The 257818-nt window shown below is 38.1% G+C and overlaps 1 protein-coding gene across 5 annotated transcripts; it reads left to right on the top strand.

Moving 5' to 3' along the window:
* The first annotated feature begins 48211 nt into the window (after nt 1-48211).
* Nucleotides 48212-255425, top strand: DISP1 (dispatched RND transporter family member 1). 5 transcript variants are annotated; one of them, XM_032638218.1, is made up of 9 exons: nt 48431-48504; nt 86956-87045; nt 203909-204434; nt 235650-235679; nt 242194-242317; nt 243131-243258; nt 243602-243699; nt 245708-245805; nt 251801-255425. In XM_032638218.1, exons 3-9 carry the CDS (start codon nt 203926-203928, stop codon nt 255410-255412), a joined length of 4599 nt encoding a protein of 1532 aa, XP_032494109.1. In that variant the 5' UTR covers nt 48431-48504; nt 86956-87045; nt 203909-203925; the 3' UTR covers nt 255413-255425. The 5 variants fall into 5 exon arrangements, with proteins under 5 accessions (XP_032494128.1, XP_032494109.1, XP_032494100.1 ...); XM_032638237.1 differs by lacking the exons at nt 48431-48504; nt 86956-87045 and adding an exon at nt 48212-48255; XM_032638209.1 differs by lacking the exons at nt 48431-48504; nt 86956-87045 and adding an exon at nt 172868-172953.
* The last annotated feature ends 2393 nt before the right edge of the window (nt 255426-257818 follow it).

The following is a 257818-nucleotide window of genomic DNA, read 5'->3' as shown; positions in this document are numbered from 1 at the left end:
ACTAATAAATGTGAAAATTCTTTTAAAACTGTGAATATTAGTTGTTAATGCTTAATTAATGGCTGTTATAGACTTATATTGAAGGTCCCCAAAGAACTATGCCTTCTGGAATTCATGTCCTCACATAGCCCCACCTACATTGACTCTGGCCTTGGCTATGTTACTTGCTTTGGCCAGTGAGATAGTAAGTAGCAAATGTGATGCAACTGGATGCTTGATAAACACTTGCACCAGGGACTTGTCCTCTTAGAAAGCTTCACGTTGTAAAGAAGTTTGCGCTAGCCTTCTGAATGATGTGAGGCCACGTGGAGAGAGGACCCCAAGGATGAAAGACCATCTTAGGCATTCCAGCCCCAGCCATGCTCCCCAGCAAATGCAGCCACATAAGTGAACTTCTCCTGCCCTATGTGTAGCAGATAAACCATGCAGCTGAGACCAATCAGCCAACAGAGTCATAAGAAACAGAGAGTCATTTTAAGTTGTGGAGTGGTTTGCTATGCGGCCATATAAACTGAAATAATAACTCTAAGAGGATGGGAAGTTGGAATTGATTTGATATGAAATCAAGGACAGAAGTAGGCCTAGAGAATAACGTGTGGTTAGTTGAATACATGAGGATAAGATAGGTTATCCGGCATAAACAGACAACTCCAAAATCTCAGTGGCTTAAAACAACAAAAGTTTCTTTCCTTCTCATGGGAGGTCCACCATCAGTTCAGATGGCTTCCCACCATGTTCTCCAGGTGCTGGCTCAGTAGCACGTGCTCCTTTGATCCTATGGTTCCTCCAAACTGATGCTCTCAGGGCTGCAGAAGCAGAAGTGAAGTGGACAGTTAAGCACTGTCTCCACTAAGAATGAATCATGTCACCTCTGCTTATGTTTCTTCCACCAAAGCAAGTCACAAGACTGCAATTAACTTTTAGGGGTGTGGACCTCCTTAGATAGCTGAGAAAGGGAAACACTTTCTTCCAGTGGTATAAGGGATAAATTATAAGCTGAAAAGTCACTGCGATACTGGTTTGATCTCCGCTCGGCTGCCTCTTTCTAACCTGGTAGCCCAGGTTACTCAAATTCTCAGTGCTCCCATGTGTAAAACAGGCTTGATGCAGGAATCAAATCCATTTTTTTTTTGCGGTACGCGGGCCTCTCACTGTTGTGGCCTCTCCAGTTGCGGAGCACAGGCTCCGGACGCGCAGGCTCAGCGGCCATGGCTCACGGGCCCAGCCACTCCGCGGCATGTGGGATCTTCCCGGACTGGGGCACAAACCCGTGTCCCCTGCATCGGCAGGCGGACTCTCAACCACTGCGCCACCAGGGAAGCCCCTGAGTAGCCCTTTTTGTTCAGGTGACCATCCCTCATCCAATCACTTGTGACCAGGAAGGTGGAGTCATGTGGTAGCAACATACTTATAGGACCTGTTTCTGGATGAGCATGGTTCCCAGTAAAAGGGGATTAAAGTGAGTGAGGTAGACACAGCCCATGACTACTCTAAGAATAAGCGGTGAAAACTGAGGAAAAGCACATGGCTCTAATTAGGTACTCAAATCATTGTATCAATTATAATTAGTAATATTTATGAAAATCATGGCTTCAAGGAGTCTGAATGGTTTGTCTCCATTAAGGAGTCAGTCTTAGTTCTTCATCCAAAAGGCCCTGCTAGTCCAATTTCAACATGAGGTAAATCTGAGAGCTTTATGACATGTCAGAAGAAGTGGCCAAGTCTACCAGTGAAGCGTTGGTTACCTGCATCTCAGGTGTCCGGCCATACTAAAACTCTCTTTCTGGTTTATTTGCTATTTTGCTTCCGAACAGATCCTGGGATGAACTCTTTTTGACTTTTCTCAATTAAATGGTACCCTGGAAGATACCTTACTTATTGCTGATTCCAGAGAACTAGGCAAACCAAAGTGTGATATTCATAGGAGTACATTTTATCTAGTAAATGTTTTACTCTCAATCTAATTTTCTTTTCCACTAAAAAAGGGGAGATCCCCTTGTCTTAAGGTCAGTTGCCATATGCAATAACTGAATCTCGAACTAAATATAATAAGGAAAACAAACGGAAGCCAATGCCCAGATATTATCAGCCTGTGGCTGCAAGAGAAGTTCACATTTCCCTTAATTGAAAATTAATTCATTCCTTTAATATTAATTGGGCATCTAGTATGTGCCAGTTATTGGATAAAAGAGATTTTTACATACTGAGGTCTGGGGAAGTCATTCTGGCTTATACATGAGTTAACTTGAATTTTATGCTAACTACAACAGCCTATTTGTGGCCTATCATACGTACATTGTACATCTGCTTTAATTATTAAAGAAAAGGGTGCACTGACCAGAAGTAAAGAATGTCCATGTTAAAAATAAAAATTAAATGTCTCTCCTCCTGGGATGCCAATACTGGTACTCCTTCGTTGATAAGACTCCCTTCCCAGGTGCCAAGGCCATATCGGCTCACCGTGTACGTGCTGATCTGTTTTTTGAAACCTTGAAGAAATGTATCCCAGACTTGTTTAATGTTCTTTGTTCTGACAAGACATAAAACTGTGCTGAAAACCATGCTTCTCTGGAGCAGTTCCTCAGAATTATCTGAGAGGCTGTCTTCTGGCCTATAGTCCTTAATTTGGCTGAAATAAAACTCTTTTCTATTCCTATTATAGATTGTTTATTGATTATTTTCATGGACATACTGTTATCTATCAACCAAACAGACAAAAATCTCTGCACTCCTATTGGCCTTAAGTTCGAGATAGCTAAATTATAAGGACATCCAGTCTTTCCGTGGCCAGCCTCTCAAATGGTCCCCAATAATCTTTACCTCCTGGTATTCACACGCCGTGTAGCCTCTCTCATACTGAACCAGGGTGGTCTATGTGAGCTCCAGAATATGTCAGAAGTGATGTATGACACTTCTCAGACTGTTATAAGAGACTCTATGGCTTCTGTTTTGGTCTCTCCCTTTTACTCTCTTGGCTCACTTGCTCTGGGGGGAGCCAGCTGCCACCTTGTGAGAATCTTGCAGCCTGTGGAGAGGTCCATTTGGTAAAGAACTAAGGTCTCCTGCAAACAGCCAGTGAGGAATGAAGGAATTTCGACAGGTCTGTTTTCCCCCAAGAGCCAACCATGGTGCCCCTAATCCTCTGAACTGGGTCCTGGCCCGGTACTGGTCCCGGGGTGGGTCATATTCCGCCTTGCTCCAGAAAATGCGCAGGACCGGCAGGCATAGTATTAATACACACACATCCCTTCAGCCCTAACCACAAACACAGTCTTCAGTGTGGAGGGGGCCCATGCCCTGAAACCACCCTGAGGTAGCAGGGACTAACTGGTCAATCAGTCCCCTTCGGACTTGCCGCCTGACGAGACCCCAGGCTTCTCCTGCAAAACCATAGCTCTCGTGTCTCTTATTAGAGGACACACCCCTCCCCCACCCGCCCCCCACCGCCGGCCTGCCCTTGGCCGTGCAGTCCAGTATCCTCCAGCTCTGACTTCAAGGGGAATATGCGCATTTGTGTAGACTAAGCCTTGTCCCTGGACATTCTACTGTCGTTACCCGGCCTCTCCCAACCCTTGCTGTGTCCCAGATCCCTGGCCATCCCGAACTGCTCGGCACCCGCACGCGCAGTACGCATGCCGTCCGCAGACCTGGGACGGCGGGGGCGTCCAGGTCTGCGAAGGTCTGCACAGTCACCACAGCAACCCCTCACCCCCATCACTCTGAGTGGGCAGAAGCAAGTTGGCGACAGTCCACATTTGAGCTTGCTGCCTGATTGGCTCCGGGCTTCTCCTGCAACCAGGGCTCAGGGGTGACTCTTAACTGGAGGATTCCCTGGCCCGCCCGCCGGCCCCGCCCCTCCCCACCCCACAAGGCATTCGGGTAAGCTTGAGCTCTATTCCCCATTGGGGAGGCTAGGGTTTGCTACTAGGCGTACGACTTGTACCCCAAGAGTCCCCTCCTGTGTCCCAGCCACTCCAGACCCTTTTCCTGTTCCAGATCCCTGGCTACCCGGAACCACACAGCAGGTGCCTGGGCAGTACACACCTTTTCAGGAGGCCTTGGGAAGCTGGAGCCCTTCAGGCCTCTGATGGCATAGCCTGGCCTACCCACCCAGATATACACTTCTGTGGAGGCGGCCCACTTGAAATGCATTTGATACTGGGCTGCAAAGGTAGCAACAGTAATTCCCTAATTTGGTTTTGTGGCTGATGGGGCCCCAGGCCTCTCCAGGAACAAGGGCTCCCCCATTGCATGTCATTCCTGGAAGCTCTGCTCCCGCCAATCAGGACTTGAGAGTTCCTGGGATGAATGGCTTCAGGTTAACGGGAGGCTTGTGCGGGAGCTGCACATTAACAGGGTGTTTTTAGATGATCTTCCTCCTGCCCCAGTATGACTGCAGCTTCAGCCAACGACAGCTGCCTGCAACCTCACCAGATATTCTGAGCCCGAACCTTGCAGCTAAGCCACTCCTGGGTTCCTGCCTCAGAGAAACTGTGACATAATAAATGTTTGTTGTTTTGAACTGCTAATACTGGGGGAATTTTTTATATAGCAATGAATAACTAATAGGTTTTTTATTCCTAAATATGCATAAGGACTCCAAAGGTACTCATCCAAGAACCACAGTGCTCCCAGAGGGCCAGAATTTGGCTTCACTCCTCAAGGCCAGGCTGATCTTGCTGAGCTGTATCAGTTATTCCTCCTGTCATATTGTGTTGTGTTGGGGCTCATCCAGGCAACCAGCTCCTGCAAGTTTAGTCTGGCTGTTTCATTTGCCACCACTGTTCATTCCTATATTTTCCACCTGCTTATTTACCCAGGTGGATCTTCAGTAGACCAGGAAAACACTTCTCTGATATATTAGTCATGGACATCCCCACCACAAAAAAAAAAAGGAGCCTCCTAGAAAGTACAACTCTTTAGTGATATTACAGACCCACAGCCATTTTCCCCAAAGCACAATCATAATGTCAAATTGACTTAGTAGGAAGGGATTCTACCATTAGCCATACTCTATACCCAGAACACTCCCCGCCAACAATCTAGACAAAGATATAATGCTTGTCAGCAGTCCGGACCTCCCCCCTTGAATAGCGGGTTTCCTCTTGGGCCTTTATTGTCCTTTCATGCCACCTAAGCTTGGTCGGTACCATCTCCGTTCATTCTACCCCATGTTTTTAACTTTGAACCTTGGAGAAGGAGTTCCAATCCTAGTCATTTTCCTCCCAGGAGGCATCTCTGCCTTTTGTAGATTTATGAATGCTAAACAGTATGTGGAGAAAAAGTATTGCCCAGTTCTATCTGGCAGCTTCCACGATCCAATGATACGTTGGAGAAGGGCTAACTAACTTCCCCCCCCATGATATTTAAACCATAAATTCTTGCCAGCCGAAAATATCCCCAATTAACAAATTATGTAGCAAAAGCCTGTTGATTTAATCAATAAACTAAATTTAAATGATTCTCCCGATTCTTGATGTTTTAGGTTATTACCACCACACTTCCTTGTGCGTAACGTAGGCAAATTAAAGTTAATTTTATTATTTTTCTTTTCTAATGATGAAGTCACCCTAAACCTTAACCTTTAGTGTGGAAATTCAAGAAGTCTGAAGTGATCAGGGAAGCTCTCTGGCAAATGCACACAGGCATCTACCCTTTATCTCCATATCTCCAAACATCATTTGAGCATCTTCCCCTGGATGAACAGCCTGCCAAGAATTGTTTGGGTCTTTTTCATCTTTGCAGGCTTGTTGGTGATGATACCTTTCAGTTATTCCTGTAAAAGTTTCTGCCCTCTGCCAAATTGGACCATCTCCAACCACAAGATATAATTATTTCTTATACCTACAGCAAAATGAAATCAATCACACCTTTAACCATTTTGATTCTCAGGCAACTTATGCAGGCTTGCCAAGAGCTAGCCAACACAATAGTCAGCTTTTCAGGCAAAAGACGGGAAAAAAATGCTGAAATCTCTTTAGGGAAAATCTTCTGTGTACGATTTCATTTATGTTGGGGACAAAGTGGGAGTGACCTCAGTCTGAATTTAATTTGGGTGGACAGTATTTACACTGAGAAAAAGAAGATTAAGGTCCCCCAACAAATTATTTGAAAGGAAGTGGATACAATTTACCTGACACATTTAGTTTGTCATCTTCAAGGCTGCCTCGGGCTGACCAGCTGTATAAATCAGGGCAAAGTGGTAGAAACGACATTCTATCCAGAACTGAGTGAATTTCTGTATAAAATATGTCCTAAGATAAATATTTGATGATGATCTCCAGTTGGGAAAAGAATTAGTTTCAGTGACAGAGCAAGATGACCCCAAGAACAAGATGGCTCCCAAGAATGTGTTGATGGTGGGAGAACGCACATCTTCATCTTCAAATTCTAAGAAAGGTAGCTCTTGAAACTTTATATACGAACTTTATTAATGTTAATTTTAGGCAATTGATTGAAATGTCAGTCTTCCTCATTGGCTCATGTGATGGTTAGTTTTATGTGTCAACTTGGCTAGGCTCTAATGCCCAGTTATTTAATCAAACATTAATCCAGGTGTTACTACGAAGGTATCCTGCAGATGTGGTTAACATCTAAAAATCAGTTGACTTTACTTAAAGGAAATTACTCTCAATAATGTGGATGGGCCTCATCCAGTTGGTTGAAAGGCCAGAAGAGAACAAACTGGGGTTCCTCAAAGAGGAAGGAATTCTGCCTCACGACTGCAGCATCAAATGCAACCTGAGTTTCCAGCCTGCCGGCCTGCCCTACAGACTGTGGACCTGCCAGCCTCCACCACTGTGTAAGACAATCCCTTGAAAAATATCCCTTCCATTCTTTTTCTCCGGAGAACCTTGACTGATACATCTAGTATCCAACATACATTTAGGAAGTTACTGCTACCTTATTTAGCTAACTATTACACCGCCAGTTGGTCGGTGTTTCCATTATGCAATGTGCAGGAACAGCTGTCTTCTCTGCTTCATGTTGTTTCATGCAGTCCCGATTTAAACACACTTAAACGTTTACATTTTTATGTAGAAAACGGTCATCTTGGCTCCCCGTTGCTTCCAAATGAAGTTCAGCATCCTAATATTTATGAAGAAGTACCTGGGCTGGAGTTCACTCCTCTCACTGGTTACCAGAAGGACCAGTCATGTGATTAGAGGATTGGAACTTTCAGCCCCACCACATACCCCTTGCTTCCATACCGCACCTGAGACTCCCAGGGAGGGGAGAGTTCAATCACCAATGCCCAATGATTTAATCAATCTTGCCTATGTAATGCAGCCTCCCTAAAAACTCCTGAACTACAGGGTTCAGAGAGCTGCGACATTGTGAACACGTGGAGATACGGGGAGAGTGACAAGCTCAGAGAGCATGCAAGCTGCACGCCCTTCCCCATAGCTTAACCTATGCATCTCGTCCATCTGGCTGTTCCTGAGTTACAGACTTTTATAATAAACCAGTAATCTGGTAAGTAAAAGTGTTTCTCTGGGTTCTGTGAGCCGCTCTAGCAAATTAATGGAACCCAAGAAGGGGGTCATTGGAACCTCCCACCTATAGCCAGTTAGAAGCACAGAGAACAAGCAGCAGAAACGGGTGGGCAATCTTGTAGGACTAAAGCCCTTAAGCTGTGGGATCTGACGCCATCTCCAGGTGGACAGTGTCAGAAGTGAGTTGAATTGTAGGACAACCAGCTGGTGTCAGAGAATTGCTTAGTGTGGGGAAAAAAACCCATATGCTGGAGTTGCAGGCAGAATCATACCACTCCTTGGGGGTGTGAAGGAGCCTCCTGCCTGAGGTGGGAGGAGATCTGAGAGAAGAGGGCAGGATTAGACATATGGAGTCTTTTTTTTTTTTTTTTTTTTTTTTTTTTTTTTTTTTTGCGGTACGCGGGCCTCTCACTGTTGTGGCCTTTCCCGCTGCGGGGCACAGGCTCCGGACGCGCAGGCTCAGCGGCCATGGCTCACGGGCCCAGCCGCTCCGCGGCATGTGGGATCTTCCGGACCGGGGCACGACCCCGCATCCCCTGCATCGGCAGGCGGACTCTCAACCACTGCGCCACCCGACATATGGAGTCTTAAACCCTCTGGCTGATTCTAGTTTAGGAAAGATACACAAATCACCTACATATGAATTAGAAACCCATATTTGGTCTGACTCAGGGTTCTTCCTGGTTGCACATGCATCTCTCAGCCAAGGCGCATCTCTCAGCCAAGATGGATTCCAGCGAGGATTCTGGGAGGTTGGTAGGACATATTATGGGATGGCGTCTCCTCCCTCCTTTTGGCCCCTCCCTCATTCTCCCCGTTAGTTTTCAGTGGCAGCGCTGTGTTCCTTGTGGGGACCTCTTGTTGTGAGACAACTCATGTGAGTGGTTATCATTGGGCCTGGCCGAGGTGGGCGGTTTCAGTCAATGCTTCCCTAACATCTCTGGGCCTGGTTTTCTAATCTATGAAGTGAGGAGTTTGGACTAAGTTAGGTTTGGGGGAAAAAAACGTTCTTCTGAATATTAATAAATTTTATATTTAAGAAAGGTCTGAGAAACTTAATTTAAGAAAATGAAGGAAAGTTCTCTCCTGCAGAAGGTGCCTTGTCAAGGTGTTTAATATGTTACTGTGCATTGTGAAGCTCCAAAAGGCAGATATAGTATACAATATTTCCCAAGGTATTTGCTTATAAAATCACATGTGCATGGAGCATTTCAATCAGTAGCAACCTGAGGAACTTACTTTGAGAAACACTAAACTAGATAATCTGTAAAGTGTCTTTTAATTCTAATATTCTTTTTTTTTTAAACATCTTCACTGGAGTATAATTGCTTTACGATGTTCTGTTAGTTTCTGTTGTATAACAAAGTGAATCAGCTGTATGTATACATAGATCCCCATATCCCCTCCCTCTTGCGTCTCCCTCCCTCCCTCCCTATCCCACTCCTCTAGATGGTCACAAAGCACCAGATGATCTCCCTGTGCCATGCGGCTGCTTCCCACTAGCTATCTATTTTACATTTGGTAGTGTGTATATGTCCATGCCACTCTCTCACTTTGTCTTATTGTATCAAGCTGGAATGGTATGAAGAAAATGGGCCTGTGTCGGGAACATTAATAACATGCTAAAGTGGGAAACATGTTTCATATTTACCAGTATCTTCTTTAGACTTTTTTCTCTTTCTAATGGCAACACCATTCTCACTGTCAGCCCAGCTGGAAACTTCAGTACTTAACAGGCAACCTTGACTCTCGGCTGGCAGTCTATCCATTGCTAAATCCTGATAATTCATCCTTGGTGTTATCTCTGAAACTCATTTCCAAGTCAGTAACCACGCCCCCAGGCTTTACTCATGGACCTATTTCTTGATAGTTGCTTCACTGGTAGAAACACTGAAAATCTGTCTAACTTATGAGGGCATGAAAAATCTCCTTCTCTCTGCTTGTCTATTCTTTACCACGAAGCCAGAGATTTCTCTTCTAAACCATGAATCTAATCAGGTTACTCCCCTTCTCAGAACTCTTCAAAGGTCCCACAGTTGTTACAGAATAAAATTTGAAATTCTTCAAGGTCATTCATGCTCTAGCCCTAACTTACCCTACATTTCCTATCACTACGAGTCAAGTTCCCTCCTCCTTAAAAACATCTTATTTCATGCCTTTTCGACTCCGTTAATATAATTTTCTCTCTCGGGATTCCCACCTCTCTTCTCTTGTTATCAAAACATTTGTCTCCCATAAAATATTAGTATGATTCAAGACAGTTCTATCACCGCCTCTTCTTTGAAACTTCCCCTGAGCCCTTATTTAGCCTTGCACTCTCCCTTCTCCATATGTGGTTAGAACCTCCTTTATCTAATAAGTCCCCTGCCGGTATTATAGTGATTTGTAAACTCATGCTAATCATTTTTCAAAACTTTTTTTAAAGCTCTGCCTCCAGTTCCATTATACCTGATCCCATTCATTTGCTCGCTCATTCAACAACTATTTATTGTGTACCAGGCGCCGTGGAATATAAGCAGGGGTAAGATCCTGCAACCAGTCCCTTTGTTCCCCTCAGGACAGCTCCAGGTGCTTGAGGGGAGGCTCCAGCGGGCAGCCCATCAACCATCTCCCACGTCCTTCCCAAGCAGCTATGAGCAGAGCGCACTGTGCAAGCCCCGAATACCGCGCTGTGATTGCTCCTTTGGCCCAGGTGGTAAGATTCTCTCCTTTGAGATCCTTAATGATCCTTAGAACTCAACATTAAAAAAACACCTGTCCTTTGATCAAACCTCCAAAGCCTCATTTTCGGATTCATCCTATTAAGGCTCTGAAACAAGCCTATACTCAACACGCCGCAAATCCTCGCGCACTTACTAGAGTATTATTTACTGTAAAAGTGTGCGATAAACACACACAAGTCCCCAAAGCTGAAGGCTGGAAAGATGCAGTAGGAAGATAAATAAGCTTTGATGATGATTTCAATGGATGGTAATTTCTTGCTTCCAAGGATACTCCACAAACACAGCTGTCAGAAGTGCGCTGTGTAAATCAGATGCTAATTAAATTAAATTCCCACTAGAATTAAGGCAGCAAACCATTTTGTCTTGTTTTCTTGCAACCAGGGCTCTCAATCAAGACAGCTGGGGCACTGGCATTTCAGGTCCGTGGAGGAGACAGCTGCCGTGAAGCAAAGCAACTGCCCTCATAGTTAAATTGCCATCGGTAACAGGAAAGTAGATGGCATTTTTGACAACACTAGTAACGTTTAAAACGTGAACCAACTAGTGGAAGCAGGGCTGGTCTAGGAAAGAAGGGACCTGGGTTCTGATGCAAGTTTTGGCAAAATCATTTTACAATTCTAGCCTCAGTTACCTGCTTCCTGGCCCCCACCTCCCATCCGCCCATCCTTCCTTCTTTCCTTCTGCTGAATATTTATTGAGTGAAAACTACTGACAGGCCATGTAGTGGGTCCTGGACATACAACAATACAAAAGACACTCCCTGTCCTCTGGATGCTCCTGGTCTTTTGAAGAATTAGGAAGTGGGATTCTGTGATCTCAGCATCTTCTGGGACTTAGAGCTTATCATTCCAAATATGATCTTTAAGAAACAAACAAAAAAATATGATCTTTCATTCAACCAGCATTTAGGTAATATCAACTCTGTTTTTCAGAGTTCCATCCCATCTCTTTGTTGAAGTATACGGAAGACACATCCCTGCCCTTGCCTTTAGTTTTTAGAGTATGGTTAGAAATAAAAGCACGCATGATTGAAACAACATTTGAAATATTCCACAGCTACAGATAAGCAGATATAAGAAAAATATTACATATATTATGTAGAGAAGTATTGAGGCTAAAGCTTGGGCAAGGAGTCATTCAGTGAATGCTTTTTTTTCACTCATTTATTCATTCATGAAACATTTACTAAATACCTACTATGTGTCAGATTCTGGGCTGTGTGCTGGGGACACCAAAGAGACAGTCTCTGCCTTCACGGAGCTTCTAGTTAATTGGAGAGACAAATACATAAAAAGTTAATTATAATAAAATGTGGTTACAGCAATGATAGAATCATTAGAATAGGATGCACAGGGAAGAGAAGTTTTCTTTAAAAACAAACTCAAAGGACTATTGAAAGTATTTCATCTCCTCCATACTTTCAATTACCTCTAGATTTTGTGTTCCACAAATCACTCCCCATCAATACTCTAAGACAAAATTCTGGTGGAAGGTAACCATGTATGGTATATTTACAAGAAAGACCCCAGGATAGGGTAGCAATCTCCCTTCCAAACACAGTCTGATACAAATATTAATATTTACTTATTCAAGAATACGTAATGTTACAACAATAGAAAAATGGGAAATCAAACTGGTATATTCATAAAATGGAATACAACCCAGCGATCAAAAGGGATGAACTGTTGATATACACAACAAAATTAAATCTCAAAAATGTTGTGCTGAGTGCAGCAAGCCTTAAACAAAGAGTACATACTATGTGATTCCATTATTATAAAATTTATTTTATAATATTATTATATAAAATATTTTTATATAATAATTTTTATTTATTTTTAAATAATTTTATTACAAAAATCACATACTATGTGATTCCATTATTATAAAAATCTAGAACAGGCAAAACTGATCTATGGTGGAAAAAAATTAGAATGGTAGTTGCCTCTGGGAAGTAGGAGAGGGGATTGATTGGGAAGGGGCATGAGGAACCCGGAGGGGGGGTGTCATGGTAATGTTCTGTACCTTGATAGTGGGTTAGATCATGTACACAGGTGGAGTCATTGGATTACACAATACGTAATTAAGATTTGTATTACCCTAGCTGGAATAAACCAATATTGAACTCGAGGTAATGATCTGCATGCTGAAGTATTTAGAGGGAAGTGTGCTGATGTCTGCACTTTACTTTCAAATGCATCAGAAGTAAGATGGATTAATGGATGGATAGAGGAGTGAATAGGTGGATAGAAATAAAGCAAGTCTAGTAAAATATTAATGGTACAATCTAGCCAGTGGATATCAGGGTATTCACTTATAATATTCTTTCAACTTGACTGTATTTCATAATAAAATTTGGGAGGTGGAAAAGATACATGATGTTCTCAAAGAGTGGGAGTGACAGCTGTTTGGCACTCTCTTCTAGAAACCGTGCATCTCCCTAGAGTCCTGGTATAGGATCGAGCCCCTGGACTCCTGTGAGGCAGTGGTTCTTAATCCTAGGAGCATATTCCTACCGCACAGGAGAATCCCCTGTGGGAGTTTAAAAAAATCCATATATCAGGGGCACACCCTTGGAATTCTGATTTCAAGAGGTCTGGAGTGGGGACCCAGATATCTGTGTCTTTAAAAGCTCCCCGGATAAGTTTTATAGGAACCCCAGGTTCCTTCCACCACAAAGAATGAAATTCTCTGTCCACCAAAGGGGTCCCCAAACAGAAAGCATCCATCACAATGGCTTTCTTAAGCCTCCTCTGGGGCCCTTCCTTGCCTAGTAGTTACCACGCTGAGAAAATAACTAGACAGAGTGATGGAGGTGATGGTGTGATGGCTCCCGCCAGGAGTGTGGGAACAGGCAAGTCAAAGGAGGCGAAGGGTGATGATGTCGTGGTATCTCTTTCAGCTCAGGATGCCTAATTCCATGTGAAAGGCAGTGCTTAAGGCTGGAGATGAAAAGAGGAGAACTTGTTTGAGAAGTTTAACCAGCTCTAGGTTTTTGGTGGCTTATTTATATTCCCTGACTTCTAAGTGGAAGTAAATTCTTCAATTTCCCCTTCTTGTTTTCGTTTCTCTTTCCCCATCCACTGTTCCTTCACCCCTCCTCCTTTCTCCTCTATCACTTTAAAATGCAAACACAAAGACATTACTTATATAGCTATGTTGATGTCTGCTTTCTGCCCCTTTCCCTCCCACTCAGGCTCTGGAAAGTTATCCTGCTCTGTTCATGCTTATAGCATCCATAACCTCTAGCACAAGACCTATGCAAATAGCAGGTGTATGAAAGACTTTAATTCAAAGAAGGGTTGGAGGTGAAAAGTAGGTGGGGACTATTTTCTACCTTGTTTAAAGATGGAATGAAAGTTTTGACAGCTTCCCTGAATGTCCTACCATAAATCAATTCTTTATCATCAGGAGCTATTTTTTTTCCTTTTTGCCACATATTTTTGAAATATAACCACTCGGAAATTATCCAGTAGTGACATCTAGTGAGCTGACTTTAACTCTTATGTAGAGTTGAGAGCTTTCTTCAAATACTGTCTTTCTTAGTTCCCAAAACGGCTGAAAAAAATATTGCTCTGAGTTGGTATTTCTGCAGGGAGAAACTGAAACTGGTCCACATTACTCGAAAGGAAAAAACAACATACAGATCTACCTGTGAAACCCATTTCCAATGGTTAGTGTGACTCCATACCTCTCACCCCAGTCCACTTAAGAAGTGTGTTATAATGTTTGTCTTTGCCTAGGAACTCAAGCTACAAAAATATTACACACCATTTCACTGGAAGCTGCCACAGACTGATTCCTGAGGTGAACATCTGGACATGTGTTCCAGAACTGATGGGGAAAAAACCTTCCATGGGCCATAGCAGAAACAAAGATGAAAATCTTTGACTGGGCGGTTATATATTAGAGAGTGAATAATAATGTAGTGTGTAAAAGGATGAAAAAAAAAGTGGATTTAAAGAAAGGTGAGCTACTTCCAAGAAACAGCAGAATAAGTGACTCCCAAAATTCATAGAATATAGTGACTAACTTGGCATTTCCTATTGTGTGATCAAAGCAAGAGAAAACTTTGTCTCTTGGTTTATAAGCCAACATATCTTTTTTTATATTTTAAATCTTAGTTCTATGATTCTTGATGCATGAAGAGAAAAAAATAAAACTAGAACAAAACTGCCACCTATGGTATAAAAATGATAACTCAGAGGAGAGACTAAGAGATACAATCTGAAGGAAAAGCAGACTCTCAGGATTCTGGGCTTTGAGCATAATGAAGGAAATGCTGTCATTGCAGACACTGATTGATAAGCTGGCTTTTGTTAAGAGCCTACTATGTGCAGGCAGAATGCACAGCGCTAGGAGTTTTCACTGTTGAATTATCACACTATCACACTATAATCCATTTTCCAAAAGTCTGTGGAGCAAACAATGTACAAGTGTTCTATTCCTTACCATTTCAGTGTTTTATTTCTCCATGAGAAAGATGCATCTGAAAAGGTAGGTATCTATTTCAGTGTTCCTCAGTATCAGGGTCAGGACTCAATAAATTGTGAAATTGATTAAATGAGTCTTAAACATCAATTTTTTAAAAAGAAATGGAGTAAAAAAGAAAATATCAGAGAGCAGGTAATAAAGATAGGTAGTCTCATTTTAGTTTTATAGATATGTGTATATACTGGATCTCAGTGAAAGATGTGTTTCTTTCTGTGGGTCAAGCTTAAAAAGTTTGAAGAACACTGATCTAGTTCATTGCTCTGAAATGTACAATGGTTTCCATCCAATGGACAAATCAAGAGTGAATTTTGTGTAAGAATAAAAATCAACTACAAGAAAAGAACAGCAAAAAGCACAAACATGGGGAGGCTAAACATTATGCTACAAAACAACCAATGGATCTCTGGAAGAAATCAAAGAAGAAATTAAAAAATACCTGGAGACAAAAGAAAACAAAAACACAATGATCCAAAACTTACGGGATGTAGCAAAAGCCATTCTAAGAAGGAAGTTTATAGAGATACAAGCCTACCTCAGGAAATAAGGAAAAACTCAATTACCCAATGTAACTTTACACCTAATCGAACTAGAAAAAGAGAACAAACATAACCCAAAGTTAGAAGGAAAGAAATCATAAAGATCAGAGCAGAAATAAATGAAACAGAGGCTAAAAAAACAATAGAAAAGATCAACAAAGCCAATATTCTTTGAATAGATATATAAACTCATTTATTTAGCCAAACTTGTCAAAAAAAGAGAGCCCAAATCAATAAAATCAGAAATGAAGGCAAAATTATAACTAACACCATAGAAATACAAAGGATAATAAGAGATTACTACCAACAATTATACACCAATAAAATGGACAACGTAGAAGAAATGGAAAAATTCCTAGGAAGTTATACTCTTCCAAGACTGAGCCAGGAAGAAATAGAAAATATGAACAGACCAATTACCAGTAATGAAATTTAATCAGTAATTTTAAAACTCCCAGCAAACAAAAGTCCAGGACCAGATGGCTTCACAGGTGATTTCTACCAAACATTTAGAAAAGAGTTAACACCTATCATTCTCAAACTATTCCAAAACATTTCAGAGGAAGGAACACTTCTGAATTTATTTTATGAGGCCAGCATCACCCTGATACCAAAACCAGTCAAAGATATCACACAAAAAGAAAATTACAGGCCAGTGTCACTGATGAATATAGATGTAAAAATCCTCAACAAAATATTAGCAAACTGAATTCAACAATAAGTTAAAAGGATCATGCACCATGATCAATTGGGATTTATTCCAGGGATGCAGTGATGGTTCAATATCAGCAAATCGATCAGTGTGATACACCACATTAACAAATTGAAGAATAAAAATTATATGAACATCTCAAGAGATTCAGAAAAAGTTTTGGACAAAATTTGACATCCACTTATGATAAAAAAAAACTCAAAGTGGGTATAGAGGGAACATAACTCAACAATATAAATGCTATGTATGATAAACCCACAGCTAAGATCATACTTAATGGTGAAGAGCTGAAAGCATTTCCTCTCAGATTAGGAATGAGAAAAGGATGCCCATTCTTACAACTTTTATTCAACATTTTTGGAAGTCCTAGCCACAGCAATCGGACAAGAAAAAGAAATAAAAGAAATCCAAATTGGAAAGGAAGAAGTAAAACTGTCACTGTTTGCAGATGACATGTTACTCTACACAGAAAATCCTAAAGACACCACAGAAAAACTACTAGAGCTCATCAATGAATTTGGTAAAGTTGCAGGGTAAAATATTACTATACAGAAATCTGTTGAATTTCTATACTAACAATGAACTAACAAAAGAGAAATTAAGAAGACAATCCCATTTACCATTGCATCAAAAAGAATAAAATACCTAGGGATAACTCTAAGGAGGTAAAAGACCTGTACTCAGAAAGCTACAAGACACTGATGAATGAAATTGAAGATGACAAAAGTAGTTGGAAAGATATACTGTGTTCTTGGAAGAATTAATATTGTTAAAATGACCATTCTATCCAAGGCAATCTACAGATTCAGTGCAACTCCTATCAAAATTCCAATGGCATTTTTCACAGAACTAGAACAAATAATTCTAAAGTTTGTCTGGAAACACAAAACACCCTGAATAGCCAAAACAATATTGAGAAAGAAGAACAAAACTGGAGGAGTCATGCTCCCTGACTTCAGACTATACTACAAAACAACAGTCATCAAAACAATATGGTACCAGCACAAAAACAGACATATAGATCAATGCAAGAGAATAGAGAGCCTAGAAATAAACCAATGCACTTACGGTCAATAAGCTACAACAAAGGAGGCAAGAATATACAATGGGGAAAAGATAGTCTCTTCAATAATTGGTGCTGGGACAAACTGGACAGCTACATGTAAAAGAATGAAATTAGAATATTTTCTCCTACTATACACAAAAATAAACAAAATGGATTAAAGACCTAAGTGTAAGACCAGAAACCATAAAACTCCTAGAAGAAAATCCATGGCGAACACCCTTTGACATAAATCATAACAATATTTTTTTTGAATCTGTCTCCCGAAGCAAAGGAAACAAAAGCAAAAATAAACAATTGAGGCCTAATTAAACTGAAAAGCTTTTGCACAGCAAAGGAAACCACTGACAAAATGAAAAGACAGCCTACTGAATGGGACAAAGTATTTGCATATGATATGACCAATAAGTGGTTAATATCTAAAAAATATAAACAACACATACAACTCAACATCCAAAAAACAAACAACCCAATTTAAAAATAGGCAGAAGACCTGAATAGATATTTTTCCAAAGAAGACCTACAGATGGCCAACAGGTACATGAAAAAATGTTCAACATCACTAAACATCAGAGAAATATAAATCAAAACCACAATGAGATATCATGTCACACCTGTCAGAATGGCTATCATCAAAAATACCACAAATAACAAATATTGGTGAAGATGTAGAGAAAAGAGAACACTTATACACTGTTGGTGGGAATGTAAATTGGTGCAGCCACTATGGAAAACAGTATCAATGTTCCTCAAAAAAACTAAAAATAGAACTACCATATCATCCAGCATGTCCACTCCTGGGTATATATCCAAAGAAAGGGAAAACCCTAATTTGTAAAGATACATGCACCCTAATGTTCATAGCAGCATTATTTATGATAGCCAAGATATGGAAGCCAACCTAAGTGTCCATCAACACATGAATGGATAAAGAAGATGTGGTATATACATATAATGCAATACTATTCAGTCATAAAAAATGAAATTTTGCTATTTGCAACAACATGGATGGACCTGGAGGGTACCATGCTTAGTGAAATAAGTCAGACAAAGAAAGACAAATACTGTATGTTATTACTTATATGTGGAATCTAAAAACTAAAAAAAGGAATGTATATAACAAAACAGAAACAGACTCACAGACATAGAGAAAAAACTAGTGGTTACCAGTGTGTAGGGGAAGTGGGGAGGGGCAAAATAGGGGTTGGGATTAAGAGGTACAAACTACTATGTATAAAATAAATAAGTTACAAGAATATATTGTACAGCATAGGGAATATGGCCAATATTTTATAATAACTTTAAGTGGAGTATAATCTATAAAAATTTTGAATCAAGATTTTATACATCTGAAACGAATATAATATTGTAAATCAACTATACCTCAATAAAAAACAGAGTGAATTGTGTGTAATAAAATCTTGTTGAAAGGAGGGATTATCTGGTATATTTCTTTAGGGATATTTTCAAAGATACTCTCAGAACAAATAGATGGTAAAGAATAAGTAGACTGAAAGATTTCTGATCCAACTGAGTTTTCCTAAATAATCACTTTTCTGAATGGTGCATATCACATGCCAGTTGGCGAAGCTCAGAGTAAACTATTTGTTCAAGCATATAGCTTTTCTTCACTAAGTACACCCATCCTTATGTCATTTATTACATCACCAGTTATAAACCACCTTCTTCCTCTTCTCTCAAAAGAACCCTTGCTGTATTTCTTAAGCCCACATGCAATTATCCGAAAACACATTTTGTAAATCTCTGGAGTGAGGAATATGGTTGTAACAGATGACAGAATTGTGTTATGAATTATTTAAGGCAGCATACATCACGAGTGCCTAAAATGAGAATTCAGTGGGTAGTTGAAAACCAAAATCCCAAGAAACGTAAAACATAAAGCATGATACGATTCCTGCGTGTGGTATTTTCAAATATACTGATGACCAGCTTGTTTGTATAAATCATTTTCCAACACAGGAAAGCAACAGAATCTTGCAGAGTGGGCAGAACAATTTCCTAATCTTTTGGTATGTGTCTTTTGATTAGAAGAATGGTACTTCTATAACTTCAAAACAGATTTTCAAGACCTTGTGTCCTCTGGAAGCTCCAAGATGCAGAAATGAATAGGCCATCAGTAAAGTGAGTGGAAGGTCTCAAACTGCCAAAATCTCAGAGGAAGGATGGTAAGCCAGAAACCCAATAGTTTTTGCTTTTTTCGTCTCCCAACTTTTAATTCCAAAATATATCAAACCTACAGAAAAATGGAAAGAATAGCACAATGAGCATCTCTATAGCCTTCATCTATCTTGGTTCACTAATTGTTAACATTTTGCCATGTATTTACTTTCTCCTATAACTAGCTAGCTAGATATATTTGATACAGATATAGATATATAGACATACATATACAAAGATATAAATATATACCAAGTTGCAGACATCATGACAATTTACCCCTAAACACTTCAACAACTGTCTCCTAAAAAAAAATTATACTCTCCTATATAAGCATAATATTTAACACTGAATCAGTAATACCTCCTAGTACACAGCCCAATCTAAATTTTTCCAGTTGTCCTGGCACCTGGTATTCTTGATCCTGTGCCGAGATTCTATTCCTCAGCCCTGACAATTCTCGGAACAAGCAGTTCATGTAAATCCACAGCATAGCTTCCTTACCCCACGCAAGGACCAAGCCCCATAGCCAGGACTATACATTATTAGTCAACACCCCAACCCCCTACCAGAGTCAAAGGATGGAAGGACCGTGAGTGACATAATGGGGAGGAGCTGTTACTGGTCAGGAAGGCCTCTTGAGAGGGCAATGTTCTTCCTCTAACTTTACAATGATGAACCAGGGAGCTTTGAGGTGTGGGATTTTCTTTCCAAACAAGCCCCGAGGTGAAAGGTCTGATGTGTTTGGGGGATGTTTACACCTAATGCTGAGGCCAAGCCCACCCCCCCTTCCCTGCCCCTACTATGGCATACAAGGCCCTTCACGAATGGGCTTCTGTTTGTCTCTCCAGTCGCCTCTCCTTCCATTGCCTACTCTCCATCCGCCCCTAAAAAATGAACTCCCCTCTGACATCTAGGCCACTGCAACGAGTTTCTTCTGCCCGGATGGCGATTTCTCCCATTTCAACCCCAGTCTCCTCCAAGAACCCCTGGCTTCCTGCATCTGAGTAAGCTGTTCCTCCTCTATGCTCCCAGAGCTCCTGGCGTCTCCTTTCTGAACCATGGTACTCAGCTATCATTGCCCATTTATTTGTCTGTGCCTGCCCATCAGTAAGCACCACGTGGGCAAAGCTGTCTCCTCCATCGCTATCGCAGGGCCAGCCATAGTAAGTCTCAAGCAGTATTTTTTTTTCAGTTTTAATATTGCTTCAATTGAAGTATAGTTGACGTACAATGTGTTAATTTCTCCTGCACAGCAAAGTGACTCAGTTATACATATATATACATTCTTTAAGAAAAAATCCTTTTCCATTATGGTTTATCATAGGATATTGAGCTTAGTCCTCTGCGCTATACAGTAGGACCTTGTTGTTGATCCATTCTATATATAATAGCTTATGTCTGCTAACCCCAACCTCCCACTCCACCCCTCCCCCAACCTCCTCCCTCTTGGCAACCACCAGTCTGTTCTCTATGTCCATGATTCTGTTTCTGTTTCATAGATGAGTTCATTCATGTCATATTTTAGATTCCACATATAAGTGATATCATATGATTTTTGTCCTTCTCTTTCTGATTTACTTCACTTAGTATGACAATCTCTAGTTGCATCCATGTTGCTGCAAATGGCATTATTTCATTCTTTTTTTATGGCTGTGTAGTATTCCATTTTATATGTGTACCACGTCTTCTTTATCCATTCATCTCTCAGTGAACATTTAGGATGTTGCTGTGTCCTGGCAACTATGAATAGCGCTGCTATGAACATAAGGGTGCAAGTATCTTTTTTTTTTTTGCGTTACGCAGGCCTCTCACTGTTGTGGCCTCTCCCGTTGCGGAGCGCAGGCTCAGCGGCCATGGCTCACGGGCCCAGCCGCTCCGCAGCATGTGGGATCTTCCCGGACCGGGACACGAACCCGTGTCCCCTGCATCGGCAGGCAGACTCTCAACCACTGTGCCACCAGGGAAGCCCCGCAAGTATCTTTTGAATAATAATTTTGTCTGGATACATGCCCAGGAGTGGGATTGATGGATCATATGGTAATTCTATTTTTAGTTTTCTGAGGAATCTCCATATCAAACAATGTTTATTAAGTGGGTGGGATTGATGGATCATATGGTAATTCTATTTTTAGTTTTCTGAGGAATCTCCATATCAAACAATGTTTATTAAGTGGGTTTATTACATGTTGCTTGAACTCTCCTTATCGAGGAATTAGGCCCTGTGGTTTATGCATTTCTTCACACCCTATTTCATGCTAGGTGCTCAATGGATAGTAAGTATTATATGATGAGATCCTTATCCTCAGGGAGCCATGCTTTAGATAGGGAAGCAAATCTGGTACACACAAAAGGCTGAATAGTAGTCCTAGAAAACTGGGTGAGAAATGGCTGACACTGTTGCTTTCCAGATCTTAATGTGCATCAGTCACCCAAGGAGACTTTCTAAAAAACATGGATCCATGTGTGATTGGTTCAAGATGGTGGAGTAGAAGGACATGTGCTCACTCCCTCTTGTGAACGCACTAGAATCACAACTAACTGCTGAACAATCATTGACAGGAAGACACTGGAACTCACCAAAAAAGATACCACACATCCAAAGACAAAGGAGAAGCCACAATGAGGCGGTAGGAGGGGCGCAATCACAATAAAATCAAATCCCATAACTGTTGGGTGGGTGACTCACAAACTGGAGAACACTTATGCCACAGAAGTCCACCCACTGGAGGGAAGGTTCTCAGCCCCACGTCAGACTTCCCAACCTGGGGGTCCAGCAACGGGAGAAGGAATTACTAGAGAAACAGACTTTGAAGGCTAGCGGGATTTGACTGCAGGGCTTCGACAGGACTGAAGGAAACAGAGACTTGACTCTTGGAGGACACACACAAAGTAGTGTGAGCATCAGGACGTAGGGGAAGGAGCAGTGACCCCATAGGAGACTGAACCAGACCTACCTGCTAGTGTTGGAGGGTCTCCTGAAGAGGTGGGGGGGCAGCTGTGGCTCACCATGAGGACAAGGACACTGGTAGCAGAAGTTCTGGGAAGTACTCCTTGGTGTGAGTCCTCCCAGAGTCCGCCATTAGCCCCACCAAAGAGCTGGGTAGGCACCAGTTCTGAGTCGCCTCAGGCCAAACAACCAACAGGGAGGGAACCCAGCCCCACCCATCAGCAGACAAGCAGATTAAAGTTTTACTGAGCTCTGCCCACCAGAGCAACACCCAGCTCTACCCACCACCCGTCCCTCCCATCAAGAAAATTATACAAACCTCTTAGATAGCCTCATCCGCCAGAGGGCAGACAGCAGAAGCATGAAGAACTACAGTCCTGCAGCCTGTGGAACAAAAACCACATTCACAGAAAGATAGACAAGATGATAAAGCAGAGGGGACTATGTATTAGATGAAAGAACAAGATAAAACCCCAGAAAAACAACTAAATGAAGTGGAGATAGGAAACCTTCCAGAAAAAGAATTCAGAATAATGATAGTGAAGATGATCCAGGACCTTGGAAAAAGAATGGAGGCAAAGATGGAGAAGATGCAAGAAATGTGTAACAAAGACCTAGAAAAATTAAAGGACAAACACTTAGAAGAATTAAAGAACTAACAGAGATGAACAATACAATAACTGAAATGAAAACTACACTAGAAGGAATCAATAGGAGAATAACTGAGGCAGAAGAACAGATAAGTGACCTGAAAGACAGAATGGTGGAATTCACTGCCACAGAAAAGAATAAAGAAAAAAGAATGAAAAGAAATGAAGGCAGCCGAAGAGACCTCTGTGATGACATTAAATGCAACAACGTTCACATTATAGGGGTCCCAGAAGGAGAAGAGAGAGAGAAAGGACCTGAGAAAATATTTGAAGCAATTATGGTCGAAAACTTCCCTAATATGGGAAAGGAAATAGCCACCCAAGTCCAGGAAGCACAGAGAGTCCCAGGCAGGATAAACCCAAGGAAAAGCACGCCAAGACAAATAGTAATCAAATTGACAAAAATTAAAGACAAAGAAAAATTATTAAAAGCAACAAGGGAAAAACGACAAATAACATACAAAGAAACTCCCATAAGTTTAATCCCTGATTTCTCAGCAGAAACTCTACAAGCCAGAAGGGAGTGGCATGATATATTTAAAGTGATGAGAGGGTTGTAGGTACAACCAAAGTTTCTCTATCGGGCAAGGATCTCATTCAGATTCGACAGAGAAATCAAAAGTTTTACAGACAAGCAAAACTAAGAGAATTCAGCACCACCAAACCAGCTCTACAACAAATGCTAAAGGAACTTCTCTAAGTGGGAAACACAAGAGAAGAAAAGGACCTACAAAAAGGAACCCATAACAATTAAGAAAATGGTCATAGGAAAATACATATCGATAATTACCTTAAACGTGAATGGATTAAATGCTCCAACCAAAAGACACAGGTTCACTGAATGGATACAAAAACAAGACCCATATATATTCTGTTTACAAGAGACCCACTTCAGACTTAGGGACACATACAGACTGAAAGTGAGCGGATGGAAAATGATATTTCATGCAAATGGAAATCAAAAGAAAGCTGGAGTAGCAATACTCATATCAGATAAAATAGACTTTAAAATAAAGAATGTTACAAGAGACAAGGAAAGACACTACATAATGATCAAGGGATCAATCCCAGAAGAAGATATAACAATTATAAATATATATGCACTGAACATAGGTGCACCTCAATACATAAGGCAACTGCTAACAGCTATAAAATAGGAAATTGACAGTAACACAATAATAGTGGGGGACTTTAACACCTCACTTACACCAATGGACAGATCATCCAGACAGAAAATTAATAAGGAAACACAAGCTTAAAATGACGCAATAGACCAGATAGATTTAATTGATATTTATAAGACATTCCATCCAAAATCAGCAGATTACACTGTCTTCTCAAGAGCACATGGAACATTCTCCAGGATAGATCACATCTTGGGTCACAAATCATGCCTCAGTAAATTTAAGAAAACTGAAATCATATCAAGCATCTTTTCTGACCACAACTCTATGAGATTAGTAATCAATTACAGGGAAAAAAACATGAAAAACACAAACACATGGAGGCTAAACAATATGTCACTAAATAACCAAGAGATCAGTGAAGAAATCAAAGAGGAAATAAAAAAATATGTACAGACAAATGACAACGAAAACATGACGATCCAAAACCTATGGGATGCAGCAAAAGCAGTTCTAAGAGGGAAGTTTATAACAATACAAGCCTACCTCAAGAAACCAGAAAAATCTCAAATAAACAATCTAACCTTACACCTAAAGGAACTAGAGAAAGAAGAACAGACAAAACCCAAAGTTAGCAGAAGGAAAGAAATCATAAAGATCAGAGCTGAAATAAATGAAATAGAAATAAAGAAAACAATAGCAAAGATCCATAAAACTAAAAGCTGGTTCTTTGAGAAGATAAACAAAATTGATAAACCATTAGCCAGACTCATCAAGAAAAAGAGGGAGAGGACTCAAATCAATAAAATTAGAAACGAAAAAGGAGAAGTTACAACAGACACGGCAGAAATACAAAACATCCTAAGAGACTACTACAAGAAACTCTATGCCAGTAAAATGGACAACCTGGAAGAAATGGACAAATTATTAGAAAGGTATAACCTTGAAGACTGAACCAGGAAGAAATAGAAAATATGAAGAGACCAATCACAAGTAATGAAATTAAAACTGTGATTAAAAATCTTCCAACAAACAAAAGTCCAGGACCAGATGGCTTCACAGGTGAATTCCGTCAAACATTTAGAGAAGAGCTAACACTCATCCTTTTCAAACTCTTCCAAAAAATTGCAGAGGAAGGAACACTCCCAAACTCATTCTATGACACCACCATCACCCTGATACCAAAACCAAAGATACTACCAATAAAGTAAATTAGAGACCAGTATCACTGATGAATATAGATGTAAAAATCCTCAACAAAATACTAGCAAACAGAATCCAGCAACACGTTAAAAGGATCATACACCATGATCAAGTGGGATTTATCCCAGGGATGCAAGGATTCTTCAGTATATGCAAATCAATCAATGTGATACACCATATTAACAAATTGAAGAATAAAAACCATATGATCATCTCAATAGATGCAGAAAAAGCTTTTGACAAAATTCAACACCTATTTATGATAAAAACTCTCCAGAAAGCGGGCATAGAGGAAACCTACCTCAACATACTAAAGGCCATATATGACAAACCAACAGCAAACATCATTCTCAATGGTGAAAAACTGAAAGCATTTCCTCTAAGATCAGGAACAAAACAAGGATGTCCACTCTTGCCACTATTATACACGATAGTTTTAGAAGTTCTAGCCATGGCAATCAGAGAAGAAAAAGAAAAGGAGTACAAGTTGGAGAAGAAGAAGTAAAACAGTCACTCTTTGCAGATGACATGATACTATACATAGAGAATCCTAAAGATGCCACCAGAAAACTATTAGAGCTAATCAATGAATTTGGTAAAGTTGCAGAATACAAAATTAATGCACAGAAATCTCTTGCATTCCTATACACTAATGATGAAAAATCTGAAAGAGAAATTAAGTAAACACTCCCATTTACAATTGCAACAAAAAGAATTAAATACCTAGAAATAAACCTACCGAAGGAGGTAAAAGACCTGTACTCAGAAAACTATAAGACACTGATGAAAGAAATCAAAGATGACACAAACAGATGGAGAGACATACCATGTTCTTGGATTGGAAGAATCAATGGTGTGAAAATGACTATACTACCCAAAGCAATCTACAGATTCAATGCCATCCCTATCAAATTACCAACGGCAGTTTTTACAGAACTAGAACAAAAAATTTCACAATTTTTATGGAAACACAAAAGACCCTGAATAGTCAAAGCAGTCTTGAGGGAAAAAACGGAGCTGGAGGAATCAGACTCCCTGACTTCAGACTATACTACAAAGCTACAGTAATCAAGACAATATGGTACTAGCACAAAAACAGAAATATAGATCAATGGAGCAGGATAGAAAGCCCAGAGATAAACCCATGCACCTGTGGTCAACTAATCTATGACAAAGGAGGCAAGGATATACAATGGAGAAAAGACAGTCTCTTCAATAAGTGGTGCTGGGAAAACTGGACTGCTACATGTAAAGAATGAAATTAGAACACTCCCTAACTCCATCTTCATCAGAATCGTCACCTGATGAAAACAAGGTGTAAAGAATCTGACAACACTGTGATCATTACCTAGAAAAATGAGGAGTGGGAGATCTTTTCAGCCAGAGGGAACAGCATTGCAGAGGCCCTGAAGTGGCAAACAGTAGGACATGAAAAGAAGACAAGTATGGCTGGAGCTAGGGAGCAGGAGGTAAGGTGACTATATAATTTTGTCCAAATAGGGACACTTTTGATCATGAAAGTATGTGTTATTAACAATTATGCCAGGACAGTCCTGGGAAAGCTGGGATGCATATTAGCAACACACAGAGTAGTGTCCAGTGATTTGGGGCATGAAGATAGAGGCCGCACCATGCAGGGTCTATGGCCCATGGGAAGGAGCTTGGATTTTATTCTAAGTGCAAAGGGGAGAAAGCCTTTGGTGGGTTTTAAGCAAGGCAGTGTCGTGTTATTTTCCAATTTATGCATGGATGGGATTCTCAGGTGAGTGCACAAAGGGTAAAATTTCACAGGCCAGAGTATGATGCTTTGATATTCATCACTGCCTTATTCTGGATGCCCCTGAAGTACTATGTAAGCACTTGCTCACATCTCTTCAAAGTGTTCCATAGCTGCACATAGGAGGTAAAATAAATCAGGGTCATTACAGTATATCTTGGCATCTCAGAACATGTAAGAACATTTGGTTTGTCAAGTGAATCCCAAGAAACACAGAAACCACAGAAAAGCAATGAATCAAAGGCTTATTTGCCTTAAGCCTCCCACTTCAAGGCAACCAAACCTTGGGCTGTGGCCACCCAATCGAGGGAGATGATTCCAGATGTGAGATCCTCCAGTTAGCTTAGCAGGCAGCACGTGTTTGCAACACTGTCAAAGGAGTATCTGTACTGACATGAACTTCTACAAGGCCCCAGGAGTCAAACACTGGGTCACTGGGTGCCATAGATGGAATATTTGTGATCCCCCACCCCTTGCCCAGAAATTCAAGGGTTGAAACCAAACCTCTAGGGTGATGGTATTAGGTATGGGAACTTTGGGAGGTGATTAGGTCATGAGAGTGGAGCCCTCATGAATCGAACTAGTGCCCTCATATAAAGACGACTCCACAGAGCTCCCTAGACCCTTCTGCCACATAAGGACACAGCAAAAGTATGGCCACCTATGAACCAGGAAGCCCTCATCGGAAACCAAATCTGCTGGCACATTTGATCTTGGGCTCCCCAGCCTCCAGAAGCTTGAAAAATAGATTTCTACTCTGTATAAGCCACCCAGTTTATGGTATTCTGTTGTAGCAGCCTGAAGGGACTAAAACACAGGCTAACCAACTAGCCATTTTCCAAAGAAGTGAATCCTAGTGAAGCAAAGCTCTCTAAGCATTTCCCAGATGTTCAAGGCATTTATGGGTATCTACAAAGTACAGGCACGATGCTTGGTGCTGGGGGTGAACTACAAAGATGAACAAATCATGGTACCTGCCCTCAGGAGATAAAAATATAGTAAAGAGAAAACTCCACATAAGCCAAATGACGTGCTAACAACTCCAAAGAAGTTTCAGACACAATGCTCTTGGCAACAGAAAGAGGAAGAAACTAATCTACAGGGGAGGACTGGCCAAGGCTTAATGGGCTAAGTGGAATTTATCCTGAGCATTGAAAAAGAGGTAGGATTTTGACAGGTAAATAAGGCTGGAAAAGACATTGGGGCTGCTGGAATCTTGGCTCTGTGACCAATTAGCTGTGCGAACTTAGGCAAATCACTTAACCTCTCTAAGCTTTAATTTCTTTATCAGTAAACTTAGGAAAATGATGATGCAAAGTAGTTGTGAGTAAAAAATGAAATGATGTGCATGAAAGTGCCCACCATAGCATCCAACACCTAAAAGGTGTACCCAGCCATCTATTCTGCTGATACTACGTTAAGAGGAGGAAATAAGGTGAGTGACCTGAAGACTTTTGGGGCAAATGATAAACAGCCCCATTTGAAAGGAAGGTAGCGTGAGTGGAGAACACGGCTGGAAGCTGGTCTAGGCTTAAGTGAGAGTAGCTCAGGACAGAGAAATCTGAGGAATTTGCCTTTCATTTGCCATGTAGTGGTGGGCGTAACTGTCAGAATCCAGTCAGGACACTGTGACCAGCCAATCTGAATATTACATAACTAAAGATTAAGTTGTAAAGCTTACCTCCCTCAAAATTAATCTCCAACAAAAATTAACCACAACAGTTCCTTTAAGAGCAATGACTTAATACAAAGAATTATTAAGTAGGTATTGGGGAACTAAAAAAGAACTAAAGTAACACAAAGGGAGCAGAGTTTGGAGTTGCTGAAACTTGGAAGTTTGGGACAGTGTGCTGTTCCTTAAATAATTGAAAAGAGAATTACCATATGATTCAGCAATTCTACTTCTGGGTATATGCCCCAAAGAAATTGAAAGCAAGGACCCAAAGAGATACTTGTACACCCATGTTCATAGCAGTACTATTCCCAATAGCCAAAATGTGGAAGCAAACTAAGTGTCCATTGATGCATGAATGGATAAACAACATGTGCTACATCCATACAATGGAATATTATTCAGTCCAAAAAAGAAAGGAAACTCTGACACATGCTTCAGCATGGATGAACCTTAAGGATATTATGCTCAGTGCAATAAGCCAGTCACAAAAGAATAAATACCGTATGATTCCACTTATATCAGGGACCTAAGAGTAGTGAAATTCATAGAAACAAAGTAGAATGGTGGATGCCAGGGGCTGGGAGGAGGGATATATGGGGAGTAATTGTTTAACGGGTATAGAATTTTACTTTTGCAAGATGAAAAGAGTTCTGGAGATTGGTTGCACCGATAATTTGAATGTTCTTAGCACTGTGGAACTGTACACTTAAAAATGGTTAAGATGGTAAATTCTATGGTATGTGTATTTTACCAAAATTAAAAACAACAACAAAAACACTCTTAGAAGTTTGGAAGAGGACCATGCAGAATTAAAACTCAGACCACTGAGGGTTGGTGTATCTGAGCTCAGACGAAGGGCCCTGTGGCCCTGGGCCGTGGACATCTGAGAGGGGGGAAGTGACCAGGTGGTGCTGGTGTCTCTAAAGGGGTCACAATGAGGCTGGTTCTTTGTGTTGGAAAAAACTGCAAACCGATATCAAGTGGTGGTACTGGAATGAAAGGAACCAAGGGAACTGCTGGTGCTGGTGAAGAAGGGTTGCTGTGGTGACACTGACAGAAACAGGAAGCGGAAAGGAGAAATCCCTTTTCTTCTTCAGCGGTTCAGTCTCCCTCTAGCGCCCTCTCTTGGCGGAGCCTAACTTGGAGCCATCTGGCGAGCAGAGAAGCTGTTTGCAGAGTCCCAGTCCCAGCAGCACAAAGCTGACGATAGAAGGGTGGTTTGAAGACGAGACGGTGGCAGCCACAGCAGCTACTGAACGTTTTTGAGCAAGCAAGTGGCATAATCAGACTTTTAGAAAGCTAACTATGGTGGCTGTGTGAGAATGGATTAACACCAGGAGAGACTTAGGAGACCATTGAATCTGTCCAGGAAAGATGCAGGGATAATCCAGTGTTGGGTTTGCTCCAATTCTGACATCAAGATTTTCTGTCCTATTCCTGACTCCTGAAACCTGTTTCCCTCTTTATCCTTTGTTCTAGTAAATGGATCCCTTTCCAGTTTCCTGTTTCTGCCCACCCTGACTTTTCAGCCCACCCAAGACTGCCCAAACTCAAAAGTTGGGGACAGCTCAGAACCCTAGACTTGAGAGCCTGGTTGGATCGCCTAATATAATCTGCCTTAAGTATTGTCGGGGAGGAAAATTTTTTCCTTTACCTATCTTAGGTTCTTGGCTGGGGCTCTGTAATAAACACAGGTTAGCAAGAGAAAAACAAAAGTTTATTAATATCAACACGTAGATCTCACATATACGTGGGAGAAACTAAGGGAAGAGTAACTCAAAGAGGTGGCTTAGAATTCAGGCTTATATGGTATCTTTAACAAAGAACAATAAAGTTGTAGAGAAGTGACAGGACAAAGGAAAATGGTTTTAGACTTCCAAAAAAGGAAATTGTGGGAAGGTAAATATATGGGAGGAAACTAATGGTAGATAAGTATAGTCGGTAACGTTTGTTATGTAGATTTCGCTAGTGCCATCTCCAGACTGAGTCTAAAGTTTCCTCCCATGATTTCCTTTTGTCTTTTCTGATAGAGAGGGAGGAGAGACATCTTTGAAAATTTATGTCCTGCCTTTAGTCAAATAGGGGAAAAGCAAGGAATTTTTCTAGTATCTTCTTCTTCCTGACTGCCTTCAGTTCAAAATAATCCTCATGGTAAAGTGGCATATTTTGGGGTGATATATTTTGATTTCCTTCAATATCATCGTGTTCTACTAAACTGTTCAGATATCCTGCTACTCCTCTGAAATCCCAGAGACTAACTGCTTACCTTGACCTACTACATCCATAAGTGTTAGGGTTTCAGAGACAAACAAAACTCTACACTCGAGGAAACCAGGCCAGGAGAAGAGAAAGAAAATGTAAATAAATAATTACAAACTAGTGACAAAAAAATAGAAGCTAACATTTATTATAAGATAGGCATGTTTAAGGGCTTGAGATACATTAACTCATTTAAACCCCACAACTAGACTTCGAGGTATGTTCTGTGATTATTCCCAGTGTATAGATGGTGAAACTGAGACACAGAGAGATTAAGCAACCAAGTTCATGCAGCAAAGAAGTGCTGGAATTGACATTCAAACCCCAGAGCAGCCCGGCTCTGGAGTTCAGGGCTTTAGGGTTGAAAAGGTTTAGAAAGATTGCTGAGGGGAATTCAAGTGGAAATCAACAGAGGGCTTGAAAAACTGGATTCAGTTTCCACCTGAGATTAAAGGGAAAAAAATGTGTATGTGTGTATGTGTGTGTGTGTGTGTGTATGTGTATGCCTGTGAGTATGCAAGCACATGGTGGGCATGCACTTGTGTGTGCGTGTGTGTGCGTTTGTGTATGTAGCTGTTTGGCTCTCCATGGAGCTATTTATTCCAATAGTGGTGAGGGATTGCTATGAGTCATCCCCTTTCTCCTGTCTGCCACTTCTTATCATGCACCATTTCTGTGACAAAGAGCAGAAGGTATTCAGCCATGCCAAGCAGCCCAGACCCCAATCCTCTTCTCTACATCAGCCTCAATTTTTATTCAACAACATCTATCTCAATTACCAAATGAGATAATATAAAGGAGAGTGTTTTGCAAATTATTAAGTACCATACAAATATTAGTTATTATTGTCACTACCACCAGCAGAGCTGGTCAATTGCTATAACTTTCCTTCCCCACATGGGAAAGTGCTGCAAAAATCCTCACGAAGAAACTCATTGAAAAGTTCCCATGTTGTTTTTGGAACTGGTCACTAGGTGTTGCTATTTGTTAAGATAACGTATTACTAACATTTTCTCCCGGCTACAAAATGCCTTTTGGTAGAGGTACTGAGATTGCTTTTCCTCTATGTGATTTTGAGAATAACCCATTGTGTTTCCCATAATTTACAGTGTGATAATTCAAAATCAAGTGAGGGAGATTAAATGTCCTTAGACTTTACTTCTTTTTCCTCCGTTCATGCCGTTGGTTTTAACAATGATTTGTCTGACTGCAATGCCTGCAAGGTAGATCACTCCTCAATCCCCATTTCAGTCATTCAACAAATATGTATTGAGCATTAGATATAGGCCAGACATTGAACCAGGAGCTGCAGAAACAAAAATTAAAGAAAGTTGTATCCATCATGCAGCTTACTCTGCTATCTCTTTCTCAGACAACAGACCCACATTTCCAACTTTCTGTTGGGAAACGAACTAAACAAATGCACATGTCTTTCTAGTTCCTGCATTGAAACTCTCCCACAGTAGCATCCACGTAGCTCACCTGCAACTCAAACTCATTGTATTCAGCTTGAGTACCACCTCTTGACTTGAATGGAGCTATGCTTCTCTGTCATCAAGCTCAAAAACTTCACTTTTCTCCTTTTTTTCCCTCCCGCTTCAAATTGATTGTCACGTCCAAGCTTTGAAACAGGTTTTCCCCTCATCTCCTTCCCCAAAGCCCCTAGCATTCAAATCTACCGTCCCCCTTGCCTGGGCCACAGTGAAAGACTCCTAATTGACTTTCCACTCTCCTTTTCCTCTTACTTACAACAAATCCTCTACTGTTAACAGAGTGATTTTCTTGAAGAGTGCTTCATTGTATAGCTCCGACCTTCATTCCTTATTCTAAACTATTTAAACCTCTCTTTAGCGTCTAAAGCTCTTCTCCATCATCTGACTTCAGCCTATATAATCTGCACTCTACCCCTAAATTAACAAAAAGTGGGTGAAAAAATATTTATGTGCCAGCATTGGGCTAAGGCACGTGGAGTAGAGAGATGAACAAAATCAGACCCCTTTTCTCAGGCTAAGCAGAAGGTTATTAAATAAGTGTTAAGGACTGAACTGTGCCCAACCCACCGCCTCCCCAGGCCCCCAACTCTTATGATGAAACCCTAACCCTCTGTGCCTTAAAACGTGACTGTATTTAGAGATAGGGCCTTTAGAGAGGTGATTAAGGATAAATGAGGTCATATGTGTGGCCCTAATCCATTATGACTGGTGTACTTATAAGAAGAGGGAGTGACACCAGGGAGGTGCTCACACAGAGAAAAGGTCATGTGAAGACATAGCAAGAAGGCAGCCATCAGCAAGTCAAGATGAGAGACTTCGGGAGAAGCCAAACCTGCTGACGCCTTGATCTTGGATTTCTAGTCTCCAAAACTATGAGAAAATAAATTTTTGTTGTTTAAGCCATCCCGTCTGTGGTATTTTATTATGGCAGTGCTAGCAAACTAATATAAGTAAATACAAAATATTTTTGGAAAAAGATTACTGGCCTGTATATGGGACTACAAGGAGGAAGTAGTTAACTAATTTCACTTTTATAAGCCCAGTGGTGCATTATTTGTTATATTATTTATTGCTCTCCTAATATGTCCAATTTTATACAGTCTCCATGGCTTTACCCTTGATATTTTTTTTCACTTGGTACACTCTCCTTTCCATCCTATCTCTGCTATCAAATTTCTACTCATCCTTGAAGGCCAATGCCATTATCAACATTTCCACAAAGTCCTTCCTCTGTTCTGAACTTGATTTGATTTGCCTTTCCTTTTGGCTTCTTTACTATTTGGGGGGTATCTTTCTGATAGTCTTCATCTTCCAAAGATTTATTTATGAATCTGTCATTTGACTTATCTATTCTTCCCAATTATAAGTGCCTTGATAGAAGGAAATGTCTCTCACTTATTTTTTTTTTAAACATCTTTATTGGGGTATAATTGCTTTACAATGGTGTGTTAGTTTCTGCTTTATAACAAAGTGAATCAGTTATACATATACATATGTTCCCATATGTCTTCCCTCTTGCGTCTCCCTCCCTCCCACTCTCCCTATCCCACCCCTCCAGGCTGTCACAAAGCACCGAGCTAATATCCCTGTGCCTTGCGGCTGCTTCCCCCTAGCTATCTACCTTACTACGTTTGTTAGTGTGTATATGTCCATGACTCTCTCTCGCCCTGTCAAAGCTCACCCTTCCCCCTCCCCATATCCTCAAGTCCGTTCTCCAGTAGGTCTGCGTCTTTATTCCTGTCTTACCCCTAGGTTCTTCATGACTCTCACTTATTTTTATATTCCTTATGGGACTCATTGCTGCGACTTGCACACAGTAGATGCTCAATAAATATTTATTTAATTTGAACAAGAGGGGAATTCTGCTAGAATAAAGAGAATTATACATTTTTGCTTGACATTTTAATGAAGATATATTGTTTGTTCTTTTTCTGTAAAAAACAAAAGTAAAAACAAACCTACAGTTTCTTTTCTGTTCTCTTGATCTCCTGAAGGAAGATTCAGCCACCTTGTTGGTTCTGCAGCTTCAGCAGTTTCTCAGTGTGTTCCCTCTCCTGATGATATTGGTGAAGAAAATATTTGGCCAAGTTCTTCAAAGCCATGTCATCATGGTCAAAGTAGTAAGATTTAAAGATTTAAAGGGAATGATTCAGCTGAAGCTGTTTCCAAAGCAAGCCTACTTTGGATAAAGCTGACTATCCAAATTTCTAAGTCTTGAATTGTCAGTTTATCCAAATCTAGTTAAAGTTTGGATTAAACATACAAACTCACGGGCTTCCCTGGTGGCGCAGTGGTTGAGAGTCCGCCTGCCGATGCAGGGGACACGGGTTCGTGCCCCGGTCTGGGAAGATCCCACATGCCGCGGAGCAGCTGGGCCCGTGAGCCATGGCCGCTGGGCCTGCGCGTCCGGAGCCTGTGCTCCGCAACGGGAGAGGCCACAACACTGAGAGGCCTGCGTGCCGCAAAAAAAACCAAAAAACAAATTCAGAACTGGTCTTCGGCACACTACTCTGTGAGTATGATCTCTAAGATCTAAACAACAGTTGATATTGAAGTTACCTTGGAAGTTTAGCTTCTGGAGAATGAGAACTCTTACCTAGAAGTTGAACTCTTTCTTTTCTCCTAGCCTCTAAAATTATGACCTCTGCTTCTGAGGACCTTTTCTTCTACCGCTTTTGCCAAAATTTCTTAAGATCTAACCTCCACCTTAAAAGACTGCAGGGAGTCCAGAGAAGAGCTTCAGAATTCCCTCACTTAGTCTCAATCAAAAACAAGTAATCTTAACCCTAAATGTTTTCTTCTTCTTTTCTATCTTTTAGCTAAGCCTTAATAAAAGTGTAATTAAAATATCCCTAAAGAACTTCAGAAACTCAAGCATGAGTAATCCTGGAATTAAATAGGAAAAACAGCTATCTGTTTTGCTCTGTTGTGCTGTGAACACAATAATCTTCATATAAACCTAAGCTAGGGAATCTTGTTCTCATTAACTCAATGAAATTCTATACTACAATGAAAAGGAATGAACTAAAGTTACTCCCAACCATTTAGATGAATCTCAGAGACGTAATGTTGAGTGAAAGAAGCTACTAGAAGAGTACAGACTGTATTATTCCATTATTACAAAGTTCAAGAATAGGCAAAGTGAATCTCTAGTTATTGTGAGGATTAAATGAGCAGATGTGTGCAAAGTCCTTGGAACAGTAGATTAATTGAAATTGATCAATAAACGTGAGCCACTTTTATTATAATGGGGGACAGTCACTAAAACCTCTCTGAGATCAATTGTACTCATTAAAGGGTTTTAATGAAGAGCCTTAAAGAGCCCTGATGAAAGAATGACAAATGAGCCTCCACTAAGGTTAAGTACTCAGAAGCAGAGTATCTGGACTTGAAGGCAGAGGTGATGCTAGCAGTGAAATGAGGCTCATTGTAAGACAGGGGGCAGAGAGGGGTTGGGGAATAAAGATCAATGGGAAGCCTTGCCTGGCTCAGGCAAGGGGTGGAAGGAGGGTGGCTAGCAAGATATTTCTGAGAGAAGAATGGGGAGGGTGGGAGAAGCAGGAAAACGTGTGTAGGAGAAGCTCCAGAGAGAGATTTAGAGGACCCTCACACCAGAGCGCCATCAGCCTTCCCCCAGCTACTCCAAATAAGTACAATCTAGGACCAGCACTTTTTATAGCTAAAAAAACCAAAACCAAACCAAAACAAAAAAAACCCCACAGGCTTGCTTTGGAAACAGCTTCAGGAAAAGTCCTCTAGCCCTAACCTAACCAGATCACTGCCAGAGCCTCCCTCCTTTAAACAGAATCCTTGATCCCTCATTCCCTAAGGCATCAGCCCACTCACTCATCCTGCCTCCAATGCTCTGATGAGGCTGATGTGATGGATAGGACTGCAGCCCTTCATCTGGTTCCATTTATGTTCCACAGCTATATGCTCCATTGTACTCAGGCTGGCTACATACTGAGCCCTCAAATACATTGCTCAAGGGTGGGTCCCTTTTCATGTTCTTTAGGAAGACTATGCATGCTCAGAAATGTTGCATAACAAAAATACCATTTTTTTTAAGTTGGAACATTTCTCCCTACTTATTGTTCTCCTTTTCCACCTACTCTCCTTTTACTCAGGAATTTTCAGGCTCAAAGAAACTACAATACTGGTTTGGGGGTTTATAATGTTATCAAGAAGGCTTTGAAAGTGCTTTTTAAAGTACTACATTCTTAAAAAAAAAAAAGTACTACATTCCTTATACTTATATTTCAATAATATAAATATAAAAATGTCTCCATAATGTGCCAAACTGCACTTAAACTGTCATTGTCAACTTAATGGACAGTCATAATCCAAAAGTAATTATAATCTTCAGTAATTATCATGGCACCATTAAGCTCTTCACATATCAAGATTTGCTCTACATGAGAATAATTGTAACTCAATTATCCTTCAACAACCTGGGTCATTACATAATCGCACTCTGAAACTCGTGACTGGTGACACCACAGATATTTAACAAATACGATTTGATATTCTTATCCTGATCATGTTTCCTTCTTCCTCACCTCTAAAAAAAAGTGTGATGCAGGGGGAGAGTATGGGCTTGCAGAAGGAAGAATAAGCTATTCAGGAAATTTTTCAAAAGAAAGGACGAATTCAAACTATGTTTTGGTAATAGAAATGGAGCCTTAGGCAAAAATCTGTAGACTGGTTGGCGTTCCTGTATCTAAAATAAGTGAGACCTGAATCTTTCACTCCGTAAACCTTGAAAATAGGCTAAGGTGAGCAGACATCTTGGGTTGGCTCAGACGGAGTGGGTTTCTGAAGACTAATCTCACAAAACTTGCCCCCCTAATAAACAGCTGTGTTGAACCATACATTTCAAAGACTTCATAAATGCAGGGTATTCTTTGTCTCTAATATATTGGGTCAACTTTGTCTATATAAAATTTCTGAAAATAAGATCCAAACCACAGGACTGTCCATGAGCACACACAAATTGTATACTAAATTGTGTGTGTGTGTACACGCGTGGGCACTAACACTTTGTCTTGTGGGAAGAGGTGTACATTTTTCATCATGTTCTCAGAAGGGGCCGTGACTGAAATGAGGTTGAGAATCACTGACCTCTGGTGAGGTCCAGAAAAAACAATAACAAGCAGCCCAAAAGCAAAGGATGCTCCTACAAAGACAGCTGAAGGGGTGGCAACCGCACAGCCACTGGTCCTGCAGCATTAAACTGGAAATAGCTGACCAGGAGCAGAGCCACTGGCCCTCCAAAACAGAATTTGTATATTTTAAATACTCTGAGCTCAATTTGCCAGAATGAATTTTTTTTTTTTTTTTTTGGTCAGGCTCACACAAATTATTCGGGTCAAGACTCTCCACCCAAGCCCTTTGGAGAAAGAGAAAATGCCTGCTGTGGACCGTGGGCAGGTAAACACTTCAGCAAACATGGATGAGGGGGAGATGGCCTGGCGGAATTCACAAGCTTAGACCTTAACCAGGAATGGGATAAGGGGCTCGTCGTATAGATTGATCATTTCAGGTCGTTTGGATTTATGATCTGGACAGAGGCCATCGTTCTTCAAAGTTCCACATCTTTTTTTTAGGCATCCAGTCTCAGGTAGGAGCTTAAGATACATGGTGACACTGGAACAGCTGCAGGAACTTGGGGGCGGGGGAGGGAGGAGAGGACAGAGGGAAAAGGGAGGTTGGCAGAGGGATACTGCAGTATGGAGCTTCACACCTCCTGCTGGGAAGGATGGAAAGGCCTGGGACTGTAGCGCTGTTCTGGTAAACTGTATGAGCCCGCTGTTACAGCTCCGTTTATTTATTTCCTGAAGTCATTTTTTAAAAAGAAATATTTTTTTCAGGGAAATAAAAATATCCCTGGGAGGATCACTGTTTAAGACTTCTTCAGCTAACACCTCAATTATGAGTGAATACAGTAACAAGGGCTGGAAACAGGGAGGAAAAATGGGAGGGCTGACAAATATGTTTCATAATTGAGCCTAAGGAATCCATCTCTCTCAGAATTCTTGTTCCAGCAACATTAAAATTATTAGTGGCCTAAATGTCAAGTGCTCAGTGATCATACTTTTGAAGTAAAAATTTCCTCAAGTGATCTGACACGTCTAAGTGTACTTACATGGATAATGGGATAGGATATTTGAGATTAGAGTGAACTTTAGCCAAAGGTGGCTGACTCCCATTTAGTTTACAGGGTTACACCCTTCCCAGCCTACAATTAGATCTGCTGGCTGGAGGCCACATGAACTGTAAGACAGGAACTTTTCCTCCGCTTGAAAATTGTAGGAAAACTACTGCTTTAAAATTTGGAATAATATTATACTTTTTATTTGGGCACTCCTGTTGAAAGACGTTCATTGAAAAAAAATTCTATGTTATTTTCATATAATTCAAAAATTCAATTAAATTAAATGGGTATATTTCAAGAAAAAGTTATGACTGGCTGTAATAAATTCATTTGAGCCGCTAAGGATGAACTCTTAAAGAAGGTTCAGTGGATTGTTCTTGATGTTTTGAAGGACATGTGAAGGCCTGGAGTTCTGGAAGAATCCTGAAGCGAGTCCAGTTTTCAGAGAAACTGATGGTTTCTGAGGTGTAGAAAGAATGTTATCTACCTCTGTAAGCTGAGACCTCTTTGGGACCTTGAAAAGAAAAAAAGCAGGAAAGTTTATCTTTCTCTTTAGTCTATGAATAAACAGGAAGAGAAAAGTGAAAACTGAGTTAACTGGGTAACCTAATATTTTAAGTGTGTCAAGGTGATGTGGCCAAAACAGTCTATTATTTTTGTTAATTAAAAGAAAAAAAGCTACATTTCACATCATGGCTGAATGCTTTTAATATTTTAAACATTCACTTGTTTTGTTAAAGTCACTATGAGTGATTGTATTTTCAGGCTTATCCTTTAACATCTGCGTTTTACAAAATGATTTGTGTCATACTTGTATGGAAAGTCCTCCACTCTGAAAAAGGGAGTAACTTCTTAAATGAAAAGAGGTATTTTTCAAGCTATGTATACTGTGTATCAAGGCAAAACTACTAGTGTTTTTACTGCTTGACTTTTCTCATTTTATGTATTATTTAAATAAACTCATTAATTTTAGATTTGGAACTGTTTGACAGCTAGCTTTTCTGAGTCATGTAGAGTCACTCACTGTACACCTTACTGTTGAGTGTCTATTTTTTCTTGTAGTCCCACTGGCAGTTCCTTAACTCTCTCCTTGTAGCACCTACGTTCTTCACCTACCATTTTATCATTCTTCTCTCTCTGTATTTGACTTTCTTTAGTAATAGGAAGGGATTAAATTTGCATTTTTCAGATCTTCCAGTTGGAAGAATGATCCCTTGTGTGTAACACAAGTAAAGTTGAACTCTTCCTTCTGTGAACTTTTGCAAAATTCGTTAGCTTGAAAACCGTGGGAATTCCCTGGTGGTCCAGTGTTTGGGACTCTGAGATTTCATTGCCAAGGGCTTGGGTTCAATCCCTGGTCAGGGAACTAGGATCCCAGAAGCTGCACAGCACAGCTAAAAAGAAGAAGAAAAAAAGAAAACCAATTTTTGGTATATTGTACATATACACACATTTCTTTTTAGTTTAAAAATTGAGTGACAAGATGAAATGCTAATATTAGAGTCCAGTTTGAGTTCATTTACATCAAGCAAAATATATTCACACATACACACACAAACTTTCCCTGGATTCCTCTTAGAATCTTATGCTCAGAAGTTAGTTTATCTGGTTCAAACTCTCACCCACTTCTCATTAAAGTAATGTGGCAGATGGTCACTTAGCTTCTACTTGAAGGCTTCAAGTAATGGGCAACTCCTTCTGCCTGTTTTGAGTTGTATTTCATTGTCGCACTTATTTGTTCATTTATTCATCATTTATTGGACACATACTATGTCAATCATTGTGTTACGGCACTGCTGTGAAAAAGATTTTCATCCTTTTTGGTATATTTCCTGCCCCCCAGGAAGTCTGAATTCCTGTGAGGAGAGACACATATGCAAATATGTGAGATGGCATATAGTGTGGTCCTTAAGTCTTCAGAGATATGAAGCCCTTTAGTGACAGGAATCATTACCTCTTCTTGGAGGGCATTGGGAAGCTTCAGAGCATGACATCTGGGATGGTCTTGAAGGTTGAGTGGTTGCGTGTCAGTTGAAGAAGAGGCAGAAGGAGGACATTCCAGGTACAGAGGAAAACACACGCAAAGACATTCAAAAGAAAAGATTGGAAAGAGTGGCAGTGGTAGTGGTAATAGTGGTGGTTAGAGGTTCATCTCATGGAACCTTCTAGCAGGAAAGAAGGTTTTGTCAGAGGGGATGAAGAGACAGGTAATTACAGGGGGAAGTAGAGAGGAGGAAGGTGGAGGATGAATCTGGAAAGAGAGCTGGAGGTTCTGAGTAGGAAAACCCATATCTGCTTATGAACTGAATTTTATCCCATAAGCAACAGGAAGCCAACTATGTTTTCAAGTGTGGTAATAGTCTCTATCACCTATATTGCAGTTTCAATGTGCTAGGCATTGTCTTTTTAGATTCGTTAACTTATTTAGACCTTATACCAATCCTATGAGGTAGGTACTGTTATTATCCCCATTTTAAGCTGATGAAACCAAGAACAGAGAGGTTAATCAAGTTACCTAAGGCCACACAGCTAGGATATGACAAAGCTGAAATTCGAACTAAGTAAGGGAGCTTTGGAAAAATAACTGAGAGCAACGTGGATTGTGGTCCAGGGTTAGTGACAAGAAGTCCAGTCTGGAGGCTATTATAATAAATCAAAAAAGAGAGTTTATACTGAGACAGTGGCTGGGATGGAAAAGCACATCAAAAGGATTCTGTGCCAAATTCTCTCTCACGTGCTAGTTATGGGACCTAAAGCACTCTGAGTCCTCTAGGATGATTTCATCCTAGATTACAACCTTGATGAAGAGTCTCATTAGAAGAATTTAACAACTATGTATTACATGCTTGCTATGTGCAAGGCCCTGGGCAACTTTGTTTTACTTTCAGGTATCATTTGCTTCATTTTTCTTACAACTAAATTTCCTTGCAGGAACATAGTCTAGCATTTAAAACGTGGCATGGTATTTCCTCAGTGCGCAAGTATTCCTAGAGAGATGTTCTTTTATATTTTAGGACCAAACTAAAATAAGCTGTTCAGTGTCTTGCTATGAATTCCTGTCAGAAAGTGGCTAGGGTTTTGGCAGGGTTTTGGTGGGCAGTGGACCAAACACTAATGCTTTTGGTAAATAATTTTAACCCAAACACTCTCTTCTTGTTTCAAAATCTCCCTGGGCTAGTGGTAGCCTAAGGACTGATTGTTCCTGACTGCATTCTCCGCCCAAGCCCTCTTCATTCTGCACAAACTCCCTCTGCGTAGGGGATGGGAGTGGGAGGTGCGTGTTTCTGCTCATACTGCCACCCTGCAGATGGTCTACTCCGGCAAGACAGACCAAGGCAATTTTCTGAATACTTAAGGGGATAGCTGGGTTTGGGTGTCACGTGTCCAGGCATTGGTCTCAATTTACTTTGTCAGTGAGTGGATATGATATTTGTTTGTTATTCTTTCAACAAACTTTGATTGAGCACTATTATATGCTAGGTTTTGTGCTAAGTGCTTGGAGTCAGAGGTGAATAAAAACATGGTTTGTGACTTCCGGAAAGTTACATTCCAGCTCCCTTATCAGTCAAGTTCCAGTCAGGAAAAAGAAACCATGCAAGTTATCTTAACAGAGAGAATTTAGTATTGTGAATTCATTAAATGGGTGATGGACTGCTGGAAAGGGAAAAGGGAGCGTTGAAGTCATAGGGAGACAGTAGCTGCAGGAAGCAGCTCATAACTTTAGGGCTGTGGAAACAAAGAGAGAAGCAGAGTCTGCAGAAGTGAAGGCTGCGCTCAGAGGTGAGGCTACATTTCTGTAGCAGATACTGTGAGGGGCCTGATGAGGCTGGCTTTGGGAGTCGGGTTAAAGGTGGTAACTTGTCGTAACAGCCATTTCCAAGGTGAAGGGCCATCATAAATGATGCTGACAGGAAACAGGAAGTAGACAGGAAGGAATAAGTCCCTTTTCTGCCTCTGGGCTTCCAATCTCCCTTTAATGCCCCCTACTGGCAAAACCTAACAGAGAGCAACCGCCAAAGGAGAAATGTCTGTGGGGCCGCCACGTGGCAACAGAAATGCAAACAACAGTCATTCTAGCAGGGAGTCCAGGGTGAGCCTAAGCCGAAATTGAGCACATTGGAGCATGTTGCAGGCTTGAGAGTTGGATTTCCAGAATTTGATTTCTGTGCTCTGGCCTCAGGGCCTTTGCCCTGGCTATTCTTTCTGTCTCTGTATACTTTTCCCCAGACATGCCTTTCTTCCGCTTTTTTCAAGCCTCTGCCCCAATGTCACTTCTTGATGATTGTAATTGCAATCCCCACCTTTTTATTGGGTCCTGTTTTTTTCCTAAGGTATTTATCACCATGTTAAATAAGCATGTTAGATTACAATAAACATTTATCATCGTGTTAAATTAATATGTTAAATTGTAATAAATTTAACATTTATTTATTGCTTTACTGTTGATTTCCTTCTCTCCAACCCCCCCAACCCTGCCACCTTCCCATGAGAATGCAAGCTCCACAAGGGTAGGAATTGTTGTCTCTTCTGTTTACCAGTGGATCTCTGGATATTTGTTGAATGAACAAATGAATGAATGTATACTTAGTTGAGGAAGAATAATAAAGTTGTGTGGGGCCAAAGGCTAATAAGACTCAAATTTAAGTGGGTGTCCTGTATTTTATCTGACAACACTATGTTCAGGGTAGTTTCTTGGGCAGTAAGTATTTGCAGTGGAGAAGGTCTGTCTCAGGATGAAAGACCAGAGGACTCAGAAATAACCCTCTATGATTCTGTCATGTCTACTCAAGGCAGATATACCCAACCTGTACAGTATTGTTTGATTTTTAAAGTTTTTAAGAGAATGTTAAAAATAAAGGAAGTGACTTCTTACTAATTAATCAGGATTCTTTTGTAGAGAAGGCATATTCCTCTTTAAGACATAACATCAATTGTTTTCACAGGGAAAGTTTTGCCTCAGTCTTCCCAGCCTGTAGCTAATTTCTTCTTTGGAAATAGTTTGTATCATTGAAGCTCAGAGCTGAAAATTCAGTCTACCTAGTGGTGAGATTTTCAAGTTAGGAGAGGAAATGTGTGCCTATTTCAGTTACCAAACTGGGGAGTGAAATCATTATTGAAGAGGAAAGGCTTGTTTTCCTAGTTCTGTTGGAATTTAGCAGGTGAAGCTTTCTCTGGCAGGAGCATTCCTGCTTAGTTGTGATTTTCTTGGGAAGAAAACAAAGTGTGGTTTGTGCCCCAGTCAGATCTGCGGAATGCCCATTGCTTTTGCAGAAAGAAAAACAAGGATTGGAGTTTAAAATCATTAACTGTATAAAACTCCTTCCAAACACACCCACCCAAGCTTTCTGTTAATGAGTATCATGTCAAGTTTCCCTGGTGTGTTTCTCTTTTACACATGGAATTCCCACTGGTGTGGGTTTTAAAGAGGTAGAAATATCTGATCATTATACAATGTGTCCCTGTGGAAATCACGTTTCATTTAAATTCCACAAGGGAAAAGAGGTGAATAAGACACTATTTTATTTCTATTTATAAATATGTTTACCTCAAGAGGGTATGAATCAGTGTTGAAAATATTTTAATGGGATATACAAACCTATAAAATTGACCAAAATTAGACTTAAGAAGGAATGGGGAGTTATTGTTTAATGGGTACAGAGTTTCCTTTTGGGAAGAGGCAAAAGTTCTGGAGATGAATGGGGGTGATGATTATTCAACATTCTGAATGCACTTAATGACGCAGAAGTGTGCACTTAAAAGTGGCTAAAATGGGACATTTTATGTTTTATATATTTTACCACAATAAAAAATTTAGACCAAAATATCAAAAGTCATGATTTTAAATATTTCAATTGAATTGAAACATACCTGGGGCAGCTCCCTCTTTAGGAAGAAAACACCACCCTCAATGTAATAAGAGTCATGTTTCACTTTAGCCTAAGCAATGTTTTTGGATCACAGAAGATTGAGATCTTCATAGAAAATACCTTGCTTTTGGTACCCTGCAGTAGAGTTGGGAATTATTAACTGGAGAGCCCTGGATGACCTTAATTCTCAATGATTCATAATCTTTTACTAATATAATTTTACACCAGACTATTTATACCCCAGGGAACATGCTGTTGTGATTACCTCCAATTATAGACTAGTTTGTTTTTCCACAAATGACTAAACTACTGTATTAGTGTAAAGGGAAGAGGATGTAGTTTTATATGTAATGGCTACTGATGTTGTTGTTTATGTTGGTGGTCAAAAGAATAAATAAAGATAAGAAAAACACTCATGTATGAAATAAAGCAAATGTAGAATGTGTAAGTAAACTTTTTAAACATCTAACCTTATTAGCTCTGTTAATTAACCCATCTATCTGTCTGAACCAGTCAGTGAGTACTGAAAAAATAAGTAGGAAATTTTTCCTTAAAAATGTTCTCTCCTGGTTCACAGGAACATGTCTATTACCCACTGTTACTCACAAGTGTCTCCTGAATAGTTGTCATGGTTCTGCAGTCAGGCTGATATCACTATATAGATATGGGTAAACTCCAAAGGCCAGGAGGGAGGTGGGGAGGAAGCTGGGTAGTAGTACAATTTTAAGGATTTCTTGGGGGTATCGGCCTCTATCAACACCAGATAATCAGGTAACTGTACTGGGAGAGAGAAGATTTTAAACTAATCCTGTCTCTGGGACCATTGAACTATTAGACCTTAGAGAAACCACTATGTCTAGCTGGACTTTAGCTCCTGCCTCTGTAGGATGAAGAATTTGAAATACTAGTTTCTAAAATCTCCCACCATATTTGTATATTGATGGTATGATTTGCCTCACCCATCAACCGCATGGTAACTCTGACAGTTTTCCTGTAGGGACCAGGTAGCAGTGGAGGTGTGAAAATCTTCCTCCTGCCATTGGCCTGGAGAGAGAAGCTGACTCCAAAGTTCTGGTGAGAAGAGAGTGATGCAGAAAAGAGAATGCGCAGGCAACCTTGCGTCTTGTGAATTGATGTCTTGGTGTTTCATTGCTAGGAATAGAAACCTACTAACACTAACCCAAGCCAAATGGGAAATTTACTTGAAGGACATAGAATTTTCATAGAATTTAAGGACAGAAAGTTTAGCTGGACCACATGAGGGATTGGAATAAAAAACTGGAAAGATGGGAACTAAGGTGACCCTCTCTGAGATAATTCTGTCTTCTCTTTCAGCTTCTTTATCTCTTCCTTATCCTTTCCCTCTCCTCTTCCCTCTAGTTCCCCTAGCTGTTTTTTCTCTACCTGCATGGGATACCTTGCTCATGCCTAACTCAATCCTAGGCTTACGTGACATTTCTATTTCAACATGAAAGAGAGATCAATTGGAGCGCTGTATGTCAACTCAAAAATCCATGCATGAGAGACCAACTTGGCCTATTTGGGTTGTGTCTACATCCACTTCAGTTTGCTGTGGCAATGAGCATGGATCATTTGGCTCAGGGGCTCTGGGAGCAGATTATCTTAAGCAAGATTACTTTGGTTGCAAGTAGCAGAAATCTTTGGCTAGTCAGGCAAAAAAAAAAAAAAGTTTTGGAAGTACACAGGGATATCTCCTGTAATCAAAGAAAACAGGGCAGGTCCTGGGTCCTTTGTAATGGGTGTTAATAGATCTTTTCTTTAGGGCACTGCCGTTTATGTGACTCAGCTCTTATGGCCATCTTCTGTGTTTCCCTATGCAGTGTTTAAAATTCCCTGAGGGAAGAGTCTAAATGCCCTAGTTTAGGATGTGTTCGTATCTGGATTAATCTGTTTACAGGGGACATGATAGTGTGACCAGTTTTCCCAGGACTATTCCAGTTTAAGCACCAAAAGTTCAGTGTCCTGGAATGCCCCTCAATCCTGGGCAAACCCTAGAACATGATCACTTGTGCGTGAATATATGGCCCTTTAAGGGATTGGCCTATGTATTGGGGCCATTCCTACAAAAAGAGGAATTGTGGTGAGCTACAGGGAAACATCTCATGCAGTGTCTATTATATTTTATTTCTTGGTGGCCCAGCACACACACACACACACACACACACACACACACACACACACACCCCCCACATACATCACACCACACATACATACTCTCTTCTTCCCTTTCTTTCAAAGACACACCTCTCTACTATATGATTCAGTTATTTCACGTACCACCACAAATGGACTGCTAACCTTCCCAGAGGGAGAACACTCAAAGCTGTGTCTTTCTACTCCATCCAGAGGTGATACTGTGCCTTCTAAGTACAGACTTTCTACATGATGTCCAGTCTTCCTTTTATTTTACCATAATCCTATCTCCATATATTGCAATATAGTTTGTTGCTGGCAAAAGGAAAAGAATTGGAAAAAACTAATATGCCATTTCTTTTTTTTTTTCTTGGCGGTATGCAGGCCTCTCACTGTTGTGGCCTCTCCCTTTGCGGAGCACAGGCTCTGGACGCGCAGGCTCAGCAGCCGTGGCTCACGGGACCAGCCGCTCTGTGGCATGTGGGATCTTCCCGGACCGGGGCACGAACCCGTGTCCCCTGCATCGGCAGGTGGACTCTCAACCACTGCGCCACCAGGGAAGCCCCCATTTCTTTTTAAAAAGGAAAAATGGGCTCAGTGTGCAAGACGGTATTTATTAAACAGTAGTAGCAAGCAAGGAAATAGAGGCAACGGCTCTCATTACTGTAGCTGGTAATGAACTTTCTTCCTCCTTGGCCCATTGATTCCATGGTTCCCTAAGGCTTCAGCTGGCAACTCAGTTGGTTGGGGTGATTTGCCCAATGGGCAACCCCAGGGGTCTGAGCCCTGGTGGTCCTGCCTTTATAGAGTTGTAATCATCCATTGTTTTTAACATCTGGGTATGACAGTTTGAGAAAGCACCCTCACTGGTAAAATGTTCTCTCCGCGATTTTTCAAGTTCTTATTTTTCTTTGATGACTAGGTCAATCATCCTAGTCAACCCCATAACTCAGTATTTTGTCTGTTCCCCTAGAGATATGCACTGATTCCCTGTTACATGGAGTCTAAAGTCCAAATCTCTTAGCATAATACACAACAGTCTTCCTGATCTGGGCTTGCCTCCTTTCCTTATGCTTCCTCCTGACTCTCTGATCGCAGACCTTGCTAAATTAACTGTACCCTCCTCCAGCTCCCTGATTCAGCCAAGCTCTCTCTGGCATCCTTCTCCTCTGCACACCCTTCCCCACCTTGTCTGACCTTTAACTCTTATTCATCATTCATTTCGGTCTCATCGGAGGAGCCATTATCTTTAGAGTCTTGGGTCAGCCCAGCTCCCTGCACCACACGACTGCCTGCAGCACGGCCATAGTTCCTCTGATACTCGATGGTTTCATTGCACTTGTTTGCCCATACATCTGTCCCTGTACTACCTTAAGCTTCCCGAGGAACAGGTCGTTGTTTGATTTATTCTCTGCCTGGTTCATTGCCGTTAGTGCCTCCCTCGCTCCATAAAATAGGGGCTTTCGTATGTTTACAGCCTACTTGTTTAATGAGTGATATATAGCAGGTGATAAAAATTTGGATTAAGGAATGAAGCAATACTGCTTTGCGGTGTGATTAACCTCTGTTTATATTTTTGTCAACTTTCAACTAGATTGTGAGGGCAGGGGTCAGTGTCTGAGTCATCTTGCTCCTCCAGGTGCGTGAACACAGGAGACCCTTGACCAACCGACTGCAGGTCGGTTGGCTGATCCGCTGGAAAGAGAAGCAGCAGGGAGAAAGATTTTTGGCGCCTCGGCCCTTCAGGGTAAGCCCTTCTGCTCCCGTCCGTCTCTCCTCCACGAATCCTCTCTGCGATCTAGTGAGACCCCGCTGCCTCGGCAGGCAGAGAGCTCGCGGGGCGGGACTTCCGGTCCCGCTCGCGAATGCCTTCCGGCGCGAGGCGGAAGCCCGGCTCCGGGTCCTCATCGGAGCCGGAGAGTCTCAGGCACTTGTTTCCTCAGTGGATTCCTCTCCGCCCCGCCGCCGCCCCGCGCCGCGGGACGGGGGAGACCGGGTAGGGACGGGAGAGTCGGGACACCTCGCGCGGGCAGAGGGAGAACCGGGACCCCAGGTTTGAGGGAGGGGACCAGGATTGGGGGTCGGGGGACGGGGGCAGCCCTGAGGGCAGCCGTGAGGGGCTGAGGAGGGAGGCACCGGGGACCCTGAGGCCGAAGAGGCCCTGAGAAGGGGAGGAGGGTGGCGGGTGACACTGTGCAGGAGGCATCACGGAGGAGAGCAGTCCCACTTGGGGGAGTGTCCCGGCACTTGGCAGATTGTCTGTGAGGGTGGCATGAGTTGGCGAGGGTTGACTTCCAGGAGAGGTTGGAGAGGAGGGAGGCAGTCCTTCTCTGAGGGTCGTAGATGAGAAGGACGTCTTGACCTAACGGATCAGAAAGATGACCAGCCACCTACCGGATGCTGAACTCGTATTGCCTCCTTTGCAATTAATGCTGGCTTTTTGATGTGCCTTTTTAAAAAAAAATTTTTTTTTTAACCTGTGTGGATTTCGGGGAAGAATTTACATTCCCAGGGAAAACTTGAACTCTTCCTCACCCAGGTCCAACTTATGCTGCATTTCTTTGTGAAACAGATAGTGCTTTAAAGTTGTCTTCATACCAGCAAACCAACCAAAGTTTTCCTTTTGGAATCTTCTCTACCTTGCGGAGTTTAGGTTATTTCCTTTGTCATGGAATGAACTTGTAAATGCGTTTGGAATTACAGTGATAATTACATGGAAAGCCAGTGCCGTCACGTTTGCAGTTACTATTCATTGTTTTTCTGCCTAACTTTCTAATATAGTATTACTAAAAGTTATCCTGTTGTATTTAGCTTTTGAGTTTAACCAGTAAAGGCAATTTTAGATTAGGGTGCAGCCAATTACTAGCAATTCCTGTGGATTTACTGTTACTTTTTATTTCTGCTACAAAGAAAACGTATATATTTGCCATTGGTAGATTGTTAAAAAATATTGATAACCCAAGTTCTGTTGCTATATACACATTAGCATATTTAGTTTTCCTCATTGGCCATCGTGTACTATGTGGGCTCACCTTTATCATTACCAGAGGTTATTATTAATTTTAGTTATTGTCTACATTTTATTCATGTTTTATTGACTTGCAATTAATATGTACTTCCTAATCTACATCATATAGTATCTCACTTCTGCATAATTACAAAGACTGTTTTAGCTTTAGATAGATGGCAAATTTGTATTTTTGTCACAAATGGGGTGAGGTACCTAGGGAGAGCCCTAACATTGTCATTGGTGGACGGTGATATCTGATGGTTGAATCTTTTGCTTGTTTCAAGTGTTTCATATTTCAAGTGTTAACATTTTTTATTTTTAAAACTACTGTATTGGAACAGGTATCTTTTAGATCTGATTTGGTGGTCTGTCTTGCTCTAATTCAAGTAAACTAGAACAGTTTATGTTTATTGATGGCTTGGTGTCTTGCTAGCTTGTAAACTTTTTTCCCCTAGCTTTAATGAGACATAATTGACAAATCAAAATTGCATATATTTAAGGTGTACAACGTGATGATTTGATATACACATATATTGTGAAATGATTACCACAATCAAGCTAATTAACAAACCATCACTTCACATAGTTACTAATTTCTCTTTTTCTTTTTGTGATGAGAACACTTAAGATCTACTGTCTTAACAAATTTAAAATATACAACATAGTATTATTAACTATAGCTTATAAACTCTTGATGGCCTTGAAAATTTATGCTTGAGTAAGATAGATCATTTCCTTATGTTTAGGGGCACAGCTGATACTTAAAAGTGGAAAGTATCGCCTAAACATAAACAATGCTGTAACATGGAAGTGAGCAAATTGAATAGTTTTTCAAATTAGAAAGTGAAAAGATGACACTGACCTTTAAAGTTATTCGATTAACTGGTATGTAGATTTCTATATGTCTTAATCTTATTTCTTTAAAGTAGACAATACTGTTTTTCTGAAAGGTTGATCTGATTTTTCTATATAATCTTGATTTAAAAATGTGTTCTTCCCCCTTTTCCCTTGGTTTTGGGAGAAAGCCTGTAGGCCATTAGATGTTAGTTCATAGGGGAGGATGTGATCATGTTGAAACACAAGAGCCCTGCATTCTGTGGCAAGTTTCTAATTATATATCTGAGTAGTATGTTTGAAATTTGATTGTCTTGTGTTCTGGATAATCGGAATTTTTGTTATTTGTTCTAATTGTTGAGTACGTTTCTTAGCCTTCTCTAGATAAATTCTGTTTATTCTGTAGGATTTAGATGTATTTAACAGTTTAACCAAGGGTGGCGTTTTTTTTATCAGGGTGCAGCAAATTACTAGTTATTCTTATGGATTTACTATTTCTTTTTATTTCTGCTGCAGTGAAATATGTATCTGTGTATTGGAAGAACGATTAAAACAGCTGTAGTCAAAAGTGTCTTCATATACACATACTAGCACATTTTGTTTTCTTTAATAACCCGTTTGTAATATGTGAAGTAACTTGCTATATTGAGTTTTTGGTTCTGTACTCTCTGATTATCAATTTTATTGTTATCTAGTCCATTTTCAGTTATCTGCATACCCTAGTGAGAAAGGCATTCCCTGCCTTTTGATAGAATCGGGAGGATTTGTTACAGCTGAGGAATACAGCTGCTGATTTACCATCCAGCTGCTGCATTGCCTTTGATGCAAGATGGCCCTCAACAAGATTGGCTGAGACATAGTCAATCCCTTCTTTTAGTATCTCTTTTTGTCCTTTTCCTTTTGCTGAGTTAGACCTTTTTTCTCATAGTGTCTAGGATGACCTGGCCCTCAAAGTGTGATGCAGGGCGTTTAGAGCAGCCATAAAGGACTGCAATTATGTTAGTAGAGCCTTGTCTATTCTGCTGAGTCTGATCCCATAAGTCTTGGCAAATTTTCCAGCCTCCAGGCATTAAGTGATGGCTGTGAACCATTTGTTTACATTATTGTCGTTTGAAAAATAGTTTTAATACTAAATCATAATTGATCTGGATTATATAAATGGACTCTACTTAGTTTTGTTTTGAGTGAGGCATCACATTAAATTATATATGAGCTTTTCTATTAAAGTGATAATGATATACCTCACAATTACAAATACTGTAGAAAATACACTGATTACCTTTAGTCTTTGTTGTTGTTATTATTAGTTTTGTTTTTAATTTGAGATCCTGAGGAAAAGAAAAACTATTGGATAAAAGATTTTGGCAGAGGTTGGGACGGCTGACCATTACTGGTGACATATTAAGGGGTGATGTTTGGAGCTGTCTGCAATGGTTGGAAGGAGTGTCTCAACACTAAGGTTGTTTCTAATTGCCAGTGCCTGGTGATGATAAAAGGCAGAAAGACTTTTAGTTGCTTTTATTATTGTTTTAAAATACCCTACAGACAATGTGCTCCCTCTTTGCCTGCAGCTGGCTGGGAAAGAAATCCCTCCCACCTCTCCCACCTCCTTGAGAATGACCTGGCAGAGGCTGGGAAGTCAAAGTTTATACAGTTATTAGGAGTCTTGGAGAGGTTTGAGGGAAAGGTTGAAATGTGAATAAAAAACAAATACTGAAGTTTATTTTCAAAATTGAGAGGATGAAGGCATGGAGATTGATGAGAACATTGTATATGTGAGAAAACCAACCACTGTATATGCATGAAGGGGTCTTAATTACAGCAGAGGAGGGAGGGCAGGCCCTAGGAAGTGATACATAATCAAGTTCTAGACTTCCCCATAAGCACTAGTAAGATAAGAAGTATCATTCAACTCCTAATATTTTAAACCTAAATGATGACTATTTCACAGTAATTGAATAAAGTTGCAAAAATCAAGATAGTACAGGGAACCACCTGTATACCCTTTATTCAGATTCACCTATTTTTAACATTTTATCTCATTTGCTTTATCACTTAAGAATAAGAGCACTTCTTTTTTTTTTTTAACATCTTTATTGGAGTATAATTGCTTTACAATGGTGTGTTAGTTTCTGCTTTATAACAAAGTGAATCAGCTATACATATACATTTATCCCCATATCTCCTCCCTCTTGCATCTCCCTCCCACCCTCCCTTTCCCACCCCTCTAGGTGGGAGATATGGGGATATATGTATATATCAGCACCAGCTGATCTCCCTGTGCTATGCGGCTGCTTCCCACTAGCTAGCTATTTTACGTTTGGTAATGTATATATGTCCACGCCACTCTCTCACTTTGTCCCAGCTTACCCTTCCCCCTCCCTGTGTCCTCAAGTCCATTCTCTACATATGTGTCTTTATTCCTGTCCTACCCTTGGGTTCTTAAGAAGCTTTTTTTTTTTTTAGATTCCATATATATGTGTTAGCATATGGTATTTGTTTTTCTCTTTCTGACTTCACTCTGTATGACAGATTCTAGGTCCATCCACCTCACTACAAATAACTCAATTTCGTTTCTTTTTATGGCTGGGTAATATTCCATTGTATATATGTGCCACATCTTCTTTATCTGTTCATTTGTTGATGGACACTTAGGTAGGTTGCTTCCATGTCCTGGCTATTATAAATAGAGCTGCAGTGAACATTGTGGTACATGACTAATAAGAGCACTTTTGATTAAAGTAGAAAGCTCATATAAAATATATTCCCAAGTTCAACTGCTAACTTTATTTCTTTTCCTAATAAACAGTTATTTATTGGTTCTAATTCTCTGAGTTCTAGTGCTGGAAAGGACTTCGGGAGACAATGTGATTTGACTCCCTTAAAGCTAGTAAATGTTGACCAATCCAGGACAGGTAGGTTTTGAATTCTAAATGTCCATAGCGTCTTCCAGGGTCTTATCATCTTGACAGGTAGGATTCCTTTGTCTTTTTGTTGCTTTGTGGCTTATACATTTTCATTTGATGAAAACAAGCATGTAAAATGTTATTCCCTAGACCTAACTGAAATCTCCCTTGCATTCATTTAAATCCACCTTTTCTCATTCTGAATCTTGTTTCTTCTTCCTGTAGAAAACAACTGAACAACATCCTTTTTAAGAACACACAACCTGTTCTATAATAAATACCTTTTACCTTTCCTTGGGTAAGACTTTTTTTCATGAGGGTTTCTACCTAAAACATGCTTTCTATCTCTTTAGTCAAGTTACAAGGCTTTATCTTGGTTGATCTATTAGGATTCTAGGTTTTTCATATCCTTTTTCTTTTAAATTTAATTTATTATTTTTTTTATACAGCAGGTTCTTATTAGTTATCTGTTTTATACAAATTAGTGTGTATATGTCAATCCCAATCTCTCAATTCATCCCCCCCCACCACCACTTTCCCCCCTTGGTGTCCATACGTTTGTTCTCTACAGCTGTGTCTCTATTTCTGCCTTGCAAACTGGTTCATCTGTACCATTTTTCTAGATTCCACATATATGTGTTAATATATGATATTTGTTTTTCTCTTCTGACTTACTTCCCTCTGTATGACAGTCTCTAGGTCCATACACATCTCTGCAAATGACTCAATTTAGTTCCTTTTTGTGGTAGAGTAATATTCCAATGTATATATGTACCACATCATCTTTATCCATTCATCTGTCTGTGGACATTTAGGTTGCTTCCACGACCTGGCTATTGTCAGTAGTGCCGCAATGAACATTGGGGTGCATGTGTCTTTTTGAATTACGGTTTTCTCTGGGTATATGCCCAGTAGTGGGATTGTTGGGTCATATGGTAATTCTGTTTTTAGTTTTTTAAGGAAACTGCGTATTGTTCTCCATAGTGGCTGTATCAATTTACATTCCCACCAGCAGTGCAAGAGGGTTCCCTTTTCTCCACATCCTCTCCAGCATTTGTTGTTTGTAGATTTTCTGATGATGCCCATTCTGACCGGTGTGAGGTGATGCCTCGTTGTAGTTTTGATTTGCATTTCTGTAATAATTAGTGATGTTGAGCAGCTTTTCGTGTGCTTCTTGGCCATCTGTACATCTTCTTTGGAGAAATGTCTATTTAGGTCTTTTGCCCATTGTTTGATTGGGTTTTTTTTTTATATTGAGCTGCATGAGCTGTTTATATATTTTGGAGATTAATCTTTTGTCCATTGATTCGTTTGCAAATATTTTCTCCCATTCTGAGAGTTGTCTTTTCATCTTGTTTATAGTTTATAGAAAGTTGTTAAACTTTCTTTTAAGTTTCATGAGGTCACATTAATTTATTTTTGTTTTTCTTTCCATTACTCTAGAAGGTGGGTCAAAAAAGATCTTGCTGTGATTTATGTCAAAGAGTGTTCTTCCTGTGTTTTCCTCTAAGAGTTTTATAGTGTCCAGTGTTACATTTAGGTCTTTATTCCATTTTGAGTTTATTTTTGTGTATGGTGTTAGGGAGTGTTCTAATTTCATTCTTTTACGTGTAGCTGTCCAGTTTTCCCAGCACCACTTATTGAAGAGGCTGTCTTTTCTCCATTATATATCCTTGCCTCCTTTGTCATAGCTTAGTTGACCGTAGATGCGTAGGTTTATCTCTGGGCTTTCTATCCTCTTCCATTGATCTATATTTCTGTTTGTGTGCCAGTACCATGTTGTCTTGATTACTGTAGCTTTGTAGTATAGTGTGAAGTCAGGGAGTCTGATTCCTCCAGCTCCATTTTTTTCCCTCAAGATTGCTTTGGCTATTCAGGGTCTTTTGTGTCTCCATACAAATTTTAAGATTTTTTTGTTCTAGTTCTGTAAAAAATGCCATTGGTAATTTGGTAGGGATTGCATTGAATCTGTAGATTGCTTTGGGTAGTATAGTCATTTTCACAAGATTGAGTCTTCCAATCCAAGAACATGGTATATCTCTCCATCTGTTTGTTTCATCTTTGTTTTCTTTCTTTTTTTTTTTTTTTTTTTTTTTTTTTTTTTTTTTTTTTTTTTTTTGCGGTACACAGGCCTCTCACTGCTGCGGCCTCTCCCATTGCGGAGCACAGGTTCCAGACGTGCAGGCTCAGCGGCCATGACTCACAGGCCCAGCCACTCCGCGGCATGTGGGATATTCCCAGACCGGGGCACGAACCCATGTCCCCTGCATTGGCAGGCAGACTCTCAACCACTGCACCACCAGGGAAGCCCTCATCTTTGATTTCTTTCATCAGTGTCTTATAGTTTTCTGAGTACAGGTCTTTTACCTCCTTAGGTAGGTTTATTCCTAGGTGTTTTATTCTTTTTGTTGCAATGGTGAATGGGATTGTTTCTTTAATTTCTGTTTCTGATCTTTCGTTGTTAGTGTATAGGAATGCCAGAGATTTCTGTGCATTAATTTTGTATCCTACAACTTTACCAAATTCATTGATTAGCTCTAGTAGTTTTCTGGTGGCGTCTTTAGGATTATCTATGTATAGTATCATGTCATCTGCAAATAGTGACAGTTTTACTTCTTCTTTTCCAATTTATATTCCTTTTATTTCTTTTTCTTCTCTGATTGCCGTGGCTAGGACTTTCAAAACTGTGTAGAATAATAGTGGTGAGAGTGGACATCTTTGTCTTGTTCCTGATCTTAGAGGAAATGCTTTCTGTTTTTCACCATTGAGAATGATGCATGCTCTAGTTTTGTTGTATATGGCCTTTATTATGTTGAGGTAGGTTCCCTCTCTGCCCGCTTTCTGGAGAGTTTTTATTTATTTATTTATTTTTATTTTTTATTTTTTCCTGGAGAGTTTTTATCATAAATGGGTATTGAATTTTGTCAAAAGCTTTTTCTGCATCTATTGAGATGATCATATGGTTTTTATTCTTCAATTTGTTAATATGGTGTATCACATTGATTGATTTGCATATATTGAAGAATCCTTGCATCCCTGGGATTAATCCCACTTGATCATGGTGTATGATCCTTTTAATGTGTTGGATTCTGTTTGCTAGTATTTTGTTTCATATCCTTTTTAAAGTTTGGTGAACAGAGCTTAGAAGACTCTGATCAATGTAGAATAATAACAATGATAATTTATGTATAAATTATTTAGTCAGTGTGTTTCTTATACAGTCATCTGATCCTTAGGGCAAGACAGGTGGTGTCCCTATTTCTGAGGTGGAAAAACCTGAACTACAGAAGGGTTCAGTGACTTGCCCTACATCCTGTAGAGCTAGGCTGGGTTGGAACTGGGATGCAACCTTAGTCTTCTAACCCTAAATCCAGTGCCCTTTTCCACTGCATCTCACTTTGAGTTCCTTATGTACCATGTATTTTTAAATGTACCTTAGAATCACTTTGGCCCTCTCAATTCTTCTCCCCTTTTACCAGCATAACTTGCTATTAGGGAAATAAAGTGTTTGTTGACTTAACTTGTACTTTTTCTTCCGCCCTTAAAATGATATCATTGCAGAATTGGAGTGAACCTGTAGCAGTCTCTTAATCCAATCTTCTGCATGATTTGGGTACCCTCATAACACTTCTTATCCTAGAGGACTTTAGGCCCTTGCCTGAATACATAAAGAAACAAGGTGTTCACTTCCTTTTTATACAACCTTGGTTTGTTTTTGGGTGGCTCAAGTTATAAGGTTATTCTTTTATTTATAACAGATCCAAATTACCTGTTGCGTTTTTTTTTATCCATTGGTTTTAGTTATATCAGCCAGAGAAACATAGAAGATCTATTTTTTCTTTTCTATTTAAAATTTTGTCACATATTTAAAAAACTGTCTCTTATTATCTCTTCTTCAGGTTAAATAATGCCAATACCTCGATCTCTCACTATCCTGATTGTCTTATGGATGCTCTAGGTTGTCAGTATTGTGAAAATATGGCTTCTGTAATTGTCTGCACTATTTTAGATGTCTGATCAAGGCAGCAAATAGTGGGACTATTACTTCCTGTAAGGTGGACACCATACTCTTTCTATTACTGTATATTCAATATTATTGAAGTCCAAAATTGCATTAATATTTAAGCAGAAATATCTTGCTCTTATAGTAAGCATTTGGTAAGCCAAAGCTCTCCAGATTTTAGCAGGAACTCTCTGTTAGTTTGGTCCCTGCACTTGTATGGCTGATTTTTAAATTGAAATATATGACCTTACACCTACTCTGTATTAAAGTTTTCCTGCCTGTTTTTCAGCAGTCCAGCATTTTAGCCTGTAGAGATGTATTTTGTTCTTAATATTCTTGTTTGCTTCTTAGCCATCCTTTTCAGCTGTGTCTTCTTCATTTATAATACTTATCCCTTAAAGCTTGTGTTGAGTTGCGGCTGGCTTTGGGCTGATAATAGCTGAACAGCTAATGCACCTTGTAGGGTTTAGAAGCAGATCATTTGTGGATAATTTTATACAAAGTTTTCTGCAGAGAAGTATGACAAGTGCTAGTTCTCTGGACCTGGTTGCCTTATTCCCTGGGAGACCCAAGAGTTACTTATAGGCCATTTCAAAGCCTTTATTTTATTTATTTATTTATTTTTGCTCCCTACCACTCACTTTTACATGCATGTCTCTGAAGAACAGAAAAAGTAAATCATTAGAATTATGTTCCAATATACCTGTCTCTCTTAGCTCTTAAAACTAAATGTCACCACTTAACCTAGCATAGTTGAAAACTTGATTTAAAGAAAGTTTCTGGGACCTGACCTTGCTTATGTTTATGATTTTGCTTTGGAGTTTAATCTTTGAACTATATATGGACTCTTATCGACACTCTAAAGACTTAAAAACTGCCATGAACTATAAAAAGGTTTTAAAAAAAGACTTATAGAGGGAAACAGTAATTAGTATTCTTGGAAGCTAGGTTTGCCAATGGCTTTAGTCAATTAATATATGTGTGTATGTATATAACATATATATATAAAATAGACTTATGTGGAGATTATTTCCACTTTTAGTCAATGTCAAACCTTTAAGTTTTAAACTAGTAGTCTCTTATATAGACAGTGCAGATATTGAACATTTCTGCCCTCTTGGAAAATGGACTCTCAGTAGGAGCTTTGTGTCTGTTGCTCAAGGGCAGTTGCTTCAGTGATGACTGGGTTCTTTCATTGACTCTGTTAATCACTGCCAGTTCTCTTCACAATTGGGTAGAAGTAATCACAGCGACAGCTCCAGTGTACTGGAGGACTTAGAGGTCCTAAGCACTTGGCTTTCACAGTCATTTCTTGTATTTTTTTTTTTTTTTTTTTTTTTTATTTATTTATTTTTTTATGCGTTACGCGGGCCTCTCACTGTTGTGGCCTCTCCCGTTGCGGAGGACAGGCTCCGGACGCGCAGGCTCAGCGGCCATGGCTCACGTCTTGTATATTTTATAGAGAAGGGAAAAGGAGATGTGGAAGCTGCACCTATATTGAGAGATCTAGTGTTTTTCTGTAAAAATGGCTTCAGATAGCCAGTTAAAGTTGTGTTTGAACCCTTGAAGCACATTAGATTTGTTTCCAAATTTTGGGCAAGATTTGTGTCTGTGTTAACGCAATTTGGTCAAAAAGGCTTCATTAGTTTAGATTAGTGGTTCTTAACCTGTCAGAGCCAACACTCTATTTTTATAACAAATGTTTTATAATCCCTCCTTTACTATCCTGAAATGAATTCATAGATATACTGTAACTACTTGCAAACCTGACTGCAAAGAAATGAATATTATGTTCTAACTGTAATATAAAGGAGAAATAAAAATAAAGTCATTAAATATACTTTTTAATATGTATATGCTCTACACATACCAAGCAGTTAACTTTTTGTACCTGTGTCTAGAATTACTGTGGTGGAAATCATTACAAATGCAGGCTTATTCAGATAAATTGTACTTACATACACTGAATTATGTTGCTGTCATTGAGACGATTTTCCAAAATGGTGAATAACTCTTGGCAAAATTCAGAGAAAAGTTAAGTGCAGTCTTACTTTGACTTTCAGAGCAGTTACATTTTGGGAGAACTTAGTGATTATTAAAAATGTGAAAAAGAGAATTCCTGTTTATGTGTTAAATTGAGTTACAGTCTAGGCTTAGATAATTTAAACAGTTTTTCATCCACATCTATTTCTAGTGGGATATTAAAACATCATGGGGGATGTAGGATAATCCTCTGTTGTGCAGTACTGTCCCTAGTGTTGCAAGACATGTGTCATTCTTCAGTACACCAAGTGCCTTCAGTGTCCTCAGTCATTGTCACAGCCAAGAAATATTTTCACAAACTTTCAAAACATGCCTTAGGGTTTAAAATTAAACCATATTATTTTTCAGCTTTGTAAACTTAAAGGAAGCCAGTTTCTTTTCAGAGAGTGTGTGTAGAACTATCCTTTTAGATTAGGGATAACAAATATGTTTTAACATCACAATTCTGATTCATTGGAGATGGTTGTCTTGAGTGTTGTGTTAAAAATTCTGAGGCAAAGGCCAGCCTCACTAGGAAAGAGTATCTGATTGATTAGTCATGTCTGCCATAGGTAGAAGGGGGAATGGCTGCATGGGACAGTTGCCACATAATCCCACCTCAGTATAGCTCAATATATCTTAACCCATTGGGTACCAGTACCCCTACCCTATGGGATTTGAGAATATGTGGGGAAAGTTTTGGTTGTCATAGTGATAGGTGTATATTTGTGTAGGTAGCATTTACTCTTCAGGAACCAGAAATGCTAAATGACCCACAGTGCTCTGGTTAGTTCCACACTGTGGGAAAATATCCCATCCTTGAAGTTCCTCATTGAGGAATAACCAATCTAGCTTGGAAAACAGTCTGTTTATGAAACTGTTCTGAGCCAGATGGTCACTGGCACTGGATATAGAGGTGTTTTGGCATTGAATGGGAGTGTACCATATGACCTCCAGGGTCTTTTCCAGCTCCATGATTTCATGAGTCAGAGGTCAGCAAACTATGGCCCAAAGTTTTATTGGAATATAGCCATACTCATTCATTTATGTACTGTCATTGGCTGCTTTGGGGCTACAATGGCAGAGTTGAGTAGTTGCCAAAGAGACCTTATGGCCTGCAAGGCTTAAATACTACTGACCCTTTACAGAAAAAGTTTGTAGGTACCTGGTATCAGTAATACTTTTTGAATGGAACCAGCATGTGAACACTATTGAATACTAAATATGTCATTCTTATGTCCTTAATAGTTTCTGTGTATGTTGTGATTCTAGAATATTTTTCTATGTCAGTGTAGCATGGAGGACTAACTAATTGATGGGTCAACAATAAAACTTAGAGTTGGAGAATTTCCAGCTTGGTTTTGCAGATGTCACTCGATAAAGTAGAGCAAAGTCTACTACTTCTCTTTGTCTGGTTCCTTAATCTTTAAAATTGGGCTGATAAGTGACTTTCTTCACAGTCATGTTATAGTAATGGCTAGTTATGAAACACTTTGAAAGCCATGAAAATGAGAAAAAAAATGAATCTCAGAATCTTCTGAAATCAGTTTTGGAGTTTAAAAATTCAGTGTGGAAAACATCACTTTTTTTTTTCTCCCTATGTATTTTAATAAAGAAGAGCACAGTGAGATAATAACGTCGCTAATTTGTTGGCATTGTGTAGGAAATACTAACTTAAAAAAGAACATTCCGGTTACATATTTAAAATGCTTTAATATTTTAAAGAGGTTACAAGAAACAGACATCTATCTGTTAATCCTCACTTAAAAAAGAACAAAATACCAGTCTGAGTATTCAGTATGTTAGTGTATCAGTCAGGGTTCTCCAGAAAAACAAAACCAATATCATTTGTATATGTGTGTGTTTTTTAAAAGAGATTTGTTTTCATGAATTGGCTCACGACATTGTGAGGGGCAATTCCAGAATTTGTAGGGCAGGCTGGCAGGCTTAAGGTCAGGTTGATGCTTCAGTCTTGAGGCAGGATTCCTTCTTCTCTGGGAAACCTCAGTTTTTGCTCTTAAGCCCTTCAACCGATTAGATGTGTCCCACCCACATTATCAAGGGTAATCTCCTTTACTTAAAGTCAACTTACTGTAGATATTAACCATATCTACAAAATACCTTTACAGCAACACCTAGATTAATGTTTGATTAAGTAACTGGGTACTATAACCTAGCCAAGTTGACAGATAAAACTAATCATTACAGGTAGTATTTAGAATGCTTTTTGTATATTAAACAAATATGTGGTATTTGAAATATTGCATAGTGATTAGTTAATAGGAGAGTGTGTATATTCATAGCCTAGTAGTCTTTTAAGGGATTACCTGGGTTTTCAGTCATGTGTCAAATAAAGAATGGAAAATGGACAATTTAATCAACCTCGTCACCCTTTGAAGTTTAAAAGTTTTTCTCTGTTTTTGTTTTAATATGTTGTGTATTAATTTTTAAAAATCTAAGGTGCCTTAAGTAATTTTAAAAATTTATAACAATTTTTTCCATTTTTATAAGTTAAGGCTTTTGGTAATCTTTTTGCTTAAAAAATCTTGTAGATCTGGGAATTAGTCTTGAGCTTATTTAGTCTAATTCCCCTTGTTTATGGTTGAGAAACTAGTCCTAGAAAGGTGGAGTGATTTGCCCAGGTATCATATCAAGTAAACGAACCAAGATTAGAAGCCAGATCTGGTTTCCAATCCAGGGCCTTTCTGCTACAAGAATAATTACAGTTAAATGATGCTAATCACGGGCAGGTTTTCTGAAGAGAGAGGGATTTTGAGTCTCTATTTAAGGGAGTGAATATGAATTAATAGTTAAGAGAATAGAGGTGAAATTCATGCCATTCAGTGACACTGTGGGGAGGGAGAGGGCAGAGAGGTGACATGGGATACCTACCCCTGGGGCTTGAAGAGATTTTGCTGGTAAATACAAGTGAGCCATTGGATGATTCACAGGGGATATTCCAAAGGACCTTAAGAGTAGGGGACACATGGACCAAGAGAAGTTACTGAGAGAGCTTTCTTTGTTGAGAGGTTATGAGTAGAGAAACGTGTAGCTGTTGAAACTCAGGTGCTCTCTGTAAGCAGCATAGGGCAAGAGTTTGGAAATCCTCTAGGAGAGGATTTTAAGGACATAAGGCATAGAGAAAATGTTATCGGATGTAAATGGATCCATTTTAGAAGGTTGCCAGGTTTCAGGTGTAATCTGGGCTTCCTTACCTGTAAAATAAGTGTAATAATACCCAACGTACTGAGCTGTCATAGGGAGTAAAGGCGATAGTTTATATAATGTGCTTAACATAATGCCTGGCACACAGTACTCAATAAGCAATAGGATTTATTTTATTATTATTACATCATGGCAGTTGACTGAGGGTCTTATAGAAGCTATCACTAGAATAAGATCCATTTTTTCCCACTTCCCTTTCCCTTATTCTTTACGTCACCTCCACAGCTCTTTATCATGCTTTTATTCCCTCAACTATTTTTTATTATCCCCCCAGCAAAGGAGAAAATTATATTAAAAGACAGAAATGAGACACTAGGGAACTTTTCAGCATGCTTGTTGCTTCAGGTTTGTTGCTTGTTGCTTCCAGGCAGGTGCATATCTCTGACTCTGTATAGTACTTCTCTAACTCTATGATCCTCAGGCCAGCTCTTTTTTGAATAAACTGTGCACCTTTTGGGGGGCCATATTTCAACTGCAAAATTCCGTTGCATCAAACTGAAAGGATGTACTTTACTACAGCAGTATCTCCAATTAACTTTATTGCTCCTGTCCTCCCCCCTACACACACTTTGGAATTTAACTATGAAGATATGGTTGGAAAGGAAAATGGAGAGTACAAGATTTTGAAGTAACTTCTCCCTTTCCTCTTCAGAGGGTTATTCCCTTTAGGTTTAAGGGAAAAAAAAATTTGATGGATGTCAACTCCAAAGATAACTGGTTAAACAAAATGATGTTTTCTATGATAATTGTATCTTAAGATACGAAAACACTTAAGAATGGAGACTCAGTGGTAATCAAGTGACAAATTTTTTTCGGTGTATGGACTCAGGGTTGTTGGTTTTTTTTGGCCACGCTGTGTGGCATGAGGGATCTTAGTTCTCTGACCAAGGATCGAACCCATGTCCCCTGCAGTGGAAGCACAGAGTCTTAACCACTGGACCTCCAGGGAAGTCCCATGGGCTCAGGATCCAATAGTGAGATTACTAGATATGAAGCATAGAGTATCTGTCTCAACTTTGGTGTGACTATTTCTGAACCAGACCTGGAAACCATTTTCACTTGTGTTCAGAAGGCTGGTAGAGTTTGCAATTGACTCAGACTGACTTAGTGTGTTTAGTTATCATTCTAAGGAGCCTTTGAAGTGCTTGAAGATCTGTTAAAGAAGGTTCTTTCTTGAAACCTTAAAGCTGAAAGAGGGTTTCTCTGCACAATTTTGTATGTTAGGGTTTTTTTTTCCAATTTTACTTATTTAGTTTTGGTTGCATTGGCTCTCCGTTGCTGTGTGCAGGCTTTCTCTAGTTGTGGCGAGCGGGGCTACTCTTTATTGCGGTGCACGGGCTTCTCATTGCGGTGGCTTCTCTTGTTGCGGAACATGGGCTCTAGGCATGCGGGCTTGAGTAGTTGTGGCTCACGGGCTTGAGTAGTTGTGGCTCGTGGGCTCTAGAGCGCAAGTTTAGTAGTTGTGGCACACGGGCTTAGTTGCTCTGTGACATGTGGTATCTTCCTGGATCAGGGCTCGAACCCATGTCCCCTGCATTAGCAGGCTGATTCTTAACCACTGTGCCACCAGGGAAGTCCCTGTATGCTAGGTTTTAAATTTAAATTGAGAAATTTGTGTATGTCTACATTCATAAGCAAAGGAGTTCAGAAAAGCTTGAAAGAGGCCTGTAAGAAGTGAATTTGAATGTTTCTTTCTGGTGATCCTTATTTTTTTCCAAAGATGCAATTAAATAAACATTACTTTTTGAGTGATAATGATTTTTCTATAGTTTGATCAGAAGATAGAACAACTTCATATTTTCAGACCCCAGTGTTTCACAGTATGTGGTATTCTGTTTCACAGTCCTACAGTTGATAAGTATTGGTAGTCTATAGTAGCATTTGGTCTCCAGTAAGACACGCTGGCAATTACTGTCTTTAAGAAAAATCGAGGGACTTCCCTGGTGGCTCAGTGGTTAAGAATCCGCCTGCCGATGCAGGGGACACGGGTTCGAGCCCTGGTCTGGGAAGATCCCACGTGCTGCGGAGCAGCTAAGCCCGTGCATCACAACTACTGAGCCTGCACTCTAGAGCCCATGAGCCACAACTACTGAGCCCGCGTGCCACAACTACTGAAGTCTGTGAGCCTAGAGCCCGTGCTCTGCGACAAGAGAAGCCGCAGCAATGAGAAGCCCGTGCACCGCAATGAAGAGTAGCCCCCTCTCACTGCAACTAGAGAAAGCCCATGCACAGCAATAAAGACCCAACGCAGCCAAAAATAAATAATTAATTAATTAAAAAAACAAAACAAAACAAAAAAACAAGTAAGTGGTGTGTTGATCATTAGTGTTTGTTCTCTGGTGCTTGGTGCACTCTCCTGCAATCTCTTCCTTTCCCGGCTGTTATTTCCTCCGTTGGATAATGATGCTTTCTCATCTCACAAGTGCCCCTTGCATTAAAATCAGTCATTTCTCTCTTTTGTCCTTTAATCTCTCCTGCAGATGAAATCCATTTCTCTCATAACTGATAGCTAATCCATAATTATTTGATTAAGTTAATTCAGAGTAAGGGTGGAATGACTGATAGACCTAATCCCAAGGTACATTATGTAAGTTATATGTATTTTAAAGTGAAAAAATATGTAAAACTGAACAAAAAAACCTGTTGACTCAAAGAATTAGCAGGTGGCTTAATATATAGAGATTGCTTGTTTGCCTTGTTACTAAGAGAACATATTTCTTCCTTAGAGGAGTTGAGAAGAGGAGAAAGAATAAGGGGAAGAGACAGGACCTTTTCAATTTGACAGATAGGTATAGCTACTTCTTGACTTTTTTCCTTCTCCAGGTCTTCCCTCCATTATCTCACTATATATTTTTTGTTTGTTTGTTTAAATACTCTTCTTGTGAAATGTAACTCATCTCTTAGTTGAAGGTTCCTATCTTCCAACCTGCTAAAAGAAATTCTCCTAATTTATATTTGTTAAATTACATGTTTTTTTATGAAACTTATGATTTTACTTTGTTTTTCAGAATGGTTATAAGTTCTATTGACACAATGGATTTTTTCCATCAAGGAGTAAGAGTTACTACTAAATGTGTCCTGTTGTTGAAAATGTCTCTAATAATACTAGTCTCTATCTATTGATAATATACTATATGCCAGGCACTGTACTGGGCATTTAATATACATTATATTCCGTTCTCATAACAACCCTTATATAAGGTAAATATTTATATTTCCCTTTTAGAGATGAGGAACGTTCAGAGAGAGTAAACAATTTGTCTAAGTTTATACTACTTATAAATGGTGGAACTAATTTTAAAGCCCATCTGCTTTTGATTATACACTGTTTTCCTCTGCATTTCAAAAGCACCTTAAATACTTTGGTGCCTATACCTACAGTGCTTTTTAGAGAGTGAGCAGCATGTTGAGTCTAGAATTTTTTTGTTTTGTATATGTGCGTACTCCTAAAAGTGTTTTATGATTCATTTATTCCACTTCAAACTTTTATTAATGCAGTCAGTTTATTATTGGTGAATGTTCTTTTTCAAGGATGGTGCTATGTAGCATCTAGCATAAAGTAGTAGATGCCTAATATTGGCCGCATTGATAGAAACAACAACAAAAAAAGAGGTGACAGATAATGTAGGGGGTATTCACATAAAAATTCATTTCTTTGGGAATGTGAGGCAGGAATGTTCCTCATATTACAGCATGCTGCAGGGCAGGGTTAGAATGCAAACTTTGATTAAAATCACCCAAAATCTTTTATTTCTTTGCTTTACAACCACAAGTTTTTGCCAGCTGAAAAGAATAATGGAGACTAATGATGAACGCATTTCCATCTGCTGCAAAAAAAAAACCCAAAACAACATTTAGACAATTTCATTCTTTTTAAACCTGGATGAAAAGGGTGCTTTGAAATGAAGAGTAAATTAGTGGCTAGCTAGTAAGTAGTTATTAGATTCCTGGGCTAGAAGCCTGTTCAGGTGATACTGACAGTGGTAGCTTCCAGTTAACAGCTCAGTCTCAAATAGTTTCTCCCTGGGGGATAGTATAAGCATTCAGGCATTCTTGGGAGTCTTTCCTTTTCACCCCCAACTGAGAGGTTTTAGTTAAAGGTGTTACTTTCCCTGAACTGCTTAGGTTTTCTTAGGCTGTCAAGGTCAAAAGCAAACCAAACTTTTAGAATTATCTGCAGTAGATCCTTTTACTCATTGGGACATGAGAGAACTAAGGTGTTTTTTTTGTTTTGTTTTGTTTTTTTTTTGCTGTACGCAGGCCTCTCACTGTTGTGGCCTCTCCCGTTGCGGAGCACAGGCTCCGGACGCGTAGGCTCAGCGGCCATGGCTCACGGGCCTAGCCGCTCCGTGGCATGTGGGATCTTCCCGGACCGGGCACGAACCCGTGTCCCCCGCATCGGCAGGCAGACTCTAAACCACTGCGCCACCAGGGAAGCCCCTAAGGTGTTTTTAATAGCTAATATCTCGAATATATTGCCCTCCCTGCCAGCTTCTAAAGCTGGAGGATGGGGGGGAAGATTGAATTGCTGTGTTTACAGAATAGTTGATGGTTTTTGATTCTTTTTGACATTGTTATGGTTTTTCATGGTTGCCCCTCAAGATTGATTTCGGGTGGCCTTGGCCTGCAGCGGCTTGAAGCAGGGTTTCGGTTCCTGGCCAGAGATTGAAGTCAGGCTGCAGCAGTGAGAGCGCTGAATCCTAGCCACTAGACCAGTGACCAGTGACAAGGCCCTGGACCTTCTTCAGCTTTGTAGAAATGAATTCCCACAAAGACAGAAAGAAGTGAAACAAGTAAAGTGTTTATTAGGAGGAAAAAGAGTATGTGTGAATAGGCACACACGGGCGGGCTCAGAGAGAGTCCCACCCTCATGGTAGTTTGAATCACTTATATGGCGCATTTCTTCTAGGTTTCCTCTGGCCAATCATCTTGCTTTGTCTGGTTCTGAGTCCATATTTGGTTTATCTCAGGGTCCTCCCACATGTGTGCACGCATCTCTTAGCCAAGGTGGATTCTAGCGAAGAGGCCTATGGGTAGGTTGACATCACTCCCTTTTTGACCCAAGGAGCCTTTCTGCGCATGTATAGTCAGGAAGTTCTCCTTGACTTCGAGAATGAGAAATATGTGGTCTCTATCTGTTATCTGGGCAGAGCTCAGCTCTTCTCTTACTCTTGCTGTTTTGGAGTATCTGTCCACAGGGGACAAACTCCAGCTGCCCAGCCTGGGGTCCATTTACCCCCTGCCTCAAGATCACTTCAGCAGCAATATAGTATAGAAGAATTTCATTAGTCCCTTAATTCTGTAATCTAATTATTAGTAATTAGATCTCTGGGCTCAAGTGAGTAGATTAGTAGTAACCTATATGCCTTACTAATTTTTAATGATTTAATTTGTGGTTCTTTGGTGTTGGCGTCCAGGTTATTATATTTGTGGAATGTCGTATGATGGGCATTAGGATTATCTACTTTCATCAGGGAGTGAGAACATAATTTTTTTCTTTAACTACTTAAGGTGATTTTGGACACTTCTGCTAGTGTGGTGTTATAAAAAAAATTTAGAAAGAGGATAATAATCATACGAGTAGCTAATAAATACTAAGTATTTACTGTGAGCCAGTCTTTGTGCTAAGTGCTTTACATCTGTTATCTAATTTAATCCTCATTGCAATCTTATTAAGGGCCATTATTATGCCAACTTCACAGATACAGAAACCGAGGTGTATGGAGGCTAAATAGCTTGCCTAAGTTACACAGTAAGTAGAGCTGGGATTTGAATGGGAGCAACCTGACTTCAGGGCTATAGCCCTTAACTGCTCTGCTATACATCAAACTGATGCCTTCTGTTTTATACATAATATAGCTCTATTATTAAGATTTCCACTCAAAATTCTCCCATGTAGTTTTCTGTTAGAGTCTGTGTGTATAGATTTTCCATTTCTATTCTCATAAAACTTTCATCTTTAGTTTTAGATTCTTGCCAGTTGGTTTCTTGCAAAACTTTTAAAGCTTTTACCATTTTTATTCCAGCTAAGAGGATCGTGTCACCTTGCTGACAATTTAACATATGTGCTTTAAAGTTGAGGGTAGTCAATCCTTCGTTTTGGTAGACATGAGCAGTTAAAGCATTTATACTTTATTTTGGATTATATTATAAGTTTTTGGGCAGATTTGCCACTTGAAGTTTATCTTAGACACATATAGAAATTAATTTTTATTCTGTAAATGTGCAGATGGGGAAATTCTGGAAGCATCCTGTGCAGAAGAGAAAAAAATCCACTCAGAGTTTAAGATAGGTCATGCAGAATTTACAAGGTGGGTGGGGGTATGGATAATCCATATATAGGCTGTGGAATTAAAAGTTTTTTACATTTTTTTGTCCTTAGAGTCAACCTTTATATCACTGTTATTGGGAAATATCTGACTAACTAAGCTCTTACTGAACACTTTAATTCTGGGAGCACAATATCTAAATCCATGAAATAATCTTCATACAACAAGATGTTATTTTATTGTATTTGGGGATTACATGCTTATTTTGAATTTCAACAAATTGTGATTAACTAAACTGAGTAACACATCTTTGAGGTGACATAATTAATAGTCATTTTTTTTCCCCTAGCAAGTAGTGGATAGGAAGAGTAGGTAACTATTTAATAAAGCAGCCACTGGGTTTTCTTTATCTTATATGAAGTGTTAACCTTTGTATTTTGCTATGGAAGGGGCATTTGCTTCAGATCGAACTTAATCTTTCTTCTGGAAACCTAAATATGTTTAAGCATAGTTTTGGAGCAATAATAAGCTGGAGGTACTACACATAATATAATTTTATTTAGAAGCTTTTTAGTCCTGAATAAGGAAGGAATATAATAGAAAGCCAAGGAGGCAAATATGACTGAATTCTATGTAATAGTTGTGGAACTCATCATTAAATGTCTCATTCAGCCTAAAACAATGACCTGCTTATTAGTGAATGTGCTTCAGTGTCATGAAAAGAAGGGAAAGGAGAAAGGTATTTGTGCATCTTTGTGGCAGGCACTGTGCTACTATTGTGTTTGCACGTTAACTCAAGTCCTAGGTTAAAAACTTTGTGTTATTATCTCTTTTTTTTGAAGATGAGGAAACTGAATTTTAAAAAGCAGATGACTTGTCTGTGGTTAGAACTAATACTTGCAGAGCTGGGATTTGAACCCAGGAATATCTTACTCTAAGGCCTGAATTCATATCCTATGCTTTCTGTCTTCTTTTGGATTTTCTTCTTATTCCATTTTTACCCTTTAACTTTGTTGGAAGTTTTCAGTTTTATTTCTTTTCTTTTAGTGGTTACCCTAAGAAATATTAATATGTATACTTAACAAAGTCTAAATGTAAATAGTATCTTTACCCTCTTCCTGAACAGTAAGATCAACCTCCTTCTGATATAAACTATTTTTATTAGATGTTATAGTTCCAGGACTTGATCTTTTAACCCCAGAATGGCAGTGTTTAGATTTACCTATATGCATTTATCATTTCTTTTTTTCTTCTGATCATTTGCCCATTCCTTCATGCGTATCACCTGTAAAATGAATTGGTTTTTAGCCATCCCCCCTCCCTGCCTCCCCCCTTCCCCACCCCATGGGGCTTTGTGTGGGAGGGCCTCTGCTCTGGCTCTTTACCTTGCATAGGCCCTTAGTTTTGCCTCCTGTTACTATATTTCATATGGCTTCCATTCTCACCCCAATCAAATTTTTACCATCAGGACTATGCAGACGCCCCTAGGGCATGCTGGCTTCAGAACTAACTCACCTCTCTAGATTTGTGCTTTCTTATCATTCCTGCCCTGGGAGCATTCCTTTTACTTTATTTATAGCTAGCTCTGCCATACATTTTAAAAAGAATTTTAAAATATTTAATGTAGCATTTTTAGGTGATCTCCACCCATCGGGTTGCCAGAAATAGAAGTTCATATTGTCATTGTGTTTGATTGGAGTGTTTTGCATTGGCCCTGGGCGGTAGGGAGAGGATTTTTGATTTATTTTAGTCTACTGTGCCCATTCCTAGTAACTGGCAAAATTCTTTCATTGAGAGCGTAAGAAATAAACTGTTTGAAGGAGAATGATGGCGTTCAGGACATGTTACCCCCCAAATATGGCACCTTGACTTATTGAATATTTTAAGCTGAAGGAATTTGAGAAATGTCAGGTACAGGTCCTGACCTTCCCCTAAGCAGGTCATAAGACACCTCAATGTATGAGGTGTCCTCCCAGTACACTGAGGAAAAGAGCATCCTTATCTCCTAAGACAGAGGAATGCCAGAGGAATCTGAATGAACAGTTCTTGCTAAGTTTCCCCCAGTTTACTACTCTTAGCTCACACACATTTTTGTCCTATCATATTTTTCCATGACTCTACTCTTCATCAAACTTGGTATGAAGAGACTCAGGTTTAACCATTTCTTTGGTCTTTATTTTCTTATGAAGGCTCCTGTGTCACATAAAACTTATATTAAATCCATTTGTATGCTGTCTTTTGTTACAGAGACCCAGCTGAGAATTTAGAAGGGTAGAGGTATTTTTCCTCCCCTACGGTTTCTGGTGACCATGAAGGGATGGCTGGGACACCCCACTTGCTCCGGAAGCTGCATTTGGGATCTTGGGAAAACTGACAAAAGTCAATGAAATATCAGAATTCTTACCAAAGTCAGTTCTTCCAGGTCTCTGTCTATAGTGCTCAGTCAAGAGAGGAAGGTAAAAATTCTTTTGTCCATTCTTTTCCAAATTCAGATTAGCAGGAGAAAAACAGTTGTAAAAATAAGCTCTTTGAAGTTTGACTCTTGTGAATTTGGTTTCTGGTAGCTATTGATTATTAATCCTTTCCCTCCCAGGGACAGCTGTTGTTCTCTTCCTTGTCTCCTGTGTGTCCTTGAGAACTTGACTTGGCTTTCCGCCTGCTGGGGCATTCAGGTTATTAAACCTGTATGTGTGGGTGGTCACCTGTCAGATTGGAGGCACCTAGAATATGGCTGGACAGAAATGTAGGTTGCACCCCATTTGTGGCTAACGTCCCACCCACCACTGCCAGTTCTTGGGTGGGGTAGGGAGTTGTCTTAAGTCTTTCTTTCTTTCTGCTATCTTTGGGAGTGGCTCTGGATCTTGGGAGGGCTGTATCTTCTGTACCCTCTTTGGGGAAGCCTCTTCTTGTGACCATGATTGAGCCATAAAAGGCTCATTGGTTTTAAATCCTAAAAGGCTTAATAGTTTTGAGTCAATTAAAATAGGCATACCTTTGGTTTAAAAAAAAAAAAAACTTGCAAATATTTACTGTTTGCCTTGTGTTGAAACCTGATGATAAGATATACGAAAGGATGTATTTTTTCCAAGAGCTCTATGGTCAGAAGTTGGCATAATTGGAAGCTGATATTCAGCACTTTATAGGAGTTTTTGTTTGTTTGTTTGTTTTTTAAAGTCCTCTCTGTTCTTCTTTGGACCTGCTCCTCCCATGGGAACTTTTCTAAATTGACTAAAACTCCCTTCTGGAACTCTTGCTGACTATATGTTCCAGCAACTCTGTCTCCTTCACTTCTGATTGGCATAATTTTGCTGAGGATAATTTGGAACTTCATTGGCTTCTTTGGGAGACTTAAGATCTCCAACTGGCTCCTCTAGACCTCTTTTTCCCATTGCTTATGCTCCCATTTTCTCCTTTTGCCACCCTTGATCTTCCATTCAATTTCCTTGACTCCTTGGATAGGTCCCTCTTCAAGCCCCTGTCTCTTCCACCCTCTTCACCTCTGCCACACCTTTTCCACTACAGCACCTCAGTTACATGAACTTTAGGCTCCTGCTCTCAGGGGACCCAGGGTCCCCCCAAAATAGCTATCTGAGGTTGAAAAGGAAGAAGGCTAATTGGATGGAATATTTATGTACTCAGAAGAGCTTTAGAGACATCCAGCTGCTAGATATCTCCTCAGTCACTTGCCTAAAATATAGTTCACAGCCTCCATAAGAGTATATATATCAAGGAAAGTGAAAATTTAAAAAGTCTTCTCCACAAATATTGGTAGAAAGCATTAGCCTCATATTGAGTAAGTTACCTCAACTGGTCCCATTTGACAGAAACACAATTCAGATAAAGATATAAATAAAGTGGATAAAATCCAGTGATTTTGTATTACTGTGTTTTACTGACATATGGCTAAAATTTTAGAACGAAAGCTATAAAATCTTTGTTTGCATTTATCTGTATGTATGTGTATGTCTGTGTATGCATGTTATGTATATGTGCTGTTTTTCTATCTCTGGAAGGTATTACCAAATTAATTTATAAAATCCCTTAAAGGAGTTCTGTTCAAATTGGCTTGGAGATAAATGAGCATTTATATAAATTAAGTATTCCTAAAATTCTCAGGAATATAGAAATTAACCCAAACTTTTTTTAAGTTCACATTATCTGGGCTAAACTTTGGTAAATAAAGCTAATTTTAATATTCTTCGTAAAATAAAAACAGGTATGCCTTCAGAATTGTCATTATTAAATATAATGCAGACATGCCTTTTTTTTTTCTACCTAGGCTTACTAGTCAAACAAGCTTATATTGTCTCTAATAGATATTTAAGATTATGAAACTATAAGTCCAACCTAAGAACAAAATGTGTAATAAAAATAAATTGCTTGATGTATGTCAAGCACAACAGTAAAAAAGAAAAAACAAACAGACAAACAAAATAACCAGGTGGGGAGAATCATGTTTAACTTTTTAGATTCTTTGCATTTGTGATATTTTTTATACTTGCCTGATTTGTCAACAAGAAAAATAACCTAAAATGATGGCTAGCTTTGTTTAATGTCTCATGAAATTTTCATGAGTAAGTCAGGCATAATTGTTAAGAATAAGTGAATTAATGTAAGTAGGATAAAAGTTTATAAGCGAACTTTTCAACAATAATTATATTTTATAATATGTCTACTTAAAGATAATTTCCAAAATCTTTCTGGTAACTTGAAATATACTAAGTTATGTTAGAATGATAGATATTCATTGAATATCTAGATCATTTCCAAATAAGATAAAATACTGAAACGTTAATTTGCTGAACAAAACTTATTTTCTTTTGGCTTCCTAAATTTTGTAGAGACCAAAGATATTTGGTTCTGTTAGCAAACATGTTCTGTGCCACACCAAAAAGCTATACTAGGAGGAAGCGTATGCCTCTAGAAATTGTGAAATGGTGTATTTATAAATTTGTGAAGCTACGACAGAATGTTAGTATGTAGTAGGCATTCACAATTGCATGCTTTCTAGTTTTCACTGAAAATTAGGGTTACTAAAGATTAAGGATTCTTACCAATTATGTCAGTGAAACTACTAGGAATAATGAGGACAAGGAAAAAAACCCTCTGTATCCAAAGTATACAAGGAATATAGGATGTGTTTCTGATAAGGAAAAGTATACACAGTATGAAGAATGTGTTTTTGTTAGGGGAAAAAGAAAGTAATTTTATCCTAAAATAGAACGACTGGCTGTTCCACAGTGAGAAAGAGGAAAAGTGTGGGACAAAAACAGAGTGTATATAGAAAAAAGGGGGGATGTAAAAGGTTTGAGGAAAAGGAATTGTACGTGTGGTCAAGCTTCTAAGATTGAATAGATTTATTTATAAGTTAAAGAAAAAAAAGATGAGCCTTAATATCAAAAGTATACTGTGTGTAACTAGAATGACAAAGTTTCCTTGGATTATTGGTTTCTCTTATTAAGAAATTGTAAAAAGGTTTTTCCTTATTTTTCAAGTAATCTGTTTGCAGAACCAAATTTTGTGTCTTATCAGAATGATTTCCTGTACTTCACAGTTGTCTTTACCAGATCTTTGATTACTTAAGATTAAACAAGCTAACGGTTTGTAAACACCTGTATAATCTTCTGTAATCTGCCTTTAAGATTTTTTGTCACTTTGGTTAAGTAGACAATTAAGTATTATTTTATAATCATCTGTGATCCTGTTTAATCAACTGCTCAAACATTTTGACATTTTTGACAAACTTCCCTAAATCAAATTCTAAATAAAGTCTTTTTTTTACTTTAACTTTGGGGTTTCCCAGAGGGTCCTCAGAAAATCTCAAAAGATTTGTCTCCCACCTTGTAAAAGAGAAATGTTAAACTAATTAGGTTTATTTGATATATTAAACTGCATGGGAAGCGTTGTCAAAGTGATGATAAATCTTCTTTAGGTTTTATTTGTATGGGGACATGTTATTAATATAAGTATTTCAGAAATGGTATGAAGTTGATAGAATTGTCAATACTTGATGTTCAGCATTATGTTATCAGTCAAAATTCTGGTTGTTGTGTTAAAACATTGTATGTCACTGAAATAAACAAATTTCCTTGTCAATTACATTATAATGACATCTCATCAGATCTTTAACCATGGCCATTTCAAAGTCTTTTGTCATTCACAGACAGGTGTGTTTCACTCCTGATTCTTCCCTGAAAGTGTTTACAGTCAGCTACAAGGGAGACAGCTCCATGATGCCATCACTTGAATAACTTTGAGACGAGGCCAATGGACTGAGTAAGAATTTTCTGAAGTAATGAAGAAGTTCATGAATTCATAAAACTGCTAACTCAAGATCAAACAGAACAAGTATTAATTACATGAGATTGAATGAATTGATGGGAATAATTGTAATTTTTTTAATGACTTTTGTTTGAAACATTGCTGCTTCTTTAATGTTTTGTTTTTCTCTTTTAAGCTATCTATATGTTACGGAAATTTGGTAAAGTATACCTTTGTGAACAAAGATGAAATGATTACTTTTCTCCCTACCTGATCCTTCCAGAATTCAGAAACTCTTATTGAATATTTTTATTTTCATGGCATTATAGTTATTTGCATAAGTCCAATAAGAATCTGTTTTCCTTGTAATAGGACATAATAAAAACACTGGTTGTATTACCAAGGCTTTAACTGGAATGTTATATTGGAGAATGATATATAAAATTATATGTGACCAGACAGATTTAAGGAACTAAGGTGGTCTTTATGGAGCTAATGCTTATAAACCCTCTTGGGAAAAAAACCAAAACCCCCAAAAAACCTGGCCTGGTACCTGGTTTACAGGGTACTCAGCATTGTAGGTAAGTGAGGAAGGTCACTTCCAGGGAGACGCAAGTACCTTAAAATATTTTGGGAACTCAAGAAGAGAGACATTCAGCCAAGTCTATATGTATTGAAGGCAAAGTCTGGTGGCAAGTTTCTGGCTTGGGTACCCAGCCTTGAGAGGCTTTCAAAAGTCTAATTTGAGATTCCTTATTTAAAGGTCCAGCCAAGCAAACTTAAAAAAGGTCTATATGGTCAATCACTATTCTTGCTGCACTTATGTAAATATCAGGCCAAATTGAACAAGACTAGGCTTATTTTGCAAACAAATTAGTCATTTATTATCTTTGCTAGAAATGGGGGTGACTATAGAGAGAAAAATAATGTTTCAGTAGGAAGCTATAGCACACCCTTATGGGTCTGAAGTTCTAGTCCTGTTCATTGTCTTTAAGGTTTTATCTACCTGTTAATGTGACTGGATCCTGAATTCTTCTAGTTTCCTCCAGTATTTGGCTACAACTCTCTAAATTAACATTTCCAGTTTTTCTCCCACCCTTATGACTTGGAATCACTGAGAACTAAAACTGTCCTTTCCTGAAGCCCGGAAGCTGAGGCTGGCTGACTTGATTTAAACTTCAGAGAAATTACTACAACAGATCATATATGGGCAACCTTCATGCCTGTTGCTGTGTGGGCCACTCAGAAAGTTCATGGAACACCTGATGACCTCACCAGAGACATTTTAAACTGCAAACCAGGAAAATGCATCAGATTGCTACTGCCTGTCCTCACTGTATCACCTAAAGATGCTTTAAGCCCAACATCTAGAAGTCTTAACTGACTGCCTTCTGGACTCAAAAACTGAGTTTATGTTTGTTCTAACCATCAACCTTTGTTTTTTTTTTTTTTGTTTGTTTCCATAGAAATGCCCCTTATTAAATGCTTGATTACTCACACCATATACTCCTACCTATACCACCACCTCCTGAAATGAGACACAACTGTTTGAATGGACTGACCAATTTCCAGGACTGAGGTTGATTCAGTGGGTTATGGGACATTCTGCCAACTCAGTTTCTGGACTATGAAACTTCTTGGGGAAGTTTCATTTGGAGAATGACAGGGTTTAGGACATGCTACTCCAAAATATGGCACCTTGGCATGTTGACTAATTTAAGGTGAAGGAATTTGAGAAATGGCAGGTGCAGGACTTTCTGACCCTGAAGCATGCCATAAGACCCTCATTTGAGCGATGCCTTACCTATGCCCAAAGGAAAAGGGTTAGATGGATGGACATTGAGAAGAATTTGAACAAATTGGCCTTGCTAAGTTTCCCTGTTTACTACTCTTAGCTCATACTCCTCTTTGTCCTATCATATTTTTCCATGACTCTCTACTCTTCATCAAACCTAGTATAAAAACGCTCAGACTTAACCATTTCTTTGGTCTTTATTTCCTTATGAAGTTTGCTGTGTCACATAAAATTTATATTAAGTAAATTTGTATGCTTTTTTCTTGTTAATCTATCTTTTGTTATGGCGACCTAGCTGAGAACTTGGAGGGGTTCCTCTCCTACAAGACCAAATGGTTTCCACCAAATCACTTTCCAAAAAACTTAAAAAAAAAACTCCCTTTACTGGAGGCTTATATTGACTGCCCTCTGGAGGAAGAAAAAAAAAATCTGAAAACAAATCTTTTAATGGGACATTAAGTATTGTTTTCTTTTGCATCTTATTCTGAGATAAACATGAACTAAGGATTACTTGATATGAGCATGGATTGCCACTTGTAAAGCTCAGGTAGGAGCATATACTCTAAGAAGATTTATAACATTAGTCTGAAATTACAATGAACATGTAAAAACTTTTTTGTATTGGAATATTGCAGAGTTTGTTCTGTGGACTTCTTCAAGGGCCTCAGTAATCTTCAAAGAGATGATAACCATACTTTATCAGTTCTCTTTATACATTTTAGGCTCAAAAATAGTTTTTCCTTTTTTATAAAATATTTATACAAGAGAAATTTTTCTCATGTGTGTTTTAATTGATCTTCAAGTGAGAAAATCATGCATTGTGAAAAATAGTGCCTGTACTATTTTTTACTTGTTCTCCTTATTTAGCAATAAATATTAGGAGGACATCTAGAAGTAGAAAATAACTTTAGAGCAGTGTTTTCTATATTCTCGTCTTTCGTATAAACTTGTGATATGATTATCTATTTAATATGTATGTGTTTTCCTTTGCTCACTAGATAAACACTGTAAAAATAATATTTTAATTGAAAAGATGCTTAACCCATATTTTTTTAATGGGTTAAGATTAATGTTTAAGTTATTTCTGTAGTGGGCGGTGTTAATTTAGTGTTTTTGGCAGTGACTTTGTTAGTGCTAATAGAAAAGATGAGCATTCAAAGGGAAACAGTTGCTTGCTTTGTGAGTGGTGATGTTGAGTAATGACTAAGTACATTCATTTGCACAGCCAGTATAAACTCCAGACAGATATTTCCGTGCATTTTCCTCAATGGGAAAAGTGATTTAATCAATGGGTCATGTGATTTGGTGTTTATCACTGACTTGAGTATCTTCAAGTCTTACAGATCACATAACTTGACCATGAAGTCAAGCGGCTTTTCAAAGGACTCTTTGCAAGTAGATTTCATTTTTTATTTTTTGGGTCATTGCCATGAAAGGAAGATTGTACAATTTGTGTATGCGTATTGGAACTTATTTCCCTCCCTCCTTTCCTTTCTTCCTTTCTTCCGCTTTCTTTAAAGCAAGTTTCAATGGAAAGATTTCTATAGTACTTTTTGGTTGGTCTTGCCCTCATGGTCCCTGCCATTAGCAGATTTAGCTTTGTTCCATGGCTATTAGACCGTTACATTTTTATAAATCTAATAGCGTGTATGGTAATTGGCAGCTGTCAGAGATGACAGTATGTCAGCATCTGTGAGACTGCAACCTCTGCATTTTATTTAGATCTGCTCCCTGTCCTTTTGTTTTAGGGTTGATGGAGGAGGAGCCTAATCCCTAAAGGATGGTATCTGAGTTTGTGAAGAACCTGCCAAGGTTGTTGTGGTGACATGTGACTGATGAACCTCTTGGATTTAGATACCTGCAGTGTTTTCAACATATGTTTAGTATTAAAATCGTTCGTGGGTCCTTTTTCTTGCAGGATATGTATACATACTAGTTGTATAGAATCTTTAATACACTGACCTTTGATTGTACTAAAGTGAAATGCTTCTCTGATGATAATTCCCTTAAAAACTAGGTTATTTCTTTTTTTTTTTGTCCGAGTTGCTCAGCTTCCGGGATCTTTGTTCCCAGACCAGGGGTCGAACCCATTCCCCCCTGCAGTGGAAGCACAGAATCCTAACCACTGGACTGCCAGGGAATTCCCTAGGTTATTTCAACATTGAGAATTTCAGCATTATTATCTGGTAAAAGCTACTACTCAATTTTAAGTATTACACAGTTTGGCATTTATATACACACATACATATATGGAATTGTGAATTAAAGTTAGGTAAAAAATGGGAAGATTATATCAGAGGCAGTGGTTTTTTTTTTTTGATAATAAATGTATCTTAAATTTAACAGATGTATGCTAAATGCCCATATAGACTGTTTGATGCTAGATAGAATTTATAAACAGTCATAACTTCTTCTCCCTTAGCCTTAAAGACCCCACAGCTGTACTTGATGAATGTAAGTGTTGTAGTAGTTCAGATGAGAGAGGGATTATCACAGGACAAAGAGATTAGAGAAAACTTCATGCATATAATGACCTGGGCTGGGATTTGAAGATAGAATTTGGAGAGGCGTAGGTGTAGAGGAGGAAATACCCAGTAGAGGGAGCTGGGGTGAAGGCGGGACATTGCAGGTGTGTTTAGTGTATGGGACACATGTTTAGGGAATAGGGAAGATAAGATTGGAGCTGGGACATGTAGGACATCGAATACCATCCTGAGGAAACTCTAAATCTTGTGAAACTGTGAGATGATTGATCATCCATTCATTAACTAACCAACAGAATAGGGTAATGGGTAAGAGCCCAGACCCTGGAAGGCCTAACCTTCCAGGTTTGAGTCCTGATTTACTACTACTCAGTGGCTTAGTAATTTTGCACAGGTGTCTGGACCCGCTCTGACAGGGCTTGGTTGGCTTGTGATGACAAATTTGCTAAATCATTGTGTCATTGATTTTATCAAATTTTCTAATGTTTAAGGTCTTAATAGTTCTTATAAGAAAGAACCTGCGTTTTGGGTTACTGATCATAAAATATATAGAAAACTATCTTCTCATCACTAACAAAAATTTTATTATTTTACTTAGCAGTTTTTCAGTTGAGGATTTTTTAAATGAAGGATTGTTTTATATAATTTTGCTTTCTTTTGGGTACTGTTGAATTAATTTTAAGTTAAAGTTAAAATAAACACAAGATAAATTAGATTAAGATTTTTTTTTTTTTTTTTTTTTTGTTTGTTTTTTTGCGGTACGCAGGCCTCTCCCTGTTGTGGCCTCTCTCGCTGTGGAGCACAGGCTCCTGACACGCAGGCTCAGCAGCCACGGCTCACGGGCCCAGCTACTCCGCGGCATGTGGGATCTTCCCGGATCGGGGCACGAACCCGTGTCCCCTGCATCGGCAGGCGGACTCTCAACCCCTGCGCCACCAGGGAAGCCCTAGATTAAGATTTTAAGTTTAAATTTAAATAAGTTAAAGATAAAATCGAAAAGCACCCCAGAGAAATCACAGTTAATCCGAACAGTCTTGTACCCATTCAAGGAATGGAATGGAAACATCGAGGGCTCTGTGTTTGACAACCCTACCCGTACCACATGTAATGGGTAATAATTTTCACAAAGACAAGGTGGCTTGATGTCTGTTTGTTTTGTCATTGCTGTTGTTTTCTTAATCATAAAAGTGAGTTTGGAAAGCGTGCTGGACAGCCAGAATCATAGCCTCCACAGCCCAATACAGACTGAAAGTGGAAGAGATCCCTGTCTTTGAGAATAAACCTTTAATGAAGTGGTATGGATAGTTGAGATAAGTCACAAGTACAACCTCACAGCAGCAGATATTAGACTGGCAAAAGTGTGGGTATTATGTAGGTCCTTCCAGACTATTTCCTTTTTTGTTCAGGGACACTTCATGGGCTCTGATCTTGGGTTCACAGTATTTAACGTTTGGATAGCCCACAACTACTCTCTTGTACCTTGCTTATTATGACCATAATAATGGTCATACTTTTTGATCTTTAACACTGTTGTTGGACAGTTTAGTTACGTATTCAAACTGCGTGGCGAGACTTATAACGGAGAGTGGTAAACGGGGTTTGGCCTGCGGAGAAGGGAGTAGGAAGGGCTCAGGCCTGCTGCTGTGCCTCAGTCTTTAGAATTTGTGTCCCTTTGGTTCCTGACCGCTTTCCTCATAAGACCACTGCTTTGCCATGACTGTGTGAAACTATGATATGATGTTGGGGTATGAGGCATTCATTTCATGTTATGAATTGGGGTCTAAATTCACTTGACAGAAACCAGACTCCTCCTCAGAGACCCTTAGTGAAGTAGAATTGGAGCCAGAGGACCTGGGCTTGATTCTTGGCTCCTCCTCTTACTATCGGTGTCACTATGTGCAGAACATGTTGTTGTTCTTAATCTATTTTCTCTTTAATAAAGGGAAGGATAGTTATTTCTATTTCAGGTTGTTGCAGTGAAACTTAAATAAGATGCTAAGAGAGAATTTTATAAAGTTCTAAAGAGCTATTGAAATGTGAAGTGTCATTGGTAGATTGTGAGTCTTTGGAGGCAGGCAGTGTGTCACAAGTACCCACAATGCTAAGGCACAGGTCTTGAAGTTGTGAGCTCTGTGAGGGCAGGACCTTGTTTGTTGCAGCACTGTGTACCCAGCATTTTTATACAGTTGTGCTTATCTCGTGTTCTCTTAAGTGTAAGAACTTTTACCATTTTTTTTTTCTGTTTCCCTATTTCCTCAGAAGTTTGATTATTCCTTCTCCATCTTAGGAAAAAATGATAACAGAGCATAGCACCCATTCTATGGCTGGATAGATAAGCTAACTCATTGTGGGCTAATCCCTAATGTAAAGAGGTGGGAAGTTAACAACAGGTTCTCTGTCTGCCTCAGATAAAAAGGAGGAAGATAGTAGATGGGAATCTGGAGGACACACATATTGAAAAGAAAAATATTAGGGTAAAAGCTAGGCAGACACAGACAGGCTTAGCAGTTCAGTGGAGAATCCAGAGAAGGAGTTTGGTTTGGGTCCAGGAAAGATAACCTAGCTCATAATGGGGTACACGAAGCTTTACTGTGGAGACATTCTGTCACAGCCACATAGTACAGACTTTGCTTACACATTTGACGTGTCATCCAGGCTGCATGCTTTCAAAATGCTACCCTCTTTGTATTTTTATGTATGTTTACAGTGTTTGTATACTGATAGTTAAGACTTTATATTTTTAAAAACATGCTCCTATGACTCTTTTTAGTAAACTAAGTATATCCTTCAGGTTAGTTTTCCTGAAAGTGAACTATTGACTCATATCCTGGCTCTGTTACATGTGAGCTATGTGATATTTGGCAGGTTAGTCAATTTCTTTTGAATCTTTTATCAGCTGTAAAATAGAAAAATACCTTGCAAAATTGTTGGGGTGGAGAAATATTTAAAGTGCCAAATACAGTGCCAGGTGCACAGCAGGGATTCAGTTAGTGATGGGTAGTATTTTTTGATCTAGGCTTAATGTCTAACTATTTGTATATCATTTGGCAGTACATTCCATTAATATAATATGAGCGCTAACTCATATGAGTGTCACTCTTGGGAGTTTCAATATTTATTTTTCGATTAAATATATACTGTGTTCTTTCCTAGATCTGTGAGAGAGCAAGACACCATATTAGTTGTGTTGAATTATTTGCAGTAACTCTAAAGGTATATATTAGCTCTCATAAGCAGCTTCATTGAAAAAAATATAATTTCAAATTTTGAAAGGGTCATTTATTCTTTAATTTTACTTGGGTTATATTTGTATCCCTCACAAAGATAACTAATAGTCCTCTCCAACTAAATTGGAGTCAGGCTATAAGATATACCAGTTATATCATCTTCTCTCTGTACTGGAGTTGTCATCTACTCCCCCCACCCCCTGCCCATCTTTGGTAATACAGTTGATTTTCCAACCCTAATGATCACTACTGTGCTTGATGATCTGGGCAAAGTAAGTAAGTTGTTGCCTTGCAAATATTAAATTTTTTTCCCCAAACTATTTAAAATATATTTTGTTTAAAAACAAAACGTCAGATACATTTGGAAACATCTCAGTGCGGACTTTGTTACTAGGGTGGGAAGAAGATAAACTTGAAAGAAATGGTGTGCAGTTGTAAATTTTATACTTCTTTTAGGTAACTTTGGCATCTATTTAGAAATTTAGCTTAATTCAGCAGGCATTATGGATTTCTATTTTGTATTTAGGATAGTAGCAAAAAGTATCAAATAAAGCAAATAGAGCTTGTAGTTACGTATGAATAATTTTGACTCTTGAGATAGAAGGAATATGGTGTTTCATTCTCTGAGCACCAACTTGGTACTGGGAACTTTTAGTGACCATGAAGGTAAACACAACTGGGAAAAAAAAATCAGGCTTAAATTCTTCTTTCTAATGATGTAAGTGAGCACACTAGAGTTTAGAAATATTAGTACAGGGAAACTACTGTGACTGCGAAGGTTTCCTTCTTTAGCTTTATGTTGGTAAGATAACATTGCTTGATGAATTCTCAGTAAATGTAGAGAAGTAGTAATGTGTGACCAAACTTTAGGATTTACTTGGGACTAGAGCTTTATTATCACTTGAAAGAAAAAATTATCGTTTAAACCGTTTAACATCTGGGAATGATTGTAATTGTGACAGGACAAACCTTACTTTCACTGGAAGATAGAATAGGATAGTGAAAAGAGCACTGGAATGGAAGTCAGAAGTCTAGAATCTCTACTTACCTTGACAATGGTGTGTTGCTGTGCACGCCCAGCTTTAGGGCTTGGTGGGTCAGATAACACTCAGTTCATGATGTGCAGCTGAAGTCTCTTGGTAACTTGGTAGCCCATGGTCAAGCATTTGGTTTCTACTAAGGCCCAGTAGCAGGCCAAAAATTGTCTTGTAAAGGGAGAATGGTTATCTGAAGATGATGTAGGATCTCGCTCCAAAATCCTAAAGGCCTGTTCCGTGATCCACTGTGGGGACCTGCAAAGGCTCACACAGCATCCCTACCTGCCAGTGACCCTTCAGGCACCATGGGATCTGCTGGATCATTTGCCCCAAGTGGCAGAGCAGTTTGCACAGCAGCCTAAACCTGTTGTAAACCTTCTCTGGTTCTGGGCCCCCCCTCAAACCAGCAGCTGTTTCAGCCACTTGGTAAATGGGCAGGATAACACACCCCAGTGAGGACTGTGTTGCCTCCAGAATCCACACTGGCTCCCTAAACGTTGTGCCTCTTTCTTGGTTGTGGAAGGGGCCAGATGTTGCAACCTGTCTTTCACCTCAGGAGGGATATCTTATGCCTCACACCACTGGCCCCTAGAAATTTCACTGAGGTAGAAGGCCCCTGAATTTTAGTCGGATTTATTTCTTGCCTTCTGATATGCAAATGTCTGACCAATTAGTCTAGAGTAGTTGCTGCTTCTCACTCACTATTCCAGTCAGTGTCAGGTCATCAGTGTAATGGACCAGTGTAATATATTGTGGAAGGGAAAGACAGTTAAGATCCCTGTGAAGTAAACTATGACCTGGAGAGTTGATATACCCTTGAGGTAAGACAGTGGAGATGTATAACTGGTCTTACCAGCTGAAAGCAAACTGCTTCTGGTGGGCCTTACGGACAGTCTGGAGAAAAAGGCATTTGCCGGATCAATAGCTGCATATCATGTACCAGGGGATGTATTAACTTACTCAAGCAATGAAACCACATCTAGTACAGCTGCTGCAATTGGAGTCACTGCTTGGTTAAACTTACCATAATCCATCATTCTGCAAGATCCATCTGTCTTCTGCACAGGCCAGATAGGAGAGTTGAATAGGGAGTGGTGGGAATCACAACCCCTGTATCTTTCAAGTCCTTGATGGTGGCCTGATCTCTGCAGTCCCACCAGGGATGTGGTATTGCTTTTGATCCGCTATTTTCCTAGGTAGAGGCAGCTTTAATGGCTTCCGCCTTTCCCAACATGATAACCTTCACTCCACAGGTCAGGGAGGAGCCAATGTGGGAATTCTGCCATCTGCTAAGTATGTGTAATGCAATTATGCATTCTGGAACTGGAGAACCCACAGGATGGGTTTGGGGACCCACTAGGCCCTCTGTGAAATGGACCTGAGCTAAAAACTCCATTGGTAACCTGTCCTCCATAAGCCCTTACTGTTGCTGGAGGGCCGTAGTTTTGGGTCTTCTGGAATCAGTGTCCCTGAGAGGTCTCATTATTTTCTTTTCCACCGTCCATAGTTACCCTGGTAAAAGGCTGTAGGTCCTTTGGGAGGGCTGGGAGAACGATTAACAGTATACATTTTTGTAGTGTATTGGGGTCCTTTCTCAAGGGAACCAGGCTCCCTTTCATTTACGGGGTTTGGGTCTGTAAACTGGCTCAAGTCTAGGAATTGATTGAGGGGCCATGACTCTGTTTTTATGATTTGAGTTAGAATTTTGTTCCTTTGACAGACTTTTTTGCTTATTCAGATCAAGTAAGGAGTTAGTAAGCTTTCTGTCTATTTCACTTCTAGCAATACCATGATTAGCCAACACCGTAGGTCTGTATGAATCATACTGTTCTAATCGCTGCTTTGACTGTTGTCATTACGGTAACTATGCCCACCTTGCCTTTGGCAGCTGAGTGCTGCCACTTGGCCCCTGCCACCCTGGGACCCAATTACTCCCATTACATTTAGGTTTTCTGGTTGAATGGTTGCAGTTCCCAGTGTAAGGTCTGGCTTACAGAGAAGAGTAATCAGAAAGCTCTTCAAGGATGCTGGGGCTCCTCTCACAAATTTATTTCTCAGAGTATTGGTGAAAGGTGTGTCTTCTGGACCCTCCCATTATGTGTGAGTAGGTCTTATTTGACAATTCACTCTAACATTCCAGTTTCCCTAAGCCTTTGAGTCCCTTGTGCATTAAATCAAAGGGGACCCAGGGGTCAGGTATTTTAAATTTGCTCATGGTGGGCCATCTTTTGATGTTTCAGCCAACCGTTCAAACTATTAGAGCCCTTTCTGATGCCCCCAGCTGCAACATTAGATGCAGAATCTTTGCTTAGTGAGCCCATATCAAGAAATTCAGCCTGATTCAACTTTATGTTCCTTGTACTATTATCCCACACCCTTAAATATCCATTCCCAGACATGTTCTGTGGGTTTCTGCTTGCATACATTAGAAAACCCAAATAGTTCTTTCGGAGTGCATGTAGCACACCTCCTCATGGGTCACACTTTGTACCTCACCTTTAGGGACCTGCTAGGACTTGAGTCTAGTTATAAATCTAGAAGAAAAGAGGGGTGGTGGAGGTGAGTCAGCATTGTCTTACATGGCAGCTCCCTCTGGGGAGACCATTACTGTTTCATTAGGCAGAGTGGGGTTAATCCCCTCAGAGGTGGGAAGGCTGATACCAGTGTGGGTGGAGAGGCTGCTACTGCTGGACACCCAGGACTATTTGGTTAGAACCAATCCAGTTCTGTCACATTTAGTAAGAAATTTTACAATATATATGCATTCCTATTGTTATTTAACATGATTTAGTGGAAATAGTATAGGATCAAGGTGGAGTTGAATCCTGGCTTAATTATTTTTAGCTATGTGGCCTTAGGCAAATAGTTCTGATTTTCAGTTTCTACGTTTATAAAGTAGAGATTACATACCTGTGACAAAGACTGCCAACTATGCCCTAAGAGCCATTCTTTTTTTTTTTTTCTTTTGAGAAATGGAATCCCCAGTTCTGCCCCAAGTTTTAGCCAGCCATGACCACCCAACTACAGCTGCATTTCTCAGCTAGATGCACCTAAAAGGGGCCCTGTGACTAAGTTTGGGACATTAGGATGTTAAAGGAAGAGATGTGGACAACTTTTTGGGTCATCTTCTTAAAGAGAAGGTCATTTGCCCTGGATGTCCTCTTTGGGAAATGACTAGAATTGAAGCAGAAGCCTTGGATCCAGAGATGGACGCCAGTTGATGAAGATGGCACAACCGACTAGCTAGTCTGGGTTCCCTGGAGCAGAGCTGTTTACCTGCCCTAGATTGCTCACTTACCTTCAAACTGTTATGTGAGAGAGAAATAAACTTCTATCTTATTTAAACCCTTGTATTTTTGTTTTCCTTTGTTACAGCTGTTAACAGTTTGTTACAGTCTGCCTAAACACTGCCTTAAAGAGCTGTGAAGACTGGAGATTATAAATTGCCTAAGTGTGTGACACATAGTAAGTGCTCTGTCAGTGTTTTCTATTATTTGTTAAATATTTACTTTCTACCTGTTGTGGTGAGGCACAATGCTAAATATAAAGATCATGAAAATGATTTCTATCATCAGTGGGTTTAAGAAAATTAAAAACAAGGGTCCTTTCAATTAAAAAGATGTAAAATAACTAGCAGCAACCAGTTAGAGAACAAAATTTTTGTGGCGTCATTCGTAATAGTAACCAAAAATATACTTTATCTAGAATGAAATAATAAGAAATGGGTAAGAGGACCTGTATGAGAAAAATTTACAATTTAAGATATAAAAGAATGTAAAAATGAATGGAGAGATTAAAATATTTAATATTAAAGTGTTTCCATTCTTTTATGTTACTTAATGTTATAAAATGTTGTCTCTTATGAAGGTTAGTTTGTAAGTTTAATTAATGTTAAAGACTCAAGTAATGAGGTAAAGTGTGTAATGAAAAACATTGATCCTTGGCTAACTTCTTCTCAACCTTGGGTTGTTATCCCCAGAGGCAATTATTTTTAATTCTCTTTTAGCAGTTTCTTCTGGTATTTACTTCCATATTTTTCAATGTTACTTATGATCTCATTTCTTAATTTTTCAATTTTAGTCACTCTGTGTTGACTTTTTAATAAGGCAAATGAAGATTTAGCTCTTTTATACCCACCCCCCCACCATCAGTTCTTTCCCTCTCCCCCTCAACTTTCTTCTCCCATAATAGTTAGTACAATTTTTGGTTAGTCACTGTCTTCATTATTATAATTATGTATCATTCATAGCTGAGCCACAAAGTGATTATTATGATTACATTCACTTTTCCCCATAACTTATTTTTCTTGGAATTTATGGGAAATTTTCTTTTATTATATCTTTGATAATATCTTCTGCTCCTTTTTCTGTCTTCTAGAATTTCTATAGTCTAATATTGGATCTCCTGGATTTTGATCTAATTTTCTAGTGTCTGGGAGATTTTCTCAGCTTTATTTTCAGTCTTACTGTTATATATATATTTTAAGTTTCTGCTCGCATTTAAAATTTTAAAAAGCTTTTTCTTGTTTTCTGAGTTTTTCTTTAGATAATCCCCTGTTCTTGTTTTATGGATACAATTTCATCTCATCTCACTGAATTTTAGATTTTAAAAAACGGTTTCTTTGTGTACTGTATAATTTTTTTTGGTTTTTCTATCTGATTTGGTTTCTTTTTTTTCATGATAGAATCATTTCTCAATTGTTCCTCAAATGTTTAATTAATGCTGAAAATCTTAGTGGAAACTCTGTGTGCATGGGTTTCACTCTAGGGCTGTTAGTTGAAGACCAGATTCATTTTATTGAGACATCTCTGATTCTTAAAACTAACAATCGTTTGTCTTCGACTGATTTGTCTTCCCAAGGAGGAATCTTTGTCTCCTCCGTAGACAGTAAAAGGCTGGCCATCAGTTTATGGCAGTTGAGTAGGAGAAGAGAGCTGGGGAGTAGGGGTTCATCTCACTGCTTAGTATGTAAACTTGTATTTACTCTCCTTGTTTTCTGTACAGTATCTTATCCTCACACTCAGTGCCTTTAGTCCCTAAGTCAAGTCTGTCAGATTCAGTTTTACCAGAGAGTAAGTGCTTTTATCTTGCCAGAGTGAGAGTTAGTTGGAGAATTGGAAAGGAGTGTCTAGCTGTTCCTTATGCAAACTTTCTGTCATCCTCCTGATTTTAGCCCCACTCATAACTGCTCCATTCTATGCCTTTCTAGATTCTTTATTGTGAATTATTTTCTTGTTGGCATCCTTCTCTTAACTACAGATAGTTAGGTTTCAATTTTATCTGTTCTGCTAAGTCAGAAAATATTCACCCCTTTGCTTTCCATCTTCCAAAATTTTATTAATTTCTTTTGTCTTTAATTTCCTCCTGTTTTTATCCTAAGTATTTAATACTTAAACGTTTTTTCCTTTACTGTCTTTTTAGTGGAGTTTTGGGAGCGAGTGGAGATAAATGTATGTATTATCTTTTAACCAGAAATCTTTCAGTTTTTAAAAATAGTAAACAAAGTTTAAATAAAATAGCATAAAAACAAAAAGACTGGTAAGAGGAAGTAGTTTGATGCTCTCTGGGTTTCTTCAGAGGCAAACCTCATTTAAGAATGTCTTGTTTTCTCTCTGGCTCCAGCATCTTTACCCTTTTCTACACAATTGTGTTAGCACATGCAGGACCTCTGGTGTTTGGAATGCTCAAGTTTTCCTGGCTCTTGCAAATTGCATTCTTGTGACTGCTAAAACTCTCCCATGTCAAGCATATTCTTATTTTTTTTTCTAAGCCATTTCTGTATGACATCTTAAATTTCTAGTCTAAAACTTGTATTGAGTCTAAATCAGTGGAAATTTTAGTGATAAATAGTGCTTTAACCTTATATCCTATATATCAGATAATGTTTCTAGTTGCAAATAACAGAAAACCTAACTAGCTAAAACAAAGGGGATTTCTTTCATTTACTTAACCGGAGAGTTTATAGAGATAGGTCAGTCTTCAGGTGCTATTTGATCAAGACTCTGGCTCTGTTTCTCTGTAGTTCTCTCAGCTCTGCTCTAATCTTCATGCTGATTTTGTTTTTAGGCTGGCTTTCATCATGGTTGCAAAATGGCTGTAGCAGTTCTAGGCGTCATATTTCATACCACATCATACAGAGGAGGAGAGGTGTTCTTTCCCAGAAGTTCCCAGAAAACATCTCCAGACGTCAGGGTGAAGTGGGGGATATTATACTGAACACCTTGCACCTGAGTCTTATGCCTTATTGCTAGAGTGAGGGTGGTTGTATTCACTCCAAACATATAGGTTGTGTGAGGCAGGAGTAGTACTACTAAAGCAAAGTAGGGGCCATGGTCATTGGGAAGGCAACCACAGTATCCATTACTGTGTTTAGTTTTAATCTCCCTGCTTTGATCACTATATAATCATTTTTATATTTTATATCATTATGCTTTTTATAAATTAATTTCCCATAATTTTTCAAATTTCACTAGTCTTACCCATGAACAAACCATCTTTGTCTTCATCCTAGAGGCTTTTCTTGAGAATTTGTTTCATACAATTCTTCTCCCAATAATTCTTTTGTCTTTAGAGACTTTTTTATTCTACCTTTTTTTTTAAAAAATTCTACCTTTTTTATTCTACCTATTCTATTTTAGTCTCTTCTAAAGAAAAGGAACTTTTCATCTCCCTCCCTCCCTCCTTCTTTCAGTTTTCTTTACCTCCCTTCTCTCATCTTAATGAAGCCTGAGAAGAAAAAGAATTGTATTTTTACTGCTTGACAAGCTGTCTGTCTCCTGAGAGGAAGAAGTGTTCTATGGTTCCTTCTTTCACATGCTGTGTCATCTCATCTCCCTTTCTTTTTTCCAGATGTGCTTATTGAATGACAGTAATATCAGCATAGAGCCTTCTTAATGTCTTACTGTGTTTAATTTTAGTTTGCAGTATGCCATTTAGTTTCTTCATCTTGAGGCAGTGTTTTTTGATTGCTTTTGAGATACTCTCTTTGTCTTTGGTTTTTTTAGTTTCTTCATAATGCGTCTTAGTGGGATAGGTTATGTTGGAGGTTCCTAAATCTGATGATTAATGCCTTCCATCATTTTTGGAAAATCCTCACCTATTATTTCTTCAAGTATTGCTTTTCATTCTATTCTCTTCTTGATTTGCTGTAAGATGTTACTGGATCTTCTATCCTATGCTCTGTATTTCTTAATGCCATTTTTTCATTTTCCATCTGCACTCAGAGTAATTTTCTAAGCTTTTTCTTTTTTAAATTAATGATTTCTTAAGCTGTGTCTAATCTGCAGTTTAACCCAATGTATATTTTCTTTTTATTTCAGTGCTTATAAAACTCTATGTTCCCTCCAAAATCTGTCTGGCCTTTTTGATATGTTTTTTTTTTTTTTTTGGTTTGATATGTTTTATAATGTCTTTTATGTTTTTAAATAATTTTAAGCATACTTTATAAGTGCTCTCTGTACTATTAACTGAAGTTTTTATTGTCTAATTCTGTTGTTTTTTGTGTCTTCTGTTTCCCTCATGGTGGGTTATTTCTTCATGTGCTTTGTAAATTTGGATTATAAGCTCATCTTTAGTGAGGCTTTATTTTTGGGAATTCTGTAGGTCCAGAGTAGTTTTATATTTGTTTTTGCTAGGTATCCAGGGGTAGTATTGGCTTGCAGTCAGTCTTTTTTATAAGTTTCAAACCTCGGATTTCTTGAACTATGCAGGCAGTATGAATTTGAACTTCAAACCTCTGTAAAGGCTGGCCCACAGTTCAAGTTCTCAGTGTAGACTTTTTTTTTGTCTGTTTAGAACCCTGGCCAAGATAGTTAAGCTTCTTTGCTGGGTAACTTGGTTTTATGAGGGGTTTTATTCTAACTCTCTGTCTCTCAAGGTTAAGGCCTCATCTCCAGCTGCTTGTTAGGTGTTAAAATTCAAGCCTCTTGATTATAGAAACTAGCATATCTCCCCACAGCAACCACAATCAATTCATGCTTACTGCTCCGGTTTTCAGTTCCTGTCTAAGTTTTGGCCTTTCAGTACTTAATTTCCTTCTATGTATTTAAGGGAATGTTTGTTCTATTTCATCCAGCATTTGTGAGATGTTTAAGATTGTTTTAGATCTGGTTCTCCAGGGAATAGAGATTTGAGGCAGAGTTTTGCATGCAGGAGATTTTTGAGGTGATTCTCTTGGCAACAACACCAGTAGGGAAGTGAAGGATTGTGAAGCAGGATTGAGCAGAGGGAGAAGCTAACTCGTAGTGCAGTTGCAACTAAGACTTCAATTCTGTGGGGAGCTCTGGACCTGGGATCAACCTTCAGAGATATCCCAAATCCAGGCATGGGGCCAGGTCTTTGTACCTCAGGGGATCCTGCCCTCTAACAGTATTTCCTCTGGTCAAACTGGCCTAACAAGGACAGCTACCACTGAGCTGAGCAATACTGGTGCCCTTCTCAGCAGTGCATTTCTTACTGCTTTGGGGAATGTAATGACCTCTGGACCCTCCTGTGGAGTATGGTTGGCAGGCAGCTTTTTCAGCCATACCTGGTATATGCTCTCTGGGATCCCGACTTCTCTGAACCTTTCATTGCTTCACTTTACTGTCTGCCGCAGTAGTTCTGGCATTTTTCCATCACTTATTGTGGACCTTCACTTATTCCAAGCTTTTAAGAGCCATCTTAGCTGTGGGGTGGTATCTTTTCCAGGGTCATTGTCAAGATGTTAAATCTTGTATCATGGGAGGAAACCTAGATAGCTCCCCTTTATCCAACTTTATATTCCATCTCCCTTGATCCAGCGTCTTCAGGATCCAGCCCTACATGTACTTTTCCAGCTGCTGAGGGTACATGTTGGCTAAGTCAGTCCTGCAGCTCCTTCAGCATATAGTCCCTTTCTTCCTCAGCACATTCAGCCCTTCCCAAGCATGTTATTTGTGATTGGTTTAGAGGCCCGGAGGGGAAGTAGAGGTTGATCCTGGAGGACATAGGTTATCTTGTAAGGTAGAAACCTCTGCATCATCTTCAGGCAAGGGAAATGCTAATTCCTCAGGATCAGATAGTTCCTGGAAATCTGGAGATTCACGATTTTCAAGCACATCACCCAAATGTCCTCATGCTAAGTCTTAGGGTTCCATGCCTTCCTAACAGAACGCTGACCTTGGTGTAGCTGATTTGAGGGGATTGAAAATTCAGCCTGGAGCTCAGCTACCCTTGTGTTCAGTCCTGGGCCCAAGCTTCAGTTTTTGTTTTTGTTGTTGTTGTTGGAGATGAGAGGCTCTTTATATGCTGCCGAGGACGTCCTTTGACTTTTGTACTGTACCTTCCATTGGTGATTAATCAGTCAGTTGCACATTGCACCAGTAGCCCCCAACAAGAGCCATCTGATTGCATAGTTCTTGTAATTACTGCTTTCCCCTAACTTCTCAAAGCCTGAGATGTGATATCCATCAGTGCATTCCCCTTTTACTGGTGTTTCATCCCAGATCACTAGTTGTGAAAGTTTTAACAACTGTACTACCCCCTACCAGGGGCTAATAGTACTCCACCTCCCCCTAGTGATGGGGTGCTTTGGGTGAGGGCAATTCCTGGTGTGACTCTTGGCTGTGAGCCAACAGTAGCTGACATTCTTGGCAACTGGGGGATGGAGTCTTTAGGCACAAGACCTGAGCAGTGAACCATAGTGTCCACTGCAGAAGGGTCTCAAGTATCTTAGTGTGCAGTACAGCCACAAATAAAAGCTAGCGCAAGCATGTAGAACATACATTCTTATGTGGACTCTTTTTTTCTTAGTAGGTAATAAGTTTGGATATGATTTCTTTGAGTCATTCAGTCCTCATCTTAGCAGAAATTTCATTTTCAAGGTGTGTAAATCATTAATCATATCACTGAAATGAGAGATCATGATTTTGAGATAAACCTAGGCATTATTGATTTATTACTTTAAGGGGTAGATACTACTTTTTGGTGATGGTGATACAATTTCTTTTTTTAGCAAGTTTTGTAATAGTGTGTCACATTGCCAGCTTATTTTGTAAAAAAATACTTTTTACAGAACCAAGTCCTGGAGCTTTAACTACTGACATTCCTGAAAAAGAAAAGTCAGAAAACATACATGATCAGAATACATGATCAGTGGTTTTTTGTTTATTCGCATTTGGTTGTGTAACCATCACATCTAATTTTGGAAAAAATTTAACACTCCCCAAGGAAACCCCGTACACACTAGCAGTCATTCCTCATTCTGCTCCTTGCCCTTCCTTCCCTGCCTCACCACTAGGCAAGCACTAGTCCACTTTCTGTCTTTATGGGTTTGCCTGTTCTGGACGTTTCATATAAATGGAATCATACAATATGAGACCTTTTGTGACTGGCTTCTTTCACTTAAAGCTAATATCTTTTTATTCCACTATATATGATATATTAATCCTAGTAATAATTCTCTTTCTTATAATAAGAGAGAGTTAGAACATTGCAGAACAAAGCTGAAACTCTTCTAATACCATCTCTACTTTATGCCTCTACTGCTCCATCAGCTGTGGCTTGGTGAGGAGTTTCTAGTTATGGGTAGCAACCATAGTATGTCACCAAAGTGGCTATATTTCAGCAGTCTCAGTATTAATTAATGAATTAATCAGTATGAATTAATCAGTAATTGATGAAGTCATTTTGGTGATTTATTTATTTACTTAATTTATTCATTGATTCATTCATTCACTTATCCATTCAAATTGACTTTGTGGAAGAATAGGAATGAGATATTGTATATATTTCAGCCTGCTCTCAGAAAGAACTGCATTCCAAGTAATAATGGGTAGTGGTTCTGACTTTCTTTTTTTTAAAAAGAAACAGCCCGGGCATTTTTTTTTAAAGAAATAGAATAGTCTCATTCCATTTCTTCTCTTGTTATCTGATTATAAGAGAAGAAAAGTGCCTATTATCATCATAGTTATCTTAATATCATTTATTGGTTGCTTATAATGTGCTGGACACTGTGCTAAGCATGTCACATGAATTATTCTCTGTTATTCTAACAACTTTGTCAGATAAGTGGTATTATCTTCATTTTAAGAAAAGAAAAATGAAACTCAGAGGTTGAATAACATTCAGATTCACATCTGTGCCAGCTTCAGTGTTCATGCATTTCTAGATGGCTGTTGCCTGATTATTCCTTTATAGTCTATAATATTAATGTTAACCCTTACAAAGCTTCTGTGTAATGCATTGGTCATGATTGAAATGATATCTTCATGAAAGCCAATGGAACTCCATAGTTTTGTGCCCTACAGCTCAGTAGGAGTGTTGCTACTTAACAGTGTGCCCAAAGAGCTGTATGTTCAAATTTATCGCCGCATATTAATAGTGTCTTTTTTTTAGGGTAACATTTATTGAGTGTTTATAATGTGCCAACCTCTATGCTAAAGGCATTGTGTCATTTGAACTTAAAAACAACTTATGTGATAGTGACTTCTAGTATCCTCATTTTCCAGATAAAGCAGCTAAAGCTTTGAGAAGTTAAGATACCTCCCTTAGGTACCCTAAGTTTATAACTATGAAGAGCCAGCGCTGGGATTTGAACCCATACATTCTAGTACCAGAGCTCACACCCTTAACACACTATGCTATGCTGGTTCTCTCACTGGACATTGGTAACAGTCATTTTTACTTGTCTTGGTGAACTTGGTCTTTCTTTCCATTCCTGTGCTGTTTCTACTTAGTGATTATCTCCTTTCAAGACCACTGGTCTTGTCTTTTCAATTTTGATAGACTGGTGAATTGATATGACTTATTTACAATTGTAGATTAATTGTATTTTAGGAAGAAAATTTGAAAGATAATGCTTAATCAAGCCAATTTAAAAAATTTTATTCTAAATTTTTTTCCATAGCAGAAATAACACTTTCATTATAAACAAAGGGGAAAACACTGTTAAACCTATTGATATATTTCTTCCTTTTCTTCTTTAAATTTTTAATTTTCATTTTAAGTGCTTTTTTATCCATAATTATCATAGGAAAATAATTATCTTCTTAAAGAAATTTTAAACATCAGCAGATAAGTGGAAAGAAGTTATTTTTAAGTGGCTGTGCATTAAAAATTGCTCTGTGTATATGTGAAATCCCAAAGGTAAAGCCTGATTTATTGATACCTTTAAGGATGAAGGCAGGGAAGGGCATGCTCTAATCTAGTTTCTTTCCCTTAATTCAGATAGCCTTTGGCTCCTTTGAGGAAAATAAGCCCAGAGGTGGAGGTCTGTATCTATTAGAAGCATACTTTTCAGAGGTGCTGGGTGCAGGAGAACATGGTCCTGTTTTTACTGGCTCCGCTCAGAATCTGTACCTTGTAGCCCCTTAGCGTGCATTTGCCAAGAAGGCCCTCTCCCCTTCCTCCCTTCCCTGCTGAGTACAAGTTACACAATCTCAACTTTTCCTCAATACTCCTGGATATAATCAGTCAGTTTCCTGGCACACTTGTACATGTTCTAATATTTAATAATATTTTCTTAAGGAAACCCCTTCTCTGGAATGTTGGAATGCATTCCTGTGCCTCTCCTTTTTTACTGCCTATAAAAATTTTTTGATAAGGAAGTATTTCATTAGAAAACATAAAGGCTGGTAGGGGCTTCACTTATGCTCTTTCTTTTAGCCTAATTTTCTAGGCTATATGAACCCTAAATGTGCTAAAACATCAAAAAGTCGTAATGATTGACATGTTCTCCTTTTTTCCTCTCCTGGGATAATTCATACATGTTTTAGATACGTTAGGTTTTAGAATAGAATCATTGATGAGTGGTTTGAGAGTATTTATCCAAACTTTTAGTACCTGTTCTCTGAACCTTATTGTGTGCAATTTGGAGTACCACAGTTAAAATTTTAAAGGGGCTGATTAGAGTTGAGTACATCTTTTTTGCCTGTAAGATACAGAAACAGGAAATTAATGATATAGTCTGTGTGTGGAGGTGATATTCATAATAATACAAAAGAATGGTGAGTATTTTGGTGGCATTAAAATTTCATGGGTGAGCATGGTTTGGGGGAAAATGTCTAAAAAGGCATCATAGGGAGATGATAATGAAAGAAGTGGTGAGAAACAATGGTCCAGAGTATAGATACTTCTCGTATAGTATATAGTGTACAGATAGTACTATAAAGCAGGACCCACCTGTACAGGGTAATTATTATCTCTTAGTTCATATATACTGTACATTTTTATATTCTGGATGCTAACCTACTTCAAATAGCAAAATATCTAATACTGAATAGAAAGCCATGTGATTAAAATATTTAGTTCTTAGCAGTTTTAAAATTTGTTTTTCATAGCATGCATGAAACTAAACAGTACAAAACAACAAAAAAAACTAAACAGTACAGATTTCTTTTTTATTTAGTATACTTATTTTTTTAGAGCAGTTTTTAGGTTTACAGAAAAATTGAGTGAAAGTAAGAGAATTCCCATATTCTATTCCCGCCTCCACCAGTTTCTCCTATTGCTAACATGTTGTATTAGTGTATATGTTAGTTACAATTGATGGGCTAATGTTGTTACATTATTATTAACTAAAGTCCATAGTTCACATTAAGATTCACTTATTGTGTTGTACAAGTCTATGAGTTTTGACAAATGCATAATGTCATGTGTATAGCATTACAGTTTCATACAGAATAGTTTTACTGCCTTAAAAATCCTCTGTGGTATGTTAAATGAAAATAAGTCCTTTTTTCTACCCACTTTTCCAGTCTGACTCCAAGAAACTACTGTTAATATTTTCTTGTGTCTTTTCAGAATTATCTTGCAATTTGACTTTTTAATGAAACAATGAATTTTGGACCTCTTTCCATATAGTACATGTAGTTACCATGTATTTTCCAGTGGCAGCAGAGTAAACAATCTGGAAACCTCTTAAAGGAAGGGATTTTTAGTGGCTGTGAGGACCAAGCCCACAATGCATTTGCTTTGGACCAGTGCTCTTAGAATGAGACTGTAAGATAGCATAGCTAATGCTGCACAATAATGCCACTTTGGTATGAAAATTGAATGTTGTAACATATAATTCAAGGTATTAGGATTATTGAACACATAATAACATATTATTAATGGGAGATGAAGAAAGTACTCTGACATATGTGCATATGTGTATTATGTTCACTCCATGAGTACCTTTGTCTAAATAGAAGAGCTTTTACTTAATATTATTCAAAAGAATAATAGTTCCTCATTCTTGATATTTTAAACCTTTAGATAGCTTTCAATGATTATGTGATTAAATGCTTGTCAGAAAAAAGTGTATTATGTTTTCTCTTTGAAATATAGAGCTTGAAAAAAAATATGTCAGTCAGTCAATGAGCTTGTAAGGATGTTTCAGGAAAAAAAATCAGGCATCATTTTAAGCTTTCCCATAAAATTATAAGAGTATTTGCCACGGAAAAATATTTCTGGAGATTCCTGCATGATAAATTCTTGATATGTATTTTTAGATATCAGAATTAAATATTGTTCAATTGACCTAGTAGACGTTTAAAACTAGTTATGAAAGAAAGAGAACTTAGTGACAATTCAAATAAGTAAATAGACTTTTTGCCATTTTCTGTTTACCATTTCACTGAATGGAAATTAGCACCCTTTATTAGAAAACCAAGTGTTGAATTTATTTTCCTTGACTTTCGGTATTTTTCTTACCTTTCATGTGCATCATTGAATAATTTGGTAATATGAACTTTTGATGAATCATTTAATTTACACTCACGTTCATAGCAACATTATTCATGATAGCGAAAAGAAGCAACCCAAGTGTCCATCAGTGGATGACTGGTTAAACAAAATGTGGTATATACATACAATGGAATATTATTCAGCCTTAAGAAGGAAGGAAATTGTGACCCATGTTACAACGCAGATAAACCTTGAAGGCATTATGCTAAATGAAATAAGCCAGTCACAAAAAGGCAAATAGTATATGATTCCACTCATATGAGGTAGCTAGAATAGTCAAATTCATGGGGATAGAAAGGGGGCTGAAGGAAGGAGAAAATGGAGAGTTATTGTTTAATGAGTGTAGAGGTTCAGTTTTACAGGATGAAAAGTTCTGGACATTGATTGTACACAGTGTGAATGTACTTAACAATACACTTAAAAATGGTTAAGATGGTAAATTTTATATGTATATTTTACCACAATTAAAAAAATTTTTTTAAAGCAATTTAAAGATAAACACATACAACTGATTTTGTCCAATGGAATAGTCTAGCAAGAAGTAGAGAAGTCTAGAAGTTTGAGAGACTTTTCCTAAGAATGTACTGTCACATTTCCTAAATATTTGGGAATATGTTACTGATTCAAACTGCTAAGGCAGTGCAGAGGGAGAGAATTATTTTGGTAATTATTGTCTGCTCTTAAAAGGATTGTAGACGTAAAGCTTAAAAAATTTTCTGTATAAAAGTTTTCTTTTAAATGCCATTTGACCATTTATTTGTATCCATTAGTTTTGGGTGCATGGTGTCTCCGATTTAAATAATCTAATCGAGAGAGTATAAGGCTAAGTAGATATAAGGCCAGGTTAGAAAGAAGATACCTATATCAAAATGCTAAGATGCAGGTTGAAAAAGTATAGCCTACCCACAACAAAAATTTGAAGATGTAAGAGCAACCATAAGTTTGCTTCAGAGAAAAGAGGCAAATTGCGTGCTTCAAATTACTCCTGTTCACCTTTCTCAGAGTGATCAAAATTATTTGATAACAGAAAACAGTATTAGTTTCTTTTAAGTTTAGCCACCAGAGCTAGGCTTTCATTTCCAACATTCTTGAATCAGCTACTGGGTTCTGAGGGGAGAGTGAGGAGAAAAATGTGTTTGGATATGCTTGTCCGTCCATATCACCAGCCTTCAGCTTTTATTTGCAGTATGTTTAGAAGGGTTCTTTAAAAAGTGATGACAGCAACAAAACCACATTACTGTGCATAGTTATACCATTTAGTTATATACTATATCACATTTTCTTTAAATTCTTAATAAATGCAAGAGTGAGCAGAGTACCTGATTAATCTTGGGTCGCAGATTTTATCTTATCTTTGTAACTCTAACACTTAGCCCAGTGCTAGGCAAATAAGAAGCTATTAATAAGTGTTTGAATGACTAATGAATATGTACTCCTTTGTGAATTGGGATAAATATCATTTTCATCTGTAAATCTTTCTTTTATGAATATGTTTCATTTGTTTTGCCGAGATGTTTGACTCCTTCCTTTTGAGTTCCATAAATGTCAATCAAGTAAAGTTGGCGACAGTGTTGACAGATCTTCAACATCCTTATTGATTCTATGTCTGCTTATCCTATCAATTATTGTAAAAGAAATATTGAAGTCACCAAGTAGAAATGTGAATTTGCCTATTTCTTTTTTTAATTCTATCCAATTTTGCTTCATATATTTTGAATCTCTTTTTTTATGTGATACATATTTAGGATTGTTACGTCTTTTTGATCAATCAACCCCTTTATCGTTATGTAGTGTTCCTCTTTACCCCTGGTAATGTTCCTTATTCTGAAGTCTACTTTGTCTCATTTTAATAAAGCCAGTCTAGCTTTCAGTAAGGAAATAAATAAAAATGAAAGCTTACTTAGCTTTTTTTAAAGTAATTTTCTTTTGTAATAGGATTCCAACAACTAAATAAAAGTATATTTAACAAAAATGTATATATATAGTGTTTACTTTGTGCCTTGTACTGTTCTCCGTAAGTCATGTAAAACTCATAAAAACCTATGAGGCGGTTATTATTATTAATGTTATCATTCCCTTTACATGGGAAAACTGAGGCACAGACAAGACAGGTAACTTGCTCAAAGTTTTCCAGCTAGTAAGTGTCTCAGCTGGGATTTGAACCCATGTCTGGATTTCGGAGTCTGTTTTTAACCACCACACTAAGCAGACTCCTATTTTTAACAGATAGCAGCTCTAAAAATTATTTCCATCTCCCTGGAAGACTGCCCATACTAGTGAGCTTATCTTATTATTTATAGTAAATTTTGTTAAAATAGAAATTTTCTAACAGTAATATTCACTGTACTTATCAAGCTTATTTAACGAGTATGCTGTGTTATTTTTACAGTTATGTTTTTTATAAACATTTAAAATATGCCTAGTAATATGTATATTAATAAAATATTGATAGTGGTAAATGGACATTATTTCAAAATGTAATGGTGTGTTTGTGTATGACTATTGGGGTGCTTTAACTTTCTGCTGTATTGGTAAAATGTTCTTTCTGCCTGAAACATCTTTTGAAGTGTCAGAGAAGAAATGGGAGGCATGGGATCAGAAGTATTGGATTTTTTAGACATCTAGCTATTATTTTCGACATCTGTGCTAGATACCAAACAAATTTTGTACCTTGTAACGCCCTTGGTCTGCTAATTGTCTTGGTAACTGTGAACTGGAGTGTAGCTGTTCCTTGCCCAGTTCTGTGATCTAGGAAGGAGTTCTGAAGATTCAAGCTCTAGATGAGTTTGAGTTTGATATTTCACAAATCAAGATACTCAATTCACATTTTATTTATGGTTATTGCAACCCATCTTTAAAGCCTTTGGGGATAATTCTTAGTATTTCGGTCATTTAAAGTCCCCAAATAGCCTACATTTAAAAAAAAGAAAAAAAAAAGGTCTGAATTCACTGTGGTATCTATTTAACAAAACCTGTCATTTTTTTAAAAAGGAATTATCTGTTATATTCAAATATAGCTACAGCAGAAGGCTTAAATATGGACAGAGCACTATTTGTCTTTTCAGGTGTAACTGTTTTAGAGAGGAATAATAACTACATTTCTTTTTTTAACCTTTATGCCTTCTCTCTTTCCCCTAACTAGTACTCTTACAAATGTAGTATCTGGCAGAAATTGCTTTATGTTAAAAATTAAAAACAACAACTAATAGTGACCATTTTCTGTATAGTATTTTCCGAAGTATGTTCTGTGGGATCTAGTCTTGGGAGATGATCTGCTAGAATATGGTTTTGTAATCATAAACTGAGGAACAATTGCATAAATACTGCTCCCAACATACACAGATCCATGTGTCACCACACAGGCGTGGAGGAGTTACAGGATACATTAACATATTAATGATACAAAGAAGTCCTATAGTAATAAAAACTTTGTTAGCTTTGTTTGTTTAGCTCAACATTTCCTGCATTTATTTTAACTCAGAACCTTTTTTCCCGTTACTATCAGTTAGATGTCTGATGCCCTTTGTGTGCCACAGACTTCTCTTTGGAAAATAATGCTATCCAGTATAAAAGTATAACAGTATGTTATTTTAATGAGGTTTCAAAGTACTGACCCATCAAAAATCTACCATTATTATTTCATTTATAGTTAATAAATTGATATATTTAATAAATGTTAGAAATTGTTAGAAACTTAAGGTGCAGTGTGCCTTCCCTGAATTTATTACACTATAGTAGCATGTATTTATTGACATGTTACTTTCAAAGACTTTTAATCTCTCTACTTGATAGAATGATAAACTTCATTAATTTCAACTAATTGGGGAATCTATGTGAATCCAAAGTAGTGTAAAAAAATACAGAGTGATTTTTAAAGAAATGTAATTTTATCACTGTAAACACTTCATCTAAAATTATACTAACAGAGTATTCCCGAGTGGAAGAATCTGGGTGGAAGTTCTTTAAAGAATAAATAACAGTAACTTGTACTTAGTTCAGGTGCAGATATATAGGTACTTCTGAAATACTGAGATTATTTTAAAATGTTTCTTTGAAAAGTTTTAGCTTTTATTACATGAATCTTACTTGTGCTATTTGCTTGCCAAACCATTTCTTTATAGATTAATCTATTGCAAATTCTTAATATGGTATATCTTGTAAAACCTTATTTAGCGATCCATATCCCAACTGAGATTAGAATAAAACATGGAAATAAGGCAGAGGAGAGATCTTCTCTAATGATTGCAGAAGGAAAGAAGAAAATCTCTTTTGAGCACTGGTAAAAAAACAAGAACCAAAGACTCAACCATTACAGCTAAAAGGAGTGATTAATAATTAATAAACCAAAAGGGAAGGCATCTGCTTGTTGAGTTCTATAAAAGTCCAGACTGAAGGTCAAGAAGTGTTAAATCGGAAATTGCAATCAGAAAATGACAAAGAGAAAAATGAAAAGATGCTGGAAAAGAAGGATGAGATTAATAGTGGTGGCTGTAGCAACTAAGGTAATTAGATGTTGGGGAGGTCCAAAGCAGGTGCCACTTCACAGAAGAGCCATCATCAAAAGGAGCCAAAGCAGCAGCAAAAGCAGATAAATGGTGTCACTGTCATGGTTTCTGCCGAAAATATTGGTGTATCACACCCCTGTTGAGGTGTGGTGTCAGGGCTAGGAAAGAAGCCCAGGGAATTGCAGTAGCTCTTAAAGTGCTATCTTTTTACATGCTAAGCATTCATTTCAAGAATATGTCTAGAATAGCCCATTCTCTACTCTTTATTTTTGTATTTTTAAAGTAGCATTTACACATTTGTTCCCTAAAATCTTGTCAAACCAGTGTTCTTACCAGGCTTTAATAGACGTGATGTGTTGAGATTTCCTCCAAATCCTTTTTACTTCCTTTGATACTTTATATTCCTTTGTGGTACAAGAAAGTATAGTAAAGCATAGTGTAGTATCACCCATTTTGTAGAAATGGGGAAATCAAAGCGAAGGTTAACTGGCTTTTCAAGGAATGGAGGGAAGGAGGCTTTAAATGTAGCTTAGAAATCAGGAGTTTGGTAAATGTGCTGCCGAAGGGAGCACAGGAGTTTGGTATTTTTATAGGAAAAAAATATTATGGCTAATTGAGGAGACTTTCTGAATTTAACTTTTTAATGCTTGATTCTACACTTAAGTATTAAATCTTTCAAGTATTATTTATATCAGTACTAATTAATCTGCCTTTCATTATATAATGGATAGCTGATCCAGCCTTTCCTTTTAAGAAAAGCCTTGATATATTAGATCGTTAAAACAAATTCTAAAATTTGGTGTTCATTAGTGTTGTAACCGAAACAAAAACATTTTAATGGCTGATCCCAGAGTATTTTGAAGTTAGTATAACTTTGTTGGAAAGGTATTTAAGCTATATAGTATCAGTTGCAAATAGGCCATGAGCCAATTTTCAAAGCTGTTTCTAAGTAAGACATTGAGTATGTCAGAATGCAAAAAATACATAATGTGGCACCATGCCACGTGGCAAGGAAACAGTGAAACAATTACAGTGGGATTTGTATTGATAATTGTATTTCTAAGTGAGTAATTTAAGATATTGTGAAGCAGAGTTTAGAATAACTACCCAGTGTGTTCAACAATCGCTTTATTTTAGTTGTTTGAAAGAGGTGTTTGGAATATAAAGAAGAATGAGAATTGCTGGACAAACTTCAAGCTAAAAGGTAAAATTTTCACTGAAGATACCTTACTGCTTGTGTTTGGCTGGCCAGAGTTTGGCAAAAGAATACTCAAATAATTTACTTTGCTCGTGGTAAATGCTGAAGAAAGGCACAGTTAATGTTACATGGACATTCAAAATTGACTTTGCACTTCCTTTGCCATTCTAAGGCAAAGAAAAGAAATGGAAGACAGAATGATTAGATTGATACAATCTAATAGTTTATATGTGTGTTTTGACATTTAACCATAGACATTATTGCTTGCAAGAACTCTTTTTTTAAAAAAAAAATCGGTATTTTTTATTCAGTTGTTTTCATTAGTGTAATTTTTCAATGTAAGATAAAAGACTTAAAAATGACATAACTATTAGATCTGTTTTCAACAAGTGTTTCTGAAACGTGTAGATTTGCAGTGTTATTCACATTACTACAATAAACATTACCTAACACAGTCCGTTATGAGTTTCTGGTTATTTGAACAACATGTTTAGGTTGTTTTGAATTATTTTCATTATGACTGTGAACTGATTTGTTTGTGTATTTTGGCTTTATCTGGACCTCAGTTAGATAGTTTAATGCCAATTCTATCATAAGATAATTTTGAAGCCTTACTCTTTACTTTTTTTCCCTTCTCCGATATACTTTTTGGTTGGAAATATGTTTTGGGATGTAGTATTTGGAATGTATGAATCACTTGGCATGCTTCAATATTTAGAATAATTTATGGTGAAGCTGAATTTTCAGTGACTAGTCAGTATCCTTTGATATTTTTACTTAAGCTGTAAATTTGTCAGGTTGAATTTATAGGATACTTTGAAAAAATGTTGGTTTTCTACCAGTTTAATTTTTAATTTTGAAAAAAATTCAACTCATTTAAAATAAAGTTTTGATTTTTAGTTTATTAACTTGTTTTTTGTGTTGGTTTATTATTTATTTTGTTCTCAATCCACACGATAGATTCTTGCTCTTAGAATAAAATGTCATTAGATCCAAATAGGCTTGAGTAATTTTAAAATCATCCTAGTGATACTTTTGTAACTTTCTGTTGTTTCTTGAGCCTGTTGTTTTGAGTGAATGTTGCCTTCTGATTGTTTCCATCTATGCTAGCCAGTATGATTTGTATGTAGAGTAAGAGCAGTGGGTGTTCATTAGGAAGAAAAAAGATAGAAGGTGGGTCGATTTTTTTTGGAAAGCATTTTCAATGATGTAAGCATTGACATACTGACTAATAAAATCAGAATGTCATTTTTATGATGATGAATAAGTATAGGTAACAAGTATGAGAGAGTTTAAGAACTATTGTCAGAAAAAAAAACTATTGTCAGTTTCTGACACTCTTCTAGTCAAAGGTTCAGTAAAGCTGGAAATCTGTAAAGCTATAAGAGGATATGATCTCTCATTTTCTGATTATGATAAATATCACTGTGTTTTATGGGTAATGGCTTATATTTTATGTATTTATTTTTAATCTTTAAAAAAATTTTTAATTTATTTTTGCCTGTGTTGGGTCTTTGTTGCTGCGTGCAGGCTTTCTCTGGTTTCAGCAAGTGGGGGCTACTCTTTGTTGTAGTGCGCAGGCTTCTCATTGCGGTGGCTTCTCTTGTTGTGGAGCACGGGCTCTAGGCGCGTGGCCTTCAGTAGTTGCAGCACGCAGGCTCAGTAGTTGCAGCACATGAGCTCAGTAGTTGTGGCTTGTGGGCGCTAGAGCACAGGCTCAGTAGTTGTGGCGTACGGGCTTAGCTGCTCCACAGCACATGGTATCTTCCCGGACCAGGGTTCGAACCCATGTCCCCTGCATTGGCAGGCAGATTCTTAACCAATGTGCCACCAGGAAAGTCCCTTGTATATATTTTAGGTTACTTTAAAAAATAGATACCATAAGCACATGGTACAAAATTCAAAAGAAATAAAAGTAGAATATCAGTCTCTCTAACCTTGCCCTTCAGCCAACCATTCCTCTCCTTGGAGGAGGCAGATAATACCAGTTTCTTAAATATCTTTCCAGAGACTTTAGCAAGTACAAGCATATATGTAATGTGTCCTTGTATTTTGTTTTACAATTTATTATCCAAATCGTAGTACACTAAAAACAGTGTAATATCCCCTTTTTCCTTTTTCCCTATTTAACAACATATCTCGGAGATCATTTATTTGAGAGGTGTTAATTGAGTGAGCATGAATTGGATGGAGAGTAAAGATGAGGCTAAAGCTTATGGTTCCAGGAAATAGTATGGCCTGTGACCAGGACTGGACTACAGGAGAAGGAAAAGGTTTATGATGAATGGACAAGGGTTCTATTTTCACACTATTGAATTATGTGATAGCAGGACATTTAGTCCTTGTCCACATGCACACATGTTGGGGCACAGCCAGATTCTTAGAACATTTCTTTCTTTAACCGACTGTAACCAGTTTTCGATGTGTTACATAGTCTCCATTATGTTAATTTTTATGGCTTCACAGTTTTAAAGTTTTGTAGTGAAGCTACTGTATCTGCTGTATAAAAGAATGATTTGGACTTCCCTGGTGGTCCAGTGATTAGGACTCTGCACTTCCACTGTAGAGGGCGTGGGTTCGATTCCTGGTCAGGGGAGTTCCGCATGTAGCGCAGTGTGGCCAGAAATAAATAAATAAACAAACAAATAAATAAATAAATAAAATGCTGAGAGAAGAGGCTAAAAAAAAAAAAATGAAAGCACGATTTAAAAATTGTTTCCATGTATTTCTCTCCTGTTTCCATCACAACATAGCCACTAATAAAGATATCTTTCAGTTTTTGTCTAGATATGCAGACATATCATACTCTTCACATAAGTAAGATTGTTATTTTTATTTATTTTGATGCCCAAATTATACTAGGAGTGGCCAATGAAAACAGGCTACTTCAAAGCTGACTCTTGTGTCCTTTTGACATGTCCCTGTGATTGAGCCCTTTCTTATATTCTTTCATAACAAAATATTCTGGGCTCATTTTGTACTTGCCCTGCCTAGGCCCTGTACTCAGTCATTTCTCCAAGTAGCTCTGGCTCTTTTTAGTGGAGAATGGTATTTAGAAACAAAGATCTAGATACTAGCGTTGCTTTTAGGTCCTGTCAGCAGACAGAGGCCTCATTGCTTTTAGGTCCTGTCAGCAGACAGAGCTTGGAAATTATATATAAATGTGTGGGTATATACACACAGGTATATATATAGAACATATGTATCTATACTTATTTTTATATCAGTCCATCTATATAAATAACCATGAGTTTATACCTATACCTTTAATTGTAATCCAATACCATGGGTTTTTCCCCCTAGGCTTTCCTCTTTCTATGTTAGGAAACCTGTCTTCCATTGACTGCAATATATTTACTTATTTGCTCATTTCCCTTATATATCGCAAATCTTCTGGCTACAACTGGCCAAATTTTTGCTCCAGGACATGCTGACTCTTCTCTCCCCAGCAGCTGGGCCCAGCCCAGGGGAAGGGAAAAAGGCTGAAAGAGAAGGGAGAGGGAAGAAGGTCCTCCTAGTGAATTTTGGCTCAATTATTCCATTGGATGAAAAGAACTAAAGGAAGAAATTAGCCATATCGAATTTTAAACTTGAGAATAGTAAATCTCTCTTTAAAAAAAAATTGTTTCTGGCTTTCATATCACTTATTTTGCCTTTTATTTTAAACATTTTAATCTTTAACCTACCTAAGATTTGGGGGGATTTATTCTAGGATCTGATTATATTTTGGTTTTCCAAATGGATAGCTAGTTATTCCAACATGAATATTGACTAATTTATCTTTTCCCCAGTGAGTTGAAATGCTGTCTCCGTTGGATTCTGTTTTACGTTGTTCTATTTCTGTACTTTTATGTTCTATTTATATGTTTGTTTCTTCCGTTGCATGCCTGATAGTGGGGTAGTGTAATAGTACTTCACAGGGTGATTGTGAGCCTTAAGTGAGAATTGCATATAAAATGATTAGGTGCCAGCCATATAGTAGAAAGTAGCAAATACATATTAGCCATTATTATTATTATCATCTCAGTGTAAAAGGAATCAATTTTTAAAATAGTAGGGGAGTAAACTGCAAATAAAGGGGAAAAAGTATAGTAAGAAATACTGGCATCTCTTTTTTTCTATAAAAACTTAGAGCTCCTCATTTTTTATACTATGCTTATAGAAATGTCAAGAGCTCATTCTTTTTATACAGATAAATTATATTAAAAAATGCAAACAAGATTACATGATGTTTATTCAGGATTATAGGTGTTCTAGATTACAAGCTCTTTGAGGGAAGAGACTATGTCTTATTTCATTTAACAAATGTTTATTGAGCACCTCAGTATGCCAGGCCCTGAGCATAAAACAAGACACAACATCAACCTTGAGCAACTCACAGTCTAGTTACAGAAACAGTCATATAAACAAATACAAATAATGTGAAAAGTGTATACACACACACACACACACACACACACACACACCGATGTTTTTAGCTGCCTTCCACTGATGTGGAAATACTTATATCAGAACTGCACACATTCACTGAGACATTTTCCTACACATAGGGGTGCGATGATGAGAATATTTAAATAGTGTTTTTATGCAACCTTCCCATGAACTGTTTCTCAAAGTACATATTTGTCCCCGACTCCCTACCCCCTAATCTTTGTACAATACCAATGACAAAGAAGGTGAAAAGCCACATTTTTGGAATGCTTCTTTTGTATATTTTCTGCTTTTAAAGATATTAACTCTATGTACTCCATGTTTTAACCTTAATAGTGAATGCATATACTATACTACATATTAACAAAATGATGGTGATTTCAGTACCTCATTCTAACATTATTTTCTCTGAATACTTCCTCTAGTTCTGTGACTAAAATCATGTAATTAATTCATATTTTTGTAGGATCAAGTTGATGCATTTTTAAATCTAAGCATCTGTTCTATATATGTTGCACACCTGTGACAAGATGATTTTCACCATTCACTTATAAAAGAGAAACACGTTTTTAGGAAAGGGTACCCCAGCTTTGAAGCATACATTCTATTTTTTGTTTGGTAATCATGTGAAAAATACCAATTACTGAAACTCTGAAATGAATGTAGTTACTTGGAAACCTAGGATTCATACCAAAAAGGCCCTCTAAATCAAAACCATACTGCAATGCAATGGACCAAATCTGTATAACATAAACCTTTCAAGACCAATGTAGCTAAAAAATATATCCGTGATTTGGGAAGGCAGCTTTAACAAAACAGTATTGTTAAAAATAACTAAAGTGAAACAGCTGGCAACCAATCTAACAAACATGGACCATGCCAGGAAGCTGTGGAACTCAAACCACCATAGTGAGTATTCAGAGTAAATATTAGTGGACTGTTAACAGGCTGTATTTCTTTACAGTTTTGATAATCTTTTAATGCATTTGAAGTATTTTGACAAGTGGAATTACAGAATTCCCAAAGATTAAAAACCTAAATAAAAGTACCATTTCAGTTGAAATGAAAATCATGACACACATGTTATATGGCAATTGTCTCTCAGTAAAGTTGGGATAAAAAAGAAACTCATGACAATTTCAGATGTTGATGAGAGTGTAATTTAGATTTTGGTAATAGTGTCTATTAAGAAAGATAATGTATCCTGGTGTCTCCTTCATTATTAGAAAGTTGTCTTTAGGAGGAATACAAATAGAGGTCTAGGCATGCCTTTCAAGTGTCAGAAAGACAGGCTGTATAGCGGGCATTGCTATAAAAATGTAGAGGCTGGCTTTGGGAGCAAACAACAGGTCTGTTTAAAACCTAGCTCTGCTGCAAGTCCATTGAACGGTATAGTTAACCTTTCTGTGCCTCAGTTTCTTGAGCTGTGAAATGTATAAAATAGATCCCCTATGGTAGTTGTGAGATGTGAGTAAATACATGAAAAATGCTTACTGTGTTATTTGCACTCCAGCAAGACTTGTTAAATGGTGGCCATAAAATTCAATGTAAGCAGACATCCTCCCCTCATGCATTTTTGCTCCAACTTTCTTCTCTCCTCTGCTTACTCATTTTCCCCCTTTCTCTTTAGTTTTCTAATTTTTCCACTTCTCTTTCTACTCTCCTCGCTCCTATGTTGTTCACTCTTTCTCTCTTTCTTTTAATTCTCTGTTTTCTCCCATTTTACCCCAAGTTTCTATTATCTTTAGAAATTTCCCAATTCCTGTTACTTTGTCTGACAGGCCCAGTGGGCTACACTTTCTACCCTTCATAGGCCTTCCTTTATCTCTGCCTCACGGGCTCTTAACCTGAGATCTTTGAATGCCCTTCAGAGGGCCTAAAGAACCCCTGAAATTGTATACAAAATTTTATGAAGACTCATTCTTAGAATAAGGGACAGTTTCCGTAGTTCTTTACCAGGGTTTCAGAGGGTTTCACAAATTCTCCAAGGTTGAAAACCATTGCTGCATGGGATATAACTACCCTCCCTCCCAGATGATTTGTTGGGCCTTTTTGCCGTTTGCCTCACTGGTGTTAGTGTACCTCTCTACATATGGAAAGGTGCTCACTACTTCGTTCTCTATACTCAAAGAGTACATGAGATTTGTACCATAGTATTTATTATAAAGGAACTTAATTCCCAGGTTATTCATTAGTTGTTGTATACTGTGTTGTGATTTCATATTTGTATGCATCAGCTTTGTTTTTAAAAATGTTAGTGGTTTTAGAAATACAACATTATGTATTCCATAAAATTATTTTCGCTATTGCAAATATTCATGACAAAAATGGCCAGCTTAATTTAAAACAAAGTAGATATTTCTCAATTTAATTTTATTTTTTTCCATTTCTGGAAACAAAGCACTCAATATGTTAGAAGCTAATTGTATAGTGAAAAAACAGTTGGAATCAGTTATAAATTCACTAGGAAAAAATACCAAATTGACAGCATTTTGGGTTTCTTTTAAGCCTTGGAAGGAAGGCATGTCAACTATGACAAAACAGTAATGTAGACTTTTAGTATTTTTTTCCAGTTGGTCAAAGAGCCAAAGCTGTTTTCTTAACTAAAATCATCATTCACGTGAATCATCGTGACAGCTTGAAAAATTTAGAACTCCTCTAGGAAAAGGAGATAACCAAGAAAGTACCCTAAGAAAGTATCACATTCTTCATATGTCTTATCATGTGTAAAAGTCTAGAGAAGAAAAATATTCCTTTGAAAATAGTGCTTCTTTCATCTCTCTGCTGATAATTCTGACCTCAAAAATAAAATGCCCATTTTCAAAGGCTTTGATTCTACGGGGAGAAATCAAACCAAATTAACAAACACAAACCCCGTGGCCCCATCTTTTAAAAAAAATACTGGTAATCAATCCTGGCTTAGCTAAGTGCCGTAACTGTGTGAGCTTAGCTAACACAGCGCTATATACATACATGACAAAAATAAATTGCGTGCCTAGGTAGGTGCTAGGATCTGGGTGTACAATACTAAACATGGCACCTAAGGTTCTTGCCCTTAAGAAGAACAAATATATGTATATATATGTATGTGTGTGTGTGTGTGTGTGTGTGTGTGTGTGTGTGTGTGTGTATATATATATATGTATATATACACACACATATTTGCATATGCATATGCATGTATATATATATATATACACATACTGTATATATTCATATACAAATAGTGCAAAGTGCAGTGAAGAAATGAGTAGGGCCTGAGGAGGGAGTAAATTTTGCTTTATAATGCCACCTGCCAATAGTTATTTGATAGAAAAAGTAGAGCCCTTCACTTAGTGTTGATTAACCTGTTTTCTGTGTTTTAATAATAAAGTTAATGGCAGGCCATGATTTTTGGCTGTTCCACAAAGAAGGAGCTCTAGTCATCTAAAAATATTTTGTACCTTGAAACATAAAATTTGCTCTGGAAATGAAAACATGTAGATATATATGCAAGAGATGTTGACCACAGTCTGTATGGGGGAGTAAAACTGGAAGAGCTTTATTATTTTTCATCATTGTGTTTCCCTTACTACTAGATCCTTTAACAAGGCTGAATCATAGAAACTGATGTCCTAGAGTGCCTGTTTTTGGAGATAGCTCTGAATGCTGGGCTCTAAGGAATAATTTTAATTTTACCAAAACTAATCTGACCCTTTCACTTTTCAGGTGATAAAGTGGAGTGCTTTAGTGCCCTCCTTTTAGTTGATTAGAGGAGGATCTTATTGTGGAACCTAAGTATTCTGATCCAGTGTTTGTTTGTTTCTTTTCATTGCAAATGGCTTCCCAGAAGACTGTGCTTTGAAACCTGAGTGTTAAGGAGATGAGTGGGGGTACCCAGCTTCTTGAGATGCTCAAGATTTGGGGGACTAGGAGAGTGGCTTCTCTAGAGCTCTAGCAATTTTGTTTGTTTCCTGGGGAACTGAGGCAGTTCAGTCTAAATCATTTTCAAACTTGTCTTGGGAGATTAAGGGTCCCTTAGAGAACCCTCAGGGTTCTCAACGGGAGTAGGTTTATCAAGAAGGGAGAGGTCTCTGCTGGTCTCCCCTTCTCCTCTCACTTCCCATTAACTAGGGGACTCCTACTAGATACAAAGCAAAGCAAAGAACTTGAAAACAAAAGCAAATTCTTTGTCACAGAACCCTCCTGAGTTAGAGGGTTTGTATACCAACTCTTGAAGATTCCATATGAAAAGGAACCTCATCAGGACCTTTCACCTGGACTCCTCTATTCTTTTCTCCTTCTGCCATTCCTCCTCTGCCCCTCTCCTCACACAGCCATTTTGTACCAAGGGAAGTAAGAAAAAGATATACAACACTTGAACTTTCCACACTGTGGAGCTGTATAATACCATTTAGGAATGGTAGATGTAAACAATTAATATTTGAAAGCCCTGAAAGTTATGTTTTTAATTATCTAATTAAATGGGAAAATATATTATCTTCATTAAGAAGAATATATGTGGAAGTAACCAACACACTGAACTATTTAGAAAGCAACATATTTTAGCCAGTAATGAGTCTTAACCTTCACAGGATTAGCACATGGAAATCGTTATTATGTATTGGTAGATCCACGTCACCATACTTCTTAAGTCAAGAGCGAAGTCCTCATTATAGCAGGGCATTCTGCTTTTCACAATTAATCTTAGTTGGTTGCTAAGTGCTTTCCATGCTTAATGAAACAAAATGTAGAGAGATGACTTGCTTAATTTTGCAGTGTAAAATGCTTCCTCCTTTTTATTTCAAAACGTTTTTCTCCCTACCTTTTGAGGACATTTTGACTTATTCAAATTTTGCATAATATTAAGAGTACCATAATTTATAAGCTATAATAATAGTATATGATTTGAATGCTTCCTGTCTAATGTGCCTGGAAGTTTTCTCCAATTATAGGAGAGGCGAGACCATCACTCTCCAGTTTCAAAAAAAAGAATGCAGCTGCTCGCAAGGGGAATGCTAAACTAACAGAACATTTAATATTTTGAAAAATATGTCCTGGGGGAAGAGGCTTTTCTGTTCAAAAAGATATTAAATTATTTAGCTTGGCGGCTCCAGGGTGTGAATATTTTGAGCCCCATCACTGTCATTTATTTTTTGTTGAGTTCAATTGGAAAAATTGAAAACTATTCTGACATGCAGTCCTTTATTAGATATCATATAAACTTTTGGCTGCAGCCGCCTACACATTACTGTGATCTGCATAGGCACATTCCATTTTTAGTGGATCAGTGTTTAATTTTCAAAATTCTCAGCAAATAGCAGAGCTGCAGCCAAAAATTCCTCCACTGAGATTCCTTCCGGCCCAGATGAAACTAATAGTTCCAGGCTGTGTTGCTGTCATTCATTACTAATCCAGGTATGGCTGCTTACTGTGTTTAATTTTCGTTTTCTGAACTTAAAGGCAGTGTTTGACTTTTTCCCATGAGAAGCCAGTGATAATGTGCCTGAAATTCCAGCAACTAGAGATAGTGGGCCTTTTTCACACTGACATAACTAGGCTTTGTTTTAGGGCTAGTATAGTTATGACCTTGGTGATAGACATAATACAATGGAAGACAGGCTTACAGTAGGGTATTAAGGAAAAATAAGGATGTATTAGGGATTTGCCCCAAGTTTTTGAAGTTGGTGTCATAGATAGCAGCTGTTTCCTACCACAAAATATCCTTTGATGCTGCTTGCCATTTTGGGACAGAATGTTGAATTGGATAGACAATATGTTTTCATTTTTCTTAGAATTCTTGTTATAAAATTAGTAGAACTTTCAGAAACATTCAAAATGTTATCACCAATTATCATTTTGTTAAAGTCAGAATCATGTTGCATTTTAACCTGTTTTTTTTTTTTTTTTTTTTGGTACGTGGGCCTCTCACTGTTGTGGCCTTTCCCGTCGCGGAGCACAGGCTCCGGACGCGCAGGCTCAGCGTCCATGGCTCACGGGCCCAGAAAACAGTGTGTAGGACTTCCCTGGTGGTGCAGTGGTTGAGAATCTGCCTGCCAATGGAGGGGACACGGGTTCGAGCCCTGGTCTGGGAAGATCCCACATGCCGCGGAGCAGCTAGGCCCGTGAGCCACAACTACTGAGCCTGTGCGTCTGGAGCCTGTGCTCCGCAACAAGAGAGGCTGTGATAGTGAGAGGCCCACGCACCGCGATGAAGAGTGGCCCCCACTTGCCACAACTACATAAAGCCCTAGCACAGAAATGAAGACCCAACGCAGCCATAAATAAATAAATTTTTAAAAAAGAAGAAAAAAAACTGTGTATAATATAAAGATCATAGAATTTGGAATTGGATAAAGTTCTGGCTTTATCTCTGCTGTTATCTGTGACCTTAGGTTAGTGATATAAGATCTCTGAGTCTCAGTTTTTTCATTTATAAAATGGATAATAGATTATAAAGTTGGTGTGAGGATTAACAATATGGTAGATATAAAGTACCTATATAAGGCCCAGGGCATATCTGGTACTCAGCAAATGGTAGATTATATATTTATTATAAATTATCTCTGTCCAGTCTGTCCACCTGCCCACCCACGTGCCTATCTACTTATATTTATCTTCTAGTTCTTTTTTTAGGCTTCCCCATTTTTTGTTAATTCAGCTCTATTCTGTTGAAATTCATTATAAATTATCCCTGTCCACCTGCCCACCCATGTGCCTATCTACTTATATTTATCTTCCAGTTCTTTTTTAGGCCTCCCCATTTTTTGTTAATTCAGCTCTATTCTGTTGAAATTTAAAATATTCATATTTTCATAAATGAAAATGAATAAATATGGAAAATGGATAAATGAATCCATTGAATAAAAAGCAAAACGTTTGCTGGTTATCCCCCAAAAGGCTTGTACGGTTGTACTAGTTTAGTGTGACTTTGGTCTGGTGGTGTGTCAGCATCCTAAGTGTAGATATGTCTCCTGAGGAGACTTTACCAAGGTCATAGCCCAATGTATATGGAGTTACTACCTGCTAAAAGGAATAAATAGGATGAGTTTTCTAGCTATCCCCGGAGTATACCTGTATAAGAAGCCATCATTATCAGGAGATTTCCTGAAGAGCGAGGGGATGTAAAGAAGGGGAGTTGGTCGTAGGATTCAGATATCTAGCAGTAAAGGTAAATATGGTAGATGGACCACATGCTCCATTTTCTGCTCCCCACTGAAATGACTGTAGTCTAATGGAGAGGTGAAAACAGTAGACAAAAGTCGAACAGAATTTTGGAAGATAGAAAGTGGTTGGACTAGTACTTCCTGATTCAGTAGAGCGGAGAATACAGAATCCTAAACATTTGAAGGTTGGAAGCAAATAAGAAGCAAAGTAATTGAAGAGCGGAGCCCTGGAAAACGACAGAAATTGAGGGTACCAGATATTTCTGAAAGCAGGCATGCTGGTGGAGTTGAAAACAAGAGAATTGTTTGAAAATTATGTGAGGAAAAGTAAGATTCCTGGGCTCCCGTTTCTGCCGCATGCTGCCAGGTGACTGCCCTTTCCCACTCTGATGGAAGACTAGAGGTATATTTTCTAGAACCGTTGAATTGGGCATAGCTAAGGACAGGGGCATATACCTGTTATGTGCTTGGCACTGTTATAGGTATTGGGGATATATTAGTGATAAAAAACAGACAAAACTCTGTTTTTGTGAGAGGAGATAATAAATAGTAGACACAGTGATTTGTATAGTGTGTTAGAAGGTGATAAATACGGAAAAAGGAAATAGAGTAGGGTAAGGGAGGTTGTGAGTGCAGGGTGGGAGGGGTTGTAGTTTAAAACGAGGTGGCATGGTAGGAGTTATTTGAGCAATGACTTGGAAGACAGGAAATGAGCCATGGGGATCATGGGGGAGAGTGCTGCAGGCAAAAGAACGGCCAGTGCAAAGGCCCTAATGTAGAGGCAGGCCTGAAGCAACAAGGAAGTTAGTTGGTTGGAGGAGAGTGAGAGATGAGGAGCATGGGGTGGGTGGTAGAGATCATGTGGGGCCTTTTCGGCCATTGTAAGGACTTGATGTTCTCAGAATCAGTTGGGGTAACATAGTCTGATTTAAGTTTTAACAGGATCAAAACCAGAGTCTGCCTACTAGTTGCAATACTCTCTACCCACTTCTGGCTAGCACACTGAAGGCTGCCAGGCTTATTACCGCCTCTTTCCCTCTACCACAACAAACACACACAGGAGAATGGAGGATATCTCTCCAGGGGAAAAGAACAGCTAAAGAAAGAAGAGCTACGTGTAAGGACATTGGGGTCCCCAGTGAAAAAACTGGTTTGCTATGGTGAAATCTACTAGTCAGTAAGTTCTACATTCTACGTACAGCTATTGCTCATCTTTTTATTGTCTCACGCTTAACTTGAACAGACATGTTAGAGGAAAAGTCTTTAACGTGAAAGAAACCAAAACAAACAGGAAAGTTTTAAAAAAGAACGTGAAAAGAACAGAAACAATGTATGAGCAAAAGACATTTCAAAAACCTGTAATTAAAATCTCAGAGGTAAGAGAAGATATTGTATCTATAAAAAAATAGGATACTCTAGAAAGGATCCTTTAAAGAATAAACTCTTTTGAATATTTAAACGATGATTAATTCAGTAGGAGTTTTGAGAGAGAAAATTGGGACTGTCTTCCAAAAAAGTAGATTAAAAAGATGATGAGATAGAAAATAAAATGGAGGTGGAAGAAAAAAGAAAATACAGTTAGAGGAAAACCAGGCTGTCTAATTATTTGACTAATTTAGGAGGAATTCCAGGAAGAGTTTGGGGTAAATTAATATTGTCCCAGTTTGTTATACATTCTAGACTCTAAATTCTGTGAGGTCAGGAATTGTATAGCATCTTGTTCATTATCACAGTATGTGTGCATAACTGATCCTCAGATACTTTGACTGAAATTATCCTCATATCACTGAGATGTATAGAAAACTGAGCAAATTAACAAAAGCAGGGGCAGCTAATTAGAAGGAAGCATTTTTTCAAGAAACAAAATCCAATCATCATTCTTTTAGTGGTTCAGTTGGGAATAATTTTTAGTCATAATAATGTAAAACACCCAATGTTGATTTAACCAGCAGTCGTGATAGAACTATATTGAGAAAGGGGGGAGGGGAATGCTATAGACAGCTAAATCCACATCCATCTATAGTTGGAAGTCAGTGTGTAATGCTTGAAATTTAAAATTGTAAAAAGCAGTTATGAACGTGTTATCTAGAAATACTAGTGGAAGGACTAGAAAGTGATAGCTGGGGAAAGATGGGGCAGGGGACCACTTTTTTACTCCCATTATCTGCCTTGTAGAACTACTTTTAACACTGTAAATGGATTGTTTTGATAAAAATAAAAATTTAAGATATTTAATGGCACTGGGCTACATCCTCCTCCACATTAAGGCAGTGCTTCTCAGCAGAATGTGGCTGTCCTTAGGCAAAGGAACCCTCTCTCTGACAGCCTTTCTGTTTTCTCTCCACTTCCATTGCTGATGCACCTCTCTTCTGAATTAATGTATTTCTTTTTTATTTTTTTTATTTTTTTTTATTTTTTAACATCTTTATTGGGGTATAATTGCTTTACAATGGTGTGTTAGTTTCTGATTTATAACAAAGTGAATCAGCCATACATATACATGTGCTCCCATGTGTCTTCCCTCTTGCATCTCCCTCCCTCCCACTCTCCCCCCCCCACCCCTCCAGGCTGTCCCAAAGCCCTGAGCTAATATCCCTGTGCCTTGCGGCTGCTTCCCCCTAGCTATCTACCTTACTACGTTTGTTAGTGTGTATATGTCTATGACTCTCTCTCGCCCTGTCAAAACTCACCCTTCCCCCTCCCCATATCCTCAAGTCCGTTCTCCAGTAGGTCTGCGCCTCTATTCCTGTCTTATCCCTAGGTTCTTCATGACATTTTTTCCCCTTAAATTCCATATATATGTGTTAGCATACGGTATTTGTCTTTGTCTTTCTGACTTACTTCACTCTGTATGACAGACTCTAGGTCTATCCATCTCATTACAAATAACTCAATTTCATTTCTTTTTAAGGCTGAGTAATATTCCATTGTGTATATGTGCCACATCTTCTTTATCCATTCGTCCGATGATGGGCGCTTAGGTTCTTTCCATCTCCGGGCTATTGTAAATAGAGCTGCAATGAACATTTTGGTACATGACTCTTTTTGAATTTTGGTTTTCTCAGGGTATATGCCCAGTAGTGGGATTGCTGGGTCATATGGTAATTCTATTTGTAGTTTTTTAAGGAACCTCCATACTGTTCTCCATAGTGGCTGAACCAATTCACATTCCCACCAGCAGTGCAAGAGTGTCCCCTTTTCTCCACACCCTCTCCAGCATTTATTGTTTCTAGATTTTTTGATGATGGCCATTCTGACTGGTGTGAGATGATATCTCATTGTAGTTTTGATTTGCATTTCTCTAATGATTAATGATGTTGAGCATTCTTTCATGTGTTTGTTGGCATTCTGTATATCTTCTTTGGAGAAATGTCTGTTTAGGTCTTCTGCCCATTTTTGGATGGGGTTGTTTGTTTTTTTGTTATTGAGCTGCATGAGCTGCTTGTAAATTTTGGAGATTAATCCTTTGTCAGTTGCTTCATTTGCAAATGTTTTCTCCCATTCTGAGGGTTGTCTTTTGGTCTTGATTATGGTTTCCTTTGCTGTGCAAAAGCTTTGAAGTTTCATTAGGTCCCATTTGTTTATTTTTGTTTTTATTTCCATTACTCTAGGAGGTGGGTCAGAAAGGATCTTGCTGTGATTTATGTCATAGAGTGTTCTTCCTATGTTTTCCTCTAAGAGTTTGATAGTTTCTGGCCTTACATTTAGGTCTTTAATCCATTTTGAGCTTATTTTTGTGTATGGTGTTAGGGAGTGATCTAATCTCATACTTTTACATGTACCTGTCCAGTTTTCCCAGCACCATTTATTGAAGAGGCTGTCCTTTCTCCACTGTACATTCCTGCCTCCTTTATCAAAGATAAGGTGTCCATATGTGCGTGGGTTTATCTCTGGGCTTTCTATCCTGTTCCACTGATCTATCTTTCTGTTTTTGTGCCAGTACCATACTGTCTTAATTACTGTTGCTTTGTAGTATAGTCTGAAGTCAGGGAGCCTGATTCCTCCAGCTCCTTTTTTCGTTCTCAAGATTGCTTTGGCTATTCGGGGTCTTTTGTGTTTCCATACAAATTGCGAAATTTTTTGTTCTAGTTCTGTGAAAAATGCCATTGGTAGTTTGATAGGGATTGCATTGAATCTGTAGATTGCTTTGGGTAGTAGAGTCATTTTCACAATGTTGATTCTTCCCATCCAAGAACATGGTATATCTCTCCATCTATTTGTATCATCTTTAATTTCTTTCATCAGTGTCTTATAATTTTCTGCATACAGGTCTTTCGTATCCTTAGGTAGGTTTATTCCTAGATATTTTATTCTTTTTGTTGCAATGGTAAATGGGAGTGTTTTCTTGATTTCACTTTCAGATTTTTCATCATTAGTATATAGGAATGCCAGAGATTTCTGTGCATTAATTTTGTATCCTGCTACTTTACCAAATTAATGTATTTCTTTAGACATATTAGTACAGTCAATCAAATCATAGCCAAGTGGCTAGGAATATTCTCCCTATAGGTTCTCTTTATTTTGTGGTGACTGCATTTAATTCTGAGGATACTTTTTCCCAAGACTTTTAAGTCATTGATGGTTACGTTATTGTAACTTCTAAGTACTGATAATACATTTCACTATAAAGAAAGCTACTAATTTTTTTTAACATCTTTATTGGGGTATAATTGCTTTACATTGTTGTGTTACTTTCTGCTGTCTAACAAAGTGAATCAGCTATATGTATACATATATCCCCATATCCCCTCCCTCTTGCATCTCCCTCCCACCCTCCCTATCCCACCCCTCTAGGTGGTCACAAAGCACCGAGCTGATCTCCCTGTGCTATGCGGCTGCTTCCCACTAGCTATCTGTTTTACATTTGGTAGTGTATATATGTCCATGCCACACTCTCACGTCATCCCAGCTTACTCTTCCCCTGCCCCGTGTCCTTAAGTCCGTTCTCTACGTCTCTGTCTTTATTCCTGTCCTGCCCCTAGGTTCTTCAGAACCATTTTTTTTTTTTGATTCCATATATATGTGTTAGCATATGGTACTTGCTTTTCTCTTTCTGACTTACTTCACTCTGTATGAAAGTCTCTAGGTTCATCCACCTCACTACAAATATCTCAGTTTTGTTTCTGTTTATGGCTGAGTAATATTCCATTGTATATATGTGCCACATCTTTATCCATTCATCTGTTGATGGACACTTAGGTTGCTTCCACATCCTGGCTATTGTAAATAGTGCTGCAATGAACATTGTGGTACTTGACTCTTTTGGAGTTACAGTTTTCTCAGGGTATATGCCCAGTAGTGGGATTGCTGGGTCATATGGTAGTTCTATTTTTAGTTTTTTAAGGAACCTCCATACTGTTCTCCATAGTGGCTGTATCAACTTACATTCCTACCAAAAGTGCAAGAGGGTTCCCTTTTCTCCACACCCTCTTTAGCATTTATTGTTTGTAGATTTTTTGATGATGGCCATTCTGACTGGTGTGAGGTGATACCTCATTGTAGTTTTGATTTGTGTTTTTCTAATGATTAGTGATGTTGAGCATCCTTTCGTGTGTTTGTTGGCCATCTGTATATCTTCTTTGGAGAAATGTCTATTTAGATCTTCTGCCCATTTTTAGATTGGGTTGTTTGGTTTTTTGATACTGAGCTGCATGAGCTGCTTGTATATTTTGGAGATTAATCCTTTATCAGTTGCTTCATTTGCAAATATTTTCTCCTATTCTGATGGTTGTCTTTTCATCTTGTTTATGGTTTCCTTTGCTGTGCCATTTGTCCCATTTGTTTATTTTTGTTAGGTCCCATTTGTTTATTTTTGTTTTTATTTACATTTCTCTAGGGAGTGGATCAAAAAGGATCTTGCTGTGATTTATGTCCTAGAGTGTTCTGCCTATGTTTTCCTCTAAGAGTTTTAGTGTCTGGCCTTACATTTAGATCCCTAATCCATTTTAGTTTATTTTTGTTTATGGTGTTAGGGAGTGTTCTAATTTCATTCTCTTACATGTAGCTGTCCAGTTTTCACAGCACCACTTACTGAAGAGGCTGTCTTTTCTCCATTGTATATTCTTGCCTCCTTTGTCAAAGATAAGGTTACCAGATGTGCGTGAGTTTATCTCTGGGCTTTCTATCCTGTTCTATTGATCTATATTTCTGTTTTTGTACCAGTACTGTACTGTCTTGATTACTGTAGCTTTGTAGTATAGTCTGGAGTCAGGGAGCCTGATTCCTCCAGCTCCGTTTTTCTTTCTCCAGATTGCTTTGTCTATTTGGGGTCTTTTGTGTTTCCATACAAATTGTGAAATTTTTTGTTCTAGTTCTGTGAAAAATGCCATTGGTAGTTTGATAGGGATTGCATTGAATCTGTAGATTGCTTTGGGTAGTATAGTCATTTTCACAATGTTGATTCTTCCAGTCCAAGAACATGGTATATCTATCCATCTGTTTGTATCATCTTTAATTTCTTTCATCAGTGTCTTATAGTTTTCTGCATACAGGTGTTTTCTCTCCTTAGGTAGGTTTATTCCTAGGTATTTTATTACTAATAATAAAATACTATAAAATAGGCTACTAATTTTTCACTTTTGTTCCAGTGAGTTATGTATAGTAGACTGTAAATTCTGTGAAATCAGGGATTATGTTGTTACTTTTGTTCATTGTCTATCCAGTGTCTGTCATAGTATGTGCATGTAGAAGATCTTCAGATATTTTGACTGAAATCATCCTCATATCTCATTGAAAAGCAGATTATGTAGTGTTTAAGAGCATGGCTTTTGAGTTAAACAAACCTGGAGTTTTGAATCCCATGTCTATCACTTACTAGCCATGTCTCTCAACTTCTCTTCCCAAACATAGTCTCCTCATCTGTGTAAGGGGGGAATTGTTCCTATCTAATGGAGGTTGTTGTGAGGATTAGGTAAAATAAAGCAGATAAAGTACTCAGCACATAGTAAGTGCCCAGTAAATGTTCACTATTGTTCTTTCTACCTTATTTTTGAGTGATGTCATTACCATTTGCTCAGTCTTTGAAAAATCCAATCTGGTTTTGAAGTAAGGGTTTTTTCTATTTGTAAGCATTCAACAAGTGTCAATGACTCGAGTATATTTCTTCAGTTCTGTCCTTTTATTCTATGTCTGCACCCATGTCTTAAGTATTATCACTTTTTGTTTCCAATTAACACCTAAAGGCCTCTACTTCACAAATATGTTTTCACTTTTTCATCATTTGTTGTTCCTGATCATTGTGTTATTGTTCTTTCAAATCACAATGAATGATTAATTTGGCATTTAAACATAATATTTGGGATTAATAAAGCAAGTTATACCCCCCAATTCTTTAGTAATGTTACTGCAATGTAGATTATATCACAACTCAAATATTTTTTAAAACAAAAATTCTGTCTCTCAGGAGATAGATTTACTTATTTTTAGTAATGTTTTTGTATAATTTCTAGTATAGTGGGGAAAATGTTCTAGTCCTTCACAATACATTTTCCTCATGAGGTGGTTTGGCTGCATTAAAAGAGAGTGGTAGTAAGATAATTCTACAACTTGTTTTTTTGAAAGGCTGAGCAACCGTTTTAAGACTGGGATGTCCTCAAGGGTAGGAATCTTGTTTTCTACTTATTTTTGTCCACTGTCTGACATATAGTAAAATCTTAACTGTTAACTGAATGACTACATTCATTAATGAATTAGCTATAGTGTTTCATTTGTTTATAACTTTTATTTTGATATCAATTCAAACTTAAAGAAGAGTCACAAAGTTAGCACAAGGATATCCCATATACTCTTTACCCAGATTTACTAATTTTTTTTAATAAATTTATTTATTTAGTTTTGGCTGCGTTGGGTCTTTGTTGGTGTGCACAGGCTTTTCTCTGGTTATGGCGAGTGGGGGCTACTCTTCGTTGCAGTGTGCGGGCTTCTCATTGTGGTGGCTTCCCTTGTTGTGAAACTCGGGCTCTAGGCGCGTGGGCTTCAGTAGTTGTGGCTCTCAGGTTCTAGAGTGCAGGCTCAGTAGTTGTGGCTCATGGGCTTAGTTGCTCCACAACATGTGGGGTCTTCCCAGACCAGGGCTCAAACCCGTGTCCCCTGCATTGACAGGCAGATTCTCAACCACTGCACCACCAAGGAAGCCCACCAATTGTTTTCTGTGAAATTTTTTTATATACGCATAATGTTTTTCTGAACCATTTGAGGAAAAGTTGCCAACATGGTGCCCCTTTACCCCTAAATACTTCAGTATGTAGTTCTTAAGAAGAACATTCCCTTATATAAAATACAGTATACTTATCAAAATCAGGAAATTTAACCTTGATATAATACTATTTTTTTGAATCTGTAGTCCATAGTCAAATTTGTCCATTGTCTCAATGGTATCTTTTATAGCTATTTTTTTTCCTCAGTCTAGTATTTAATCCAGGAACAAACATTCCATTTACAGTTGACCCTTGAATAATGTGGATTTGAACTAAGCAGGTCCACTTGTACACAGATATTTTTTCAATAGTAAATACTATTGGGCTGGCCAAAAAGTTGGTTTGGGATTTTCCTTAAGGTGTTATGGAAAAACCCAATGAAATTTGTGGCCAACCCAAAACTGAGCTTTCAAATGGCAAAAGTACTGGTTTTCTCATCAGCCTCCAATTACAGACTTGAATACACAGCAAAATTACCTGGAGTTTCTGACTAGCCACAAGAGACACATTGGGCACCCTGTGCCCTATGTGAATAAATTTTGGACTCATGGAGTTCTGCTTTTGGTGAATTGGATACCGAGTTAATATCTGAGTTTGGTCTAGGTGACTTTGGATCTGCCAAATGCCTAGGAATGTTGAGGGAAAAACTATACTTTTTTTTTCTGGCTGGACCTAAAATCTAGTTTTCCCAGGAGGTGAGAGTCATCTTGTATGAGATCCCAGAGGAAATTGTAGGCACAGTGTTTTGTTCAGTGCAACTCAGGTTTGCTCACTTAGGCACTTGAAGACAAGACCAGCTAGAACTGTGTTTCTGAGGCAGTTTTGAAGCTGTGGACATCTAGCTATCCAATGAAGAAAGTAGTTTGTTCCCTCTAATTCTACATAGAAATACTTGATCCCAATGGCCTTAAACCTTGATGTTGCTCAGAAGACACAGGAGAGACTTTTGGTGCAGTGTGTTCTTCCACGAAAAGTAATGCAGACGCCAGAGTCCTTCGGGTCCTGAATGGCATACTAGAGTTAATGCACTATATTTTCTAAGGCTTCATGAAATCTCCTGCATGCCTAACTTCGTTGTTAGGAAAAACAGGACCTTACTTTGAGGCTATCAGTCAAGTTCAGTTTGCCCCTTAGCTAAAGAGTGCTGTGGGATCAGCTCCTATCAAGGAATTGCAGGCACCCTGTTTTTTTTCGGGAATACTCTTTTTCTCATGTGGCATTCCTGCAGTGAATGGAAGACGGGCAAAAACAGTGTTTTTCAGGCAGTTTTGAGGTCGCAACTATTGGCTTGGCCAAAAACTTAGTTCAGGTTTTTCTGTAAGATGTTACGGAAAAACCAAATGAACTTTGTGGCCAACCCAATACAGTACTACACAGTCTATGATCGATGCAGAGGAGCTGCAGATATGGGGTGCTGACTGTAAGCCATATGCAGAATAACACCTGCATTGTTCAAGGGTCAACTGTAATTTTCATGTCTCATTAACCTCCGTTAATCTGGAACAGTTCTTTAGCCTTTGTTTCTTCTTTTGACCTTAACATATTCTAAAGAGTAGAGATCAACCATGTTGTACAATATCCCTCAATTTGGATTTGTCTAATACGTCCTCATGATTAGATTGAGGTTTTGTAGTTTTGGCAGAAAAGCAGTCAAAGGGAGGTTGCGCCCTTCTCAGTATCAGTAAGCACATGATATCAGTTTGTACAAATATTACTGATTTTCACGTGTTTAAATTCTGTCTACCAGGTTTCTCCACTGTAAAAATACTGTTTTTCCTTTGTAATTAATATGTAATTTGTGGGGAGGTACTTTGAAACTGTAAATATCTTGTTCTTCATCAAACTTTCACCCAATAGCTGTAAGCATCCATCATTCTGTCTTTCCATATTTATTAGTTGGCATTTTGCTCTAAGGAAGAACTTCCTTTTTCCTCTTTATTTTTAATTTATATTATTCAAACTCGTAGATTCTTATCTTATTCAAGGAGTTATATTGCATTACTGTCATTAATTATTTTGATGCTTGAATTATTCTGGATTTGGCCAGTGAGACACACTGCTCCTCTGTCCTTTTCATACGTCTTCATTGTTCTTTGAGAATTTCTTACTTTGGTATAACAAGATGTCCTAGGTTCTTTGTGTACTTTCCCTGCCCCAGCCCTGGACTCAGCCTTTTTCTAAGGTGCCCTGGTTCCTTTTAGTGGAGAATGGTATTTAAAAACTAAAATCTGGGTTATTGGCTCATTGCTACTAATGTGTCATTGGTTCTAAGCCTCTCAAGTCTCAGCTCTCACAGACTGAGCTAGAAAATATGTGTGTGTGTATGTGTCTATGTCTATGTCTAAATTAAAGTTCTGTAACTAATTAAGAGTTCATATTAATTTTTCCACTGAAATCCAACACCCCAGGATTTATTCTAATCTCCCCCTATGTTTATAACTCCCATCTCCAACAGTGAGAAACTTAGCTCTGTGGTATTGTTTTGTATCTCGAGTGTCTTGTCCAGCCTTGACATTAAGTGATGAATACTTTAAGTATTTGAGTAAATGAATGAGTACATGAAATAGTTGTGGTATTATCTCTGTACATCCTCACGGCTGTGACCAGTACTTGGCATGAGGTAGATATTGATTAAAGCTTTGTTGAACAAATGGCTCTCTTCTTTCCAATATCTTCATTTTTCACTTTCATACAAGATGAGATATAACTCCATAAGAATATTCTTCTTTTCTACCATTCATAGCATGAATTTAGATAAATTATTCAATGAATATGAAGTCAATCCTTTTTTTGTAAGAAAAAGTCATAAATAAAATAAAATTGCTCTATAAGAAAAATAGTTCCTTTGTTTTGTATTAAAACCTTCAAATGTGGGCAGCACCATTGAAAAGGTTTCAGCATTTCTAATTACAAAAATTGTAGCTTGCGGAGGCTGTCTGGCACATTTTTCACTTTTGTCAGCTCTGGTAATGTGAAATATGTTCTTCATCTGAATTCTCTTCCTATACACCCTGCCGTCAGGCAAAAAGAATTTCCATTTCACTGCTGCTTGTCATTAAGCTGCTATAAACAAGAATGCTTGAAGATAACTTATGAGCAAGGGACTAGAAATTTCTGATAACCTTAAGAATCATTGCCAAATTATATTACTAACTCTGTGAGTAATCTGGGGAAAAACAGTAGGGTTTCATTCACCTATGCCCTCAAAGGTTATAGATTTACAATTTAGGACAACCATTAATGATGGTACCTCTTGAAGTGGATTTTTTTCCCCCTTAAACCTCAGGAAATGAGGTCTATTTTTCTCTCTGATGTAATTAAAACTAACAACTACTGGCACACAAACTCTTCGTTTATCCCTAGAAACTTGCTTAAGAACTATTCTATTTTTACTTTTTCTGTTTAACTAAATATGTTAAATATAGCATATGTATTGTAACTTCTAGTGTAGAATTCACAATGTATAATTTCTCATGTCACAGTACCAGAAAAGTAGGAAAGAAGCAAGGGGGTTAGTTTTATGTTCAGTATGACGTTTCCATCAGATTGGCCGGGGATTGATTAGTTTCATTTTAAAGAAGTTTTTCTCCAACATAGCTTCTTTAACCCTTTATAGAAACATTTATTTTAAAAAATTTCCCCCATGTATACAAGGGGGAGTGTCAAGAGTCTGTGTCTTTTAAAATGAATAGAGAAATCGGATATTTAAAGCACTTCAGTCTGGAAAGCCTTCTGTAAAGAAAAGCTTTATAGCAGTTTACCTAAACAGTCTTCTTTCCCAAGATTGAATTGTTGAGGGCAAGGTTTTAAAGAATTTTAAAGGTTCTATGTATTCCTCTCTTCCTTTTTGTTTTTTTTAACTCATGATTGTGTTTTTGTTGCAGTCTAAAGGTTATCTTATATATTGTTGTTGTTTCAGGCTTTTTATTTTCCCCATCCAGTTTTATTGAGATATAATTGACATACAGCACTATATAAGTTTAAGGTGTAGAGCATAATGATTTGATGTACATACATCATGAAATGATTGCCACAATAAGTTTAGTAAACATCCATTATCTCATATAGATACAAAAAAAGAAAAAGAAAATGAAGAAACATTTTTTCCTCCTGGTGAGAACTCTTAGGATTTACTCTCTTAACTTTCATATATAACATACAGCAATGCTAATTGTATTTGTCATGTTGTGCTTTACATCCCTAGTACTTATTTTATCTTATAACTGGAAGTTTGTACCTTTTGATCATCATCACACAATTCTCCCTCCCCCTCCCTACCTCCTGCCACTGGTAACCACAAATCTGATCTCTTTTTCTATGAGTGTCTTCATTTGTTTTGGAAGTATAATTGACTTACATCATTATGTTAGTTCCTGGTACACAACTTAGTGATTTGATATTTCTGTACATTACAGAAGGATCATCACTAGTCTAGTTATCATTTGTCACCATACAAAGATATTACATTATTATTGACTTATATTCCCTATGTTGTGCATTTCATACCCATGACTCATTTATTTTGTAACTGGAAGTTTTCACCTCTTAATCTCCCTTACCTATCTCTCTCACCCTCAGTCTCCTCTTCTCTGGCAAATATCTGTTTGTCTTCTGTATCTATGCCTATTTCTGTTTAGTTATTTTGTTCATTTGTTTTGTTTTTTAGATTCCACATATAAGTGAAATTATGTGGTATTTGTCTTTCTCTGACTTATTTCACGTAGTATAATATTCTCTAAGCTCATCTATGTTGTCACAAAAGGCAAGATTTCATTCTTTTTTATGGTTGAGTAATACTCCATGGTACATGTATATACCATTTCTTCTTTATCCATTCATCTATCAATAGATATTTAGGTTGCTTCCATATCTTGGCTGTTGTAAATAGTGTTGTTATGAACACAGGGGTGCGGATGTTTTTTCAAATGAGTGTTTTCATTTTCTTTAGATAAGTACCCAAGAGTGGAATTGCTGGATTGTATGGTAGTTCTATTTTTAATTTTTGAGGAATCTCCGTACTGTTTTCTATAATAGTGACCACACAAATTTACATTCCCACCAATAGTGCATGAGGGTTTCCTTTTCTCCTCATCCTCATAAACACTGGTTATTTATTGTCTCTTTGATAATGGCCATTCTAACAGGTGTGAGGTGATTTCTCATTGTGGTTTTAATTTACATTTCCCTGAGGATTAGTGGTGATGAACATCTTTTCATGTGCCTGTTGGCCATGTTTATGTCGGATTTGAAGAAATTTCTATTAAGGTCTTCTGCACATTTTTAAATTGGATTGTTTGTGTTTTGGATGTTGAGTTGTATGAGTTCTTTGTATGTTTTGGATACTAGTCCCTTGTCAGATATATCATTTGCAAATATCTTCTCCCATTTAGTAGGTGGCCTTTTCGTTTTGTTGATAGTTTCCTTCACTTTGCAAAAGCTTTTTAGTTTGATGTAGTCCCATTTGTTTATTTTTGCTTTTGTTTCCCTTGCCTGGGGGGACATATCCAAAAAAAATTACTAAGACCTGTGTCAAAGAGCATAATGCCTATATTTTCTTCTAGAAGTTTTATGGTTTCAGGTCTTAAATTTAAGTCTTTAATCCATTTTGGGTTTATTTTTGTATATGGTGTGAGAAAGTAGTCCAGTTTGATTCTTTTGCATGTAGCTGTCCAGTTTCAGTAACACCATTTATTTAAGGGGATTATCCTTTCTCCATTGTATATTCTGGTCTCCTGTGTCACAGATTAATTGCCCATATAAGTTGGGTTCATTTCTGGACACTGTTCCATTGATCTATGTGTCTGTTTTTGTATCAGTACCATACTGTTTTGAGTACTATAGCTTTGTAATATAGTTTGAAACCAGGGATCCTAATACCTCCAGCTTTGTTCTTTCTCACAATTGTTTTGTCTAGTCAGTATCTTCTGTAATTCGATACAAATTTTAGAATTATTTGTTTTGTAGTGTGAAATATGCCATTGGCATTTTGATAGGTATTGCATTGAATCTGTAGATTGCCTTGGGTGGTATGGTCATTTTAACAATGTTAATGCTTCCAGTCCATGAACACAGTATATCTTTACATTTGTTAATGTCATCTTTCATTTCTTTCATCAGTGTCTTATGGTTTTCCGAGTACAGGTCTTTTACCTCCTTAGTTAGATTTATTCCTAGGTATTTTATTCTTTTCAGTGCAGTTGTAAATGGGATTGTTTTCTTAATTTCTCTTTATGATAGTTTGTTGTTAGTGTATAGAAATGCAACAGATTTCTTTCTTTCTTTTTTTGGGGCTGTGTTGTGCAGCTTGCAGGAGTTCCCTGACTGGGGATTGAACCTGGGCCATGGCAGTGAAAGTGCCAAATCCTAACCACTAGACTACCAGGAGACTCCCTGCAACAGATTTCTGTATATTAATTTTGAATCCGGTAGCATTACTGAATTCATCGATGAGTTATAGTAGTTTTTGATGGCATCTTTAGGATTTTCTATGTTTAGTATCATGTTATCTGCAAACAGTGACAATTTTACTTCTTTTCCAATTTGGATTCCTTTTATTTCTTTTTCTTGTCTGATTACTGTGGCTAGGACTTCCAATATTATGTTGAATAAAAGTGGCGAGTGTGGGTATCCTTGTTTTATTCTTGATCTTAGAGGAAATGCTTTCAGCTTTTCACCATTGAGTATGATGTTAGCTGTGGGCTTATCATATATGGTCTTTATAATGTTGAGGTGCATTCTCTCTGTACCTACTTTGTGGACCTTTTACCATAAATGGATGTTGAATTTTGTCAAAAGCTTTTTTTGCATCTCTTGAGATGATCATGTGATTTTTATTTTTCAATTTGTTAATGTCATGTGTCACATTGATTTGCAGATATTGCACCATCTTTGCATCCCTCCTACCCAACTTGTGGTTGTTCCTTCTTTATATCTTTAGTTGTAGAAGAACTTTTCTGCTAGTCTTGTGCTTTTTCTCATCAATGGTGGCTCTGTAAATAGTTGTAAATTTGGTGTGCCCATGGGAGATGGTGAGCTCACTGCTTCCTATTCTGCCATCTTGGCCACTCCTCTGGATTTATATCTTTTAAGTATAGGCATATAAAGCTAAAATCCTAAAATTGTTGTCGAAAAAGTATTTGGGAGTGGGTGGTGTTGTCATGTCATAGATTCCTTGTTGCCTGTTTTGGTTATCTCTGTAAATAGAAATAGCGACTTGATCATGGTGTATGATCCTTTTAACATAATATTGAATTCAGTTTGCATCCCACGGATGCAATGATGGTTCAGTATCTGCAAATCAATCAATATGATACATCACATTAACAAATTGAAGAATAAAAGTCATATGAACTTTAATTCTCCACAAAGTGGAGAATAAAAGTTCATATGACTTTTTCTTTTAAAATTTATTTCATTTTATGGACTAGCACCAGATAGAGGCAGCGTCTATTATTGTTATTATTTTTGTTTGCTTTTTTCACTGTGCTGTGAGGCGTGTGGGGCTTAGTTCTCTGACCAGGGATTGAACCCGTGCCCCCACATGGGGAGGCCAGAGTCTTAACCACTGGACCACCAGGGAAGTCCCCTGATACACTTTCTAATTAAATAATTTGTACTTGAAGCTCCCAATGGCAGAATTCTGCAAATAGCTATAACGACTGCAGACATGCCTATAACTAGCTCCATCCATTTTGTTTGATTCTGTTAATCTTGAGACAAAAGTATGGTCATGATATTATATCTCAATATAGTACCTCCAGATGCCATCAGGTGATCATTGCAGGTCCTGCTTCTGGAGGGCATTTACCTGCCAAGGAAGAAGCGTAGGTTGGCCTCTATGTCCTGGAGATCCCATTTCTGTTTTCACCAAAAGCATTTCATGGAGCCCTTGGGCCACTGCATACACAGCATTATAGACGAAATATCTGGTGGCAGACATGGTCATCATGTCAATATTTACTGGCATAAACTCTAAGGAAAAACTAGGTGGGCAGTCTCTGTGTATTCCACAATGAGACCCAGCAAGTGAACAGTGCAAGAAATGTTTAACAAAGACCTAGAAGAATTAACAAACACCTAGAAGAATTAAAGAACAAACAAACAGAGATGAACAATACAATAACTGAAGTGAAAAATACACTAGAAGGAATCAATAGCAGAATAACTGAGGCAGAGTAACAGAGAAGTGACCTGAAAGACAGAATGGTGGAATTCACTGACACAGAACAGAATAAAGAAAAAAGAATGAAAAGAAATGAAGACAGCCTACGAGACCTCTGGGACAACATTAAATGCAACAACGTTCGCATTATAGGGGTCCCAGAAGGAGAAGAGAGAGAGAAAGGACCTGAGAAAATATTTGAAGAGATTATAGTCGAAAACTTCCCTAACATGAGAAAGGAAATAGCCACCCAAGTCCAGGAAGCATAGAGAGTCCCAGGCAGGAGAAACCCAAGGAGAAACACACTGAGACACATAGTAATCAAATTGACAAAAATTAAAGACAAAGAAAAATTATTGAAAGCAACAAGGGAAAAACAATAGATAACATACAAGGGAACACCCATAAGGTTAACAGCTGATTTCTCAGCAGAAACTCTACAAGCCAGAAGGGAGTGGCATGATATATTTAAAGTGATGAAAGGGTTGTAGGTAAAAGATTTCTCTATCAGGCAAGGATCTCATTCAGATTAGACGGAGAAATCAAAAGTGTTACAGACAAGCAAAAGCTAAGAGAATTCAGCACTAGTAAACCAGCTCTAAAACAAATGCTAAAGGAACTTCTCTAAGTGGGAAACACAAGAGAAGAAAAGGACCTACAAAAACAAACCCATAACAATTAAGAAAATGGCCATAGGAAAATACATATCGATAATTACCTTAAACGTGAATGGATTAAATGCTCCAACCAAAAGACACAGGCTTGCTAAATGGATACAAAAACAAGACCCATATATATGCTGTCTACAAGAGACCCACTTCAGACTTAGGGACACATACAGATTGAAAGTGAGGGGATGGAAAAAGATATTCCATGCAAATGGAAATCAAAAGAAAGCTGGAGTAGCAATACTCATATCAGATAAAATAGACTTTAAAATAAAGAATATTACAAGAGACAAGGAAAGACACTACATAATGATCAAGGGATCAATCCAAGAAGATAAAACAATTATAAATATACACCCAACATAGGAGCACCACAATACATAAGGCAACTGCTAACAGCTCTAAAAGAGGAAATCGACAGTAGCACAGTAAGAGTGGGGGACTTGAACACCTCACTCACACCAATGGACAGATCATCCAGACAGAAAATTAATAAGGAAACACAAGCTTTAAATGACACAATAGACCAGATAGATTTAATTGATATTTATAGGACATTCCATCCAAAACCAGCAGATTACACTTTCTTCTCAAGTGCACATGGAAAATTCTCCAGGATAGATCACATCTTGGGTCACAAATAAAGCATCAGTAAATTTAAGAAAATTGAAATTATTTCAGGGGGTGGGGGTGATGGTGTGATGAATTGGAAGATTAGGATTGACATGTATACACTGATGTGCATGAAATGGAAAACTAATAAGAACCTGCTGTATAAATAAGTAAAATAAAATTCAAAAAAAAAAAAAGAAATCAGAAATCTTTTCCGACCACAAAGCTATGAGATTAGAAATGAATTACAGGGGAAAAAATGTAAATAACACAAACACATGGACGCTAAACAGTATGTTACTGAATAACCAAGAAATCACTGAAGAAATCAAAGAGAAAATCAAAAAATACTTAAAGACAAATGACAATGAACACATGATGATCCAAAACCTATGGGATGCAGCAAAAGCAGTTCTAAGAGGGAAGTATATAGCAATAAAAGCCTACCTCAAGAAACAAGAAAAATCTCAAATAGGCAATCTAACCTTACACCTAAAGGAACTAGAGAAAGAAGAACAAACAAAACCCAAAGTTAGCAGAAGGAAAGAAATCATAAAGATCAGAGCAGAAATAAATGAAATAGAAACAAAGAAAACAATAGCAAAGATCAATAAAACTAAAAGCTGGTTCTTTGAGAAGATAAACAAAATTGAAAAACCTTTAGCCAGACTCATCAAGAAGAGGGAGAGGACTCAAATCAGTAAAATTAGAAACGAAAAAGGAGAAGTTACAACAGACACTGCAGAAATACAAAGCATCATAAGAGACTACTATAAGCAACTCTATGCCAATAAAATGGACAACCTGGAAGAAATGGACAAGTTTTAGAAAGGTATAACCTTCCAAGACTGAACCAGGAAGAAATAGAGAATATGAACAGACCAATCACAAGCACTGAAATTGAAACTGTGATTAAAAATCTTCCAAGAAACAAGAGTCCAGGACCAGATGGCTTCACAGGTGAATTCTATCAAACATTTAGAGAAGAGCTAACACCCATCCTTCTCAAACTCTTCCAAAAAATTGCAGAGGAAGGAACACTCCCAAACTCATTCTATGAGGCCACCATCACCCTGATACCAAAACCAGACAAAGATATTACAAAAAAAGAAAATTACAGACCAATATCACTGATGAATATACATGCAAAAGTCCTCAACAAAATACTAGCAAATAATCCAACAACACATTAAAAGGATCATACGCCATGATCAAGCGGGATTTATTCCAGAGATGCAAGGATTCTTCAATATATGCAAATCAATCAATATGATACACCATATTAAATTGAAGAATAAAAACCATATGATCATCTCAATAGATGCATAAAAAGCTTTGACAAAATTCAACACCCATTTATGATAAAAACTCTCCAGAAAGTGGGCATAGAGGGAACCTACCTCAACATACTAAAGGCCATATATGAGAAACCCATAGCAAACACCATTCTTAATGGTGAAACACTGAAAACATTTCCTCTAAGATCAGGAACAAGACAAGGATGACCACTCTCGCCACTATTATTCAACATAGTTTTGGAAGTCCTAGCCACGGCAATCAGAGGAGAAAAAGAAATAAAAGGAATACAAATCGGAAAAGAAGAAGTAAAAGTGTCACTGTTTGCAGATGACGTCATACTATACATTGAGAATCCTAAAGATGCCACCAGAAAACTACTACAGCTAATCAATGAATTTGGTAAAGTTTCAGGATACAAAATCAATGCACAGAAATCTTTTGCATTCCTATACACTAACAACGAAAATCAGAAAGAGAAATTAAGGAAACAATCTCATCATTGCAACAAAAAGAATATAATACCTAGGTATAAACCTACCTAGGGAGGTAAAAGACCTGTACTCAGAAAACTATAAGACACTGATGAAAGAAATCAAAGATAACACAAACAGGGCTTCCCTGGTGGCACAGTGGTTGAGAGTCCGCCTGCCGATGCAGGGGACACGGGTTCATGCCCCGGTCCGGGAAGATCCCACATGCCGCGGAGCGGCTAGGCCCCTGTGCCATGGCCACTGAGCCTGTGCGTCTGGTGCCTGTGCTCTGCAACGGGAGAGGCCACAGCAGTGAGAGGCCCGCGTACTGCAAAAAAAAAGATGACACAAACAGATTGGAAGAATCTTGGATTGGAAGAATCAACATTGTGAAAATGACTATGCTACCCCAAGCAATCTACAGATTCAATGCAATCCCTATCAAACTACCAATGGCATTTTTCACAGAACTAGAACAGAAAAATTCACAATTTGTATGGAAACACAAAAGACCCCGAATAGACAAAGCAATCTTGAGAAATAAAAATGGAGCTGGAGGAATCAGGCTCCCTGACTTCAGACTATACTGCAAATCTACAGTAATCAAGACAATATGGTACTGACACAAAAACAGAAATATAGATCAATGGAACAGGATAGAAAGTGCAGAGATGAACCCATGCACCTATGGTCAACTAATCTATGACAAAGGAGGCAAGGATATACAATGGAGAAAAGACGGTCTCTTCATTAAGTGGTGCTGGGAAAACTGGACAGCTACATGTAAAAGAATGAAATTAGAACACTCCCTAACACCATACACAAAAATAAACTAAAATGGATTAGAGATCTAAACGTAAGACCGGACACTATAAAACTGTTAGAAGAGAGCATAGGAAGAACACTGTTTGACATAAATCACAGCAAGATCTTTTTTGATCCACCTCCTAGAGTAATGGAAATAAAAATAAACAAATGGGACCTAATGAAACTTAAAACCTTTTGCATAGCATAGCAAACTACAATCAAGACGAAAAGACAACCCTCAGAATGGGAGAAAATATTTGCAAATGAATCAATGGACAAAGGATTAATCTCCAGAATATATAAACAGCTTATGCAGCTCAATATTAAAAAAACAAACAACCCAATCCAATAATGGGCAGAAGACCTAAACAGACATTTCTCTAAAGAAGACATACAGATGGCTAAGAAGTACATGAAAAGCTGCTCAACATCACTAATTATTAGAGAAATGCAAATCAAAACTACAATGAGGTATCATCTCACACCAGTTAGAATGGCCATCAGGAAATCTACAAACAGCAAATGCTGGAGAGGGTGTGGAGAAAAGGGAACCTCTTGCACTGTTGGTGGGAATATAAATTGATACAGCCACTATGGAGAACAGTATGGAGGTTCCTTAAAAAACTAAAAATAGAACTATCATATGATCCAGCAATCCCACTACTGGGCATATTCCCAGAGAAAACCATAATTCAAAAAGATACATGCACCTCAGTGTTCATTGCAGCACTATTTACAATAGCCAGGTCACGGAAGCAACCTAAACACCCATCAATAGATGAATGGATAAAGAAGTTGTGGTACATATATACAATGGAATATTACTCAGCCATAAAAAGGAACGAAATTGGGTCATTTGTAGAGACATGGATGGATCTAGAGACTGTCATACAGAGTGAAGTAAGTCAGAAAGAGAAAAACAAATATCGTATATTAAGGTATATATGTGGAACCTAGAAAAATGGTACAGGTGAACTGGTTTTCAGGGCAGAGATAGTGACACACATGTAGGGAACAAATATATGGACACTAGGGGGGGAAGTGGTGGGGGTGGTGGTGGGATGTACTGGGAGATTGGGATTGACATCTATACACTAACATGTATAAAATAGGTAACTAATAAGAGCCTGCTGTATAAAAAATAAAATAACATTTAAAAATTCAAAAGAAAAAAAATAATAAAATACATATATCGTGGGGAAAAAAAGAGGAGGGAGAATGATTATGAGGAGCATAAATTATGGTACGTCTGTAGTGTGCAGTGTTTTTATAGGTATTAAAAAGACTGGGTTAATTGTGTGTCTTCTGATGGAAGGCAAAGCCATGATAGCAGTGCAAAAGGCAAGTTTCAGTGTAATATATTTCATTAAAACTAAAGCAAAACCATATATATATGTGTGTGTATATATATTTATGAGATGTTTATATATTATTGCATTGACCAAAAAGTTCGTTCGGGTTTTTCCATACAATATATAACAGAAAAACCCAAACGAACTTTTTGGCCACCCCAATTATTTGAATGAACATGGAAGAATAACCAGGCTATTAGCATTTACTATTTTATGGAGTCAAATTTGGTGGAGGAATGATTAACTATTTCTTCATTTATTGTTATACTGTTTAACTTGCTACAGGAAGCATCTATTACTTTTGCTATTAAAGAGATCTAACAAAATTTAAAATCAATCTATAGCTTTTTGTATTTATGATTTTTTAAATGAACTTGTAGTTGTGAAGTTAGTTAAGAGAATTTCCCACTGAAGAAGACAGACAGGTTATCTGGCCACTAAATTGCTGAACTCTGGTAGTTTCTAGTTCACTGAAATTCTTCAGTAATAACATATATACAGAAAGTAATATCTTGAAGATAATTTTTAGATGTGCTTTCCCTAAGATCAAACTTTTTTAATGCTCATATTCTTGATTTACATAATGTTAAGTATTTTTTCTTATTTTATTTTAGAAATCTTTTGTATTTAGCAGTGAACTGATTAGATTAGTATATTCACCAATGAAAGGTGAATATTGTTTCCATGTGAAAGAAACCAAGGCTAAAAATAATGCCCTTGATTCAGTTAAGACTCAAACCTTCCTTTTGCCAAGAAATGTATACGTAGTGTAATTAAAGTTTTTATTTAAAAAGGGAACAAAATAAACTCTTTGCATCTTGTGAATTTTCATAAGTTCTAAGGCTCTGAGCCTTCAATAACTCTAAATAAGTGTAAATGTCCTTGTACTTTTCCAGCATTAGAGATGCTTCAGGTCCTAAGAGGTTGTTTGTTTGTTTTAAATCAGAGGTACTAATAAAAGAAAAATATTTTTGAATGTAAATATTTACCAGGAGTCTGTTAGTCATAGGTTTCATGTAACATTAACAAAGCTGTTCTTCACATAAAATTTTAAAACTAGTCAATTTTAAAACTATGAAAAAAAATACCAGTAACAATTTGAGTGTATTTGGGCTGGAGAAAACAAAATACTAACCCTTTTCTTGAGTAAGGTGTGTTATGAGTTGCTCTTGTAGAAAGCTTTTATTTTTTCACCAAAGTAGCTCAAAATTAATATCTTTAAGAGACCATAAGATTGTAACCTAGACCTGATTCAAGCACTACATTTTAACAAGCAAATTCTTTCTCTCTGAGGAGCCAGTAAAGCTTGCAGAAACCATGGGCATCTGATCTAAAAGCTCATGATAACTCTAAGGATTAGTTGATTCAGACTACAAAGGAACAAAATAAATTATACATGATGAAACAATTATAAAGAAAAATAGAGGGATCTTATCTTCTCCTTGATTTTTTCCGCATTTTAAGATGTAACTTATAGGCATCTAAATTTGCATAGTTTTATAAATTATAAGTTTGCATAGTTTCCTCTTCAAGTGAAACATTAAAGTTAACCCTTCATGAATTCTGACCATCTCTTATACCTACTATTATTATAACTCCAAGTGAAAATTAGATATTTATCAGGTCAAAGGAAACCATTACTTTAGTTTACTAATTTTGTGGAGGGGTTAAGGTGAAGATAGAAAATGAGAGAGAATTCTGGGCTTGTAATGGGGTTGGACTGGTGGGTCATTGAGGTTGGGCCTTACATTCTTGGAGGGCCTTAGATTTAAATTTTTAATATTATCCCCCAATAAGGTCATGATATATGATTGTATGTGTTTTGTCTTTGTGTTAAAGACATTAAACTATAAAATATACTATAAATTACTTAAACTCTATTTTGGCTTTTTTTTCCTTTTCCATGTACTAGGAGCCTATAAAGAGGGGAAATAGCCAGAGCCTCTCTTGATCTGTTAGAGGGGCGAAGAGTATTTTGGATAGGGAATAACATCAGAAAACATTTATTAGATGTTTTTATTATGAATTTAAATTTGAACATTCTTGATCTTACTGTTGCATTTTAAGATACATACATGATTCTAAAGCTAGCCTTGAAGAAAAAAATGTGAAACTAGCCAGGAAAATTTTGAAAAGGAGAGTTATGAAGGGAAATTTGATCTATCAGATAACAAAATGCAATAATAATATTTACCTCTTAGGGTTTTCTTGAAGATTAGATGGTATTATTTATTTAAAATTCTCAAAATTGCATCTGACACAGAACAAATGTTTAATAAATTTTTAACTGCTATTCTTACTTCCCTGATTTGGATATTCATTTTATTTCATAAGCATTCATTGCTTGCTATGTGTGTATGGGGAGAGGTATGACTGATAAGTCATGGTGGGGGAAGAAAATAATAAGATTGAGCTTCTGGAGTATATAATGTGGTATGTCTTTATTTTTTAATAAATTTATTTATTCTATTTATTTCTGGCTGTGTTGGGTCTTCGTTGCTGCACATGGGCTTTCTCTAGTTGTGATGAGAGGGGGTACTCTTTGTTGCAGTCCATGGGCTTCTCATTGTGGTGGCTTCTCTTATTTTGGAGCTCGGGCTCTAGGCGCTCAGACTTCAGTAGTTATGGCATGCGGGCTCAGTAGTTATGGCTCACGAGCTCTAGAGCTCAGGCTCAGTAGTTGTGGCGCACAGGCTTAGTTGCTCTGTGGCATGTGGGATCTTCCTGGACCAGGGCTTTAACCTGTGTCCCCTGCATTGGCAGGCGGATCCTTAAACACTGCACCACCAGGGAAGTCCCTGTGATATGTCTTTAATCTTTAGTTAGTAGATTAAAAATGAAAGTAGAGTACCAATACTTTGGTGAGCAGTTTTGCATTTTCTATTCACAAATCCTTCTTACCAGCAATTTCATTTCTTAAGTACACTGGAGTAATTCCTATATATATACAGGAGACATACATAAATAGGTTCTTTACATCACTGTCTATAATTGTAACATATCAAAACTACCTACGTGTTCATCAGAAAAGAATAGGTTGTAAATTTTGATGTCTTTATACTGTTAAGCAGTTAAAAAGAATGAAGTAGAACTGTGTATGAACATAAATCTCAAAACCAGCATTGAGAAAGTTGCAGAATGATAGGTACGGTATGATAGTATTGTATAAAGTTTGAAAACATGCAAAATAGTACATATATTATTTATAGATACATATATAATAGTATAAGATAGGCATGGAATGAAAACTCCAAATTTAGGAGAGTGGTTACCTCTTTGGAGGGAAGAAAGGGAATAGGATTCCAGAATGATCCGCAGGGCCTCTTTTCCTTGTAATGTTTTATTTAAACAAAAAAAAAGGCAAATAAGTCAAAACTTTAAGATTTTTATAAACCTGGGAAACAAGTACATGGATATTCATTATATTAGTCTTTATATTTCTCTTATGTTTGAATTATTTCACATGCATGCAAATTAAGACAGATATGTGAAGATGTTCTAAAAGCAGCAAGAAGAAAGATAAAGAACATGGCCACTGGAGTAAGAGGCGTGGGTTTGTCCTTTCTCTGCTTCTTCTTGCCTCTGTAGCCTTGGGCAAGTTGCTGTTATCTCTCTGAGATTGTTACCTCATCTGTAAAATGAGGATAATAATATCTCCTTCCCAGTTTGCTGTGAGGAATAGATAACATACCTAAAGTACTTTTAGTTCTTGAGATGCAGAAGTGCCAAGCACCGGGAATAAAATATGAACAACAACAGGCACTGTCCGCACCCTTACATAACTTCAGTCTAGTTGGGGAAATAAATGATCAATTAATCACCCAAACAAAAGTAAACGGTACCTGTGATCTGTGTCTTAAAGGACAGGTGCAAGGTACTATGAGTCCTTCTAATAGGGAGTATTATGGACCATGTGTATTTGTGCCCGCCCATCCCCTCCAAATTCATGTGTTGAAACTCTTAATTCTCAATGTGGTGGTATTTGGAGTGGGGCCTTTGGGAAATACTTAGGTCTGAGAGTGGAGCCAACGTGATGGGATTAATGCTCTTAGAAGAGACCTGAGAGAGCTCGCTTCCTGTCTCCTAACTGCCATGCAAGGAAACCAGGAAGGGGGCTCTCAGCTGAGCCCAGCCATGCTGGCACCCTTATCTCAGACTTCAGCCTCCAGATCTGTGAGGAATCAATGTTTGTTGTTTAAGCCACCCAGTCCACCGTACTCTTGTTATAGCAGCTCAAACTGACTAGGACAGGGGGAAGTCATGAAAGGCTTCCCTGAGAAGAGCCTTAGAGCTGGGCTTTGAAGAAAAAGAGCAGGAACTTCAGTGAAGAGGGGAGGGTAGAGTGGTCCAACCTGAGGGAGCAGCCTGAAATGTTGTAGGAGGGAGCACAGCCATTAGGAGCTGAAAGGAGGCTGGCTGGTGGGATGGAGTGGAGAGTTCCAGGGGGAGAGTGGAGGTGCTGCATAATGCTGAAGAAGTAGGAAGGCCAGGTCTGCAGAACTCTGTAGGCCCTGTTAGGTAATTTGGGGTGTGAGAAGAGCAATTGGAAGATGCTGACCACTAAGCTAGAATTTCATAAATGAGGGTGAACAGAAGAAATGCTTGAAGGACAGTTTGGAAACAACTTTAAACCATGTGGCATTGTTAGGGAGTCCTAGCAAATGGTCTGCCTAACTGGCCCAGAACAATCAGAGCTAGTGGTGATGGCTTTTTAGAAGACAAGAATTAAGAAGCTGAAGTTGCATCCACAAACCAATGGGTAGTTTGTTTTAACTTTTATGCAATCGGAAAAGAGCGTTGGTCACCCAATAATCCTATTTTACCAATAATTGCTCACCTTAATGGTCATCTTCTTTAAATATCAATGTAATAGAGTCCTTAGTTGTACAGATTCTAAGTTTATGCTGTATTATACAAAGTTAGAGCCTAAAATAAATAGTGAACCAATACCAAGGAATTTAACAGTATTCTAAATAGATTCCATTGTGTGTAAGCACTGTTACCAAAATGACCACTGATATGCTTACCCCTCCTTCAACTGAAGGGCTTAACACATTAATGTTTAAAATGTTTTCCATACATTAATGAATTAAACAAATACTTGCTGAGGGTTTACTATGTCCAAGGCACCATGCCCTGTGTCACATGGCAGGTGATGGATAAATGAGTTTGTTGGTGTCTTGCTTCTCACTCTGAAAGATCACTCCCTTCCCTTCCCCTGCTATGGAGCTGCTCCCCTTGGCTTCTGAAGCATTTCTATGTCGCCTCCAGCAACAAAGAGGTGACCAGAAATTGGATGAGAGAAGAGAAGGTGTGGGCTGGTTTTTAAAAATAGGTTGAGAAAAGAAAAACATCTCTTTCCTTATTGGTCACATTTAGAGGATGCTAAGGAACCAACTTGTTATTCTGCAAACTGGTAAGTAAAGGGAAAGAAAGAATCAAGGACTGAAAGTATAAGTTTAAAAGTAGAGAATTATGAAGGTAAACATTTTTTTAATGGCTGCATACAATTCTGTTACAGGAAAGACCTTTATTTAACTAGTTCCCCATTGATGGATAATTTGTTTCTTTTCCCGTCTCTCTCTAACTTTTTTTCCCTTCTTTTTCCTCCTTCACTAAATAAAGAATGGTACAACAAACATCCTTGTATATGTTATTTTCATGAACTTTTAGTTTAGTCATAGGGAAAACTGTGGTAATTAGGCATTTCTGGGTTAAAGGTATTTTTAAAGATGTATTTTAAAACTATTAATAATAATTACTGTGTTGTCCTCTAGAAAGGTTGTACTAGTTTACATTACCTCCCACAGGTATAACAGTGTACATTTCCCCGCACCTTTGCCAGCATGAGGTATCAGCAAACTTAAGTTTAGCCCATATGATAAGTTACAATAGCATCTGAATGTTTTGAGTGTAATTTAGTTATGAGTAAGTTAATTTTAATTTATTATTATTAATTTTCTGGCCAATTGTTCACATTTTTTAGGTGGTGCTTTTTATTACTCATTTCTAACCTGGAGTCCTTAGGTTTAATGCTTAGTTTGGCTCCAAGGTGCTCAGTGACTTTCATTATGCTCACAGACATTCGGCTCTATAAGGAGGCACAGTGAGTGTTACAGAAAGGTCTTGAGGGAAGGAGGTCTGCTCTGTGATTCGCTTTATGGGGAATCATGTCCTATTGTCAGCATAGATGCCCTATGTGAAAGATAGGGGTTATAATGATCAGCTACAACACTTTATGGATAACGCATTTTTGTAAACCCTAAAGTAGTGTGGAAGTATAACATGTTATATTTTTTCTAAGTTTATTTACTTTGAAAGCAAAATCTTCAAATGTTCTGTTTAATTCTTAAAAGATCTTTAAGGGAACTTCTGTAATCTTAAAAAATTAATTACAGGAAAGCTGAGATCTGCCCTTTGATACACTAGCAGTACGATTTTATGTGTAAGGAGATGAAATGTAAATACCTGCTTTGGAGGATATAAATAAAAGCAGCATTTTAATTAGTGCTTGTTTATGTGGCAGCTTGTTTTTTGTTTTTTCTTCTCTTCTTTTGAGCAGTTAAAGACTGCCCTATAATAGAGGAGGGGCTCTAGTAGTTTTACTTTATCCTGAAATTGACTCTCTCAAGGAAGGACTCTTGAAGGCTTAGTTTTTTAATTGCACTTGTTAGTGTAACATTTGTTTTAAAAACAGAAATATTTTATATCTTTTTTTTTTTTTTTTTTTGCGGTACGCGGGCCTCTCACTGTTGTGGTCTCTCCCGTTGCGGAGCACAGGCTTCGGACGCGCAGGCTCAGCGGCCATGGCTCAGGGGCCTAGCCGCTCCGCGGCATGTGGGATCTTCCCGGACCGGGGCACGAACCCGCGTCCCCTGCATCGGCAGGCGGACTCCCAACCACTGTGCCACCAGGGAAGCCCAATATTTAATATGTTAAGGGACTGTCTACTCTCTGGCGATAAGACACCAGGCTTTGTTGTTTAAGACCTCAGTGAAATATTTTTACTTTTCCATTTCCTTTGCCATATAAAATATGGTGAAGTGCTTGAAACCCAAACAAGCAAGTTTCATGCCTATTTATCACACGTGAGTATGTTTAGCAATAGTTGTTAAAAAATGTGGAGTAACTGTGTTGGTGAAGGAGGTGGTAATGATGAAATGAGTGAACTATGTCCTGTTTATTTTTTAGTAACCTCATGTGATGACTTGAAGGACTAAAGAAATTTTTGAAATTATATAAGGAATATCCATATATTACAGAATTTGCAGTTTCTGTAAAATACAGCTGTCTACATTTTAACCTATAGATTATGAAGAATGTATTTTAAAGTCACTTTTTTAGGACATAAAAGTTATAAACAAAGGGAGAAGACAGAAAACAAGCTAGTCATGCTGTAGTTGCATCAAAAATGACAAGATTGCTATCTATGAAATATAAATTGTTAAAAATACAGATTGATAAGAAGAAAACTAAAGTCTTAATAGACAAAAAGGCAATCACGAAAGAGGACATATATATTACCACTATATAACAGAAAAGATTTAGTTTCCCTAGTGATCAAAGAAGTGTACATTTAAAATAAGATACTGTTTTCACCTATTAGATTAACAAAATAAACACTCCATATCGTTGAAGATATGTTGAAATGAACATTCATGCGTTACTTATGGAATATAAATGGGCAGAACATTCAAGAGAGCAACTTTATAATATGTATCAAGACTCTACTTCTAGGAGTTTCAGGGAAATAATAATAAATTTACAAAAAGGTCATGTATAAAGGTATTCATTGAGATTTTTTTTTTATTGTAACAAAAATCAGAAGCGATCTAAATGTTCAATCATGGGGGAATGTTTGAATAAATTATAAGGTATCTGTGAAATATGCAACTGTTACAGTTTATATTTATAAAATTTAAATTAACTTGAGAAAGTGATTGTTGTGATATTAAGTGGGGAGAAAACAGAAAGCACAATCTGAGTTATATTTCTAAAAGAGAAACAGACATGGGCCTATAAAAAAGAAAAGGCTAAAAATACCTGTGCCAAGATGTTCAGAGGATATTCAAGCATGGGATCATGGGTGATTATTTCACTGTTCATGCTTTTCTGTGTGGTCCAGTTTTTCTTCAGTTTGCATGTACTACTTTTGTAATCATAGAGAGAATGAACATTATTTACTCAAAATCATTTATTTTCATGATGACATTCCATGCTAGGGAATGCAGTCTTCCCAGGCTTTCGTAGCAGATTCCTTTTCCATGGTGTAGGCTATTCATCACAAGGGAGAACTTAGTTTTTTTAAAAAGAGGGCAACATTATCCTCATTGATTGAACCACTCAAGAATATAGATGGTTCTGTGGAAAGTGTGACTTTCCTGAGTGTGGAGAGAGAAGACCACATGTAACTTGGTGGATAGTCATCCTAAAATATAATGTCTAGAAGAGTTCTAGAAAAGTGTTATATATAGGAAAATTGGTTTTAACTTGTTTGAGAAAACCGAGAGGCCTACTATATCTTACTAAAGCAGAACTTGTCAATGTCCTTTAGAGTTGTTGATAAAGAAACATTTCAGTTCACATTAGTGGATTTTAATAAAGGAAAAAGATATTCACACAAGTGCTTTTATTTTTTTCTTCCTTCTTGCAGTTCTCTTTACAGTGTTGAAGAGCTGTGTTTGCAACTCTGTAATGGATTTATTGACAAAAGCCTGCTGGCATTAGGGATAGTTCAAACTTGTAAAATTAGCAACATAATATTTTCAGTTGTTTTGCTTGAAGGTTTTTACAGGTCATTTATACCTTTGGTTTAAAGGAAAAATACTGCTTTGACCATCTTTAATTCTAGATTTTGGAGGATATTCCTATTTTAAAAAGAGTGGACTGGAATAATTTTTTGGGTATTATGTATCTTTGTGTATCCAACACGTACACATAAAATAAGACTATTGTACCAAATTAAAACGTTTATGAAGGCAGTTAACAAGAATGGACCAACAAAAGGGAAATTTTAAGGTGGGGAAGGTTATGGATTTTATTTTAACAATTAACATTTAATTAATGTTAATTAATTAATTATTGATTAAAAGCAGATATTTTCATTTCTATAGAATTGGGATTTTGACAGATCTTTAAAGGAAATACTGTATGAACATACAAGGAATTATCTAATTTCTATCTGAAATTGACATGAAGAAGTTTCAGATTTTCTTAATTTTTTTCATTATGGTTTATTTACCATATGTATTCATGTTGTGAGGTTATCAAGAATAAAATGCTGTACATTGCAAATAATTTTAAATAAAATGTACATTGCAAATAAAAATAATATTTAATTTTTGATGATTTTTGTCTCATCTTTTAAGATTTAACCTTTAAATTTAATTCCTCACTTGAAGGCAAGTGAGTTTTTCTTTACTTCTAGAGGGCTGTTCTGTCATCTGCACTACAAAGGAGCAGTTTCTCATTCTATTTTAGTAATCTGGGAATGGCAAATATTTAGAAGAACTCCAGTACAATGGCAGAAAGAGAGGGAAATTGAAGTTTGGTGGGATCTTCTCTTGTCTGCACTATATTTAAAAGTATCTTTGTCTAGGGAGGGAAGAAGAAATATTGCAAATTTTCAGGTTAATGTGAAAGAACTAAATTTTTGTCTTTGTAATTTATGAATGAATGGAGAAAAATATTCTATGTATTTTTCCTTTGTTCCAGTTTTAAAACTTCCTATATTGTATGTTTTACTTTTAGGCCATTTGTCATTTCTCTGACTTGGTTTTCTATGGAATTTGGCAGAACAGAGAAAAGAATTTTATGATGGAATTATATGAATTCCTTATCTTCTTATGACATGCTAAACCTACTGGAAATAAATGATGATGAGAATTAATATATTAAATATTGGAATAGCATATCTATGTAAATATTTAGAAATTAATATAGTGAAAAAATTTAAATATCATATAAGCTAAAAAGATAAATTTTTGCAAAGAAAGTTTTCAGAAAGAATGCTGAAGTCTGTCACATGTAAAACTTTAATGAAATGTGTAAGATTATGATTGGACCAGGCTTTAGAACATATATATAAATATAGAAAAAAAGATATACAATATATATAAATATAGAAAAAGTGTATATCTCCATATACCAAAAAAACTTATGGGATAGTACCATTACTTAAAGAAATGCCAGTTAAAATAAGGTAGGAGAATAATTTCATGTCTTTTAAACTAAATATTTTTTGTTTTTTAAAGAAGATGATAACGCCCGGTATTTGTCAGGTTATAGGCTATAGAGTGCAATTTGACAGTGCAATTTAAGTTCTATAAATATGTTCATATCCTCTGACCCAGTGATTCCAAGCATGAAAATTTATGCTAAGAAAATAATTTAAAATACGACAAAGAAGAAAGCAGCAACAACAACCAAGGATGTACATATGTACAAAGTTTTTTACAGAAATATTACTTTTTTCAGTTTCCACATTTTCCATGATAAAGATCATACATTGTTTAGAGACAGACTATGCAAGAGTTACAAGAAATAGTTGCATAGGCATAAGCATACATGGGTTTGTAATTATACACATATGATTATAAATGTGCTTGCAAAAGGTTTATTGGATATATACATAAGACTGGAAATATACAATGTTTAGTGTTACAATTATATACTTAAACAAGGAAACTTGACAGTATGCTAAATTTGCTTACAAGTAGACAAAATGCAAAATACATCTTCTGTACTAAAATGGAGGGCAATCATACTGTAAGCTGAGTGGGACTCCGACCCTAAGAAAAGCTACCAGACTGACAGCTCTTTGATGACAAGAACCCATCTTGTCTTATTCATCTGTCAACTGGAGAGTAGTTGGCTCTCACCAAATGATTACTGATTGGATCTGTCATTTTTTTTTTTCTCAAAATCTTGGTTGCTAATTAGGTTCCCAGACTCCTGCCAGGTGACTACTTCACAATCACTTGGGCTATTTAAAGATGCAAATTCCTAGGTCTCTTTCCTCTGGAATTCTTACTCATTCACCTAGGCTCACGGACTTTCTCTTTTTTTTTTACTTTTAATTTGAAATAATTTAAAACCTTCAGAAAATTTACAGAGAGTTCCCACTTAACCTTCACTTAGGATCATTTGTTACTGTTTGTATTCAGTTTAGGGTTTTATTTATTTGTTTATTTGTATTGTGATTATGTGAAACATCATGATTCTTAGAATCAGACAGTACAAAAAGGTGTCCTCAGAGAGTTGTGAATCTATTTTTTAAAAGTCCCCTAGATGATTCTGATATTCAGCTGTTTCAGAACTACTGGTCTAGCCTATCGGTTTTGAAGTCAGACCTGAACTTAAATCCATTTTCTCTCAAGTATGTAATGGGGGTAAGTTACTTTCCCTCTCTGAGCTTCCAGTTCCTACTTCTAAGGATTGTTGTAAGGATATAAAAATATATATAAAATGTTTATGACAACGCCTGCAAAGAGTGAGAGACCATGTAATAGCTGTATTTATTCTCTCATACATCCATTTAGCAAATATTAATTACATTGCTACTAAGTACTGAGGCACTATACTGTTTCTCAGTGATACAAAATACCTAATACTTGGTTCATGCCCTTGAGTAGTGCACATTTTATGGGGCTCATAGCAGTTTTTCAGAAAATATAATGATTGTTTCTTAAACTGATGTGCCATCTATAAAGCTAAGATAAAAATTAAGTCATGATTTTATGGAAGCTTTTCTCTAGAAAGGCTAACTATCATGGTTAAAAAAAGTCTAGAGAAGCACATAGTTATGTATCTCTGACTCAAATATAAGTCATTTCAGGGTTTTTAAGATGTATAGATATCAGACCATTTGAAGTTGAATTTTCTAGTGAGTGCCTGTAGACAGGTTATGTGTTCTTAGGTACTAGACATTCAAGTGATATATATATGTCATATGTTTTAGAACAGTGTTTTTTATTTTGGCCTTTATAATATTCAGTTATGTTCCCTGTATATCCACTTTATGAAGTTTTTATGATAAATGGATGTTGAATTTTCTCAAGAAATTTTTCTGCATCTCTTGAGATGTTCATATGATTTTTATTCTTCAGTTTGTTAATGTGATGTATGATTTGCAGATATTGAACCATCCTTGCATCCCTGGGCTAAATCCTACTTGATCATGGTGTATGATTCTTTTAACATAGTGTTGAATTCAGTTTGCTAATATTTTGTTGAGAATTTTTGCATCTGTGTTCATCAGTGATATTGGCCTGTAATTTTCTTTTTGTATGATATCTTTGGCTTTGGTATTAGGGTGATGTTGGCCTTGGGGAATGAGTTCAGAAGCATTCCTTTCTCTGCAATTTTCTGGAATAGTTTGAGAAGAATAGGTGTTAACTCTTCTCTAAATGTTTGATAGAATTCACCTATGAAGCCATCTGGTCCTGTACTTTGTTTGTTGGGATTTTTTTTTATATTACTGATTCAATTTCATTACTGGTAGTTGGTCTGCTCATATTTTCTATTTCTTCTTGATTCAGTCTTGAGAGATTGTACACTTCTCAGAATTTGTTCAGTTCTTGTAGGTTATCCATTATTGGTGTGTAATTGTTTGTAGTCATCTCTTGTGATCTTTTGTATTTCTGTGGTATCAGTTGTAACTTCTCCATTTTCAGTTTTGATTTTATTCATTTGAATCCTTTCTCTTTTTTCCTTGTTGAGTATGGCTAAAGGTTTGTCAATTTGTTCATCTTTTTAAAGAACCAGCTCTTAGGTTCATCGATCTTTTCTATTGTTTTAGTCTCTATTTATTTATTTTCACTCTGATCTTTATTACTTCTTTCCTTTTCCTAACTTTTGGTTTTGTTTGTTCTTCTTTTACTAGTTCCTCTAGGTGTAAAGTTAGGTAGTTTATTTGGGAATTTTCTTGTTTCCTGAGGTAGGCCTGTATCTCTGTGAACTTCTCTCTTAGAATTGCTTTTGCTGTGTCCCATAGATTTTGGATCATTGTGTTTATGTTTTCATTTGTCTCCTGGTATTTTTAAATTTTCTCTTTGATTTCTTTAGTGAACCACTGGTTGTTCAATGGTATATAGGTTAACTTCCACAAGTTTGTGCTTGCGGTTTTTTTTCATTTATTTGATTTCTAATCTCATTTCATTGTGGTTGGAAAAGATGCTTGATATGATCAGTTTTCTTAAATTTACTGAAGCTTGCTTTGCGGCCTAGAATGTGATCTGTCCTGGAAAATGTTTCGTGTGCCCTTGAAAAGAATGTGTATTCTGCCGCTATATGTTTTGGTGTGGACCTCTTTGGATTGATCTTGTGTATGACTCTCTTTGCTTCCTGGGCTTGGATATCTGTTTTCTTTCCCAGGTTAGGGAAGTTTTCCGCTATTATGTCTTCTCTGTCCTTCTCTCTCTCTCTCTCTCTCTCCTCCTTCTGGGACCCCTGTAATGCGAATGTTAGTATGTTTTATGTTGTCCCAGAGGTCTCTTAAACTATCCTCATGTTTTTTCATTCTTTTTTCTTTTCTCTGTTCAGCTTGCATGATTTTCACTGCTATATCTTCCAGTTTACTGATCTGTTCCTCTGTATCATCTAATCTGTTGATTTCTTTTACTGTATTTTTAATTTCAGTTAATGTATTCTTTAGTTCTGTTTGGTTATTCTTTGTATTTTCTAACTCTTTGTTAAAATTCTCACTGTATTCTTCCATTCTTCTCCCAAGTTCATTGAACATCTTTATGATCATTACCTTGAATTCTTTATCAGGTAGATTGCTTATCTCAACTTTGCTCAGTTTCTCTTCTGAGGTTTTATCTTGTTCCTTCATTTCAAAAATATTCCTCTGTTGCCTCATTTTTTCTGATTCTCTATTTTTATTTGTATATTGAGAAGGTTGGTTATGTTTCCCCATCCTGGAGAAGTGGCCTTATGTAGGTGATATCCTATGGCATCTAACAGCACACTCTCTTCTGTTCACCAGAGCTATATTCTCTAGGGGAGGCACCCAGTGTGGCTGTGTTGGCCCTTCTGTCATGGTAGGGTTGACTACTGTGGGCATGCTGGTAGATGTGACTGGCTCCCAACCCATTTGTTTGCCAGGCCCTGCCTAGTGCAGAGGCTGCTGGCTGCTGGTGGGCAGAGCTGGGCCCTGGGGCTGGCCTGCTTGTGGGTGGAGCCAGTTCCAGGGTGGTTGGCTTTGGGTTCTGGGGTCCCAGTGCTGGTGGGTGGGCCTGGAGTTGGGGTTGTCCCAGGGCTGGTGCCACCCACTGGTGGGCAGGGCTGGGGTCTGGGGAGTACTGATCCTGGTGCATGCTGTTGGTAGGCAGAGCCATGTCCCAGTATGCCTGGCTGCACAGCCTGGGGAGTTCTGGTCCTGGTACCAACCCACTAGTAGACAGAGCTGTGTCCCAGGGTCTCTGGCTGCAGGCCTGGGGGTCCCAGAGATGGTGTCAGCCTGTAAGTGGGCAAGGCTAGATCGCAGCTGCTAGGGGACTCAGGAGCGCCTACTCATCCTGCTGGCCTGCTAGTGTCCCTGTGCAGGCAGCTGCTTGGCCTAGGGGGCTCCAGGACTGGTGCTGACCAGCTGGTGGGTGAGTTTTGGTCTTGGCATTGATAAGCTAGAGGGCATACTCCAAAATGGCTCTTGCCAGCACCAGTGTCCTCCTGGTAGACTGAGCTCCCCAAAATGGCTGCTGCCAGTGTCTGTGTCATTAGGGTGAGTCCTAGTTGCCTGCTGCCTTCTCTGAGAGGCTCTCCAAAATCAGAAAATAGGTCTGATCCAGGCTTCTTTCAAATTATTGCTTCTGCCCTGGGTGTCAGAGCATGTGAGATTTTATGTGCGCTCTTTAAGAGTGGAGTCCCTGTTTCCCACACCCTCTGCCTTTCCTGAAAGCAAGCCCTTCTGCCTTCAAAGCCAAATAGTCTGCAGGCTTATCTTCCAGGTTTAGGACCCCAGGGCTGGGTAGCCTGAACTTGATGTGAGGCATGGGCTCCTTGCTTCATGGGGAAAACCTCTGCAGTTGTGATTATCCGCTCATTTGGGGTCACCTCCCTGGGGGTGTGGGTCTTGACTGTATGTTTCTGCCCCTCTTACCTCTCTTGTTGTGTTCCTTTCTTTTATATCTTTAGTTGCAGAAGATCTTTTCTGCTGGTCTTCAGGTTCTCATTGCTAGTTTCTCTGTAAATAGTTGTAAGTTTGATGTGCCCGTGGGAGGAGGTGTGCTCAGGGTCTTTCTACTCTACCATCTTGGCCACACACCCAGTGCTTCTCAATTTTAATATGATTCTCAGATCATATGAGGATCTAATTAAAAAGATTTGAAGTCAGTAGATCTGGCATAGGGCCTGAGAATCTGCATTTATAACAAGCTGCAGGTGCAGTGGTGTGAATTACACTTTGAGTAACAAGAGTTTATTACACTTATGTATAGCCGATTCACTTTGTTATAAAGCAGAAACTAACACACCATTGTAAAGCAATTATACTCCAATAAAGGTGTTAAAAAAAAGTTTATTGCACTGACTTTGAAGCTCAGTTATTCAACTTCTTAGATACGTGCATATTATTAATGATTAATTTCACTCTATGTGCCTGTTATACCTTGATGTATTAGCTATTGAAGTCACCACTTATGGCATTTTAAGATTTTAAATTAACACTCAGTACATGAAGACAAACCTCTAACAACTAATGGGTAGAATTGAAAAATAAATATCATGATTTGGTAATGCAACTAAAAATATGCTTCTTCCATTTGGATCTGTATATAATTTGTGAGATTTTCCCCCCACTGTGACAGCCACTATAAATACCTAAATAAACTGAAATTGGAACCTGACTTGCAAATACCTTTATCACAAAGGGTTAAATCAAGATTTTCTTTTAAAAAGCATATATAACACTGTTCTCACTGTATCAATATAGAAACAATAAAACAATGTTTCATGAAACAGTTTTGGAACCATTAATAAATAAAATAGAAGGCTTACTTTATTATTTCCTTCATCTGTCCTTTCAAAATTTCTAATTTGTATGTGTTTGAATTTACCTAATTTCTTGGTACAGAAGTACATTTCTATAATTTATATTCTAAATTAGGGATATGTGCTCAAGAATACTTTTCTAATGGGGGGTAGAAGAAAAAAGTTTAGATTTTACTGCTACGTAGCACAGAAAAGATGACTTTCTTTTGAAAAAAAAAAGAAAAACTGAGGGCAGATGTTTATAATTTGCCATCTCTACTGAATAAAAATCTCCTCAGGGCGTTTCCAGGGTATCTGATATTCAGAAGCTCTTTATGACCACCCCATGTGGTTTAGCTTGAATTTGGCACTCTTCATTCAGAACTAAATATTTATGGCAATACAAGATCCCTTCTTTCCCCCCCACAGCAGAGGATAATGGATCTTTAAGTGACTAATTAGTGTATTACATTAAATTAAGTTAAATTGCTCTAGTTCCAATTAATGAGAGTTCTAGGATCTTCAAAACATAAAATAATTATTACAGGGACAGGGCTATAAATATAAATGAATTAACTCACCCAGGCCCTGTGAAAATGCAGGTTACTTCGGTTTTATTTATTCTGAGCCCACATCTAAGTTTCTGATATACTTCTTTTCCTTAGCACTGTCCTTTCGATCTTTGCCTAGTCATTTCCTACTCTCTAAACCAGAGGCTGTCAAACTTTTTGATCTGTAGAACGCTTTATACTCTTAAAATTGGTTGAGGACCTCAAGGAGCTTTGTTTATGTGAGTCATGTCTATCAATCTTTACCATGGTAGAAATTAAAACAATTTTAAAATATTCATTGTCATTAAAAAAAAACCTATTGCGTGTTAACGTAAATAACATATTTCATGTAAAATAACTATTTCCCAAAATAAAAAATTAGAATAGTGGCAGCGGTTTACATTGTTTACAAATATCTTTAAGGTCTGGCTTAATAGAAGACAGCTGGGTTTTCCTGGCTACTTTTACACACCATCTGTTGCAATATTGCACATCATGTAGCCTCTAGAAAACTCCATTGGACGCTTGTGAGAGAATGAGTGAAAAAGGCACATAATGACTTAATATTGTTTCATGGAAATAGTTTTGATCTTGTAGATCCCCTGAAAGTGTCTCTGGGCCCCCAGGTGCTACCCTTCTTCCTAAGTTAAGGAGGGAGTTGCCATGGCTGTCTCGGACCTCCGAAAGGCTCAGTCTACTTCTCTGAAGGGGTTTGGCAGGGGCATAATTAGGGACTGCTTCGGAGGTGCAGTCATCCCTTCTATTTTACTCTCCCTGATTATGTCATAGTTTCATTCTCAAGCATTCATATCTCATAAGCTCCTAGCTTGTATCTTTGCTAGGTATAGTAAAGGTGGTCTTTTCCAAGTTGGCTGAAAAATGGATAGAATTTGCTCAGTTTTGAATTTTTCTCTTATAAGTTTTCATGTTATTACTTTCTGTTAGTAAACATTAGGTGGGAAGACAAATGAACAATTAAATCATATTATCACTGATAATCATATAAAATTCGTAAGCTTGTTTTGTATTGTGGTATATGGACCCTTGGTTGAGTTTTGTTAAAAAATATATACACAGCAATACTGTCTGCTATGAAATTATTCTTCGTTTGTATGACAGAATTAAACATATCCTGTTATATAGCATCTCACTAAGAGTCAGCATGGTATTTCCTAAAGAGCAAGCATCACGATTTTCTGGTGCTCTGCCATATGAGTAAGTTTGAAAACCCTTGTAGAGGGCAACTTGGAAGGAAATGTATAGGCTTAAACCAATCTATTTAATACAGCATATAGAGTCCCGCCATCTCCAGTATGAGGAGATAACAGGCTGAAGGAAAAGATTTTTCAGTGATGCCTCTCCAAACTGGGTAATGGCGCTGATCCACAAATTCCTTTTATGTTTCTCCTCTATGGTTTTCTGATTTAGACGACAAAGAGAGCTAGCTAGGCGGTGGCAGATCTGAATGGTGAGTGCTGAGAGATCATCTGAGGCAGGAAGCAGAGCAATCCTGAGGTTTATTAGGTAACACTCCAGATGATGGGAGTGGCTGCCACACCCGTTACTTTGCCCTTGTTTTGTATGCTATTAGATTCCGGCATTCATGCATTCACAAAATGTTTATTGGGTACTTGCTATGTGCTTTAAATTACACTGAAAAAGTCAACAAAGCTCCGAAACTTATTTTCAGGCAAAGCTCCGCTGATTCTCAGAAGACACAGTTTAGATCTCTCTGGTAAATAATACCTGCATTTCTTACTTAAGGAGGATTAACTTAGTATCAGAGGCAACTGAGCACTAATGTGGTTGGCTGGGGGCCAGCTCTTTGAAGTTCCTTAACTTGCATAGACCAACCTTGTCAATTCCAAAGGTATAGGAAGCTGGAGTGTACTTTGATGTCAGAACTGTTTTGAGAGACCATCTTCTGTTGCGTTTCCTTTGAAGCAGAGTGACTCAAGGCAATCTTTGCTTACACAGGGCCAATCATTTGACCTAGAAAGCTTAGAAAGAAAAATCCTTTGCCAAAAGGGAGTTGAAGATAGCTACAAGTGATTTGAAACATCATGTTTACTTAAAGAGTTTCCAGAGAGATCATTTGGAATTAATCTGGTTTACCTAAAGGCAGAGGATTAGTGTTCAAAATTATTCCTTATGGGAACTTACAATTCGGTGTAATGCATCTCTCAGAATTCTCAGGCACCAGCATGTTTTAACTGCAGACATTTCTGAGAAGGGCCAGTTTATTGGTAAATGCACAACTATACGTAAACACAAAGTGTGTAACTGAAATATTTTTAAAAACCAGCTAAAAAGGACTTTGAATGGGAAAAAAAAAATCACAGAAGCTGAAGGTCCAGTTTCAGAGATACCAAGTTATCAGGTTTCTCCCCTGATGTCAGGTTAATGGGAAATTGGAAACTGAAAGCTGGTGTGTGTTACCCTCTTACACCTTAAAATGTTGCTTGTTAAGACAGGCACATTTTTAAAATACCTGTTTGAATACCTGAAGTACAAGCCCTTATTTTCCTGCCTGCTTGTCATCCTTCTGATTGGCTGTTCTTCTGATCATAACCAGAGCATCTGGATATTTTTCAGGCAGTTGAGATTAAAAGAAACTTGTCAAAGTATTTTCTTCTCCATTATGCTGAAATTCATGGTTTAAAATACTTGTTAGTTTCAGGCATAATAGTTTCCTGAACTATCGAATAGATAATTATTTATAAATATCACATTGGTTTTGTTTTTAATATTTTCATTTTCAAAATATTGATGTCTTTGAGAATGGAAACAGAGCATTTGTCCTAATTTAGCAGGCTGGAATGGGGTTTGGAGGTCATAATAGCAGAGAAGTGATATTGCTGACCCGTTATCATTTGATTTTCAGTCACTAATCTGAGTTACTGATCCTGGGTTCAGATTGGGACCCTTCTGTGTCCTTGGCTACAAATCCCTAGAATATTGACTATGGGACTTTTAGGAGTTCACAGTTTTGGGTGGGTTTGCAAAGTGGATCTGCCTGAATAGTAGGAACAAGTTGGCATTTCATACCACTTGTTTCATTTAAGATCATTTTTAGATGGTTTGACTTTATAGAGTTACCGAAAATAGTCACATCATGGCCCTACTTGAGTTTCCCCCATTCACTTCTAAGTGATGGGTGTACAATGGAGAGAAAGGCCTGCTAGTAATTTTTAATTTTATACTAGCCAATCATACTAGCCAATCATAATAAGCATCACATGTGAAATACAGGCTGACTACTACATGGATGTGAATGAGATGAAACAAATCTCTACATGCAAATATATAAAATACATATTGAACAAACCATCTTTTAAAAAGTAAACATTTCAAGTGATTACATGTGTTGGACAAGCCAATCTTAAAAAGGAAAGAATTTTTAAAGCAAAATTTTCATTTTTTTATTGAATGAAAAGAATTAAAAGTTCTACTTTTAGTCAATTTTTTCTGGAGCAAGGAATGCTGAGGGTGGGGCAGTATAAAAATCATGAAATTAGAATGTCCACAATAATGGGAGAGTATTTTATTTTATTTAAAGAATTAATTTTATTTATTTATTTATTTTTGGCTGCGTTGGGTCTTTGTTGCTGCGCGCGGGCTTTCTCTAGTTGCGGCGAGAGGGGGGGGAGCTACTCTTCATTGCGGTGCGCAGGCTTCTCATTGCGGTGGCTTCTCTTGTTGCCGAGCACAGGCTCTAGGCGCAGGGACTTCAGTAGTTGTGGCGCATGGGCTTAATTGCTCTGCGGCATGTGGGATCTTCTTGGACCAGGGATCGAACCCCTATCCCCTGCATTGGCAGGCGGATTCTTAACCACTGCGCCACCAGGGAAGTCCTGGAGGGTCTATTTTAAATTTTGAGTTTTTAAGTGTTTTGGGGGTTTTTTTGTCTTTTTTTTTTTTTTTTTTTTTTTTTTTGGGCTGTGTTGGGTCTTTGTTTCTGTGCGAGGGCTTTCTCTAGTTGTGGCAAGCGGGGGCCACTCTTCATCGTGGTGCACGGGCCTCTCACTATCACGGCCTCTCTTGTTGTGGAGCCCAGGCTCCAGACGCGCAGGCTCAGTAGGTGTGGCTCACGGGCCTAGCTGCTCTGTGGCATGTGGGATCTTCCCAGACCAGTACTCAAACCCGTGTCCCCTGCATTAGCAGGCAGATTCTCAACCCCTGCGCCACCAGGGAAGCCCTAGTTTTTCAGTGTTTTTATCAGAATGTATTCTGATAACAAATTCTGCTGCACATTGAAGATGGCAGATAAACCAGAAAGTGTTCAAATAGTCCTTATTTTCTCTCACAAACTGGGTGAGAGTAACTAAATCTTTCTAAACGTCAACAATGTTAACTTTTCTCAGAACTATGAAAATCTTAAGATTTCTTTTTATGTCATTCTATTAACTACCTTATCTTGAGTGACTGGTTTTGTTTAGTTTTTTGTGGGTTTTTTCTATTTGAAAGACCTTTTAGAAATTTCTTAGTTTATTTGGTTGTTTACTTCTTTTTAATCTTGAAACATCTAAGATAAATAATTTTTTCTAAGATTCTAATTATTTTAAAAATAAATTTTATGTTTTGAGTAGCATATGTATTATATTTCTGATTATGGTGATTTTGGCAAAGGGTGTTGAGATCCTTTGTGAGGTCAAGAATTTTTAAGGTTAAGAATGAGAGAAGGAAAACCCTCAAAATCTAAGGAAGCTAGTATTAAATAAATTGATGTTTAATCCCTTGAAAGCCACGGTTTTGCTCGGTGTCCAGTTACCTTGTGCACCTTGTCTGTTGAACTGATTGATGATAGGTGAATCTGTTTTCCCCCCAATAAGTGCTTTTCTGCAATTCCTAAAGATTCCTGTTTAAAAGGCACTCTTTCAAGAGATTTTCAGATTAGAGGTGACAGAAAACAAACAGTAGCACTTGGGACACTATCTCTTGGCTTTTGTATACTGTTTTTGTTCCAAAATGTAGTTTTTAGTTGGTTTATCATTTTCCCCACGTGACTATTTTTCTTATAGTCATAGCCACATGTTATTCAGCTACATAAACTATATATGCTTTGGATCAAAGGCTACAAGAAACATAGAAAAAGGAAAATACCTATTATATTACAGACGTGGGATAACAGGTGAAAGTAATTTTTTAAAATGTCTTAATGGGGGCTTCCTTGGTAGTGCAGTGGTAAAGAATCCACCTGCCAATGCAGGGGACATGGGTTCGAGCCCTCGTCTGGGAAGATCCCACATGCCGTGGAGCAACTAAGCCCGTGTGCCACAACTACTGAGCCAGTGCTCTAGAGCCCATGAGCCACAACTACTGAGCCTGCGTGCCACAACTACTGAAGCCCGCATGCCTAGAGCCCATGTGCCGCAACAAGAGAAGCCACCGCAATGAGAAGCCCGCGCACCGCAACGAAGGGTAGCCCCCACTTGCCACAACTAGAGAAAGCCCGCGCGCAGCAACAAAGACCCAACGCAGCCAAAAATAAATAAATAAATTTATTTTTTAAAATGTCTTAATGTTGCTGGCATTACTTCAGCAATACATAGCATTCAAAGGAAGACAATTTTCATTTTTAACAATCTTGAAAAAACTTTTGAAAAGCCTTTTCCATTTTGCTGTTTTAGAAAAGAAACCTTAACGAAGAAAGTGATAAGTTTTGTATCATCATTCCATGAATTTAGAACATTTTGAGATCAGTCATAGCTGAGCCTTTTGAGAGCTTAGCCTTTTGAGTTCTTTTGTTGGCAAATATTCTTAAATATCAAATATCAACTGAAAAGCAGAGGTAAATTGATGAATAACATATTCTTACTGAAAAAGATTTCCTTTAGTATATGGAAGATTACAATCTCCAAACTTTTAATATTTTTAAGTTGCTGATAATAAAATGCCTATTGTTAGTAAATAGGCTCATTCATTCATTCAACATACTATATAATTATTGAGTGCTTTCTATATGACCAACTTTCTATATGTTGAACACTGGAGATACAATCAATAGTGAGCAAAACAGTCATGGGTTCTCATCTTGGAGTTTATTTATGCCTTAGTTCATTTAATAGATAGTTATTAAACACCAACCATGTACCCAGCACTGTTCTACAAACTGGGGTTTTGCTCTGCAGAGGGAGAAACAAGCCATAAATAAGAACATAAATAAATGATTATGATCATTTCAGGTGGGGATCAGTGCTTCAAAGACAGTAATGCAGGAAGAATTAATCATGTACCTGTGCTGATCTATTTTATAGACTAGAAGAGGAGATAAATATTAGTACAATTAGTCATGCTGACAAATCTGATAAATGCTATAAGGAAAAGTAAAGAGTGCTGTGAGACCATGTAAGTAAGGGAGGGGGGACTAGTCCATTTTGAGGGAGTCAGGGAAGACTTTCTGGAGGAGGTGACATTTGAGCTAAGACCTGAACAATGACTAGGTGTGTTAGATTCCAAGGGCTGTCATAACAAGTGCCACAGACTAGGTGGCTTAAACAACAGAAACTTATTGCTTCACAGTTATGGAGACTAGAAGTCTGAGATCAAGGCGTCCATGGTTGGTTGCATCTGAGGGCTTTGAGGGCATATCTGTCCCATGCCTCTGTCCTAGCTTCTGGTGATTTGCTGGCAGTCTTTAGTGTTCCTTCCTTTGTAGACACATCACCCTGATCTTTGCCTTCATCTTCACATGGCATTCTCCCTGTGTGCATGTCTGTGTCCAAACTTCCTTTTTCTATAAGGACACCAGTCGTATTGGAGGGTCCCACCGTACTCCAGTATGACCTCATCTTAACAAATTACTCTGCATCATTTACCAATGAGGTCCCATTCTGAGGTACTGCGGGTTAGGACCTCAACATATGAATTCTGAGGGCACACAATTCAACCCATAACACTAGGAGTTAGCAAAGTGAGGCAGAGGGGAGGGGAAAACATTTTTTTTTTCAGGAAGAGAGAACAGCATCTGTGAAGGTCTTGTGCTAGAAAGAAGCATGGCTCATTCAAGGAATGACGTGTAGCTGAGGCATGGAAACTTGAGAGCGAGAGTGGAGTGAGATGATTCCAGAAACATTTTGAAGGTAGAATAGATAGACAGGACCTCACAGCCAGCCAAATGTGGTGTGAAGGAAAGAATAATCAAAGATAACTTCCTACAACTCTAGTTGTGTTGAGTTAAAGTGCTTTTGCCATTTCCAGGTAGATACCAAGTAGACAGAAATTTGTATCTGCAGGTCAGGAGAGAGGCTGAGGCTGCAGATAAGCATTTGGGAGTCAACTGCATTTAGGTCAAAGCTGGCTAAAATGACTCAGGAAGACTCTTTCTTGATGAGGGGGCTGGGACTTAACTTAGAACCTTGAAAAGCACCTATATTTAAAGAGGAGGCCAGAACAAAAAGCCAACAAGAAGGCAAAAAACAATATGCAATAATATTAATTTAAAAATACCTGGATCGAATACTACTTAGAAAACCAAGTTAGGAGAGAGTTTTGAGAAAGAGGGACTAGTTAGTAGCATCAAATACTACACAGAGGTCAAGTAGAATGAGACCTGAAAAGAGATCTCATTTGTCAATTTGAGGTCATTAGCAACCTGGTAAGACCAGACTCTGCAGCCTGGTGAAAGTAGAAACCAGGTTTTTGTGTGTTGAGGGGTAAAAAGCAAATGAGAAAGCGGAAGGAGTAAATATAGAAAATGTATTTATATGCTATATATTTATATACTTATACTATAAATAGTCAAATATGTTAAGAATTGGCAATGAAGGGAATGGGATAAGTAGGGGGGCACAAAGTTATAGAAGATGGTATGATCAAAAGCCAAGAGCAGAAAATCAAAGGGGGGTAGGAGGGGCTGGGGGGATAGGTAGGAAGATAAAGATACCTAAGAGAAATATTTCCACGTGGGATTTGCTTCCTTTTTTCCAGATTCCAAATGGTGGAGAAATCAGGAAAATGGGGAAAGTATAATGATGCTCCTGTAAGAATTAAAGTTTAGCTACCAAGGCAGAGATTGTGGATTCAGAGGAATCCATTGATATCAAGTCCAAAGCAAGAGCGGAAAAGACACACAGAGAGTCACGGTTAAGATGAACATTTCTGAGACCCTGGATAGGAGCACGTAGGAGAAGAGGATTCACAGTCAGTCTTGCCTGTGGCTGTTGCCATGTATTAGTGTGCATATACCCTGCCCTGTCTACTGCTAATTGTTAGTCATTCCTGCAAACAAAATAAGTTTACTCACATAGTCCACTTTGTATGATTCCAGTGAGTGATGTCCCAAGAAATAACAAGTTTTGACAGCAAATAAGTTCTTAAATTGGTAATTTGGACATGTGCTTCTATGTTATATTATTAACCTGCTAGGAGACCCAAACCTTATGTAATTCCCATACTACCTAATAATGTTCAGAGGTTTCCAGTGTTTGGTGTTTGCCACAGGCTATGATTATTTGTAAATACTTTAATAGAACAAATGCAAAGAGATGTGAATGTGGCCACGTAGTACTCCAACATGAAATCAGAAACTGATCTATCATCTGAATTACCAAAGTACTGTTGACTTTAATGGCAAAACCAAAAACAGGGCAAGCAGGCAAAATAATCTCATTGTTCAAAAAAGAAGCGAGGGCTTCCCTGGTGGCGCAGTGGTTGAGAGTCCGCCTGCCGATGCAGGGGACACAGGTTTGTGCCCCGGTCCGGGAGGATCCCACATGCCGCGGAGGGGCTAGGCCCATGAGCCATGGCCGCTGAGCCTGCGCGTCCGGAGCCTGTGCACTGTCAATGGGAGAGGCCACAACAGTGAGAGGCCTGCGTACTGAAAAAAAAGAAAAAAAAAAACAAAAACAGAAACGAGCTTAAATGAAGCAAAATGTACCTGAATGCCCAACTTGGAGATCACACCATCTATGTAAAATGAAAGAAAATTTTCTATGCCTGGAGTGTTGGTCATGAAACAAAGATCAAGACTGTTTTGTGCGTTTTAAAATTTCCATTTAAAAAATGGTGACTTTTATATATCAAATATTTGTGGTATTACCTTTCAATTTTCAAGTGATTTCTATTGGCCATTTGTGTTACTGTTCACTTCATTTAATGTTTTCTATTATTAGATGTCTATATCAGGTACAGATCATTTTTACATGTTGTTGAAATATATAATCCTGTCACAATATATTTTGGTTGATAATGATAATAAACCACACCTTTATTATTAAGTCTCTTGTGTTATATAGAAAACCTCTGAAACTTGTAGTATAACCCTATCATGGAAAAATTATTCACTGTATATATAATTACTGTCACTTGTTATTTACAAACATAAATAAGGGTACGAAAAATACAGAATAACTTATGATATTGAAAACTCCTGGGGATTTCAATTTCTTGTTTTCTGAATCTCAGGAATGCCACCTAAGACGCCGATTTGACCCAAAGGATAAAATTAAGGATATAGGTAGAAAAATAAGCATCTGAGTAGGACCTTTTCTTTTTTCTTCTCCTTCCTTCTTGGGGTGGAACTAAGGACATGTGGAAATATATAGACGAATTTCAGAATCAAAAGGGTGGTCAGTTTTCTCTCTTAAGAAGGAGTGAACTCCCACCTCTTGATTGTGATGGGCAAATAGGCCAACCTAGGATACCAGGGCTGGGTGATTATGGTTAGGAACAGCTGACCAGGGAGGAGACTAAGGAAGCATGATCCAGCTGAAGGCCAACTGAAGCATAATGGGGAAATTCTGAAAGACTTGTTGGTGACCTTTTATAGAGCAACCCCTCACCTCTTGGTGCTTTTTTGCTGCTGTATTAAATCCAAGTAGTTAACTGAATAACAATCAACTCAAAACTAATTCAACACATTTTAGTATTACCTTGGCTTATACTTATTGTCTTAAGAATAACTGATCATTTTAAAGAATACTGAAAATCAAACTTTTGCCATTTTTTTCCACCTGTGAGTTACTATTTCTTTATGAAGGGTTGCTGGGAATGCATCAGCAGTTACCCTGGTTCTAGACTCCTTATTTCAAAGTAGACGATATAATGTACAATTTACTTCTTTTTTTTTTTGCGATGCGCGGGCCTCTCACTGTTGTGGCCTCCCCCGTTGCGGAGCACAGGCTCCAGACGCGCAGGCTCAGCGGCCATGGCTCACGGGCCCAGTCGCTCCGCGGCCTGTGGGATCTTCCCGGACCGGGGCACAAACCCGTGTCCCCTGCATCGGCAAGCGGACTCTCAACCACTGCGCCACCAGGGAAGCCCCCAATTTACTTCTTTAAAAGAACATTACTGATAGACAAATGGATCAGTGGGACAGAAAGGAATCTAGGTATAGACCCACGCATATTTGGCCAATTGATTCTTCAGCAAAGGTGCTAAGGTAATTCAGTGGAGAAAAATCAGTCTTTTCAATATAAGATGCTTGGTTATCAAAAACTTACCAAAAAAATAAATCATAGACCTAAATGTTGTAAAACCTAAAACCAAAAATTTTACAAGAAAACAGAAAATCTTTGTGGCCTTAGGTTAGGCAAAGATTTGTCTTGGTTCATTCAGGCTGCTGTAAAAAAACAAAACAAAACAAACAAACAAAAAAGCCCATAGATTGGGTAGCTTATAAACAACAGAAATGTAGTTCTCACAGTTCTAGTGGCTGTAAGTCTGAGGTGAAGGTGTCAGCATGGTCACGTGAGGGCCCTCTTCCAGGTTATAGACTTCTCTTGTATCCTCACATGGTGGGAAGGGCTTGGAATATCTCTGGAGCCCCTTTTATAAGGGCACTAATCCCATTCATAAGAGTTCTGCCCATATGACCTAATCACCTCCTAAGGGTCCCACCTCCTAATACCCTTACGTTGGGCATTAGGATTTAACCTACAAATTTTGGGGGGATACATTCAGACCACAGCAATTTCTTAGAACCAAAAAAAGGCACTTTTCATAAGATTAAAAAAATATTTTGATAAATTGGATTTCAAGATAATTACAAATTTTTGCTCTTCAAAAGAAATCATTTTAAAAATGAATAAGCAAGATACAAAGTAGGACAAAACATTTGTAACACAGTGCCTGTAAAAGGATGTGTATGTAGAATACTTTAAAGAACTCTTACAACACAATAATAAGGCAAACAATTTTTTAAATGGACAAAGATGGAAAAAACACTTCAATTATTTAAAACCCACAATGAGATACTACTTACAACCACCAGAGTGGCTTAAATTAAAAAGACTTAGAATAACAAGTATTGGAGAGAAAGCAGAACAAATAGAACATTTCTCATGGGAGTGTAAAATGGCCTAACCACTTGCAAAACAGTTAGGCAGTTTTTAGTAAACGTACATGCACCTTACGATGCAGCAATTCCATACCTTCACATTTACCCTAAAGAAATGATGAACACATATGCCCACAAAAAGAGTTATTCATGAATGTTCGTATCAGCTTTATTCATGATAGACAAAAACTGGAAACAACCTAGATGTCTATCAGTAAGGGAATGGATAAATAAATTGCAATATAGTTATTCAGTGGAATACTCCTCGGCAATAAAAATGAACAGAAGACTGATTCATGCAACATTATGGATGAATCTCACAGACATATATTGAGTAAAAGAGACTTGGCAGAAAAGAGTACATAATATACGGTCCCGTTTACAACATTCTAGAACAGGCAAAAGTAATGTATGAGTACAGAAATTAGATCATTGGTAGCCTAGGGTGGGACACGCTGGGGAGATGGGCTATAATATGGTACAAGAAAACTTTCTGTGGTGGTGGAAATATCCTGTAGCTTGATTGGGTTTGTTGTTACATGGATGTATCTATCCATTTGTCAAAACTCATTGAACTGTATACTTAAAATCTGTACATTTTGTTGTGTGTAAATTATACTTCAATAAAGTTTAAAAATAACATGATAGGGGCTTCCCTGGTGGCGCAGTGGTTGAGAGTCCGCCTGCCGATGCAGGGGACACGGGTTTGTGCCCCGGTCTGGGAAGATCCCACATGCCGCGGAGTGGCTGGGCCCGTGAGCCACGGCCGCTGAGCCTGCGCGTCTGGAGCCTGTGCTTCGCAACGGGAGAGGTCACAACAGTGAGAGGCCCGCGTACCACACACACACACAAAATAATAATAATAATAGCATGATAAAATTGTTTTTTAAATAATTAAAATATTGTTAGCATCTAGTCTTGTGTATTTTTGAAAAAGCGTTTGTCACTTAAATTTATGGGGAGTTGGTCTGTATTTCTAGGATGCTTTATTAAACTTTCTAGGAGGCAATTCAGTGATCCTGTCATGAATAATTTAATTTTGCACCTAGTAGTTTTAGTTAAATCCAGAAATAATGAGGTAGGCCCCATTCCCTTAAGGAAACATTTCTTAACATCTGTAGCTTTCACTTTCATTTGAATGGTTTATATTTTTAAAATACATACCAGTTTTATTATATTTGCTCTGCTGTATTTTCAGCGGCTAAAGTATTTGACGGTTTTAGTTAAACTACACATGCTTTAAAAACAAGAGTATGCCATTTTGGACTTACTTTCAAAAAAATTCTATATCTAATCTGAATCATAAGAATATATCTTTTTCAATCCAAGTCTTAAATCTTCAGAGTCAGTAGTGCATTTTTGCTGTCATTTTTTTTCTGCTTTGTGTCTTGATGTCCTGCTGAATTGTTGACATCTGATTTTCACTAGCCATGTTCTTTGAGAGAAAAACATAAGCTTTCTTATTTGTGAAGTTCTGGTCACTTTCTCAGGGATTGTAGCTTATAGTATATGGAAGAAATTTAACTGCAGGGACATAAACATTGTTTTGAATGGAAAAAGTCCACACTAGCTGATGTATTATAAAAGTTTAGGCCAGTATCAAAGTTTCTTTTTCAGAGGTGGTAAAGAGAATTATTTTTTAAAGACTGAGGTCATACAGCAGGGGAAGAAACACAGTTCTTGAAGTTTCAACTTTGTTTTTAAAAATGTGGCATAGAGTGTTCTTTAAAGTGTAAAAGTGATTCTATTGAAAAACAAATGGAAAATTCTTAGATAATTTATAACTCTTGAAACCCTTCCTGCTGAATTTTTAGTTTAATGATAGCAATAATAATCTTTTTCAATTAAAAATGCCTCATGGTTTAAAACATTTTCAAATGCATCATCTCATATGACCCACACAGCAGAACAGCTCACTGCGGAAGGTACGGTTTCCATTTTCAATAGATAATGTGTGAGGTTGCATCAGGGTTTGGTTGTATTACATTACTTGCATTCCCTTACATCTATCTCTTATATATCTGAGCTCAGCTTTTGACTAGTTTAAATTAAATTATCTAGTTAGTGTACCTGGGCCCGGATCTGGTTTTTCTAAGCACACACCTAATATTGAGTTAGTTTAACTTTTTTTTTTTTTTTTTTTTTTTTTTTTTTTTTTTTTTTTTTTTTTGAGGTACGCGGGCCTCTCGCTGTTGTGGCCTCTCCCGTTGCGGAGCACAGGCTCCGGATGCGCAGGCTCAGCGGCCGTGGCTCACGGGCCCAGCCGCTCCGCGGCATGTGGGATCTTCCCGGACCGGGGCACGAACCCGTGTCCCCTGCGTCGGCAGGCAAACTCTAAACCACTGCGCCACCAGGGAAGCCCTAGTTTAACTTTTGTGTTGTTTAATCTTTAACGTTTCTGGAGAAAAGATTTAAATGCCTTTTTAGGAAATAAACTGTAAATACCATTTTAAGCATCTTCTATATAAAATAACACTTTGTATGAATATAGCCTTTTTTCAGTTCATTCCTACAGTAAAGCCATGAGAGCCAAAGTTCACAAAAATTATGTTTAAAAACACATCTTTCCATGTCATTGTGCTGTCTCCCAAAATTTTCAACCTGCTGATTTTAGGGGAGAAATCAACAAAATAGAGTCTCAGATTCTAATGCTAAGAGGAAATTTAAAACAGTTTTAAGGTTATTTGCTTTCAGTATCTGCCTGAGAAAGTTAGAATGTCTTCTAAACTGATGAATTATCATGTGTGATTTCCAAGTTGGTGAAATGGTTAATAGTAATTAAATAAATGGTTGAGAGTAATTATGAGCATTGAATGCCAACTTTTACGTGGACCGAGTATGCAGAATAAAATCTCCATTTTAATTATGTGTTCATTGCAAAGGGTGAGGACCTTATTTTATATTGTCTGGCTTGAAGGAATGAGATTATTTAACTAAAGCAAGAGGAAACTTAATGTTAAGTACTATATATAGCTGTCTGTTGCCTTAATAAAAATTTTCAAAAAACAGTGGTTTGTTTTTAACACCCTCAAAGGTTTCTGATTTCAAGAGTTCAAATAATTTTATTATAAAGTTTAATTAAAAAGTATAATATGTGCTGTATAATTAGGTAAATTAGTAAGATTAATTAAAATAAGTAAAATCCAATGTAGTTTAGTTCCTAAAATCCTCATAGGATTCATGCATTGGATAGTGTACATTTCCTTATTAACATTAATCCTGAGAATTGAGACTGATAGTACAATGGTTAAGAGTTTAGGCTCTGGATTCAAACTGCCTAGGTTTGGTGATCAGTTCTGCCACTTTTTCATCAAATAACTTGGGACAATTTTTGTAAGCCTTAGTTTTCTCATTGATAAAATGAGGTTAATCATAGTACTTGACTCTACAGGTAAGAATGAGGATTAAATGAGATAATATATGTGAAACATTTATGTCATACATACAAATTTACATGATACAGTTAATTTGGATTATTATCTATATCAGTAGTTGAGATACATAAAAAAGAAAATCCAGTTGATGAGCGGTTTTGACTTTACTACACACTTAATTTGTTGATTTTCAGTACTTCTGTTTTCTTTGTTCTGTTGGAGATCCTATGGAGTAATGGATTAGTCAGAATGTGGGAAAGTAGTGACCCTCAACAAATTTGCAAACTGGGTGATATATAACTAGATAATCTGAAAGACTGAACCTTGCTTGTAGTTAAGCTTTAAATGAAAATAGCAACAACCAAAATAACCCAGAACCTACTTTTTAAAAAAAACTTTTTTCTAGAGCAATTTTAATTAACAGCAAAGTCGAGAGGAAGGCACAGGGATTTACCATATATCCCCTCCCCTCCCTACATGCTTAGCTTCCTCCACTATCAGTATCCCCCCACCAGCGTGGTACATTTGTTACAATTGATGGACCTACACTGACATATCATAATCACCTTAAGTCCAGAGTTTACATTACAGTTCACTCTTGGTGTTGTACATTCTGTGGGTTTGGGCAAATGTATAATGACATGTATTCATCATTATAGTATTATACGGAGTATTTTCCCTGCCCTAAAAAACTCTGTGCTCTGCCTATTCAGAGAATTGCTTGACAGTGTTCTTTAGTAGGTGAAAGGGAATGGAATCTAATACATATGTGTAGGGGTTAGCCTTAGAAATGAGAACAGTTTATCTCAAGAAACAGGCAATATGGCAGAAAACGAATTTGTGTACACGTGCTGGTAGGTGAGCAGCTGTGATGGTTTGCAGTTGTGGAAGTTATCTTCTGATTGCTTGTGTAGTGAAATAGATACCCAGGTCACGAGCCCAACGTGAAGATAGAGAAGGATTTGTCAGAGGGTTGAAGAGCCAAGAAAAAGTATGAAATAGTCATCTATAAGAAAAAAGAGAAAATATTAATAGTGACTGGAGACAAAAGATAGGTTTCGTACCAAGAATGAAAATTAAGATTGACCCCAAACTTCTTAACAGATGCCAGAAGGCTGTGGAAAAGTACCTTCAAAGTACTGAGGGAAATAACTTAAGAGTAAAAGTGAAAAGAAGGTATTTTGGAACTGCAGAGACTGAGGATGTATACTATTCATAGATTTTTGCCAAAAGAGCTGCAAAAGCATATGCTTCAGCTAGAAAGAAAGTGAACCGAGATGGAAAGCATGAGATGCAAGAATCAATATAAGCAAAGAAATGGGTGAATATTTTGGTATGTCTAAGTAAGCATTAATTGTAAAAAGTAAGTTTTAAAATGTAAAGTTGTATATTTAAATATATCTACTCATATAATAATGTGAAGAATTTGGAACATAGGTTTTCTTATATAAAGTTGGCATTAAGTTGTGTTTTTCCCTTTAGAATGAGTGAGAAAACAAAAAACTCTGTAAGCTGGTTTTGAAGAGCTCGTGTTATTTAGACTGCCTTTGTGATCACTGTTTAGAAACCTGAGGTGTAGTGTGACCTTAATCTACACTAATAAAATTAGAAAGTGCCAGGCATATTTGACTTTACCTTTGACATTACCATACTGATCGTTAGTACTCTAAATCCTTGATTTATCAGATACCAAAGACATCCCCAGGCTCTGAGAAGGTTGCTCAGATGCTAGGGAAGAGATCTATTCTTGTGTTTTTGTTTTACTTTTTGTTTTAGATATATTTTATTGAAGCATAGTTGATTTACAATGTTGTGTTAATTTCTGCTGTACAGAAAAGTGATTCAGTTTCATACACGCACACACACACACACACACATTCCTTTTTGTATTCTTTTTCACTATGGTTTATCACAGGATTTTGAATATAGTTCCCTGTGCTATACAGTAGGACCTTTTTGTTTATCCATTCTATGTATAATAGTTTGCATCTACTAATCCCATACCCCAAGTCCATCCCTCCCTTACCCTCCAACCCCCTTGGCAACCACAAGTCTGTTCTTTATGTCTGTGAGTCTGTTTCTGTTTCGTAGATAAGTTCATTTGTGTCATATTTTAGATTCTACATATAAGTGATATCATATGATATTTGTCTTTAGAAGACTTACTTTGGAATATTCCCTCAGAAGGAGACAGAGTGAATAAATGTCAAATTAGTGCTTAAATATATTTTTAAATTTCCTAGTTTGCTTCAGAATTTGTGTTCAGATCAAATAAAACCTAGCATATATGCTGTGTACTCCTGCAATTCAGATTCCTTTTATGGAAAAGAAATGTAGTCTGCTTATTCCTTTCCCTAATCAGGGAGGATGAAGCTAATAGTTGTTGGACCACAGCTGAAAAATATTCTCATGTCCTTTATGTAAAGGCTTAGACACCTTTAGAAATTACTTGAAACATGGAAGGTGTTTGACTACCTGCCAATGTGAGGTTTTTCATCTATTTTATTTTTCCAAAACTAAAAAGTAATCTCCAAAATATATTTATGGGAGCTTCCTAAGCCTCTGCTCTTAAGTGATCATTCAGCCTTTGGTCTCTTACATCATGATGTCATTACTGAGCCATTTGTTCTCACCTATACCAAAGATGTTATTTATATACTAACATATTTCTAGACTTTTTCATTATCAATTAACACTAGCATTCTTGATGTTCAAAAGAGACTAAAAGTTCATTTCTGACATCTTTTCTCTTAGTATGATACTTTATATTAAATTTAGAAAGGGTAATTTATCTTTAGTTTATTCAGGGGCTCATGTCCTAATAAAGTGATTTCTACTTATTTGATTATATTATTGGAATATTTTATTTACCTTATTAAACTATATTTTACTATGTTACTAGAAAAATATAAAGTATACTCATGCTGCAAGTGATGTTTGCCGGTAAATGCAAATCCTAATTTATTTTGAGGCTGATCTTATTTACTTTTCAGATGAGGATTTTATTGTTAATATTTATAAAGTAAAAAAGAAATTAAATAGCTGCCATAAACCCTTTTAGGAGCAAGTTGGAGCACAAAAAATGCAAAAATAAGATGGATTATGACATATTAAGTGTTCTGTTGGGTTAACATTTTATTTTACTGGTAGTTAAATAATTTAAGAAAAAGTTCTTCCCCTCAGTGTTAATTCCAAATCAGGCTAGTATGAAATACATATTAGTAATGCTCAGAATGGAAAATATACACCTGTGGTAGAAGAATATGTCATGGTAAATATGTTTATACAGCTGTGTGATAATGTTAGTTATTACAGAGTACATTTACAGAATCATGTAATGAAACTCATTTTCAAACATCCATTAACTTTTGCATAGAAATAGCTAATTAAAGAATAACTTCATTTTTCAAATGCAGACTGTACAAACAGTATATAGCATCACTGTCGCTAACTGAAAACTCTGAATGCATAAATTTGATAATAAGTATATGTTGGCTAATTTCTGAGGAATTAATTATAGACTTCTTGTAAGACTATTTCTTATTTATAATTTATGCTTTCATAGAATATAACTTATTCTTAGTATCAGACTGAATTTCCATTAAACTTCATTGCACTTACATGGACTCTTCTGTCATGCTTTAATAGAATTATAACATGATTTAATTGGGTCTATGTGAAAGCTTCTTTTAGCATTAGTAATTCCATTTATTCCATAGGGTTATTAGTTTTAGATAACTTGTATGGCTTCATTCAGATTTGTACTAGAATATGAATAAATATTGTTTAAAAATTAAGTAAGCATGAGTAAAAGCAAATTTTAAAATGTACTCATAGGAGCTTCCCTGGTGGCGCAGTGGTTGAGAGTCCGCCTGCCGATGCAGGGGACACGGGTTCGTGCCCCGGTCTGGGAAGATCCCACATGCCGCGGAGCGGCTGGGCCCGTGAGCCATGGCCGCTGAGCCTGCGCATCCGGAGCTTGTGCTCCGCAACGGGAGAGGCCACAACAATGAGAGGCCCGCGTACCGCAAAACAAACAAACAAACAAACAAAAACCTCTCATTAAAAAATGAGCCTGCAAACCTAATTGCCAAAAGAACATGTTTAAAAAAACTCCCCTACCTGCCAAAAAAAAAAAGTAGAACATGAATTCACTACTATGTAACTTTGACCAAGGTTGTAAAATAAGTATATTTGGGATGTTCAAAGAGCAGAGGAGATAGGTTTACAGTTAAACCTATTTTTCACTTTGTTCATAGTTGATCTTTAGACTGAATAAATGCTGATTAGGTATTAGTATAAAGTAAGGATATCGTAGTATTGGAGAATATCTTCTCTAAACCAAAGCCTCTTGCTGTTTGCAATTTGAATTGTCTAGGAGACAAAGGTATCTTTGCAACAAGGGGACTGGGAGAATGGATTTACTTTGTTTCAAGTGTAAGTCTGTGTAGAGCAAAGTTAAGGAACTCTTAAAAGGAAGGGTGCCAATATCCCGTGCCTTTTAATTTCTTTTGCAGGTGGAAGAGATCATTTTACTGAGGGAGTGAGGTTGTGGGGGCCATCTCAAGAAGTAGCAAGGAGTGGGTGCATGCTGGCAGGCAGCAATCAGCACTCGTATGACCTTGTCCGTAGGCCAGAGGAGGCTGACTCCTGTTTCTGGAAGTCCAGTGGTCAGTTATTTTTCATAAACTCTTACTAATGTGCTTTAATCAAGTACCTGTGTGTACAGCATTATAATGAATGATATGGGGTTCTAAGAAAAAAATCAGTTGGAATTTCAAGAAGAACCACAGTGTGCAAGAGTGCTTAGTCATACCTTTGCAGTAACTGTAGATACGTGTAATGTTGCAGTTTTCTTCATTTGTTTCTTTTCTCCTACTAAATTGTTTTAAAAGCCCAGATTACTACTGTGTGTTAGATTACAGCATAAAACACCTAATTTTTCTTCCACCTTATCTATTTTCAGTGTTATATTTTGTCCTCAGTTTCCTATTTCCCCCTCAGACTGCCTCAGTTTCTGCTTGCTTCTTTTCTTCCCCATTATTTGATGTGTGTGTCTTAAATTTATCACACTGAAACTCCGGCTGTTTTCCATTTCCCGTGTTCCTTTTACCATCTGCCTTCTGTTGCCCCTCTCCTTACTCTCTCCTCTTCTATCCCTATTGGCTTTAGTTTCCTCATATGTTGAACTCTTTTTCTACAAGGGATTTCTTAATTATAGGGGGTTGACTCATGTATTAATCAAATTGTTCCTTTTAACTTTAATTTATTCTCAGAGCTTACTACGCAGCAGAAAATAAAAGGTAACCACACTATATTCATAAGCTTCAGTAAACTTTTGTTGAACTTATTTGGTTATTTGAGGTTTCACTAAAGAATGTGAACTAGAAAAATAGCAGTGTGATAGGGAAGTGCTTTCAAGTCTGAGTATTGACATATGACGTAGTGGGAGCAAGAATGAAGTATAGCTGCCATATGCAGTGATGTGATCTTGGGATATGAGGCAATGTGCAGGACTCTCAACCCACAGGACCAGATTTTTATAGCAGGAATGCGAAAAGCAAAAACAAAACTGTACTTTAAAAAACTTCGAGGGCTTCCCTGGTGGCGCAGTGGTTGAGAGTCCGCCTGCCGATGCAGGGGACATGGGTTCGTGCCCCGGTCCAGGAAGATCCCACATGCCGTGGAGCGGCTGGGCCCGTGAGCCATGGCCGCTGAGCCTGCGCGTCCGGAGCCTGTGCTCCGCAACGGGAGAGGCCACAACAGTGAGAGGCCCGTGTACCGCAAAAAAAAAAAAAAAAAAAAAAAAAAACTTCGAACTATACTTCAGAGTTTTAGAATTAAATAAAAAATAGTGACTGGAACGTAGTACATTAAGATTTATTCCGATGTTGTAAAAAGTATTGCCCCCCCACCTTTCTCCTTGGTTCTTGGTCACTTGTATTCTCCTAAAAAATTTAGCTGTGAAATGACTAGAAGTGAAATATAAAATTAAGACTGAATCATTTTATAAAATATGAAAGAATTAAGCAAATAAATTGATGGATTAAATTTATTTTTCATGGATCAGATAATTTGCTTTCACATATTAAAATATTAGCTTGTATGTTTCCAAAAAGAGTGGAGATGTTACTGTTAGACCCATATTATCCAAAATATGAACTTCCACGTTAGAGAGTTTATTTGAAAAATAAGTTGGTTTACAGCATATTAAAACTACTTGAACTATATTCCTTTATGTGCTTAGCCTAAGATTTTACCCGAGATAGTCTTCCTTTTCCTATTTTCCTCTCCTTTTATTAAAAAATCTTTTGTCTTGAAAAAAGTCGCAAGATGTTAGCATTAAACATTTAGTAAAAGAGTAGATAGGAATATAAAAATGAAATAGGAATCTCTTCTTAGCATTCATCTTTGAGATAACTTTTATGAAATTTGGGATTCAAACACTCCTTGTTTCTGTATAATTGGTACACTCCAGAGCCAAGTAAGGATACCTTATTTTATTCCCCGGTTTGTACTTAAAAGTGAGAGTATTTTATTTAAAAAAGAAAAAAGATTCTAAACAAAAAATAAGTATGGTCTGCTTGTATAACTAATACTGTTATATGTTTCTCTTACCCACGCCACTATACTCTGATGCCAGGTGATCCAAAGGAAATCATTAAAATCTTCGGGCTGTTATAAAATCCCTTGCTTCTCTATTTGAAGTTAGTTTTGATCAAAGGGACAGGAATTTAATTTTTTAAAAGGAACTGTTTAAAAAATAAAAACTCTTTTAGGGAGACTTGTGCAAACCCACAATTGAACCTTCCAAGTATACTAGTACCAGAATCCAGAAATAAATGTGTGTTACTATATACATACTTAATTGACTTTCAAACTATATTATACCAATGGGATATTAGTTTTATGCTTTGAAGTTGGGATCAGAAAAAATTTTTTTTCTTGTGACATGGTGAGGCCTGTACATTATTACTAATTTGGATTCAAATTTTCTTTGCACCAGTTCAAGGGGCTTTGCCCTCAGAGACAAGATGACATGGACACCAGGACCTTACCTCCTTTTTTCAATCTTCTCACCTCCCCAATTTTTTCACTTACCCTCTTGTAAAGGATACAGAGTTATTTATCACTGTGAGAATAAGCACTGTCAATACTGTCCCCCTCTTAGGAGATATAATGAGAGATCTTGTAAAATTTAGTCTTCGACGGTGTCAAAAAGGGTAATGAAGTTAAGATCACAGTAGCAGAGACTAAGTATCTATCTCTCATATACTCCTGGCTTTATAAAAATCTGAGTTCAGCTGTAGCTGTCCTGGACACTGTGTTTGGGTACCAGTTGTCAGTGTGTATCAACAGTAGCCATCATTGCAAATATAATCCAAGACTAAGAAAAGCAGTTATTTCCAAAAGTTAGGTTTCTATGATCTAAGTAAATGGTACATTTATGCAAGATTAGGGATCATTTTAGAGATTTGTGACAGTTCTACTTGTTTCTATATAGGGCATCTGAGCTGGATCCTTGATGCTGGGTTTGACTTCTTGCAAAGCCAGCAGGGTGTGGATGCATATTACTAAGGCATTCCACTTGGCAGAGAAAGGAATGAACGCTGCATTGCCTAATATCCCATAGGGATGGCAAGGGGGAGTGCATCATGTTCCTTCGCTGTGACTGAGGGCTGTGTTGATGGTGTACTATGTAAGGGAATGTGGCTTGAAGATATTAAGTAGAGCACATACTTAGGAATTCTTCGTCGTTGACTGAGATATCCAGGAAAGCAAAGACTATTGGGTGACAAAGCAAGGCAGACGCCTTAATTTAGGAATAAAACAAAGAACTAACTAGTTCTAGTTCTTCAACCCCTCAATCTTTTCATCCTTCATTCTCCTTTAGTATAAGGCACTTTCAGTGATAGACCTTTGTGAAGTCTAAATACTGGATAATAACATTGTGATAAGTATCTCTTCTCTGTTTCTTTTTAAGACAGAGGTTGTGTGTATGGATGATACAATGACCTGCTTAATAAATAAAGTACTTTCTTGATGCCAGTAATCGTGTAAGCTTATTTTGTTGTTGTTGCTTTGTATTCAGAGTAACGGAATTCCCATCTCCTTTGGTGTTTCTTTGCAAAGGCAGTGCTTGAACCAGTGCTTGTTACATATTTATCGTGGTAATTTTCAATATACAATTGGGTTGTGAGTTTTGTTATAAAGGAATAAAAATGTTTAAATTCACTTTAAGTATTTTCTCCCCACATTTTTGTCAAAAGTCTTGTGATCTTAGGTTATTTTAGTGCCTGGAACAGGTTAACAAAGAAAGTTGTGGAATTTTCTTCTCTAAAGATGTTTAAGGTTAAGGACGCCTCAACTGGCTGCTGCAGGTTTTATCTAGGCCCAGTGATAGCATCTTGAGCCTTTTGGGGATGCCAGAATCTAGTAGTACAGGGGTCCCCAAGCCCCGGGCATGGACTGGTACTGGTCCGTGGCCTGTTGGGAACCGGGCCGCACAGCAGGAGGTGAGTGGCAGGCCAGCAAGCAAAGCTTCATCTGTATTTACAGCCGCTCCCTATTGCTTGCATTATCGCCTGAGCTCCGCCTCCTGTCAGATCAGTGGCGGCGTTAGATTCTGATAGGAGCGCGAACCCTGCTGTGAACTGTGCACGTGAGGGATCTAGGTTGCACGCTCCTTATGAGAATCTAATGCCTGATGATCTGAGGTGGAGCTGAGGCGGTGATGCCAGCGCTGGGGAGCGGCTGCAAATACAGATCATCATTAGCAGAGAGGTTTGACTGCACAGAGACCATAATAAATCAGTTGATTGCAGACTGATATCAAAACCCTATCAGTGAGTGGCAAGTGACAATTAAGCTGCATCTGGTGGCAGGCTTTATAGTGGCAAGTGAGTTGATGTACTTCAACTGTACAGCTGCATCTGGTGGCAGGCTTAAAGTCAGAATCTGACACTTATTTTAGTCCGTGCGTGGCCCGCCCATTATTTGATTTACCACTTCTGTCCGCACCTGTTTCCTGCACTGCACACTTGTCTCAGTCACAGTTTTGGAAAGCCCACAAGCTAACCCTAGCCAAAATGAGTGAAAAACAAACGTCACGGGAGAGCTTCTTTGCAAAGGGGGAAAGACCCAATGATGAGACAGCAGAAGACTCTACGACTGCCCACCAAAAGAAAGCTGTATTTAAAAGAAAATACCAAGAGTCCTACTTAAATTGCACGTTCATTGCAACAGGTGATTCACATTCTCCAAGCCCGCTTTGTAGAATATGTGGCGACTGGCTATCCAACAAAGCCATGAAAGCTTCAAAACTGCTTTGCCACATGCAGACCAATCACCCTGCATTAAAACACAAGCTTTTGGAGTTTTTCAAAAGAAAAATCGTGAACACGAAGACAGAAGCAATTACTGAAGGCCACCGCTTCATCAAATATGTCTGCACTGAAAGCATCATTCTTAGTGGCTAACCGCATTGCTAAAGCTAAGAAGCCCTTTACTATGGGTGAAGAGTTGATCCTGCCTGCTGCTAGGGACTTCTGTTGTGAACTTTTAGGAGAGGCTGCAGTTCAAAAGGTGGCATGTGTTCCTCTTTTGGCTAGCACCATAACTAGACGACTTGGTGAAATAGCAAAGGATATTGAGGCACAATTGTTAGAGAGGATTAATGAGTCACTGTGGTACGCAATCCAGGTTGACAAGTCTACCGATGTTGACAACAAGGCAACAATGCTTGTTTTTGTGCGATATATTTTTCAGGAGGATATGCATGCGGATATGTTATGTGTACTTTTGTTGCCAACCAACACCACAGCTGCAGAACTATTCAAGTCTTTGAGTGATTACATATCAGGAAAACTGAATTGGTCATTTTGTGTCAGTATATGCACGGACTGAGCGGCTGCCATGACTGGATGGTTTTCTGGTTTCATTACTCCGGTCTAAGAGGTCGCTTCTGAATGTGAGTCGACACACTGCGTCATCCATAGAGAAATGCTGGCTAGCCGAAAAATGTCACCTGAACCTAACAACGTTTTGCAGGATGTGATTAAAATTATCATCCACGTTAAAGTATACACCCTTAACTCACGTCTGTTCGCACAGCTCTGTAAGGAGATGGACGCAGAGAACCCATGTCTTCTCTTATACACAGAAGTGAGATGGCTTCTAAAGGGAGATCACTGGCCAGAGTTTCTGAGTTACGAGAGCTGCTCTAGAGATTTCTTTTAGAAAAACAGTCACCACTGGCGGCACAATTCAGTGACACAGAATGGATCGCAAAACTTGCTTCCTTGTGTGACGTATTCAACCTGCTCAAGGAACTCAATCTGTCACTTCATGGGAGAACAACTGTGTTCAAGTAGGCAGATAAAGTGACTGCATTCGAAGCCGAACTGGAATTATGGGGGCGACAGTTTAACATTGGGAGTTTTGACATGTTTCAATCATTAGCAGAGATTTTGAAAGAGACTGAGCCAGGGCCTTCTTTCTCCCAGCTGGTGCGTGGTCACCTATCTCAGCTTTCAGAAGAGTCTGAGCATTACTTCTCAACCACAAAAGACCCCCGAACTGGGAAGGAATGGATCCATGACCCATTTGTGAATAAGCCAGGTGAATCGACTTTGTCCGTGCTAGAAGAGGATCAACTGCTGGTGATCGCAAATGACGGTGGCCTTAAAAATTATGTTTGAGACAACCTCATATCTCCATACGTCCTGGATTAAAGTCAAGGCGGGATATCCTGAGATTGACACAAAAGCACTGGAAAGCCTGCTTCCATTTCCAACATCCTATCTTTGTGAAGCAGGGTTTTCTGCAGTGACAGCAACGAAAACAAGACTACAGAGTAGACTGAACCTAAGCAACACACTTTGGGTATCACTGTCTCCCATCACCCCCAGATGGGACCATCTAGTTGCAGGAAAACAGGCTCAGGGCTCCCACTGATTCTGCATTATGGTGAGTTGTATAATTATTTCATCATATATTACAATGTAATAATAATAGAAATAAAGCACACGATAAATGTAATGTGCTTGAATCATCCTGAAACCATCCCCGCAACCCTGCATCTGTGGAAAAATTGTCTTCCACAAAACCAGTGCCTGGTGCCAAAAAGGTTGGGGACAGCTGTAGTAGTACATGTCACAGCACACCCATGGTGGCTTGATATAGGCATCGGACATCTTCCCTGTTGTATCCACCCTTCCCAACACTGGAGCTGGAGCATTTACCAGTACATACCCAGGAGGTCCATTCTGGCTGGCAGCCCAGAAAGGTCTACCATTCAGGTATGGTAATGACCACCAGAGCTTGCTTAGACTTCCAGCATTGGGGGTTTGCAAAGAATGTGCCAAAGATGCCTTCTTCCTGAGGACCACAAATCGTTGTGATGATTTTTGTTTCAATGTTCTTGAAGTGGCATTTGTTAAGTTAATATGTTAAACTATTAAGTTAATATGTTAAATATGTTAAGATAACCTTTTACTAGGATAGAAACAGAGGGAATATTTCCTAACCCATTCTATGAGGCAAGCAGTAGTCTAATACCAAAACCAGACAAAGAATTACAAAAAGAAAACTACAGACCAATATCTCTTAACATAGATGGAAAAAAAACTCAACAAATTATTAGCAAATTAAATCCAATAATGTATGAAGAGAATTACAGTTGACCCTTGAACAACATGGGGATTAGGAGCCCCAACTCCCTGTGCAGTTGAGAATCCATGTCTGACTTTTGACTTCCTCCAAACTTAACTACCGTTAAGCCTACTGTTTACCGGGAAGCCTTACCGATAACGTAAAAAGTCAATTAACACTTATTTTGTATGTAGTTTGTGCTATATACATATTCTTACAATAAAGTAAGCTAGAGAAAAGAAAATGTTATTAAGAAAAATCATAAGGAAGAGAAAATACGTTTTAAGTGCGGTACTGTATTTATTGATACTGAGAGTTTGCATTGTCTGTTTACAGGATGAATTATCTGTCAGTACTTACACCAATATTTTCTTATATGATACAAAACACTGTAGATGTTATACATGTTACTAACACTAGACATGAAAAATAAAAGATAATGTGGAAAAAAAGATAATCCTAGGTTCTAATGCACCCCATTTATAAATGTATTCTTTTAGCCAGGCCTATATTTTGAGTCTGACAGCACTGCCATGTTGGGATAGTTTAGTCTTCTAGTATATATCTCATATTCTTATGTTCTGATAGAAATAAATATCCTTACTCCTTTCCCGTTTGTTACTGCATTATTTCTTATCTTTTTACAGCCATCTCACAGAATTTTATTTCATATAAACATATGAAATATGTAGCCAGACATAGCATGAGTTTCATAATTTTGAACTGCTTGAACTTCTGAATAACTAATGAGTGTGTTTTCAACATATAAAATAACTCCCGCCATTTTTATGAAATATCTAACTCTAATAAACGTCTTCAGTCTTAGAGTTTGGGTAGTTTAAGGTTCTTTCCTTGCCAAACATAATATTACCACATGTTATAAAAAGTATACATAAATAAAATAGGATTAGAATTTTCATTTACTTTCATCCAGACAACTTCATTTTATATCAGAGAATGTGATGTGTCATAGTGTTACTTAATCTAAGCCTTTAGCAGTGACGACAGGTGTTTGTACACAAGTGACACATATTTTCCTATAAAGTCTGACTTTTGGAAAATTAACTTGCATGTATTTTTATTTCATGACATAAGTAAGTGTAACTTTCTCCATAAATATTAGAAGTCTAACTTACAGAAAATTTCAATTTATTGGTCAAAATCCTTCTTAACATATGCTGTAATACCACATTCATTTAGATTCATTTAAGGTTTGGTAACAATGCAGCTGAAACCACTAAAATAATGTTCTAATTAGATTAGAGTTAAGACACCCTAGTCTTCATTCTAGGAGTATATTTCGTGCTAGGAGCATCTATTGTAAAAGTAAAAAATCTTACTTTGAAATCCTATACTGCAAACCAAAAATATTTTGGAACCTCTCCAGAGCCCATGGCTGCACTGTGCTTTGCTCTTAAATCATCGTGTGTCACCAGATTATATTCTTAGATGATCTATAGTCTAGTTATTTTGTTATGGCTGAAATGATCCAGCTTGTTTTTGATATAAAACTATCAAATCTGAGCCTCCTCTCCTCCTCTAAAATATAAAACATTCTTCATGCTTTGTGTGGGAGAAAGGCTCTTGTGCAGCAAGCTGTTTACGCTGCTCATGTCAAGACAAGATGTTCACCAGAATACCAACGTGAAACCTATAATAAACTAACTTGCTTGAGTTATTTTTCACATGTAAAAAGTTCTTTTTAGTAGCAATTTTTTTGTTAGGTCAGGAGCGCTGAAATCTTTGCCTGTTGTTTTGTATTGCATAGTAAGATTTTCTTCCTACACAAAGAAAAGACTACTTTTTCTCTGAACGTTACTAACCTCTGTGCTTTTTGCTTAAAATATATATCCCAACTTCTGATCTTCATTAAAATTTTTGGTAGTGATAAGTGAATTTCATTCTGGATGACCAAGATGCTTTCTGGATTATTGAAAAAATGCACATGGTTTCCTAGTTTTTAATCAAACCAAGCAAAGGATGTAATGAATAAAAATTAAGATTTCCCAGATTCACTTGTTTACAAGGCATTTTATCACAGAAATCATATTTGCTACAATAAGATCAATTGGCAATTAAACAGAAAGTCTATTGTCTATTAAAGTGAATGGCTCACTGTGGGGAAAAACTCATTTAATTTCATTGCTTAAAAATATTTTTGCTCATGCCAAGGAAAATCCTACCTTAGAAACAAAACAAAAGAAATTTTAAAAACTCCCCAGGAATAAGCTTGCCTATTAGTTTCTGGAGTGACGTCTACTGGTTTGGAGAAAAGGGTGAAAAGCCAATTACTGACATCTCTTAGTATTCTGCAGAAATTTAATATTCAGAATTTAAAAGCAGAGAAAAGGGACTTACCTGGTGGTCCAGTGGTAAAGAATCCACCTTCCAGTGCAGGGGATGTGGGTTCCATCCCTGGTCAGGGAACTAAGATCCCACACGCTGTGGGGCAACTAAGCCCACGTGACACAGCTACTGAGCTCGCGCGCCTCAGCTGGAGCCTGCACGCCACGAGCTACAGAGGCCACGCGCCCTGGAGCCAGTGCGCCAAAACTAGAGAGAGAAAGCCCATGCCCCACAACTAGAGAGCCTGCAACGAAGATCCTGTGTGCCGCAGCTAAGACCTGACACAGCCAAAAATAAACAAATAAATAAATAATAAATTTTAAAAAATAAAAGCAGAGAAAAGTGCAACATATTGCAGTCATACTTAAAATATATTGAATCTTGGCTGTTGTTTCTTTCCTACAACCATAGTGGAAATGGTCCTTAGGGCCCACTTAAATCAGCAGGAAAATAGGATTTTGTGTATTGAATTTTATTTTGCAGACTACATTCCAAAACTACATTTATTCTGTTTAATAAAGGGTATAGGTAATAGTAACAAATTGTAAAAAATCATTTTTTCAGTATTTGTCAAGTACCTACCAGGTACTAGATCTTCCTAAGGAATATAAAAATGATAACAAAAGAGCTTGTGCTGTTAGGTGTAGATTAAGAGACATATACAAATGACCATGATAAAAAAAAATTAACACGTGCTAAGTGCCATAAGATAGCTCTCAGGGTCAATAACTTAGGAGAGGATGAAAGATTTCCTGTCTTAGGCAATCAGAGAAAGCTTCATGGAAGATATGTTGTCTGGCATGTGTTGTAAAGAATGGATGGGATGGGGCTTCCCTGGTGGCGCAGTGGTTGAGAGTCTGCCTGCCGATGCAGGGGACATGGGTTCGTGCCCTGGTCCGGGAAGATCCCACATGCCGCGGAGCCGCTAGGCCCGTGAGCTATGGCCGCTGAGCCTGTGCGTCTGGAGCCTGTGCTCCGCAACGGGAGAGGCCACAGCAGTGAGAGGCCTGCGTACCGCAAAAAAAAAAAAAAAAAGAATGGATGGGATGATGGCAGCTGGAAATGTGAACAAAGACGATTGCAAGTGGACAGAAGAGCATAAGCCCTGAGGGGTTGTGTGCAAGCTTGTTTGGAGTAAAGCAAATTCTGTTTGGCAAGGGGACTGAGTAGGAAGAGAAAGGGCCCAGATATTGGAGAGTCTTGCGTGCCAGCTAAGTAAGATGTTTAAACTTTACTTAGTGGCATGGAGGAGCCATTTGTGTTTTCTGGACTGAGGAGCAGCTTGGTTAGATCTTTCTGTTATGATGATGAATCGGAAGCTCTGTGTTGCTTAGATTGGAATTTTAGGGGACCATAGATTAGGTCACATTTAGTAGGCTGTTGCAGTAATTCCAGGGAATAGTACATAGCAAGTGGGATAGGGAATGGAAAGGAAGGGAGGGTTTATGTGACAATGGCTAGGTCTTGAGCACAAATAAATAAGGGTACATGACGGTGTAAAGGTCAAAGGTGCAGATCAGGTGTTCAATAAATAAATATTTTAAGTTAAAATTTGGGGGCTTAAGTGACTGTGTAGATAGAAACAGGAAAATCAAGAAGTTATTTGAACATGATAAGATAATTTGTATTGTACTTTATTGAGTTTGAGCTGCTGGCAGGACATATATATTGAAATGTCCTTAGAAAGCAAAAGTGGCAAAAGTGGAACTTAGAAAAAAGGTTGAATGTGATGACATAGGCAGCAAGTATAGAGCAGAAAGGACAAAGGACAGACCCTTGGACATTGCCTAAGATTTAGAATAAGAGAATTCAGAGGATCTGCCAAGAAAATGGGATAGAGGTTAAAGAGGTAGAGAGTGTTAGAATAATGGAAACTGAGCAAAGAGAAAAGAGATTGCCAGTGGGGCTGGGAAATGAAGAAATGGAAAGAAAATGAATATTGGGACTTCCCTGGTGGTCCAGTGGGTAAGACTCTGTGCTCCCAGTGCAGGGGGCCCAGATCCCCTGGCAAGGGAACTAGATACCGCATGCCACAGCTAAGAAGCCCACATGGGGCTTCCCTGGTGATGCAGTGGTTGAGAGTCCGCCTGCCGATGCAGGGGACACGGGTTCGTGCTCCAGTCCGGAAAGATCCCACATGCCATGCAACGGCTGGGCCCGTGAGCCATGGCCGCTGAGCCTGCGCGTCCGGAGTCTGTGCTCCGCAACAGGAGAGGCCACAGCAGTGAGAGGCCCGCGTACCGCAAAAACAAAATACAAAAGAAGCCCACATGCTGCATGCCACAATGAAGATCCTGTGTGCTGCAACTAAAACCTGGTGCAGCCAAAATAAATAAATAAAATAAATAAAATAAATAATAAATAAATATTTTTAAAAATGAGTATTGAGAAAGGACCACTGAATTTTGATTTTGAAGGAACAGTTGTATTAGATGGTGAGTAAGATTGTTAGAAGTTAAGGAATGAGAGGAGGTGAGGCTTGAGTATTGCCTGGCAGTGAAAGGAAAGGAAAAAATAGACCTGAACACTAGCAGGCCAAGAGAAGGATTACATGTTTAGGCTGGGGGAAAAGGAAACATTTTTTCTAAGGAAATAATGAAGGAGCTAGCAAAGAAGAAGTGTTGTAGATGGACTTGGGGAGGGCAAGTGAGACAGGCTAAAGAAACAGGGCAGTGATCTGGAGCATGTAGATCTAGGGGAGCGCTGTCCAATGAAACTTTGCAGTGATGGGCAAAGTTTTCTTTCTGCTCTGTCCAGTGCAGTAGCCACGAGCCACATGTAGCTGTTGAGCACTTGAAATGCGGCTAGTGCAACCTGAGTGCAAAAATTTTAACTGCATTTAATTTTAATTACTTTAAATATAAGTAGTCGCATGTGGCTAGTGGCTTACCTTATTGGGTAGCACAGACCTAGTGCGTAAGTAGTTAATTTAGGAAAGAGGCATGGACATTTTGGGAGATAAGGGATGAGTTCCAGAAAAAGTTTGGGGTAGAGATGGTAATATTTGCAGGCACTCGTGGTCAAAAAGTTTCATTCTTTTTCATAAAATAGATAGCAGTTTTCACAGAGAGGGTTAAGGTGGGGAGCGTGGGAAAGATTTCCAGCAGTCCCTGTGGGGATTTCAGTGAAGAATCTGTGATAGATGAGACGAATCTCAGTAGCTCGGAGAACCCTCCAGAGGTGAGACTCTGCATTTGGTTGAGGTCTCCGCTTCCCTCTCTGGTGACTTTTTTTCAGTAACATTCGTGAACCTTGGAGGAAAAAAAAAAGAGTGGGAGAGCAAGTTTAGGGGAGACCTTTGAAAGGCTGGCACAGTAAAAGGCTTGTAAAGTAAATAAATGCTGACTATCAGATATGTATGAAGAAAGTGCAAAGCAAGGAAAACTAGAAGAGGACACGGTTAAGGACTCCAGGGCTGGAGGTTACTATGACGGTGAAGAGCAGATTCTTTGGATATCAGACTGTGGAAGGTAAGCAAGGTGATAACACTTTCATTTGTAAGAATTGTAGCTTTTGGAGGTAGGGTTTTCAACAGGAAATGAGATTTACAAAGAAGTGATAAGATTTTAAAATGTAAATTCAGGTGAGAGGAATATGTAAGACTGACACACGTATTTCCACCTTGATGGAAAGGAATTTAAGCATCAGTTATTTTGTTTCTGCTTCAATTTGCTTGCATTATGGTCTTTGCTCCAAACTCACTGACTCAACTTTGACTGTATAGTTTTTTTCTTAATCCAAATTTGAATAGTAAAACTGGGATTCGTTTTATCCATTTGAGTGGTATCCAAATTCAAAAAAACTGAAATCAGAGTCGAGAGGGACCTGTGAGATTATTTCATCTAATGTATGGACTTTGTAAGTAGGAGGCCCTAACCTCTGGATTAAGTGACTGGTTCAAGGTTACAGAGCTAGTGAGTGGCAGAGCTGAGACTGCACTTTAGGACTCCACTGATTTCCCTGTTCTGGCTCTGACTTGAGCAACATAATAATGTTCTGGGCTGAAGTCTTTAGCGCGTACCTAACAATCTGTACACTAAACACAATGTAGAATATTATCTGAAGAACTTTCCTGTCATTACTTTTCTGAATTTGTACTTTCCAATGACAAAGCTATTGACTTGACCCTACTGAAGTAAAAATCTTGCTGAAGCAGAACTCTACCATCTACCTTAGACCACGGTTTACTCATTCGTAACTGTTTTGACATTTAACACACACACACACAAAGATTAATAGATGGGACTTCTAAATGTCAATAAATATAACAACATCTAGAATCACATTTTGGACTGAGTTCAGATGTGAAAGAGTTTAATGAACCAGCAGGTGTTTTTTTCACTTTTTAAAAAGTACTAACTGTTGTGCCTCTCTGGCCAGCTCTTGTCTCTCTGTCCCTCTCCTGTAACCTTTCCGTGTTCCTAGTAATGAAGAAAGATACCTAAGTAATGTGATCTAAGAAAAAAAGGGATACTGTTTTCAGAGAACCTTAGAACTTTGTAAGGTTATTAGCATTTTCTTTTTCACTTTAGTATGTTGAGAAACATACAAAGAGATAGGAAATAATCTTGATTATTATCTACAAAATAATAATGGATTCCATGTGACAATACCATCAGTATACTTTAAATTGCATTGTAATTGTATTTTAACATAGACCCATTTTTAAATAAAGTGATTAAATGTACAAATCAGTACCTTTGCTAAAAATGGATATAAGAATTTACATGTTTATGAGTTGAGTTCAGGTCTTTGGTTTCTGTGACATCTTAACTAATTTAAGAGGTTTCTTGAAGTAATTTATGGGATCCACAACTCTAGAACCTTTGTTTACATCTCTTGCAGTAACACGCACAATGAAATGGGATTAGCTGTTTTAATAAACTAAACCAAAGTACTATTCAGATGATCGAAGAATGTTAAAAATACCTTCATTTTCATTTAAATTCTGTAATTCCTTTTGGGGGATTTTTAGGTACTACAGCATTTGGCATACATATGGCATGAAACCAGCATACCCTAAGATTTCAGGGACTGACTCTTCAATATATTTACTTGAGTAAATACTTCTCCTTTTCCCTCCCTCCCTCCCTGTCTTTTTCATCCCCAAGACTGGCTCTTTTCTAGGTAAATTTAGAAGATACAGAGATGAAAATTACCTTTCCTACCCTCTAAAAGTTCATACACTGTCTTTAATACACTGGTTCTCAAAATGTGGGTTTCAGACCAGCAGAGTCAGCATCACCTGCGGACACGCAGAAAAGCAAATTCTCCGGCCCCATCCCAGACCTCAGAATCAGAATCTTCGGGGATGAGACACAGCAATCTGCCTCCTCCCAAACCTTCTAGGAGATTCTGATGCACATTCAAATTTGAGAACCATTGGGCTAATGGCTAGAATATTATACCTTCCTTATTTTCCTATCAAGATAGAATCCACGTACCACAAAATTCACCATTTTAAAGTGTATAGTTCAATGGGTTTTACTGTATTCACAAAGCTATGCAACCATGATCACTATCTAATTCTAGAACATTTTTATCACCCCAAAAGAAACTCCAACTCTATTAGCAGTCGCTCCCTGTCCTCTGTCTCCATCCCCTAACCCCTGGCATCCACTAATCTACTTTCTATCTCTATGGATTTGACTATCCTGGATATTTCATGTAAATGGAATCATACAGTATGTGACATTTTGTGTGTGGCTTTCACTTAGCATGGTGTTTTCAAGGTCCATCCATGTTGTACCATGTATCAGTGCTTTATTCCTTCTTATGGCTGGATAATATTCCATTGTATGTGTGTACCACATTTTGCTCATCCATTCATCATTTGATGGACATCTGAGTTGATTCCTTGGTTGTTGTGAATAATGCTGCTATGAACATTCATTACAAGTTTTTTATGAACATACGTTTTCAATTCTCTTGGGTATATATACAGTCAATTCTCCTCATTTGCAGTAGTTACATTCTTTAAAGTCTCTGCAGACACTGAATTAGTGAATACTGAATCATGGTTAGGTTCCTTCAAGACTCTGGTCACATTTTTGACATACAGTCAATACATGACCTTGCTTTGTGTGTGTTTCTGTTTAAAGTTACCTTATCTAATATATGTTGTTGATTCATTAACATTGAACTCACATCCAACAGCACCATTAACTCATGCCTAAGTAAACTTATCTAACACATGTATTTTCTCTGTAAGGAACATCACAGCCTTCTTGAGCTTAGGAACACTAGACAGCACTGCACGTGACACTTTAGGGCCATTTTAAACAGTGAAATTGCCAACAAAAGCACAAAAATGTGAAAAACATGGCACCAAAATAGACTGCAAAAGGAACACTTGTTTTCAGTGTGAGAACTGAAACAAGAAGGCAGTGTGTCACCTTGTTCAACCTCACCTGGGAACATGTTTATTGGAAGACTCAAATTTTCCCCTACTCTGTGTATGTACATGTCTGAAGGACTGAGAAACACCGTGAGGATTATTTTGGGATCACAAATTTTAGCATGTAGGCAAATATGCAAATACGGAATCCACAAATAATGAGGATCAAGTGTACCTGGAGTGAAATTGCTGTGTCATATGGTAACTCTATGTTTAATTTTCTGAGGGACTGCTGGACCATTTTCCACAGTGGCTATACCATTTTATGTTCCCACCAGCAGTGTATGATGTTCCAGTTCTTCCATATCCTTGCCAGTATTTGTTCCCTCTCTCCCTCCTTCTCTTATTTTTTTTTTTTTTTTTTTTTTTTTTTTGCGGTACGCGGGCCTCTCACTGCTGTGGCCTCTCCCATCGCGGAGCACAGGCTCCGGACGCGCAGGCTCAGCAGCCATGGCTCATGGGCCCAGCCGCTCCGCGGCATGTGGGATCTTCCCAGACCAGGGCACGAACCCACGTCCCCCGCACCGGCAGGCGGACTCGGACTCCCAACCACTGCGCCACCAGGGAAGCCCCTGTTTCTTCTTTTGATTATAGCTATCCTAGTGGATGTCAAGTAGTTTTTCATTGTGGTTTTAATTTGCACTCTTTAATAACTAGTGATGTTGAACATCTTTTTTATGTGCATTATTAGCCATTTGGATATTTTCTTTAGAAAAATCTCTATTCCAAAACCTTGCCTATTTTTAAATTGGATTATTTGCCTTTTTATTGCTGATTTGTAAGTTTTTTATGCTTACTAGCCTTTTAGTTATATGGTTTGCAAATATTTTCTCCCATTCTGTAGGTTTTCTTTTCACTTTCTTGATAATGTTTTTTGATGTACAAAAGTTTTTTTTTATTTTGATGAAGTCCAATTTTACCTATTTTTTTCTTTGATTACTCATGTTATCGTCTTTAATTTTGAAATTGCTATCAGTACAGCCTGTTAAAAGAGTTGTTTATACGTTTTTATTAAAGAAGTCATGAAAAGTTAGATTTCATGGATGCAGTAAATGATCACTTATTTGCCAATGGATGTCATGTGTAAATTTAAAGCATTTGTTTGCAGGTTTTTGTAAGGTTTTTATGTTGTTGTGGCTGTGAAATTTTTAATACTGGCATCAATAGGACCACAAATTTCTAAAAAAGCAGTGTCAAATTCATGTAACAAACTGTTTTTGTTTAGGAAAATTGAAGAGAAACACAACTGCTTTAAATAATACTTTCCTTTTTAATAGACAAGACTCTGCCTCTTTTAAAAATTATGAACTTTCTGCCTTAAAGGCAAAGTCTCAAGAGCCATTTGTGAAAGAACACAAGAATCCCCGGAACTTGGAAATAAACACGGATTGGTGTTTATTTGTGTTACTTTAAATGCAGTAGCCCTATGTGTCAGAAAACTGAATCTGTAACACTTAAGTTAGCCTAAGCAAGCAAATAATATCAGCTAGCATGGCTTTAATCTACTAAGTAACTTTAAATCCAAAAGATCAAAGGAAGTTATAACTAAAAACAGTCCTTCGTGCAATTTCCCTGTAGAAGCAGGAAAAGGCTAGAAATTACATGTCACCTTCATATCCTGGCTTGCTGACCTTGTGCTCAGATCAAGCCCCTCTGTATGCCAGCTGTTACCATTATTGAGACCTTGCCCCCAGGGGTTAAGGAGGAGAAAAACTCTCCTGTCCTATAGGAGAGCAAATACGGAAAGTTCCAGCCCCGAACGAACATGCTTAATTCAAAGCAATCTGCATGTGCTTGTCATTCCGTCTGTCCCGCCGCTCCGAGGAGCTACTCCTGAGACTCCCTGGTCGCTCTCTGTGTGCTCTGTTCCTGCGGCCAGTTTCGGCTGTGGCCACTGCAATCATTTGCAGACCAAACTGAACCAGGGACGTTTCTTCTTTTAACATAAAGGTAATACATTTACTCATGCTTCTGTGAATGTGTTATTTGGGGAGAATTTATTTAAAAACTGAACTTTGCTGTGCGCTTCTTGAATTGAATTTAAAATTCCAGCTCACAATTTTTTTTCAGTGTAAGCTTTGAACGGCATCTGAATGCATTAAAATCTTACGAAGTTTTTTTGAATGATAGTCTAGCACAGTAAGGTAAGGTAAGTTGTTTCTTAAGGTTTATTCAAATGTGCTTTTTTTATGAAGTTGGGAAGAAACTTTAGATTTCAAGTTGTTTAGCTGTTTCATGATTTGAAATTCTTCTTTAACCACTATCTAGATCAGAAGTTGGAAAATATGTGCTTCTCTCATCGCCAGTTGGTAGAAAAATAGATGTAGGATCGTAGGAATCACTTTAACCACTTTTGTGAATTAAACATTGTAAGAAAATAGTAAAATATTAACATCTTCCAACTTATAAAAAGAGAAGTTGAGGGAAGATATACACTTGCGAGCCAAACTTCCACAGCAAGTTTAATTTTTATCAATGTTCATTTTAAATACACATCTCGCTATACACCCTCAAGTTGTTTTTGAGGTGATTAAACGTTTCGTGCGTTGTATTCATTTTAATGGTGGCAATGACAGCTACATTATAATTGTATTTACTACATAAAGTAGAAATCAGAATGTATTTGCCATATTTACTTTTGCTTAAAATTAGAATGGATAATTTACATGTGACTAGTAGAAAATTTCAAACTGGTTTAGCTTATGAAATATTTGTATGTTTTGTAGTAAAATGTAAAATTTTTTAAAACCAAGTGGATAAAAATTTGGCAAGAACCGAGGTATTTCATGCAAATCATTGACTGACCATAAATGACTTTCTTCAGGGATAATGCAAGAAATAGAGAGCATACTTTACAATTTGCTAAAATTTTCTTTAACAGGTATTCCTGTTGAAAGGAAAAGAATGAATATGTCCTTTTTACCCACAAGAGGGTTATTTTAGATGAGAATTTATAATTTAAGAAAACTCTAATTCCCTTTGATGGCTGGGAAGTCACTAAACTATGTAAATAAACTCTAGAGTGTTCCACTGGTAGTGGCTTTACTACTTCCCATGGTTTTAATGTCTGCTGACACCTTTCTACTTTTTAAAATGTTAAATAGTCTTGGCATTATTTTTTAAAAATTATGTCTCTTAATAAACTATCTTAGGATGCTTTCTTTGCCAAATCTTAAATATTGGAGTATTTTATCGGATGATTATACTTCATTTGTCAGTTTTTGTTTTAGTATACAAAGATAAGGCAGAGTATTTTTTATGTATCTTCCATGCTTCATATAGCTTACATCTTAGGTGTGAATTATAGAATTGTGAGCATGAACTATTTGCATTGATTATGAAAAACTATGTAATGTTTAAGTGTCTGAAATGAATGACCTACAAAGTAGTTTAGTAAATACATGTTAACCTTGCCTCAGTCTGGGAAATGATATATATTATAAAATGGTTTCATTCCACATTTTACTCTAATCCCAGTTGTCTTTTTAGTTTGTATTGAACCACTCAATGCTTTTTTGGCAACTGGGGAAATCTGCTTTTCAGTGCCTGCTGTGTACCAATTCTTTACCTTTCATTCTAACTACTTTCATTTCTGGGATTGGATCAGAGCACCCTCAACAGTTCAACTCTTATAACTCTCTTATAGCTCAGTATGGGTGATGGACAGCCTTGACACACTGACTGTATGAACATTTCCAGTTTTTCAAAAATTACAATTCCTGATCACATCCTAACACGGGAAATAAAACGGTGTTTAGGATCAAGGCAAATGAACTGCTTAACTTCTCAGCCTTTTGGAAAAAATATAAAACAAAGCAACTAAATATATGAGAAAAGCAAGACTTGGGGAAGAGCGTGGCCCTTTGTTCTCTCTCTCTTAATTTCTATTCTTTTATCATTTTAATCACTATTCAACAGGCTCACTTATTTCAGGCTCGCATATTAGATTCGAAGAAAACTATTCACAATAGTTTTTATTATATGCTGTCTAAATAAGGACATTCACCTATTTATATTATATGCTGTCTAAATAAGGACGTTCACCTATTTAACTGAAAAATACGATTTAATTACCTTTGTGAGCCAACAAGAATCCCACTTGAACAATGTAGATGGAATTTCAGTTCACCTAATGTATACAAGAAAGCAAACAGCAGAATGCACAAGCATTTATAAGGATAATTTAAGTAAGGAATAGAAAAAATTTATGAAAGCTGTACCCAGACTCTTGCTAAGAGCTACTTTACTGATCCAATTCAAATATTTGATGTTTTTCTAAGCTGAAAGTAAATCTCAGTGTCCTTTCAGTAAAAGGATGTCTTCAATTGTCTCATACAAATACCTTGAGATATGTTTCCCAAGTTGCTCAGTAGACTGAGGGATACCCCTGAGACTTGATTTGCTGGACTCTGCAGGGAAGAACCCATTTGGGGAGCTGCTCTAGGAAATTTGATTTGCTACTTCTCAAACTTCACAAAACAGCAGGGAGTGGAGCCTGGTGTCAGATACTTAGCATTGGTGGGAAAAGCTTAGATAATTCTAAGTGTAATATGAAGAAACAACAGGTTACCATCTAAATCAAACAACTTTCATGTGCTTTATGGTGATTGATTTCAGTTTTTGTCTTTATGGAAGACGTTTTTTAAAAATCCCTTCACATTGTTTTGCCTCATAATACGTGCATGTAGAATTTTCTTATTTGATTTATCTCGGTGATGGTTTTTTCCTTTGAGCTTCTAAATTTTGAGGGCTATGAGATGTGTAAAGTATTAAACATTCATGGTGTCTTTAGACATGCTTGTGATCTGTTCAACAACATGAGTTAAACTCAGTCATATGATCCTGTTTCTACTGGGGAAGAGCTATAGTGATACAGATAGATTGCTCAATGTTTTGTGATTTCAGTTGAGGCAGAATAGTTTCAGATGAAATCTTACGGCCTAAAGCTAAACCTATCACATCTTGGGGGTCCTGTTTATTACCAAAGCATCTTGTGATTAATTCTTTTTTTACTAGGATGTGAGGCTAGATAGGAGGCCTGGTGTCTGGAGGTTGTCTGACTCTAGAATTGAAACGTTTAAAATGCAATCAGAAGTATTTTTTCTTTTCTTTTTCCTTTTCTTTTTCTCTTTTTTTTCTTCCTTCCTTCCTTCTTTCCTTCCTCCTCTCTCTCTCTCTCTCTCTCTCTCTCTCTCTTTCTTTCTTTTTCTTTCTTTTTTTGGCACAAAACTTTAGGGAACATCCTCTTTTAATAGAGACGCTTGGGACTTCATACTGGATACTGACCAGGGGTTGGGGAGATATTTTTTCTTGAGGGTTCAATAAACTTGTTAGTCCAATTGGCTATACCCTAAACTCTATCCAAATGATCTATAGGTACTTGAGACTGTGTGACAAGTTGTTTTGTGTTTCCACAACATTGTCCCACATGAATTCCACACTGTTGTCTCTCAAACTAATGTCTTATTAAGGATTTCTCTTCCCTGCACCTTTGTCCCCACCCTTATAATGTCAAGGGTAACCCCAAAAGAAGTAAAGCTAATCCAAATACTATAATACATGTCTAACATGGAGTACCAGGTCCAAATGTTTCTGAATATACAGCAGTATTCTGCATTTCAAGCAATATTTTCTGAACCAATATGGAATATTTTGAGTGGCAGTTGCTTGCTCTTATAAATTGATCAGCATTAATTAAGTAAAGTATAAATCAGTCGTTCTGAACCCTAGCTGCACATTAGAATCATCTGGGGAGCATTTAAAACTGCTAATGTCCACACCGCATTACAATATGAATTAAATCATAACGTCTGGGGCCAGGGCCCTGTGTCTGTAATTTTTTTTCATATTACTGAAGTGATTCTAGTGTGCAGAATGGGTTGAAACCACTGTAATAGACTTGTAGCTTTGTGAATATTTGTTATATTTATTGTGTTCCCTTCAAGACTTGCAGCAGAGTCCAAATGGATGTCTCAGCTGATTCTTGAGTTAAATAACAACTTTTTAGTGGGCTTTCTAGAATTTTTTTTGAAAGACCAGAGATCGACATTTCTGACTATAGAAACTTCTCTAGTTTTATTTTGTATATTCTTAGTTATGCAAATGAACATAAACCTTCAGACTTAGGGTTAAAAGAAATTATTGCAGCTTTATAGAATTGAAACTCATTCATATCTTTGAAATAGGAACTCAAAGGTAAAAGAATACTTTCTCTTTCTCTTTTTTAAGGGTATTGATGCTTATGGATATAACACTTGTTGTAAGTGTGGGGAGAAGTGGTGAATATTTTGTGGAATGATAAATTTGGTGGAGGAACTTGGAAAAGAGATCTCTGAAAACTGCTTTAATAACTGCAATATAGTGATACTGCTCTTGAAATATATATTTAGGTAGATAAGTGTTTATGCTAAAAAGATAATGTTCTCGACTATCATTTATCCCAGACTGTAAAAGATAAACTTTATTTTACACCCACATTTCTCTTCCCACAGAGACCTTCTACCAAAGGTACATTAAACATAAAATGTGAGAAAAATGAGCCTGACGTTTCCACAGCCCTGAAATTCCTATCATTCACCCCATAAGTATAAATCTCAGCCTTGATAACCTAATTCATATCTAGCAATAAGACTGCTTTCCAAATTCAGTGTCTTCAGGTTGGCTATGGCACATACACTATAATATCTTCCTAATGTTTTTTAACTCTTATCTATCAATATAGTTCTGTAAATCTGGGCAAGGGGAAAACTGTATCTGTCAATTTTAATTTTTCTTCTGTATCATTAAGCTGTTTGTAAATATTATGAATGGTTTTTGTAAAAGTAAAACATGTAATTATAGTTTATCTTTATTGGTGCCTTTACCTATACATCTTGCGTATAATCATATTTAAAAGAGGTTATATAAAAATGTTAGGTATATTTCATTTTCAAAGATGATGTTTGTTAGCATAAGTTGAAACTGCCTTCTTGATAATATAAATTTAGGGCTTCCCTGGTGGCACAGTGGTTGAGAGTCCGCCTGCTGATGCAGGGGACACGGGTTCGTGCCCCGGTCCGGGAAGATCCCACATGCCGCAGAGTGTCTGGGCCCGTGAGCCATGGCCACTAAGCCTGCGCGTCCGGAGCCTGTGCTCCGCAACAGGAGAGGCCACAACAGTGAGAGGCCCACGTAACACACACAAAAAAAAAAAAAAAAAAAAAATTAATAGACAACAGTGAGTTTTCATTGTAGAAGAATGGTGATCCCTTATTTTCAGATTTCCTAGAACACAACAGTTTTGCTTTCTCGTAGTGTGATGCAAAGCATAGTAATACCTACGGGGTTCTATTAAAATGTTATTAAGTGGTATAGATTCTCAAATGTAATATTGTTTCTTTGAGAAATGGCTTCTAATTTATTGCAGTTTATGATTAAGGGGAATGATAGCAGTAGTACCTAATAGCTGTAGAATTCTTTGCAACATATAAAAGGCTTATAGGTGATAAATGAAGATACTTAAAGTGTTCTTATTGAAGGAGAGTTTAATTGTAGAAAGTTCATGAACTCAAAGAAAAATAAGAAAATTTAATTCATCTCAGAAGGAGAGAAGATTATGTTTCTTTATTTAAGACTATACTTTTTAGTTCCTTAAGAGGGCCTGATTCTTTGATTAAAGATACCGATTTTGCTGTCAGGTCACAATTACATTATTTTGAAATAGTCCAGACACTACATGACAACAAAGATTAATCCATTGTCTTGCTTTTCAGGTTTGGATAATATGATACATGGGTAGATAGCACTTCTTTTAATTCAGTGAAATATGTCTCTGACACTCTTGAATGCTGAATTATACCTTTTAAAACTGTCTTGGGAAATATTGAATTCAGAGGATATTTTTCACGTGGACCTTCAGACTGAATTCTATATCAGTAGCCTCTAGTGGTCCTATAAAAGCCAGTTGAACTTGGCATTGCCCTAGAAGCATCTTGAGGTTGGTTGAAAAGCCTCACTTTCAGAGACATGCTGGTCTAAGATTGAATCCCAATCATGTGATTTGCATTAGTTACACTGTAATATTTTTGACCCTCAGTTTTCTCTATAATGGGTTTAATAAAATCTTCATAGAGGTATTGTGAGGAAAGTGTCTGACACAGTGAGATGATAAAAGAACATTTTAATAGCCTTTTGAAGGGAAATATATTCCTAGAGAAAAAACCTGGCTGATGTCCTTCTACCATCCAGCTTTCACAGTCCCATTCTAGAAGATGCCACAAATATACTTCTTTGTCTGTTTCTCTGGTGCATTTACAGCAGCTGTTTTTTCTCTTGCCATAGCACTAGATATTAATAGGGCATCTTGGTACCAGTGATAAGAAATGAGACCATCATTTTAGGATAAGTATCAAGCAATTTTAGGGGACCAATTTCATATTAAAACAGGTTTGGTGCATAATGAATACAGGTACTCCCAAACTGCCTTTATAACTGGTATGAAAAAAAGACTTCAGGTATCTCCAATATCTAGTACCACTTGAGAGAAAAAGATTGTCTCACCCAGTTAACTGGGCAAGGTGCTTCAATCCATATACATTACACTAAAAAGATTAAAATCTGATTGGTTGTTATTTCTATGTACACAACAATTTAGGAGTCCTGAAATAAGCCATAATTAAACTTGGTTATCAATTAGAACCTCTGCTATTAAAATCTGTTACTTTTCTGTTTTAATTAGAAAAACAGGACTTTATTTCTCTGTTAACTGGTATCATTTCACTACTTGTTGCATCCATTCTGCTTTAATTTGGCATCATTTTGCCATTACTTAGGCCTGATTCTCTTGTAGCCTCCTAGTTTGTGCATTTGCCTTGCTACACAAAGTGTGTTCCAGGGACCAACGGTATGGGCTTGTTGTTGGAAGATTCTTGTCCCACTCCAGATGGATTGTATCAGAATCTACATTTTAGCAACATCCCCAAGTGATCCCTATGCTTGAGAAACACTGTTATCAGTGTTTTGTATTTTGTCTAGTGAAACTGTGTTATAGGGAACATCACTTCTGAAAAAGATGATTGGCTACAATATGGGATCTTGTTTTTGATTCAGTCTTGCCATTTATTGTTAAGTTAGATGTTATGAATCTGATGAAGCAAAGGGTTATTCTGGAATACATTATCTAAGCTTATGGAATGTAGTTTAGCAGAAAGCCCTCAAAACCTCAGCATCAGACTTCCTGGCCTTACCATCTGAGACTCTGTGTCTCAAGTTTTCTTTTGCAAAGTAGAGCGGTAATGCCTGCCACACCTGTTTTTCTGAGGGCTATTAGGAGGATAACTCAAGTGAGATCATGTGTGTGAAAGTGTTTGGCAATACCGCAGAGGTGTACCAGTATAACTGTTGATACGGATGAAGATGTTGTTCCTTCAGGCTATCTGAGCCCTGCATTTGTCAAGGATAGTGATGGCTTTGCTGAGTGGTTACTGTGGTAATTGGAACATGTCTGTGTATTCTCTTCAACATTACCTCTAGATTTTAACTTGACAGTTTTCTGGCCACAAAAACAGTTATGGCTTCCAATTGCAAGGAGCTACTAAGAGGCTTTCATAACGCTTTTTGGATGTTGAGCCACCTAAATAGTTTGATGGCATCTTTTGGGTAAATTGTGTGTCATTAGCCTATTTTCACATGTAATATGTTGATGAATAAAATTTCCATAATTCCAGCAGTTCCTACTATGATTATACTTTTAAGTCTTTGAAGCAGGGTAATTTCCTTTGATCTTATAGGGGTAAGTGTCCTGAGCCCAGAGTAGGATGTAATTGTTTGAACCTTCTAATCACATGAGCTCTGATGACTTTTCTCTTTACATGTGATGGAAATGCCTCTATATTTCTTCTCTGTATTCTCTGTTTAATGCTTATGAAACTAGTATGATACTTTTGGTTCATAGATAACTTTGGTCCAACAAATAATAATTTATGTTTCCCAAAATTTGGAAGCTGGGAGATAAGATATATTGAAAACCTTTTTCTGAATAGTTTGTATTCATCTGTTCTTGCTCCTTAAATCCTTTTTCATTTCCTGCTTTATCCAGTTATTTGATATATTGTGTAGGGTGCTATTGTAAGAAAGCAGATATATACTGGAAGACAAACAATTAAAAATGCATCCAGTGAAGAGATGACTGTTTACCCTTTAAGGTGAAATAACTTTGCTTCTGTTTTTGCATTTTAATAATAGTTATCTTCTGTTCATTGTTAGTCACTGTGCTAGAAACTTTATATGTTGTTTCATTAATATTTTATTACTATGAAGATGGCACATTTGTAGTAAAAGTTGCAAGCGGTACAGAAAGTAAAATGTGAAAGTCTTCTCTACCCTTCCAAATGGCCCAGTCCAACTCTCCAGCAGGAAACAATGTTAGCATTTTCTTATGTCCTTCTAGAAATTATCTGTGTATATACTAACCATACATGTGTGTTTCCGCCACTTTTTTAATGAAATGGATTCATACCACATAGGCTCTTCTGCAGTTAGGTTTTATTCACACATGAAGATGTACTTTGGACTTCTTTCCCTAGCAATAATCCTGATTTAATTCATTCTTTTTTGTTGTGCAGAGTACCCAAGGTATGGATATTACAGAATATAAGTCCCTTATTGATAAGTTAGGTGGTTTCCATTGTTTTTTTGTTTTCATTGTTACAAGCAGTGGTGCAGTCAGCATCTTTATCCAGACATTTATCTTTACACATTGTTCAAGTATATCCAAAGGGTAAACTCCTAGTAGAATTGTGAGTCAAAGGATGAGGGTATTTCAGATTTTGATCAGTAGTGCCATGTTGCTCTTTTAGAAGGTTGCACTAATTTGCATTTCAAACAAATTTAACTCTAAGAAGAATCAAGACTTAGAGACTCTAAGAATGTAAGTAACTTGACCTAGGTTCTCAAAGTTAGTAACCCGTAGAGTCAGCTTTCAAATTCAGACCCACCCAGGTCATTTCTTCTAAGCCACAGATATCTCTGATGCCATTTTAAAACATAATTTCAGCTTTGGAACTAGGAAGCATCACTCCATATTTTTTTATATTCTCATCACTCAGTCAAGCAATAATAATAATTCTTCCATTGTAAATACATAGCCCTTTATGGTTTTCAAAATATTTTTACATCCTCATAGTAATCCTACGAGGTGGACACTGGTTCCCATCCTGATTTCTACATGTGAAGAGCTGAGGCTCAAAGAAAAATATCTTAAATTTTAAAATGTAATCAAAAGATGGTCTTTGGCCAAAGGCCTTATAGTCAGTCCCCAAACAGCTAAAGCACTCAGGACATAAAAATGCTAGTATAGAAAAGGTGAAATGGGAAGTGTGAGATTAGTGGCTTCGGATGTATTGATATTGGCATGTTATATTCATGAGCAACAGGAAATACACTAAAATATCTGGCCATGGGGCTCCATCACACCTCAAGCCAGTGTCTCAAGAATAGCTTTCTTTTGGCAGTCCCTGTGTGTTATGGCCCTGGGGAAAACAGGCGATTTCAACAAAGCTCTTTTAAAATTGTTCATTATATTTGATCCAAAGCTTATTTTAAACTTCCCGCATAAATACTATTATCACTGCATTTATAATCACATAGCATTACATTTATCCCAATAATTCATTTTTATGATGTTGAATCTTCCACTCTCTCATCTCTTTTCCTGTTCTCTCAGGCTCAGACCAATTTTTTTTCTCATTTGTCTCATTTCTAAAGAAATAAGGTCTTTCTCTGTGTGGCCTTAAGGTCAACTCTTAACTTTATTTATTTATTTATTTATTTTCGCTGTACGAGGGCCTCTCACTGTTGTGGCTTCTCCCGTTGCGGAGCACAGGCTCCGGACGCGCAGGCTCAGCGGCCATGGCTCACGGGCCCAGCCGCTCCGCGGCATGTGGGATCTTCCCGGACCGGGGCACGAACCCGTGTCCCCTGCATCGGCAGGCGGACTCTCAACCACTGCGCCACCAGGGAAGCCGTCAACTCTTGACTTTAGATCGAAACTTTGCTGTTCTCCTGGTCACCTGAATTCTTACACAAATACATCCACTGAACTTAATCTGTAAACATTTCTTAGAACAATTTTTGTCTGCTTTTGCTTTTTTATTATTTTTTACTTATAACCCACAACTTATTTATAAAGTCAATTTGATTGTTCCCATTTTATGATTGAAGAAAGTGAATCCTAGAAAGTTTATATGACTTTCTTCAAATAGGAGCCAAAGTCAGAGTTCAAATTATTCTTTACTCTCCACTTGTACCTACTTCATTACAAGAAATCTCCAAGTTACAAAACAAGTTGTGCTCCAGAAATCATTCGTAAGTCAGTTATTTGGCCCTTGAACTGCATTTTACCACACTGGGGAAAAAATGTTATAAATGGTGATTAGGTCCCTTGGCTGGCCTGCAAAAATCTATTTAACTCTTATGTAACTACAGTATGATGCATTTGCAATAAGAATAAGAGAGGATGATAGTTGTAATTCTTGTTACAAAGAAAAAGAAAAATTATTTTTCCTGACGAAAAGCAGATTTAATTAGAAGGTAGGGAAACAGATGAAATTTCGGAGAGTCTAGAGAGGATTTCAGGGTACTTTGATGAGTGTTCCAGGTTGATGGCACTCTGTCTTAAGCCCAGTTTCACTTGAAAACTTTGAGGATTTTTGTTAAATACTTCTCACTAGCGTAACCCACCTGACAGCTGTGATTATAGTCAATAGGACTGATTGAATTGAGTACCAAAAATAGGCTCTCTGAAATGATATTAACCAACCTAGGATGGTCAGAACAAATCGACAAGGTAGAAAAAGTCTCCCTTCTATCCTGATGGAAGGGCCAAGAGGAGGTCTTGATTTTCCCATTCAGCCTAGAGATTGCATCAGCTCTGGTAGCTTGGCTGAGGTCTGAAGAGAAGGCTTGGGAACATGAGTCATGGGTAGAGGCAAGAGAAAGCTTATGCCCTCTGTGATTTCTGTGGAGTATTTGTACAATGAGAGTTTCTAATTCCAAGAAATGGCAATTTATCTCATCAAGCAATTGCTTCTTACATTTTCTAGACTATCTTTCACTTAACCATACAAATAGACATCTTAAATTTCAAACTTTTTAAAAACTCTAGTGCCTTTTTAGATGGCCTTTGATTAATATGTTTTATTGTTTTCAGAACATTTGCATACAGCTTTTTCTTTTGTTAACAACAAAAGGTAGGATATATCCTTCAGTAAAAGGAAGCTTAAGGGAGCAGATCTTGCTGAGATGGCATGTTAAGAAAGTGATGGAAAAAAGATTAGAGTTTCTGCCTCCTGGGTCACTTTAGGGCTCTTACCAGTTTATCTACCTTATCTTCCCACTAGTTGGATAATACTTTTAACTACCAATGCTTTGTGTTGGGGATATCATTTGAGTGTTTTATAGGAGGTGTTTATACCCAGGAGTGATTTACTGAAGAAGAGAGCAACTGTGTTTACTACAATTCAAAATCCTTCTCAGGGACTTCCCTGGCAGTCCAGTGGTTAAGACTTCGTGCTTCCACTGCAGTGGCTGTGGATTCATTCCCTGGTCGGGGAACTAAGATTCCACATGCTGTGTGGGTTGGCCCCCCAATAAATCCTTCTCAATGCTCATTATAAAAGGAAGTCGGGATTGGCAGACTACTTTCCAAAGTGACGGTAAGGCTGATGAGAGAAGTAACATCTGCTTGATTTACATATATGTTTTGATATTTATAAATGCTTTGTCTTTTCCACTACAATAATTTATGAAGAAATTTTTTAATGTCTACATTAATTCTTCCATTTCTTACAGTGTTGATGTTTATATAGCTGAATGGCTGTGTGTGTGTGTGTGTGTGTGTGTGTGTGTGTGTATGTGTGTGTTTGAGTGTTTGATGAGCTCTATCTGAAACGAAAATAAGTCAATACCCCTGTTGAGCAGTTTATAAATTGGGTGAAAATATGCATAGGAATCTTCCTCATGGGTGACCTAGGTTTGTCATTACATGTACTCAGACTGAAAAGAGACGATTTCTTCTAGTACCTGTGTGTCTGACAGAGGTGGGGAGAGACTGGAGAAAGATTTCTCCAGAAGCTGTTTTGTCCACTCAGAAAAATTCCATGCCAGAAGGGTTAGTGAGCCAAACAATGGTTTTCTTTTTTTCTTGTTGGCTTTCACGCGTAGGTTAAATAAACCACTAGCATTTGATGACCTATTTTTCTTATTGCACATTTCCACATTTTGTGTGTATGTTGGTCAGGAGGTGATAAGTGGGCAAGGGGAGAGGAAGAAGGCTGTCTGGTTTTGCCTTTGTTTGTTGACTGGACAGAAAAATATTACTGGTAATTTGAACACTAATTTTTCCTTTACATTGAAGGCCTGGACCCTTTGGTGGAGGGGAAAAACTTAATAACAAAAATCTCACTTGAAGCAAATCCCAGCCATAGTATTCTTTTTCTTATGTGCAAGCATTGCTACCTGTAGGACATGGCATAGAAAACAAATTATTAAGTTCATGGCAACTTATGTGGCATGTTTTATTATTTTTTTAGCATTACATTCAGGTTTAGGGGATAAAACTTTTGCATCTGATATCTTGGTTGCCACAGTTCTTAGCTTAGCTAATTAGTTTTTATTTTCTTTTGTTTATTCTTATTCTAGGACCTGAGTGACTTAGAGGAAAAATCATATTTTCTTGACATTTTTCAAAGACATAAAACATTCTTAAGACTATCCACATTATCTGAACCTACACAACTAATTGCTTCAGAGTAGCCCTTCATTTTGCCCATTATTCCTATATCAGAACACCCCAAGCATGATATTATTGAAAAGCTAAAGAATGATATTGGTATCTTCTGTCTCTTCTACCCCCTTCCCACCCCCATCCTAAAATGTTCTAATTCCTAATGGACACTTGCACATCTAGGATGAGGAGAGAAGACAGGCACTGAAAATAGAGATGGGGCAGGGAGGAAGTGGTCAGTGGGATAGGAGAGGGTTCTCAAGGTGCATGGTGTAGCTGGGAGGAAAGAAGAGGAGGCCTAACCCATGGCTGGTTCTGTTGCAGGTGAGCTGGGCTTCCCCCAGTGCTTTCACAACTCCTGCAAGAACCCTTGTTTTCAAAGAGCTGTTTTAAAATAGTTTTCCTATCTCCTTTACATAATTGCCTACCTGACTGTAACTGGATGATTTTATATCATTTTCTTTCTTAGGATCAAGAAATTGGAGAATGGCTATGAACAACGGAAACAACGATTTTGTGGTTCTGAGCAATGGCAGCATCGCCACCAGTGCTACCAGCGCTAGTCCCCTCACCCCCTGTGATGGAGACCCTGCAGCCCAGCAACTCACCCCCAAAGAAGCGCCCAGAACAAAAGTGAGTCCAAATGGATGCCTGCAAGTTAATGGCACAGTTAAATCATCCTTTCTGCCTTTAGACAACCAAAGAACGCCCCAGATGTTATCCCTGTGCTGCCATCCTTGCCCATACCATCACCCTTTGACTACCCATGACAGTCACCAAGAGTGCCATCCCGAGGCTGGCCCTGCAGCACCTCCTGCTTTGGCCTCGTGTTGCATGCAGCCACACTCAGAGTATTCTGCATCTCTCTGTCCAAACCATTCACCTGTTTATCAGACAACGTGCTGTCTTCAGCCCTCTCCATCCTTCTGCCTGCATCATCCGTGGCCTGACCATTTTCAGCATCAGCCTGTGCCACAGCATATAGCCAACATAAGGTGAGTGGTCCAGTTGTTTTGCTGAACTTTCTCATTCAACTAATTCCACATGAATGTGGTTGTTGGTGTTGATTTCTCCCAAAGGAGGAGACAAAAATGTATCAGGGATGGGAAACCAGTAAAAGTGCATAGTTCAGGATTTCCCTGGCGGTCCAGCGTTTAGGACTCCACGCTTTCACTGCCAAGGGCCCAGGTTCAATCCCTGGTCGGGGAACTAGGATCCCAAAAGCCATGTGGCGTGGCCAAAAAAACCCAAAAACCAAAACAAAACAAAATGCTTATTTTTTGGATTGTGTGAAGCCTACTAAAATGCAAATGAAGTAATATTATATCTGTTTTATCCATTAACTTCTTAGTCAATTAAACCCTTCCTTCCGTTTTCTCCTTCTGTGAACTGGTTAGATGTCCCTGCTAGGCCTTGAATTATAAAGTTCAGTAAAAGGTTTTATTGTTAGTAATTTCTATTATTAAACATGGGGGATAGATATATTTGTGATGAGGCTGCCTAAACAGGAGTCTTATATTTGCTATTATTGATAGTGACCAACATTTACAAAAAAGAAGTACAAAACCAGTTGCTTCCTTATGGGTGTACTCACAATTTCTATTCATGTGCTTTGGGTGACTGTGTAATATGCTGAGATCGTATGAAGGCAACAATTCCTTTTAGCAGATGAAACTATAAATGTGTAGCATAGGGCTTTAAAAAATATTTTTTGTAAAACGTTTTCAGATCCGATAGATTGAAAAGTACTAGAAAAATCTCTATCATTGCCAGTTCTCCTTCCCATTTCAGGCCATAGTTTCTCTGATATGTTCTTTCCAGCTATTTTTTCTGTGGGTAAGTTAAATCACATGTACTGCAGGTGAGCAATGGTGATATATTTTTAAAAATACTGAATACTTTATAGAGACCAGGAATTATTTCACATTTTTTGGTAATAAAAAGTCTAAAAAGAGCTAGAAGAGAGCCTTCTCATTGAATATTAGGGTATCATTTATATACAGGGAAATGCACATATTTAAGTATATAGTTTGATCAGTTTTGACAAATGTATACACTAGTATAATGCACACCTTGGTCGGATGTAGAACATTTCTGTCACCCCAGGAAGTTCCTTTATGCCACTTCTTAGTCATTCCTTCTCTCTTCACCAGAAGCACTGTTCTGAGTTCTGTTACCATAAATTATTTTGTTTGCTCTGAAACTTCGTATGAATGGAATCATACAGTAGATACTCTTTTGTGTCTGGCAATTTTGACTCGTAACATTTTTGAGACTGTCTAATTGCTATGTGTATTAGTTTCCCTTTTTATTGCTGAGTAGTAATCCATTGTATGCATATAGCATATTCACTTTTAATTAAAGAGTGAGTGCAGACTTCCAGTTCTAAAATAAATGTCATGAGGATGTAATATACAGCATGGTGACCATAGCTAATAATACTGTATTGTATAGCTGAAAGTTGCTAAGAGAGTAGATCTTAAAAGTTCTCATCACAAGAAAAAAGATTTTGTAAATGTGTGTGGTAATGGATGTTAACGAGACTTATCGTGGTGATCATTTTGCAATATATACAAATATCGAATCATTGCGTTGTACACCTGAAACTAATGTAAGGTTATATGGCAATTATATATCAAGTTTTAAAAAAGTCACATCCAGACAGGGATTAAGTAATAAATACTTTTCACCTTCATCAGATTTTAGATGCTGCTGAGATTATCTGGTTTCACTCTTTTGAAAAGAGAGGAAGAGAAAGATGGGGAAAATGACAAGGGGGGTGGGGGGCAGGGGGAGTCTTCTCTAGCATGTTTCTACAGTTTCTGAATACATTTTTCCATATTAGATGTGAGAGTCTTTTAGTTTATAGAACTATAAAAAAAACACTCACCAAAGCCATTTCTTAGAAGATCAGTCCTGACAGCATTGTGCTACATGGCCAGTTTTAGACTCTTTCCACTTTGAATGAAACAGTGTAAGTGGTTAGTTTTGAAATTATATGGTCATAAATATTGATGTTTCAGAATCATAAATTATATGGTTGCAGGATGTGAGATGAGAGAGAATTCTACATTTTGAAGCTGATCCCTCCTTTAAAAAACTTCACGAAGTAGTAAAACAACGGATAAGTAACCAATTGTTTCAATATGATAGGCATTGTCAGTATTTTCAGGACTTTGGCTTAGCATTTCTGAATGACCTAATTTTAAAGGAATGAGTGTCCTATATACATACAACTTTAAATAGAATGGCATTAAAAAACAAACTGATAAAAAAGTGCCATATTTGTCCATCAGGAACAGTTGTAGAGGACACTGGAATTTTATGTGAGAAATCTTTCATATTAGAATTTTATCTCAAGAATTTGAGCCTTTTGACAAACTGCAACAGACATAGAATCTTTTTAAAGATGCCTGCGAAGGAATGGTATGTGTCCAGTTGTGTATATTACATACTTTATTGTAAAATGTGTGCTCCCAGAAACTCTTCCCTATCTGCTACATTTATGGATTTACATAATCAACAATATTTACTGAAGATTTGTACGTGCCAGGCACCAAAGATGTAGTTCTAAATGAGATGAGACTTTATTTTTTCCTTCATAGAGCTATAAGCTAGTAGGAAGGGAGACAGAAAAGCAAATAGGCAGCTACAATATTGTGATAAGAGATACCAAGGAGGGACATACAGGGATGAAAATGAAAAACATTACAAATGGAGAAGAGGTTGTCTTGTAGACAGTGGGAATAGTTTGTGTAAAGATTTATAAAGTAGTGTGAACACAGCTCCAGCATAGCTGAGTATGACTAGGCCCTGAAGGAACAAAGAGTAATAGCAAGGGGAGAGGTATATTGGGATTAAATCCTGAGGGGCATTGTGAATCCCATTAGGAGATCTCAGGACTTTATCCTGAGGCCAGTGGAGAGGCACTATAGATTTTTGTGTGTGCACGACGTTTTTATTATGAAAAAATATGTAGAACATTAAATTTATCATTTGAACCATTTGTAAGTGTACAATTCAGTAGCATTAAGTACATTCACATTGTTGTGCAACCATCACCACCCTCCTTTCTCCAGAACATTCTTCATCTGCCCAAACTGAAACTCCATACCCATTAAACAATAATTTCCCGTTCTTCCCTCCCCCAGCCCCTGTCAACCACCGTTCTATTTTCTATCTCCGTGAATTTGGCTATTCTAGGTACCTCATATAAGTGGAATCGTACAGTGTTTGTTCTTTTATGCCTGTCTGGTTTCACTTAGCATACTGTCTTCAAGGCTTATCCAAGTCATAGCATGTATCAAAATTTTCTTCTTCTGTAAGGCTGAATAATATCCCATTGTATGTATATACCACATTATGTTTATCCATTTATCTGTCGATGGACACTTGGATTGCTCCACCTTTAGGCTATTGTGAATGATGTTGCTGTGAACACATGTATAAATGTCTGTTTGAGTTCCTGCTTTCACTTCTTTTGGTTATATACCCAGAAGTGCAATTACTGGATCATATGGTAATCATATGTTTAACTTCTTGAGGAACCACCAGACTGTTTCCACAGCTGCTGTGCACATCCTTGCTGACAATTGTTCTTTTCTGGTTTTTTTTTTTTTTATTGTTTTATAATAGCCATCCTAATGGGTGTGGCATTACAGATTTTTAAGCAGAAAAGAAACACTATCAGATTCACATTTTAGAGAGGTCCATAAACTGCATGTTGGAGAGTAGATTGAACTGGGTTAGGACTATTGTAGGGAGGAAGACCGTTAGAAGACTTGTTATAGTAATTCAGGTGAGAGCTGGTGGTGACTTGATCCAGGATTTAGAAGTAATTTCAGCTAGAGAGATTTATGAGGTAGAATCTACTAGGTCTGGTGAACAATTGGATATGGGGGAGGAAGGGAAGAAGAATCACAACTGATTTTCAGTTTCCTGGCTTGAGCAACTAGATGGGTAGATGGTAATGTTGATCACTAAAATGGAGAGGACAGGAGAAGAACTCCAAGCAAGCAGAGCTTTTGGGGATGGAGGGTGGGGCAGTAACAGTGGAAGAGTGTGATCCTTTGAGCTTTCTTGAAAGAATGAGGGTGCTGAGTAATACGTAACAATTACATTGAGGGTAACAATACTGTTGGAAATTATCCTAGGATGAAAACTGCAGCTTTTAGGTTCAGCCCAGCATGTATTTATTTGCAGAATTGTGCTATGGGCAAGGAACTAAGCCAGGTGCTGTGTCTGTCTTTCCCAAACCAGTAATATAACCACCAAAGCAAATGTGGACATGGATATAGCTACTGTGTAAGGGAGAGCAGGGCAGTTGGGGATAGGTTATGTGGGATGTCCTCGCTGAGAAATTCTGTAAATGAGGATGCCATGTGATACTTTGCTGCCTTTTATTAGTTATTCTACCCAACACTTTTAGGAAACTTAGAACGAAGGTTCTAGAGGCTGATCTCTATCAGGAATGTTAACGCTCTAAATCTATTTTCCTTTTGTGATTTCTTGCATGTTGCTTTTTAAAAAATTGATAATCTCAAATACTTAATGAAGTATTATTCAATTAATGTTTAAGATGTATTCATGACTTGATAAAAGTATATTCACATCACTTAAAAAGTATCTTAGGGCTTCCCTGGTGGCGCAGTGGTTGGGAGTCCGCCTGCCGATGCAGGGGACGCGGGTTCGTGCCCCGGTCCGGGAAGATCCCACATGCCGCGGAGAGGCTGGGCCCGTGAGCCATGGCCGCTGAGCCTGCGCGTCCGGAGACTGTGTTCCGCACCGGGAGAGGCCACAGCGGTGAGAGGCCCGCGTACCGCAAAAAAAAAAAAAAAAAAAAAAAAAAATTATCTTAAAGGTTGATGGCCTTGGAGTAAAATTGTGTACAGATGGAAGATCCTAGGCACTTTCAATTACTATTGCTCTTTGCACCTACACCACAAATGCGCCCACCTGGTTGGTATTTTGTTTTATTTTATCTTATTTTTATTTATTTATTTATTTGCGGTACGTGGGCCTCTCACTGTTGTGGCCTCTCCCATTGCGGAGCACAGGCTCCGGACGCGCAGGCTCAACGGCCATGGCTCACAGGCGCAGCCGCTCCGCGGCATGTGGGATCTTCCCGGACCGGGGCACGAAACCGTGTCCCCTGCATTGGCAGGCAGACTGTCAACCACTGCACCACCAGGGAAGCCCCTGTTTTATTTTTAAAGTTGTTATTTGTTTGTAAAGTACTTAAACCATAGAGAATGTTTTAAAGAGTCAAATAGAAAATATAATTTTATCCCAGGTCATTTGCCGCCTCCTTTCCATCATTCATATTCCCATTTCCCTTTTGCCCACCTTCTGTACTACAGTAAGTTCTGTTTCATCCCTTCTTGACTCCTTAAGCTGTAATAAATCTATCTAAAAGATTCATTATAATCAACCACTTGTATATGTCTTTTGCTTTTTAAAACTCTCTGTTAAGCTTCTGGTTGATTAAATTAAGACCATTGCAAGGATCACCTTTAGAATATTCTCTTTTGATTCCATTTATCACCAAATATTAAGTAGTTCAAATAGATCTCATTTTAAAGCTTCTGGCTTTTTCATTTGTAGATTCCTATCCTTATACCCATCACTCAGCTATTACTTAATGTGACTAATTGAGAACACCAAGGAGTTAAAAATGGCAGAAAGTAGTCTCTGCCTACCATGAGACAGAGCCCATACCCGTAAGTCCTAAACCTGGCTGATCATCAGGGTCACCAGGGGAGTTAAAGGATAAAATAAGTATGATAATAATAAAGAGAAGTTCCTTTTGCAATAGAAACAATAAAGCACTCAGGAGTTCAGAGGTGAGAAGGATCCCTGGAGGTTAGGGGCAGGCTGAGTGAGAAGAGAGAATTTGAGTGACCCTTGACGGATGACCAGGACATGATAAAGGGACTGCCTGGAGGACGCAGAATGTAGAAGGTGGGGGGATGTTGGAAGGGGAAAGTGTACAAAATATAAGTCTACTTAAGGAAGTGTAAAGAGAAGAGGATGGCCAGAGTGAAGGGGTCATTTGGTTGGTCAGGAGAGACAGCTTTTCCTAATTTTACATCCTGAATACAGTCAAGTTATCTAAAAGGCTGAATGGTAATGATTTGCTCTTTATCCTACAGAGATCTGGAAAATGCTTCTCAGGAACCAGTCACGTTCCATGTGTGCTGGCTGAAGCAAAGTTTTGAATGATTCATTTGGAAACCTTCTTACTGCCGTATTAAAGTGAAAGGGTAATGGTATTATGACACAATTAATAAGGAGTTCTGCATCCAAAAATAGCATACAAGATTTCTAATCCAAACTGTACTTACGTTTTAATTTGGTGTTGCAAAAAATGTTCTTGATTGTAATAGGGGACTCCATAAATGTTACTTGGCAATGGCCATAGACTCATTATCATGGTAGGGAACCTGTGGTAGTTTTGGGTGCCTGCCAAATGCATTTTTATTTCTCTGAAGGTGATTTTGTAGACAGATGGTCACGTTGAATGTTCCCCATGGCACCCTGGAGGAATTAGAGCTATACTGAGTTAAGAAGGCTTGGCACAGAGGGGACCACGGAACTCTAGCATTAGCTCAGCCCCTGAAAGCTTAAGTAAACATGGTCCCTGCCTCCCCATACATTGTGACTATATAATTTTTGTAACCTATATTTCCTTTCTCCTCGGGGGCTCTTTACTAGTTTTCCAATTTCACACTCACTTTTCTCAGAGGTTTTCTTTTTGTTTCCCCTTAGGACACTAGTTACTTTCTATGAAGGGAACTCTTTTTCCTAAAAAGTAAGAAATGAGAATTCTTGTATTATCTTAAAAGAGAAAGAATCTACCACTTGAAATCTGCTTCTTCTGTATATGTCGTATCATAACGTCCAGGGGTAAATTATAGACCTGAGCATCATTTTCCAAAGGGTCTTACTTTGCTACACCTGGCCTGCAATGCTCTACCCTTCCGCCTTCCCTGAGCCCCGGCAGTTGTGTTATTTTAGTTAGTTAGGAAATTTGAACCAAAAATCACTCTGAACACTTCATCAGCAGTGTAGCATGAACCTTGGCATTAACACTGATCCCAGAGTCTCTGATTTGCCCAAAACGCCAGACTCAACTCAAATGGCTCTTCTAAGATGTCGGAGCAATGAATGGAGAAATTCAGGGTTGCTCACTTATTTAGCAAGAATTTAATGAATACGTAGTAAGTGTTAAGTGCTGGAGACAGAGGTAAAAACTGCAAGCATGGTCCCCAATTTCAAAGATGTAGAGGTAATGTGGACAAGGTAAGATACTTAGATTTCAGCATGGGCTGACCTCAGATAGATAGCCTTCTTTTATCTACAAATATCGACTGCTGTATTCTCTGGAGCACAAAAGTTAAATATCAGAGCTTTTGCAGGAGCACAAGCCAAAAAGAAGAACCAGACTATGTATCGTTTTCTAAATTCATTTTCTCCGCTTTTCCTCTCTTACCATTGGAAGGTTACTGATAGCTAAATAATCATTTGTCTTTATATACGATTGCCATAAATAGTAACCTGGCCAGGACGGCTTGGCAGGTGTCTTTGGCAGGAAGGAATGGTTAAACTGCTTTCTTTAGACCTGTGATGTTCAGGAAGGTCCAATAAGATTAAAAATTCAGTTCTTCTGTCACGCTAGGCACATTTCAAGTGCTCAATATCCAGATGTGACGAGCGGCTACCATATTGGACAGCACAGTTACAGAACATTTCCATCACTGCAGAAACTTTCATTGGAGGACTATCTTTCTTGCCTCTGTTAAAGCAACTGAGATCCCTTTTTAACCTCTGTGGCAGCAAATGGAGCACGTATGATGTAGAGTAACAGCAGTATTTGGCAGTAAATACCCTTTTTGGTCAGCATAATTCTAATTAATTGGAGTATGATTGCTTGTATTTTGTTTGAAATATTAACATTAAGAAATGACAAAAGATAAAATCCCTTTTCTTCAAAAATCTGAAAGACTAAAGCCCCATATTATAAAAAATCGTAGCCAGTAGGCAATATCCTTCGACATCTTCTAGAACCACAGTTATATCTTACAAAAACTTCTGCAGATCAAGCCAAAGGCAAAAGTATCAATTTATTGAATTTTTAGTTGCCTGGGCTTTTTGTGTTTGTTTTTTATTGAAGTATAGTTGATTTATGGCCTGAGCTTTTTGTAAGTAGATCTAAAGTACAAATGTCAAACCAAATTTTTTCTGAAAGGTAGATAAATAAGTACAGTTAGCCTCTAGAAGTAATTGCTTAGTGCTGTATTACAGCTCTCACTTTTCTTTCCTCAATCCTTCCTCCTTTCCTCACTATACAACATGAGGTGGGAAGAGCATGGGCTTTAGAAGGGAATCCCTGTGTTTGCGTGAATCCTGGCTCTGCCATTGCATAGCTTTGTGATCTTGGGTAAATCTGTCTCTGTAAAAATGGAATAACAGTGGTTATTTTTTTCACATAGCATAGTGCCTAGAACCAAATTATTAGTCTCCTTTCTCTTCTCCTTCTACATTTGTTGCTTTCATTTTCTTCTCTTAAATTTTTGTTGTTGTTCTTTGCTGTGTGCACTTAATTCTGTTAGTATTGTGGCAGAAAGCAAGCTGTTACTGAATCCTGATTTAAATGAATACACGATGTATTGCTTTTCATTCTGATTTATAAATTGCGTACTTTTTACCCCATCGACCTAAGGAAAGAGCAAGTGGGAAAGATGGTCACTAATTTGCCTTCTAGAAGAGGAAAAGGGGGGTTGTTGAGAATAAATGGGCCTCTACAGCCCCAAAGACTCAGAGCCTTTATCCTTTATACTAATTGTAACATCTGATTATGACAGTTAACTTTAGAAGTCTGGTAAGATTTAATCTTGATTTCACTGAAACCGAGGTGTATTTTTACATTCCTTAAAGTAGTCAAAATTAACTTTTTTAAAACAGGATAATGTTTGTAAAATTTAAAACGTTCCAAGCTTGCTTGCCAAAGTAAGTCAGTTTGGCAGTCAGATTGAGTGAAGGCCTATTTTATTAGTGGGACTTCTTTTAGAGACTCCTTTATACTATAAATGAATTTTAGAGTGTGCTATGCCTCATGGAATGCATTGCACAGTCTGTAATACATTTCAGACTATGAGCCTTGGTCATCTCTTTCTTTAACAATAAATGTCAGGAAACAATACGCTCTTTATTTCTTGAAATTAATATAACATTTTGGAATGAAGCAAATATATTCTTTAATTACCCCCTTTCTATAGTACTCCTACTTGTTTAGCAGGTTCTAGAGAGTAAAGAAAAAAAGAGGAATCGTTCAAATTTTTCTTTTCGGTTAAAAAGGTAAAATATTTAGCAAACAGTAAAACATAAAAGACATTGTTATGGATCAGTCACATCTCTGACTCCAGGAAAAAAAACCAATTATACTACTGCGTCTTCTTTCCAAACTTAAGTGGATTGTTAGGTGTAATTTAAAAGACTTCATAGAACTTAACATTTACAGGAGAATTTTCATTGCTATACTATGTTGTGTTCTTTTCAGCAAAATTGATTCTACAAAATTATGTCTTTTTTAAAAAAAACACACAAACCAGAGAGTCAACTGTTTGGTATTTTGGAGTTTAGTGCCTGGGGCATAACTGGAACTCAAATATTTGTTGAATGAATGATTATCACTCCTCTTCCCCAATTCTCAGGACATCTTTTTTTACAAGAAAAATTGACAAAGCTTAAATTTTTTAAAAACCTCACAAAGTCAGATTGGTCCCTGCCATCAAGCCATTTATTGTCTAATAGGAGAGAGATGATTGGGGCAAAAATAACCACAGTCTCTGAGAACCAAAATCAGAGTTTAGAGGGTTGTGTGAGTCCCAAAGAGGGAGATGGAGTCATAGGATAGCTTAGAGAAAGCGCCATGGGAGATGAAATGGGTCTTTCAAAAACAGACAGGAGACCAACTGCCTGAAATATGGGAAAGGAGGCCGGCAGCACATGGGCGTGGGAGCAAGTGTGAGGCAGCCTGGCAGGCAGTGTCCTTTATCTGGAGAAGAGCTCAGAGGAGGTGGCCCAGGGCATTGTGCCTATTGGGTTCATCTCATTCGACCTTTGGAGAACAATATGCTAAAGTTAGTCAAAGAAGACTGCGCCCCCAAAACAGTGGATTCCAAATGTTGTGGAATCATCATAAAAAGCACTTATTAAGTGTCTAAGTACTTTATATGCAGTAATTACATAGTTCTAATACCTTTGATTCATTGATATTTCCCAAGGCTCGTTTGTTGAACCATTTCTTTTGTACTGCTTTTTGTGTATCTCCAGGGCCTACCAAGGTGCCTGGCATTTAGTAAGCACTCAGAAATTGTTGAATGAAATGAATAAATAATTGAACATCAGTCAAGTCATTTTTATGCAGGACTCAATTTTGTGATGTCTTGATAGTGACAATCAGGCACATTGGTCTCCTGGAGTAAGATATTTCCCAAACAATGGGAGAAGGTTTAAAAGGCTTTGTTCCCTTAGAAACCCTGTTTTATTAATTGTTGTTTGAGTCTGTTTGCAGGGATAGCTCCTCCTGTCCTTTAAATCACGCCCCCCCCCATGCCTTGGTTTCTAAATTTTTTTTTAAAAAATTACAGCCTCATTCATGAAGACGTAAGAAAGGAAAGGTAAAGACCCTGTTCACTCCCACAGCTCCTAAGCTACTTTCATAAATGATTCTGGAGCCCTTTTGAGGAAGACAGGGAGGGGCCAGGAGACTCTCTGCACTGGGGGGAGTCAGCCCAGAATAACCTTTCTGTTTGCTCAGCTCTGGCCACCTCTAGGATATTTGCAAATCTAGTATAAGAGATTTTATAAGCAGTCAGCAGATTATAGAACTGGTGGATGAAACATAAATTCCTAATTAAGAGTTGGGGTTTTTCTTTGTCCATATGTATTTTATGACTTAGAATAAACCGAGAGGGTCTGGGGCCAGATTTGATGCCATATTCTATATTAATAGGCTGAGTTGTTGGTTTAGGTAAATTAATTACTTCTCCCCATTTGAATGGTATAGGGAGGGCTCTGATAGTTATCAAATAGCTTGAGATTCAAGCATGATGATTTCTACAGGAATGTGAGCAGTTTACTCTTTCTAAACACTATTTTGTGTGTCTAGTAAGAAACAAGGATGGACAGTTAATACATTCATTCCTTCAGACCCTCTTTGTGCATCTGTGGTCACTTGGGCCTGCCCACCTCCCCTTTCCTAAAACACTGCTTTCATTATGTCACTCCTCTGCTCAGAAATCTTCCATGGTTTCCCCAAACTCCTTGACCTGACAGTGAAGGTCCCTTTAAAGGGATGGAGTGTGTTTTGTGGGGGAAGGAAAGGTAGTTCAGGGAGGAGGAATCTTCTAGCCCTGGTGAGGAACGAGGTGACAGATATCAGTGAATAAGATTACTGTATCAGACTTTTTCCCCCTACACTTTAGAAGTTTAAACAAAAATCTGATTAATGATTGTATCTTTGTTTCCACTTATATATAATCGAGAACTAGACTCAGATACTTTTTTTGGTCCTGGCCAGCACTAAATATTCTGGGTCTTTGTTTTCTAGGTATTATTCTGAAACTTTGTTTTTTAGCTGTCAGCCATTGACCTACCTTATTGGCTACCAGAAACTAAAACTACTTCATTGTAAAGCAATCGCCAGGAGAGATTTATTTAAATGTATTATTTGATCGTTAAAAGGTCTCAATCTAATGCAGAATTAAACCCTACATTGAGCTCCAAATTGTACTAATTTTTTTAACCTCCTTATCCCTGACCTCCATCTCCCAAAGCTTAAAATTCTAAGTGAGCATCATTAGTATCTGGTGAGTATTTTGGCCTGAGGATTTTAAACTTCATTCCAGCATTCATTCCAGCCTCTTCAGTTAGTTAAGTTTAATAAGATTTTTCTGGCTTTCTTATGAGCTTTCCTTGGATCTCCCATTAGTGATGATTATTCACATCTTATTAAGAAAAGTATATATTACACTCTCATTTAACATGTTTTGTGTGGGGCTCACAGCAACAGTCTGGCATGAAAAAGTTTGAGTTTAAGGGCAAGTGCTTTATAATTTAGTATAACTTTAAAATGTAACACATGGGGCTGTTTGGCTTATAACCTCCAGCTTAACTATGCAAATTTAACTCCATGGGCTGAGGAAGAATGGTTTCTTTCAAGCAAAGCTACTTTTCAGTCATTTAAAAATATTTTTAATTAACCAGTTGTCCTTTTCAGAATGCTAATTGCTTTAAACTGTTTCTTTTAAAAAAAGAGAAAAAGTCATTCTCAGATTCCTCTTTTGGGGTGTGCATTGCACAGGACCAGAACCATGTGAAATTCTGACCTCCAGTGCGGCTCCTTCCTCCTCCCCCTTATAAGCGGCAGAGGCAAAATGTATCTGAAAATGAGTTTCCCATGCCTTGCTTCCCTCATCATTTAGTGAACAGCAGAATAGCTGCCCTTTGACTACTGATCTGCTAGGCCTGGAACTCTATCTTCTTAAGAAGAAATAATTATTTAATTATATAAGAGGAAATTACACCCCTCCCTGTTCTCACCCACTTTTGTATAACACAGTTCTTTTCTTGTTTACTGCAATAACTAGGGGAAAAAAATAACATAATTTCTGGCTTGCTTCTTAGGGCCAGGCTCTACTAATAAGAGAATAATTTCTTATTAACTTAAACTGGAACTCAAGCTGTTACATGAAAGCCTGATTTGTTCCAGCTTTACAGAGTTTTGAGTCTGAGTGGGACGGACAGGGAATATTGTACATTATGCACGAAGCATATTTTTCTTGTGGAACATCACACAGAAATGCCTTCATGGGTTACCAGGCTCTGTCACTAATTGATGTAACGTTTAGTAGATCCAATGAGTGTGCAGTTGTGCCTTTCAGCATTCCCATTGGATAGATGTCCTTAAATGTCAGGTATTTTTCTTTTGCCAGCAAGTTTGGTAAAATTGGCGTGGGGATTTATAAATATGTGGAAAATGCACGTTTTTATCATTCTTTACAGCAGTCTTTTATCACATCTCTGCAGTATTAATGTCTCCAGGGGGAAAACTGTAAATTATATAACAGATAAATTGGAGGTGAGTTTTTCTTAGCTAATCAGTAGCCACTGGTTCCTTAAGCAATAAAGTAAACTGAAATGAAAGACAGCAAAGGGAATTCAGCAGTAGGATTGCCCGTAATCCATGGACATTTCAGCAGTTTCCTGCCTTAGACTAACATATTCCTGTCAGTTATAAAGAAAACATAAATTTTTATATTTAACGTGTAGACATTAATTATTGAAGGTAGGAATGGTCATAATCAGGGGCCTAGATATATCTTGAGAGGTAAATTCAACATGGGTTTAAATATGATTTTAGTATCACATAGTTTAGAAATTAAGTATTTTATTTTTCTTGAGTTAAAAGAACTAAGCTCAGATAGTCTGTTTAAAAGTCATGATTTAAAAGAAAAACAGTTCATCACTGTGAATTAAGTCTATAAAATTGAAACTTCGAGTACACTTAAATGGAACATTATATGTGTTCCACTGATGAAACCTTCATCAGGATTTCAAAATGGGAAGAGATGAAGAACATTTTGAAGAGGTATATCTCCTCTTTCACCCGCAGATATAGGCTTCGCATGGAAATATAATCACCTATAAAGCATCTCTGTGTTAATAATGTACTTGACTATATCTGGTCATGTAAGCAATTAAGAATATTTAGTTCTCCATCAACACTGCAATTTAGATCATATTTAAATTATTTCTTATTCTGCTATCACATGAGTATCTCTTTTGTGTAATTTTATAAAAAAATAACCTTTCTAAGAATTCTAATAGTAAGTTTTATCATTATTACAAATATTCTAAAATATTCCAAAATAATGAATAATAGTCTCTGACTATAAAGAATTTTTCTGGAGGGCGGGAGGGAGGGAGACGCAAGAGGGAAGAGATATGGGATCATATGTATATGTATAACTGATTCACTTTGTTATAAAGCAGAAACTAACACACCATTGTAAAGCAATTATACCCCAATAAAGATATTAAAAAACAACAACAACAACAACAAAAAAGAATTTTTCTAAATTGTGAAGTAGAACTTGGTCGTGCATTGTACCAGTATTTGGTGAAGAAAATGGACTTTAATGGCATAAGGTCTCAAGTTTATAATAAGAGTATTAATGATTTTATTGAACCCTTACTATATACCGGATATTGTACTATATTTTACATGCACTCTCTGATTTAATCCTGAAAACAGCCCAAGGAATCCAGAGCTATTACTGTCATTTCCATTTTATAGATGAAGAAACTATGGTTTGGAAAAATTCAATAGTGTTTAAAAGATTAATTAAATGGCTAATAATAACCAGTAGAACCTGGAATTGAGTCTTGGTCTGTCTGATTGTGAAGCCTTTCCTCTTAGTCACATCTCTGTGCTGCTCAAACGTAAGAGAATGGATTTTGTGTGTTTTTTTTGCTAAATTTTTTTAGCTTTAGCAGTAGTTCAAGAAACAATTACTGAGTGCTAGCTATGTAGTAAGCACTTGTGCAGATTCATTCTTGAAACCGCAGAGCTGAGATCCCACTGATCACAGATCACACTCATCACAGATCACACAAATAATCATGAGAAGCACAGATAACTTGCCCCAGGCTGCCCAAGTCCTTATTAGATCATGGAAAGGGTATATTCACAGCGCTTCCTTGCACAGATCCCAAGGAAGAATCCTGCCTGATTTCTCCCATCTGTTTGTACCATGTCCCTAGTGTACTTAAACACTAGTGGGGGGACACACACAAGTAGGTTCTTGGACATGCTAGTAGTAAGAAATAGATTTTCCACCTTTTAGATGTAACATTTCCTTTGTGTCTAAAGTGAATTCTCTATCTAAATGTCACACTCCATGCTGTCATCTTCAGGATTTTGGGTGCCTTTGCTCCGGCTCCAAGACTACCAAACAGTGCTCTCTGTAAGAAGACGGAAAGTGTAGACCTTTCTTATTATGACTTCATGCAGCCTGGCATAGCTCAGTCCTCACTGCTAACTCCTAAATGTACTTCCTCCAGCAGCTTTTTCCACGTACGCCTCTGTCTCTAGTTTACTCAAAGCACAGTTTACTCTCTCAACCCCTGGACCATGGGCAGCATCACCTCCTACTATATTATGAAAACAACTGAAACTTTGGTGGAGTGTAGCATAGAGGTTAAGAGGGTGGGCTCTGCAGTAGATTGCCAGGGTTTGAATCCTGCCCCTAACACTAACTGTGTGAGCTTGGCAACTTATTTAACCTCTCTGTGCTTCAGTTCCTGGTCCATAAAATCTATACCTACTGCATAGGATTGTTTTAAGAATTAAAAAATAGTTTCGGGCTTCCCTGGTGGCGCAGTGGTTGAGAGTCCGCCTGCCGATGCGGGGGACGCGGGTTCGTGCCCCGGTCCGGGAAGATCCCACATGCCGCGGAGCGGCTGGGCCCGTGAGCCATGGCCGCTGAGCCTGCGTGTCCGGAGCCTGTGCTCCGCAAGGGGAGAGGCCGCAGCAGTGAGAGGCCCGCGTACCGCAAAAAAAAAAAGTTTAATATATGTCAAGTGTTTAGGACAGTGTTTGGCACATAGTGAAGTTCTTAAATGTTGACTATTATTATTTTTAATATATCAGTACACTTAATGCTTTTACTTTGTATGACCTCTTTCCTTTTTAATGACTTGCAGTCTGACTTTTACCATCACTCCTTTCCTGGCGATACTGGGGTCAGTGACCTCTTTGAGAAGCTCATCTCATTTGTTCTCCTTAGTTCGAGAGCATGTAATCCCCATGTACCATCCCTTCATAAGCTGTCTTCTTTTTTGCATTTCATGAGTCTATGCTTTTCATCACCCTATGCCTTTCCTTCTTGTCCTATGTGCTGTGACCATTTCTGCCCTCCCTCACTGTTGATGGAGCCTCCTTTTCCGCCCTTCACATGACTGTCATTTCCATAATACCTTGCTTATTGTTTATTTCTTACCCCTTCTCAACTGTTAAAAATTTCAGATCCCCATTTCCTGTCTGTAGTTCTCATGGTGATGGAATCCCTATAATTCACAATAGGCTGTAGGACATCTTTATTTAAATATCCTGCCAAACAAAGTATCAGAGGAAGAGCACTTTGTAATCCTTCAACTGAAGCACTTGTACCCTAAGTAAGCATAGCCACGTACTGTAACTAGATACTGTTGACCCAGGAAAGATCTTGAACTTTGGAAGAAACTAAAATTTAAGGAAGCAGAACAATATGGATTTTAAAACATAATCTGTTCAAAAATAACATAATGACAGACAACAATACCAGGACTAGTTTTACTGTAGATCAACAAAGTTCTGTTGCTCATCAAAGGCCTTTTATAGGTAATCTAAGATCTCTACCTTATAAGTCATTTGGACAGGTATTTCTAAAACTTCAAGAGAAAAGATCAATTAAGACTCACTAGGAGTTACCAATTTAAAATGTTACTGGGGGACTTCCTGTTTATCTATGTCCCTAAACTTCAGCTAACCTGAATTTTAGCTATCTAAGGTACTTAAACTTTTATCTTTGGCTGTCTTAAAAAGGGTGATCCTTTAGGCAAAACTAATCTATGGTGATAGAAGCCTGAATATTGGTTACTTCTGATTATGTTTATTGATTAGAAGGGGCACGTGCGAGCCTTTGGGGCTTCTGGGAAATGTTCTATATCTTGATCTGAGTGGTGGTTACGTGGATGTAAAACCCATCAAGCTGAACACTTAAACTTTGTGCCTCTTATTGAAGAATTGGTGAAATAGGAATGGTTTAAAAGGATGACATACGGATTTAAGGATCTCTCCCCTTTAATTCTAAAATATCCTTTCACTTTCTTGGCCAGTCTGTATACACTTGGAAGGCAGGGATAATGTTCTCTTAATTTTTATATTCCTGATTGTACAGTGGGAGGGAGACTGGAGGCAGGAGGAAGGCTTAAGGGCTGTCATACTCACCTCCTCCCAGGAGAATTTCTTAGTAAACCAAGTTCCACTCTGAGCTACCACTTTGCTGTTTAAATATGTATATATATTTTTTCCTTGATTTGAAGATAGCAAACTTAAGCTACACTTTTAAAAATAAATTTATTTATTTTATTTATTTATTTTGGGCTGCATCGGGCCTTCGTTGCTGCGCATGGGCTTTCTCTAGTTGCGGCGAGCAGGGGCTACTCTTCATTGCGGTGTGTGGGCTTCTCATTGCGGTGGCTTCTCTTGTTGCGGAGCACGGGCTCTAGGCGCGTGGGCTTCAGTAGTTGTGGCTCACGGGCTCTAGAGCACAGGCTCAGTAGTTGTGGCGCACAGGCTTAGTTGCTCCTCGGCTTGTGGGATCTTCCCGGACCAGGGCTCGAACCCATGTCCCCTGAATCGGCAGTCAGATTCTTAACCACTGCGCCACCAGGGAAGCCCCTAAGTTACATCTTTTGAGCTTTTATTTTATTTTTAAATTTTTATTTTATATTAGAGTGAAATTAATTAACAATGTTGTATTAGTTTCAGGTGTACAGCAAAGTGATTGAGTTATACATATACATGTATCTATTCTTTTTAAAATTCTTTTCCTATTTAAGTTATTACAGAATATTGAGCAGAGTTACTTGTGCCATACAGTAGGTCCTTGTTGGTTATCCATTTTGCATATATGAGCTGCATTTTTATTTTGGAATCTGAAAAGTAGAGTATTCGGTGACATAATCACATTGTCTCACATATCTTGCCTTATTTCCTTTCCCACTTGCATCTTGTTAGCCTCTCATCTTCCTATTTTGGTACTTGAGAGTAGAAATTGTATTTTTACTGCTCAAAAGTGCTTAGTGAACTGGAATTTCTAGGGCGGAGAAGAGATGACAAAATGAATGATTTAATAATGCTGAGAAAATAAAGGGCTGTCCTTAGGCAGCCTTCCTTAGGGAAGGTAGTAACGCATCTTTCCCATCCTTCTGCCAAAGATTTTATGATAGAGTAAGCCAAGATTATAAAAAGATTTAAGTTTTCCATATGGAAGAGCCAGATGTAGGGCCAGAAAGAAGGAAAAGAAAGGGTGTTTTTAACATTTATGACAAGAGAGAGCCCTTGGATTCTACATATGTAAGCCTTTTCCTCCAAAATACTTCAACCTTTGACATAAGTTAGGTTCTGGGAAAACTTACTGCACTCAGTTGACTTAAAATTGAATGTGAGTTTACTTTGTAAGAAATATCTGTTCACAAGGAAAGTATATGGGAAACTTGCTGTAATACTGCCCTTGAGGTTCATGCACTTAGTTGTCTTGTTACGAAGTTGTTCTGAATGAGCTGGAAAACTTTTGAAATTTCCTTTACAATCTTTGTTCTAGACTGTAATTTACCATGTGCATGTCATTGGAGAGTTAAGGTTCTTGTATTTGGTTGGGGGCCCATTTAATAACCTCTTTTGATCTTTCACTAACTGAAATTGTTTTCAAGTTACAAATGCAAGAATAGTACTGTAAACCTGAAATTGTTTTCAAGTTACAAATGCAAGAATAATACTATAAACCTGTTAGTTCTTTAAAGGGAATTAGGATTTCCTAAATATATTCCATCCTGGGACTTGGCTATCTTGACTCCAGAGTAACTAAAACAGTGTGATTCTGTGAAAAGAATTGGATCAATGGATCCACTAAGGACAGGTGAAACAGACCCTAGCATGTTTAAAACTTTAATAAAGTAAAACTCCTTAAAAACTCAGTGGGCTCCCGACTTCCATCTAACCCCCATTCTCAAACAGGGCCAGACTTACCTTATCTTCTGATCATTGGCTGCCCTCTTTCAGGAAGTAGGGAGGCAGAAAGTGGATCTCCGTATTTCCGTTACTCTCTCAGCCCAGTTTCCCCAAATCTGGCTAACAAAATAGGCACCGACTATCTGAGAGATTTCTATTACCACTATTGTAGTCCTGGAAGGGGCAGTCAACCTCTAAATCCACATTTGTCCCCATTGATAATTAAACCCAAGTGAACAACTGTTACTAGATGGCGCCAAACTGTGTAGTAGGATGGATTTGGATGGTTCAGCCAGACCATGGAAATTCAGTCTCTTAGCTGAACAGGTGCATCACGATCAGCTCGTTATTCTCACAATATCAAATGCCATATATTTTATAAAAATGAATTTTTGGACTCTACTTTTCCCCTTAAAGTGAGGCCTTACAGAAAATAATAATTGAAGCATCACAAAGTAATAGATTATTACTGGCCTAGATTATTAGTAAGTGGAATTGGGAAAAACTGACATCTGGATCAAGGATATCTCTTTAACTATAAAAGTAGTCATCAAATTACAAAGGAAAATTCCAGCTATTGAAAATTTAAAAATGCATGTCAAAAAATCATGTTAAAAAACATGTCACAAACTAGGAAAATTTTGATGTTTCAGAGCTTTAATACTTTTATAAGTAAAGAGGAAAGATATATATATATATATATATATATAAGCAAAAGAGACATAAAGTAATATATTAATGTGATTACAATCATGTATCTATATTAAATAAATTTGGGAAATATAATGGAAGATTAATACAGCTACTAAAAATCATGTTTTCAGAAGCTTTTAATTACATGGGAAAAACTCATAATCAGAAGTGGTAACACTTTATGCATCCAGTAAGGTCCTAATTGTGTACATAGTTATGGCGTATATTTAGGCACAAAGGAAAAAATACTGAAAGGAAGTAGATCAAAAAAAAGAATTACAGAGGTTAGATCGGTATAGTAAGAGTATGGCTGATTTTTTTCTTCATAATTTTCTGCATTTTTCAGGCTTTAAGAAAACTGTATGTTAGTTTTATAATCAGAAAACCAAACTAACATCAAAACAGAAAATACATCTCCTCAGAATAACCCTTTTAACTTGAGCACTCCTTCATGTTTTCTCTTCTGGTAAAACTCACTAGGCTGGTGAAATAAATGATTCCCCACCACTTCTTATCCCACCAGCGTGTTTGATAACTTGGCATGATTTCCTACAGCGTTTTTTCCTCCTTTGATACATACTACCAAAAATGTGTTACTACATCACAGTTCATCCATCTTCATATTTACCTAACATTAGCCTGGGGAACTCTGCCTCATCTTCCTACTTAGCCCTTTTTTTTCATAAACCACTTATCTAGCCATTTAGAAAGCCAATCTCTCTAGCTATTCCTATAAGGAGCCAGCATTCTCTTTCAAAGCATTTTGAAACACTAGTTCTTACCTACCTTATGGGGGGAGGAAGGGTTTATTGATTATTCATATGAAGTATTTCAACATGGAATTCTGATGAGGGGGACCTGGCTTCCCAGCTTTTGCCATGGCAGAGTGTTGAAATACTTATGTGATGACTTGAACTCTCTGAAATTCCACACGAGAATCCAGTAGAATTTCACAGCAGGAAAGGACCTTAGAAATAATTTAATTCAACTCTCTTTATATTGCAGATGAGAAAATTGAAGCCAGAGTGGTTAAAACTGAAGATTAATCCCCAGTTAATAGCAGGTCTTCTTACTTCTCACTGTGGTCTTTTTAATACATTATTCTTAGAATAAGTTCCTCAGCTTGGTTTCATGGTGTTTGGTATGATAGGTTTGGGGATTGCAGACAGAATCTATGCCGTTATGAATTGAATGCAGTGAACTTAAAGTTTTAGCCTAGTTGCCCTAGCACCAGAATGTAACGAGGACCTCACCACAGCTTGAGAACACATGGTCCCACCATGTTGGGGTTTTCCTCATTCTTCTTCAGAAAATTCTTGTTTATTCTCAGTCTAATTCTTTTAAGCATAGTTGATTTTTTTTTTTTAACCTCAGACTTTGAGAAGAAAACCCTTTTCTGTCAGTATTATTTTTATAAAAACTGTATTAGAGTTTTGCTTTGATCTTTTTTATTAAAGCTTCTGACCATTGAGTTATATAAATTTAACTTTTTAATTAAAGGATAAATATGAGAAACTTTAGTTAAGGAAGAAAAATCAATTTCACTATATGTTGTTTTTCTTAAAAGCATAACTAAAGAATTTCTATAGAAGTTGAGGGAATAATCTATCCTCATGGCCAGTGTAATGAAGATATCACAACAGCTGCAAGATATTGGTTACACTGTTGGAATTCATTTTGATACAGTGGATTTTTATTATTTTTTTTAACTACCCCACCCCCCCCAAAGCTTTTTGGTAGCAGGTGTGACTTTTAACCTTCCAAACTCAAACTTGTATGATACTGAATAACTTGGTGGGGGCCAAAATATGTGGGAAATGAATTTTAAAAAGATTAATAATCTTGTAACATGGAGCTCAAATAATAGTTCTTACATTGAACAAAATGCAGACACGTTATACTAAAAATTGAAGACCAGCAATGTTGGAGAAAATAATTGGCAGGTTTGTGAATTATGATTATGTTTATAATTTTGATCTCTAGTCTAATTGATGAAAGCCTTGTCCTATTAATAAAATAGATAACTTATTTTCAGGAATGCAAATAGACCTTCACTGAGGTGTTTTTATTTTTATAAATTTATTTATTTTTGGCTGTGTTGGGTCTTTGTTGCTGCGTGTGGGCTTTCTCTAGTTGCGGCGAGCAGGGGCTACTCTTTGTTGAGGTGCGCGGGCTTCTCACCGCCGTGGCTTCTCTTGTTGCGGAGCACGGGCTCTAGGCGCGCGGGCTTCAGTAGTTGTGGCACATGGGCTTAGTAGTTGTGGCATGCAGGCTGGAGAGCGCAGACTCAGTAGTTGTGGTGCACAGGCTTAGTTGCACCGCAGCATGTGGGATCTTCCCGGACCAGGGCTTGAGCCCGTGACCCCTGCATTGGCAGGTGGATTCTCAACCACTGCACCACCAGGGAAGCCCTTTTACCGAGGTTTTAATTAACATACGAACTCTCAGTTGTATAATTTGTATACTTTGTAATGAAAGTACAAAACATTTTTACTTTTTTACAGATAAGATCCATAAAATTTTGAAAGTGGAGAAATTTTTGTGTATCTTTCTTATCTTAATGAAAGTAATAAAATATATTTGTTGAATCAGGCTTAATGTAAACCCCCAAAATATACTTGTAAAACTGTGCCTTCAACTTCCAGATTAACCTCTGGACAACCCCTCTGCGTTGTAATTCAAAGTATCACTAGCTTCATTTCAGTAAGCACTGCAACTATTTTTAATTCATTATATAGAGATAAGTTAAATGTAGTTTTAGGCATTTCTAATTGTACTTAAAGTACATCATTATATATAAATATCAAACAACCGAGAGTATGGAAATGTGTTATACATAGAATATATAAACCTTGGTTTATCCAAAATTTCACCAGAATTTTTCTTGTAATATATAAATTTATTTTAATATTATTGATTATATAATTATATATAGTATATTAATTGTATTAATATATTTTATAATTATATAATATTATGTAATAATTATATAATTAATAACATATTGATTATACAATTAATTAAGAATACTATACATTATTATATAATACTATATTTATGACAGTAGATACTCATATTTTGATTCACATATGTATGTATAAGGTTCTCAGAGGTCCTCTGAATCATTAAAGGAAGTTTAAAGTCTTTGCCATTTCTTTTCCTCTCAGTACTGTACACCTAGAACCCTACACTAGCTCCCAACCTGATCTTTAGTGTTTCCTGCACCTTGCCACCAGATCATTCATCCTAAAATAGTGTTTTCATTGTATCCATTCTTGCTCAAGAAACTTTAGCAGCTTCCTATTTCTATTGCTTGCTTCCTGCCTACTCCAATAAGCTGCCCTCCGCACTATTCCCTCCTAAGTCCTACTGACATTGCTCACGCTGCTACGGGAAGGTGTCTGGCATAGGTCTTGGTACAATGTTTGTTTCCATTCCCTCTGCTTCCTGTTTATCTCTCTGAAATCTATCTGTCCTTCAAGACCTAGTTCAAATTCTACTTATGTCAAGTTCAGGGGCTACTCTTTGGAGTACTCTGTTCCAATATTATCTCCCTGTTCCCCATTCACTTAATATTTTGTACTATACCTTTAAGTTCCAATTATTTTCTTGTATTATTCTCTAATAATTGTTTCTTGTCTGGAAGTCACATTTTCCTGGCAAATTGTCCAACGCAGTGGTTCAAGCTCTGACTGTGTAAGCTCTATTCCAGAAACTACTGAACCAGATCCCTGGGAAGGACCCTGGAGATCCCTTTCTTTATTTAAGCTAACCAGGTGATTCCAATGAAGATCAAATTACTTGGTATCATTTGAACTGTGCAGTTAATATTTGAATTGAACAAAATTAACTATAGATTTTGTATTAAATGTATTTTGTTTTAAGTTCTTTGGGGTTTTTTTTGTTTTGTTTTTTTTTTGCGGTAGGCGGGCCTCTCACTGTTGTGGCCTCTCCCGTTGCGGAGCACAGGCTCCGGACACGCAGGCTCAGCGGCCATGGCTCACGGGCCCAGCCGCTCCGTGGCATGTGGGATCTTCCTGGACCAGGGCACGAACCCGTGTCCCCTGCATCGGCAGGCGGACTCTCAACCACTGCACCACCAGGGAAGCCCTGTTTTAAGTTCTTTGAAAATTTATGATCTGTGTCATAAATTTAGGTCATAATAGGTAGTGTTACCTATTTTCTTCTAGTATATAGTTACCTGGGAGGCTTCCATTCTCCCCAAATTCTGTATCAGTGAGAGAAATTTTCAAAGAAAATATTTCAATCACATGTACCTAAATGAATGAATATATAATTTCCCTTTATAAAGTTCTTTTTCACTTCTTTTTAACTTTACAGCTAATTCATGAATACATTCTCATGAAGAATTCAAAAATACAAAGTAAAATTCACTTTTGATTCCTTCTCTCATGGTAAACAAGACTATTGATTTGCCATGTTCCCTTCTGAATTTTTAGCATACATTTACATATTTTGTATATCATTTTTCCCATAAATGCTGGATGAATTATTTTGAAACTTCTCACCTTGTCTTGGTGCTCTTTCCATATCAGTATGTGTATGTATATGTGTATGTGTACGTTTGTGTATTCATTCTGTACAGTGTTCCATAGTATGGATGTACCACCATTTATTTAAGCATCCATGAAAGATGTACCTTTAGGTTGCTCTCACTTTTTTCCTTACTGTAAACCACACCTCAGTGAACATCCTTGCATGTGCACTTTCGTGAACACATACCATTTGCTCTTAAATAAGATCTTCCTCTTCTGCCCTCCTTTTCATTTTTGGCTCACAAGCAGTTTCTCATAATCTGCGTCAGGGTACTCTCTTCCAGGTTGTGGCCAAAGAGTACCGGATCAAGTCAGAAAATTTGCATTCCAGACCTGGCTCTTCATTGACTTGCTCTGTGATCTTGGACCTTTTTCTTCTTTGTTAATGTGAAAACAAAGATTAGAGGGATGACTTTTAGGGTTTCTTACAGTTCTAATGATTTCTTGTTCTAATTAGGCTTGCGGGTGTGATACCACTTATTTTTGTTATATTCAGCTAGTAGCAAGCATCATTTGAATCTTGTAAAGTAAATCATAAAGGTTCACAGTGCTTATGAATAGAAGGGCATTACACTTTATCCCTCATTAGTCTTCTGCGTTACTGCTTAACTGATGCTCGAATGCCATTTCCAGATGAACTACTCATAATGGTGGTGGTGGTGGTAGCAGAGGATGAGGGGAAGGGGAAGGAGGGGGAGTTAGACCTTTTTTTTCTTTGGGTAATGCTCAACAGTTTACAGAAAACTGTTACTCATACAGCTCACTTTCAGGTATTATCCATTTCTCACAAATCCTGCGAAATTAAAGGACTTGTTCAGATCATTCAGCTAATGAGTTTCAGGGTCCAGACTTGAGCTCACATCTTTTTTTCTTTCATATATATATTCTTTTTCAGATTCTTTTCCATAATAGGTTATTACAAGACATTGAATATAGTTCCCTGTGCTATACAATGGGTCCTTGTTGTTTATTTTAACTCACATCTTTTGATTACTTAGTTCACTACTTTCTTAAAGACAATTTCCTCATGCTCAAATATTTATTTAATTTATGCTGAATTTCTTTTATAACATTTATAAAGAGATTGGTATTTATTATATGCTCTTTAAAAATTAGTCCTCCACTCCCAACCTTATCCTTGGTCTCCTAGTTTATTTTATATTTTGTGTAGTAGTGGGACTCTGGTCGGTTACAACAGTTTGAGACAGCAAGATGACCAGTACTTTTGAGTCAACAACTCTTGAGCATTCAGGACATGCATTACGCAAGTAGTTGTGGTTATTGTTACCCTTCAAATCACTTGGCACAGACCATAAACATTTAGCTCTCGTGCATGAAGATAAATTAGAGACCGAGCTTAGCTTGTCTACAGGGTATCTGTTTCATCTTCACGATAGACCCCAAGTGTGCCAGTGATGATTCATGGAAATACTTAGTGATGAAGATTGGTTTTGTTTTTGTTGGAAATCTTTTAAAGAATGCTCATCAAAGTGTGGATTCTTTATTTTCAGATACTTTCTTCCTAACATACCAGCAATGAGCTAAAGATATTGCTTACAGAATACCCTTTTACAAAAAGGCAATGTGGCACAATCCAATGGGACTAAAGTATGGGACTATTGAGACTAAAATGTGCTACTTTAAGCACTTTCTTATTTAAATTTGGTTACTACCATGAGGTAGAAAATATATGTCCTTCATAGCATTTTAGTTGTTCAGAAATATACAAAGCTCTTTTTTTCTGTAGCTTTGATTTTCCTGAATGCTAGGAAGAGCTATTTGGAATTTGTGAAACTTGATACTGCCCCTTTCTAAGTCCTGATATTAATTCTGCAGCTATGTCAACAATTGAGTTCTCTAGACAGGTAGCATGTTTTCATGTTTTAGTGGTCCCATTTCCCTCTGTATTCCCAAAAATTATCAAAAGAGAGAGAAAAGGTGAGGGAAACCAAAAGAACAGGCCATTTGTAGCTTTTCTACATTTTTTTCTGTTTCTTGTTAACTTTTTCCCTCACATACAAATTACCTTTTAAAAAAATCTTCCTTGCCTCTGTGCATCCCCCAACCCCCATTTTCATGATTACCCCACTCTGCACCCCACACCTTTCCTCCTTCTGAGAACTTTACAGTGTCGTTAGTTGGTCCCTTGACCGATATATGTGCACATACCACAGTTCACTGGTCATCGGAGCTGGAGCCAAGGTTCTCAACTGCTGTTACAGTTCTCAAGTGTGAAGTGTCAGGGGCAATTAATTACTTATTATGAGTACTGAGTTATAAGTGCCTTATTTATTTTTTTGAAAGCAGAGTTGAGCTTAGCCCTACAATCATGTCAGTGTCATCCACTCGCATACAGAAATGCTCTCTTGAGTGGGAGAGAGACACTCCAGCTAGTCATCTGGGGATTGTGCACAACCCAAGCTTATTTAGGCTACAGCCTGTGGGAGTGTCATGGGGCATGCAAATGTCATCTGCCTTGGGGCTTTTTCAAGCAGAAAAAAAGGCTACAACCCTAACCAAAGAACAAGCAGATGTTCCCAACTAAGATGATTATTTTTTATTTGTTTTTTTTTTTTTTTTGGCATGAGTTTTGACCAGACAGTATTAAAAGGTGAATGAACCTTCGAAAAGCATGGTTTCTCTTTTGTTTGTTTTTACCAGTTGTTATTTAGCAACACAAGACTGAAGTTAGGGGGAAAAAAAATCATTCTGCAGATTTTATTAGATAGCTATTAAAAGTAGCAAATCGGAAAGAGGGTACAGATGGAGGAAGACTATTTTATTTTATTTTTTTTTTCGGCACGCGGGCCTCTCACTGCCGCGGCCTCTTCCACTGCGGAGCACAGGCTCCAGACGCGCAGACCCAGCAGCCACAGCCCATGGGCCCAACCACCCCACGGCACGCGGGATTCTCCCAGACCAGGGCACGAACGCGCGCCCCCCCGCATCGGCAGGCAGACCCCCAACCACTGCGCCACCAGGGAAGCCCGAGGAAGGCTATTTTTGCTCATGAATGTATGTGGTGGATTCCCTTGTTTGCCTCCTTAAACAGGTATGTTCTGGTAAGAGATTGTAGGCAGAATTCAAGATGGTAACATCATGGGCTCCCCTGGTGGCGCAATAGTTGAGAGTCCGTCTGCTGATGTAGGGGGCGCGGGTTCGTACCCCGGTTCGGGAAGTTCCTACGTGCCGCGGAGCGGCTGGCCCATGAGCCATGGCCGCTGATCCTGCGTGTCTGGAGGTTGTGCTCCGCAACGGGAGAGGCCACAGCAGTGAGAGGCCCGCGTACCGCAAAAAAAAAAAAAAAAAAAGATGGTAACACCATAAGCCATAAATCAAACAGATTTCACGTTTTACCTGCAGTTGTGGTTCTGGTGTTTCAAACATCTGTTTGTCATGTCCATTAGTATAAAAACTTCAAAGGGAACTTATGTTTTCCCAGGAGGTATCTTTGTGGTAACCTTAGTTTTTCTTTTTCAACTGATGTCAACAATTTCTACTTATTGTCTCCAATTTAACATAAAATGAGGTCTTTACTCAAGCAGAAAGAATGTGATGAATATGTACTTGTTTCTGTCTCTTGGGAGCAAACTAGTCATAGATCCATGAATTTCTCAGTTAAAAAAAAAGTTAATGGGGGTGAGTAGGAGGAAAAAGAATATTTACATTTGTTACAACCCAAAATGTATACAATAAAATATTTTTTTGCAACTGCTTGGTATGATTTACCCCAGAGCTATGGCTCTGGGGATCACCTTGGGTCTAAAGACAACAAAATCTGTTAACTTCTTATGGAAATTCAAGAGATAGTTTTGAGGATGTGTAACTTGAAAACTGGTGAAAAATTAAGACTTTGTGTACAAGTTAAGTGATTGCTTCTTTGGTCAGTGTCTTACTCTCCCTCTCTGTAAAAAATAAATGTTCTCGCAAAGCTCATTAATAGCTTCATCGCTGGTGTTCAGATAGCATGTTCTTTAAAAAGCAATGTGTGGTTGTAGTGATGGACACACAACTCTGTGGAAGTACTAAAACCCATTAACTCGTACAGTTTAAATGGATTAATTATGTGGTATGTGAATTATATCTCAATAAAATGTATATTTAAAGAATCAGGGCTTCCCTGGTGGCGCAGTGGTTGAGAGTCCGCCTGCCGATGCAGGGGACGTGGGTTCGTGCCCCGGTCCGGGAAGATCCCACATGCCGCGGAGCGGCTGGGCCCGTGAGCCATGGCCGCTGAGCCTGCGCGTCCGGAGCCTGTGCTCCGCAACGGGAGAGGCCACAACAGAGAGAAGCCCGCGTACCACAAAAAAAAAAAAAATAATAATAATAAAAAAATAAAAAATAAAAAAAAAAAATAAAGAATCAATATATAATTATATTTGAGAAGATAGTGAGGTTTTTCCCTTGGTAGATTTACCCCCCAAAACGAGTGCTCTTCATGAGTTCTTCAGTAGCAGACATTTTTATTGAAAGCCCTATTTGCGTAGAGCAAGTTTTCAAGTGCTTCACCAGCTCCTGGGGTTGTAGGTGTGGTCTTTCCCTCTGCGCTCAGATGGCCTGGCTTGACCACATCCACAAAATTGATATTGAATTAGGCATGAGAGAAACAACTGTAAAAGATTTGGGGGGGAAATCACCAAAACTTAGATTATATATTGTAATTAGTGAACTCAGGCTATTCAAAAGTATCTGAAGTCCTCCAAAACTGGAAATCATAGACAATGCAGTATGATAAGTAAGAAAAGATTGGCAGCTGAGTATACATTTAAATTTAAGTTACAATTAGATATTTAAGGAATGTATATGGCACTTTTTTTAGAATTTTTTACTTTAACCTTTCTGATTAGCTATAAATTAATGAATCCTGCAGCACTGAGGAATAATAGGGCCTCTATTATAGGATTCAGAGGCACAAAAGAAAACTTAGAAAATGTAGTAAAGTGGTAGAGGAGCTTAGGATTGGCAGATAGGAATGGGCTGAAGTTACAAAGTGTGTGTGTGTGTGTGTGTGTGTGTGTGTGTGTGTGTTTAACAGAAAGAGAGATAAACAAATAGAAAATAAAACTAAATTTTCCTATGTTGATATTTATGTCCTCATTTTCTTGCTATCCATTGACTACTGACTTCAAAGCTGTTGAACCTGAGAAAAGTAATAAAAGATGCTCATTCATTAATCAGCAAACTCTGATCTGACATCCACAAAGGACCATACATTCTACTAGGTTATGGAGATGTGAACACAAATAAGATGTGGTTGCTGGGTATGATTTAATGTCAGTTTTTAGCTTTTAAAAGTGAATTCTCTTTATTGTACATATGTAAGAAGAATGCACTTTAGGGGGATTTCTTTAGTAATGCTGTGAATATTCGGTTTCATACTTGCTCATAAAGCAAGTTCTCTTATGCTCTTCTTACTGGAAACTCTGACTTTAAATTCCACATCTCCCAAAAGAAATAATACTTCCTTTCCTGTATGACAGATGAATACTTTATGATTATCCCTATGTCATTTTCCCCCCTGGTATTAAAGACCGACACACACAGGACTGAGAACAGCAAATTACGAATCAAGAAACATGAGTTCTCTCTACAGCTCTGCTCCTACGACCCTGAATGATCAAAGGCAAACTGAGGCCCATCTCTACAAATAGGACTGGGATGAAATTGGAATGTGTCTCTTCTCTAACATTGTTCCCAGTGCTTGCAACCTCTGGAGTTGTTCCATCTCCCTGAGTTTAGTATTTTTAAGGGGCTTAGACTCATTAACGAGGACATGTACATAAAGCATGAAATTTAGAACATATGCATCTTTCATGTAAACAGATTAATGCAAAGTGCGTTCTAGAATGTAAGTTCCATGAAGTTTGGGACCCTGTTGATCTCATTCATGGCTATAACAGGAGTTAAATATATTTTTTTTAAGAATGAATACATGTATATTAGTGAGACATGTAATGGAGAGGGAAAATATGAAAGGAAACTTTAGATCTCAAAGCAGTTCTAAAATAGGGCTCTACTACTGGAAGAGTAATAACTTGAAGTAGAAAGACTAGAAGATAGATTTTTCATTTTGTTTTATTTCCTCAAAGTATGGGACAGCCTGGTGGAAGATTTCAGGTTAGGAGAGAGTACACAGGTAGGAAATTTATTCATTTATTCAGCAAATATTTAAGTATACTCTCAGTATTAGTGTAATGGTGATAAAACTTTTTGATCTCACGACCCCTTTACACTTTCAAAAATTATTAAGGATCCAAAGCTATTTTGTTTATGTGGGTTGTATCTGATATGTGCCATATTGGAATTGAAACAAATTTAAAATTTCTAATTTAACTTATTTGAAATAATGACAGTAAGCCCTTTATGTGTTAACACAAATAATATTTTTCATGAAAAACAATATCATTTCCAAAACAAAAAAAAAGTTTAGTGGGATGATTAGTATCATTTCACATTTTTGCAAGTCTCTTTGATGTGTGGCTTCAGAGAAGACAGCAGGATTCTCATACCTGCTTCTGCAGTATACTGCAGTCTGCTGTTTGGTTGAAATATACAAAATTATGGAGAAAACCCAGCTTTAAACAGGTATGGGGGTTAGAAAAGGGAGACCCTCACAAACTCTGTGAAGGATCTCAGGAACTCCCAGGGATCTTCATCCCACACTGTGAGAACCACTGTATTCCAGAATGGTGAAACATCAGCTGAAGAAGGAATACAATACTTCTGGTTGAAGAAGGTATTGATGTCCTATTTAAAAAAAAAAAAAGATATTGGGGGATCCTTGATAAGTAAGAAGCAGCCTGGATTGGAGACCTGTCTGTGGCTTCTTGTTGTGAGAGAGATGAGGGAGTCTGTAGCTGTAGGTTTGGGGAATGTTACAGGGTATGACTATGATTCCCTTAAGAGGGTGTGATAAGAGTCTGGAAAGATGCCACCTACTGGTGTACAAGATGGTCAACATTCATTGTTAAATCCAAAATCTCTCAAATAGAATCCTTTTTAAGCCTTCCAGGATTTTTTTGTAAAGAGAGATAACAAGTAAAATGTTAAATACATATATAAAGCATGTGTTTATATTACAATGCCTGTTTCTGATTGTTTTTCCTTTGCTTTTTTTCCAGCCCTTCCAGACCTTTCAAGTTACCAAAAAGGTAAAGTAGTTTGGATTATCTTATTAAATAAGGATGTGCTTTTCCCCTTTTAGTATTTTCTTTACATTTTGCTGCTGTTTTCACCTTCCTCGTTCATATTTTTGTGAAGGAAAACTAAATTTCCTCTGAGTTGGCTGCTTGAGGAATCCTATACCTCCAAAAGTGGTTTTAATCCCAAGGTTGACATTTAGCCTTTAAATGCTATTTGGGTTTAATCATTTATATTTGCATAATTATTTTGAATTCTTTCCTGTAATGGATTGGCTTCTCAGTGTCCTACTTATTAAGAGAAAAACTGTTCAGCCAACTACCGTGACTTAAATTCATGGCAATTTATTTCAGCTGGGTTGTCTGTGTTTCTAAAAATTTTGCTATCGTGTTAAGATGTAGGTGTTCTTTTATGTGGAAATTTTTAATTTTAGTTTTATAGTAGAAAAGCAAAATTTTAAATGGACAAGAAGTTCTGAAAAAAGCATTGTCGCATCAGCTGTCCTTGTACATTGTGTACATTGTGGTTCCAGATATAATATTATTTAAGAAATTCTTAGTGATCTTTGAAATTCATTTGCTAAAGAAGCTCAGATGCTAATAACCCTGAAGCCTATCTCAGGAGAGTCATCCTTTCTTTGGAGTAAAATTACTACATAAATTTTAATTAGTAAACTCCTTTCACATTTAAAAAATATTTTTTAAATTGTAATAAAATAGACATAGCATAAAATTTACCATTTTAACCATTTTAAAGTATACAATTCTGTGGCATTAAGTACATTCACATTATTATACAGCCATCACACCGTTCATCTCCAGAACTTTCTTCTACTCTTCAAACTGAACCTCTATACCCATTAAATAGTACCTCCTCATTTCTTTCTCCCCCCAGCTTCTGGCAACCACTATTCTACGCTGTCTCGATGAATTTCATTACTCTAATACCTCATATGAGTGGAAGAGTACAGTATTTGTCCTTTTGTGACTGGCTGATTTCACTTAGCATAATGTCCTCAAGCTTCATCCATGCTGTAGCATGTGTCAGAATTTCCTTCCTATGTAAGACTGAACAATATTCCGTTGTATGCATATACTACATTTTATTTACCCAATTTTGCAAAAGAATTACGGAAAAAAGACGAAGGAAAGAGGTTTTACAAGTAAATATGGCATATGAAGAAAATGAAATTCCATTTTTCTAGAAATAATAGGGTCTTCTTAAGTGACCAGAAGTTTTATATTTTGAAAGGTTCGTATATATTTGTCTCTGTTAATAGATTGGTATTTTTAAAAACCTGAATTTATTCTTTTCAGTATATACACATAAAAATACAACTTCTTCCTAAAATTAGCCTTTTCTGATTCCCCTTTCCTACCCCAGCTAGAAGTACTTGCTTCCTTCATTGAATTCACAAAACATTTTATCTGTATCCTTCTGTTGACCTGATTTTGTAGGTATTTGTGCACCTGTCTGATTTTCTGAATTAGACTCTAAGTTCCTTGAGGATAATATCCATGTCTGCTATTATTTTATTCTCAGAATGCCTGCCTTCTTACTATGTAATGTTAATTGTTGAATGAGTTTATTACTTCACAAGAAAGAAAGAGTTCTGTACTGTTTTCCTCTGTGAGATTCCATAAGCTTCAATCATTCCTCCCACTAAATTGGTAGTTGATGCCACTAGAAATGTTATGATTAATGACATTTAGAAATGGGTACCCTTAAAGGCCAAGAGGAATAAAGGAGAGATATTAAAGGAAACAGAAAGAAAGAAACCGAGGAAGAAGAGATTTTTTTAGGAAGCAAGCAGTAGCTAAAGTGTTAAATATTGCTCAGGTCAAAGAAGATGAAAACCAAGAGAGTTAGTTGACTTTGGCAGTTTCAGAAGAGTCATGAGAGCAAAAGCCAAGCTATCGGGGGTTAAGGATTGGGTGGTTGGTCAGGAAAACGAGGCCTCAAGTCCATGGTACTCATACTCTCTAAAGCCTGGCTCTCTGCTCAGAAAGGCAGGGGTGAAAAAGAAGAGTGTTTCCAGAAAGGCAGCAAAGGGCAAAAGAAAAAAGTCTTTGTAAGCTGAGAGGAAAATTTACTGTGGAGGGCCTTATTGTAATACAAATGGCCCATTTTAAACAGGCCCCCATATAATGTCACTACAGCTTAAGTTAGCCCTGTAAGACGCTTCATTTGTTTTAACAGTTATTTCTGATCTTTTCCCAGAATAAACCCAATAATAAGGTGGCTGAGAATCTAGGAGGATATTTGGGGGACTTCCCATTGGATCCTCATGAAAATCCATCATGGCAGGAACAGCCTGGACCAGGGTGCCAAGCAGCCTGCCCACTTACTCAGATCCACAGTTTACCCACAAACGCAATCCATTCATTCTGTTCTTCTGAGTCCTACATATCTGCACTATTTGAGACTTAACCTACTGAGAAGTGCCATGAATACGCTTTTTTATAGAGCAGTGCCATGGGTAGCACCTGCGGGCCTAACCTAAGCAGCTGATACAGCAGTAGGACCTTGAGGAAAACTGTTCCCTGGTCAGTCACTGGAAAATGACTGCCTGCTGTCACCCAGGAGTTACAGAAGTGGATTGCGTTTACAATTATGCTGTGTGGTCTAAAGAGTTACAAAATCAAGATCAGGCAGATGAAAGACAAGTACTACATGGTACGCAGAGGAACATACTATAGTAAAAAGAGCGGTCCTTTGGAAAATTCTTCCAGTGCCCAGAAAAGCATGTGCAGGTTCTTTATTCAAATTTAAACTTAGTTAGAATATGTACCTGGAACCCAGACTCACCATGAAGGGAATTAGCCAAAAAAATATAGCGATAAAATTTATAGGTCATTTTTAATTTCCTTTACTTCTCCAGTTTTCCTGCTTTATTAGATGTTTTCCTTAATATTACAACCATTGTCTGGGTTTCGTATTATACATGAAACTTTTGTTTGCCACGTGGTGCCCATAGTTACACAACGTCTTAGAACAGACAGCAGGAAGCAGAAATAGCCTCAGCAGTTTTGCGCTGTTTAGGAGAAACCCTTGTCTGAATGACATTTACTCAGAGTAGCTGGGGCTTTTTCCCCCACGGTGCTTTATGTCCTCAGGATGGTGATTCCATTTCTTAAGTGCGAACAGTTGTCTCTAGGAAAGGTTAGCACGTGAAACATCTGCTTTGTGAAGAAGTGGACTTGTAATATAGTAAGGTTAAACGTGTTTGGAAGAAATGTGCCGAAATCACTAATGCCGTAAAGTTTCCATATGTAGTCAATGCATGGATATGGTATAGAGCAGTGCTGTAAAATCAAAACCAAATGTTTCCAAAGGCAAGAAAAAGCAATTATGGAATGAGGTTTTGAAGATTGCTATGCATGTGTGCAGATTCTTCAAGAACACAAACAAAAAGTCATTATATGGGTAAATTAAACCACAGCATGAAAACTAAGCAATTTGGGGCCCACTGCCCTCCATTGATAACATGTTTGTAGGTAAAAATGCGTAACTTCTGGTTCATTTGAAAGAAAATTGATCTGTTTAACATAAAGTGTAATGAGTAATTGTGTAAGCCTGGGGCCATTTTCATTTCATAGGGCTGATATTTTAAAGGTCTAAAATGTAAGGGACTCTTTAAGTCTGAAGCAATGAACAGAAAGTCTCAAATGGGCTATTGACAAAGGACTTTATTGCTTCAAACCGGTTACTTTCATCTTAGTTTGCATTTGGTAGAAGAGGAAATGAAGTATAGCGAATATAAGCTTTGGGTGTGTTCTAGAAATACGAACACTTCTGACCACTTGGTGTTTACATTTGAACAACTACAATCAGCGTATTGTGATTTATTTGTTTTCATTACATTCAGAATTGTTCTTAAAAAGTTATTCCATCTTATCTAGCATAATTTTTCCTTAATGAGTTTTTAAATGCAGAATTTACAGTCTAGTGAATAATGTTCAAACTTGAAGTCCTTTGGGTCTAGGTGATTTTGCATAGAGAAATTAACTATTAGTGTGGCTTAGGAATTTAATTTTCAGATGACAGTTTGGGGAAGCATCTGTTTGTGGCAAGTTGGCTTATTCCTGATGTTTTCTGTTTCTCTTGTGTTTGAAGCAAGAGATGATATCATAGTGGTTAAGAGGCCAGACTCTAGAACCAGACTACGTAGGTTCCTAGCTTTGTGACCTTTTTTTTCTTTTGAGATATTATTGACATGTAACATTATATTAGTTTCAGGTGTATAACATAGTAATTTGATATTCATATGTATTGCAAAATAATCACCACAATGTTCCATTAACATTCATCACCAAACATAGTTACAAATTTTTTTTCTTTCTTGTAATGAGAACTTTCAAGATCTACTCTCTAAGCAACTTTCAAGTATGTAATACAGTATTATTAACTATAGTCACCATGCTGTACATTACACCCCCAGGACTTGCTTGTTTTATGAGCTGGGCCAGCTTGTGATGTTGAACAAGTTATTTAACCTGCCTGTGCCTCAGTTTCATCTCATAAAGTTGTTGTGAGAATTATATGAGATGATAATCTATGTAAAGCATGAGAGCAACTGGAACTCCTAGTGGGTGCAGGCTATTATTCTTTATTTTCCTAAGGTTGCTTTTAAAAGAACAATAATGAGGGCTTCCCTGGTGGCGCAGTGGTTGGGAATCTGCCTACTAATGCAAGGGACACGGGTTCAAGCCCTGGTCTGGGAGGATCCCACATGCCGCGGAGCAAGTAGGCCCGTGAGCCACAACTACTGAGCCTGCGCGTCTGGAGCCTGTGCTCCGCCACAAGAGAGGCCGCGGTAGTGAGAGGCCCGTGCACCGCGATGAAGAGTGGCCCCCGCTTGCCACAACTAGAGAAAGCCCTCGCACAGAAACGAAGACCCAACACAGCAAAAACAAATAAATAAAAGAACAATAATGAAAAATGCCTGTGCGAGTGCTCCCTTAACGCATAATTATGTTATATTTTAACTTCCTTATTAAAATTTAATTTGAATATCTCTGCAAAGGCAGATCTATGAATTTGAGAGATCAGAATATAAAAATCAGCCATCTATTCTTAGAGACATATAATAGTTTTTTTCAGAATAATGGTTAGAGCCACTAGCTTTCTTTAAACTGCTAGCATGATTTTGAAGAAAAACTCAAAGTATATGAGCAAGAAGCCTATTTCAAATGAGCCAGAAATAGCCGTCAGAGCAGCGCAGTGAGCTAAATAACACTGTTGAGAATTTGAGAATAATTGTCCACAAGTTAAATGTTTCATTTTTTCTCTAATAAAAATTCAAGAAATCTGAAGTTGACAGAATACATTTTTGTTTGTTTGTTTTGCGATACGCGGACCTCTCACTTGTTGTGGCCTCTCCCGTTGTGGAGCACAGGCTCTGGACGCACAGGCCCAGCGGCCATCGCTCACGGGCCCAGCCGCTCCGCGGCATGTGGGATCTTCCTGGACTGGGGCACGAACCCGTGTCCCCTGCATCGGCAAGCAGACTCTGAACCACTGTGCCACCAGGGAAGCCTAGCAGAATACATTTTGAATTTTAGAAAAGTTCAGTCTAATCAACTTCTATGGAGCACTCAGTTCTTATTGAGCTCTGGAAGCATCAGGTTAGGAAGGCATGGTCCAGGATCTTATGGAAGGGCCCAGAAACAGATATTTCAGTGGAAGGTGGTGAATGAGGGTGTGGGAAGGGTGTTGGAAGAAATGGCTTAATGGTGGGATTTGGTAACAGAGAGGAGTTTCTGAGGCGTAGTAAGAAACTAAAGCCAGGCTGTGGTGATTAGAGAGTGAAGGGAGGATAGATACATACATGGGTGTTCATTCATCTAATCAATAGATAGTTACCAAGCACCTTTTAAAAGGCACTGTTCTAGGCACTGATACTACACTAAATCAACCAGTCAGTCAATCAATAGTCTCTGCCCTCATGGAGCTCACAGTCTAGTGGATAAGTTCATTTTAGTTTTAGGTTAAAATGGAAGGTTAATAGGTTTATGGGGAGGTTTCAGTTTGGTTTGGTTGTTCTTATGACTTACACTACCTGAACCTGTTTATGGGCTGAGCTCTTTTTCAAGAACTGATGGAGTAGAAGTAGGGAGAAAGGAATAACTGGAGAAACAAAAGTTCTGAAAGAGACTGCAAGGAGGATGGAGCCTCTGTTAAAATATATTTCTTTCCACTTAGAAAGTGTAGATTTAAGAGCTTTTTCCCAGGCACAGATGTAGCAGTGAAATGTTATTTGTCAGGAATGGACATTATTCTTACTCTCAATAGCCTGTAGCATCTGACCACTGCTACTTTATCACAAACAATGAGAGGACAGTGATCTTCCAATTTTCTACTACAATTATGCATAAATGCTTATAATCTCATGAGATCTTTTACTGGTAAATACCTGTGCTAGGTCTGAAATAGGAAGATTTAACAAATTGCTCTCTTAGGTAGCAAAAAAACTTTACTCTGCTTCTAAGAGGCTTTCTTTGTGATCTCTCTCTGCTTTTGTAGTTATGCAGCCCTGATAGCAGACTGGCCTGTGGTTGTCTTGGGCATGTGCACTGCGTTCATCGTGGTCTGTGCCTTGGTTGGAGTATTAGTGCCAGAGCTTCCTGATTTCTCTGATCCATTGCTGGTAAGGAGAATTGCACCAGTAGAATCTGTTTATTTTCTTTAGCCCTCAATCATCTCAAAAGATTAAGTATTTTAAGACATGTTGCATTATGTTATTTAGTATCCCATCTGTTTTAAAAACCTTCTCAAGCCATCAGTAAGTATACAATTCTCTTTCTGAAAAGTAGAGACATGTCTGTATTCTCAGGTTCTTAAAAGGGGTCAGGTAACTTGCTCACCATCAAAAATCTGGAAATTTGCTTCTTGGTCTCCATGTTTAAACTAAAAAGCAGAAAATTGGAGAATCTGCAGACTAAAAACGTCTTCAAAAAGTCTTGAAGACTGAATGCCACCTTTTTTCCCAAAGACGTTAAAGGAATTTCAGTATGACTGAGAGATAGCAGGGTCTGTTTTTAAGTAAATGTCCCTCGGAAGTGGAATAGTGAGGAAAGTATGAGCAAGGATAATGATAAACTCTTTGTAAAACACTGTTGCATGCATAACACAATTTAATTTGACCATGATTTTTTTATAACATAAAAATAAATGCCAGGTATGAATTTGGAAGAGAAGCTTCAGATAAGTTTTTTTTCCCCTCTTTCCTGAGACATGTAACATACCAAAGAATCAAACTGTTTGTCACAGTAAATAGGTGATCATTATTATGTCAAGTCATCTTGTCTTAATGCGGTTCGCCTCTGGAGTAGCTGTGAGGAACGTGTATATTTTCTGTTGAAAGCTATACATCACCTTGACATTGCCTTCCCAACCTGTTATAACTATACTTAGCCTAAAATGAAGTACACTAATGGGAATTTGTAATATTTTGCCTTAGGGTTTTGAACCAAGAGGGACTGCAATAGGCCAGAGACTGGTCACATGGAATAACATGGTGAAAAATACAGGATACAAAGCAACATTAGCAAATTACCCCTTTAAATATGCAGATGAACAAGCCAAAAGGTAATCATTTATTAACTTTTAGACAAACCACTGCTAACAATTCCAGTTTTAAACATTGCCTGAGCAAAAAGATTACATCTAAAATGTGTGGCTCAAAATCTTTGCCACTGAATTTGTTGAAATTGTCATTGTCTTTTAAGATTTTGTTGTATATTAGTGAGGGTTTGGGGTTTTTCTTCCTTTTTCAGAAGTGAGAAAATTAATGTTGGCTGCTTATGTTCATCCTTCCGACAATATCAAGCGCTTCACAGGTCATGACTTTGAGGTTGTATTGTTACCAGTAGGCTTCTCAGCCTTGAAATAGTGGGGACTTGATTGAAGATCAAACTGTGTTCCATTTCAGCCATCGGGATGATAGATGGTCAGATGATCATTATGAAAGAGAGAAAAGAGAAGTTGACTGGAACTTCCACAAGGACAGCTTTTTCTGCGACGTTCCAAGTGAGTGGCTTCGTAGATGACAAACCTTTCAGAGTTTCCTGGGATTGAACATGATTGATAACCTAGACTGTCAAGAGTAGGTGGCTGGTCACACAGCTTCACTGCTTCTATCGTGCTTAAAGGGGTTTTAGTCTAATTAACTTGTAATTTTACTTCTCTAGGTCAGTCAACCACTAATCTGAATTTAGTTACCTAAAATTAAAAATTAATGAGAGATGATTGAGTTATATTCAGTTTTAAGAAAGATATAAATCTAATAAAATTCTTGACCTTGCCCCAAATCTCAACGCATTTAAAAAATTCCTTGTACATTTTTTGGATTGAACGCTGACATAATCTACAGTATTATCAAAAATTTATATCTACATTGTTGATTCATTCAAAAAGCCTATATTAATAGCCTTCTTGTGCCAGCCTTGTCATTAGACATTACAGGTAGCGAGATGAACAAAATAAAGTCCAGAGGTCCAAAGCTTGAATGCCTCAGGGACCTAGCTCATATATGAATGAGAAAAGTGAGCTGGGTTAAGAATGCAGGAAGTGATGGTGATTGAGGAGAATGCAGCAGAATGTGACCTTGAAAAAAAACAAAACGAGGGCCCAAAGATTGTAAGAAATTCCCGGAGGCCAGGCATCCAGATTTCAATGTGGAATCACCAGATCTCTAAATGTTGGCAGCAAATTCACGAAATAAAATTTGCTGTAGCCTAGAGCCAGCCTGGTCTCTGTGCAGCTGCCAGGAAGGAGGAGTTCATGGCCTCAAGGAAACATGTGTCAGTTTGAAAGTCATTGATTAGCCCTCATGGTTACGGATGAGGAATTGCAATAACTCCAGTTTCTGATTAAGTGAATTTTAACATTGAAGCTCTTCTGGTTTCAGCTTTTTGTTGTTGTTGTTGTTGAAAATCCTTCTAAAATTTGTTTTTTCCCTCTCTTCTTAGATCACTAGAGGACCTGATTGGGTCTTTGATGTTTCTAGATCTTGTCAAACCTCAGGGTCTTTATTTGTCTTGAAGACAAGAGTTTACTAAAGAAAACTTCGTGACCATGAAGTTTTTCATGTAATAAAGCTTTATTCATAAATTTGCAAATTGATTTTCTTTGTCAGCACCATTAGGCATTTTAGATCATATAAAACGAATCTACTCCGTTTCAGTTGGTTCATATTAATTTTTTTAATGGCTGAGGAAGCAGAAACAGTACTTACTGAGCACCCGTTTTTCAGTACCTCATTTAATTCTCACACCTATTTGGGAAGGTGTTGCTGTCTTTATTTTACAGGTGAGGAACCAAACCGAGGCTCAGAAAAGTTGTTAGTTGCCTAAGATCATCCAGCTAGTAGATGACAGAACCTGGTTACACCCAGTTCTAACTCTAAAGACCATGCTCTTTCCAGGATATCACACAACCTCCCTTATTCAGAAATATATTTTGTATTAGTATAATTTTCAAAATGTTTTTTCTAGAACTCTGAACACTCAACCAGAATGAGGAGTATGTCTGTGATCCTGGCCAGCGTTCTGTGTTTAGTTGACTGTTTTTAGTGCTTTTAAGCTAATCACTTGCCGTCTTTGCTCTCTAGTTAGCTGCCAAAGAGAACATCCTTATAATCCGTTCTTGATACTCCCTGGTGCATCATTCTTTGATTTTATATACCATTGGGGTGACGTGTTGTGAAATTAAGAGGGAGGCGTTCTGTTGATTTTCTGCTGAAAGTTCCTATGGATTGCTCTTCCTAATTACAGTCTGATCAGAACTAGATATGTTACATAACTTCTACGATTTTTAAGATATAGTGAGTAGACAAAGGCTTTGAGCTGAAGCAATATTATAGCGTTACTCTTTAAAATTTTTTTACATTTTTCTCCTGGAGTTTAATGAAAGACAGGATTCCCTACTGCTAATGAATTGCCCAGGTGGTTTCCCAGTTTGAATTATTTCTGAACGCTGAGTCTTCTGAAATAAATGAATAATTTATAAACCTTTTTCTTTTTTCTCCTATCACCAGGTGACCGATATTCCAGAGTAGTATTTACTTCAGCTGGAGGGGAGACATTGTGGAATTTACCTGCAATTAAATCAATGTGCAAAGTAGATAATTCAAGGGTATGTAAAGTAAAACTGAAATACGTTTAGCACGAATAAGGTTATACTTTTGAAACTCCTTTTACTGCTGACCCTGGTGCCTGATCAGATGAAAGCACTCAAGTGGCTTACCTACCGAGGAGTAAACACCAGCAGAGTGGCCTCGCATTCTTTCGGATCCCAGGATCAAAGTGTCTCTGCTTCCCCACCTTTAAAACAAACCATCTTCCTTAATAAAGAACTCTTTTTCTTTCCCACTCAGTTTTTGTCCATGATAGTCTTTTGTATTATTTCACAGCTTATTTCCTTTCAGGATAGTAGTTAAGCCTTTTTTTCTTCTTCTTTTGTTGTATTTTATCTTCCTAATCTAGTTTCATTGTTCACTCCATTTTTCCCCTGAGGCGATTGTCCGCATCTTAATTATGCAATGAAATGCTCACCTTTCTGGCAATCAATGGGTCCTTTGGGCCGATGACCTCAAAGGAAAATTTAGGGCACAGGCTAGGAAAGGGGACAGCAAAGGGCATAAATACAGTATCTATGGAAATGGCCAAAGTAATCCAATCCAGATTGTTCTGAACTCTAAACACCTTGCTGCTTTACAAGACAGAAAGATGCAAGAAGGCAGCACCAGAAAGTGTGAAGTCACCTACCGAGCTTGGAAGAGCTGTCAGTTTCATGTGTTCAGAGGTAGTTTCTCCAAGTAGAAGCTGCTGTCTGATGTCACTAATGGCCTTGCCCAAGCACAGTGACCAGGTAGAAAAGGAACTCGTGTTCTTAGCATAATTCTAAAATGTAAAATCACTGGTCAGTTGAAAATCTAATCACATGCCCTGCTGAGAGCTAGACTGACAATCCAGTGCAATGACCTGTTCTATCAACAGGGTTTCTTAATGGAACAGGAGGTAGAAAGGACTCTTTGAGATAACCCACAGACCAGCATCTCATTGTGCTGATATAAGTACCTTCTGAGAACTGAGTGGCTTACCCAGGTCACCTAGTTGGTTGGTCCCAGATCTCCTGACTTTATTCTTCATTCTGAAAGGCTCTTTATATATTTTGAAAATAACTTTTGCATTGATTAGGATATCGGGATTTTTCTGTGAGTGACATCTCGTCTCTGTGCAGCTCCAAATAGACCAAAGTCACAAACGATCTATAAACAACCCAAAGTTTCTTCATCAGTGGTCAATTTTTATTTGTCATATTTTCTTCTGTTCTACAGCTATCAGTAGGTTATTTAGAAGCTATGAACATACTTCTTGTTGTGGGTTACAACCCTTCTCATATAGAAAGTTAACTCTAAAGTAGTGTATATGTAGAGCACTTGCTATGTGCAAGGCTTTATGCTGGGTACTTTACTTCTCTCACAATGGACCTGTGACCTTGGAATAACACCATTTTTTTTTTTTTTTTGGAGTAAAATTGCTCTACAATGTTGTGTTAGTTTCTGCTGTACAATGAAGTGAATCAGCTATATGTATACATGTATCCCCTCCCTCTTGGACCTCCCTCCCCCTCTCCCCCACCATCTAGGTCATCACAGAGCACCAAGCTGAGCTCCCTGTGCTATACAGCAGGTTCCCACTAGTTATCTGTTTTGATGCATTTGCAAAATTTTGGCTATCGAAAAGAATAGATATCTGCTTGTCTGAGTTTTTTTTCCTACTGGGCTCATAATAAGGATTGGATAGCTGTGAGTTCAAGTCTGTAATCCCTGGCAAGAACTAACAATTTGTGATACTCTTGTGAAAATTTGAGGAACAGACCCAAGACACACGTACATCTGAATGAATGGTCAAGCCAATTGTAGATCCACACCAATAAATGAATAAAGAGAATCAAGGCCCCCAAATACTGCCTCAAGGAGCATGGTTGTAATTTTAACTTTTTAAATTAAATACTTTTTTGCCAGTTGCAAATGCCCTCGTATTCTAGTCTCAAACTCTGCTATGAACCCAGAATAACATATGTTTCTCATAGAGATAATGTATTCAGTGATATCTTAAATAATAACTATTGGTCAACAGTTCAGATTTCAGATTATTACTGTACTTTTCTGAGTCTCCCAGCTCAAGACCCTTTGAGGATTTTTATTTGTTATGGCGGTTTGAGCAAAATGTGTCCTGAGGCTACTTGGCAGTCTTTTCCCTTTTTTCCCCCCTCAAATCCTAGCTATTGTACCTAACCACTTAGTTATTAACAACTATCAAGTTGAATGGGACACACACCAAATGGTACAGAGCAGAAGAGCTTAACTGTTGGTGGGTTGACTCCAGAAAGCATCTGGTAATCAGTGTAATGTCACGAGACCAGGTCTTCCAGTGGCCGCCTGCCTGTGTTGATAATACGTTGAGTTCAAATTCCAGATCCCATTTAAATTACATGCCACTTACACTCGTAGTTCAGATGGGCGCTGGTTTCCAGAGTGAAGAGCTTCTGTTTCTGATGCTCGTCTACCTCCTCACAGAAATGCTTGGGGTTTTTTTTAGACTCTTTCAAAAGGAGCCTCAGTTGACTCCCCTGATCTCCTTCACTACTTTTTTCTGCACTTTGACATTCCTACGGGACACACTGGCAGAGTCATTAGTAACAAAGAAGTGTGTGTGTCTCTAATCTTGACTCTGCTGGAAGCCCTTTACCCTATTTCTTAGTCTTTGCATAGTGTAGATGTTGGAGCTCAGAGGAATCAGCTTGTAGAAGAGATTTGGTGACTAAGACCCATTTTACTCGGGTAGCTTTTGTGGACAGCTGGAATGCCCCCCTCACACGCTTAGAGGACCCCAAAAATGTGTTTCCTGACGCTTGTTTTAAAGAGAGCTGTGGAGCCCTTGCTTTCTTCTTCCCCTCTAGGCTCCCTTCAACTTTTAGTACATGAGGAACTTGGTCACGTGGGAAAGGAGTGTCTAGCAGTTGACTGAACCTGGTATTAAGGGCTTAATTTTCTTCCCTTTTTTCTTTCCTTAGCTTCTTAACATATCTCCAACTTGGCCATTAGTTTTGAAAGTTAAGGTATCATTTAAAACTCTGCTAGTTTCTTCTTTTTCTCTCCTCTTCCTTTACTCTTATTTGAAGCCAACTCCACCCCTGCTACTATGTAACTAGGGAAGTGTGCAAAGACGTGTTATCACCACATAAGCAAAATGATCCCTAAAAATCCTGTTTGTGAATACCTAGAATGAAAAGGGCATTCCTCATAAGAGTTGCAAGAAATTGCTCTCGTTAACTCCATCCTTATTTTTATAAACTTCAAAGATTTCAAAAGCATTCCTGTCAATCCCCTTTCCCAAGAATATGGCAAAGATGCAGCTGCCTTCTGCATAAAGATACACCTGCTTGCCAAGCTCTTCAAGCCCCACAATATAAAATACGACTGTGTTGAGTTATCTCAGTCCCAGATGACTAAGTTGTGCCGTTATCCCATCGCACTTACAGACCTTGGCACTCTGTCCACAGGTTCACATAGACCTTTACACATAATATGCTGCTTCTCATGTTGAATTGTAACGGTTTGTTTTCTTGTCTGATTTCCCTGCCTCACTGTGAGCCACTTGAGGGCAGGACCACTTTGCCTTATTTGTCTTGATAGGTGCTCAATAAATATTTTTCCTTCTGGATGGATGGCTGGCTGGCTGGCTGGATGGATGGATGGGGACATACTCCCTGAAAGCCTAGACAATCCTTGAGCTCCATTCCTTTAGATTCAGGGCACTGGCATCCAACTCAGGATAAATGTCTTCTCTCTGTCCTTATTTCTTACCCTGTAAAAGAGTCCTCAGAAACTGTTTTCCAAAGGTTGTACATCAGCCATCACCTTTGAATGTGAGGACTGGCCCTCCGGAGGCTCATTAGCATTTATTTTTGATAGCAGCCATCAAAGTAGTACTTGGTCTGTGTTTGTCATGTCCAGCTTTTAAATCTTTGGTCAGATACACACATAAGAAACCCCTGCAATTCTTTGAAAGGGTTATTCAAGGACAGAATTCTGTGCTTTCATTTCCAGTTTTAGCTGGCAGCCCTATTTCCTTTATCTTTGGCTTTTGGGGATTTGAGCAAGTACAAATATGGTCCTTCTAGCTGACGGGGGGTTTCGCAATGGATACAGTTCATTTCCTTCCATCTGAAAACTGTCAGACATTGGGGCTGCGCTACCTTTCTTTCGGTTCACCAGGCTGACCCCAGGGACTTGCCTGTTATTCCTTTGTGGGGTAAACCTGGTTATCTGAGAGATGCTATTCCAGGGTTTCCTGTTATTTATTAGGTGGTTCAGTTTCCCCTGAGTTAGCACATGTGAATATTTTAACCTAGAAACAATTAAATATTAATTATCCTATTTTATGAAATGTCAAGTAATTATCGCTCTTTAAAAATGAGCTTAAAAATTAAACCTTTGTTAAAATCAACATTATTTTAGTACACTTGTATAATAACCCTTTGACTCATTTTTCTTTACCCCCAATAGAGTATCTTAAAAAAAAAAAAAACACCCAACTTTTTATTATGGAAATTTTCAAACAGAGGCAAAAGTAGAATTGTAGAATGAATCCCTATATGCAGGTCACCCAACTTCAGCAATTCACAATACGTGGACAATCTCCTTTCATCTACACCTTGCCCCTGCAGAATAAGTCCCAGTAAAGTGTCTTCACAGCCAAGTTACAAGTAACTTGGTTCTTGGATAAGTCTAAGTTCTAAAGAGGTGAATTGTGCCAGCTTCTCTTCTACATTGAGAAAATATTTCAACGCATGATTGATAAAGCCCACTTTAATAAAAGGGAAAGGGTAGTTTTAATCTTATTAGAAAAAAAGAATACTCATGCCCTTCTTGAACTTTGGAGTTTCTTCCCTGGAACAACCTTTGGTAAATAGAGATGAGGGAAAGTGATAGGAGTGGGTCGTCTTTAGCCCTGGCACTTCCGGAGAAGTCTCTGGACAGGCTCAAGAGCAGGGCGATATCTCTTATTCTCACCCTCAGGGAAGAGGGGCCATTTGTAACTTACAGATTTTTTAAGATGATGGGATTGTGCAGGCTTCACTCTAATCTTAGTAATGCCAGCTTTGACATTGGAACAAATTTCAATTTTCTGTAACAAGAACAGCCATAAGAAGGAAAGCCTTCTCCAGGAATAGTGTTCTAAATGAAATACTATCCACATTAAATCCAGAATTGTTATACTTGCTAATATGCAGCAGACCCCTGTTTACCAAAACAGAACGTTCCCCAAAAGGGGGAGTTAGCCAACTTGAATAAACTTTGAAAGATGTGGAAGAAATAATTAAATTCCTATTGAAGTATTTTATTACTTGTGTATGTTTATTTAAAATCATATGTATGTATATATATATATACACACACACATATAATTTTAATTTAGAAACATTTTCTCCCTCTACTCACGTATCAGGAAACAATTTTATTCCAGGTTTTTCATGCGTCTTTGGCATCACTGCTTCTGATATTACCAGAATCACTTTTTTGAGTCTGACAGTTATCTAGAGACTATCATCTTTGCCTCCAAGTTGATTGAAATATAGTACTTTGTCACCAAAAATTTCACGCTGATTACCAGAAATTTTAGGCAAAGCCACAAATTCGTTTTATATATCACTTGGGCAATTGTTGTCTCAATTAATCCCATAGGTATACATACATAAGCTTCACAGCCTATCCACTTTATTGCTTTTTAAAGTGACTTTGAAAAGGCTTGTTTACTAAAGAGGTGTTAATTTTACCTCCTTTTTGAAACCAAACTGGCATTGATTGAAATTGTTTCACACTTGTATGTCATCCCCAAATAGGAGTTTGTTGTTCAAAATGAAGTAACTTAGTGAGCCTCCTGCAGCAGAAGAGAGCAGATTTGGGGGGAAAACTCACCTTGTGTTCAAACTGCTACCTAATTCAGAGGATGATTCTATAACTTCTGTAACTTTCCTGTCCCTCAAGGCCACCGTCGTTCAGACCTTCCTGTGAACTGATTTTAAACGTCAGTTCTTCCGCGTGTCTCTGTCTCTGCAGATCAGATCTCATCCCCGGTTTGGTGATCTCTGCCAGAGGACCACGGCTGCTTCCTGCTGCCCCAGCTGGACGCTGGGGAACTACATCGCTATTCTGAACAACAGATCATCCTGCCAGAAAATCGTCGAGCGAGACGTTTCTCATACCTTGAAGCTACTTCGAACCTGCGCCAAACACTACCAGAACGGCACCCTGGAGCCAGACTGCTGGGACATGGCGGCCCGGAGGAAGGACCAGCTCAAGTGCACCAACGTGCCACGGAAATGTACCAAGTACAACGCTGTGTACCAGATCCTCCACTACTTGGTGGATAAAGACTTTATGGCCCCAAAGACAGCCGACTACACACCCGCTTTAAAGTACAGCATGCTCTTCTCGCCCACAGAGAAAGGGGAGAGCATGATGAACATTTACTTGGACAACTTCGAAAACTGGAACGCTTCCGACGGCGTCACCACCATCACCGGGATTGAGTTTGGGATCAAACACAGTTTGTTTCAGGACTATCTTCTGATGGATACCGTGTATCCTGCCATCGCCATCGTGATCGTCCTTTCAGTCATGTGTGTCTACACCAAGTCCATGTTTATCACTCTGATGACCATGTTTGCCATCATCAGTTCCTTGATTGTGTCCTATTTTCTCTACCGCGTGGTGTTTAACTTTGAATTTTTCCCTTTTATGAACCTCACCGCACTCATTATTTTGGTGGGCATTGGAGCGGATGATGCTTTTGTCCTGTGTGATGTCTGGAACTACACCAAATTTGACAAGCCTCACGCGGAAACCTCAGAGACGGTGAGCATCACGCTGCAACACGCCGCCCTCTCCATGTTCGTCACCAGTTTTACCACAGCGGCTGCCTTTTACGCTAACTACGTGAGCAATATCACAGCCATCAGATGCTTTGGGGTATACGCGGGGACAGCTATACTGGTGAATTACGTTTTGATGGTCACCTGGCTTCCGGCCGTGGTTGTCCTGCACGAGCGGTATCTTCTCAATATCTTCAGCTGCTTCAAGAAGCCCCAGCAGCAAATATACGATAACAAAAGCTGCTGGACAGTGGCCTGTCAGAAGTGCCACAAAGTCCTTTTTGCCATTTCGGAAGCGTCTCGAATTTTTTTTGAAAAAGTATTGCCGTGCATCGTCATTAAGTTTCGCTACCTATGGCTGGTCTGGTTCCTGGCCTTAACTGTGGGCGGGGCCTACATCGTCTGCATAAACCCAAAGATGAAGCTGCCCTCTTTGGAGCTGTCCGAGTTCCAGGTGTTCAGGTCGTCCCACCCTTTTGAACGTTACGACGCCGAGTACAAAAAGCTTTTCATGTTCGAGCGCGTCCACCACGGAGAGGAGCTCCACATGCCCATCACGGTCATCTGGGGTGTGTCCCCAGAAGACAATGGCAACCCCCTAAACCCTAAGAGCAAAGGGAAGCTGACCTTAGACAGCGGCTTTAACATCGCCAGCCCAGCCTCCCAGGTCTGGATTTTGCAGTTCTGTCAAAAACTGAGAAATCAGACATTCTTTCACCAGACTGACGAACAGGACTTCACCAGCTGCTTCATTGAGACCTTCAAGCAGTGGATGGAAAACCAGGACTGCGATGAGCCTACCCTGTACCCGTGCTGCAGCCACTGGAGCTTCCCCTATAAGCAAGAGATTTTCGAACTGTGCATCAAGAGAGCCATCATGGAGCTGGAGAGGAGTACGGGCTACCATTTGGATAGCAAAACCCCAGGGCCGAGGTTTGATATCAATGATACCATCAGGGCAGTCGTGCTAGAGTTCCAAAGCACCTACCTCTTCACACTGGCTTATGAAAAGATGCATCAGTTTTATAAAGAGGTGGACTCGTGGATTTCCAACGAGCTGAGTTCTGCACCCGAGGGCCTCAGCCACGGCTGGTTTGTCAGCAATCTGGAGTTCTATGACCTCCAGGACAGCCTCTCCGATGGCACCCTCATCGCCATGGGGCTCTCGGTGGCCGTGGCCTTTAGTGTGATGCTGCTTACAACTTGGAACATCATCATAAGCCTTTACGCCATCATTTCGATCGCCGGAACTATATTTGTCACCGTTGGTTCTCTCGTCCTGCTGGGCTGGGAGCTAAACGTCTTGGAGTCGGTCACTATTTCGGTTGCGGTCGGCCTGGCTGTAGACTTTGCCGTCCACTATGGGGTTGCTTACCGCTTGGCCCCGGACGCCGACCGAGAAGGGAAGGTGATCTTCTCTCTGAGTCGCATGGGCTCTGCCATTGCCATGGCCGCACTCACCACCTTCGTGGCCGGGGCCATGATGATGCCCTCCACGGTTCTGGCTTACACCCAGCTGGGCACCTTCTTGATGCTCATCATGTGTATCAGCTGGGCTTTCGCCACCTTCTTTTTTCAGTGCATGTGCCGGTGCCTTGGGCCGCAGGGCACCTGTGGTCAGATTCCCTTACCTAAAAGACTCCAGTGCAGTGCCTTCTCCCACACCTTGTCGACAAGTCCTGGTGACAAGGGACAAAGCAAGACACACACCGTGAGTGCGTATCACTTAGATCCCAGGGGCCAAAGAGCTGAAATGGAGCATGAATTTTACGAATTAGAACCTCTGGCAGCCCACAGCTGTATGGCCTCCGAGAAGACCACTTACGAAGAGACCCACATCTGCTCTGAATTTTTCACCAGCCAGGCGAAGAAGTTAGGGATGCCCGTACACGCAGCTTACAACAGCGAACTCAACCAAAGCACCAAAAATGAAGCCAGCTCTGCCTTGTTGCAGCCCTGTCTTGAACAGCACACCATGTGTCACTTCTTCTCTCTGAATCAGAGATGCAGCTGCCCAAATGCCTACCAACCTTTGAAATATGGCCTGCCGTCTTGCCAGCAGATGGGTGACTGCTTGTGCCACCAGTGCGCTCCGACTGCCAGCAGCTTCATGCATGTCCAGAACGGCCTGGCCCCTCTGAAGGCTGCACACCAAGCCCCCGAGGGCTTCGTGCATCCCATCCCACACATCCACCACTGTCCCTGCCTACAGGGCAGAGTGAAACCTCCTGGAATGCAGAATTCTCTGCCCAGGAGTTTTTTCCACCACCCGGGTCAGCACATTCAGACCCAAGAAAAACTCGGTAAGACCAGCATACACAGTCTTCAGAGCCTAGAAGAGCAACTTCCAAAGATGGCAGAGACGTCGTCATTGGTCTGCAGAAGCGCTGGAGCTTCACACAAAGCATGCTGTGCTCCTGAGACGCACCAAAGGGGACTCTGTAAAAACAGAGACATCGGGAACGTGGAGGGCAGTGGAGGGGCTGCAAACAAGGACTCCGGTTCAGTGAGTCTGACTGACAAGGCAGAAAGGCAAGTGGAGCCAGGCCTGTCACAGACTGATGTCATCGTAAACTCAGAACACTTAAGTCAGAATGAACCCCAGTTCATCTTTAACCATTTAATGGGGGAGGCTGGTTATAGGTCCTGCCCAAACAATCCACAAAATAGTGGCAGGATTGTGAGAGTTAAGTGCAGTTCTGTGGACTGTCAAATACCAAACATTGAAGCCAACGTGCCTGCTGTATTAACACACTCGGAACTTTCTAGCGAAAGTTTGTTAATAAAAACACTTTAATAAATATTGTATTAAACCAGTGCCTCAATTGTTCCTTTGAAATGGAAGTAAAATCCAGAAGTTTAGAAAGGGAGTCCAGAAATACAGGAACAAGCATGTTTAACTTTGTCAAAAAACATGAGATGTTTTCAGATTCCGTATGAACACTCAACAAACTCACCTATCTAATAAGTGTTAGCCATTTGGGATTTTGTGTTTTCAAAAAGTACAGTTGTATTTTTACATTTATACCCAGCTTGAAAAGTTATTGTCTCTCTCTCTCTCTCCACCCTCTCACAGCAGCGAGTCAGAGATTTAGAGTTTGGACTATCTAGAACTTTCATTTCTCCCTGGCAGTTGTATTTACCTGATACCCTTATTCTGGTGCCTTTGTTTTTCAGTAAAAGGGACTTTTGATGGCTCCAAACAAACACTGATTTTAAGAGAGCTACTTCAGTTGGGCTCCAGTAACTAAACAACATTAAAATTTCTATTTTTGGTGAGGCTTCATTCAGAAATGAATCGCCAAGCATTTAAATAGTGCATTCCACCTGTCTGCACAGGTAGACTTTACCTGAAGCCAATGACCCATTTATATCTAAATTGGTATCTTTTGTCCACATTAGCCAAAATGTATAGTTGTTCCATGGTTACATCTATTCACCCAGGAATCATGGGCACCATCTTGTGTCAGGCGACAGTGATGTTAGTGTCACAGAAGGGAAAGCACAGATGAAGAGAGGTGATTACCTGAAATTGTGCTACATTTCTTTTTTTTTTTTTTTTAACATCTTTATTGGGGTATAATTGCTTTACAATAGTGTGTTAGTTTCTGCTTTATAACAAAGTGAATCATGTGCTACATTTCTTAAGATAAGTTGCGTCTTGACCAAGAGAGCCCCAGGTCAGATGAGCCCCAGCCCCCTGAAGCAGTCAGAATAGAGGAACTTGTTCTACGCAGGTTTGTTTCCATCTCTGCCCCTCAGGGGATGTGTTCAGACGGCTGCTTTCTCCTGGGTTCAAGTGTCTCAGGATGTGCACGGATGATTTTACTGGGCAACTAACACCTGGAAATGCTGAGCCTGCAGCCAGCATCTTAAATGACACTCATGCGTCTTGTATTAGCTCAAGCTCCAGTCCTTGAGCTGTTGGAGCACACTTTCTGGGTAATTCTTCAGATGACATAGCCTCCTTACAGGGTGTCATCTGATACTGTGTGCATTCCTGCCCCAGACAGGGAGAGTTCCACTGCATTCTTCTTCCTTCTGGGAAGTTTGGTCCTCTGAAGAATATTGGAGGGAATATTTCTAAATACAACGTTCTTTCCAAAAGTTATTTTCTAAGGATGGTTTTCCAACTTAGATCTGCGTGTTATTCAGGACCTGAAAACAGCTGTCAAGAGTTGGGAGGGCGGGCTTCCCTGGTGGTGCAGTGGTTAAGAATCCGCCTGCCAATGCAGGGGACACAGGTTCAAGCCCTGGTGGGGGAAGATCCCACATGCCGCGGAGCAACTAAGCCCGTGCACCACAACTACTGAGCCTGCGCTCTAGAGCCTGCGAGCCACAACTACTGAAGCCCATGCCCCCAGAGCCCGAGCTCTGCAACAAGAGAAGCCACCGCAATGAGAAGCCCGCGCACCGCAACAAAGAGTAGCCCCCACTCGCCGCAACTAGAGAAAGCCGCGCACAGCAACAAACACCCAACGCAGCCAAAAAGAAATAATAATAAATAAAATAAATATTAAAAGAAAAAGTTGGAAGGGGTCTTGTTCATTCATTGACTCCAACCCACCTGCACCAAACCACATTTCCGTTAAGTAGCTTTCCAGCTTTTGCTTGAATACTTCAGTGACAAGAAACTTACTACCTGACTACCCTGGTTGAACTCAACTCTGTTGTCCTGTAGTTTTTCTACACTGTTTGGCCCTCATTCTGTTCTCTGAAGTGAAAACACACATCTTTCATCTCTCTGCCAGATGACATCCCTAAAGAGATTTGAAAACGGTAATCATGTCCTCCCACTAACATCCCCAGTTCACTCAACTGTTCTTCTCATGACCAGGTTTTAAGCATTTCAAACACTGACTGAGCAATTGTGGTCTCTGGATAAGTAAGGTTATCAAACTCCCTGCCCAAGTGTGGTACCCAAAACAAGACTCCAATACAACACAGGAAGGAGGACCAGCCCCAGGGATGGTACTTCTGGTAGTTCACTTAGAGATGGAAATAACTTTTGGCTCAAGCCTTACAGCTGCCTCTCATGCAGCTTCAAGGAAACTCAACCCACTAGGTCTCTCCCACACATACTGCTGCTAAGCTGCCTCTTCGGACCAGTTCCTTTGTAACCCTGACGTTTGGGATCATATGTGCATCCCTAGTGCACTGAATTCTTTTTTTTTTTTTTTTTCTTTTTTTTTGTGGTACGCGG

This window comes from Phocoena sinus, chromosome 1 (genome assembly GCF_008692025.1).
Source record: "Phocoena sinus isolate mPhoSin1 chromosome 1, mPhoSin1.pri, whole genome shotgun sequence".
In the NCBI taxonomy this organism is placed as follows: Eukaryota; Metazoa; Chordata; class Mammalia; order Artiodactyla; family Phocoenidae; genus Phocoena; species Phocoena sinus.
Note: the sequence above shows the minus strand (reverse complement) of the source record. Positions and strands in the feature narration are given on the sequence as shown.

Excerpts from the sequence above, each read along its gene's own strand:
- DISP1 (XM_032638209.1), top strand. The coding sequence starts at position 172,872 with ATGCTGGCAGGCAGCAATCAGCACTCGTATGACCTTGTCCGTAGGCCA. Across the intron at positions 204,435-235,649 it reads CAGCATATAGCCAACATAAG|CCCTTCCAGACCTTTCAAGT; the intron begins GTGAGTGGTCCA and ends CTTTTTTTCCAG. Across the intron at positions 242,318-243,130 it reads ATTTCTCTGATCCATTGCTG|GGTTTTGAACCAAGAGGGAC; the intron begins GTAAGGAGAATT and ends ATTTTGCCTTAG.